Consider the following 280,757-nt stretch of genomic DNA (forward strand, 5'->3'; position numbering starts at 1 on the left):
TTCAACGAACTCTAAAACGCAACAAAACAACAAAACCTAATCAATGGTCCACGTCTAGGTCAGGAAAAAATATTTCAGAACTCTCGAGAATGTCGTTCGCGTCAGGGACAGTGACTTAAACACTCAGCGTTGCCATGGGGTATCCTTCCTTTTGAAACGTATGTCAAACGTATACTGTTTCAAAACGAGGCTTCAACGCAGCAGGCGGACATTCTTAGAGAACAAAGGCAGTAGCTCCGAGAGAGGACAATGCTCCACCTCGATAAAACTCAACTGGTAATCTAGTAAGCTAGTTTTCCGAGCTGCCTTCACTAGGCTTTTCCACCACCTAAACAAGACACTTTCAAACAACGAAGAGCTTAAAACAAAGAATTGTGGCATGAGTTCCTTTACGCACAAAGAAAAACTTAAGTCTTCGCGCGAGCTCTCTGCGGACGCTATAACCCAAGCTCAAACATTACCGTTTCTTCACGTCTCTAGTAGGACACACCTTGACAGACTCAAATCTTTCACACTAGATTCGGCTGCATCTTACAATTGTCCAAAATCTTGCTCTAACCTCGATTGTCAGTAACGCATAATGCTCCGCTTAAGCTATCGCACGATACCTAAGCATTCTATCAAAATAAAAGGGACGGAACTAAACCTTGCGTAATAGTCTTGTTTGGTTATTGTTACCTTATCATGCCAGCCTCTTCGATAAAGAACGCGCTGGGTTCCTTCAGGTGCGTTAGCTCTATTCGCAGTTATAGAGCGCTGTAACATTTCAGGACCAAACGTACGCTTCCGTACCACCTAAAAAATCTAAACGGGCGTTTGATTGCAAATGTAACACAATCCGCGTTTAGCATTAACCCCTTGAAACCAATCTTTGTTTTCTTGTCAAACCTTACATACAAAAGAAAAAATTACTTAAAAGGTTCAAAACTGGAAAAATATTGAGAAAAAACTCTTTTCCAGAAAATATGGGTTGCATTTTGTGAAAAGTTTGCAGCCGACCTTCATGCTTTTAGCCTTGCACATGGCGGTCGTGTTCTCTGCCGCTTTCACCATCGCCAGGGGCCACAATGAGCGCGAGCTCCTAGCCCAACTTTGCTATCTCGCCTCATTCCTGATTCCGGCTGCCTTTCTTCGTGACACCGAAGATTCCTGAAGTGCGGGGGAAAGAATCGCCATTGTCCTTTGGTGTTTGGTTCCACCCTTATTTTAGGACTATGAGTCTTTCTTTTGGGAACTTGTCGACAACGGTGTCGACGCAAACCTGTTCCTTTCAACCGTACCTTCCTTCTTGTGGGCGCGTGTCCCCTTCCGCTACTCCTCTCTCGCCAATTTTGCCTGACCCTACCCGTCAAAGGACCTTTTATTGAATTGCCCGATGGCCAATCTTTCGGTTTTCGCTGCGGCGTGCTTTCTGCCTCCACTTTTGGGGTGCCGCACGTCCCCGCTTCCTTCTTTTGCGGTGACGCTTACGTACAACCTTTCTTTGGTTGTTACAAACTTCCCTGGTTGCGTTATCGGCAATCTTACAGTTTGGATATGCCTGTGCACCACCCTTTCTGCAACCTTTGCCCTTCGATGTCTCTACTACATTGCTCTGTCGGGCTAATTTATCTGTGCTAGCCCTAGCAAAACCAGACGCTGGGCCCTCCACAAATCTAAACTCTTGGAAATTCGCTTTTTTCTAAATTTCCGGGTAGTTTCTATCGTCCGGCCGATCATTTGCGTGCCGCTGCACGAGGCATGTCTCTAACACCTCACAAGCTGTCCATGCTGCTGGGATTAGACGTTTCCTCGAAACGATCCTCCACCGAACTTGTGCCTGTTTTTACACCTATAAAAGCCTCGCAATATACCTTCTTACCCTCTGACACATTTCCCACTCTATCTGTAGAAAATACTTTCAACAGTAGTTCGCCCTCGCTGGCAGTACTGTCAGGTTTCAGTAGCGTTACGTCTCCGCTACATTTAGGACTACCTTCGTCGCCCTCTCTTTCAACCCGAAAGGTCATTCCCTTGCTGAGGCTCGAGTGTGGTCTTCAGCTCATCCTTCTAATCAATGACCCCACCAGGGCGACTGGACTCAGCCTCGGTCTCACATGGAACACCTTTTGGACTTGCTACAGTTTGCATACCATCCCCTGTCCCGCTCTCTACATGCACTACCTTCGCACCATCGGAGAGTCGCGTACTTTCACTGGGCGCAATTTCACTAACAATGACCTGTTGCTCTTTTCTCTCCGCCAAAGAATCACTTTGCATGTCGCACTGATAGAGACGCGTACCTTTCTCGGGTGGTACCTCGCAAACAGCGGCTTTCTCGGTGAATTCACACTGCACCGTACTCGCCACTTCACCACACCGTTCGGGCTCTACACACACTTCACATATACACTACCAAAGACGCTTCCGATGTTGTGCCCTAGTTATACGATTCATCCGTGCAATGTCTTCGTCTAATGCTCGCATTTTAGCCTCGTGTATACGTATCCTTTCGGCTTCTTCTGCCTCTTCTCTCTGGGCCTCTGCCTCTTTTCTCTGGGCATCTGCCTCTTTCCTCTGTTGAATGCTCTCGACATACTCTGAGAGGCCCTCATCGCTTGTACCTGTCCCGACGATCCGCTCGATCAGTTCTGTTCTGTTTAAGGAGTCCGACACATCCAGTTTCTACTCCTCTGCGATCGCTAGCAATACGGGTTTTCGCAGGGCTTTCAGATTCATGACTGCTTCCGTTACCGTTCTCTGTTCCACAAATGATTCCTGTCTTGCAGCTAATTAACCCTGACAACAACGACCGCCCTAGTTTTCTGCCTTGCCTCAAGTTACCTGTTAACTTAGTCTGCAAAAGCTTCCTTAAGCTCTTACACGGAATCCTGTTCTGTCACTGTTAACCTTGCCGTCACCCACAGACTATAGCTTAAACAAGCTATCTCACAATTACCTACGCGACGCAAGTTATGTGTTAACCATATGACTAAAAAAGCCCTGTCACCGTTAACCTTGCCGTCACCCACAGACTATAGCTTAAAAAGCTATCTCACAATTATCTGCCTGACGCAGGTTATCTGTTAACCTGATGACTAAAATAGCTCTGTCATTGTTAACCTTGCCGTCAACAACAGACTATAGCTTAATCGAGCTATCTCACAATCTGCTCGACGCTAGTTACACAATGACCAAAAAAGCTATGCTCCCTACCAGCTTTTACTCGCACATTAGTAAATGCCTGGTAAAGTTTAACAGAGAAAGTCGGCACTCACTCGGCTCGCAGTCATGCCTCCAGCGCCGTGCATCTCAGCAGTGCCTTCCGGTTGCCTCTCGCAGTCGATGACTTCGTGTAATCCCAAAAGTGCCGTTCGGCTGCCTCTCAAGTCGATGAGCTCGGAGCAACCGACCGTTGTCGTCGTATCGCCTCTCGAAGTCGATGGCGTCGTAGCATCTGACTGCTGTCGTCGAGTCGTTGCTACCTGGGTTGACACCATCTCTCCGCTGAATCCAGTGGTTGCAACCTGAGTTTACGCTATCCCACCACTGCCACCAGTTGTTGCGACAACGGGTCCCGCGGGTCTCAGTTTGGTAGCGGGCCCCGTCCTAGGACCTATCGTCGAACAAGTCAGATTAGGCACTCGTAAAAACGACAACAATTTATTTACATGGTTAGTAACTGAGAATTAGAAAAGAGGTGATCAAGTGATCAAGTAGAAGTCAAGAACTGTACATGAGAACTGTTGAACTGTAGAACTTTTAAATACACGAAAGCCTTCGGCTTATATAGCGCCTCTTTGCCAAACCTCGGCATATTGTCCGCGGCTTCCGCCAATAGGGCGCTCCATGGTCTAGGTGCTCCACCCACGAAGGAGGGAAAAGACACCACACAATGCATAGGGAGAGGGTATAGTCTACACCATGCCCAAATATGGTCACAAACACACTGCACCGACGTTTTCGCACACCTCACCAAGTTTCGCGCACGTCCGATGATCTTGGTTTCTAAGATTCTTCTGGCAGCTGGGTGAGGTTCGAAAAACCAGCTGCCAGTACACGTGGCAAACTTGCCTGATTGTTTGGGTAGGACAATGTAGCGGTGGGTCAGCATATCGTCAAAATATGCCACCCCAATCAGCCGCTCGCATGAAGAAAGGGGGGAGGGGAGGAGGAGTAGTCAACTAATCCCTCGTCGCCGAGGTGGGCTCCAGCAAAGGCTGCAGCAGATAATGCATTATCCTTTTCTTCACCCCCACATTTCATTCCTGGTTGTTTGCTAGACGCTGTGGCTTAGCTGCACATATCCCGGTGCTCCGCTTGTCCTCGCAAGATGCAGCTACAACCAGTTTGGCTTTAGCTTTTGTCCTGAACTACAAATACCATGCTGCTTCCGAGATTTCCAAATCCTGGGTGACCTCGAAAATATCCCAGCTGCCTCCTTGTCTGCCTCGAAAGCCTTGCTCGCCGCAAACAGAATGGCCTTTTTTGAGTCGAGCTCACAATGGCCTCGCTTGGCTCGTGCGTTTTTTTTTGCGCGAACCAGTCCCGAACCCATCGTTCAGGTTTTGCCGAGAGGAAATCAACCCGTCTTTACGGCACACCCTTGCTTGGAATGCGTCGAATTATTTTCGTCCCTTTTACAAAAGGCTGAAAAACTTCAATAATGATGACGGTCGTAACACCATGCAATCATGTCATACCCTATCAGTTTCAACATATCATGTCAACGAAACCACCGCAAGAGAAGCAAGACCATGAAATGTAAATCATAAGATTTATGACATACATATCATGGTTTATATGTTAACACTAGTCAAGTATGCTCCTCATATAGTCATGTTTTGCCATATCAATTTTGATATCGATACCATTATGTAAACAGCCAGGAGAGTTAAAAGTCGTAGGTGGCTAGATTGATAGATAGATTTATAGATAGATAGATACATAGATAGATAGATAGATAAATAGATAGATAGATAGATAGATAGATAGATATGCTCAAAGTCACCAAGTTCGCTAAAAAATGCTCATTTAATATGTCTGGGAATGATTCGGTCGGCGGGATGGAAACGTTGACGCGCTGTGAAACTAAAACAGAAAAAAAATCACGGCATATCCGCGAAGGGAATGATGACGTTTTGGCGAAGCTTGGGGATCATTAGCTCTCGTATATTGCCCATCGGTCATGCAAAAACGTTACAACACACATGTACAGTATATAAAAGTTGTTTATCATTCAAAATGCACATATTATGTTGAGATGTCCAAATGGATATTCATATAAACATCAATGTAGATGTCGACATGGATGTATATATATATATATATATATATATATATATATATATATATATATATATATATATATATATATATATATATATATATATATATATTGAAAAAGGGTTTATTGGCGACTGTTGCGACGGTGGTCCTACGATGAAACACGATCGGACAACAGCAACGGTCGAGCAGATGCCGGCGATGATCAGCACGAGCCGAGCGAGCGAAGCCAAGCACCCAGTACCCAAGCGGTGGCGATGTTGTTTGCCAACGATGCGTTTTCTTCTTCACAATTTGCCCCCGCCGAAAAAGAGCCATCCTGGCGACCTAAGAGTCTGGAGGCAGAGGGCTATGATATGGCTTAAGGCGGGCGATGTGGACGATGTCACGTCCACGCCGGCGCATGTCGTCAGATGGGGAAAGTGGCTCGATGAGAAAATTCACCGGCGAGGTTTGCTCCAAAACGCGGTATGGGCCCTCGTACTTTGGAACGAGTTTTGAGGATATGCCGGGGCTTTGGTAAGGAACAGCCAGCCATACAAGTGATCCCGAGGAATAGCTGGGGCTTTGTGAAGAGTCGGCGTTGTTTTCTTTCTGGCGCTGTTGTTCTTGCGACGTAAAGGTGCGTGCGAGTTCACGGCACTCTTCCGCATTACGGGCAGCTTCGGACACAGATGGGCATTCGGATGCGTCAGGATGGTATGGAAGGAGAGTGTCGATGGTGTGGGATGGTTCGCGTCCATAAAGAAGAAAGAAAGGTGAAAATCCAGTGGTAGACTGTGCCGCGGTGTTATATGGGAACGTGATGAATGGAAGAATGCGATCCCAGTTAGTATGATCGGATGTCACATACATGGCGAGCATATCGCCAAGGGTGCGGTTAAATCTTTCCGTGAGCCCGTTAGTTTGCGGGTGGTATGCAGTGGTCTTGCGATGAACAACATGGCATTGAGAAAGCAGAGACGTGACGACTTCTGATAGGAAGGCTCGACCTCGGTCGCTTAGTAGCTCTCGAGGTGCACCATGTCTTAGTATGAAGCGATGAAGGATGAAGGATGCTACGTCCCGCGCAGTGGCACTTGGAAGGGCGGCGGTCTCAGCGTAGCGTGTTAAATGGTCCGCAGCGACTATGATCCACCGATTTTCATCTGATGTTGTCGGTAGAGGGCCATAGAGATCAATTCCGATCCGATCGAAAGGTTTGGCAGGGCACGGGAGTGGTTGAAGCGCACCGGACGAGTGGAAAGGCGGTGATTTGCGGCGTTGACAGTCAGGGCAGCCCATAACGAATTTTCGAACGAAATTATACATTCCGCGCCAGTAGAAGCGATGGCGAATGCGTTCGTAAGTTTTGAAAACTCCGGCATGACCACATTGGGGATCGTCGTGAAAGGAGGCGCAGATTTGTGATCGCAAGCTGCGCGGGACAACCAAGAGCCACTTACGACCTTCGGGGGCGTAGTTGCGTCGGTGTAGCAGCCGATCACGAATCGCGAAATGAGCAGCTTGACGTCGGAGAGATCGTGGTACCGCAGTGGTTGACGATCCAGAGAGACAGTTAAAAAGGGAAGCGATCCACGGGTCCTTGTGTTGTTCACCGGTAAAAGAGTCGAGGTCGAGAGATGCGACGGAGTTGGTACCAGTGGTTTCGCAGGCCGAGTCGGGAGGTAAAGGCGAACGCGACAGGGCGTCGGCGTCAGAATGCTTGCGTCCGCTGCGATAGATGACACGAATGTCGTACTCCTGGATTTGCAGTGCCCACCGAGCTAGGCGGCCAGAAGGATCTTTCAATGTGGCGAGCCAACAAAGTGCATGGTGGTCCGTTACCAGGTCGAATGGGCGACCGTACAAATAAGGGCGGAACTTGCGAAGCGCCCACACTAGCGCCAAGCACTCTTTTTCAGTGACGCTGTAATTGGCCTCAGCTTTAGTAAGTGTACGACTCGCATAAGCGACGACGTATTCGGAGTAGCCCGGCTTGCGTTGGGCGAGGACGGCGCCTAGACCAACCCCACTAGCGTCTGTGTGAACTTCCGTTGCAGCTGTTGGGTCGAAATGCCGAAGAATTGGAGGAGATGTTAGCAGACTACGGAGCGTGGCAAACGCGACGTCGCAGTCAGAAGACCAGGATGAAAGGTCTGCATCACCGCGTAGGAGGTTGGTCAGTGGTGACATGATCGACGCAAAATTTCGCACGAAGCGCCGGAAGTACGAGCATAGTCCGACAAAACTGCGTAATTCTTTCAGTGTAGTAGGTTTCGGGAACTCAGCGACTGCTCGCAGTTTTGCAGGGTCGGGTCGAACACCATCCTTGGACACGATGTGCCCTAAGATGGACAGCTCTCGCGCGGCGAAGCGGCACTTTTTAAGGTTCAGTTGGAGCCCAGCGTTGGTTAAACACGTCAGCACCAGTTGGAGCCGACGCAGATGTGTAGGAAAATCGGGAGAGAAAACGACAATGTCGTCGAGGTAGCATAGACACACAGACCACTTCAGTCCACGCAGTGTGTTGTCCATGAGTCGTTCAAACGTGGCAGGAGCATTACAAAGCCCAAATGGCATTACGTTAAATTCGTACAGGCCATCTGGTGTAATGAACGCAGTTTTCTGGCGATCAGCTTCTGCCATAGGAACCTGCCAGTATCCAGATCGTAAGTCTAAGGAGGAGAAGAATTCGGCTCCTTGGAGGCTGTCAAGGGCGTCGTCGATGCGCGGTAATGGATAGACGTCTTTCCGCGTCACCTTGTTTAATCGCCGGTAGTCGACGCAAAATCGAATCGATCCATCCTTCTTTCGAACTAGAACGACAGGAGATGCCCAAGGACTGTGCGATGGTTGAATAACGCGACGGCGTAGCATCTCTTCGACCTGGTCGTTGATGACGTGACGTTCTGCTGCAGAGACACGGTACGGTCTTTGACGCAATGGCTGGTGCGAACCAGTGTCAATGTAGTGGTGCACTGCGGAAGTCCGACCCAATTGCGGCTGAGAAACGTCGAATGAATTCGCGAAGTGCTGGAGAAGATTAAGAAGCTCGGCGCGTTCATGGGCACTTAAGGTGTCGGCGATGGAACTCGAGAAGGTGTCACTCGATGAGCATTCCAGTGGGGAAAGGGCATGAAGTTCGGTCGAGGCGCTACTGCACGATTCGTCTGGCATGTTAAGGAATAAAGAGGAATCGAGGTACTCCACTCGACCGAGACATTCGCCGGCATGTAGCGTAAGTGGTGCAGAAAGGGGGTTGTGGACGAAAATATTGCTTCGGCCCGCAGTGACGTCGAGTGTAGCGAAAGGCAAGGAAACGGCTCTGCGGCTCATGAAAATGTCGGAAGGTGTAAACATTACTGTAGCGTCGTTATGGTCATCGCAGCAAACAGGGACAACGGCAAGAGAGGCTGGCGGAATTTCAGTGTCTTCACGTACGACGAGTTTTGGAGACCGCTCAAGAGTTTCGTGCAAAGGTTCGTCATACAGGTGCGAAAATTGAACTTCAGCGTGTGCGCAGTCGATGACGGCATGATGTTGTGACAGGAAGTCCCACCCGAGGATAACGTCATGCGAGCACACCGAAAGGACGATGAACTCGACAACGTACATAGAGCCTTGGATGAAAATGCGGGCTGTACAGGTGCCGAGAGGTCTGACTGGCTGTGCGCTAGCCGTACGAAGCGATAGTCCAGAGAGCGGCGTGGTCACTTTGCGTAGGGAGCGGCAGAGCTGGGCGGCTATAACAGAAACGGCAGCACCTGTGTCGATGAGGGCAAATGTAGAAACACCATCGACAGATATGGCGACGACGTTAGCAGGTGAAGTGCGAGGACTTGGGCATTTCGATGACGGCGCAGTTCTTGCCTCTGGAACTGCGGCGTTCAGTTTTCCCGGTTGGAAGAAGCGGGTCGGGGACGCATTGGGGACAGAGATCGCCTGCGAGGAGACGGCGAGCGGGAAGAGTGAGTCGGAGCTGGGCGCTGGGGTGACTGAGACCCGGGAAGATTAGTGTAGCCATACTGCGGTGAAGGATAGGGAGCAGGTAGGTGCGTGGGCGGCGGGTCATACGGTAACGGCCAAGTAGCGTTGTGTTGCGATTGGAAACGACGACGACAATATCGTGCCACGTGTCCTGGAGTACCGCAGGCGTAGCAGATTGGTCGATTGTCAGCAGTGCGCCAGGAATTGCTGACTCGCGGTGCAGCCCAAGGTGTCGAAAGAGGGGTAGAGTGGGGAGCAACTGCAGGCATGGGTGGCAAAAGCTGCTGGCGGGGTCTGCTGCGTACCACCTGGGCATAAGTAAGAGGCGCGGCCACGGGCTGCATAGCCGGCGCATGGGGAACAGTCACGGCCACAGGCTGCTGGTGGGCAGCGACGGGAACAGCCTGAGCTACCTCTTCGGCAATAACGTCGCGGAGTGGTGAGAGCAGACGAGGGGACGGCGGCTGCTGCGTGAAGGGAATCAACGACAGTTGCCGAGCTACTTCTTCACGCACGAAGTCTTTAATCTCTTGCAGGGTTGGTGCGTGGTCGGGAACGGAAGTGAGACTGGAGAGCGAGTCGGCGTGTGAGGAAAATGGCCGAGTCAGGGCGCGCTGCTTGCTCAACTCGTCGAAACTTTGACACAAAGTAACAAGTTCCGCAACGGTGGCAGGATTACGGGCGAGGAGCAGCTGATATGCACCGTCATTTATCCCTTTGAGGATGTGTTGAATCTTCTCCGACTCGGGCATGGTGGTTTTCAGTCGGTTGCAAAGTCCAATGATGTCTTCAATGTAGCTTGTGAAAGATTCCGTTGGTTTTTGTGCGCGAGTCCGCAAGCGTTGTTCGGCTCTGGACTTGCGGACAGCGGGTCGGCCAAAAACGTCAGCGAACAACGTTTTGAAGATGGACCACGTCGTAATATCGTTTTTGTGGTTGTTATACCACATTTCGGCTACGTCAGTGAGGTAAAAGATGACGTAAGTCAATTTGTCCGCGTCATCCCACTTGTTGTTTGCGCTTACCAGTTCGTAGTTAGCGAACCAGTCTTCCACGTCAGTCTCATCAGCTCCGCTAAAGACTTTGGGCTCTCGCAAACGAAGAACGCCGGGGTTGCTGGGAGATGGAGTGGAAGAGCCAGGTTGCGCGTTGTTGGTAGCCATGATGGTAGGTAGCGTTCGGTTGCGCAGCTCCAGGTTGAGGCGACGGCGAATGGCAGCACCCAGGTTCAGGCGACGGGGAATGTCAGCACCCTCCACCAATTGAAAAAGGGTTTATTGGCGACTGTTGCGACGGTGGTCCTACGATGAAACACGATCGGACAACAGATGCCGGCGACACGATCGGTCGAGCAGATGCCGGCGATGATCAGCACGAGCCGAGCGAGCGAAGCCAAGCACCCAGTACCCAAGCGGTGGCGATGTTGTTTGCCAACGATGCGTTTTCTTCTTCACAATATATATATATATATATATATATATATATATATATATATATATATATATATATATATATATATATATATATATATATATATGGGAGGAGGATTGAAAGAGGAAGGACAGGGAGGTTAGAATATTAGAGATGTCTATGTGAATATACACATGGTCATCTATACTGAGATGCGTTTATCCATAGCGTGTCACGCCGATGGACAGTGGACATGGCTATACCATAAGGAGCTCCAACCCTAAATGCGGCGTCTTGCGAGTGGTGAGTGGGGTGCGGGAAAAGGCCACATTACGAGTGGGCTCGCACCAGTGGCCCAGCTAGGAATTTTGTTCTGGAGGGGAGTGGTGCTCACGTTGCAGCGCTACCTCGTCATTGAAATTTCCGAAACAGCATGTACATATATAACAGCAACATTATTTATTATTAAATCACCTTTTCAGTGCTGCACACGATCAACAACGAGAAAACTTTTGTTTCCTCATAAAAAGCTTCATGTTGGTATGCCCGCAGTATCTTTTCCGGGATAAATGTCATCAGTATTTTTCAACTCCAGTGGTTTTCGTGTGTGAAAGAAACAGGAAATATTACGATTATCACGTAATCTTTGAAACTGAACCAGATTTAAACTCAACAAAAGCCCGCTAACAAAAAATGAAGCCCACAAATTAACCAAGACAAGGACAACTACTTTATTTCACATTCTTTATACATATATGCCAATCTCTTTGCACCGTTAGTGTGGGCAGGAAAAAAATAAGAGTGGGTAAGTACATTTCAGATACGTCCAAAACATAGTCCACTAAAAACAGTGTACAGTATGCTTACAGAAAAGCTCGAAAGCGGGCATTTAATTATGCAATCATTGCCGATAACTAAAGAATTACAACATGGTCGCCTTCCTGCCGCATGTTTCGCGTAACATCAATTTCCAAGCTACGTCAGATCTACTGAATTTTCTGAGAAAAGGTGCGCATTTGGAGTATCGGTTTTTTAATGGGGGCAATAGAACGTCTTCATTGTACATACCCGGCGATATGGTAGCCGATGTATTCTTAAAGCACACTGGGGTGGTTGGTTCATAGCATTACGGCTTTGAAAAGAAGGTCGGGAAAGACTAAGCACTTTAAGTTGGCCAACAGAAAATGGTACTTTACACGTTTGACAGCTATTCACTGCAAATATTTTGTGCCGAGTTCTTACCGTTGTACTCTATCACAACTCGACATTCCGCTGTCATGGATGATGTTATACGAAATGCCACCTTAATTCTGATTCGTCGACCTATTTGGGAATCTTAGAGGGCTCATTGCAAGTCAGTTCATGATAATACGGTTGAAACATGAGGAGTATAATGCGCAAAGTATACATGAGGTCGACAGCAGCTACAAGACAAGGTCAAGTTTAACCCAGAGAATGCCGATAAGGACAAACGTATGGATAATGCGATTTGAATCCTGCTGACTATAGTGACTATTCTGCACACATGGAATTCTCGGCGAGCCTTCAATATCTTCGCAGTACTTTAGTAGAAACGGAAACACACACCATAGCCACATGAAAGGAAAAATGCCGAGCGATATAGTGGTTTCATGTACGTACATCTCGTCCCTGCAATACTACCTTTAAAAACTGTTTCATGCTCAGAATAACCATACGAAGTTTATTCCGCATACCTTTCTGCAAGCAATACTTTTAAATGAACCATGACCAGAGTTAACGACATACGTAACCTTGTCATACATGCTTGAGTCTCGATGAAGTGACATTTAAGGCAGCGCTGTTCGTGACTGTGTGCTTTTACTTTGTTTGCAAAAACTACAAGCGTTTCAAAACGCATACATATTTACTGCATTGGTGAAAAAAAGCAAGTTACGTGGAGCAGGGTTGCTGAAACAAAACCATTTTGATATTTGCTCCAGTTCAAAAACTAACCCTGGTCTTGAATGGCCTAGTTCGTCGGTGGGCCTTTTCCACATGGTACTATGTGAGCCTTCAGTATATTTTATTTCTTTTGTTTACTTTGAAAGCGTGACAAAGGCATTTCGTAATGGGTGGATAATACCTGTTCACTATATGTTAGAAATGACAGGGATATGGGATTTTGTGCTAAGCAAACATGAGAGGTTTAAAGACACTGAATTTTCGTTGTCTCAGTGAAAAAAAGAGAAACCATCTTGTGAGTATTAATATTTTTTCATTTTCGACATTGTATAGAAGATGTATTTAAAATGACTGCAGAAACCATGTAAAAATTTCACTCTAAAGTAACTGGATATTTTTGTTATGGACTTGATATAGATAAATCGTGCGCTTGGCTTGATCGCAGCATGTAAGTCGATGACCGTCTTTATTATTATTTTGCTCAAAAGGGAATTGGGGTGTATTACACTCCAGTAACTGGCAGTCGCAGTTCACTTTTCACAACCGGAAGATTTTCTTTAATAAATCAATTTGTTGAGCCTCATACATACATACACATACTGACACACACACACATACATACATACGTGCATGGATACATGCATACCTACAATCATGGCAACCGTCAGAGGAATCTTTGCAGAAACCACGAAATGCAGCAATACGTTATTAAAATATTCTTAAGGCGAAGTGTACACAGTAGCAATAAGAAATCCGCCTAGAAAGAAGTATTATAACTCGAATTTTTCATGCTACCAACTAGTGTATTCTGCTGTGGCAAGGTTTCTTCGTTTGAAGGATTATCAAGCCAGCCGTTTCACTGCACAAAGTTTCATATACAAACATTGCAGCGTAGTCATCCTGGCATGCGTTCAGTGATTCTCGACCAGACACGCGGAAGTGGTCGCGTAAGCTCAGATCCTGCCCTGGCAGGAAAGTGAGGGTCGTGTGATGCTCTAGGTGACATGGGTTCTGTAACTGCTAAGGCCCATGGGTAACAGCGTCAATGTGAAGTTTATTAGGTTTTCTTTTCTGATTTGGCTAAGAAATAACCGAGAGAATTGAACGAATAAAAAAGAACGTTAGTTACGCCACAGTGGCCTAATGCTCACTCAGCGAGGACGGCAGTAGCTGGCTGGCATCACATATAGACAGAACAGCGCACCAGCAGCACAAAACCAGAATTTTCACAGCACCTAACCAGCACAGAGAATCATAATAGAAAGGTTGCACGAAATGAGATATGCTCATCACCATATATATGTATAAAACGCATGCATATTAAAGAGAAGTCAGAGAAGTGAAGCTTACCCATGAATCAGTGAATAGAACAAATAAATGTTGGAAGAGGTAGCCCCGACAGATTATGATACAGACATTGATGAATTACATCGAGCTGTTTTTTTAGTCCGACGTGGTCACGCGTATCTATCGTGCGAAAAAAAGTAGACAGACTCAACCATCTGTGTGGTAACATATGTGTCGGTAGCTTAAGAGATGCGACCTTCCTTTATTGAATCATGTGTTTTATTGTCACAGCTGACAAACTGCGTGTTTTTCATTTATTATGATTCAGCCAGTGCTTCTGGTCCAGGTAGATGAGACATCTGTGTATGCTTAACTTCCAAGGTTTGGTATAAAAGTCATAGTTTATATATTTGAGCAAGCACAATATTACTCGTGTATGTGTACTTCTATCGCCTAAGCTCGGTAATGTAACGCACTTTCGCCCGTACACTGGATCATTTCAAAAAGCACCTGTGTCTAATTGAGTATGTGTGTACGCTTGAACTTGCACACGAAATATACTTGTGCTTGCTCGTGTATGCATGTTTAACTTTTCCATGTTTGTGGTTTTATGCGCTGGGTTGTTTCCATGTAGGCTTACTATTTTTGCTTCATCTTTTACACACGTCCTGAGAAACTTTAAGAAATTTTTTTTTGCTGCCAAGTGGTGTGGCATCTAAAGCGGCCAGCTTGCGCGGCCTTACATGTCATTAGAAGTAACCCGATGCCGCTTTGTGGAAATATTGCTTATACTTATAAGCATAAACTGCAAAGACACTGTCGAGCCATACTTCAAGGCTGTTTCAATATTAACTAAAGATTCGATGTGTTGTCTTCAGCCAGCAGCTCTTTCATGGGTTTAGAGCTCCAGCTCTATTTTTACGGGTGAAGCTCCTTAGGGTCAAGCTATGTGCCTTGTCTGTCGGCGTGACACGCAAGTACTGGAAGCGCCCGGTAAAGGGTGGGGTGGTGCCAGTGCTCGCTCTTGGCGCGTGCTGCTGTTTGAAAGGAGACTGCTAGTGGGTCGGCTTTCTCTCTCTCTCTCTCTGTTTCGACAGTGGCGGTCTTGGAGTGCGTAGCGCAGTTGCGCGGCAACGCAGTCCACAGAGTTTTGGGCTCGCAGAGCGGCAGCGCAAACAAGAGGATCGAGACTTGCGGGCTCGCGAAGCTGCAGCGGCACGAAAACGTCTGCAAGCTGATCTAGAGGCGGCGAGTGCTCGCGCAGCTGCAGTGAAACGGCAGCGCCGGCAATGTACGGGGGAATTCACGGTTCATGATCCCCCAGAGCTTCGCCCACTCGTCATCATTCACTTCGTGAATAGGCTGTGATTTTTCGTATCACCAATAGTTCTCGGTTTGTTTTACCTGGAAAAACATTATTTTTGGTGTAGCCACTGACGGTATTTTGTTAAATTCTGACGGGATGCGTTGCTAAGTAATAATTGCAAAAAAAAGACATGTCTTCGGCAATCGATAAGCGTCAAGTTAATTGCCAGAAACTAAAGAATAAATTCACATTCCGGCTGGGACGTATTCGATTGTGACACCTTCTAAAGTCACTGCCATCCCCAGCCAGTGTAGATTTTACGTCAACTGAGACAGAATGCCGAACACAAAGAGGTGTAAAGTTTGTGCTCTTTTTTACTGCTATTGTTACTAATTCCCACCCTTACACACTTAAGCGATCTCCCCCAAAAGACCCTTTTGAAAAATCAACTGAAACGACGAGGGCGCAACACTAATAAAGTCATCGGCAACAATTGACAATTGCCCCCGAAACGACAGAGATAACGTTGGCCACGAAGGTCCAACAGGGGCTTGATAATTGCGTTATTCTGCATCATGGCTCTGGCGTAAGAGGCTAACTGGCAGTATTAATTATTTCCCCGAATAAGCACAGCAGGCGTTTGCCTGCACTCAAGCCAACTATTACCATTGCCGTAAAAGGAATGACGATTGGGGGCGATGGCATTCTATGTCGACATATGCACCCTCTGTTTGACGCTTGCATTGACAATGTTGTTAACCGCCATGTCATCCCGAAATAATTCAGGAAGCAACATGGTGTGATGTGAGAAATTTGTGTAGCAGTGTAAATAGGGAAGAGGTGAGGGAAGCTTTTCATGTGTTACTGTTATTTCCCACACAATATTTAGCGTACGTCACACCATAAGAACATTCGTTCGCGTGAATCCGTTTGTGCTAGAAGTGGCCTCAAAAAAATAGTTCGTGCTTCCATTTACCGTGTAAATTTTATACACCTGTACACCAAAGTTTCATCAATATGTTGTATGTGGCTTCTTTTTGCAAAGCTCCAAACGAGCCTATAGTATAAACGGAGAATTCGTAAATTCTTGCATTGGCGTTGCAACTTTCGAAGCTTCCCATGTGCTCGAAACTGATTATGTTTTCCTGGAGAAATGTTGAATACAAAAACGAATGTAGTCCACAAATATCTCACTCATACGAGCCACTGGTTAGCTTTTTCATTTTTTTTTCACGCAAGCTGATCAGTGCATTAGCTTTGAATAGAAAGGAACGCAGTAGTTCACCGTTCATTCAATGGTAGCTAAATCACGTCTTTTGCACAATTCATTAAATGTCGCTAGATCACGTCTTCTGCACGTTCAGCCTTCGCCCACCCTGAACACATCACTCCGCGCACGTTCATCAGGTAAGAGTTACCATCTGGCTCTCCCTTGCGGATTGCCTCTCTTGCCTTCCTCTATGCTATTTACAACGACCCTTCAAAACCGCCACTTGCAGCTGCACTTTTGTGCTTGTTTTTTCCCTTTCTTCCAGGTAAGTGTCTTACACTACACAGCTTGTTTAGGAATCCACTTCTTCTTCTTTGAGCGTCGGCATCGCCTCCGGTACGAAGACGAAGGCCTCCGTTGCAGAGGCGGTCGCCTTTTTCTTCCTGAGTTTCGAGCGTCCGGTGACCCATAAGCCAGCCGTGAACAGAAAAGAGAGCGTAAGCATGCCGCCAAGTAGCCGAAACAGACCATCGTAGCTGCCGTAGTTGTCCCTGAAGAAACCTGCGGTAGGCACAGAGTCATCAGTACAAAGCTGAGAGCATTTAACAGGCTGCTGTCACACAGTGTGCCACTGCGCCAAGTGCATCTACCCACACGTTGCACGACCTTGCAAGTGTTATAGCAAAACTGCGGTGCTTGTACTTTAGAGCTATCATTCAGCCCAAATTATTCAAACGAAACTTTTCAAACGAAGCTTGATACGAATTACAGATCTCGCTGGTGGCGTGGCCGTACGCGAGAAAGCCTGTGGCGACCAGCTACCGAGATGCAGCCCTAGATCTGGGTCATTTTCGAACACCCTACTATGCCTTGACAGTGGGCTTTTCGGTGATAAGCCGTTTCTGGTGCACCAATCTGATCTTTTATTGAAGTTATTGGCCAGTTCACGTTGCTACATATCATTGTTGCCAGGGTACCAACGCATGACTTGAGGTTTCGGCGCTGGAGAATATGTCAACAGGCACCATGCCAAAGGCGCAGAGTACCTTCACGCCCCGTTCACAACAAATAAGAGCCGTTTCGCTTACGGTGGGCATCGAAAGATCTAAAACATAACAATCAATGAGAGTAACAAAGAAAGGTAGACGGTAAGGCAAACCAGTTTCCTTGCCCCCATTTAGCCGATTGAGGAAGACCGCACTTACTAGCGCGCTTTCGCAGGCAAAACAGTACAAGCTGCGTGGCATGGTGACATTACAATGGTTTTGCCTGAGGTAAGGTGTTGTCAAGAAACAGTCAGTCAGATTTTGATGCGGGAATCCTAACACGAAACACAAGTCTGCTTTGCTGTGGATTTTTTAGGTAGCTTTTATGTTACCAGTATTGAGAGCTTATAAAAGTACATGCGTTGCTGCTAGTGTCTTTGAATTACTTGATTACAGCACACAAGTATGCTTATTGTTTAAATATATTGCTCATAAATTCAGTATACGAATGTAGTGTCGAAAATGCGTCTTTGGAAATGCTATAGGAGGCGTTGCTATATATGAATATGAAAATGCTTTTTTCTTCAAAACACTTCAAAACAATATAGCCTCAATATTTAGTGAGGTTTATTTTTTACTAGGTAAACCGAATTCAGTTTCCACAAAGTTCAGTTATTCAATTTTCGAGACAATATAATAAGTTCTGCAGCACGAGGTTCCCCAAAAAAAGCTCAATGAAAGATTAGGAAGCTTTCGCTGACACACTAAATTCAGCGACTGGCAATCGGCAGCTCTCACGCAACGTTCTTTTCTGCATTCGAAAGACTCGCTACAAGAAGGGCACTTCTCACTTTTAGGCCCACTTTAATGGCGGGCTCAGTCATGCAGCTTTTGATAGAGTGAACAATGGTGAAATTGATCGTGATACAGGCGCGGAAGGGTGAAGGGCGACGTAAGCTTAAAGGAAAGTGTTGGTGCCGAAGAGTTATGAGTAAGTTGTATGGGGCAGCGTTAGGGCGAATACACGAACGAGAAAAGACATATGTGCTGCACTGTTGTGAGTGCAGCATTTGTGTCTTTTCTTATTCGTGTAGTCGCCCTAACGCTGCCCCATACAACTCACTATGAGCCCTAAACAACCAGCCCACCTGCTCGTTATTCTTCAAGCCCAAAGTATGGTCATCATATGCCAGTGTCAGTCTCATTAAAGGTGGGCTTATATGATGTTGGAAACAAAATGCAAAAGATATTGAGGAATGAAATAATAAAAATGATGAAGGCTGCACTTAAGCGTGCGAGGCTTCACATGTTTCTGCTAGCCTCAAGTTGTTTAGGTCGAGCACCTCTGAAGACACCGAGCGGTCCTTACGTTGATGAAAAAGACCATCAACATAAACATTCCTGTATATCTTAAAGGAAGTAGAAGTGCAATAGAATTCGGCATTAGTATCAGCAGGGTTATTTTTATTTGAGGAATACAGCACTGTTCGCAAAAACGGCTGGGAACCGAAAGTAACTTAAGCGTAAGGGTTGCCTGTTCGAGAACCAGTGCATTTAGCTTGGTACGGCCATTGGCTGAGGCCTGCCTGTTCGGTATTAAATATCTCTGCATAGACAACATGGGCTTAGCCAAGGGGTGAGGGGCTTCCAATTCCCCCACACCGAAAACTTTCAACTTTGTTTGCGTGGATAGTATATACACGCACAAATACAAACGCATGCGTGGACATACGTAAGTTGTAGTTAGCCCCCTTCCCCTCCACGAAAAATAAATTGTGGGAACGCTTCTGGTAGATACCGTTACAAAGCAGGCATAGCAGCTCAGAAACAGGAATAAGAAAGTTGGACATCCTCACGTAACACCGTGTTTGTATGCATTTTTCTCTGTAGTCGTTTTGCAGCAGATTAGCACCACGCTCAAGCTTGAGACTAAATAAAAACTTTCTCATGCTTACCGATAACAGGTGGTCTAGCAAAGCCTGCAATAGCCGTGAGTGTCGTCATAAATCCGTAAGCAATCGGCAGGTTTTTTGTGCCAATCTCGGTAGACAGAATTTCCGGGGCTCCTACCATGATGTAACCGGTCGGGAGGCCCATGACTACTGACATCCCCCAGAACGCTGCTTTTCCCTGTATGTGAGGCGTGAGTTGCTGCAGTAGTCCCAGAGAGAAATATGCGATGGTGAGCAGACCGCAGTTGGAGATGAGGCCGTAGTCGCTTATAAAAGGGACGAACAATCGTCCCACTGTATCCGTGGCTGAGAACATCGTGAGTGCGTGCACAGAGTCAGAAGGGGGCACCCCGATGTCTTCGGCGAAGTCGAACATCACAGTCAGGTATGAATCGAGGAAAAAGGGCAACGCAGCGTAACTAAATGCGTGAAAATAGAAGCGTGGGTACTTTAGTACCTCTAGAATGTTTTTGAGCACTGATGAGGAACTGGATTGCTCTTTTGGAACTGCGGAAAGCTCGATTCTGAGCGCGTCGTCTCGCAGGGACGAGCAATCTAGGTGACATGAATTGTTCAGGCTCACCAAGGTGCCTCTGCGTGCTGACATCATATCGACCGAAGCGGAGCCTCGCGCGACTTTATTGCTCGCGAACATCGATCCCGCTATGCTCATCATGGTACCTCTGCGGGCACGGATTTCATTCAAATCCGGAGCCATGGAGACCGATTCTCCGCCGTATCCCACGCTGCTTGTGATTGTTCCCCGCCGGGACGATGACAGGGCACAAGGATGATCGGATATGAGGGTGCCGCGCCGGGACGTCTTCACGTTGTCGACGAGGCTTATAATGGTTCCCCTGCGATGCCCGACGACGCTCGTTTTGTCGCCGACACTGATGATGGTTCCCCGCCTACAAGTGCTGGCTGCACCATTCGAGACGCTGACCAGAGTGGCTTTCCTGGCTTGCGGTGATGACAGACGCGGCGGTTCAATTTCGAGATAGAGTTTGTCCTTGTCTTCATCTGCATGACCGCACAAGACTGACGCTCGCCCGGTTGTGGGAGTGTAGTACGGAACACTAGAAGTTCCGCTCGTTTTCAGATTGGTGGCGCCACTGTTCCGCACCTCCTTCTCCCATGAAGGTGGATTCACAAGCATGGAAAGGGCCAAGACGTTGCCCAACGAGCCGCCCATTATTAGGAGCGCGCCGCGAAGGCCGTACTCGGCGATCAGAAACTCGTACAAGTTGGGAAACACAAGCGAAGCTACGGTTGCTCCAGCCATGTTTAGGCCCAGCGCTGTGCCTCGCCGTTTCTCGAAATACTGGCTCACACAGACCACGATGCTGTTGAGAATAAGGCCTTGGCCAGTACCTGAAACGGAAAAGATCACGACATGATTTTACGTCTGAAGAATTGTGACAGCGCAACCGAAATTAAAGAAAGATGAGATAACCTATCGCTATACAGCATTTAAAGTAAACACTAGTTTAGGCCGAAACGTATTGCCCAAGTTACGGTATGCCAGCTGGAGTCATGAGAGGTGAATTTCAATTTCGAAATGCCAGCATTTTAATTCAGGTGCGATGGAGATAAGAGGTATGTAATAAAACTACACGTGTGATGCTTAACAAACAAGTCCCATTGATCGAGCTGGCTCGCCTGGTACTTTATTTTTAGTGATGGACACTGCCTTCTTTTTCTTAAAACATACCCAAAACACCACGTTGATAGCACCATAGTGCTAATTTTATTGTAGACTGTTAACACAAAAAGTAAGCTTTAGCAAATACCGTTTTCGAAAATATTCCGTGTGCAATGACAAGTGAGACTACAGTGCACGTAAAGTGTTAACACAAATATCATCACTTCAGTTTTAATAATTACAGCGAAATCTGGCAATTTTTATACAAGCTCTGACGAACGTTTTATTTCTAACTGCGCTTAGATATAACTTTAGAAGTCTAATTTTTTCTTCAACACACAAGCCTACACAAACGTTTGCAGGCACTCCACAGTGACACCACCGGCTAGACGGCCGGTGTGGAGCCATTTGATGAAGAGGGCTGTTTTTTTAGTAGCAGAGGCAATCCACTGCCGCACTTCGGTCTTGTGGGGAAGGGGGGAGGGGGCAAGGCATATGGGGCCTATACAGGATTATTGAGTTGTGCCCGATGATAGGTGCAAGAAAGCGTTTATGTGTCTTTCATCGCCTGACCACTCTATATTGTTTTTATATTCTACTATAAGTTTCTCCTGTGTTTTGTACATCCAGCCTGAAGATGTTTTTACCCAGTATTAGTGCTCGACTGCTGTTCTCACCAACTTCAGTAAGACGCAAAGCTTCTATACGCGAGATGGTTCCTTTTTCATTTTGTTTTACAAAGTCCGCAACTAAATGCGCAATATCTAGTCGGTGCATACCTTGCAGTTTTCTGCAGTGGATGTAAACAAGCACTAGGAGTATCCTCCAATGGAGAAAAAACACATCACAATTAATAAATAAAAGGACAGAAATTGCGACGATAATAGCGGTAGCTGCGTTGTAACTTTCTAGTGAGGTTATTGCGAAACATTTGGGTAAGTGAAAGGGTTACTACGCGTCGGCCTTCTAATCAGTATGAAAATGTTATTGAAGCAGGCACTATTTATAAACATTGTATTTATTATTAAAATAATTGACATTGACACTTACAGATGACAATTTGTGCGGTAATGCATTTTTAATACTAATGTTTGTTTGGCACATGCAACGTCTTTTCTTCATTTTTGATCTATCTCGACATTTATTCGTTCTTTTATGAAGCTTACTAAGATTAATAAGCTGTTATGGTTAGTGTGAGTATCTGAAGAATTATATTGCCACGTAGTGCCTTGCTATGTAATCAATTGTGCGCGCTATTAGGTGGGCCATTGTTGCTTATAGAAACACTAATCAATCAACGAAGAAAGGAAGGATAATAAGGAGGAAGGGCGAGCAGGAAGGTAGCAGAGAACCTAGTCAATGAAGGCCATCTGAAGACAACTTGCTGTGGTAGATCTCACTCAACTCCGAATTATGACCAAAAATTGTATGCCTGCTAAATGGCCTATCGGACGCTGCTTATCAAGGTGGCTGCAGCTTGATGTGTGTTTCAGTTTCTTCCATGCAAGCGAGATCACTAACCGAACAGGAAGCCCGCCGAAAAAGCAAGGAAGATTGGTCCGGTGGCAAAGACCGATATGGAGAGTCCGAGTATGGTAAGAGTGCTTCCAATGACCGATGTCTTGCAAGTTCCGAAGGCCTGTATCAGGGCTCCAGATATGAGACCTACGGAAAGAAATGAGAAGAGAGTTAAACAAGTAAAGAACTGTAAAGCGTGAAATAGACATGTTGTACGCGTCATCAAGTTCATTTTGATTGTTTTCCACACGCTTTGCGGCAAACGTGACGCTCGCAAGGCCCATTATTAATCACTGCTTTAGTGCGTATTCGGCATTAACCCTTCTATTAGTGAAGCGTCTCATTGCCTGTTTTTATCCGTATCGCCTTCCTGTCGTTTGTTTTCTCTAGAAAGTTGCCCCACTGGGGCCAATGCACATATTAAACTTTGTTGCTCATTGCGTTTACACGTCATCATTTACCGGCTCCGCCTACAGCGGGAACAGGTGGGCAGTGTTCTTGCGCCGCCCAGAACTAAACTATCATACCCTGGCAGTCCAGAGTGCCTGTGAACGGACCGCCAAGCTCGGCTTGGTGGTCTCTACGTGGAATTAGCCTGATGGCGCGGTGCCTCCCCAGCGTCTTCTCTGAACCTAAAGTTTTAATCATCATCATCACCATCTAGGTTTCGTCAAGCACAATAAGCAGACGCTAGTGAGTGCTGTTGATGGGTGTGATCTTGAGTTTATATGTGTGTGAATGTGTGCGAATAAGGGAATGCCAAGAAGGCCAGGTTCCTTCAATATTTATTCGGAAGTCACTGTTGTGCTTTCTGAGGACGAAGGGCCAGTGGAGACATATTCTACTTTTGGGGTAGGCATCCCGCACAGGTTAGTAAACTCGTTGCTTTCTTCCCCCTTTTTGCTTCTATTCTCTCTCTCGCTCTCTTTCTCTTTCTCATCTTTATATTCCTCTTTACGGATCCTGCAGCGTGAAGTAACGGAGAAGATGCTTTAATTGTTGACCTCCATGCCCTACACCTTAATTCCAGATGCCATCCTGTCTTCCTTATGGTACTTCTTTGATCCAAACATGTGACCAAACCAGGCTGCTAAAATATGACCAGTTGTGTATTCATTGTGCGGCATCTTCAAACTTCTATCAAGCGTGCGCACAGTCGTTTTAAACTGCCAATTCCTAAAGTGCCGCAAGAAAGACCTTGTCAAAGCGGAGAACGTAGCGCTGTAATAACGAAAGCTGAAGAAGGAGCCTTTTTAGAGTCTGTAAACTCTGTTGTGCAGGACACAGCACGTGCAGTTACAAGGCGTCCACTACGGCAGAAAGTGTCACAATTTTGCGAAGTAGAGAGCATAGGTCAGAAAAACTTGTGGAGCTCACACTCACTCATGAAATATATTTTACCTTTTGGACTGCTTTGAACTCAAGCTCACGAACATTTTCTCCGAAGGAACTTACTGACACTCAAACTCACCAAAACATTGCTCATACGCACTCACTCAGACAGACGGCTCGATCTGAGTCTTAGAAAATCTGAGATAGTCGACTCGTCAGTGAGTACGCCGACCTATGGTAGAGAGGAACACACTACGCCATAGTTCACCTTTCTGTGAAGAAGTGAAGTAGCCACTACAAGCGCACATCAGCAAGCACTGTGTGTACTTTATAGCTACTGCGGCTGATGATGATGAAGAATTTTGTCTGAGCCCTTTGTAATGGTAGGAAGCTTTAACCCGCCTGGTCGTTACGTAATTCGATTGGTTATTGTTTCACTCTTGTACCTCTTTATATATGAATCTGCTGACAGAATTCCTTGCCGGAATGAAGCTTTTATAGGCTCTTTCTGCAAAGGGCTTGAAGCACTGGTGTGACTAGGAGGTAGGATAGTCAAGTGCCAGGTTCGCATCCTGCTTGGCACCGGCGTTGGTAGCTAGCGGCTGACAACGCTGCCAAAATGAAGATGGTGACTTCATAACTGTATTCGCTTCAAAAAGGGCTGATGCTGAGTAGCAGAATAGTCAAGAATTGCGTCATTTTTTTACCCGGATGAAGTGTCGATGCTCCGTCCGGCATCGGACGTTTTAAAATCGGATTACGTACATTTGGCTACCGACGGGTATAATTCTGGAACGAAATCAACCTATAATGCTATGAATTTGTGCATCGATATCTTAAGTACGTTTTAAGCATTGGAATGAGTCAATAATATTCTGCCTAACTTTAACCGTCTGAAATTCTTGTGCCCCTAGAATTCACACGTGGTAGTGTACGGGTGTTTCTTGCCCTAAGGTGAACAGAATCTTCATGTAACTTACAGTGAAGACTAAAGAATTCGAAACTCTGCGAAATTAATGAAAGAAAAAGCATCGTTTCTTGCGCCCAAAACTTGACGAGCCCAGGATTTGGGGACATTAGGAGGAGGAGGAATAAATGAGGAAGGACAGGGAGGTTATGGGGACATTAGAGTTACTGTATATGCTACTATTAGGTAGCAGAGTTGCGCCAAAGTACGCCATCTTGGGTTCAAATGTCTTGCGGGAAAGCCACTCACCACCCTCGTAGGAGCAGCGCTCGCGCTCATAGCGTTGTCTTAATTTTTCTTAATGAAGGTACAAGACAAACTCAGTTGCTATGGTCACGCCTGGAAGTCTTGATTTTATGCTTACGTTTTTGGTAAGTAATAATGAAAAAACGTGCGTCAGCTCATTGAACCAGATGTACATAAGTACAATAATAGTAGGCCACACATTAGCTTCAGCTTATTTTGGACCGTTTTTTCCATTTACATGAAATTATTTTTCACTCTTGATCGTTATCGATCCAGGGATGGAATATTTTCATCGCGATGAGCTCATTCGTTAACTGTGTGAGTTAACCAGCTAAAGCTTTGTAGTATTCAACTAAATCGAGCTGGATAGCGATCGAGAGTGGCCGTGCGACGCCAGCGTTAAGCGTGCATCTCGTATGACGATCGTGTTAAAGTCGCTGCTCACGACAATTGGTGTGAATCATCGTTCAACAACCCTGTCGTGTCCAACATTCTTTTCGCTTAGGGTTTCAAAGCAGCATTCAATTCACGCACTTGAAGCAACACCTTGCCGATTCAAATAGCTGTATTTTAAGTTATCTCTTTATATTTAGCCTTTTTACTGCCAGACTAATGTGGACGTATGCAGCTGACACGCACTGCTTAACTCTGCATGTATTACATATTCACTACTGCATCTGTGTTTAATACAAATGGAGGAAGTTTTGCAGTGCCGTGGACAGATTAAAAAAAAAGCCAAGCGCATGGGCATCAGCAAAGAAGTGGAAAAAAGGCCCTTGCCCCCCTCAAGCCACAACAGCACTTGCCCTCACCAAGGCTAAACCAGTGCTCTCGCTCTCCCTAAGCCGCAATGTAACAATGGTTTTCACGCCCAAGAGGAAATCCTGCCGACGACAAAGGCCAAGTGTTTATTCCTTCCGACGGAACACTAATCTTTCTATAGCAACACCCGCTGCACCCGCGTCTAATCACATGGGCTCTACGTAGTACAATTCAACACAGAATGCATTTGATGCCGCATTTCTCGTGAACAACAAGCAGCATGGCTACATTACCGAAGAAGCGCGGCGAGAATGACGGCAGCCGTTTTCAGCCCCGCTTGATCTGCCCGGAATCTGTGCAGCGTTGGCTTCTCCGCAGTGCAAATAAACCATTTACCACCACGTGATGGCGCTCGGCGAATAGGGGCGCTGAACTCCTGCAGGCGGAGTGAGCGGTGCCCGGAAAACAGTAGCGAAACTCTGCTACCTAAAGGTAGCATATACAGTAACTCTAAGGGACATCTTCTCTTAGCGCCATCTGTTGTCGGTGACAGCAGTGCAAGGCCATGAGTAGAAAATAGACAAAAAAAAATAATGTGTGACAGAAAAAGCTAGTTACAAAAACGAATCCCGAATCCTGGTTGTAGGCAGCTGAGTCCCATTGAAACAATCTGGCGAAGTCACAGCGTCTCACTGCGAACCACGTGGCTTCCTAGAGCGTTTATTGTCTTACGATGAGACTTGAGATGCTTTCGTTCGGCGGTGTTAAATTGTTATGGAATACCACCATGCTCTCACTCCAATACTGCAATTTCACCAGAATGCTCCTGAGGCTCTGTGCTTCAAATAACCGAGAGTCGTTCACAATAATAAGATTTTTTATCTCCCTAGATATGACTTTTCTCCACCTACTTACCCTTCAGGTATGACCATGCAGCATTGTTGCCGCCGAGAGAAGGCGCCTTGTACAGACGTCCCCGAATACTGGGAAAGTTGCTTATGAGACACGCCGTAATGGCAGACTCATGAATATTTATGGCAAACTACAGTTCTTTTGCGTGAAGGGTGTTTTTTTTTTTCATTTCACCCCCCCCCAAATCCTTGATAGAAAATCAGTGAGAAGAAAACACTTCTAGAAAACGCATATTGTTGCTATTCATAACAATTTTGGAGTTCTATGAATGCACCGGAACAAGGCAACACAGCACTGCCAAGAATAAGGCATTGCTATTAATGTACCCTTTGATAGTGGGGAATAAGACGTCGGCAAAAAAGCTCATACGTGAATAAAAAAAAGAGAGTGTGAAGAAAGACAAACAGCTTGATGTGAATAATTGTACGACATAGGTGATAAAAGCACATACATGCATGAAGTGCACGAGTGGAGATGATTTTTAAGATTTACTCTGTTTTTTTTTTAAATGAGAAATCACCACAAGGCATTAAGGAACAATGCTTGCTAAAGCGAACTAAGGTGTGCGCTTGATACACTTTTTAGCAAAAAACGTGCCGTGCAACAAAAGCATATACAGATAAGCACGAGAAAAAATAAAAAGCTGCAATTTTCTATTAGTACGATAAAATGTGCATGCGGATAACCCACCTCAACTTAATACCCCGATGAAATAACTATGTTGTAAAATTAGCCATCGAAGCATTGAGTGATGCCGAAAACTGAATTTGATAGCGAAGTGACTGCGTTTTTATTAGAGTTACATACGCAGAGCAAGAAAATATGCTAATATGTGTGTGAGCACAACATCACAACCATACAACAAAATCGCTTAAGTTACAACGGCAGTATATTAGGTGTAAGCAAAGAAATTTGAAACGTTTCAACTGTTGGGGTGTATGTTCTGAAGTTTTTCAAGTAGTACGCATTTAGCAGCAGCCATTAGAAATTAATTTAAGTGCGCTTAACTTTCAAGTCACCTACTATTCTCTATTGCCCCAGAGACAGATATCAGTCATTTTAGGGCTACTGTTGAATGGAATGTATACCTGTAGCCAGCCCTATTCAATTGCGATAGCAATTATTTGGACACTCTTGTCTAGATTTCACCATTGGTGTCAGCGTGGGCGTAAATTTTATGCACCGTGGATGTATACGTATCTATTTATGTGAAAACGCCACAAAGGAAAAAAATCCAGAAGAAGGACTCCGGCGTGCGCAATCGAACGAGGGACCTCCACGTCGTAAATGCGCCGCGTCAACCACTGAGCCACCGAATGTACTTCGTTCACTGTTCAAACGGCAAGCTATTTATATCAACCACTTACCATTGTTCGCGGGCATCTCAGCTGGGGGTGGGGACCTTTCGTGTTTTCATCATTATCAGGAAGATGGCGCCGTGAGCGCGCGGCGGCTCTCATTTCTCTTGCGTACATTGGCCCGCGTACAAAGTAAGGGGGTGTACGCTCGATCGCGCGCCCTTATCGTGCAGTGGGGAAAATCGTAAATCTTGTCTAGCCTTTGAGTTTCGTCGGAACGTTTCTGTTGTAGTTACCAGGCCCACAAAGGTAACTGCAGTCGTTGCACAGTCTCCGTTTGCGAAAAAGGCGCACTTTTCAGACACAGCGAAGTAACACTGAGACGCTTATTCGCGTTAATCTGTACCTGTGAGTGCGTTTCGTGCGTCCTTTGTGCATGAGAAACGCAGGACACGTTTAGATCTGCTTGCTAATCTGCGCATGACCTTCCAATGTGTTGCTATCGCGTTCATTGCTTCGCCTTTGCGGAAAAGCTGTTACTTTTTTTTCACTCACTCTTGTTTTATTGCTGTGTATACTCTTGCCCACTTCCTGTGTAATGCGTTTGTGCTCTGAATATATATATATATATATATATATATATATATATATATATATATATATATATATATATCGCACTCGTCAATTTGCAGCCGCACAGTAAAGTAAACGTGGGATCATAAAAGAAATAGTTTGATCGTCTTGAGCCAGGTGTTGCGGCAACGAAAACGGCTATGCGTTTTCTCACAGAGGTGCAAACCCGACACCGTGGTGTAGTGGCTAAGGCACTTGGCCACTCACCCAAAGGACGCATGATCGCATCTCGGCCGTGGCTGCTCCAATTCTGATGGAGGCGAAAAGGCGTGAGGCCCGTGTGCTGAGATTTAATTGCACGTTAATGAACCCCAGGCAGTCAAAACTTCCGGAGCCCCCTCCACTTCGGCGTCCCTCTTATTCATATGGAGCTTTGGGACGATAAAACCCAACAATTGTAATATCATTATAAATAATATATATAAAGAGGCGCGAGCAGGAAATTCTTCGCGTGCACCGACACAAATCCGTAAACTCCCTCACTGTAGCAGGAGCTGGAATCACCACGAATCTCCACTGTGTACTATTACATTGAAAAGAAAAGTGAAGCCTTGCTTACCGCTCAGATTGAAGAAACCCCCATAGACAGACAGGGGAAGCGACGCCTCTCCTCGGGGTACTGCGAACGTGGACATGATGGCGTTGAAAAAGAGGCCCAAACAGCGGCCAAATCCCGAGGAGAGCATATTGATGAGGAAGCAGACCACGGCCATAGCCCAACTGAGACGACCGTCGGGTTGGGGCATCCTTCTCTTGCCAATGCCTGCTGCATACTTGGCAAGCGTCTCATCGTTCTGTTTATTGGTGCCGTCGCCACCAAGAACACTGCAACCACCAACGTTTGTGGCTGCTGTAGAGCCATTGCCTGTGGTGAACCTGGGTGCATGGTCAACTTCCGTGCTGTCCTAGAAAAATAAACAAAGGATTCATCACTGGAATTGGGCCTGCGTTTGCTATTAGCTCAATAATTAGGAACACTGCAAAGAAAACTTAAATTTGGAGTCAGTGGCATTTTCCATGCGAGAAGTTGACATGGAGGTCACGATCAACGTGCCATCTAGCTCATACTCTAGAACCTCAGTGCGTACGACAGCAAGGCTCATTGTTACAACAAAGTGCGTCTACACGAAGAACACCATGTCTGTCTTTTAGATAACGACTGTGCAATCAATTCCGATATATGTTTCGTTAGCACGGGTCTCATGAGCATAGGTGCATTTTAGCGTACACCGCTCCCTCCCTTTACCTGTGCGTGGCGTGAGAAAAAGAGAAAAAAAGTGAGAAAAAAAAATTACAGCTTTGCCGCAAAGCCGAAGCAATCAACGCGATGGCAACAAATTGGAAAGTCACGCGCAGATTGGCAAGCAGATGGAAACGTGCTACACGTGTCTCACGCACAAAGGACGCACGAAACGTACTCACAAGTACAGATTATGCGCCATAATGAGATGATAAATTGGTACTCTGCATGTAAAACTTAGATGTAACGAGAAAGTGGTCTTTTTCGGGCAAGTGACTCTCTTCAGCAACTGCCAGTTCTTTTCAAAGTTTACAAAAAGAAAGAAAAAAAACGCCAGACCTGTGCGGTAGGCGCCACACAATAACAGCGAAATCTAGAAGAGTGGCCTTTCAGAGCTTTTTCAAAGCACTCATTGGGTAATTACTGCCAGCATACTTGCTCAGCAACCACTAGGGCATTCTAATAAGCTTTTGGGTAGTAGGCTGGTATTTGCTATGCGATGTTTCGTCATTCTTTTGAGAAGCGTGGTATCCGCTAAACACTAGCAAGAAATTTTGTGCCAATTATTCAGGCAGTGGTTGACGACGATACGGAATTGAGGCTGAAGTGGGTGTGCGCCACACTTAATAGGGAAACAAGAACAAGATTTTGAGTGAGTTGGAGCATTAGAAGGCCCACTCGTTACGCTATTCACATTGTGTGACGACTGGTTGTTCTTTCGCTGTTGTAAAACGCTTTATCAGTCGTATTAGCGCGATTGCTTTCCCAACACCAAGCCTGCCTAATTAAAGTTTGAGAACAACTCACTAGCACCGGTGTAGCTCAGTGGTAGAATACTGGGCTGGCACCCAGTGGACCCGGGTTCGCGCCCCACTGTGTCATTGGTGCTAGGTCATGCCTGCCTAATGCAAGTTTGATATGTTACAAGCACCGGCGTTACTATTGGGCTGGTACTAAGCGGACGCGGGTTCAAGCCCCACTGTGTAATTGTTTCTTTTAATTTCGCGTGACACCGGCGGCGGCGGACAGCATGCAGCAGCGCGTGACCCGAAAAGTGACCTCATAACAGCTTTCGCTGTAAAATGAATCGCTAGCACGCATGCATGCAGCCGCAACCAGTCGGCGAAAGAAAGCATGTAGCTGAGATAAAAATATCATTGCTTCTTTACTCACGGCTGTTGTGTCATGTTACGTCCCCGTCCCATTTTTAAACAAATGCCGGAAATAAAGTGCGTGGAAATAAAGTGCGGAAATAATATGCTTATGCTTGGAAAGGAGCACTTGAGAACCAATAATAATGCATGAAAGCGAATACTGTTTCCTGTGAGTGAGCAACTAATACCTTGTGACATGATTTGAACGCACAAGCGCACATAGTTTATTTTGCCAACCAGAAGGGTTTCAGGATATCAGCGAAGTGTGAATGTGTTCCAGGAGCTGGTGCGGGAAATAATTTTACGCATGAATATATAGCAGCTGCTAATGTACCTTATTGCTGCCGAGTCAAATGATCATTTTTTTTTATCACAAAGCTTGGTATGTGCATCAGACTGATACCTGAATTTTAAGCCGAAAGTCTGATATCCGTGTTTCAAGGCTGTGACAATGAAAGCTTGAAACATTAGAAAAACAACTTGCTAGTTACACCTGCTCTCCATCCTCTTCGCCTTTGTGGCATTTGCGTCAGGAAAAAATAAAGAAGAAGAATTCATTAGAATTTTAGGCTCTACTGAGAATCCGAAGGCGTAACATTTCCTCGACCTTTTTCTCGATCTGCTGAAGAACTTTCTGCTCATTGCCTGAAGTTCGTTATCAACGGAAACTACCAAGAAAGTGAAGTGTTTCGAGCTTGGAATTTCACAGCAGGTAATGTGTAAAGGCGGTGCAGTACGCTTTGTGCCGCTGTAGAGATCATAAGGTAACCTTTGTCAGTACGGACAGCAACTGCTAGAGAAGAGTTGCTGAAGATGATGTGTGCACATATGCTGCTAATCAAGTGCACTGAGCCGTTAGAAGTGGATACGCCCTGTGGTGGGCTAATTGTGGCTTGGGAGAGTTGGATCTCACAGAGTGCAAATAAAATATGCAGAAAATCACAACATATCTACGGAGTGAATGTTGATGACTGGGCGAAACTTCCATCCATCCATCCATCCATCCATCCATCCATCCATCCATCCATCCATCCATCCATCCATCCATCCATCCATCCATCCATCCATCCATCCATTCATCCATTCATCCATCCATCCATCCATCCATCCATCCATCCATCCATCCATCCATCCATGCATCCATCCATCCATCCATGCGTCCCTGTCTGTCTGTCTGTCTGTCTGTCTGTCTGTCTGTCTGTCTGTCTGTCTGTCTGTCTGTCTGTCTGTCTGTCTGTTCGTCCGTCCATGCGTGCGTTCGTTCATCCATCCGCCTGTCTGCTTGTCTGCCCGTCCGTGCGTCCATCCGTCCGTCGATCTAGTGAACACTGCCATCTCGCATCTTTTTATCATATATTGTTCATATGAAAGTACCCCCATCAAGCGAAAATTCTAACTAAATGAGAGGTGGCTACCTACTACTACCACTACTACATGCATCGGGGACGCACGACCCACTGTTTAAGAAGCTTCAACCATATTATCGATTTCGCAGACAGTGCTAAATATTCACTTGTATGTAACAAAGAAAAAGAATCACCGCCCGGAAATTCTTACAGATGTTGACAAGCGAAGCTGAAATGTGCGGCCACAGGTGCTTGCAGACGTCGCAGCCGTAGCCGAAATGCCGCTCGAGAAACTATCCCGGAAAGCGGAAGTACGCCCCGGCGAATGCGTTTGCGTCATTCCTTCGTTTAGCTACTCTGCCCGCCGCGCCACTTCCTCGATTGGCTGTTGTCCCTTGCATTCGTCTCTGAAGGCTGCCGGATCCTTGGCGCCCAGTAACTGCTTACTGTTCGCCACCCCAGCCCGTTATTTTGGCCAGGCTGCTGCATCGGCTCCGCGGACATTAATTCTTTCACGGATCAGGTGTCGGCGCTGTTCTTGGAATGTTGCTTGCTGTTCGGAAAAGTCAAAAGTTCAGCCTGCTGCGCGCGGACTCAGCGGCACGTCTTCGAAGGGTTGAATGACGGCACTGCCAGTGGCGCGCGCTCCTGGGTGTGACGTAGAAAATGAGGTACCTGACGGCGCAGCCAATGGGGACCGTAACAGGACCTCTTGGAAACATTTCAAGTAAGCCTTCGTGAAGTACTTATACTGAAAAGACCTATTCAAACAATTGAAGTAGAATTTGACAATATATTTTTCAAGAGTCGTAAAAATATTCCCAGTAGGTACCTAAATGCCATTTTAAAAGACCACCGGGCTAGATTAAAATTAGAGACTGTAATAGCAACTGAACCCTCCGTTTGTGAATGAAATGTAGGAGTAGGAATAGCATCTTCATTGTTAAATTGCTCTTTTTCAAATAGTTGACCTGATTTTACATTTATTTATCAAGCGGAATGAATGAGATTATCATAGCATTACGGAAATTGCCTCTATCAATAACAGACGCTATCACTCTTGAAGACTGCCTGTCTTTGTGTGCTTCATTAACAGCACCTAATATGTATAATGCTTTAGAAGTGTTCTATGCTCTTGCGCAAAGACATTTACGACTCATTTGCTTGTTATGGATACCAGGGCATAAAAGTATAGGCCTCATTGAATATGCAGATGCATTTGCAGTGGCCTCACACAATTGTCTAATAATTTCTATATTGCCAACGCTAGCAGTTATCGCCATGGTCCGATTGGAAAGAATTGTCCCATCATATGACTTTGAAAAGTCTTGCTTCGCAACATTTGAGTTTTCTCATCTTAAGTGTCTTTGCAAAAACTGATGGTGCTCCTCTCGATAGGCGGATATATGAATTACGAGACTACAATGCCAAGTCCCCCTCCCCTGAGTTTTTATCTACACAGGTCTGGTCTGGCACAGCCCCCCTTATGCCTCCACTGCATCAGTTACTCTTAATATGCAGGTTATTTACAAATCAAAGAAAGAGACTATACTAGAAGAACCTCTCCGGAGGTTGGCTTTAAGTTTATCCCGTCTGGCGGTCTTTTCCTTTCGAGCAACTGAAAAAGAATTTAGCTACACGAACGTTTCCGAGGACGTGTGCAATTTTCCGAAGGAAACAAAACAAATAGAATGTTAAGCTTACGCATAAACTTACTTTATTTCCAATCATAATAGCTGTTGGCATTTTATTAATTTAATTTATAATCAATTTTTTACCAATCTGGTTTTGGTAAAACACCCCTACCTAAACATCCCATCTGGTAAAACAATTTCATCTCCAAGATGAGGTATCGTCCAGTTTATGGCCGATTCCCCGTGGTGGGTTGCGCCAGGACTCTAAGGAAAAACCAAACGACCGTTATTGAAACTCGTTGCCAATGGCTCTTCGTTTCGTCTAGCCATAAAGAGCTCTCAATTTGAAATTGATGACTGCCACTTTGTAAAGAGCAAGTGGAAGGCACCTGTGTTTTGTGCATCATTGTTTGTTGAGGTTGGCGCTTCTGCTATGGCGAACATGTACAAGCAACTAGCTTGCCGCTACCAACGTAATCAAGTTTATTTCTGGGTACTAGAGCACCGCTCATCTAACCACATTACCTACTCGAGACTTGACGCTATTGACTGAGGCCACATGCAGGACTTCTCGCCTTTCCTTAAAAAGAACCAATTGCTATCACCCGAGGTCGCCATTCTCTTTAGTGAATTTACGGCGTTAAGTAGCCCTGGAAACGGATTAGGTCCAGGGCCTGTACGTTGTGTATCATTGTTAGTCCATGGTTTGTTGAGGAAAAATAGGCAGAGAAGGGCCGTCCCAACAAGACCTTGGTACCCAACAAGTAAACCAAGCAATCCGCTCGAGCCAGTGCGGCCATGCAATAACCCTTTTCAACCTCACTTCACTGTTTGAGCAAAACGTTTCTTATTTCTCTATGACCGTAATGAATCTGTACCAGCCGGTACGGATTCATTACGGTTGGTCCTTCGTTATTGTCTGTCTTACATCATGGTCATTCCGAGAAATTCTGAGGGCAACCTAAGTGATAAGGACAACCACAACACCAGTGGCGACTACTAAAAGCTTCAAGCGTACTCAGAGAAGAAGTATAAAGACAGAATTGCATGTGTAACACAGTTCAACCAATAACAATGTTAACAAATACGGCAGTTTACCAGTAATCAGGATGGCTAAGGCTTTTTTGGCGCGAACGTTTGATACTATGCCACTGACCATCTTGATGCCACAGCAGTAACTCAATACAACGCAAAGCACGTGGCTCACTTATTAGCCACCCAAAACAATACAAAATTACCGGAAAATTGAGCACATGAAGTTTCAAACACCATCATTACTCAATGCTCACAAACAAAGCAACCCATATGTTCTAAGACTGCCTGAAAAATCAACACTACACGTCAAAGACAATTGACGGCATGATTCCGAGGTCCTATGCAACTTGACAACGTAGCCACCGTGACAAAGTTCGCAGTGAGCTGTGCTTGAGACAAATGGAGAACTCTACGCAGTTTATACTTAGGTAGTTGTTTAGATGCTGGGGGAGCGTAATTTTTACTGTAGGAAGCTTCATAACTGTGGTCAGCCGGCATCAGCATGAACGTTTTTCAATTTTCTAGCTTTTCTCCAGAAAAGAGGCTTGTAAAAAGTCACTCAAAAGTGCGGGGAAATAGATTTGTTCACCAAGACGCAAACGCAAAATATATCGTGTGCCGCTAACACATGCGTGGCAAAGAACTGCTAATGTTGAATATGTATAGTCTCGCTAAGTGCGCGCAACACAACTCGAAGTATGGCAGCGTTAGGACTCATCAGGTAACAGAAGGCATACTGCTGCAGCTTCCCATAACTTGCAAAACTAAATGATATTAAAGACGATAGTCTTTCTTGAGGACCTTCGACGCCAAAATTTTTGTCTGTCTGTCTGTCTGTCTGTCTGTCTGTCTGTACATTTGTCTGCTTGTCCGTGGTAACGATCCTTCTAACGGCACCAAACGATACCTCAAACGGCCAGCCCGATCCGTAGCGCCCACAAATATTGTTCAAGATTCAGCGTCCATACTCGTGTGGTTGTCAATCAAAAAATAATTATTGCGCATATACGAGGCACCCTAATAACATGTCGATGTTTGTATGTGTGCCTTTATACTAGAGAAGGCACACAAGTAATTCTAAGGACTGTAGCGTTTATCACGCTGCACTGACAGTGCAACGCCATGCTCAAAAAGGCAAGTGTTTCCAACGCTTTCCTAAGATGACACGGTGGCACTTGCCCGTCACTTTGCGTTCTGCACCTTGTCGTCTCCGAGACAGGCGGGCATCTTTCTCAGCGGGCGCGCACGCCATCCTGCGTTTTCGAAGATAACTGCCACATGGCGCTCGCGTGTAACATGCCTCGATACACTAGTTTGCTTTTGCTAAGCACGCTTTCAGAATGCAATTCACCAATTTTCTCGCACAGAACATGAAATAAACGTTTTGTTCACTCTCTCCACACGCAAGGCTATTGTCCTTCGACGACATTTACAGTGACACGGGCAGATACGGGACCAATTTTTCCTTATTTGGGATGATATCCAAATTACATTACCTTGGTTTAGTTGCGGAAAAAGGAATGATGGAAGGCATGCTAGATTTTAAAGCTTGTTTGGGCACGTGTTTTGCAAGCCGTATTGAGGGCGAATGTGCAGCTGTCTTTGCACGTTCGACAGGAACAGTACAGCGAACGTTTCTCGCACAGCTGACTGATCAACCGCCATAGCCATCTATATCACTTCCTAATCAAATATATGGTATTTTAATAGTTTCAATGAATATTTCAAACTATGGGTACTTATTATGCATGTAATTAGAAGCCGTAAGTTGTGAGGTGCCTCAGACGATTGGGAGCAACTGGAATTGCATCAACATTTCCGGCTAGTAACGGAGGCCTTTGCGCTTGAAGATTTTGTTTTGCTTGTATTCGAGCCTATCCATCATATTGCTGAACGTGTTGATTCCCGCACATCGCTTTCTGATAAAGCAAAAAACATTTGGAACCCTAGAGACGTGGCTCATCCACTTAGTCGCTTTTATAATAAGAAACAAAGAAAAACAATAAGATGAGTGCTAACGCTTCGCAAGCACCTTCGCTACCGGTGCCATTGTCGATCGTGCGCTTAGGATTCGACAAACACGTATAAATCAGCATGACGTGCTTGTTTCTTACCACACGTCATTTGATTCAAGGGGCCGAGATGAAGCAGCAGCAATGTATTTCTGGTTCACTTTTTGTTTGGTTCAAAGCATTCCGTGACGACATAAAAAAAAAAAGGATGTTTTTCTTAGTTATTTCCACTCTCGTGCAGCCTCGACTTAACATGAGCGTATGCGGAGTAGCACTTCTGCATGTTATTTCATTTTATTGGTTATGCGTCATGCCGTACCTTCGGACACTCCCTTCACCAACGTGACGGCTTGACTGATTTGTGGGGTTTAACGTCCCAAAACCGTCATTTGATTATGAGAGACGCCGTAGTGGAGGGCTCCGGAAATTTTGACCACCTGGGGTTCTTTAACGTGCACCCAAATCTGAGCACACGGGCTTACAGCATTTCCGCCTCCATCGGAAATGCAGCCGCCACAGCCGGGATTTGATCCCGCGACCTGCGGGTCCAACGTGACGGCCTAAATGCCACGTTTTAAATGCAAATCACTTCTTAGAAAACTTCGGCGACTTTGAGCGTATCTATCTATCTATCTATCTATCTATCTATCTATCTATCTATCTATCTATCTATCTATCTATCTATCTATCTATCTATCTATCTATCTATCTATCTATCTATCTATCTATCTATCTATCAAACCGCTTAGGTTTGGGTGCTCTCGTGGTCAGCCCTTTAACACGGCGTGAACCCAAATTAGCATGGGATGGTAAGGTAGTTTGACAAATATGACGTGCTGGTCGACACATAAATAATGTCACAATCCCATCGCGTACGTCGTCAAACACTTCCTGCCAAACAGTGACACATACTCACGAGCGGGTATGTATCGCTGGTATGCGGGTATGTGCCACAGGTGATAGACACTTAGTAGCTACCCAGGAACGACGAGAACATAAATGGGCAGTTTTAACGCGTGAGCGTTAAGAAATACCCGGCATCGGTAGCGTCCCCTCAGCGAGGGCAAAGAATAAATGTCAGGGTTCGAGCTCGAATCGAACCCACGCATTCTGCGTGGGAATGACGCATTCTACCACAGAGCTACCCCAGGTCTCAGAACTACTTTTCAAACGGACGTTAATCTTCGTGAAACATCTATAGTGGTTGCAGTGCTGCCTACCCAATTTTATAAACATCACATAAGTACTCCTTTGATATAGCCGTCACGTCGGGTTAACATCAATTGAAGCTAGGTGCCATGCGCTGAAGTTGATTTATATAACAGTGTCCAGGGCCAGCATCCTTGCGAGCATCAGCGCTTCATATCAGCTTCTGGTGTTGCTGATACGCATGTTCCAGTTTGCATCGTTGCCAAGTGTGCAAACAACTGGTTATATGAGTATCTGCAACTCTTCAACATAAGTCGGTGCGTGCAACATTTGTACATATATTTGGCGTCATTTCATGGCGTGTCGCTCAATAAAAATTTGCAACACGGTCACCTTCTCTCCGCATGCTTCGCATAACATCGATTCTCAGGTACGTGGGATCTGCCAAATGTTTTTAGGCATTTAAAGTGTGCCCGAGTTTCTGCTGGTTAGATAACGGTGCCGGTGAGTCGCCCGATACAGCTGAGTAGCTGCAGGCCTGCCTTGGTATGTGAATACTTTGCATTTTGGACAGTTAGGGGCCTTCGATTAATTATTCTCTTCTGGTTTGGATAGCCAAACGCTACTGTTTTTAGGTCTTTGAGTACCCTGGAAGTCCCACAGCCATCCTACATGCTCGTCGTGTCTGAGAGTTTAGTTTCTCCATATATCTCTTTCTTAATAGTAGGGGAACGAGTTGGTGACCTGACTGATTACAAAGGCATGGAATAATTTGCGCAGGTCTGGTTCCTTCATTTCTTGATTTTTTGTTGCTAATATCCTTAGAAGCCTTGTTAATTATTGTGCCGCGGCTTGCAGCTTTTTTAGAGCTTCTGCGATATGAGTGTTATGCTGGATGAGCATTCCTGACACTCTGGAAACAGTAGGAACAATGTTTCCATCTACTATGATATCGATCGCAGAGTGCACTTCATTGTGGGGGTCGTCCTTCTTGCTGCTGTTTTTTATTACTAAGAGCTCGGGTTTTTAAGCGAACTACTAAGTTGAATTTTCTGTACGTATTCCTGTGCAGTGTCGGGTGCTGTTTGTAATGCTTCACAAGTTCTCTCATTTGTGCCTGTGCAGGTAAATATGGTAGTATCATTAGCATAAAGTCAGTGCCTACTTTGTGGGATCTCATCCAAGAGTGTGGACAGACCACGCATAGTAATTTTAAAGAGGAATGTGGATAACACAACTTCTTGGTGGGGCCGTGTGTTCCCAGGATGCTTTTGTAGCTTCCAACGTCGCCTAGGCTTAGCTCCACCATGCGTTCACGCAGGAAAATTCTGATGCAATCCTAAATGCAGCTGCCGACGTTCGTTTGGGGCAGGTTGAAAAGCCCAGCAGCGTAAGAAACATTTTCAAATATATTACATATATACGAGCTTTAGATGGTCCTAGTAGCCGCCATGTGTTTCAGATGTAACATGTCATTTTCAAGTCCCACCATTATATCCTGTGTCGATAACTGTTTTCGGAATTTCACCATGGGGGGGGTGGGGGGTAGCAGGTCATTTGGTTTTACATAAGCTGTTAGTCGTCTAAGAATAACACGCCCCATCATCTACCCCAGATAGGAGGTAAGGAAAATAGGTGGAAGATTTTCCAGATATAGTGTCTTGCGCGGCTTAGGAATAAAGATTATTCGCGCATGTTTCGAATTGAGAGGTAGTGTCCCAGACGCCCAGAGTTTATTAAACAAGTCAGTGATTTCTGTAACAAACTTATCGTTGTTGCGTTTGTGCACCACTCACCGCTTATCAGCCGGCGCCCAAGTCTGCCTCATTTGCTCCCGACTATTATCTGTTGTCGCGCATGTGCCTTGATACATTTTGCCACCCCTTGATTCACGGCCTTCCTTTATAATCCACTGTGGAGGTCTAGTAGCTAAGGTACTCGGCTGCTGACCCGCAGGTCGCGGGATCGAGTCCCGGCTGCGGCGGCTGCATTTCCTATAGAGGCGGAATTGTTGTAGGCCCGTGTGCTCAGATTTGGGTGCACTTTAAAGAACCCCAGGAGGTCGAAATTTCCGGAGCCCTCCACTACGGCGTCTCTCATAATCATATGGTGGTTTTGGGACGTTAAACCCCACAAATTAATCAATAAATCCACTCTAGAGCAAGCTGTGGGAGCCAATTTTTTGTACACCTTCTTTCCGCAAGCATGCCGCATTAAAGCCTTCATTTCTGCTTCTCACGGCGGCTTCCTTCACCGGCTTGAAGCCCGACTAGGGCAAACGTAACAGCCGGTGGCAGCGGCGTGATGGCAGACCCCCGGGAGCTCTGCAGCAAGAGTCGGTGAGGCTGTGGCTTCGTATTGTGGTACGCAGAGTGGTATAATTTCCAGTCAGCGAAATAGAAAACGTCGCTAAAGAATACTTTTGCCACAGTTACGGTAGCAAAAACGGATTTGAATAGCTTGCTAAAGATAGCTTTGTTAGTCTTAGCAGATAAGCTCAGTTTAAAGGTTAGCAGAGCTATTCGGAAACCCGGAAGTGTTGGCGACATTGCAGCCTATGGGGAGAGTTTAGACGACATTGCTGGAGTAGCTAATTAAGTGCAAATGAAGTGCAAATGAATTCACGGAAATAGATGAGGAACTAAGACAATGTCAATTGGAGCAGCTAAAGCAGACTCTGACCACTGAGGGAGAGCCGAGACCTGTCAGTTATGACATGAGAGGTTTCTTTCAGCCATTTGTTATTGGTTGTAAATTGGGCATTTTTTGACAAACTTTGAGCACACTTGCACAAGAGTGGGCTTTGAGCTAACGTCCTGGCCTGAGAGACCACTCAGTTAGTTGTCAGCGGAAGCAGCACCAATTTTAGTTTTTTGTTATGAAATTTGGCCTTCTTCTGCAGTGGCCGTCATATGAGTTCTATTCAAATTGGGTCCTATTTCAGCCTTGGCGATGTCTTGATCTAGCTCCTGGTTAGCATTTGCAAAGCATTCTGGCATTTTCGATGAGTTTACAAGGGGGTTAAGATACCTAGTTTATATTTTTTGCACTAATGCGTGGTTGGTGCCTGATTATTTGTAAATGAGCTGGCACATTTTATTGCCCGACGTGTTTTTAGTCTGCCCAAGATCCAATAGGAGCCTGAGGAGCTGCCTGACTGTTTTTGTTTCCTAACTGGCCGCTCAGCCTGTCACAGAGCTGATGCCATTGTGTTTCATAAGTTTTCTTGGAATACTCCTCAATATCTCTGTCGATTCGCACTGGTCGGCGATCAAGTTTCTATTGTGCTCCTGGCAAAGCCATTGGTAGTGTAGACTGGCTTGTGCTTCCCAGAGATGCACAAGCTTCGAGTCCGGAATGGGGCCGTCCCACTCAATTTTGGTTTAACAAGTAGCCCGTTCAGCATCACTACAAAGATGTGCAGTCTACCATTCGAGATCCTCGGTAGTGGTGGTTGAGCGCTTGTCCCTTAGGAATGCAAAGACGTCCCATTTTTAGTGATATGGTGATTTTTTTTTCTTGTACAACCTTTAGTGAGTAGTTGGATGGAGATTCCATAATTATAACCTTCTAAGGGTCATTCAGTAATCGTTCACGTAACTGAATAAGCGTTTTTACTAAGTGTCAACTCGGGAGATATGTTCCGGCTTACGCTGTTGCCAATCCTGGTCGGTCCGTCGAGAAGCGTGAGTAGGGTCAATCCCAAATCTCTATTCGCTTCCAAATAATATTTATTTTCTTTGCGGCCACATTTGCTGTAGCCCCATTCGGTATGTTCATCATTAAAGTCACCCATTATTAGTAGTTTTGAATGACTAGCTATAGTGAGCTTACTTTGCTTAGATGTGTGGCAGCGTGGGTATTTCTGTCATTTGCCGGACTATACAAGTTTAAAATGTAAGCCCTGCTATCTGAGCGTTTGTGAGGAAGCAGTTTAACAAAAGTGTGAGCTATCTCTAGATAGTGCAGGTCACGTTGGGTCCGGGATGTTCCGTTGAACCAGCATGGCACTGGCTGGTCGCTTATCGGAAGTAGTAAGTTCGTTGAAAGCGGCATATTCAGCATGACATTGACTTGAAATTTATCCTGAAATATACATATTGATAACGTTACGTTTGTTCATTTGCTTTACGTAAACTTCAACATAAAATCCTTCAACATAGACCTAAAACTGCTCCCACAACTGTTAAAGTGCTATGCTGCACTGCCCTTGTGCTACAAAAACTAGAGTACGCGTGCATGATGTGGGACCCTTACATTGAAAGTAATATTCATACTCTTGAACGCATTGAAAGAAGAGGTATGCGATTTATATTTAAAAGGTTTTCCCTTTTAGACTACCCTTCAGATTCTTGCATAATTAATTTATCCTATTTGGAAGAAAAACCTAGCTCTATATTCCCCCCCCCCCCCCCCCCCGCAGAGTGAAAAGCACTCCTCGCGCGCTCTACACAGATGTTGCCGTGACGGTACGTATATCTCAATTACGAATAAGGATCACTGTCTACTAGCATATGTATTTACCAGAATTTTTTTTAATGAGAGGCCTTTTCCCTGCAGTGGGCGTAGTCAAGCTGGTGATGATGATGGTGATGATGATGAATATTCTCAGTTTCAGCGCATCCGATTTGTTACATTGCCACAGAAACGTATTTCATGCAGTATGTATTTTATTCAAGATACTATGCGCATGACATTTATAACGTCTGCTTTAATACATACTTGACGAATACAAGTTATATATAATTGGCAACGTGAATAAATGCATGGCGTACTTTCAAATTTCATTGGGTGAGGTTTAACTCAACTGTCCGGTCAGCTCAAAATTTCAGTCTCTCGTTATGGTATTAGCTCTCATTTTGCTTTACTGATTCATTTTTGATTAAGTTGTTTATTCTTAATAGATGATTTGCAATTTTTTTTTATTTGTACGTTTTTAATGGGACAACCATTGCATAATGTTCACACATGAGGTGCTTCAAGTTTTCCTGGCCAATCACCCAGAGTGGTTTTGTGCCAGTGCTCACAGGCAGCAAACGAACAAATCCCATCAGTGTCTGTCTTTGAAATTTGGTGCCATGAAACCCGGGACTACGTCACCGGCTTGAAACAGCTGACCGCATGAAAACAGCGTAGTCATGCCAGAGGAGCTGCTGTAATTGAGAGCTCCTTCTGGTAGTTGCGACATAGATGGAAAAGAAAAATTTCCTCGCTAACATCTAGATTGCTTCCACTTGATCGCGCATCGTTGGACTGATTTGGGACTATTGCGAAGTGGGTTTGATCAACTAAACTGAACTAAAGTATCGTCGACGTTTGTGAGTGACTAATCTGAGAACGCTAAGTAGTGGTTCGTGTAGAGATTAAGTGCATCACGACTACTGTAGCTAGTGGTCAATAAGATCAAAACGTATTACTGCGGTTGCTTCGCAGTGTTTAGTTGTATGTACCTCGCCATCTTTCAATTTCGGTTTGTCACAGGCATAAACATGTTGAAAATGGAAGATGGTGCCGCACCACGTGCCAATCAGCATTGGGACTAAGCCTGTTGAAATAAAGGCGGAAGAAAGCAGGAATGTCGTCGGTCTCTTTATTTCTTGAAGGGGCTTCGCCCGTAATATAAAAAGCAGGCGTCACATCATGCGAATAGTGTACATGGCGTCACACAATACCAATTTCGTACGAGTAGTTCACTGAATGCCATCACCCATTGCAAAGGGTTCCCTCTTAATTCTTCATTGTCGTTAGCTATCGATCAGCTACCGCATCAATTTATGGCGTATCTTGCAAGCCTACTTTAAAAGCGTGCCTTTATTCGTTGGCCCAAAATAGTCTTATACGGGCTCTAGAAATTCCGCTCTTCCAGCTTTCGCTGTGACTGGGCAGCGCTTTACGTGAAGGCCTGGCAGTTTAGGGGTGGATCTCCTCTTGCTCGGGGCAAGTTCCTCGCCACGCCGTGCCTTTTTTATCGCCGTGAGCTCAGTGAGTGCACATCTCCACGCAGCTACTCATCACGAACAGTTTTGATGCGAAGGTAGCTTTGCGGAGAGCTCGCAACGTGGCTGCAATGCATCGGTACAGAACCTAATTAGAACGAGATTCATTCGTGCTCCTCGGAAGCTTCAACATAGACATCACGGCGGTTTACCACTGCTAGGTAGTCTCCCACTTGATGTCCCGTTATGGTCCGTATCGTGCAGCTTCTAGGTCTACAAGTGACCCACCACTAGCAGAGGGACCTGTATTGACATTGACTTCGCCTCCGAAGACACGACGACGACCAAAGAAGAAGGCGAGGAGCAGCTGCTCGATTACGGCGACATCCTCGCGTGGTACAGGGAGCAACGGCGTGGCTTCCCGCCTCCGCACAGGGATCTTACCCGGTGGGAGGCGGTGAGGTTGCGCCAGCTCCAAACCGAGACTGTGCTGACCCCATCGCTAGCGCGACACGTGTGCCCCGAACTCTACGTGAGTGAAATGTGCAGTGTGTGCGCGAGCGCGAGAGCCACCCTGGCTCACATACTCTGGGGATGTGACGCAGACAGCGCGGACGGTCCGGTGTTACCGCCGCAAGTAGAACAGCGTGTGGGGTCTACGGACCCAGAAGACCAGCGAAGGGCCGTCCGGCAGCTCGAGGTCGCACTGGCGCTGCAAAGGCGAAAGGGGGACACCCTCAGTAACCCGAGCGGCGACGGGGCACGAAGGCCTTGAGGTCTAGGCCCGCGTGACATTAGGACTTCTAGTGTAACGTGAGATAGGGTGAACCCCACGCCCTGCGCGGCCGGAGGGAATCCCGCATGCTGGAACCCAATAAAGTTTATTCTCTCTCTCTCTCTCCAACTTTCAACTACAAACTCTCATTCGTGATGCTGTCGTCACGTTAATCACCGACGACAAGGTAGTAATCATCAAAGAAAAACGCGTCCACAACTTTGTAATCAGTAATGTAATTCTTGTAGGTAGTTCATCTATATGTAAATGATTACACACAGTGTGTATACCAGCGCGCACAGTTCCATAAATATGTAAATAATAAACATCGTGTATGTAAGTCTATATACGATTTTTATGTGATGCGCGGGCGAATGCTCCACTGTTTTATCGATAGCATTGCAGCTTCGTCCCATTAACCATCATTCATTTCGTCGATATGTCGGTATTTGTTTATGCTTACTACCTCAGAGAGTGCCTCATTAAACTGGCTGTTTCCTGTTGCGCGCTTCACAGTTTTCGCTTTTCATTTTTCAGATTTGTGAGGTATTTACTTACGAACCAGAAAAATTAGCACAAAATTTGTATGCTGTTGAAAACACCGCATTTAAATGTGATTTGAACGGAGCTGCAGCTGCCTCATTGATATTTCGACTAATATGTGAGCAGCTGTCGAGTTGGAATACAAGTACGAGTAGTTACCTAAACTTCATTAGCGAAAAACTAGTAGCGGTTGTATACTGCAGTGTACTGGGAACAGTATGCGCTAAGGGCAATTCGAGTAGTGCCATGATGTGCCTTTTAGTGCCATGATGCGCATATACAAAAACTTGCATGGACATACATAAATAACAAATGGACCACTCCCCCCAACTCGTTCGCAAAAAAAGAAAATTGTGGCTAGGCATGTAACTTAGCAGTGTGGCAGTTCGGGCTAGTTGGTATGGCATGACGATAGTTATAACGCGAGAATATAACGCCGACAAAGAAACAGGAAGGACACGAGTTGGAAGTTAGCACTCCTGTCCTTCTTGTCTCTTTGTCATCGTTCTGTTCTCGCGCTATAACTATCGTCATATCGTTGTGGCTAGGCGCCTGGTACGCGGGCGTAGTTAATAGCGGATGGCACATTTGCACAGATGAGTGCTGAAGAAGTAAACTTTACTACAATTCAAGCGTTGTTTGTTCATAAACCTCTGTTTTTTTTTTTCATGCTAAATTTCAGACAGCTTGAGTTCACGGCTATGTGCAAGCCGCTCGCACGAGACGCCAGTTGTAGATTCTTGTAAATCTACTTCGCATCGTACGTGACATTTTGCCGAGAGAACACTTTTGACACTGCCTTATGACAGTAGCCACATTGTAAGATAACTCGTTTTAATTTGATAGTGTTTAGCTTTGCCCTAGGCTTTTGTATGTTAAATAAATAATAAACAAATGCACGTATATATGGGTCGGTGCGTGTCACCAGCCATAACGTTTGTTGATTAATGACGGCTGAAAGCAAGCAGGAGTGCTTGTCATCAAATCAGGTTCCTACTCTCCCCTAACTTGTTGCTTATATATATATATATATATATATATATATATATATATATATATATATATATATATATAACATGAAGTCATCCTGGTGATAATGTTGTAATAAGATTGTTTCACGACCACAAACTAACGCCATAAGAGCCTAGTGGTCGTTCAAAGTCATCGCATGAATCAAACATAATGCTAGCGAACGTCGAACGTCTGCAAATTAGTGCATATTAGCGCGACGCTCCAAACAACAAAACTGCCTACGGATGCTAAAGAGCGTATCCAAAACCAATCAACCGATGGTGACAAGTGGGACCTCCAAAGTGATTTAGAACGTGCACGTTTCATGGCAATGTACTCAACTGAATCAACTTCTTTGTTACAGTGGGGCAGTTGTTCGTTTTATTGCGCGTTCACTGCAACATACCAGGTGCGTAAGCCGCGCCCATTCGTAAATAGTTGTAAAGATCACTGAAGAGGCTATTTGTGTTTACGTTTATCCAATATTGTCGCGTTACACTCTCGCAACACACCTATTACTGATTACGTCTGCTTCACTTTAACAGCTCAAGTAGCAGGTGACCAGAACTAAGAATGTTTTACGAAGAGAGAAAAGAGTCCTGCTGAATTAGACCACGGAGACATATATGAATTACGAACGAGGAAATATTTAGCCTAGTGTGGAGATGTTGCTATTGACATTATCAATTGGTCATGTCACGTTGAAACTTTGGTATTTAAAATGCACATGCAAGAGCACAGGTATTTTATTATCTATTCTAATGGCGATGAAACGTTTCCCTCCAAATTTCGTTTTATACGTGCGTACATGATTTACGATGGTTCTTGTTAACACTCCATTTGAACACAGTTTTTTTCTGCTAGTAGCTCTAATTAAAACTGACGAAACTTCCGGGTCCTTACTGCCGATGCATGAGGAAGCTCACTGTACCGCCAACGTAAGTAAACAATTGCAACAAATCGTACGACTAGCCAGCTCAAGAGCGCTCACGGGGTGCGCGCACCGCAACGCACGAGAGTTTACCTGCGCTATGACTCAGAGATAACAGAAGAGAGAGATTAATTGGGTCACGCACTCCGGCGACCTTTACCTACAGGCTTCCACCTGGAGCTTCGCCCCATGCTGCGCACGATGTGCGGCCGTCGAGCGCCTTATCCCACGGAGACGACGGCGATGGCACGCTGGCGTGCAACAAGCCGCAGCCGCGCTTGTCTTGATTCCCCGCCGCTGCTTCCCCAAGAGCTACTGTGTTCGAAACAAGGCCGCGTCGCTCTACTCCCGTATCAACACCTGCTGCTTCGTGAGATGCCGCGAGCGGCCACCTGTTGCTCATTGGATCGCGAGTGCCGACAGTGAGCTCTTCATTGGCGCGTCACTGCCGCCAGACCCGACGTCTTGTTTGTGCTCGAACCCTTGCGGGATTGTGAAGAATCCGGATGGTACCGGCGATGAACCTGAAGGATGTAAATGCCCTCGTAAAGGGTATGATGTTGACACACCGGTTTAGGTATGCGTTAAAAGGTGTTTTTCAAGCAACACGTGGCAGTGATAGACAATGCACGCGTTAGTACGCGCGGAATGCTTCAATAGTGCACGCGCGAAAATACTGGCGTAAGGGAAGGATTTCAACTAGTTGAGGTTGCAGAAGCCTGTCGTTCTTTTCTGTGTAGTGTGCCGCGCTGCTTTGTGGTAGTTTTCAGGCATAACGTGGCAGCGGAAAGCATAGGACTGGGTTGATGGCGGATGCATTTGTGGGTGGTGTTCGCACGTGAACTTTTGCAGCCGCTGTATTCGTTGACGCAAAATTTAGCCGGTTACTATATGAAAAGTGACGAATACGCTTTGTGGGCTCTTCACCCGTACAGCTCACGCTCAAGTGATTGTTCCGACAGCATAATGCGCAACCCCGCGTCATTATTTAGGAAGATCAAATTCATCATAATTTCTACATGCTCTCACGACGTCATTCTTCGATGGAATTTTTTTTTGTCGCCACGGCACCCTGTTTAACAACGTACGAGCCGAAATGGAACTCTCAACGTTCGCAGGTGTGGCACCCGTAGAAAGCCTATCGGTTTTGAGCAAGATCCACGTCAAAGACGATACCATAGCGACTCCAAACTCCTCTATACTGTTTTGTCAATCTATTGTGCTGGTCTCTCCGACATCGTTGCACTCCTTTTGCTAGTGACTCGTTTGCACGTCAAAGATTTGCTGACGCCATTTGTGACCGTGCAAGTCAAAGAAGCATCACTATATATATATATATTTTTGACCAATCCATCCCCGTTAATTTTTCGCTGGTGCCAGGGAAATGTCAAAGCATAGTTGAACCATTCGAAGACGCACACAAGTAATGGATGCTCGCGATGACGCACACTATCCCAGTTCCTGCGCCCTCAGTGTTGTTTTCACTACTGACTCGTCTCCCGCTGACATATTTGGTTCCTTGATTGTTGAAAAACACGCACAGGTCAAGCGTTCCAGGTTCTGATTTTGCTGGATAAATTCCCTTCTTGTTTCAAGATCAGGCGCATATATACTCTTTTCCGCTGCTGGTCCACTGTTGATACAAACGCTGTTGTCCCATCTATACAAAACCAACACCGCAACAACGATAATATTGTGTCTCCCGCCGAACGTCAGGTAATTCATGACGAAGACAATGAAACGCTCCGATGCGAAGTTATACAACCCCCAGACAGCCAACAGGTGTCTCTCGTTGCTTTAATTGCGAAGAAGCATGGTTCGGTTCTGTTCTGTCTATAATACCGAAACCTCAAGAAGACCACTTGCGACGATGTTTATTCACTGCCATGAATCGACGACGTAATTGACAGCCTGCCAGGAGAGGACTTATTTCCATCTTTGTGTTCACCATAGGGCTCATGCCAAACTTTTATTATTTTTATTCCTTGAAAGTAGCGAATATTGGTCTCTTGCTGATTAGAGTAGGATGTGTGGTAGAAAACAATTTGGCTTCACACTGTGTTTGAGGACTCACTAGGCAGTAATCATGCCCCTTACATCCCCCTCCCCGCCGTAAAAAAAAGAAACAACATAATCAGGACGTTGAATATAACGCTTGCATTTAAAGCCACGCTTCGAATCTACTTGCCGTTTTACTCGTAAGAACCTTTTATGATTTGTCGCAATTTCTTTACTCTTATTTGGTTTTTGCTCTTACAGACTTTATGAACCCAAAATGTTTTGTGCATTTGTGCCAAGATTTGCGACGTACGCTTAATGCTCTTAGGCCATAATTTCACTTCGCCCGGCCAGTGAAAAAATTCTTGGTGCATTGCACTATATATATATATATATATATATATATATATATATATATATATATATATATATATATATATATATATATATATATATATATATATATATATATATATATATATATATATAATGTCTATTGGTGTAGCTAGACACATACTGATAATCAAGTCTTCGTATTTTTTTGTATTTTACTTATTAGTGTGTGCCAGAGTGCAGTGTTATTGATGAAGTCATCAGTATCGTCTTTCGCAGCGGGAACGAAGCATGCGATGAGTCAGTTTGCTATTGCGAGAGAGACAGAGAGAATGGACTTTATTTCTTACCAGGCGCGCGTTCTCTTCACCCAAAGGCGGGTGACTAATTCAACTCAGGTAGCCCGGGGACCAGCTCTGGCTGGTGGAAATGGCGTGGGCGTCAGCAGCTAGCCATGGCTACAGCGAGAAAAACAAAAAGGCACACGATTGCCGCACTCTGCCGCAGTGGTGACATGTGCTACAAACTTGTGCATGGAATTCTTGGGTCATATATTGCCGTGTTGTTTACAATACCTTCGCTTTCTCTAAATTCTGGACAGTACTACCGCGAAGGTGTGTTAAATGCAAGAGGTATTTTAGATGCAGACGTGTTGAGCGCCTGATTTGAATGCTGCTTACTGATATCTGTGTACACGTGTTCGCGCCACAGGTGCTAATGAACGCACTGCGTCTAAGTGGGGAAAGATGAGAATACATACAAAAGAGAACGTGCCTGAATACTCATAGTTTAATATTATATTTAGGTTCCCCATCCTTTCTTTTTTTCTGTGCGGTGTGATAAAAATGACATCTTTATTTTAACGTGATAGCGTTACAGAGCTCGTGTCGCAGAAAACCCGCCGCCAGTGTTGGCCTCGTTGATTGTGAGCAAAAAATCATCTGTGCGTCTGTGACTGAAAAATCAAGTTACTGAGATAGCCGCGGAAGGCTGCTACGTGTTCACGCGTGCTCGCGTTCACACTGAAAAAGTCGCGCGTTCGAAGAAAAAAAAAGGTGCTCAAGGCCACGAGGCGTGCTAGTTTCTTTTCCCTGTCACCTCTACCTGCTTAGCCTTCAGCTCTTTCGTCAGAACAAGAGAAGATATAATGCAATTGCAGCATGTGGCAAACCTTTGTAACTCCCCTCGCACTCGACGAATTCTTAAAATTTTTGCGGCATTGGATTCGTGAGGCAATAAGATCTTCCAGAGAATTCATTATATGGTTACTTGAAAAAGTCTTTGAGGGTCCCTTTAACGCATTTTGTTCGACAGGTGTCACGACGAAAACGAGCTCATTCGGCGATAATAGTGTGCGCTGGTCCAACCTATTGTGTGCGTGTTTGTGTGCGTGCGTGTGTATGTAACAAAACATATTAATAAGTATGCACTTAGCGGTTGAAGGGTGCACTAGGAGCCAGATTTCGCTATCGCGTTCAATTCTTAAAAGTGAAGTTGAATGGTTCATCAATTTTTAAATACTGATATGTAGAACGTCTGCATAAATCAATCTCAGCCCTACTGCCATGGCGCGCCCCATTCAGCACAGTGGACATCGTAGGCAGCAGAACAATGTTGTACAGGCTAAGCTTCTGAACAAAAAAGCTAGGGAATGAACAATAGGTACCAGTGGTACGTTCGCTTTCAATGTGCGCATTCGGAAGCATTCACTCTTATCAAATCTCTCACATAGGCAATGGTCAAAATCGAGAAAGCCTTTATTTAGGTCGAGCACTGCTACGTGGACGCCTTCGAATACAATTTTGCTTCATGTGGTGGCATTAGGCAGTGATCGAACCTTACGTAGCCATTAAATGTCGTCCGGATCATCGTATGTGCGATTGTTGTATCAATGCATCTATTATATTGTATTTTGATCAAAAAATATGGCCCTAGCCGGCTCTAAATGAAGCGCCCGTATTAGACGGTCACTTTCATAGGCGATCAAGACTGGATCTAATAAGTATGTTTTTGAAAGGCGCAATCATGAACTGTCATTGCAACAGTAACATCGCGGCTTACTAGGTCCGATATGAGAATTAGAAATCAAAATCGGAAAGGTTTTTATTTTCCAACAACATTGTTGGTAGTCTGTTAGGCAAAAACCTGCATCATACAACTTGAATGTGCCTAAATGCCCTCAAATGGCAGCAGTAACGTAAAAATTAGAATTCATTTATGTTTTAAGTATATATCTAGAAAAAATCATTATTTACTGGAATTGAAAAAAAGGAAGATATTGAATAACACAAACATGATATTTATAAAAATGCAAATCATATGCTATTAGAAAGAAGAAATGGCTTAAAGCATTGGTATACACAAAAACAGTAGAAGTTACAACATAAAGACACAATATATTGAGCCAAACTACAATGAACGCTGTCTGTGTAACGGCTTGCGTTCTGCGCATTACATATAGAGATTCGAAGTGAGTGTCGTGGATGCAAGACAGCACAGTGAGATAGCTGATCACGGCTTCTGTAAACGCGTGATCACCAACTAACTACACGCTGCTGTGTACCACATAAGTAGCCCACAGCCTTGCCTCAGTTGTTCTTTTCGCGAAGGCAACTCGTGGTGGCGGCGAGGGCCGCCTTCGCTGCGGAAACACAGAAGAAACCACGTCGTTGTCCAGTTGGACACACTTGATCGTATCCCGGTGACTGCTTGAGAGCCGGGATTCGTTCGTAGTCACTGTCACCGAGTCGCTGGGAGCACAGCACTCTTTATCTCGTAGGTTTGAAATATTTTCTTTTAAGTGCAGCGACCCATCTTGGAGCCATCTTCTGATCCCGAAAAAACTTGTGAAGAGTGATCTCATCACGACCGAAAGTGCTGCTGTAGCCATGCATATGCCGCGCAGTAATTCGGCATAGCAAGTCTATTTGAACTCCGCGAAAACACAACCAGTGAATGTCGGATGGCAAAAATCTCTAATCACAAAACGAAAATGGTACAATGGCAAAAATCCCTTCGCTGGCAGAACTGATGGTTCGTTAGGTAGCAAATCACAGCAGAAACGACGCACAATCCCCAAGCTAACAGGCTGAACGGCCCCGACGGTCCGGCTCAATCCCGCACCTGACGTCACCGCTTTACTTGTGTCTCTCTCCCGCGCTCCTCCCCTATGGTCCACACGCACCACGGGGCATTTTATTGGTCAAAGTTTGCTTGTTTATAGCGCTATTTTTATTAAACAATCGCAAAAAATACTGCCGCAGGAATGTCGTAAGAGGTGGCAGATAACGCATTGGCAATAAATTCGCCAATGCGAAACCACTTCAGTGTCCCTTTAAATTAAGATGTGTCAGTTTCAATAGCCCTCAGGCAGGGGCGGCTGCTTTGTGCGTCTGGTTGCTTTCATCGCGCTTTTTTATTGAGAAAGAACAATAATGAGGCACGTGTACGGAGAATATGCGTTTAGACCAGATAGATAGCCATGCGATATAAACGTGATGATGGGAGTTATCTCTGTGCTTGCTTAAATCATACAAGTAAGCCGAGTACTGTGCATGTGTTCTTTCATGCTACGTTTTCCCCGTGTCAACATGGCTGAGAACTTTAAGACAAGAAACTCCTAGCGAATCCTGAACAGCTTTATGGTACACAATAACCCGCTTTACTGAAGTTTTTTTGGCGTGAAATTAAACATGTTACCGCCGTCATCAATTACCGCCGTCATCATCTTCAGGCTGACTACGCCGACTGCAGAAAAAAAAGGTCAAAGCCATGTTTCACCAACTAAGCCGGTCCAGTGGTTGCTGATTTTATGTTGTTCCCGCCAACTTATTAATCTAGCCTACCCATCTAACTTTCTTCCACTCCCTCGGGCTTGCTTTGTCTGACTAGTCGCTTACTCTGAAAGGGACCGACTACCACCCGGAAGATGAAATGATGTGATTCCACCAATTGAAAGATTGTCCGTCACACCGACTCAAACCAACCTGGTTGTTTTCATGAGCGAAGGAATTATATTATTTAGTTCTTAATTGAAACGCGCAAAAAAAAAAACTAAATTTGGCGCCTATGGCGGCCACAGAACGAATGGTCTTATGCACTCGGTCGTGTGAAAGCTGATCGCTATACGCGGTTGGTGAATTTTTTTTTTAGTAATGAAACTTCATCCATACTTTTATATTGCACAATATTACTCAACAAATTATTCATATATATATATGGGTTAGTAGTACGTTTTAAAGTAACGCTGTCTTCACGTGACGTAATGATCCCATCCTCATGCGCTTGTCTTGAGCTACTTCATCGTGCTCATATAACTGTGCATGCTATTTCCCGTTCACTAAGGTTTTGGAGCGACATAGTTTTGTTACCTACACTTCGTCTCATAAATGACGCATGCTTCTACACCGCCCGGCTGTGCATATGCGCAGTGACATTTTCGAAACCTTAGCTTGGCTCGTTTATCGAGTGAGCAATGACGCTGGCACAAGCCACCCATGACACAGACGCAAGCAACCTTGGGCATATAGGCGCACACACCACCGTACAAATACAGATGTGTATAAAGGCACACTTCATCTCATTGTAACAGCTCGTTATTGTCAAAAACAGTTTTTTTAATTCAACAACAGTTGAAAAGCTGAAATTATTGGGGGTTACCATACCTTCAGGAACTCCTGCGAAAGCAGAATCACGACAGCTCTAACGAACTACGAGAAGGGAAAGCGGCGTCGTTATCAATTATCAGCGTTACGATAGGAAATTATGTCGGTGTTTGCAGCCTGCAGATACAAACACTGCGAAGGGTGACCTTTCTATTGCGCCGTAAAAAACAGCGTCAAGAACCATCGCTTGCCAGCGCCTTTATTGAGAGGCGCTTTTTTTATAAGTGCATATATATATATATATATATATATATATATATATATATATATATATATATATATATATATATATATATATATATATATATATATATATATAAAGACAGATTGGTACCAAACAAAATGCTATACATAGGTATAGCGCAACACTAACGTAGTGACCACGTTTTTCAATACAGAAATCTGTCCACACGATCCATATTCAGGAAAAACACAAGTAACCACACAATTAGGTGTGCACACAAAACGTGAAAGTTCAATAAAATGTGAGACGTGATTATGTCTCCCGGGAGCAGTATCCTAAATACTGAACGATTTCACAAAGGGTTTTACAAAAATATTGAAGTGAAATACAAAACAAAACAATATTGTAGTGAATCACACCAGTTAACAATACCGCGAATACAATATTTTTTTTGTCTAGTACTTCTGAGATACTTCTGACTCCTCCGGAAAGTAAACAACTGCACGCGCAGCAGTGGCGTGTAGGTTTCCTTTCGGCCGTGGGCCCAAGATTTTTTATAATGACGGAGGTCACTCATCCAAAGAATTTAAATTTGGTAAAGGTTTCTTTCAAGGTCCGCCATAGTTTTTACAATGTAGAAAAATGCGCTCTGCGTCTTTTTCAGCTTCTCCACAAGAACTGATAGGACTGCCAGCTTTTTATATTGCCCGCGAGCTACATGCCCTGCACATGCCCATCGCTTTTTCATTTCGGGTTAGATATATTTAGCACCTGTTTGTTCCCACACCCACTGTGCTGTCTTCTTATCCCTTACGCTTACACCCGCCATTTTTTTTCGATGGCTCGTTGAATCTTCCTCTCTGTGAACTAAATCGATTTCGAAACATATGATTGCACGCGGTGGAGGAGGGCGGCCACCCACTCTAGTCACGTAAGAAGGAAAGGCACAAAATCAGCCACATACTTTGACTTAGCGAGGAGGGAAGTGCGCCGCGATTAACTTTTGCCCCCTCCCCCTCCCCCCCCCCCCCCCCGATGGGGAACCACATGCTCACTAAAACACCCACGCTTCCGTTAGGCACTAAGTACACAGAATAAAGAGCAGAAATCTGGAGTTCTACTTCAAATGAAGACGACACAGTCAGAAGTTGATACGTGCAAACTTACAGGACAGGATGAGAGCAAAGTAGGTCAGACAACAAAGAATACAAAGGGGTGTTATACACACCATAGTTGAGATCAAGAAGAAATGTACATAGACAAGGCACGTAGCGCGTAGGCTGAATAACCTCCAGTAATTAAGGGTAACAGACTGGATCGCAGAGGAAGGCAAACGCGCGAGAGGGGTTCAGAAAGTTAGGTGGTCATGTGAAATCCAGACGTTTACGGGTATGATGTGGCACCATGCAGCAAGCTCAGGGCCAAGTTTGTTGGCGGATCATGGGAGCTCTTACCCTTCACTGAGTGTAGTCAGGCTGATGATGATGATGATGAAGAAATAGTTGTGGTGCAGCGATTATAATCTTTTCTCGATGATACTGGGAAAATGACTTTCATGATATGAATGTCAAATGTGCTCCACTCCATTCTTATTCTTCTAGTTACCTCAGCCTCACATTGGGTATTGGAGGTTATAAGCCTGTCCCGAGTAGATGTATCTTTATACACGTTCCGGTGTCTCGCTGCCTATCGCAGACCATTGTTTCTCCCAATGTGAAATATATAAATTATTATTCATAGATTTTGTGCATGAACTGCAGCACGTCTTCTGTTGTGTACCTGTACTTGTCAATGCAGACAAGCCGCACAAAGCGTGCATCTTGAATTTCTTTATCAGCGATCCTTTACCTCGTGAAGGTCATGGCTCGAACTTAAGTCTTTTGTTTCTGCTGTTACTCATACAATTTTTCTTTTCAATTTAGAGCATTGTGACACTGATACGCCTGTCTGAGTGTAGAATTCCAGAAGCTCAAAAGCCCCCAAAAGCAGCGATCTCCGTGAACAACTAAGGGTTGTCTAATGACCCCGCCAACGGGACATGGTCTTCTGGCCCAAACGTGGGCGAGGCCTGATACTCAAACTCTGTAGTTTCTTTAAGAACCGAAGAAAGTTTGACTGACTTATTGAAATAACTTCGGCCATAGCTTTTGAAATTAACTTGACATAGGTTTTAGGCTGCGGTACAGTTTGAAGAAATCGCCCTGATGTCGTCTTAGTTCTCGTACTGGTAGCACGCAACCTCCACCCTGGTGTCACGTATGTCTCAACGTCGATACACATCCAGCCTAGCATGGTTCATAATTAAAACACCAGTGCTTATTCACCCGTGAGCACCAGTGTCGCCGAAGATATTTGTAGCTAGAGCCTTAAACACGTGGAGGCGTTCCGCTGGCGTGAGTCTTGCTCCCCCAAAGTGCGTGGCGTTCAAATGTGGATGTCATTGGCTTTCTGCGGCACTTATTGTAGCAGTTTTGATAGCCGATGCTATATTTCTCGAAGCCGTAGGTGGGGGAGGAACTTTGTTAGCGCTTGTAAAAGCTGCTTTACCCTGACGAGCAGCTGCCACCCTATAACAAGACGTAAGACGAAGCACAGAAGTTAAAGTCTATGATGCACCTTCGACACTGGCGCAGCCAGCGCCCTTTCATTGGCATTAAGCTGGACGAACTGCGTTATCGCCGAATTTCTCTCGGGTGTCGGCACTCACTGGTGTCACGACCAAATATTTCACTTCAGCACTCACAACCGGTGACACCGCATCGCGAATCCAGAGCACTATGCGAGAGGGAATGTGCTAGATATGTGAAGTTCATTTTTTAGGGCCGAAGCTCGTTAAATTGTGGGTATGTTCATCTTTCATCGTTGTCGTACGTAGCCACCGGGATGCGAGATGGAAAATGGCGCTACTAGAAGTGTTCACTAGATGAACGCATGGACGGATGCGTGGACGGGCGGACGGATGGACAGAATAGCACACGGACGGACGTATCAATGGACGCGCGGAGCGGGTATGTGCCACAGGGGATGCGAGATGTGAGATGGCGGTACATGGAGCGTTCACTAGATGGACACACGGACGGACAGATGGGCGGACGCGTGGACATACGGACGAATGAACGCACGGACAGACGGATGAACGCATGGATGGACGTACGGATGGTCGCGTGGACGGACCGAAGCAGGGACGGGCTGATGGACACTCATAACTCATTATCATTCACTCTGTGGATATGCTGCGATTTTTGAACTTCATCTCACGGCCGCTCGATGAAAAGAGGGTGTGGTCTCTTGTGTCACGCTGAAACACAAGGGCACAAGTGGAAATGCAGTATTGACTGTGAGCCATGTGAGTGCAAGCAGACGTACCGTCGAGCGCCTTCGGAACAAAAAGAGTGAAAAACGAGAATTGCAATGTGCGAAATACGCTGTCCCACCAAATATGAGCAAGCCGAGGAGAGTCGCTATCTTTCGTAGTTTATTGAGTGACAAGAAATGGTGTCAGCGTTTTCTCCCTCAAACTTTCAGAAGACATTGAAGGATTTTAAATGTGAAATAAGATAGCTTTCTTATCTTTGTCTGTCCTCAATCGTTCCTTCAAAGCACAGAAGCTAATTAACCCCAAGAAACGTGGCTACCTGATTTATGATAGCACCTGTCTAGATGAATTGGGGCTGGCACAATTTCTGAACCTTATTTCCATTCATGATTATGGCAGTTTCGGGTCACGACAGGCATTTAACGTAACGTCGAGCTAGACTTGCTTCGTTCTATAAAAAGGAAAAAAAAAGCATGGCGGCCGCACTACAGTGAAGCCTGTGGATCTGCGTTGAATATGCATCTAGCGATAACCGTTTGCATAGATCCCACTGCACTGTTAGGCGAAGCATTAAAGACACCAATGCTAGAAGTAAACATGAAGGCGTTCCCCGGCATGAGTTGAGTCTTGTTAAGCGCATACTTCCTGCTGCACTTTTCCGATTTCCCTCGTATGATTTCCCTCGTACCAACGCAGGGGGAACGCAGCGGGTGGGGCATTCACTCAAACGGCGAGGTGGTGATGCCCTCTCTTGCTCTCCGCCGAAAGCAGGCCCATGTTATCGAAACGTCATAATAGCTCATTTACTTTATAACTATTTTTGAAATTCATATTATTTTAGAGCTCGTTCATTTTGACCGGCGTTTTAGCACTGCTACCTTTGTAATAGCCTGTAGTGAGCACACTTCTGTTAGCGTGATCATGCCGCCACGAAGGCATGACAAGCCCATGTACCCATAGAGTGCTTTGTACCTAAAAATGAAAGCGAAAGTCAGATAATATATTGCCACGAACCATGCATTGTGTTTGTTTTATTTGTGTTTTGCTTTTTAGTCCTGGCTGCGCCGGCCTGTGCTATCACTGTTGGCTGTGTGTCAAGCACGTATTCTGTTCTTTGTGCGCGGCATGTATTATCTCTTGTGATAGGGACAGCGTTTCGAACAAACGTGAACCGTCTAGCATAATCTCAGTTCTTCTAAAGTGTTCTCGATACAATTCGATTATTCGAAATACCCTCGCGCCGAGGGATAAATTCCCGCACAGCCGATGCCGCGACATTCGATCGCCGACGCTCACTAGCGTGCACGTCGTTTTGCCGACCGCTGCCTCGCGGCCTGTGTATTCTTTCAGTTGTTAGGGGAGCACAAGTTCGCTCCAATAAACTTGTTTTCCTTATAGACAACTGCGTCGTCCTTTGCTGCGTGACAATGTACCTACATTAAGGAACTGTTTAAAAGATCACGCGGAAATGTCAGTAGCGTTTTAGAAAGTACTCTCTCTATAAAAGGGTTTGTTAATCGTACTTTGCTTTGAAGGTTGCTTAGAAATGAACCGATGACGGTAATATGAAACCAGAGAGTTCCAATCAGGAACACAATTTTAGCCGCTTTACACGTCAAAGCCACGATATACTTACGAGAAACACCGCACTGTATAGAGTTTCGAAACCTACGATCCTCTGAGGTTCTTTAACGTGAACTTGAATTTATTCACACGGGCCTCCAGCGATTCCCCTTTATTGAAACGTCACCGCAGCCACCGGGATAAAAGGTCGAGGTTGCTTGCATGCTAATTGCTAGTTTAACTTTTAATGACAAACGCAGAACCCGTGCTGGTGAACCCTGCTTGCCTATCTCGAGATCTGGTTTGAAGCACGCATCTGTTCGTGCATGAGCTCCCTATTGGCTTGGCTTGTTAGAAATATGTATTCTTCTCAGCAAGCTTGTTCGCTCAATGTATATAGAGTCAGATAATGTGCCGTAGCAAGTTTAGTTGCCTCAGAGTGATCGCGTCATCACGTTCGCTTGCAAAAAATACCCTGGTAGTCTATTGCGAAGTAGTGTTTGAGTCATTTTCTCACTTGACGCTTCAAAAATGATGAATCAATACGGAAGTGCGTTTTGCATTTGCCATCTTAAATTGTCACTGACTCCTCAAGCAAACTGGTGAGCTATATTTTAGGTTTCAGTGCGAAAATTTTTGCGAATACGGGCATTTGTGCAAGCATTATTCAAGATTGCTGCCATTTACCGTTCAGTTTAAAATATTGCTGAAGTGGGCTAGTTGATATGAATGCATAATAGAAGTTAACATTGGGAAATAAATGAGGCAAAAAGAGAACAGCAACACAAGGCAAGCGCTGAACTGAGAAGGAAAGCATTTATTGCGCAGGGCGCATGCATAAATAAGAAACCTGCATGCAACGTGTACATGATGGGCTGCCCTTGCTCTTGCTGTTTTTGTATCCTCTTTTCTTGTATTTTTTTTCAATCTGGAGCCCCGTGTACGCCTGGTATGTGCATTTCTTATTAGATCACGAGTTTCACGTCACAAGTGTTGCAGCTAGCAGTTCAGCGCTCCTATTTTGGTCACTCGTTCTTTTCGTGCTGTTAATTATTATTATTATGCATCTGTCGTAGGTTAGAAGCAGCTACCATTTTGGCACTATGTGGAGCCCTCTACAATTTACTGACATTTTACACTTGTTACGTTTACGATAACTACGTAGGAATGTCGCGTAAATAACAAGAGGGTATTCGTTTGTCTCCGAGCTTACACGTAAGCCTGTCATCGTTGAGGTTGAAGCTAAGCAATAGGACATTAATTTAGTTCGTTTTCCGCGTAGCGAAGATAGAGTTATCAGCTACCTGAATATCATACGTGTAGTGCGCGATGGTTGAAAGGAGGATTTAGCGTGCAAGACGGCTAGGTACAGCGATCACAGTAAGTGCTGTTGACCGATTTGAAAGCCCGTTTAACAAGAGACTGCCTGCGTTGGCCTGATGTATTGTGCCTCTCATTTTAGATAAAACGTTGTCCTCTTTTTTTTTTGTCGTTTACACAAACATTTCACTGTAGCCACCGACGTATGTTACGCGAAAAGTTAACCGTCAGCATTATCAGTCTGACTACGCCCAGTGCAGTGCAAATGCCTCTTCCGTGTTCCGCCAGTCAGCCCGGTTCTCTTTGTCCCGGCAATCGTCAAACATTTTGACCTCGCCATCAGGGGGAAGTGTCCTCACTGCGAGAAATATTCCTGCGAGAATTTCAACGAAACTTGGTCATGCCAAAAAAAAAAAAAACTACAAACCTGACCCCTTTAGCCAACCTTTCCTGAGAGGGCTGGAAGGCAGCTCTGCTCGGCTGCTCTGATCTGATGGTCCAAAGGGTCTTAAGGAGCGTGCCTGGGCTGCGGCCGACAACAACGGGCTCCCTTAAGAAGAAACCAACGTTGTATATTCAAGGGGCGACCCCTTAAGAACCGATCCCAACCCTCCCTGTCTAGCTATTATGCATCTTTTCCCACGCATCCTGTGCTTCGTGCTGCATCGATTTACCGCATGATTAAACAGTTTGGCTTTTCACGCGCCCGAAAAGTGAACATGAAAAGCGTTAGTTGCTCCAAGAAGTTTAGGTACATATTGGATGGTATTTTCATTATTATCTTTCATACATCTACTCGTAAATAACCCGATACGCCAACAATAATTTCGCATTCATATAGTTTGTTTTGGTTCCTACAGGGGCCTTACTATTTCAACCCGTTTGCAGCAAGGTCGTTTTGCTTTGACGACTGAACGCTTTTTAAATCCACCTCAGCGCGCAAATAACGGCACCATACCGAAAGCAACACACTTGCCTGAGTAGAATTTTTTAAAGCTTCATACGAGAAGCGTCAGACACAACTTGAGCATCTATTAACATTTCGTAGTGCACAGGGGTGCATAAAGGATGTTTGCTAAGGTGATGAGCCACGGGGAGAACTCGATGTGTTTTTGCATTAGAACTAAACAATAGAAACAAGCGCGGACGAGGAGGTCGTGCGATCCAGGTCGCCTCTCTGAATTTAGCAGTGATAGCATTTACAGTGCTTGACAAATACACATAGTGAAGCAATACGCACTCAAAGCATCCCACCAAACGCTACCTTGTTAAACTGTATAATCGAAGGCAAAATACAAACAACACACTCCAGGAAAATCAGTTCCTTCACTGAGAACAATGATGCACACGAGCTACCTGTGTAACATGTAATTGTTAACATGTAACAAAGTAACGGCGTCAATAGCAGCTCATGCACATGTGCGAGCAGCTCTGATGTAGGTACACGAAGCTGATTTGTTCTTGAGTGCCAGCGCGTGACACAAAAACAGTCTCCTTCCCGCGTGACGCGAGCATTGTCTGATCATTGCAGATGCTACCACATACCGCACCTGCCAATAGCGGCAAAAGTAAACATGATGTTTGTCGTAAGCAGTATCTTGAGCAACTGAACGACCGTCCGCTTCTCGTCGGCGGTTAGTGAATATAATAACACAATGGTAAGTTTTCTGGTAAGCTTTCTTTTCCTATTTGCTCAAATTAGGTAACATTACACATGAAAATAGGTCGGTATTGCCATTTATACAAGCCGCCGCATGTCTATACTTACGCTTCGTGCGTACATATGCGCAACACGCTTAACCTCCAATATGGCAGAAATGCACACAATGAGCGCTAGATGGCAGCACATACACTGCAGGGCTTCATGCAGATTCCATAAAATATCACAGCATATCCACGGAGTGAATGATGATGAGTGGCCTGAGGTGTCCGTTAGCCCGTCCGTGCTTCCATCCGTTCGTTCTTGCTTCCGTCTGTCCGCGCAACCAATCGTGCGTCCATCCATGCGTTCATGCGTCCGTACGTCCACGCGTCCGTCCATCTGTTCAACTGTCTTCTGGTCTGTCTGCCTACCCGTCCGTCCATGCATCCATTTAGTGAACACTCCAAGTACCGCCATCTCGCATCTCGCATTCCCTGTGGCACATACCCGCACCGCGCGTCCATACATCCGTCCGTCCGTCTGCTAGCCTGTCTGTCCACCCGTCTATGTGTCCGTCCGTGCGTCCATCTAGTGGACACTCCAAGTACCGCCATCTCCCATCTTGCATCCCGGTGTCTACGTACGACAATGACGGACGATGGACAGACCCACGTCTTAAGGAGCTTCGTCCCTAAAGCAAAACACCAAGCCTGCGCGAGAGTACGTAAAACAGTCATGACGTAAACAGAAGCAGGCCGTTGAGCCCATGGTAAACTTTTATCAGGCATGTAAAAACAGCTGTGAACTACCGACAGAGCCATTATTTGTGATCGCTTTGTCATGAAGCATTGTACCCACTAAGTGGCTTTAAGGCTATGGGCGAACCAGCATAATTGTATACAATGTTGATACTGTGTCTGATGATGGTGATAATGAATCATGCACTGTCAAACAAATTTCTCAAAACGGCGAGAAAGAACCCAGCAGCTCTATTTTCACGTATATGACCGTAAGAATGAAGGTTGGCCGCCATTTTCAAATGATCGCCAATTTTTTTAATTTTGATATTTTTATGTGTCAATTCAAAACACAAGTGAACCGTCAAATCGATATTATTTAACCATCAAAATAACTAAAGGTCTTTATTTGCAATGACAGAGTTTTATCATTCCGACGTTTTTTTTTTCGTGAGCTCTAGACACAGCTTAACTGTCAGATTGATAGCATTTCACCATCAAAATGATGGCAACCTGTCAAGTGTATATAATATTGACTCGTGCCATTTAACGTGCTTTTGTCAATTAAAGTTACTATATGACCATCAATGTCGCATTTTCTTTGCAAGGTGACAGCAGGCTCTCAGAATGAATTGCAATGAAATATTGGTATGATGGCGCAAGACAACATGTGTATTATGTAACTATGAGCTGTAGTGTGGCCACCATGCGGTGGTCAATTGACATGGGAAGCACCTCATCAAATATACAACGTAAGTTAAAATCACCACTTATAATTATAGAATCATGATCAGATCTACACACTGCAGCCAACTCTGCGTATGAAAAGTTTGCTTGAGGGTGCACGTAAACACTAACTACAGTTACAGTAACGTTACCAAACTTCACCTTGCAGCTAACAAATTCCGGCACATCTGTTTTTGAAGTAGCCACAAGTGTCGATGGAATATCGCGTCTCACACACAACATCACTCTGCGTTTTGCAGCAGGACGTTCTGCTTGGTACATCACATAATTGGACAAGCGAAAGTTAGTAGATACTCTTGTTTCGGAAATACACAAAATCGGAAATTGGCGCTGATTGACGAATTTCCGAAAATCTCCACTCTTATTCTGCAAACCGTTGCAGTTCCACTGGAATATTGCACTTCTTTTGTAACAGTTAGATAGTCTGGTAGCCTTGATTACGACAAGATAAGATAGATCTGATCATGATCCCATAATTATATATGGTGATTTAAACGCGCACCATGAATTGTGGGTTAGTGAGCGTTGTAATGTAAGGGGATCTGCTATAGTAAAAATATGCGAAGACTATGGTTACACTATACTAAATGATGGTTCCCCGACGTTTCTACGGGGGCATAACTACTGCAGCATACTAGACATCACTGTGTGCTCCTCTGAATTAGCGGCTGGAGCAGACTGGACTGCAGACGCTGATACAAGAGGAAGTGACCACTTGCCAGTATTTATATATCACCCAAAGCGGTAGAAAACAAGAAATAACCGCACCAGAAGAATTACAAATTCGGCAATCTTTCGAGAACTACAGAGACAAAATCTTGAACCTTGTTCTGACGCAGAAACGTATGCATCGAAGATAAAAAATTTTCTCACAAAAGCAACTCGTGCAGTACCCATTCCAGATGGGTATTCGGGTGTTGACTTTATGAAGTTGATCCACACAGAAAATTTTCCATAGCTACAGACCTCCCACGACACCTAGAGACAATAATCCACCGACTTCTATTGGAAGTAGCATACACAAATAGCTTCCTGCACAAGATACATCGATTCAACTCACCGAAATGCCATTGTGGTCATGCAGAAAAAAATGTTTGCCATATTCTTTTGGAATGCGTAAATACGCGAATGAAAGAGAAAAATTAAAGAACAAATTTGCGCAAGTTTGGACAGATGGCCCCTCACAATAAAGAAGCTACTTGGACCATGGCCTGAGATGTAGCTCCAGAAGAAGACAATAATCTTCCAGACAGACTTTTTAGTGGAGACCGGACTGGACAAGTGCCTATGACAGACAGCCAGACATGGGTATATATAAAATGTGGTTATGTATATACTGGCAGTAGAATAGTAAGGTGTGCGTGTAAATAGTTTAAGATTGTGTGAACTGCGCTAAGAAAACTGTGTATTGGCATGATATTTGAACTGGTTTCAGTGTGCTATTATGTTTTTTTTCTTTTCCGTATTGTTAATTTTTGGGTACCGTTCTGTATTATTATTTTATTTTTCGCTGTAGAACTTTGTGATATGGAGTAGCCGAGGCGATAGGCACCTCAACCTCTCCACAGCAAAACATTTAAAACAGAACAAAACAGAACAACGTAAGATTTTTGTCAATGCTTGTACATTTCTTCTTCAAAATGCTTTAAAAAAGCTAAGCACTCTTGGTACTATTTCGCTACCTCTGCCATTACGACGACCTTTGGCTGGTTGATTAGCCTAATGTGCCTGAAAAATAAACAGAATCAAAGAATAAATGCAGGCTCAATAAGCCTTGCCAATCACATATTCGGGAATCAGAGGTAGAATGCCCGAAATGTGTCAACTGCACGGCCTTGTGCGAGACAGGCACAGTATGATGAAATGAAAGGAGATCATTTGGCAATTCTGAGCAGCATATGTAACCGTATTTGTCACATGCTGAAGCCGCTACATGTATATGCTCTCATGCATAATGTCCAAACGTAAGCATGGAGTGTAGCCACAAATATTATTATAACTTGTAAATGGAGCCCGCAGTGGCATCAACACCTCATGTCGAATTTCCAGTAACAGAAAATGCTGCGAATCATGTGGAGCAATAAACCCCTACATCATTCCAGGAGCTCTGCCATCAGTCGCATCTACACCACGATGTTTCAGTATAGGCTACAAACGTACTGTGGCAGCTGTTCGCTTTCACATACCTTATTGCCATGCTCTGATATTTCACCGTTTGTAACAGTCATTCTTCAGTGCCTGGCACATGGGTACACAGGGACAGAATTTCCTTACAACACATCTTTTGGGCAATCAAGTGACCTTTTACTATCATGAATGTCATGAGAGAAGTTCATCCCCTTACTGGTGATTTGCCATAGAGGGTGGACCGTTGTGGTGCCAACATTGTCACTTTTACCCTCCCGCTTTTTCATCTTTCTTTGTTATGTGTGGCGCCATTCTGTATAAATATGAGATCACAGCCATATATTTATTGCTGGAGAGGCCAGTCCCCCAATCAGAACCCGAAGAATCTCCTGTTGTAAGGTGATAAGTGATAACGAACCATTACATCAGCACCACGGCAATTTTCGAGCCTAGGTACCAAATATGGCTGCAGTGCAAATGAAAGACAAATTGTAGTGATTACTTTAAGAAGGTTGTGGTCTGCTCAGAGTGTGGGATGTATTTCATTCCACTTTCATGTCGCCAACCAAAGACTAGATGAATATTTTGTCTATGATAACATGATCGAAGTTTAGCTTTGTGCAAGTGAATTTTGGAGATTGCCTAACCTTTCGTTTTTGAAACCTGGTTTCGGTATGCCATAATAGCCCAGTCGAATGCAGACTCAATCGCTCAAGATGTCAACAAATCCCCACCAGCAATACATCTTTTGTGACCGCCTAGCATATTCGGCAACCTGAGAGCACCAGGAGCTTGTATACGCTCACAGCAGTAAAACACCTAGCTGGCTGCTTTTGCTTCGGATGTAAAAGCCCAGGTATTGGCAAAGAGTCTAAGTGGTGGGTCTCAGTGCCTACTCAAGCCACCTGGCAGGGCCATCAAAATCGTTACTCTTTTTGCCATAATATTTTTTTGGGACCGGCAAGCAGTAAAAGTAGACAGCTGTCTGACAGATTACTGCAAAATTAGCAGACACATTGCATTTGCACCTATTGCTCGCTTTCTTTTCGCTAAAAGTCGGTATCCGTAAAAACAGCGCACGCATTGTATTAATAGAAGTGCTTGTCCCATGTGGTTCTTTGTCCTTTGCTTTTCCTTGCAAAAAACTACTAAACAAAAAACTTTGTATAACCACCAGGAGCTCTATCTAGCTGGGCTGAAATGGTACCTAGCCAAATATGGACATTTTAAACTAATGCTGGCCGTGTTTACCACCTGACGACCATCATGCTAAAAGAGCCTTACAAGTCCGAGATTTAGAAGCGGGTATCTGTTCAAATAAATCTTTAAACCTTCTGGTTCTCTCGTTGCTTAAATTCCTCTTCGTCAGTGGTTGCCATAACGCAGGAACACAGAATGAGACAGGGCCATATAAGCACATTCACTTACAAAAAATTTGGCAGATTTCACGTACAGTGGGAATCGGTGATATGCGAAGAACGAATGCGAAATGTTGATATGTCACTTTGAAATTAGCACAACGTTACGAGGTGGAGGTAAATGATGCCGTACATGTCTTACCTGTTATGATTATCATGTTTGGATGTGTCGTTTACCTTCGTAATCTATTCACGTCACATGATACCAAATTTAGTATATGTGAAGCTAGTGAAATGGCCGCGAGCACGCTATGAGATGGTATGTTGCAATGTTCTTACATGACGCGCGTGTCAGGATTATCATCCTTGCACCAGTCATATATTTCGTCATCAATTGACGTCCAATAACACCAAATTTGGTATATGTGGATCTAGCAAAAAGTCCACGACCGCATCATGAAGGGCCCAATATGCTCCAATGTAGCGTTGACGCGCGCGCACGCTGGGTACTGCGACACCACGTTAGCAAAACGCGAGCACTCTAAGTCTGACGCAAAGCGTGACCAGCGTCCGTAGGCGCGGCGCGACGGAAACCGGCGCGATAAGATGCATTTGGCGCCAGTGCGTTACCCAGACAACACTGCGTCTCCCTCTTTTTGAGATGGAGGGACACCAGACGCGCTGATCGCGCATGCGTCGAAGCAACGCAGCGTGGCGCACGCCTGCGTGTATATGGCAGGACTGGCGCCTGGCGTGGCAACACCGGCGTGTCGCGACGAAATGAACGCCGGCGAGAACGCGCACCGCGTCACGTTGAAATGTATTGGCGCCTTGACTTTGGCATATAGTCATGTTCTCACATGAAACTCATCTCATAATTATCATGTTTGCACCAGTCACATACCTTCATCATCTATTGGCGTCATGTAGTACCAAATTCAGCACATGTGAAGCTAGCGAAACTGCCGTGAGAGGATCATCAGTGTGGCATCTAGTCATGCTCTTACAGGACACGCATGTCGTGATTATCATGTTTGGATGTGTCATTTACCTATGTGGTCCATTCGCGTAGCGCGATACCGCAAGCCTATTTACGAACCTTTGGCTTGGCTGGCTTTAATCGTCATCTTATGCTCAAGCGCAACCAGCTTATACTCTATAGCTCCTACTTTACTCTCAAGTGCTCCCATGCGTAGCGCTAGCTGATAAATGCTTGACTGATTGTCTTTGGAATTTATAAGTAACTCTTCTAGAATTTTGTTCTGCAAGCTTTCCACTTCGAACATATTCGAGTCACTGTCGCCCTCCATTGGAGGCTGGGAGGCTATGTTTCGGCTTGCCAACCTCGAGTTTGGTTTCCTGCGTGCTGTTATGCACGGCGTTACCGCGACAGTGGCGCCCTCGACCCTGGTGGAAATCGCTTGTGCAACCTTCTGCTTGCGTAGCTCATCTGTGAGACTAGCATTCTCCTGAGGTATAGCTGTTGAATTTCACTCTTTTCATCACGCTCTAGCAATGCCGACCTTTTTGTTTGGACGCCTTCTTGACCCGATCAACCCATGTAAGCGTCCTCTGGAATCTTGCACGAGACGCCAAACGCCCCCTGTAACGCGAGCGGCTCCCCATGGCGTTACGCCGCTGTCCAGCTAGTGTGACAGAGCGTCGAGATGCTAGCAGAGACACTGTAGTCTCGGGACTGCATTCTTCGGGTCACCCGTGTCTTCTGGGAGCGCCGCTGGCGTTGGTGTCGTCTTCTTCTGACGATGTAAAAGATTTGAAGTCTATCTGTACATGCTCTGTCTGCAGTGGGATGTGAACCTCCACATAGCAGACACTTTGGACTGCACTGATATTCCTACGTTGGTGATTTCTGCCCACACGTACAGCACCACTTGCTATTTCGATTAGGGCAAGTGTCATCACGATGTCCTAAACCGTGTGTCCGTGGGTTCGTGAAGTCCGTGCATGCGTCGATGCGCCCATCCTTGCGTAGAGCCGTCTGTTTGTCTGTGTGTCGGCCTGGCGACTAGCACAAGCAGCCGAGGCCCTTCACTCCACTTCATCCATGCACACTAAAGAGGCAACGAGCCCGAGCCACCGCGGCGCTCCGCACCCGCCACTCTGCTTCGTCCATGCCCCACAAAGGATGCGCTATGTACGGCGATAATCCAGGAAACAAAGAGGAACTCCTTCCTCGTGCACTCAGCCACAATCCGTGCAGTGCCAATTGGAGAGTAGTGGTACAACGCCATTTAAAGTGTCCTCACTCAACTGCAGTTTTTATGTACTTATGCGAGACAGCATCGTCTATATGCGGTTCAGGAGCTATTGCCTTCCTATTTTCTCGTCTGGTGTTCTCTCGGTTACGCCTGACGCAGTACAAGGTTAGGCTAAGAGAAGCATTGCCCCTAAAAGCACTCCTCGCACTCAATTGCCTCGGCAAAACCTCTAAAAAGTGGGAGCCATGAGGGGATGAAAACAAACTTTGCTTAAATGCAAATGTTTCTCATTAAAGGAGTCCCTAAACAGCATAGAGTAAGGAGGAGGAGGAATAAATGAGGAAGGACAGGGAGGTTAGCCAGTTCTCAAGTTACATTAGGCACTTCGATGTGCACGCTGATGAAATCAAAGCATAATTCTACTCGTAAAGCTTCACTGAACAGTGTCACTGGGTCTCGGTGCACCTTTTCAGAAAATAGGCACAACACACTACGCGCCCGGTTCTTATCGTTCATTTGTGCGCACCTTAAATATTGAGTCATTCGAAGGTGAGTCATTTCAAGCCAGACGTCTCAGCCCTTTCCGTGAATTTCTCTGACGTTGTCGAAAAAAGGATTGTGCTCATTCACAGTTCTAAAAATAGTCATTAGGTGACATAGTTAAGGGAGAAAACATTTTTTCGTCAAGTAGATGCCTTTGGAGTTTCACAGAATATCGTTGGATAGTGGTTTGTCGGAAAAATCATTCCGAGAGTGTAGTTTGTTGTTTCAGTATCAAAGTTGGTTCACATATTAAGGAAAGATGTTTGGGTATGGTGTTCAAAACTGTAATTTTTTTGCAATATACAGCAAAACATTTGCCAAAATGATCCATATTTGTGTATTTTTTATACAATAGCTGGCTGTCCGTGAATATTTGAGTAACGAATACTTACTTACTCTGCATAAAGTACATTTTCGCAACAAATATCTTAAGACCATTGACGTTTTCGCCGTTTACGAAAAACCTCAAATTTGAGCAAATCATTATTTGGTCTACAATGAGATGCAATTCACAGATTGTGGTGCTGCAAGTGAAAAACAGCTTGACACCACAATCGAATGCACATTAGTAGTTATATGGTAAGTCTCATCATCCAATTTTTGTTTCGAGAAGGGAAATTTATAAAGTGACACAACTCTTTTTGCTTAATATCAGACCAAATATTGTACTTAAACGAAAGAGCGACACTCTGGAAATAAATTTTCTAACAAAGTATAGTCGAATGTTATTTATTGAAATTCAGAGGGCTCCAACGTCACCGAAAAATGCTTTCTTTCTGAAATATTCTAGCAACTCACCCTTCTCAGTGCACTATTTGAGCAAACAAAAGTTAGACGAGAAAATCACTGTGGAAGTGTAGGTGAAAGGAAAAAGCGTCAACTTGCAACTAAATTTATTGTTGCAAACCACTGCAACGTATACAGTATAACGTGCACCAACTAGTTCAACAAACATTTTTACCAAACTACTTGAGCACACTATCGTTTTCAAATACATTCAATGTGGTCACCGAAATGGCTAGAATGTTTTGCATAGGATGACGCATGCGTTAGGTTTAGGCAAACTCCAACCATACTGCGTAACACGTGTCAGTGGAAAATGCTAATTACGCACAGGTGATGCACACGAAATAAAAAGAAAATATTGTTCAGCACCAACAAACTAGTTCATGTTCCTTCAAAGAAACTTCTTTTTAAGTAAACAAAAACATATTATTTTAAGCTTGTTGCCATAGGCACAATGTCAACAGAGAAACGCATTAAATGGTGCAGCACCGAATCTTCTCAGTTTGCGTATCATCATAATTAAGTTTTCAGTGCGTCATACATATGTATTACACACTGCACAAAATCAGTCAAATCACATAAGAACGAAATTGTCGATGAAATATTTGTGATCATATTGTGTCGCTCAATCTGACATTTTGACAAGGAGACTTGTATTTTTCAAGGCTGCAACCTTCAAGAAGACAAGTACGCCTCTCGAAACACCTGCTCGTCTCTGCGATTCAATCGTCCCATGGTCTTTTTTTCCTATTTGGTATAACAAGATAAACTACAGAAGTAAAGTTGTGAGAGAAATATTTTTATAGGATATACACACATATGACACCACTGTGAAGTGGTCCTGGCGTCCCCGCCGTGGTGGTCTCGTGGCGAAGGTACTCGGCTGCTGACCAGCAGATCGTGTGACCGAGTCCCGGCTGCGACGGCTGCATTTTTCAAGGAAGCGAAAATGCTGCAGGCTCGTGTCCTCAGATTTGGGTGCACGTTAAAGAACCCATTGTGGTAGAAATTTCCGGAGCCCTCTACTATGACGTCTATCATAATCATGTGGGGGTCTTGGGCCGTTAAACCCCACATATCGATAAATCAGGTGGCCTCGGCAATCCTTACAGGCTCTCTTAAGCTGCAAGCTGGGAACTTATAACGAACAAATCAAGTTAGAATCAGAATAACTATCATAAGTACCAAACTTAGGTATCTAAATCATGCATTATGAGCAAACTTCTAAGGACCCAGATGTTGTCAAGGTACATTCATAACTTCCACATTTCATCATTTGGCGCAAGCAGCTGAGAACGCAGGTAACATTACAAGCATTCTTTAAAGATAGCAAATACATTTACTAAGTTAAAAATAAAGAATGACATTTTCACGCGCAGTAGCCTTCTTCACAATGAGTCCAAATTACTGTGGCTTGGAAGCCTGCACATTAAATTTGAGATAATGGTTCAGAAAACGAAGTTAAGAGTTTAGGATATTTTCTCTCACTACAATTGACACACAGATGTCCTCAGATTTATTAAAACATGTCAACAAAAAAAGCGAGATATGGAGTACCTGTTTCGATTGTTTAACAGAGTTTCAAAGTTACGGCGATATGCACGACCTAATATGCTTGAGGTTTGCGTTGACCCTTGAGACCTGGTCTGTGAACCAAATACGATTGCAGATATTAGCAGTCAATCATATCTATTTGAAAGTTGCATGTAGTGACTTGCATAGTAACTTGCAAGCTTTTGACGCATGCCTCAGTCTCTTCCTCACCAAGCGGACTTCTGCTTCCTTGCACATGCCGCTCACGCTACAGTTTGCTCCCGTTCTTTTCTTTTCCAGCAATGCTTCTGCGCTCCCGTTAGCATGTTACCAAGTGACTTTTGACTGTGAATCACAAATCAGGACAGAGCTGCCGCGTCGCTCTTATATACCATCGTCTGCATCCTTTGATGAAAAGCGACCGAAAAGCAGACAGTGTAAGCAATTGCGCCAAAGTTCCAGTTTTAAGCCACAGCACAGACCAAAAAGAAAGACAGTTAATTGATATTTGATGGATAATTTTTCTAATTTGCCACTGAAGCGTGCACATTAGGTGAGTCCTTGGAGTTGGACATCATGATCATCGGCATAGAGCGCGTTTACTGCAACCAACCGATGAAGAAGCAAAAAAACAAAGTGTTATACTAATTGACGTTCACAATGAAAATTTCAATGAGGCGCTGTGAACGTACTCAGCAGTATATACATGTCACGCTGGAGCCTGACCACTGAATCTCGGTTTTTCGATCGTAAACCACTTCGAATACCGAACAAAAGTGCGTGGAAAGTGCACTCGCGCTAAACCCACTCTAATGTTCCTCGTACGCTTGCGTGTTCCCCCGCCCCATCCCCCGTAAAACAGGATGCAAGCCTATGGCTTGAAATCACCGCACGTTGTTCAGCCTTGGCCCCAAAGCATCTCTCAAAACGGCGGTAGTTGCCCTACGCCAACGGTGCATGTAGACCTTATGAATGCTCACTGCAAAAAGCAGAGCTTGCACAGACACGCGACAGGAGCCTCCACAACGCGTAAAAGCTGTTCGCAATGCCTATAGACTGTCGCGCCGCCAAGCGGAATTCGTGGACGTCCTCTCGAGGATGGTCAGTAAGCAGACGCTCCCTTCTTGGATTGAGCTAGCCTCAGTGTTAACACATTAGAAAAAAAAACACGAACACTAATGCATAATTCGTGCATCAATGAATAAACCGGCCCGTCCATGAGACGATCCATCAGATTCGTTCTTGCGAGACGAAGTTTTGGAGGAGTGAACAATGTGGCAACTCACGCTTTCGAATAACGCTCGCAGATTTTGTGTAGCCACTTAATTGACTGTTATCGTCTGACCTTTGCTGTTGAAACACATTGATTTACGTGCCTATAGCATGCGTCAGTGCTCTTGTAGAGCGTGAATGTCATAAGCTGATAACGTTCATTGTACGCCGAAAAACGCTCGGGCTCGCGATTCGCTCTCGAAAGCGTGGCTGACGCGGCACCGTTTGGTACTGCGCGATTGTTGATAGATGGCAGCACACTGCAAGCAATTCAATTGTGAATGGGTTTGAGAGCGAAATGCTCTCTGCTCCCCGATAAACGTGGTGAGTGACGCGGTGTTGGTGTTGTCGAAGTTCTTCGGTGGAGGGAATTTCCCAGATTGCTTTCAGCAGTGATGTTGCAAGAAATCTTCGTGACGACGAGGATTTCGCGACTGGACGTAGAAGGTAGTCAACGCACCGAGAGGGACGGCGGCGACGAACTCAGGAGAAGGGAGTTTCACTTCACGTTTAGTGCGTTGTTGCTTTCACGCTCGTAAGTCCCTTTATTGTGTTTAGTATACATTATCCTTAAGCGAAGTCAAATTAGACGCATATTTTTGTGCATTGTATGTAGTCCAGGTAAACTGAATTTTATGGACTACCGCATGCCGTCAACACGCTCGAGCTTGACTAGCGAAGCGAGAAGGTTTTAGCGACGAAACGTGCAGTCGCGACTACAATCCACGCCTGTCGGATAACTTCTCCTGCACTTCCTCGGTACCTTCCGAACTACGTTGTTGTTCGAGCAAACTTTCGCAACTTTGACGTTGCGAAAAGCATGCGCATGTATTTTTTTTAAATCCTTGTTTTGATTGCGCTGATGAAAGGTGCAACGTACGAGTGCAGTGAATTGCGGGCGGTTACAGTATGAGCATGGCGGTGACACAAGTGCTACTTAAGAGGTAGTTATTTGGTTGCCTTTCGTTGAAGAAGCAACAACGTGTTAGTGAAAGCGCAAGTAATGACGACGGCCTAATATATTTGCAAACCTTCCACACGTCAAACTTTCGGTCCCGTACCACCAGGTTAGCGCATTACTCGCTAGCGGCCCACTACTGCGGCAAATCCGTGAAGTGGGCTCGGTATCAATCGCCCCAGAGTGCGGCTCAGTTCATACGTTCATTCTAGTTCGCGCAGTTTTCTGTGGCACGCACAGGGCTACGCAAGGTATCGTTGACGCACGGTCGATCAGCCGACACCACCGCCCTTCGCACGGCGGTAAAAAAATGAGACAGCGGAAATTTAGCAGTTGCCATCATTTTGATTGATATGTGGGGTTTAACGTCCCAAAACCACCATATGATTATGAGAGACGCCGTAGTGGAGGGCTCCGGAAATTTTGACCACCTGGGGTTCTTTAACGTGCAACCAAATCTGAGCACACAGGCCTACAGCATTTCCGGCTCCATCGGAAATGCAGCCGCTGCTGCCGGGATATGAACCCGCGACCTGCGGGTCAGCAGCCCAGTACCTTAGCCACTAGACCACCGCGGCGGGGCAGTTGCCATCATTTTCCTAAATACTTTGGTTCAAAGTACATTAATTTGATGATCAAGAGCTAATTCGGCGAAATTGGCACGGGGCGAACGTCCGTGCGTCTCGTGTTTTCCTGTGCGAGTTCACGGGTTCCCTCTCCTCCCGTAGCCATCTTTGATTGCACGGTGCGTCAACTATTGCACGTAGGTATTGCGAATACTCTGTTTGAGATGTTTCCTTCAGCACTGCTGAAAGTTGTTGGGCCCCTCAGCCAATAGAAAGGGCGATTAGCTCCTCCACATCCATTTATCCGTGCCATGTCATCTGCTCACTGTCTTCACGAACTTAACGGCACCTGCTTGTCGAATTGTCTATAGACGCTCATTAAAGATAATGTGTCTAGATTATTCTCACAAAAATACAGTAAAACTGTGAACCAAGTAAACACACCAGGCACTTGAGGAAGCGCGGATTCGTTGCTCTGCTGAAGATTTGTAGACGCCGGGGGAGACCTTCACTTCATGGCTGTTTAGCTCCAACACTGTTCATGCCTCTCGTATGGGTGCTTCTCCGTTCACGCGTTCCTTCACGTCTACCACTAAAATGCTTGTTCTCTCTCTTTTTTGTTTTTAAATGCGAAGCATTTCTTGGTGAACTTCGGCGACTTTGAGCGTATCTATCTATCTAGCCGCTTACGTTTGGGTGCTCTCGTGGTCCCCCCCCCCTTCACTTGGCTTGAACCAAAATTAGCATGGGAGAGTAATATAGTTTCACGAATATGACGCTATGGTCGACACATAAATAATGTCACAATCCCGTCACGTATGTTGTCAAACACTTCCCGCCAGCAGTGCAACACGCCCATAGGCGGGTATGTGCCGCTGGTATGCAGGTATGTGCCACAGGTGATTGACACTTAGTATCCACCCAGGAACGACGAGAACACATATGGGCAATTTTGACGCGTGAGCGTCCAATAATACCCGACATTGGTAGCGTCGACTCAACTAATTCACAGAATAAACGTCGTTGTCCTAGCTGGAATCGAACCCAAGCATTCTGCGTGGCAATGAAGTATTTTACCCGATAGCTAGGCCAGGTCTCAGATTTACTTTTCGAATAGACGCTAATCTTCGTGAAACGTCAACAGTGGTTCTAGTGCTGCCTACCATTTTTTTAAATATTGCATATGTACTCCTTTGATACAGCTGTCACGTCGGGTGAACGTCAATTGTGGTTAGTTGCCTGCATCTTCGCGAACATCAGCGCTTCATATCAGCTTCTGGTGTTGCTAATACGCACTTGCCGGTTGGCAGCGTTGCGCAAATGCAAACAACTGGTTATATAAACATCTCCAACTCTTAAACGTTTGTCTCTGCGTGCAGTATTTGTACATATATTTAGCGTAATTTCATGACGTGTTACTCAATGAAAAAATTGCAACACGGTCACCTTCCCTCCGCATGCTTCGCATACCGTCGATTTTCGAGTACGTGGGATCTGCCAATTGTTTATTCCGAAGAAGGATTCTACGCGCACGGAACGCTGAGCCAGGTTGAATGTTCATCGAGAGATGCAGCGTTCTTGGTCTCGTGACGCAGCCCTGCTTTGCCGCACCTGCTAACACTTAGCAGGTGCGCCTCAGCAGGCAACACATCTCGCAAATATTCTCGCGTACAACAATAAAACGCAACTGATTCTTTATCCACAGAGTATTGGCGTCTCTCATAATCATGAAGTGGTTTTGGGACGTTAAACCCCACATATTAATCTATCCTCAGAGTAAGGCGAAACAAATCGATGGTTTATTTTACTATTTATTTTAGGGGCGAAGCTTCTTACGCCATGGATTGTATGCCCCGTGTCGTCGTAGTTGTCGTAGTAGCCAGTTGCATTGCAATGCATGTCAATGAGAATGGTGTCACAACATATTAAAGGAGTGAATCATGACGAGTGGGGCGAAACGTCCGTCTATTCGTTCGTGCATGTGTCCGTCCGCAAATTAGTTCGTGTGTATATCCGTGCGTCCTTCCGTGCGGCCATCCATCCTTCCGTCTGCTTCGCGCCACTCGTCATCATTCACCTCGTGAATATGCTGTGATGTTTTGTGCTGCCAGCACAGTGGGCGTGTAGCAGGAGCAAGTTCGTATCAAATTGGGTGACCAATTTTGCATGTGTTCTGCCATGTTGATTTTAAACACAGTTACCGGTGGTAATTGAAATGAACATTTACTGCGAGCAAAATAAATGCGAAGGATAAACATATTACGTATGAATGTGGCGTGAAACTCGCACCAAACAAACGCCAATTTTAGTCAGCCCTGTCAATTTTAAGGCACTTATATTTTAGACTATGTTTCTCTGCGCAAACGTGTGATTTAGTTATACCTTCGGTAGGGCCAAAACACAGCGGTGAAACAATGTAAAGTTCTTGCTTCTAAGCTACTCGCAAGCTATGTGCATTGCTAAACCATGCAGAGCTGAAGCAGTTGAGCAGGCGAAAGAAGCTTATAAGCAGAACAGCACACTCACCTTTACCAGTGTACTTAGGCTGCAGCTCCAAGCACCCACGCGCGTTACTTAGTTCCTCGTGTGTGTTTGCCAGTACGCCACGCAAGAATAACAGAAAACGGCGCGCCGAAACGAAGGCTTGCCAAACCGACGCGAAAGAGGCACGAACGAAAATCAAAACGTTGTAATGTATGGCGCAAGCTCCAAAAACTCTCAAGTTCCATCGATAGCCGCTGCGGGCAAAAAAAAAAGGACCATGGCGAGTTCTATTAAAACGCACGGGTAGTGGAGCTACTCAATTGTTTTTTAGCGGTCGGATAAGTTAGTTTGAAATTTCTCTCTGAGGAACGCTCAACGCGGCAAAAAGTTTTGTTTCCCAATGTATCAAAAGATCGGTAGAAGCATATTTACCACGTTCTTTTCCATAAACTAGCGAGCATTGGTTTTGTGTAACTGCTAATATTAATACAAAAGCTTCATTGCGTTATTTCGAATATTTTGACGATCTAAAAACGGTAGCTAAATGGCATCAATTGCATTTTAGTCGGTTGATTCGATGAAAATGTGCCACGGCAGTTTTCTTCGGTTGGCGTTAGGCAGCTTTGTTTTAAATCGGCTTCGATATTTCAATGGGAGTTTGTGTGCCACACTTCACAAGCCGCTACCACAAAACAAACGTGTTTGCAGCCATGTCAGCTGTGGTGCTTCACCGACCTAATAAACGAGGCTGGGCTACGCAACATCAAGCGTGCATTTTCAACGCCCGAAAATTGCCCGGGGACTACGCACGAAAATTGAATAATCACGCACAATGTGGGCGTGCGCAAACGTGAGTGAAAATGCACGGCTTTCCATTTAAACATAGCTCTTTTTCGTATGAGCTACAGTTCCGGTGATTTAATAAGGTTTCTAGACCCGCCCAGCTAAAAAAACGCAGAGCTTGCGAATTTTATTGGCTTTTTCTTAGATTGTTTATTTCATTCTCAAATTTGAGGTTAATAACTTTGCTGTTAAACTATGTAACACAAATTACAACATGACAGCATCAGTATTACCTGTGGCAGCACAAAGCGAGTCTGCTGCAATATATGCTCATAAACTCAATGCATGGTGGAGCCAAGCGAACTAGCAGTTTGTGCGGTATGTAAAAGCCTTTGTGCATTTTTTGCAAACTTGTAATCAAGCGTGTGACTTTGCAATTGTCACAGGTCCCGTTTATTAGGAATGTGATCGCCGGACTAATTCCAAGGGCCGAAGTATTGGCCCCCCGAACTGCACCACAAAAGCATGGACAATTTAGAAGTGGTCCTATTTGGCGCGCCAGCGGACACCGGCTGTGGCCCAAAGAACAAGTCAGAGCCGACAGTTGAGAAACAAAACAAAATTATATTCTCAATTACGGCAGATCAAAATGATACACATATATGCGCACTCGACAATAGTTGAATACGATATGTCACCAATCAAACAACGTACTACACAGTACAACCAGCCACACTCGAAACAACGGACACAAACAACAATACGCACTACAATGAAATCGCATGCATCGAACAGCCAAGACACTTAAAGACTAAAAAATTTGAAAACTTATTCAGTCGAAGTCCTTGGAACAAAGTCTGAATGATACTCTTCCAAGAATCACTCGCTCGAAGTCGAGCGCTGTTGTTCCGCTGCACCCGAAGTTTCCCTTCCAGGAAACCTCGCGTCTTCACTTGGCCGCTGTCCAAGCACCAAACTTCGCCGGTAACGCGTCGGCTTCCCACGCGTTGCGACAGCAGGACGCGTCTTCGCTCTCTGGCGGTAGTCTCACATTCTTCTGCTTGTAGCACGAGTCTTCACCCCTCAGGTGGAAATCCTCTTCATTTCCTCTTTTGTCACTGAGGACAAAAGGCTTCGCCCACACCGCGAAAAGACCCTATGCACACTAGCGTAACATTCCTTCTTCTCCTGCTTTGTCACTAAGGACAAAACCTTCGCCGACAGACACGGCGGAACACCCTACGCACTCTGGCGCTAACTTCCTTCTTCTCCTGATCTCCCATCTCTGCTGCTCGGTTAAATACCCTTCGCGCTAGATTCCAGAAAATTCCCATCGTTTCCGTCGGCGCGATGCGCAGCGAAGGCTGGGTGGGGAAAGCGCGAGACGTTTCAAGGGCCGTCCGCGACACATGACGCAACTCGGCATCACTCCGCCCCTTTCCCTCGAGAACCTTCCAGGGCTTGCTCGGCCGCCGATGTGAGGAGATTAGTCGGTGAACTACGCTTCCGAGGGGAGAAGAAACGGCGCGCCCAGGGAGTCTTTCGATGTTTTTTTTTCTATATCGTTGACTTGAGCCGCCTTCCTGCGCTTGGTGTCGTTACTCTCGCTATAATTCGGCGCGCGCGCTTTTTCGGAGCGCTCGTTTGTGACACTGCCCCCACTTTAGAATATTATTACACAATATTCAAAACCACAAAAACGAGTGCGAACAGTCACCACAACTTTAAATACTGTAACATAGTCCATCGCTCACGTCGCGTCACAATCACAGTAGAACACTCAATACAATTGCATGTCACAGTTCAATCTCACAATACATGAAGTATAACTGCAGCTACACGAATACAACACTCCATCGCATAATCCCAACAAATACAAATGTACAAAGTTCAGTCTTTACAACATTTGTACAATTCTATACATCGCATCACCGCAAGAAACACTTTGACTCGCTTGACATGCACTTGTGACACAGGATAACAACACAACACATTGAGGTTCATCATTACCAAACACATTCCGATTCGATCTCAGCACCTATCCTGTGTACTTGGAGCAGTGCTTGCGCCCTCTCTTGCGGTGCTCGCTCGATCTCTTCTTATTTTTCCTTGTTCTGTTACCGCGAGCCCTTTTAAATGACGGTATCTGAGGCGGCGTCTCAGCCATCGTTGTCACTTCCGACACCGCTAACGGGTCATAACGTCCAACCGATCTTGTCTGGTTGTTCACCAGCTTCTTCATGTCACGACATTGGGCCTAGCTGGCCGACTCCGTCACCTTTACACTGTCGGTCGGTTGAGGTCATGATGACGTAAGTCCAGCTGCCCAGCACGTTAACACATTCAACACGATCATCTCTATTCACTGTCTCTTGCACACGGGCTTCACCTTGTGCTCGAGTGAAATCCTTCACGGGATGCTCCTCCACTGTATCTCGCGGTCCCTGGGTTAGAGAGGGCTCTATCTTCGGGTCTTCCCCCAAACGTTCTGGATCATTCGGCCCTCGCGCCCCGTCGATGATTCCGATGATGAGGTCGTACAGGGGGGTCGTCATACATAGGGCAATAACCTTCCCAATGATGTAAGGGGTTTCAACCTCAATCTCTGCTTCGGGAAGCATCCGAACCGTGCTGTCAATTAGGCAAACCGGTTTCGTTTTTTCTGTTAACTCACTCTCCCGTACAAATTTCTCTGCACGATAGCCGTGGAGCTACCAGTATCCCTTAAGACCGTAATCTTCTTGCCCGCAACTTTTCCAGGCAGCGTTGGCATTCCCTTCGTAACACCGGTTGGCTGTTTTGTCATTGCAGCAACAAAAATAGGAAGTTTCTTCCCATTTTTGAGCTCTACAAACCCGTTGGTGACGACATCATCATCGGCTTTTGGTGCCACTTGCACACAGGATACCTGGTGAGTTCGACTTGCTCCATTACGACATGCGTCTGCCTTGTGCCCAGTCTGACCAGATTTGAAAAATTTTAACCCCGTAGGGCTGGTAAATTTAATTCGACAGCCTTTAGCGCGATGACCTACTCTGTTACACAGAAAACATCGCGGAACACTCTTCGGTGCATGTTTCTTTTGTTCGGGTGCCGATTTCTTCAAATCTTTGGGACACTCCTTCGTGCCTCTGGCCAAATTTGTGCCACCTTGCGCTTCCAAGAATTGATCAGCCAATTCAAGCATGTCTTCAAGTGACTCAGCTTTCATCTGTTTCAAGTACAGCGACAGGCTTGGGTGGCAACTGGTGAGAAATTGCTCTCTATTAAGAAGTTCTCTAAGCTCATCGTACTCCTGTGCTCTCCCTGAAAAGTCGATGCGTCTGTCAATATAATGGCTAAGTCGGGCAGCGTACTGCGTAGCCGTCTCACCATCAGCTGGCTTTCCTGTCCGAAGTCTGTCCCAGAAACTTTCCACAGTAAATTTAAATCGCTTCAGCAAAGCAACTTTCACCTTTGCATAGTTGGCTGCATCGGTCGGCGTTAGCCTACCGTTCACACTGAGCGCTTCACCACTCAAACAGGTACTCAGAGCAGTTGCCCATTGATGCTCCGGCCGATTCTGGCACCTTGCTATCGTCTCAAATTTGTGAAGGTATGCGTCAAGGTCGTCCTTCATTTCATCGAACGCTACGAGCAGCTTGCTTGGGTTCAAGCGGAAGCCATTATCTTCCCTTTCGCTGCTTTCAACCCTAGCTTGGACGGGAGTTTCGCTCCGCTGTTGCAAAGGGAGCCGCTCAAGTTCCATCTCGTGCTGCCCCTGCCGTTCCCTTTCAGCCATCTTCTTCTCTCTTTCTTTTTCAGTGGTCGCTCCTTTGCCCCTCTTTTTTTCTTTCAGCTGGTGCTCCTTTGCCTCTCTTTCTTCTCTAGCCTTTTCTGCTGCCAAGTTTTCTCTCTCCAGCTCCAACTTCAATTGCTGTTCTCTTTCTTCTTTCAGCTGTCGCTCCTTTGCCTCTGTTTCTTCTTTCAGCCGTCGCTCCTTTGCCTGTCTTTCTTCTTTCGCCCTTCCAGCGGCCAGCCTTTCTCTCTGCACCGGCTCTTTCTCCTTCTGGCTTACCCACTCCCGTAGTTCGGCGACAGAAAGGCCCATATTCTCACCAAGAGTTACTAACTTCTCCAGATCCATGGTGCCTCTCAAATAAAACTCTAGCCACGTGCACAAGATATCTGCCAATTCATTGATTGATATGTGGGGTTTAACGTCCCAAAATCACCATATGATTATGAGAGACGCCGTAATGGAGGGCTCCGGTAATTTCGACCACCTGGGGTTCTTTAACCTGCACCCAAATCTGAGCACATGGGCCTACAACATTTCCGCCTCCATCGGAAATGCAGCCGCCGCAGCCGGGATTCGAACCCGCGACCTGCGGGTCAGTAGCCGAGTACCTTAGCCACTAGACCACCGTTGCGGGGCTCAAGATATCTGCCAACTCAGTCTATCGAAACACTCTCCGCCCACTCGTTAACGAGAACACTGAGCAACACACAAAATTGTTCCGATAGCACTATCAACGACTCAAGGCTCTTTCTCACTACTTTTGACACACTTTGCATCAAAAAGGTCTTGTCGCATACGCCGGATTAATTGTGACAGGTCCCGTTAATTAGGGAGGTGATCGCTGGGCTAATTTCAAGGGCCGAAGTATCGGCCCTCCAAACTGCACCACCAAAGCGTGGACAATTCAGAAGTGGTCCTATTTGGTGCGCCAGCAGACGCCGGCTGTGGCCCAAAGAACAAGTCAGAGCGGAGAGTTGATAAACAAAACAAAATTATATTCTCAATTATGGCAGATCAAAACGATACACAAATATTCCCACTCGACAATAGTTGAATACAATATGTCACCAATCAAGTAACGTACTGCACAGTACAATCAGCCACACTCGAAACAACGGACAGAAACAACAATATGCAATACAATGCAATCGCATGCATCGAAGAACCAAGACACTTCAAGACTAAAGCGTTCGAAAACTTATTGTCCAAAGTCCTTGGAACAAAGTGAATGATACTCTTCCAAGAATCACTCACTCAAAGTCCAGCGCGGTTGTTGTTCCGCTGCCCCCGAAGTTTAATTTCCAGGAAACCTTACGTCTTCACTTGGCCGCTCTCCAAGCACCAAACTTCGCCGTTAACACGTCGGCTTCCCACGCGTTGCGACTGCAGCACGTATCTGCGCTCTCTGACGGTAGTCTCACACTTTTCTGCTTCTAGCACGAGTCTTCACCCCTCAGGTGAAAATCCTCTTCATTTCCTCTTTTGTGACTGAGGACAAAGGGTTTCGCCCACACAGCGAAAAGACCCTACGCACACTAGCGCAACATTCCTTCTTTTCCTGCTTTGTCACTAAGGACAAAACCTTCGCCGAGAGACACGGCAGAACACCCTACGCACTCTGGCGCTAACTTCCTTCTTCTCCTGATCTCCCATCTCTGCTGCTCGGTTAAATACCCTTCGCGCTAGATTCCAGAAAATTCCCATCGTTCCCGTCGGCGCGATGCGCAGCGAAGGCTGGTTGGGGAAAGCGCGAGACGTTTCGAGGGCCGTTCGCGACACATGACGCAACTGGCATCACTCCGGCCCTTTCCCTCGAGAACCTTCCAAGGCTTGCTCGGCCGCCGATGTGAGGAGGTTAGTCGGCGAACTACGCTTCCGAGGGGAGAAGAAACGGCGCGACCAGGGAGTCTTTGAGTGTTTGTTTTCTCCTTTATCGTCGACCTTGAAGCGCCTCTCTGCGCTTGGTATTGTTACTGTCGCTATAATTCGGCGGCGCGCGCTTTTTCGGAGTGCTCGTTTGTAATATCAATAACAGTATAGTGTATCCAGATGAGTGATTAACCAGGTTTGTTCTCTGGAGCACGTCACTTAAGCAAATTCTCAAAAAAGTGGGGTAATTTCCGTGCTACCTTTTTTATGCGGTGTTTCCGTACAAATTCCTTTCATACATGCTTCATAAATCCAATAACACTTCTCTCAAAGTAGCCACGACTGTTTCCCCTCTTCCAACCCAGCCGCAGCCTTCAAAAAACTGCTCATATCAGTGACGCTTGGAGGTTTTTTATCTTTGAACCTACTTCAAGTCAGCGGAAATTGTGTCATCACAGAAAGTAAACTCATGGGCCAAATTCCTCGCAAGGTATGACTCAAGACACTTTATTTATTGAACCAATTTTCGTTCATTATTTCTTTCTTGCCCTCTTCATTAGTCTGGTTTATTTTTTCTCTTCTAAAAAACTGGACAAAAGAGAGACCATTCGTTTCCAAGCTACCCAAATCAAGTCGAAAGAAGCTCAACAGTTTGCCTTAGTGATAGCCCCATGTGCCATCAATAATTACTAGGCGGACAAATGGGATCCTTAAACTGAAAACAGAGATTGTTTACGGTGTGTTCAAGATGTAAGTTTTGGTGCCCTAACTATTGTTTATGCGTTTATGAATTACTCAGTTTAAAGGAAGTGCGCAGATTTCAAATGTCTTGGATGGTCCATGTGATGAGGTGCACATACAATACTTCAGTTTACGTGTCACACTTTGCATACGGTATCACATATAAATGGGTAGTGAATGAGGTTGTAGTATTGCCTATTTAGCAGCTCTTCTTTCTCTCACTGAGTATAGATTGTTGTGAATGCGAAGACTGTTGCAATACAATTGGAGAGACAGCTACGGTAGTGCTAAAGCTACATATATATATATATATATATATATATATATATATATATATATATATATATATATATATATATATATATATATATATATATATATATATATATATATATATATATATATATATATATATATATATATATATATATATATATATATATATATATATATATATATATATATATATATATATATATATAGGTACAGATGCTTCACCATCAGAAGGGAAATCTCGCATTATTAGCACTTTATCTAAGGCTTTTCACTGGTCCACCTCCCTAAGACTTCCAGATTTCTCGTCAGTATTTTCGGCAGAATTTTCGGCAGAATTTTCGCCAGCCTCAAGTGTGGCAGTAGTTACCAATTCGTTATCACTGTGTTCGGCGCTCGCCTCCAATAGTTATTCGTATTTATCACGGAAGTTTCATTTTCTGGTCCCAACTCGTATAACTATATTTAGATTGATCTGGGTTCTAGGACACAATGGTGTAAAAATGAATGAAATGGCAGACACTAGCCGTGATCAGTGGTCCGGTACTTTCTCTTATTCCCGCTACAGCACTGTGACAGATTTGGAAGGCGTGCCATGATTGAAGACTCTGGTAAAATATTATTCACTCACCTAAACGAATATATTCACTTCTTGTTTACTTGGCGTAGCACGTTCTGGGCAACACGCAAAGAAGAAGTTATGTTTAAGAAATTACGCTTTAGGCTTACAAAACTAAATAACTATATGCTTAGAGCTGGTCTGGCGCCTTTTCCTGTTTGCTCATTCTGTAACAAGGATAAAACAATCAAGATTTTTTTTATTATCGTGTAGTAAACTCACTGGCTATGAATAAAACATTTATAAAGCGGCTGTTTCTCGAATTGGATTGAATTTTAATATTTCTAGTATTCTCTCCTTGGGAGCCTCCTTATGAAGTCATTGTCACTGGGATATCTGTTCTGCTGTAGCAAGTTTTTTTAATCGAATCAAGGCGGTTTTGATTGAAAATCTCTCAATTAGTAAAGTTTGTTTTTCTAACCATTCCTAATTCATTAGATTTAAGTATTTGTGTGATGTCATCTGTCTAATTGCTCGTTTCTTTACCAATCCTTCATATATAGAAGGGTGTAAGACATGCTTTTAGGGCATCATCATCATCAACCTTCATTAAGAGAGACATGTCTTGCAGAGGTCACTTGCACGTCATCCTCCGGGTTTTCCGGGTCAATACTTTGGAATACAAAACACTCCATGATGGGAGTAGGAGATTGAAAGCGTTCCTATAAGGACGTTTGGGGCAGTGTTCTAACAGGCTGAGGAAATTGTAAAGCACATGATTTATTGATTGATTAAAAACTTTATTTTGGTTCTGAGAAGACGCATGGGGACCCCGCCGCACAAGGCTAATCCCACGCAGTGGCTGTCAAGCCGAGCATGGCGGCCCGTTCGCGGGCACTCGGACGGCCAGGATTTGATCGTTAAGTTTGGGGCTGTGAAAGAGCACTGCCCAGCTGTCTTAGCTGAAGGCCGAGCCAATGGCTTCACATTCCCACAACACATTTCTGAATGTTGCTAATCGTCCACAGACAGAGCAATCCGGAAACCGTTCAGGGTACATGGCATGAAGAACGGCAATGTTAGGGTACACACTGGCTTGCAATAGTCTAAGGGTAACTGCCTGTGCCAAGCACAAGGCAGGGTGTGGGATGAGGAATACCCGTATTTACAGATAGAAGTGTTTTGTTATTTTATTGAACGTAAGTAAGGGTTCTCCGCAAGGCAGAGTGACTGCGGAAACGGCGTGGTCAGTGAGCCCTTGCACGGCCTCGTGTGCGCCCTCGTTAGGGTTAGAGTTCTCAATCGACCACAGGTGAGCGGGAAACCAAGTGAAAGAATGGGTCGTGATACTATTGACGCTTTGGAGAACGCAAAGTGCCTGAGGGGCAACCATCTCGGTTTCGTAGGCTTTGATAGCCGCCTTTGAGTCACTGTATATTGACTCTGCTACTATCTATCATAGCAAGCGAGATTGAGACCTGTTCGGCAATCGCGGGCTTCGACGTGCGTACCGTGGTGGAGCAAGTAAACCTGGAATTGAGGTTGATGATGGAAACAGCGAATGCCTCTTGTAGGACATATGGTGAAGCACCCACAAAGCTTGCATCAGTGGGATTGCTACTGACGTGGTCCAGCAGAGCTCTACTCCTGGCCCTACGTTGACCGAATTTTTGCGCAGGGTGGATATTGCGGGGAATGGGTGCGATGTTCAGTTGATGTCTTTGGGAATCCGCACGGAACATGGGCACTGGTCAGTGCAACTGAGACCCAAATTGTCAGGTATTTTGCGGCCCGATTTGCTTCCGAAAAACCTCTGCAAGTGTGAGGGCTGTTGCGCCTTGATTATCTCTTCGAGTGTATTGTGAACACCAAGCTTGCGCAGGTTGTCAGTGCGAGTGAATACAGGCAAGCAGAGCGCGAGCTTAAAGACCTTTCTTATGAGGTAATTGAGCTTATTCTTCTCTGCAACATGCCAGTTATGAATGGCCGCCCAGTACGAAAAGTGGCAGAGCGCAAACGCATATAAGATGTGGATGAGATTGTCTATGATGTATACCGCTCTGTTCTCAGCTCTGTTCAGTGAACTTTCGCAATATATATACATATGTTAACGCACACTGTCCAGAAAAAAAGGTCATCAACTGTTGAATTAGTGTAAGCAATTTGTTTTGTAAATGAATTTGACCAACATACAAACAACACACAAAGTAAAAGCTCGTTAATTCGTACTCGAAGGGTACTGTGAAATTGTTCAAATTGATGGGTAGGCACTAGGATGAGCGTACATTGTACCAAAATGCGTGGGCAGAATACAAAAAAGCCACATCTGGACTCATTATTGTGAACTAAGAGCTACTACGAATTTGTAGCAGATGAATTCGCGAATTCAGTTCATGGAGCTCTAACAGTGAACATAATTGGCCATTCACTATTACGCCAAAAACAGCATCGACATGTGTGCGAGCAGTAAGCCTTAATGTTGAAATATATGTGAATATTTATGCTTCAAAACATGCCTATTTACATGGCAGAGTTACCATAAACAAAATGACAAGTAATGAGTAATTTGCATTCACTTGCGTTTCTTCCATTGCGACTTCTTGATTATCGTTTGTAGCATGCCGAAGGGTTTCAGTTGAGCTTAGAAAATCTTATCTGCTGAGAAAGGATGTTGTTCCGTTGTTTTGCACCTCTAGTGAATTTAGTTTGGTTTCATTTTTCAAAATATTGTGATCACTCTAGACAGACTTCTGCAAGCAGGGACAAAAACAAGGGGCTCCCAGCTCAATTTATTTTTGTTGTAGATATCAATACGTTCAAATCATGGAGAGGTTTTCTCCATAGAAATACACAAGGATGTGCTGAGACCAGTACAATACTTCAAATTAACTTTAGCTTTCACTTAGGTCAGTTTGAATAAAGATTTGTACTGTAATAATATTTGTTCTTTATAACAGATATTAAACATAACATGGAGGTTTTAAAGGTACCTTGATTTTGAACACAACAAAAATTCAGTGCACTCGATAAGTATAATTAGGGTTGGGCAATGTTTTTACAGCCACCCACTTTTTTATCATGAGCGAGTGAGCCTCAACCACCCAAATGTAAGTGGCCTATAATGAAGCGCGGTGACAAAAAAAAAGAGAGGATATGTGCGTATGTGGGATGGACACTTTCATACAGCCGCCTTCTGCCACGATGTTCCGAAAACTAGACACTACGACGCCATCAACCGGCGCTTATTAGATCGGTGATCTCTGCTCTGGCATTCAGGTAAAGAAAAGGCGGCTGTACATGTTTATGATAATATTGTGTAGTAACAGCTATTATCTAAATATTGTTGTGAGCTATGTATTCAGAACGAGGTAGTTTTGTATGACACCAATGAGAGGAGTGAGGCAGACAGTTAGTAGGTAGTGAAAAATGAAAATGTGAATCCAGCTTCTGGCTTCGTCCATCGTCTCATCAGTACCTTTGATGACTATGCACCGTTGGCCTAAAAATAATATCTTTACATAATCATAATATCTTTACGAGGGTTATTTAAAAAGTAAGGGCCGTTTGGTTCCAAACAAGTGAAGATTCGTCAGCAAAGGCCTTTTTTATTCGCTGGATTATGTTAGCGAAAACATACTTTACCTTTCAGCAGAATCACTGTTAAATTCTGAGCACTTTTCGTACCACCGCAGTAGTTTGTTTGGTCCCTTCGCACAGAAGATCGCCACCTTGGAATGAAACCTGTTGTCGATGGTGATCTGCTCGGCACCCAACAAGCTGTCGAAGGTCTGTGCCCGCATTTGTTCACAGAAAGCTAACCTTTCATGTGAAAAGAAGCACGCCCGGCCAGTTCTGCGTTGCATAGTCGACGTTATTAATTTAATTACGTTGAGCTGTGGCGAGGTGTATATAGGCCAAACAGAACGCTGTGTTAATGATGGCCTTAGGGAGCATATCGTATCAATAAAAAATGGCGTGGGTTCACACCTGTCGTTACATTGTGCTTCTTGCGGCTGCACACCACTATTCCGAGAGATGCATGTGTTAGGACGAGCAGGGAAACGTTTGTACCTGAAGTACTGGAGGCATACCACATACAAAAGAAAGAGAACGAATGCGTCAGTGTCCCATCGATCATTTCGCACAAGAACGAGTACCTGTTACTGAACTTTCATAAATACATCTTTTAATTTTTTACTTATTTAAAGCATTCATTTAGGTGACTATTATGCATATTTATTTATTCTTTGTGATGGTTCATTGCAATGCTATTATTGTCAATATGTCTGTGAGTCTGTTTTCCTAATAATTCTATGTTATTTATGTATATGATGTATCTCGTACTAAGTTACAGCCACATTTCTTCTTTTTTATTTAATTTCACCACTATCCTAATGAAATGTATACTGTTTATTTAGGCGTGCTAGTACGTTTGTCAATTATTCACCACACGCAAGTGATTATTATGTGTAGTGAGTGCGTGTATGGTGCTGGAGACCTAGTCAGTTGACGTTTATGCTAACGTGACATTTTGCCATCAGCACCATGAGAATCTTGTATTGTTGCACAAATGAAGAAATAAAAAATATTCAGATAGCGCTGTGCTATAGCTTTCTTCTGTTTAGGCTTTTGTGTGTGCAAAGTGATAATCGCTTGTGTTGTGCTCCCTTCTTGTGCGCATACTGGAAGCATATATAATTGGGTGATGCGAGTAAAATAAACGAGTTGAAGGTCCTGCGTTCTATCCTGCCTCCTTTTTTTCCTTGCTAGTGTTTGTTACGCTGGCATTATTTTACTAAGCTATGCACCGATTCGCCCAACGTCACACTTTGCTAAAGCTTTAGGTTATGTACAACTTGTCGATCATATAGATCATCTTGATATTCCCGATGAAACCCCATGTAGTCACATTGCTACATTCACTCATGCGTCTAAGCCATCAAGTTCGCCAGCCTTCGACAACACCATAGACATAGACCGCCCCCCCTCTTGTCGCCGCCAACTTGTTGCTCTCCTTAATTGGTTTCTCTCTTTCAGCTTTCAACAACCTTTATTAGGCCACACCAGGACTATCAGTTGTACTATTGACACCACCTCACACTTGGCCCTGCGATAGCATCCTTACCCCGCTTCCACCGAAGAGAGCCGCGTCATTACGGTGCAAGTAGATGACAGGCTTCAACGTGGAAGTACACAACCTTCTCAACGCCCTTGGTCATCTCCTGAGGTACTGGTTAAAAAAATATGGCACCATTTGATTTCGCCCTGACTATCGCCGCCTAAACAAGATTACGAAAAGAGACATCTACCCGTTACTACGAGAAGACAATGCTCCTGACTGTTTACAAGGTGCCAAGTACTTTACATCCTTGGATCTGCGCTCAAATTATTGGCTAGTGCCAATGGCTGAACGTGATCGCCCTAAAACAGCCTCTGTCACGCCCGATGGTTTATATGAGTTCAATGTCATGCCATTTGGGCTCTACCAGGCACCTAGGGCATATGAGCGCATGATTGATACCATCCTGCGAGGCCACAAGTGGAAGACTTGCTTTTGTTACCTGGACGACATCGCAGCCTTTTCATCTGATTTCTGGACACACCTTGCTCCTCTCCACAAAATTCGCACGTGTCTAACGGAAAGACATTCAAGCTGAATACGTAGTTGCCTATGCAAGTCGGGCTCTCAAAAAAGCTGAATTAAATTACTCCGTGACAGAGAAGGAGGGTTTGGCGATAATGTGGGCGTTGACGAAGTTTCGCCCATACCTTTACGGCCATCCTTTCGACGTGTTCACAGACCACCACGCTTTATGTTGGATTTCTACCTTGAAAGATGCGTCGGGACGCCTGGGCCGTTGGGCACTTCGATCGCAAGAATACGATATTCGTGTCGTATGTTGTTCCGGTCGCAAGCATGCGAATGCCGATGCACTGTTTCGCTCACCAATAACACCGAATGTGGCTTCTATGTCCCCCGTTTTTACCACGTTCTCACCCCTCGACACCACTGACATGCTTTCGGAGCGGTGTAAAGATGCATACCTTGCCTTGTTACTCGACTACCTCACCGATCTATCTGCTGTCTCTTCCACATGTATGCTGTCAAGCAGCCCACTTTTCTATGCGAGACAACATTCTGTACCACCGAAACTACATACCAGGTGGTCGGAAGGGGCTCTTTTGGTGTCAATAGTCATATGCACTCGGACATCTGTATGAATTTTCATGTAGAAGCCCGAGCGAGATGACTTCGTTGCGGCTTATTTGATTCACTAAACGTCATCGCACCTAGAACAATGTGCAAAAACAAATCATATATCTGTCTTATCGGTAGCAGTACGAAAACGCTCGTCTCCTGGACGTCCTTAGGGGTTTGAGTTTGTCGGTATGTATTCTTAGAAAGCAGCTAGAACAAAAATGACGTATTTATAGCTGGTAATATCAGCTACTTTCTGTAAGTTGTAGTAAGGCCAAGACGGGGTACTTTGATGACTAACGAGCGGTTAGTCATCAATCTAACTGCAATGTACACTCCGCTTGAACAGTTTCATCAGTGTGGATTCCGGGCGTGTCGCTCCGCTTTTTTTACACGTTTGTGCAGCCGTTTTGGAACTTTCAACACCGTGTTCTGATGATAGCTTCACTCCTCAAAGTTGCTACGTAAGCTACGCACCACTTCCCTTAAATGGAAAAAGCCGGCGATTCTTCCGTACGCAAATATGTAATCACAGCACGGACCTCACAACAGGCCGGGGCAACAATATTCGCAAATGGTGTCGGCGTTCCCCGACAAGCAGATCACTACAGAGCCAAAACAATCACTTCAGTCCTTTCGCGCACAATCAACAGATTGTACTGCGCATATAACTCTTCACTCTGACGTGAAAATCTTGAAAGATATCAAAATAGCCCGTACAAAATGAAGAACCATCGCAGAAAAACTAGTTATACAGCTGGAGTTGACCGATGTGATTACTCCACAGTCTATTTTTCTATCATTGCTACCATGTCGTGCTAAATAAGGGTGCGCAATAGAGCGTACAGCCCCTCTCCACACGGGGAAAAGTACGCGTGGGAGATGAGCGCGTGCCGCCGCGTCGTGAATATGTGACGACGCTAAGGTCCCTAGATAAAAGAAACTTGTTTCATCTAGAGACCTTAGAAGGTGCGGGCTCATTCATCTTTCTGGTAATGCTGACCACACGGTAGTTGCCCCCTTACCCCGCTAAGATGCTCAGCACCAGCGGTAAGTGGTAGATATAAATAGCTTGCTGTTTGAATCTTCAAGCACGTGCTCCTCCATAGCTCGTGAATAACGCCTCGCGCTCACGACACAGAGGTGCAACGTTCGACATCGCACGCCGGAGTCTTGTGCTGGATTTTTTCTTGCATTCACACACACACACACACACACACACACACACACATATATATATATATATATATATATAAGAAAAAGAAGTGTATACCTAAGGGCTCGTTTTTCCGTGTTTTGACACAATATTAATGAGATCTAACAGACAGTAGTGCCAAGGAATGTACAGGGGAAGTTATTAGAACCAATGGAATGTAAATAACAAAGAAAAGTGGGTGAAAAAATAACCAGCCGTGAGAAGGATTCGAACCTATGACCTTCGAATAACGCATTCGATGCTATATATATATATATATATATATATATATATATATATATATATATATATATATATATATATATGTGTGTGTGTGTATATATATAAATATATATATATATATATATATATACAGTATAAAAAGAGGTCGACAAACGTGCGAAAAAACACTAGTTTTACTAACGTTTCGGCAGGTGGGCCTGCCTTCGTCGGAGTGAAACTCCGACCGATCATTCACTCCGACCGTCCGATCATTCACTCCGACCAAGGCAGGCCCACCTGCCGAAACGTTAGTAAAACTAGTGTTTTTTCGCACGTTTGTCGACCTCTTTTTATACTGCATTTTCCACCGGATCCATTGAATATCACCCCACCATATATATATATATATATATATATATATATATATATATATATATATATATATATATATATATATATATATATATATATATATATATATATATATATATATACATATATATATATATATATATATATATATATATATATATATATATATATATATATATATATATATATATATATATGTATATATATGTATATATAGTGACGGGGATTACAAGCGCACGGAAGAAAGACATGAGTGTATTACCAATATTTAAAAGTAGGTGAGAACTACCACCAGGGCTACCAGGCTTTCGCGCACTCAGTCCGCTTCTTCCGCTTCGACTAGTCTACGACGGTGGGGCCATGCCCACTGCCTCGTAACATCAGCCCCGGCGGACGAAGCGCCATGACGGCGCCACTAAGTCAATCAGGACTGGCAGTATAGTACCGTTTTTCAGTCGTGACACATAAACAACATCAGTAAGTGGTGAGGCAGAAGACGAGTGTGGTTGAATGGGACTGATGAGGTTGTCGACGTCGGTGACCTTGCGGAGAACTTTGTAGGGCCCTGTGTATCGTGGGAGGAGCTTCTCGCACAAGCCTTCACGCCGATGCGGCGTCCAAAGTAGGACGAGAGAGTCAGCAGGATAGTCAACGTCACGGTGCCAGTCATCGTAGCGGACTGTTTGTGAGGCCTGCGAAGCAGTGAGCCTAGTGTGCGCGATTTTGCGAGTGACGCCGGCTCGAGAAGCAACGTCCTGAGCATACGCCATTGGTTCGGTGGTATCAGAAAGAAGGAGTGTGTCGAATGGTAACGCAGGGTTGCAACCGTGCAGAAGAAAGAACGGAGAATAGCCAGTGGTGTCATGCCTTGACGAATTGTATGCAAACGTAACGGACGGAAGCGTTGCGTCCCAGTCACGGTGGTCAGAAGAGACGTACATGGACAACATGTCTGTAAGAGTTTAGTTGAGGTGCTCTGTGAGACTGTTGGTCTGCGGATGGTAGGCAGTACTAAGATGATGTTCGGTAGAGCAGCTACGGAGGATTTCGCCGATAACTTTTGCGAGGAAGCGACGGCTACGATCCGTCAAAAGCTGGCGCGGAGCCCTATGCCGCTGAATGACGTCATTCAGTAGAAAGCCTGTGACGTCTGTAGCGCAGCTACTTGGCAAGGCACGAGTTATAGCTTATCTGGTCGCATTGTCAGTTGCAACAGCGATCCATTTGTTGCCTGACACGGACGTCGGAAAAGGACCATGCAAGTCGAGACCGACACGGAAGAATGGTTCTGGGGTAAAGTCGATAGGTTGGAGCAGAGCAGCCGTACGGAGAGCAGGACGTTTGCGACGCTGGCAGCGCTCGCAAGCAGTGACATAGCGGAGCACAAATTTATACAGGCAAGGCCAAAAGAACCGTTGCCGCACGCGGTGATAGGTGCGGGAAAACCCCAGGTGTCCTGCCGTCGGAGCATCATGCAGATGTTGAAGAATGGTCGCACGTAGGTGTCGAGGAATAACTAGTGAAAATTCCGGGCCATCAGGCATCATGTTGCGGCGATACAGAATTTCGTCGCGGAGGACATATTGATGGAGCGAAGGGTTGGAATGTCCTGAAGATATTCGCTCAATGGCCGTCTTGAGGGTTGCGTCTCGGCGCTGCTCTGTACCAATGTCGCACAAATCGGATATGGCAAGCACACAAGAATCGCTCTCATGAACAGCGAGGCTAGCAGGGTCCACTGGATAGCGCGAAAGACAATCAGCGTCTTGATGCAACCTGCCAGAGTTATAAATTACGTCGAAGTTATACTCCTGAAGACGTAGAGCCCAGTGGCCTAGGCGATCAGTTGGGTCCTTGAGCGACGACAACCAACACAGAGCGTGGTGGCCCGTAATAACTGAAAACTCCCGGCCATAGAAGTAGGGGTGAAATTTCGCTACAGCCTAGACCAACGCAAGACACTCGCGCTCCGTTATCGAATAGTTTTGCTCAGATGTGGAGAGAAGGCGGCTGGCATACGCAATAACACGCGTTTGGCCACCTTGGTGTTGAGCGAGGACGGCGCCGATGCCATGGGCACTGGCGTCTGTGCGAACTTTAGTCGTCGCGGACGGGTCGAAGTGAGCCAGTATTGGTAGTGAAGTGAGCAGGTTGATCAGCATGGCAAACGCAGCTGTTTGGTCTTGGCCCCACGAGAACGGCGCGTTCTTTTCGAGAAGATCAGTTAGTGGTCGTGCAATTGTAGCGGAATTACGTATAAAACGTCAGAAGTACGAGCATAAGCCCACAAAACAACGAACATCTTTGGTCGAAGAAGGCAGAGGAAAGTTCTTCACAGCGCTGATCTTGTCAAGGTCCGGTTGGACTCCAGCAGCACTAACGCGATGACCAAGGACCGTGATTTCTTGTCGGCTGAAATTGCACTTTTTTGAGTTCAGCTGGAGCCCCGCTCGACGGAAAACGGCTAGAACGGTCAACAAACGAGTTAGGGGGCTTTCAAATGTTTGGGAAAAACTATCACATCATAGAGGTAGCAAAGGCAGAGGGACCATTTAAAATCACAGAGGAGAGAGTCCATCATGCATTCGAACGTTGCCGGGGCGTTGCACAGCCCAAAAGGCATAACCTTGAGCTGATAAAGGCCAGCTGGTGTGACGAAGGCAGTTTTTTCTCGGTCTAAGTTGTCGACAAAAATTTGCCAATTGCCTGAACGCAACATCTATAGATGAAAAGTATCATGCGCCATGAAGGCAGTTAAGGGCACCGTCGATTCGTGGCAGCGGATATACGTCTTCGTGGGTTATCTTGTTCAAGGCATGGTAGTCAACGCAAAATCTCCAACTGCCATCCTTCTTTTTGACTAAAACAACAGGTGACGCCCATGGACTTGAAGAGGCCTCTATGACTCCTTTGGAGAGCGTCTTCTCGCCTTTTCGTTGTATCATCTGGCGTTCGGACTGGGAAACACGACATGGTCACCGTCTAACAGGACTAGCATTGTCGGTATGTATTTGATGACGCACGACGGACGTTTGACCTAAAGGGCGGTCATTGATGTCGAAAATATCTCGGTAGATGGTCAGAACGTAGTAGAGTTGCGCAGCCTGACAGGGCAGAAGATCAGGGGCAATCATCATCGTTATTTGGTCGGTAGGTGCATTTGCTTGGCTGGCTGCAATAGGGGACGAGGAGTGTTCAGGGTCGAATGCCACGATGCGACATGCATCAAGCGGGGAAACTTGGGCTCGAACTACTAAAGGTGAGGAGCGGTGAGAGGAACGTAGTTGTCCAAGATAGTCACAATGGTATGCGGCACAGCGACACTTTGGGCCAAGAGTACATCCACTATTGGAGACACTATGTAGTCACCGTCAGGAAGAGCTGGGGATATCGTTAAGGCCACAAACGTGGTGGCTTGCGGTGAAAGCCGAACATAATCAACAGCACTGAAGCGGTGTGACGGTGAGAATGGTACAGCCCCAAGTCGAGGCAGTTCAAGTTGGAGAACGCCGGTTGCACAGTCGATGAGAGCGGCATGAGTGGACAAGAAATCCAATCAAAGAATCAGGTCATTGGGGCATTGCTCAATAACTTCAAAGAGAACAGATGTGGGGTGATTGGCGATTGTGACGCGTGCGGTGCACATTCCTGTGATGACATCCTTCTTCCGTCGGTGACATGTATGATGCCAGGAGCAGCCGGTGTAAGCACTTTCTTAAGGCGGTGACGAAGTCAGGCACTCATCACAGAAATATGCGCCCCAGTGTCAATAAGTGCAGAAACAGTCAGGCCGTCAACGTCGACGTCGATCAAATTTCGTTGTGTCGGCAGTACAAGGAGAGAATTTGGGCTCGGTATCGAGGATGCAGCTTCACCTCTAAGAGCTGCACCGCTTAGTTTACCTAGTGGGAATTGAGCGGGGAGGTAGGTCGTCGTCGTAGAGTAGAAGGAGACGACAGGCGACGTCCAGGCGGTGAACGAGACTGATGATGTCGAGGCGACGGTTAGCGGCTGTGCTGCGTATCATGGGCATCGAAGGCATAGGGTGAAAGGCGGTGGTAGTTGTCGGTGATCGGCGCCGGGGGCTGGAAAAGGCGGTAGCTGTTGGCGCGGCGAGCAGTGTTATACTGGGTTCCGGACGAAGACCAGTGGTTGTGGCAATACCGTGCGACATGACCTATGCGGCGGCAGTTAAAGCAGATCGGACGATCATCCGCAGTTCTCTATTTTGCCAGATTTGGAGAGCGTGGATAAGACCGTTCCTGGGGCGGTGACCTGGGACGAGGCGGCGAGCTTGAACGGAAGCTATTTGGTCGAGACTGAGCAACCGCGCACACATCGAAGCCCAAATTGCTGAGTCCTTCCCGCACAATCGACTGTACCAAGCGAACCTGAGGTACTTGCAAATCGATGTGGCCGTTGGCGGGAAGAGCAGGTGTAATTGCTTCGATTTCCCGCCGGACGATTCGCGTAATTTCAGACGCCGGTGAAGGCTGCCGACGAGAGGTGAATCCATCTTCGCAGGAGGACGTTTCAGCGGTGTTCCGCAGTCGAGTGAGTGATCTTGAAATGCGCCTGCTTTTAGCCAGCTCAAAACGCCGGCATTCCTGAATAATTTCCTCGATGGTCACACAGTTCCGTCTCATTAGCAGGTTCAACGCATCGTCCGCTATCCCCTTGAGGGCGTGGCTAAACTTATCAGACTGCGACATATCGTTGTAGACTTTACGACATAGAGCCAGCACGTACTGTATATACGAGGCATACGGCTCTGTGGACGTCTGAGCACGTATAGACAACTCCTCCTTCGCAGCCGCCTTTCGACCGATGGGCTTCCCAAATAAGTCGCGAAGCTTCTCCTTGAAGGTGTCCCAACTGCCGATCTCCTCCTCATGGTTCTCGTACCAGACTTTGGTCGTGCCTTTCAGGTAAAACAGCACGTTGGCCAGCATGAGAGTCGGGTAATACCGGTTGAGCGCACTGGTACGTTCATAGTCGGCTATCGAGTCGTCGACATCGACTTCGTCCACACCACAGAACGTTCCAGGATGTTTGGGATGCGTCAGCGCGTACGTGGTTGGGGGTGGGGCCGGTGGAGGCGTTGGCGTGGATGGTGGAGGCACTGCCGAGGCCTATGGAGAGGTGGCCGTGGGATCATTCCCGTGTTTCATCATGGAAACTCCAATTTGACGACCATTGCGGAGCTCCGTTGGATGGCGCTTTGTAACCCAGCACGTCCACCAATTTGTTACGGTGGATTACAAGCACACCGAAAAAAGAAATGAGTGTATTACCAATATTTACAAGTAGGTGAGAATCACCAGGGCTGCCAGCCCTTCGCGTGCTCAGTCCGCTTTTTCCGCTTCAGTTAGTCTACGATGATGGGGCCATGCCCCTGCCTCGTTACAATTTATATATATATATATATATATATATATATATATATATATATATATATGGTGGGTGATGGCGATGCCAGAGGCAAAATGCAGTCCAGCTGAGTGTGTCCATATAATTGCTATCAATATAAAAAGTTGTAGATCCATAGAAAGAAGAAGGGCTACAAAATTCCTGGATGTATGGATAAATCTCTAGAGGGTGCATCACTATCGCCGTACGGTGCAACTTCGCGTCGCTCGCGCAGCAGCCAATCGAAAGGCAGCTGCACCGCTAATGCCATCTAGTGTACTTTCACCCAGCCGCCACATTGTAGGTAACATGGCTGGTCTGGAGGCATGTGCTGGCTTCCTTTACGGCCTGCGCATGGAGGGCTGTTTCTACCTATCACCGCAATCTGGTGGGGGCGCTCCGAGCCAACTCACTGCTGGCCATTGCGGAGGCTAGCGCGCGCAATGGCGGCCATAGCTCAAAAAAGAGAATGTCATAAACCACATCTGCTACACTTTCTAAGAGCCTGTTTCTTTGCCGAGTGGAGCATTGGGGTGACGCGTGCTGACAGGTAGATTGTCACTATTCCTCAAGAGGAAGGTATATAACAGCTGTATCTTGCCGGTACTTAGCCACAGAGCAGAAACCTGGAGACTTACAAGGAGGGTTCAGTTTGAATTGAGGACGACGCAGCGAGCAATGGAAAGAAAAATGGCAGGTGTAATCTTAAGAGACAAGAAGAGAGCAGAGTGGATTAGGGAACAAACGGGGGTTAAGGATATCATAGCTGAAATCAAGAAGAAGAAATGGACATGGGCCGGGCATGTAGCGCGTAGACAGGATAACCGCTGGTCGTTAAGGGTAACTGACTGGATTCCCAGAGTAGGCAAGCGGGTTAGGGGGAGACAGGAGGTTAGGTGGGCAGATGAGATTAAGAAGTTTGCGGGTATAAATTGGCAGCAGCAAGCACAGGACCGGGTTAACTGGCGGAACATGGGAGAGGCCTTTGTCCTGCACTGGACGTTGTCAGGCTGATGATGATGGTAATGATGATGTGCTGATTAGTCATGGTGCACAATTTCGAAAGGCGAGATTTTGCATAGGGCAAACGGGTGGATGTTTTTGATGAATGCGCAAAGAAGGACTACCTGAATGTACTGGACAACGCTGGTGGCTTCCTAGCCGAACACTGCAAGTGCTGCGGCTGCACATCGAATTTCGATGCAACCAAAGTTCGGAAAAGAACCAAAAATAGGACTGAACGCGAGTTTGTTGAAGAGCTTTCATTGGAAAAAGTGCCGATCAATGTGTAAGCGCGCCCTCAGCTACACTAAGGGTTGCTGAAATCGACTTTTTAGGTGATTTTGTCTCACGTGTCGTTTCGCTTTCTGCTGCTTTTTCGTTTGTTCTTGATCTTCTATTCTTCTTGACACTTGTTTTTTTACATAAATCAGACAAATTAAATGTTTCTTTTTTTACTGAGCGTCATTTGTCACCCAGGCGCCGGATCGTTCTGATCTATTTTGGTTCGTTCTTAGTTACACTTTATTGCTTGTGTATGGTTTTGGTTTTCTACAGCTCGGATTTCGCCGAAAGTGCAAGTGGGGTGTTGGTTTCAGGAACTGACACCAATATATGTTCTATAGGCTGTTAAGTATTGTTGTTTCATCTTCACGTGCTTTCCGTGTTTATTGTTCACTTCTTTTTCAGATACACATCTTTACTTATCGTAATGAACATGCCCGATTCATTCACGGTATTTATAATCTGATATTTCATACTAATTGAGCAAAGGAGAACAATAATTACTTCAGAATATTTATATATTTAACTAAAACTTGATTATGCACTTTGAACCTTAGCATCAACGTATCATTTCAAAAGATCTGCGAATTTAGGAATTATTTATGCTGCGATGAAATGCTGAGCACTTTGTTATGAAATCGTATGAATTTAGGGTATTTACACATCGCTCTCAGAGGTGGTGTCTCAAAGTGTTATGGTGATTTTAGTACGAACAGCGTTTTCTGAAACCTCTTCAAACCTGTTCCTGAGGCTCTGTATATAATGGTTCTCAAACATTTGGAATAGGCGCGTAAGGATCAGAAAGATGCACGTAGAACATTGACATGTATTATGAAGCATTGCCTGTAGCATCGTGCATTACGCGAAATAACTATTGTCGACAATCACCGGAGCAGAGGTTTTCTGGTATAGTGAGCTGTCAGTATACACTTGAACACAGCAAGCTAAGTGCGTGCTGCCATATCAAAAAGATTGTCGCGCCATCTGTTGCAAGTGCAGCGAAGCAACACTATGCATTGTCACGTGAGCAGACGCTCCGCACATCAAACGCGAAACTTACAACACGCTTACTGGCTGAGACGCAGGGTGTCAGGGCACCTCACGAGCCCCCATGAGGAACACAACATAACAAGTAGGCAGATTTTGGAAAACCAACGCCTTAAAGGACGGAAGTACGCGCCTGCGCACCCCATCTTGAGCAGCCAACAAGCCAGGGTCTGGCGCTTCCTTCAAAGGAACACATACCTACACATATCAAGACTACGCGTGATTTTTCCTGAGCTACACACAACATGAATATGAATGACCCTGGTGTAACATCCACACAGTCACACTTCAACACATCACTTACCAATGTGCAAAGCGACCAGCCCACGCAGTACTACAATGGTGCACTCACGCGAAACACTCACAACGTGGTCTTGGGAGGCACGACGTTCCGAGCGGGCACTGGGAAGCCAACTGGGGACCATAGACCAGGCCCGGCAAGCCGCCGTGGCCAGTGGTGCTTTACAAGAGGTCACCACCCAAAATAAAACCATGTACTGTCCTATAAAGTTCTTTCGCTCTCTGTACAACCCGAGTACAGTTGTAAGCACGTTTCGCACTATTCCTCTTTCTTGTGCAAGTTTGTGCTGATTTCAAGCACAATGATGAGGAGACCTTTCTCGACAATCCGAAATGTCCACAGCACGTGCATTCAAGACTGCGAAGCAACCTCGTCTGGTACGTACAGTCACAATTGAAAGCAACGCGAAAAGCGGAAGGCGTTGCTTTCGATACAATCGAACTACGGTGTGCCTTGACTGAGGCAAGGCGGAATTTTTACTGTAAGCTGGGTCAACGTAGCGCTCGAATCTCACTACAACTTCAGTTCATGCATCGAATGTGTTTTATCAATTAACATTCCTGCCGGGTATCGGAAAACACACGTGGTGCGAAAGTGCCAGCCAGAACAAGATTTCAGAATGCTACGGTGACGCCAGCCGAAATCACAGATTAGCATAGTGAGAGTCCAGGCATGTAATTCTTCGACAGAGTCGAAAGCCATGTTTTCCGCGCCGTTCGCGTCTCTTTGAATTGTGATGATACACTGTTACAATTGTACTAAACGTGCACGGCGCGTCCATCCAATCGTGAGTCGTAATATCTCCTATGATTGGCATGCGGCCTGCGAAAGAGTACGGCAATGATCTGGTGCCGCCTACTGAAGCCATGCTGTATGCAAATCGCTGCTGTAAGGTGAAACAGCATGCGTGACACTTGAATATACACAATAAATATACTTACTCGTACACATGTACCGAGATCGTAGTGTTTCGTGCCGATCGCGATTATATAGACTGGTGGCAGAGCTGGGCGCTTTTTGTTGCGGAAGGAAATCTCTGCAATCACAAAACCCCGCACCGGCATGAATGCCGCTTCGTGTTCTCATTTTCACAGAGAGTGCTGAGCAACCTTATTCCTGCGCTGGCTGTTTTCGTATGCGAGAACGGCACAGTCGCGCCAAGATGACTTCTTGTAAGCGCGGTAGTTGGCGCTGTGCTTGAATACCCGCAGTAAGTGTACGTATTCGTGCATATGTACCTACTGTTCATGTCACGGGATCGTGTCCCGGCTACGGCGGTTGCAATTTACATGGAGGCGAAACTGCTGTAGGCCCGTGTGCTCTAATTTGGGTGCACGTGAAAGAACCCCCGGTAATCGAAATTTCCGGGGCCCTCTACTACGTCATCTCTCATAATCATATGATTTAGGAAAGCAAAACCCCACATATCAATCACGCCTGTCCTGTTGACGACATTTATCCATTGGCAAAAAAGTTCAGAGCTTTTTGTAGAGAATGAGAATCGGTGAAAGGTGAAAACACCGCACCGGCACAATTTAGGCAATGCGCTGTGAACTTCACAGGCAGTGCTCAACAATCTCTTTCTTTTGCGCTGGTTGTTTTCGCATCCGAAAATGACGGAGTGGTACCCAGATGAGTTCTGATCAGCGGACGCAGCTCGCACGGCCACTTTTTTCAATTTTAAAGTTCAAGAGCCACTGTTTGTTATGCTAGTGAGGCATGCCTCGGCAGTTCGAAAGAAATTTTGGTGTCTGGGAGTGAGAGTATATGACCGAAGGCGCCTGGGTGCGAGATATGCGTGTTTCGTCTATCAATCGGTAGGCACATCACTTGAAAATTTTATTGAATAATTGTCTGTGACATATCTTGATGACTCACAAAGTTAATTTTTCAGTTTGCTATAGAAAACATAAAAAATTAAATTTCCCGGGTGGTATTAACTAAACGGCTGGGGTTAGCCTCGTCTGACGTCAGAACTTTGGCTAGTGCCATGATGGTATATAGATGCAACTGGCACGAGGAGCCTGTATTCGGTTGTGGCACAACGTTTCTAGAGAATATTGCGAGAGCCTCGGAAAGTAGAACATTATTAGTGTAGGCTTTGTAAAAATAGTTCTTCAACATTGTAAATGCCTTCCTTGCTTCGTATACCCAAGTTGCAGCACAATTTTTACGTAAAGAGAAACCTTTGATGGAAATTGTTGTGCGATCAATACTACTAACGCGATTTTGAAATACAAAATTACGGCAGGTTTCATGCAACTTGGGAGTCGATTTCATGCATAGAAGCGAGTAGGCAGCAGCGAACATACCTTACTCGTTTCGAACTTGAGCTGATTTTTAATATTACATAAGTATTTGTGAATCATCCATTCATCACTTACACCAGCCAACGCATTTCGTAGGCGGAGATGGACATCCGGTACAACATAATACAATTAGAAAAGGATACAAAAATACGATATAACGCTCGAATTTTATTGAACATGAAACGATCTTTAATGGCAACAAGTGGCACTTGAGAAGAAAGTTTATGGACGATGGAGGTGGGAAGCGAAAACCGAAATAAAAGTATCAGTCCTATCCTGTTTTTCACGAGTTCTGTGCAACGCTTTAGAAGTTGTAGTCCATCTAGACCAATCAAGAGGGTCAGAACATGTAATTGTATTGTTCCGCGCCCTGTCGTCTGCTAATCGTCTGGAAGCAGCGAGCACTGCTAGCGACGCGCTTGAGCACCGTCTGAATTTATTTTTTTCTCGTTTGGCAGAAACTGGGCTTGTTTTAGGCAAGAGTATACAAATTGCTTGTACTTTAGAGATGAAACTTAATGTATACGATACACAGCTGCGTAATTTCTTCCGCCATTTGCAAGACTTTCGGTGAACTTCTTTGCCATGTCCACTATAAATGCAACACCTTTCATGCTGCAATCTGTTAGCCTCCTGGTAAGCTCTGTGGTCATAGATCAACCATCTAGAGTGAAGTTCATCCTACGCCCAAGTACTGAAACAAGGTTATCACAATAACAAGAATTTACTACCAATAAAGCCATTGCGGGTGCCTTCGCGATTTGTCGCAGTAAAGCTGGCGCCTGATTACCTTTCGTAAACTCCACTCAGCGGACATTGCCCGGAACTGGCGTTTCACAGTTCCTCAGTAGAATCTGCATCATCTACTGCGTAGAATGGTCACTTTCTGGTTTGTTATTCACTTGTACAGTACACCATTCTTAAATATATATTGGCAGTGGATGCTGGATCACGCACTGTGTTGCCGCGCACGGTAACATAATATTGTGCGGCTACGAACAGCCACACAATTATATTGTATTGCGTCACTTGCATTTTGCTGTTCCTCGTGACAATAGGAGAATTAATTTCTCTGCACATTACTTTTCATATGTACGTGTGCTCCTCCTTGACCACTTTCGTCGGCTGGGGAGTAGATACGAAAGGGCCCTGGATGGCGTTGGCAGCTCTTCGCTCCTTGGGGCGGTTGGTGATCCAAAGGCCCAGAGAGAACAAGAAAGACATGATAAGCATGCCACCGTAGAAGCGAAACACGCCATTGTAGCTGCCGTAATTGTCCCGAAAAAACCCTGCGATTAGAAATGTCAATAATATAAGGAAAAAGTATTTGAGGCGTAAAACAAACTAAAATACCTGCTTTCATAGGCTACCGTCCTACAAGGCCAGATGTACAGTTCGCACACATATTAGCACCGTGGAGAAGCAGATTATAGCGGAAAATCTCTGCATCGCCGTCAGTAAGTGCGAAATATTGAAAAGGGTTACACCTGTGTCTTAGCTTTGCGATAACTTAAGTGAAGCAAGATATGTTATTACGAGGTTACCATTCTGCAGCAAGCAACATGGCAACTTGAGTTTTGTCGTATAATACACTGTTTTTCGGGGCTATAACAGCTGCACCTTCATGATAAAGACTTCTTAATACGTTCGCGCAGCCCCAGAGCTTTAATGATTCCGGAGTGCATGCGAGACCAGCACGTGAAAGCGCTTAGTTGTTCAACATTTGTACGTGGCAAGTTTGGCGTAACAATGACAAATCAAAGTATTGCAAACCTACACCCTTGCTTCAATCAGTTGTGAGATGGCGTCCTAATGTCATCGTCCTATTTATGGCTTCTGGCACGAGCGTTCTGCTTACAAGCATTACACTTACTATTGTTTGAATATGTGCGTAACTCAACCAGGTAATTGACCAGTTTGAAAATCGGGTGTAGTTGAACCTTCAAACGCTGACTGATATACCGGTGTCTCATACGGTATGTGAGTGACATGTGACACCGGCCACTAGCTAGCGTCAGGTTACTAGACGCATAATATCTGTCTGCCTGATCATAACGGTGGGGTATTTATGGCTTGCTACTTTATTCCCTGCATCACTTAAAATGCACAGGAAACGCTGAGAACAAATCTAGGTTCCATCAAGCGTGTGAAGATGTTTGTACATTAAAGCTCTCTACGCGTGATACATTGTGCATTTGGTAGGCAACTGTGCTTTCTTTGCTGACAGCCTGGCATAACTTAGCTGCCCTATGCAACACGAAGGGCTGGCTGCTGCGTCACCTGTTCTTTGGTGCCTACATGATATGGCCCATACTCCCTTTCATACATGAGTAGCAGCGCAGTGGAGGCTATAGTCCAATGCTCTTAGCAGCCGTAGTGTAATTCTGTTTTCGTCCAGGATGAATAATAAGCGAAGATGCTTCGTATCAATGTCAGACGTTCAAAATGACCCCACTCTAGCGTGATACGAGCACACGCGCACATCTTGCTGGCCGAACATCACAGCCTCCGCAGCGTTGCGCCTGATATATGAAACGGAGCATAGCGAGGTGCTGTCGAATAAACGTGCCGCTCCTGCTTATTTTGAGAGCTCTTACTGGCAAGCCCCACGCTATCACTTCGAATGAGTCATTATTTGAATCCAACATTCAAGTTATATCCGTCTCATAACACCGTTTATTCCGTCTGCCGCGAACACAACAGCAATACGAAGGTGAGAGCAGTGGTGTGAACTTAGCGAGAAAGTTGCTAAACTTACAGTTTTTTCAGTCGTGCTAGCAACATTTAGATCTCTTTGGAGACTTAGCGACTTTTTGGGGGGGGAATAGGGGCTGAGGGGGGACTTTAAAATATGCGGTACTGTTTCAAAACAGACATGGAAAATTAAGCAACTGTGAAAATAGTGGTAGGCTCGGAACAAGTTTCAGAAATTGAAGCCACTGCGTACAGTATCAAGCTGCTTGTGGTGCTCCGGTTTTTGGCTTGCAATGTGACGTTTCCGAGCACTCGTTTTGTTACAGTTAGAGATAGAATAAGTGGCTTTGAACGGCTCAGATCACCTAAAGTAACTGAACCGGCTCAGTTGAGTGGCTCATGGTTGGACTGCAGTTGCTTACCGGCTCACAGTGGCGTTGCCAGTGGGTAGCAGCGCAGTACAACTGCATTCCCACAGCAGAAATTGATTTAAAATATTGTTTCATTAAGGAACAACCTCTTCACGTGCTGTAATAAAGCAAAAACTAAATACCCGGAAAAACATATAATTATCATCATCATCTAGCGACTTCTAGCTGAAATTGATGACATTTTGGAATCCTGTTGGCTTTGGCAAAAAAAAAAAAAACGTTTAACACCACTGGGTGAGAGTGGAGCGTATTTGGAAGGGTTGTGTTCAATGAGAGAGTACTTCTAGTGTTACCAAATTGCAGCATGGGTATAAGTTAGGTGCTGACACTCGTCGCTCTGCGTAAGGAGAAGACGTGGACAGATTGTGTTCATCGATGACCTTGAGCTACGAGTAGTTTCCGTCGCGTGAGAGAGATATTGTGGATATAAGAGGGAAAAGAAGAAAAAAGTGAGCCTCGTAACTGTCTGCATCAGCGTGCGACACCTCGACAGTAGCTCACATTAAAAAGATAGGATTAAAGGTGTATATATATATATATATATATATATATATATATATATATATATATATATATATATATATATATATATATATATATATATATATATATATATATATATATATATATATATATATATATATATATATATAGAGAGAGAGAGAGAGAGAGAGAGAGAGAGAAAGAAAGATGCGCAAAAAAAGCGAATGACGACGTAAGAGAGATAGGAAAGACAAAACACGGTAACTGGAGCCCGAGGATGGGGCACCACTTGCGAGAGCTCTTGTCCGTGACAGGAGATGGCGTAAAGCTAATCCAGTCGGCCAGAGCTGCGCTATCGTCGTCGTAGGGGACCGGCGGCAGGAGGTGGCGTAGGACCAACCCAGTCGGCCAGAGCTGCGCTGTCGTCGGAGATCGCGAGGGCACAACGGGACGGCACGGAATCCAGCGAGTGAGTCCGTCGCGTGAGTTGAAATGGTGCTTCTGCGTGAAGCTTCAAGTACTTGCGCGGTGCTCATTCTGAAATGCACGTGCGTAAGAACAATGCCCTGAAACTGTCGTGTGCATGGCATTTTGTGATTTAGAAAGATGTGGCTCTGTGCCAGTAAGCCCGGCTAGTGGATTTCTTTAGCTGATTCGTGCTTTGTGATTTCGTGCGCGTATACCTCGACGCTGCAAATAACTCCGAGGACACGTCAGTGGCCTTGTCGCTAGCTGCGCCTCTAAATGGGCAAGTGGTACTTGTACCGAATCACAAGTCGGGGTATCGAACTTATACTGAGCTTGTGTCGCTTCTGAACCTCCGCCTTAACTAGGGCGCTTGGATAAGTGGCGATGGGCATTTGCTAGAGCTGACGGAGCTTTGCAGTCTTTTTGAAAGAAATATACATCCTTAGTGCGCACGAAACGTTTTCCGGAAGAAAGATAAAGGTGAGAGATAGGACAGCTCTCTTGGCTTTATCTTCCTTCAGAAAAACGTTTCCTGGGCGTTAAAGAAGTACATTTCTTTCAAAAATGCAACACCAACCAGCCCAAGTAGTCGCTATTTTGCAGAATACTGAGCTCTGACCATGCGTGCGCGAAGCATTTCATGGAAGAAGCGATCTCTGCCACATATCATGCAGAAAAACGTCCTTCTGCATGCACCAAAGCAACCTACGCTCAGTTAGGATGCTGTGCCTGCCATTTTACCGGGGCTTCATAAAATACCCGACCATGCAGAAAAAAACAGCGAAGCTCAACAAAGACAGCTGGCTCTACTGCCGACTTCTCCAGAGCGACGGGAGCCAGAAGGTTCGAATGCATCTGCAGTACCTTACACGACCGCTGAAAGTACGTGAAATTTATTGCGCGTCGAGACCTTAACTCCACAACATGGTGATGATGAATCAGCAGGCACGCATGCAAAAGGCAGTGCCTCGACTTCAGCAGCAAGGGGCCTCCTCACAGTCAAGGGAACAATGCTTCTCAACACGACCCAGATAGTGTGGGCCTATGCGCTACCGACTTAGTTTTTCGCGACCCTGGAAAAGCAATATGTTGTTTTAAGTTCAGATGCCACTTTTTTGAGCTGCCTCATCTATACTTATTTGGACAAAGAAAAAGTAAGTGTTGTAGAATAACGAGTAAATAGAAATCATTGTATACTTGCTATTTGTGCGATGCAGCCATGTTTTTTACGTTCACTTTATTCAAGTGATTATAATTAGTTTGCCATGCTTGATGTCGTAAAACCAGGTGTTCTCGTCTTTGAAGGTCTCTGGCACTTCATCAAGATTGTCTTGGAACATTGCAGGCGCACTTCTGGCCAAGGGGCTTATACAACACAACAGAATTTATTAGGGGCGAAGGCCTTGAACAGCCTCAGTTGCCTCATGAAACGTGAAATATGATTCTCGGCATACCGCATCGAAGGTGTAAGGGACGAGTTGCACACAGTATACTGCTTTATCTAGAGTGCGTTCGCTTTTCCGGTCTGATAAGCACTTCATAAAGTTGAAGTCCACGCGGCCTTAAAAAATGCACAAAGTATGACTAATGGCACTGGCCTGACAGTCCGGCACATGTGATACGGGTTAACCCAGGGTCGATCTTCGCCACCCAGTGAAGTTCTTCCCACCATGGCATGCTGTTTACACAAACGTTGCCTTACCCTGCCAAAGGCAAAAGTGGAATAGTCTGGGTGACGCTCACAGGAAGATTGCCAAGGGTAGCGCTTCAATTTAGGTTCTTGATAGAACGCGTGTAAGTTTCGTGATTCATTAGACCAAAGTTTTCTGACGAAGCTTTTCGTTCATTTCGATAACGAACCAGAACGCGAAAACACGCACTCACACACGTAGTCACGTACACTCACAAACACACGCATGCAGACTATCTCCTTCCTAATAGCTAGCGAGCCCTTGCCCTCGGTCTGCTACGCCTACTGTAAACACCTCAAATTTTCTTTCTCGGACAACGGTTCCTACTTGCTCTGAACCAAAGATGCTGACGCCAACACTGCCTACGTCAATCCCAGAGTTTCAGCAAAACAAGCTCTTTAGTGTTGTCACGTTGAAAGGTGACCGCTCTCGTGGCGAACGTATGTTTCTGTCGGAACATTTATATGACAACACTGTTAGGAAGCAAGCTACATATAAAATTAGGACATGAATTTCGTTAGATCAGCGTCACAGTGCACGTAATAATTGACATTACGCGTACATGTCTATATCGAGAGTAATAAACAAGCGTGAATCCGCAGCAATAACCATTTACACGCGGATCGGAGCCACTCCCCAGCGAGCATCTCACCTACTCTCCGCGAGCGCCATCTGTCACGTCAAATGAAGACGGCCCAGGCGGCGAGCACAATCTGCACGTGGCGTAGGGCGCAGTGTCATCAGCTAACGTATTCTTACACGTTGTACAAACTGTTTGAACTTATGCCCCTTGCCGCGAATACAGCAGCGACACGAAGGTGAGAGTGGAGCGCTTGATAAAAAGTTGTGTTTAATGAGGGAGTACTGAAAGTGTTAAACTAATGAATTACATAGCTTGATGGAAATATTTGTGAACTTACTATACAATAATTTCAATAATTATTGTACTTAGTAGTTGACAATTGAAATTGTCTGCTCACTCGTTGTCATTAGACGATACCAAACAGCATTCTTGGTGAGCACATACTCTGCCTAATGGCCAGTAAAAAAAACGCACATTCGTTTACACAAGACATGGGTGCAGCAAAAAAGAATACTCAGTATTGCGAAATTGACAAGATTATAAGGATAAGACGAGCGCTTCGATAGACCCAAGGAAGTCCTTCGCACTAAAACGCTGATTTTCTCAATGAATTGCCGGCCCCCTGGCGAAGCCAAGTAGCTTTTTACTGGTCACGCTACATAACACCGGTTTCGCTTTGTTTACTATGTTTCTGCGAGCATCATTTTCTTTCACTTACCTATGAGAAGTGGCCTCACGAAGCATCCCATTGCTGTTGCAGTGTTCATCAAACCATAAGCGATTGGGAGGCTTTTCGAGTCTATTTCGGTCGAGAGGATCTGAGAGGTTCCAACGATTATGTAACCAGCTGGCAAGCCGAAGGCTGCTGTGAGGGCCCAGACACATTCCTTTCCCCGTACGTGTGGTGCCATGTACTGTAGGAGACCTAGTACTAGGTAAGCGATGGTGAGCAAACCACAGTTCGATATCAGGTTGTAGTCACTCAAGTAGGGGATGAACAGCCGGCCCACGGTGTCTGTGGCCGAGAAGAAAGTGAGCGCATGCACAGCGTCGGCACGTGATACGCCGGCGTCGTGTGCGAAGTCGAATATCACAGACAAGAAACAGTCAATGAAAAAACCCCACGACTGGTAGCTGAACGCGTGGAAGTAGAATCGCGGATTTTTGAGAACTTCCAGTATATTCTGCTGCGTAGACGTAGAGCAAGGTGCATCTTTCTGATCCCAGGGAAGTCCATAGTTAAATGAGTTCCTGCATAGTGGTGAGGCGTCAAGTTCCAGCGATTTGCTGATGCTGGCGACCGTGGCTCGGCGAGACAGCCCTGCGTTTGACGCAAAGGAATGCCTTGAAACTTTGTTGCTCGTGTACATCGATCCAGCGACGCTCAGCATAGTTCCTCGCCTAGCACGTAACTCGTTCAAATCTGGTGTGTCGGCCCGGAAGGCTGAACTTTTTCTGCCACCGCTGGCGAAAGTCCCTCGCCTGAATATTGCGGAGAGATGAGCAGGAAGTACCGTATTGCCCTGGGGCATTGTATCTGCGTTACGTGTAACATTTACCATTCTTTCTTTTTGGAATTCAGTGAGGCTTGATGGCTTTTCAGCTTGTGACGGTGAGTTCTTGTAAGTGCAACTGTTGAAAGTCGCTCGCCTAAATTTGGTCGGGAAGCGTCCAGACAGGAGTGTACTAAAGCTGAAGGGCATCGTCGCATTCCCTGTATTGTTCACGATGCTTCGTCTTTGGCTTTCGGTGGTACTTGACTTTTCATTCAGGCTGATGACGGTCCACTCACTGCAGATGCCTTCAACACGATGTACTTGACTTGTTGGAGCCGGTTTTATGCTCTGTGATGACACTAACGTTGGCCGTTCAATCTCTAGGTACAGCTTGTCATCGCCCTCGTACACGGCTGCTCTCACTGGAGCACTGTATGGCTTCTGACAACTGACCTTGGTGTCTGGGCTACTGGTATTTCCTTCAGGTTCCTCTACCTTCCATGGAGGAGCCTTCATAAGCATTGCTAACGGTACCACGTTCCCCATAGATGCTCCAACAATGAGAAAGGTGCCGTGAAGACCGTACTCGGCGAGCAAGTACTCGTACAACTTTGGGAACACTAGAGACGCAATGGTTGCTCCGGCCAGGTTCAGTCCCAACGCAGCTCCTCGTCGCTTGTCGAAGTATTGAGTCACGCAGACCACGCTGCTGCTCAAGATTATTCCATGACCAGAACCTGAAAAACGCCGAGGAAGTTGATATAACAATTACTATTACTCCAAGCAGGTGTGAGCTACGGTGAAGTATGCTAATTAGACGACTATAAGTTCCCAATGAAAAGAAAAAAAGCTCGCTACAAGTTTTTTTTTGTGGCGCTCACCATGATAACTTGTGCTTCTGGCACAAAAATACGCTAGTTGCCCGCAACCTCATGCCAGAGTTTTACGGTAAAATGAAAGTTCTCTTTAAGGGCTTATGAATATTACATCGGTTTGCGGCCATTTCAAGTTTTATGCTTTTAAAAGCAGAAACTTAATTGAAGTGAGAAATTTATTAGTGAGGAAAGGGTGAACTAGGTGGGGAATCTGTAAGTTCATAATAAAAAAACCTATTGAACTGGTAGGTGTATTTATATGGCCTGGAGTGAGTATGGTGACAGTTCCAACATGGATTTGTTGGAAGCAGGGTACCTTTTGACGAAGCCCCTGGTTAACACAACTTTTCCCGTTAACCCAAGTAGTAAAGACGCAGCTAAATTGCAAGATCGTGCGGCATTCACAGCGACTGAAAGTGATCGAGAGGGCAAACGATTTCTAAACAACTCCACTTGGACGGTTAGTTAAAAACCAGCTTGTGGCAGATAGAAACAGAGAGATAAATGGTAAGGTAAAGGAAGCGACGTTAACGAGAAGAAAATTTTGGCTGCTATTCAGTACAGGGGAAGCGGCAAGAAAAATGAATAGGAAGAAAAAGAGCGAACAGCTAAATAAACTATGGTGAAAAAACTCGCAGGTGCAATTAAGCCTAAAAGTGCCACAGCGCTCTAGCGAGGCCAGTTAACAGCAGAAACTTAAGCAGCCGCTTCACCGCTTGCTGGGTGGCAGGTCGAGCGTTTAACGCAGCTGCCACCGACATTAACTGTTTGGAGTGGCAGTATGCCCTTGACAATGATGTGCGGTGCCCTCAACATGACCTGAGTACCCAATTCACCTGCCGGCACACGGCTCTGTCAACGAATACTCGTCATTGCCGTGACTATAGTTTATGAGATCAAATGTCTACGAAACATCGCTTGGGATTAAGCACAGTTACTAGGCAGTGCACGTTTCTCGGCTTGTGTTTTCTTATTGCCAATGAGACGACCACTACATAGAACAAAGTGGCATATTTTATGGTTACATTGTCACCAACAATCCATCTAAAGCACCTGAACTATTTGTTTGTGCAAAGTAAGGTGGATGGTACATTGGACTTCAAGAAATTATTGCTGTGGAGTTCTATGGGCAATATTTTGTAACATTTTATGGGAGCACGAGTTTACTTGGTTGGTAGTGCACTTAAGGTCATGCATCGCAAAAACTGTGATTGTTCGATGTCTCGTTAACAGGCTTAACCACTTAAACGTTCATAGATTGTAGTCTCAATTACAAATATGTCCCATAATTTGAAATATTAAAATGTCCTGTGAGTATTTCAAGTCATATATTTGTATGATTTCTAATATTCTTGCCGAAGTCAGGTAGCGTACCGTTAGTAACGGCTGAAGCTTATGTGGCCCCTCAATAGCTAGAAAATACAAAAGAAACTACAGCATCTCAACGAAGTGAATGACGGTGAGTGGGCGAAGCACTGTGATCGCTCGGTGTTACCGTAAATCACCGGTGACATTGGCTACATAGAGCAGTAAATGAGTCACAAATCATTGAGCAGCTATATACTGTGTTTATTAGCCCTAAATAGTATGTCGCGTTGAGCGCTTGGCTCCATTACTCCTTCACTACTACTGCGTTGTGATCCGTGAAACGTATAGCCAATGTTTTTTTTTTCACATAAGTTTTCCGGTTTCAATTGTACAAGGTGCTACCGCTTTGGGCTTGTGTGAAGTTCTTCGCCCCTAAAATAAGCGCTTTATTATGCCTTGGTGTTTCTCGCCCTTGTGGCACCATTCGTGACGCAAGGATAGCCAGTCACATGACGCCCTTATGGTACGTCAACGACTCCTCTACTTTATCTATGGCAGCCCGATCCAGCTGCTTTATCCATCGCAGCTCGATCCAGCTGTTCACTACTCTCTCCTCTAACCCTTTTCTGCTCTCGTCCATCTGCTAGCCTTCGCGTGTGCTTTGCAATAATGAAGGAGATGATCCCTCATGCAGTGCCTCACGACGCAAATTATATAAAGAAATTTTTTTTGTTCAGTTGTGTGCAGATCCATAGGCGGTGTCTTCCATTCCTCGCGTTCACAATATTAGTAATCACGTTGGCTTTGTAAAAGATACGGTGTTTTCAGATAGCATGTCGCTGTTCGTGGTGCTATGGGAGCAACCAATCGCGAAGCATCCCTGCAATGCGTCTGCATGCGCTGCTCTGTTATGCGGCGACGGCATTGCTTCGAGCCACAAAGAAGGAGCGCGATGGAACAGATGTGACAGACATATCCGATTGGAGTGGAAAGCAACTCTTTCGCATCCACGGGGGAAAGCACTCGGAAGCACATGTGATGAAGGCAGCGCCACCCATCATGTCACAACAGGGCCACTTCCTGAAATAAGGAGGGCTCAGGGCTCCCGTTCAGAAGCACGCGTTTGTACTGGCGTTGACAGAAATGAAGGAGGCGTTGGACACTTGCTCTCGATTCGGCGCACATAGGTGAGGCATCCGTTGTGAATGAATTGTCACCTACAGTGCTTTGTCATGCAGTCACCCATCTGTCCTCTTTGTTATTTTGGAAGAGGGGCACCTTTTCCCGGTACAAGTGACTCACTAGAGAGGGCGCTGCGACAATGCTTCGTACCCAAGAAAGGGAACCGTGCGCCTGTTTATAAAATAAAAAGGTACGGTTCAAAGAAAACAACTTGGGCTATTTGGTAAGACATTCTAAAGTGTAGTTTTACGTTTGCAATTCAGGAAAGAATAACGGCAAAGAGAACAGGCCAAGTAATGCGTACAAGTACGCCATGTTTGTCCTGTTCTCTTGTCATTAGTCCTTCCCAGCGATGGTTTTTGTGCATTTTGATGAGTGCTGTTTCATTGAAATTCGCAAGACAGCGGCTTAATTAAACGTTTATAAAAAACAGCTTTTGTCACATGGGAGTAGGCGGGATAAGCCTCAACTGCAGCACCCAAAAACGCACGTAACATGCGCATTTCGCAGTGACAACAGTAAAACATCACCAACAACACTAATTCAGTACAATAGAGAAAGATGAAAAAAACGCAAACGCCTTTAAGAGGTGTTTTGCGAATTAATGAGGAACGGGTGACTTTTTTGCCTCATGGCCATGTTCTGTGAAGTTGATGATTGTATACAGTGCTTATTGTTGGGAATAAGCCACTGACGTATCGAATTTAGGGGAGGGGGGAAATTGTGCCTTTAATACATTACTCCTGATTTTTCGTCCAACTTCGAATGCGTCCAGATACATGCATACGCACACAACCAAAGACTTATGAATATGTTGCGTACGTACGTTCATGTGCTAACACACAAATCGCCCTGAAAATAGCGTTCGACCAGTGCCCTTAGAATATTCCGATGCTTCACTTGCAGCCGTGCACTCTATAAGTGCCTTTAGGGTAAGACTAAACTATGTGGCCGTAATTGAGATATGCGGCTGTAGTTAAAAAATCTATAGTGAAATTGCGATGACTCGACCTTGTTTTTACAACAGTAAACTATATTTAGAGGCTGAATCTGCATAAACACTGGTTTACGTTTTAATACTGCTGGACCGATGAAGGGCCAATGGTCGTCCACGCATACATGCTGATTACAAAAGTTTCGCAACCAGATATACACTTGCTTTCGTTTGTTAATTTAGGTTGGTGTGCGTTTCGCATCACGAGTTGCCCATAAAGTCTAAATTTCACCGTGCGTGGACCGTCATAGATATAGCCATAAACTAAAATTTTAGCACTCTCTAACGTGATGACTACTTCGAAAAGGCATACTCACCAGACAGAAATCCAGCTGTGAAGATGAGGACCGTAACTCCATTGGCAAAAAAAGACGCAGAGAGACCAAGGGTAAGGCAAGTGCCTCCTATAATAGCAGACATCCGCGTTCCGTAGGCCGGTATGAGGATGGCGGCAAACAAGCCTGGCAGAGAGAGGGGAGAAGTTACTGAACGAAATGCAGGTAAATAAGTCGTGCGACAATTCATACGTCGTCCTAAACTGCCGGTGACTAAATCCTAGAAAATATCAAATGCAAATAAACTCTGAGAAGACAACACTGACTGCTTGAACTTATCAGCCTTACTCAGCTATTGAAAAGAGGGCCAATGTGAAATAGGGCACAAACCAAACTAGATGTGGTGTGTCCGGAACGACCTTATGTAATTAACTGATGTGGGAAGAATCGATATCAAATGGGTGACCAATGAGCGTTACCGTTACAGCATCGTACTGTTTGGTGGATAGAGGCTTATCCACCAAATATATATACAGGCGAGTATTCACGAAACATTCCCCTACCATAAGAAACTGAGTGAGAATATATTAGAAGGCAGAGAGGTAGGTGGGAGCTATAGTTTGTTTTAGGCTGCTCCTCTGGACGGGGGATAAAGGAAGGGGGAAACAAAGAGAGATGGAAGATGACGAGGGGGACAAGAAGAGGTGGTGCGTGTTTACAGTAGCCAGTTACCATCGCAACCTAGAGCTTAGTATATAGTCAAGTGCATTTGATAAAGTCTAAAACAGCAAGAATAATTAGGAGAATATTTAATGAATAGCTATGTGCTGTGAACGTCAAGAATTAACGCGTAGAGCACCGGCGTTATGGCAGCGTCGTCACTTTTATGCTTCGCATCGTTTCATGATTAAAATACTACATGTATGATAACTAGTTGATAAACAAAAAGGTGAACCCCTTGTCGTTCATAAGCTACATTCACTTCTCTCCCTAAACGAGTGATGGTATTTTCAGCCATCCCAAAAATTGATAAAAGTTGACACTATTGAACAAAACTAATAATGAATGCGAAGCATTTCGTCGCATACTGCAAGAACTTTCTCTTTTTATCTACGTATCTATCTGCCTAGACGCCCCCGTCTGGGTACTCTCGTAATCGCCTGCCTAACTTAGGGTCAACCAAAATTATTATGGGAGGATGAAAAGATTTTACAATCACGACTGTTTTGTTATAACATGAGTAACTTGAATATCCCGTCGCGTATGCCTTCGAACTCATTTCGTACGCCAGACACGCGTAGCTCATCGGCGCGTGTATACCCGTATATCAGGGACCAAAGTATGCTGTAATGCGCCACAGGTGTTTGACAGTTTATGTCTGCCCAGGAGGAGCTACGACAAACGTTTATAATTTGAATGCTGGAGTGTTAAGAAAAACTGACAACCGAAGTATTGAACCGAAGATTGCAATAGGAGTGAGAGTTCGAGCAGAAATTCAAGCCAAGCAATCAGCGTGGCAATCAAATATTCTGTCACACAGACACTTCATGTCTCGACACTGCCCTGTAAGAAGGCCTTAAGCAGGCATAATGTTCACGAAGCGTATTCGCAGTGCTGGGCTATCAGACCTTCGGCGATCGTTAATCTCATTCGCGGCAAGGCAGGTCGGCATTTATACACGTGGCCGCGAACATTTGAGCATTAGCGCGGGTGGTCACGTTTGTTTGAGAATAAACGCAGATCTGCGTGTTGGCATGCTCAAGCCTCACAGATGGTTTTAAGATGGCCTTGAATAATATCAGACATTCTGGCACGATTTGCGTAACGTATTACCTAAAAGTGAAGTAGGCTGGCAACTTCAACCAATACACACAAAGAAAGGGGCATTTGTGGCAATATGCACAACTGTTATGAACAAACGAGTCCTGTCGAAGCATCTCGAGGTTTATTTGGTGCATCTAGAGGTTTATTATCGTAAAATTTATTTCTACTGAATTCGAAGTATGACTCTGCATTATTCTCAACCAATCAATATTTTATAATAATATAGACCACGAAAACTGAGAACACAGGAAGTGTATTCCACATTTCTGGAAGGAACGCGCTAACGCATGGAGACACACGCACATATATTTAAACACATTGATTGATTTGTTGGGTTCAACATTCCAAAACCACCATTTGCTTATGAGAGACGCCGTAGTTTTAACACAAAATACCTTTGGTTCTTCATACTTCAACCTTCATGCTGATTCTACGAGACTTAAGCATACTTTAGAGGTCATCTAGCATTTCCCAGTGCCACCAGAAAACCATATATCGAGATATCTTCTCGCACTGTTGATGGCCCTGCAAGCCTAAAGACTTCTCACTCCGTACGCGAGAAGGCCACTGTTGAATGTCAGATGGGTGTATTCTACGAGATACGGCTAATAACAGGATAAATTTTCATTATCCGAACGGGCCAATCTAGGACCTCTTAGTTATACGGAAAAATTCGAATGTTCGAAAACATTATCAGTGAATGTTTTTCGAGCTTATCCCAACACATGAAGCGCTAGTCATAGGTTTATTTATTTATTTATTTGAATACTTTCCATGCCCGAAGGCTTTACAGAAAGGAGTGGGGGTTATACAACAAAAAGTAAGCGAAATGTTACAATTGCTGCAAAATGGAGAGTTTGAAGTTTGCAGGGTCGATGAGGGATGCGGTGGCAGCGGAAAGGCAGTTCCAGTCTTTGCTTGTTCTGGGAATGAAGTAATCACTGTAGTGGTTTGTTCGGCAAAATGGCACACCTACTTTAAAGCAATGATCGAAACAGGGTGAAATGTAAGAGGGGGAAGAGAGAAGGCTCTCTTTTAAACATGGATTGTATTGATAAATTTTATGAAAAAGAGAAAGGCGAGAGCATTTTCGACGGAACCATAAGTCGGTTAGGTTCAGAGTTTTTTTCATGGCTGTGACGCTGGCATGACGGGAATGATTGCACAAAATGAAACGGGCTGCGCGGTTTTGAACGGCTTCTAGAGTGAGAGTTAGGGTTAGTTGACCGGGATCCCAGATGGCGCATGCGTATGCCAGTTTAGAGCGTACTGATGTTTTGTAAAGGTTTAGTTTCACTGACATGGGTACGGAAGAAAAGTTTCGTCGCAAATATCCGAGCATGCGGTTAGCACTATTAGTGACGTATTCGACGTGTTTCTGCCAGGATAGATTGTTAGTAATGTTAAGCCCAAGCTATTTATACGAGTGCATTCAGGATAATGGAGCATCATTAAGAAGATACATGCAAGTGTTAGAAGCTGAAGTTTTTCGAGATACACGCATGCTTTTACATTTGGTTGAATTCAGCTTCATCCGCCAGTCACGACACCAAAGAGACACGTTATCTAGGTCATTCTGAAGTCTGATAGAATCAGTTGGGTTAGTGATTTTGGAATACAGCACACAATCATCAGCAAATAATTCAATGGTTGAAAACTTAACACAGTTAGGAAAGTCGTTTATATAAATAAAAAATAACAATGGACCTAACACAGAGCCCTGCGGCACCCCTGATGTTACGGCAGAGGTATCGGAAGAATAGTTGTTAGCAGTGACATATTGCGATCTGTTAGAGAGAAAGGACTTAATCGCGCCAAGCACATTAGGGTCAAGGTTCAATTCATTTATTTTAACAAGGAGAAGTTCATGAGAAGCGGTATCGAACGTCTTATGAAAATTAAGAAAAATGCAATGAGTGTCGTAACCTTCGTCAGAATTGGCAAAGAGATCGTTAGTGAAAGATGCTAGTTGGATTTCGCATGAAAATCGTCTCCTGAAGCCGTGTTGGGAAGGATGAAAAAAGGAATTTGTTTCAAGGAAGTCCATTAAATGAGAGAAAATAATATGTTCGAGTAGCTTACAGGAAATGCTTGTGAGAGATATTGGTCGATAGTTTTCTGGAAGATGCGGGTTACCTGACTTATAGACGGGAACTACCTTTCCGGAATTCCAATCAGCGGGTAGTGATGAACACTGTAATGACTGATGAAAAAGCTTTGCAAGGACAATGGATGAACACACTTGTGTTAATTTCAACATTTTAGAGCAAATTTCCTCGGGGCCTGCAGAAGAAGACATTTTCCAACCCTGAATTAGCCTAGTTAAGCCCATCCAGCCATCAAAAATAGGTTACATGGGTGGAAAATCGGCAGGGGGTACATGGGGATATAATGAAGGGGCTGTTGTTTGAAACACTGAAGAAAAAGCATTATTTAGAACCGTGCAGCTTTGGTCAGGTGGTACAACGAGGTCAGAAGATGTTAATTGAATATTAGATCGAGATTCACCTCTCATTATGCTCCAAAATTTGCGGCGATTAGTCTGAAGAAGAGCAGGCAGTGTGGAATTAAAAAATGTTGTTTTTGCGTTGCTAACAGCATCGTTATATTTCTTGTTTATGCTATAGTACTCAGACCAATGGCTGGGGAGGTTAGAACGTTTAGCGCTTCGGAACAGACGCTTCTTTTTGTTGCGGAGTCGGCGTAAAGTGGAACTAAACCAAGGAGAGCGAGGTTTAGTGCAAATACTTATGGTGGGTACATGTTCGTTGAGCAAAGATAATAATTTGTTTTTGAAAAGCAACCAGTTATCATTGACAGATCGTTCTTCATAGTTAGTTATGAATTCCTCGGTAAAACGTTCCATTTCTGCTGTTATTAGTGCTGTGTTGGCACGCGAATAATCCCTAATAATTTTGAAAACCTTAGATCTCGAGGGGCGGTGAGATTGCGTGGTGAAATGTAGTAACATGTGATCGCTTAGTCCATCGAGATAAGTTATCGAAGAAATGAGATCAGGTGAAGTTGTAAGTACGAGGTCTAGAAAGTTAAAACAGGTTGATGTTGACCGCGTGGGCTCAAGAACAAGCTGAGTGAGGTTGAAGTCCTTACACAAACTCAGAAATTCTATATTTTCTGGTAAGTTTTGTTTTACGCTAACGGAGTTTGCACGCCATACAATACCGGGAAAATTGAAATCACCCGTGAGGATCAAGGGGGAATTGGAATAGCGTACAATCAACAGATTCAGAACATCATGAAGTTCAGAACAAAAGGAACGGAAGGAGCTTGGGATCGATAACATGCACACAAAATATAGTCACGACAGGAAAAAATGATTCGCACAGATACTATTTCTAAGGATGACCTGATCGGAACCACAGAAGAACTAAACGCTTCATTGACAGCAAAGAGCACGCCCCCACCGATACGGACGTCACGGTCATAACGATACGTTCTGTACGCCTTATCGCAGTCAAATATTTCACTACTTTTTACTTTTGCTGAGAGCAACGTTTCTGTTAATACGATAATATCGGCTGAGCAAGAATCAATGGCTGAAGAGAGAGTGGCACGCTTATTCATGAAGCTTTGAATGTTGCTGAAAAGAAACGATACATTGCTTAGACTGGATTTGGGAAGAGATTGCTAGGATGATTCCGGAGAGAGACTGCTCGCGGAAGCGCCGCCACTATCAGGAGGCTGTGTACCACGAGGAACGCCTGTCTGACGGGAGCTATCAAGCGCGTGAACGCTGTTGGTTATTGCGCAGTATCCATATTGCTTCTTATTCATCACAAGTTTGTTGTATCGCAGCGAAAAAGATTGCCCGTTTGCTTTTCCGAATTCGATAAGCTTTTTCCTCCAATGCCAAGTAGCTTGGCAGAAGTCCTCACTCATAGAAAAATCTGTATTTTTAAGCTTGCTTTTTAGTGACAGAATGTGGTCTTTTGTTTTAAAAGACCAGAATTTGGTTATTATTGGGCGAGTCTTACTCGCCGCAAAAGAGCCTAACCTATGCGCCCTGGAAATCGCTCCTTCGGGTAGTTCAAATTGAAGAAAACGCGAGCAAATATCCCGGATGTGACCCTCAGATTCCGCCCAGGTCTCAGATGAATTGTCAGGGATTCTATAAAAAATGAGGTTATCTCTCCGCGATTTGTCCTCTAGTTCATTCAGGCGAGAGGTAAATTCAGCGCTCTGCGCATCAACTGCCTCCGAGACAGTCCGTTTGATTTCTGTTGCAACTGGCACTACATCTAGGTTTTCAACGATAGATTCAACGGTTTCTAGTCTGGCCGCAAGGTCTGATACCTTTGCCGCGAGTGCTGCTTTAGTTTTCTTCAGATTGGCAAATGCCTCCATTACCTCCTCACGATGGTGGTCGTGTTTGGAAGAGAGGGCAGCAATTGCGGCAAGCAATTCATTGTGCTGTGAGGTAGAATCAACACGATTGGGCCCGGGGTTTAGCTCGACGTCTCCACAGAGAAAGAGCAACTTACAAACAAAAATACAGCCCCACAAAATTTCATGAAGTACACTTGGGCACGGGAGCAGCAGCAAAAATGCGTTATAAGAGCGCTTACAGTGTATAGATGGGGCGGTACCAATCTGCACAGAGAAGGGCGGTGCGTTGAAAGGCGAACGCATCGTAGCTGCTCTCCCGTGCCCACTGAAGGACGACAGGCGATGCCAATTGTTTAAGTCAGCCTGATTGGGTGATGTCCACGACGATGGTGCTGCTGGGCTGGTTACTGGGGTAGTCACCATCTCCAGCCAAGGTTGAAAGTAAAGCCGAACCTGTGCGGTACTTGTTTCTACGACGAACGGAGTAGCAGACACTGGAAGCACAGCTGCGTCACCCAAGATAGGATTCCATGCGCCGAACAGGAAAAACTGCACAAAGAAGGGCGGTGCGTTGAAAGGCGAACACATCGTAGCTGCTCTCCCGTGCTCACTCTAGTCAGGTAGCGATAAGTTCTCATAAACTATCGGGTTGTGTTGATTATTTTTCTTGTATATTGTGTTAAAATCACACTTTTTCACAACATCAGAAAAATAATTCAGGAAGGTACTTGCGAACGAACACATACAAGGTCTTTTTGCCACCTTCGCTAGCATTTAGTGAATAATTGCCTCAGGTTGGCTTGGTAACAATCCCATTTGCCGGAACTTAGGTGTTTCCTGTTCCTGCGATTGAAGTCAAATGCTCCAAAATAAAACAAAACAAAGTCTTTTTTTATTTACTGGTACATTCATACGAAGCCTTCTTCCACAAGTATTCTGACAATATACGTGGTTGATCGGGATAGACCAACTATAAAAAGCGATAGCCTTTGAAAACCCCTGTCACTAAAATGCCGGTGTAGGCGTGTTGGTATATTGGCAATATCGCAGAATGAAAACTTCTGTTGCATGAGAAGAAATAAAGAACTTTCATGTGGAAACCCGGTCATTTGCATGCCGATCGTTTGTGTTACCAAGCAGCGCTAGCTTTCTTGTTCTTTTAATGTAGTGGTTTTTATTACAATGCATATTTAAACGTAAGATACATGTTATAAGGTAGTGTTTCAATGACTATACTAGAATGTTCCAACAAAAACTTTCACTCAAGCACGCAAAAGTACGCGCTGTACGTTTGCGCGCGCGCGCGCACACACACACACACACACACTCACACACACACACTCACACACACACACACACACACACACACACACACACACACACACACACACACACACACACACACACACACATCTTAGAGTTTGGCCACAAGGGCAAGGTAATGAATGCGATAGCAAAAAATAGTAATGTTATGCGAAGTAGGGCTTGAAGCTACTTGCTTACGATCTCGTTTGTGTGATTCTGCAAAACGCAAGTGTAAGATTGTACAGCCGCTCTAGCGAGAGGAAAGGTTTTCGCTTTCGCACATTCTCTTCGCGTTTAGAACACATCCCGTAGGAATGTGTTGAAGCAGTTTCCTGATGCCTGTCGAGATACACATGGCTCGCTCGCCACTTTTCGCTGCACCACGCCCCACACCTCGCCCCACACCTCGCCCAGTTCACTCTTGCTACTATACTCCTTCCGCTCGCCTATTAATGCTTTTTGAAGGCACGCTATGTGTTTCCTCTGCTTGTGAAGCAATTGACGCAAGCCCCGCCCGCAGCGTGAAAAAAAACATGAAAAACACTCAAACTCTGGCATTTACAATAAAAAAGAAAAATATTAAAAAACACAATATTTAGGGTGTTGTGTTCTAGTATTATGCGTCGAAGATCATCTGTTTTATTTTGTTTAGTACATTATGTGAGCGAAAAATCCATAGTTTCTACGCAGTCTCTGAGTGTTCCAAAGAAGACGGTCACGTTAAGGACATAGATTGTAAATCATATTAAGAGTCAATTTCCTTATATGCGTATGTGGCGGCTGTTATGGATTAATGATGGTGGAAACATTCTTAGAACAGCAATATTTTAACTATTGCAATACTTTAACTTTTGCATGTAACTATTTAGGACGTTTGTGCAATCTATGGTATACCTGAAATGGAATGCATTGCACGTGTGGCGCTGTAAATTACTAATGTGATGATTTTTTAACAGCGGTAACTCAAAATAATTGACAGTTGTAAGTAAATAGATCATTACAAGTTGCAGTTTTTTGTTGTTCTTTAAAATATTTTGAGATTTTTTCAAGATTTCCATTGTATTACTAGGTTTGTTTTTATATAACTGATACGGTGCTCTCAAGACATGTTTATTTATTTATTTATTTATGGTACCCTCAGGGCCCGAAGGCATTACAGAGGGGAGTGGCAATAAAAAATAATACAGCAAACGGCAAAACGTAAAGGAAAGGAAGGGAAAATACAAAGCGATTGGCAAAAACACACAGTAACAAAGAATTAAATGTAGTAGCGGTAATACATTACAACGATTTTGTTAAAAAAAACGGCAAAACGGCAAAACGTAAAGGAAAAGAAGGGAAAATACAAAGCGGTTGGCAAAAACACACAGTAACAAAGAATTAAATGTAGCAGCGGGAATACATGATAACGATTTTGAAAAAAAAAAGCACGACATATATAACACGAAGCAAAATCAAACATCGCAAAACATGTTTTGCAAAAAGGCCCTAAAACGTGATGTATCGGTAATAGCCGTAGCTGATTGTGGTAGTAGATTCCATTCGGATGTGGTTCTTGGAATGAAGGCATGCGAATACGTTACGGTTCTACAGCGGGGAACATGAACTTTTTGCAGATGGTCCAGTCTGGGTGATATGAATGAGGGGGGTTTAATAAACTGTTCACGAAGATTTTTGCTATGATAAAGTTTATGAAGGAGACTGAGTCGGGCTATTTTACGCCGAATGGCGAGTTCAGGAAGGTTGAGCTGGGACTTCATTAAGGTAACACTGGCCGTGCGGTTATAATTGGCTAAAATAAGCGAACTGAACGATTCTGGACTGCTTCTAATTCATGTGTAAGTGTAGTGCCACCAGGATCCCAGACGGATGATGCGTATTCAAGTGATGGACGAATATAAGTAGTGTAAAGAAGTTTCTTAAGGGATGAGGGCGCCATGTAGAAGTTCCTGCGAAAATACCCGAGAGAACGGTTAGCCTTGGCGATGATGTGCTCCACATGGTGGTTCCATGACAGGTTACTGGAAATATGAACACCTAGGTATTTGTAAAATGAAACAGACTCGAGGTGGGTATCATTGAGATGATAATCTGGATACGCAAGTGAGGTGCGGCACACACGCATTGCTTTGCATTTTGAAATGTTTAGTTCCATGTTACATAATTGACACCAGGTAAATATGTTATTTAAATCCGTCTGGAGCGAGGTAACATTATTTTGGTTAGTTATTTTCCGATAAATTACACAGTCATCTGCGAATAGGCATACCTTTGATGAGACATTAGTTGGCAGGTCGTTCATGAAAATTAAGAACAGTAAGGGTCCCAACACAGAGCCTTGGGGAACACCCGAGAGCACCGGCTGGACGGGGGAATCAATATTGTTAGCAGAAACAAACTGTGTTCGGTTGGAAAGAAAGGCTCGAATCCAGTTAAACACGTTAGGGTCTAGGTTTAAGTGTTTCATCTTAAGAAGTAGTAACTGATGACTGACCTTATCGAATGCCTTAGAATAATCTAAAAAAATACAGTCAATGGTGAATCCAGAATCGAGTAGGACATGCAGGTCGTTTGTAAAGACTAAGAGCTGCGTTTCGCAAGAAAAATTCTTGCGGAAACCGTGTTGCGAGGGTGTGAAAAACTGGTTAGACTCGAGAAAGTTAACAAGGTGGGTGAAAATGATATGCTCAAGTATTTTGCACGGGACAGATGTCAGTGAAATTGGACGGAAGTTTGATGGATTGTGTGTTAGCCCTGATTTGTGAACTGGCACTATCTTACCGACCAGCCAGTCTTCCGGAAGGCTAGAATGCTGCAGGGACTGTGAAAAAATGCATGACAGGATAATAGAGGAGTATTCAACAGTGTTCTTCAGGAATTTAGCATTGATACCATCAACTCCACATGATGATGAGTTGTTAAGTTTCTTAATGACCGCACGAATACCTTCCGAGGTAACGAAGATAGCGTCCATAGAAGGTAATGGGGTGACGGCAAGGAGATTTGGTTGTTGATGGTCGCCTGGTGAGAGAAAGCTTTTATGAATGTGTCATTTAGTACAGATGCGCATTCTACGTCGGGCACGGGATGCCCTTCAGCTGTCAGCAAGGCTATAGCGCGGCGCTCGCTGCCACGCATGAAATTCCAAAACTGTCTAGGGTTATTTTTCAGCATAACCGGTAGAGTGTGACTAAAAAAGGAAGACTTAGCTCGTTTCACTTCAGATAAATAGGTTGTGGCAGCAGATTTGTAAGTAGACCAACGTTTATCAGACGGGGATTTGACAGCAGCACGATAAAACCTTTTCTTACGGTTTGAAAGGCGGTTTATGTATCTGTTGTACCATGGAGCACGTGTATTGGAAAGAACTTGTTTTATAGGGATATGTTTAACGGTTAGCTCTGAAACTTTAGCTTTAAATAAGTCCCAGTTGCTCTGCACCGATCTTTCAGGGTAGTTGGGTAAGAACTCATCTAGGAATGTGCCCAATGTAAACGCAACACGGGACGTTTCCACAACAGGCGTGAATTGTACTTTAAAAGATACAAGTATAAAGCAGCGCCTCGGTAGAACAGTGATTACGGAGCCCGGCTCCTGAGACAAAGGTTACTGGTTTGATCCCGGTCGCAATGGTTTCAAGTATAATCAGGCAAAATGCTGGAGCACCACATACAGCATGATGTGCACCAGTTACTCGAAATGTTTGAAGCTTTCTACTTCGAGGTCTCTCATACTTATATTGTGGTTTTGGGATGCAAACATCAGTTATATACGTTGGGAATCGGGCATAGCACATGGCGTACATTCGGCTCAGAGAATAACAGGCTTAGTTTTAAAACGACTGATTCCGAACTGATCAAAACATTTACATGGTATGATTTATCTGCTGATCAGCAACCTAGGCAAATTTCGCGTGTTGATTTATCGTTCTTCAGTATAGGAAATTCGTTGTTTTTACTCACGTCGATTGTGAATAACAAAAACGTCTAAGGTATCCATATGTCATGATAGCACATCAATCAGGCCTGCGAGCTAGTTTGCAGTGTTCAACACACTTGGCCACATTGTGCGCACGGCACTGATCTGTAACCAAGAGGGTGTGTTTCGTCGGTCAGTTATGTGGAAACGCACGTGTCACGTACATTGCTCGGATGATAGAAAACCTGAAGGACTAAGGTGCATAGCCAGCATCAATAACTGATCGTCCACCATGATGCACCTGAGAGTGAAAAAAAATCGGCCAATCCCAAGTATCATGAGAAACGATGTAATGCGAAGCATGCGGAGGTGTAGTACCTGGGTTGCAACTTTCCTTTTAAGCCCCGCCGCGGTGGTCTAGTGGCTAAGGTACTCGGCTGCTGACCCGCAGGTCGCGGGTTCGATTCCCGGCTGCGGCGGCTGCATTTCCAATGGAGGCAGAAATGTTGTAGGCCCGTGTACTCAGATTTGGGTGCACGTTAAAGAACCCCAGGTGGTCAAAATTTCCGGAGCCCTCCAATACGGCGTCCCTTATAATCAAATGGTGGTTTTGGGACGTTAAACCCCACAAATCAATCAACTTTCCTTTTATTCAAAGCTTTATTAGTTCATTACAGCCTTGTAATGACGCCAACAGGGACATGAGCATTACCGGCGCCAGACGTGGTTGGCTGATATGTAGAGATTGTGCTTACGAGAATGGTAACCACGTGAAGTGCAACTTGAACTGACTACACTATATACTAGATGGTGCTTAACCAAACAATTGACGTTAATTTGTTATAGAGCCATCCTCAGGCAAATAATAAATAATTTCTAGTGAAGGTGGCAAAAAATTCTCGTATGCGTTTGTCCACGAGTAGCTTCTTGAAAATTTTTGTTATGTGGTGAAAAACTGTGATTTTATTAAAACATACAAGAAAAAATATTCAAGACAACCCGGTAGGCTCTAAAAACTTATCACTAGCGCTTCGTGTGTTGAGATAACCACGAAAAACACTCGCTGATTATGTTTCCGAATATGCGAATTTGTACGTTCAACTAAGATGTCGTAGATCGGCCTGTTCAGATAAAAACAATTTTGCCTGATCTTAGCAGTATCTCGTGGACTATACGCATCTGGCATTTAACAGTGGCCTTCTCGCGTACGGAGTGAAAAGTTTCTAAGCTTGCAGGGCCACCACCAGTGCGAGAAGATATCTCGCTGTTTGGTTCTCTGGTGGCACTTGGGTATGATGGATGACCTCTAAAGTATGCTTCCGTCTGTTAAAATCAGCATGAAAGTGGAAGTATGAAGAGTCGGAGGTGCTATGGGTTCAAATATTTGTGTTAGCGCGTTTCTTCTAGAAATGTGGGATACAGTTCCTGTGTTCAGAATATTTCGTGATCAATAATATTCTCAAATATTGATGGGTTGAGAACAATGCAGAATCATACTTCAAATTTAGGAGAAAATGAACTTATCGATAAATAAACCCTGGATGCACCGAATTTTTACCAGAAACAAACTTTGAAGAACACGTTGCCAAATTCAATAATAACAAAAAAATATGGGTTAAGAGTAATGCAGAAACATACTTCGAATAAAAGAGAAGATGATCTTTATGATAAATAAACCTCTAGATCCACCAAATTTCTGCCAGAAACAAACTTTGAAGAACACCTTGCCAAACTCAGTATTAACAACAACAAAAAAACTGAAAACAAGCACTCCTAGTTGTGACAAGAGAACGCGAAAACCTACTAAAGGCACATAAGACTGGGCTAGTTTGTTAAGTTTACAGGAAGTGTATATCTTTCAAGTGTTTGGAAACATAGAATAGCAGACATTTAAAATTAGCAGTCTTTTTTTGAGTGCACAAACAGTTGATAACTTAATCTTAGAGAAGGATATATATTTGGTTATGAATTCACACGTAGTGCCGTTGGTGAATCAGTATATTACACCCGAAAAACTGAAAATTTAAAACCACCGAATACCAAATAAGTCACATATTTTGAAAGAAAACATGAACAACGTATGAAAGGAATGAAATTGTCACGTCTATTTTTTCTCTCTACTTATATTCTTCTAAGGCAACAGCTGCTGCAGCGGGTCACTGATTATGGCATTTGGCTTCCGACCAGAAAGACGTGGGTTCTATTCTGGCCACGATGGTTCCGTTTCTATGAAGACGAAATGCTACATGTCACTATACTGTGTTATGTCAGTGCATGTTAAAGAACATATTTTTTTTTTCTAAATAAAATGGAGTCCTGCACTACGGCCCTTCAGGGACCCCGAACTCCATGCACAGTTCACTTGCAGCAACCATGATCACACTTCTTTAAAACCATTTCAAGGAGCTGCGCTTGATGTTCTCAAATACGGAAATAAAAGCAGGTATGATACCCATCTAGATCACGCCAATTACGCTTAAAGAGCGCCAAAGGTTGTCTTTCTTAAGCGGAGAAAGGGTAACATTCTGAGCGTTCGCATAAATAGCAGACCGATGACGATGAAAACAACTTTTCAGTGTCATCCCCAAAGATTGTTACGGATAAAGGCTAAAAAGGTGGTGTTTAACGTTATGAAATCATCAGACTCGCAGTGGCGATTATAGACTGACAGCGTTTTAATCACTGAGAGGCATGTGAGTTTCTGAGCGCGCGTTCTTTTCTCCCTCTTTCTTCAATTTTCAAACTCTATCATCCCTGCCCTTGGCTAAGGTTGCATAGCAATCTTTCTAGACTGGTTCACATTCCAGTCTTTCCTTTTCCTGCTGTTCGTTCTTTCGTTCGTTCATTTGTGTAACTTATTGGCTATGCTGTGTTAACGGTGGCCCTAAAACACTTTGATAAAAAAGGGTCGTAGCTAGTGATGAAGCACGATGATTCACGAAGAAACGTGGAAGACAGTCTCACCGGACAAGAACATGAAGCCTATGTACGCAGACGATGGCAGAGAAGCTTCAGCTCGAGACACGTCAAAAGTGGTCATGAAGGCACTGAAGAAGAACCCCAGGCAGCGGCCGTAGCTTGCCGAGATCATAGAGACCACGAAGGAGACCACAGCCACCATCCAACTGAGTCTACTATCAGGCCCGGATGTCTTAGTATCGTGCTTTCTTGCGAAGTCACAGCAAACACACTTGTCCGGAAAGGTTACTACCACAGGGCCATTGCAATCGCCCGAGACGTTCTTGTGACCATTCTTTGCAGTGTGCTTGTCCAGGCAGTTGACTTGAGTTTGTTCCTGAAAGCCAGTGAAGAAATCATTAGATAAAAGGACCAAGCAGCGTACGAAAATATCACGAGAATCACTCTAATATTCAGTTTACGGTTGTTCCGAAGACTCAGCACATCTACGGGTAATTCACTAAATTTCTGGACTGACAGCTAATACTTGCAGGGATTCCGGAGCGGCATCTTAGGCATGAAGCTGTGGCTATGAAAAACGCCACGTACAAGTTTCAACTCGGTGCTTCGGCTGATATGAGGAGTATAATGCAATAAATAGAAAAAAGTGAGCACTTTTTGTTATGGTGCCATACGCTTAATGACAAAGCTCGACTTCACACGGGCGTCGCGAAAGCTACAGAGAAACGTTTTAGCTTCTTCGAAGCTGATGAGTGATCACCAACCCTGTAACTGAGACCTGGCTCCAGTGAATACTTTTTCTGGGTGCTTAACAAAAGTTTGATGTATGTGCCGTGTGTACAATCACCGTTGGATGTCGGCGAATTATTACACTAAAAGAAGCACGAACGAGTCAACAAGTATATCTCAGGCCTTAGAATCACTTCTGGCCAGCGGTCTACGCAAGAGTCGCGCTCGTGCCACAGTGCTTCTTTGGCCAGTGCCTTCGTGCGCCGTTGTTTGTCGTCACTTTCTAGTAAGACATGTCAATTCGAATATATTGCTGTTTATGAAGTAATTAGTAGTATCCCTGTACCCTGTTGCCTTAGAATACCCTGTAACTTGTCTTCATCATGCTAATCTTTTCTAGGCTGTAAATTTGTGTTCCTGACTTCCGAATACCAGATTTTCTGTCACTTTTACACTTTTTTATATGTTTCACGCTGTACTTTGCAATTGTGTACTTTTGCTGACTTTATGATATTGTAATGTCACTTTTGTTGTGTTGATTCTTTCTTTTTACAATATTGTACGTTGTGTCGGCTTTCAACCCATTCCCCCCCTATGTAATGCCCATTTGGGCCCTTAGGGTACCTAAATAAATAAATAAATAAATCTGTGGGCATACTGAAGGACGAAGTTCAGGAAATTTCTAGAAATGCTTAATACGCTAGTTTATAGGGACTCTAAACTGACAAATTGCTTTAATTTTTATTACTGTTAGAAGTTGGTCAGGCCGGAATGAACAGTACTTAACATGACATTAAATTAGCATAAAGCAGCAACAATAAGACTTCACTGTACAAAAAAATCAGTGAATATATTCAGCGGGCACGTCGGCTGGCCACCTGTAACAGCCTCGACCAACCCTTTGGTTTTCTTTATGCAGTTGCTTCTAGCACGGGTCACATTCAGGGCCGATGCATCAAACAAGATAGTGGATTCCGTCGGTGCTGCGCCGATCTATCTCGGCGACAGCGCAGAAGAGGCATCGCTTGTTCTCAACTCTTGGACGCCACCACCGTCATCGACTGACGCCTATATAAGCAGCCTAACATCACGGCTTTCCTTCAGTGGGCACGTCGGCTGACCGCCTGTAACAGCCATGACCAACCCTTTGGTTTTCTTTATGCAGGTTAGTAGCAAGTGTTCCTGTGTCAAAACTAGTGTTCCTTGCTTTATCCAGCTGACGTGTCCCACCAGCTTATGCATGTGTTACCAGTACGTGCGGAACATAGTACTGGGTCTATTGAAACTTTGGGGCGATATCGAATCAAACCCATGTCCGACTGCCAAACAAATGTTGAAAGAACTTCTTGAAGGCCAAAAAACTATGCATAAACGACTTGATACTATAGAGTCGAAACTTAGAAAGGTAGAAACGTTAGTGTGAACCCTCACGGAACTGACTAATAAAGTCGCCAATCTCGAAAAAACAGTGCACGGACTAGAAAAAAAAGGCTGAGGAATTTAGAAGACAGAAGCAGAAGAAACAATCTTCTGATTTTTGGCATTCCTGAAAAACCGGGAGAAACACCAGACTTGCTGGAATCGGCAATAGTTGAAGACGTTCAAAACTAACCTTGGTGTAGAGGTGAAATCTGTTGAAAGACTACACAGAATTGGGCATAAGCAACCTGAAAAACCTAGACTTGTGATCTTAAAGTTCATAGATGACAGGGAAAAAAGACACGTGCTGAAGAACTGTTCTACATTGAAAGGATTGGGCATTTCTGTGTCCGAGGACTTCTCGGCAGCCACGAGGCAAATCCGAAAAAATCTATGGGATAGTGCCTCTGATAGCAGGAAAACGGGAGTAAAGGTGAAACTGTCATATGATAAAATTTGATTTGATAACGAAACGTATGAATGGGACAGTATTCACATGAAGAGGGTTCCTATTAGTCGACGCAGTAGCAGGCTGCGAGATAAGTAGTGAGATAAAAGCAATGAAACTAAGCAGTTTCGTTGTCTTAACATAAATGCCCGTAGTTTGATTAACAAGGTCGTTGAATTAGAAAGTGTAATATTAGCCCACAAACCGCATATGTTAATAATTACAGAATCGTGGCTACACCGAGACATAGGTGATGATGAAATAACGCCACCAGGCTACGAAAGGTACCGTAATGACAGAGATTCCCGTGGTGGCGGTGGTGTCATGTTTCGAGAATCGCTATATGTGACACGATTACCCAATATTAAGGGAGTTGAATGTGTTGTCGTTAAAGTGTTATTTGATGAGCTACATATTGTCGTTGGGGGATTTCATCGCCCGCCTAATTGTGGTGATGAGTTTGTGGAACAATTAAATGAGTTTTTGTGTCAGTATAAAACGAGTAGTTGCAACGTCTTAATCGGTGGCGTCTTTAATTTTCCATGATAAATTGGTTGGATGAATTTCCACATGCCATCTCTGCTGCATCTGTATCTTGATGTTTTGCTGTTCCATGACTTGACGCAGCTTGTGAAACGCTCACTCGCATTCAAAAGGAATCTAGCATAACTTTAGACCTGTTTCTTGTTAGTAGAGGTATATATAACCACAGTCCGGTAATAGAAATTTACGACGGCATTTCGGACCATAAAATTGTGTCATTAGGCTTTCAACTGTACTATGATAAAATGCCTGATAAAAAGACCGTTTTTGTACTCGTATTCTCGCATGCTAGTGATGTGGACACAATAGACGCTCTTGATCATTCTTATTCCGATTTCCTAACGCTTTCTAAAGAAATTAAATGTTCTGTTAAGCGATTGTGGTGCTTTTTCAAAGACCTAGTAATTAAATGTATTCAAAACTTTGTTCCTCACAAACGCAAGGTATTAAACCGGCCTAGCCCCTGGATTACGAAAGAAACCGTACGCTTAGGGCGCAAGCTAAAGAAGGCAAGAAAACGACAAATAGAACGACCATCATTGTCTGGACTAGATAATATATCAGAGATTCGTCACACACAGAAAGCCAAATTGAAAAGTGCAAAGAAAAAATATCAAAGCGAGGCTTTGACAAACTTTCTCTTGACGTCACCAAATAAGTTTTGGCAGTATCTTTCACCCAAAAAAGTCCAGTATCAAGCTTATCGGTGATGTTATAACCAGCAAGAGGGAGATAGCAGGGGCGATGAATGATTACTTCTGTTCGGTGTACACGCGTGATAATGGCGTTACCCCTCATTTCATCACCTATGACACCATACCACCTATCGATGACGTCTGTAACACTGAAGGGGGTGTCTCATCGCTTCTGCTTAATCTCGATCCGCAAAAGTCCCCGGGCATTGACTCTGTACCTAACGCTTTTCTGATAAGGTAGGTTGAATGGAATGCCAAATACCTATGCTTGATCTTTAAATCATCTCTCCTGCGTGCTGAACTTCCGAGTGATTGCAAGCACGCTAAGATCGCTCCAGTACCAAAAACTGATGACCATTTGCTTGTATCCTCGTTTAGGCCTATCTCCTTGCTATGCACCATTGTCAAAATTCTAGGGCATATAATATTCTAACATTTGTCTGTGTTCGTCGAAAAAAATAACCTGATCACGCATCTTCAGCACGGCTTTCGCAAAAGGTATTTTACGGTAACCCAGCTTATTGAGACGTTTAATGACCTAGCAGCAGCGATCGATAAGAATGGTCAAGTAGATGTTATATTACTGGATCTTGAGAAAGCTTTTGATCGTGTGAGTCACCAGAAATTACTAATTAAGATCAAACCAATACTGAAAAATGAGGAATTACTTGCATGGATAACTGCTTATTGTTCAATGAGGAGCCAATGTGTTGCCATTGAGGGTGTCACCTCGAGTTCCGCCCCCGTGAAATCGGGTGTGCCTCAAGGGTCAATTTTGGGGCCATTGTTTTTTCTGTTGTTTATAATGATATTGTGCGAAACTTGCCCGTAAAAATAAAGCTTTTGGTGGACGATTGTATACTTTATCAGGAAATTTATATTTACAGTGATCAAGAATCTTTGAATACTGCACTAGCGACGCTACAAATGTCGTGTGAAAATTGGCAGATGAAAAATAATTATAAAAAACGGGAGAAATTCGAATTACGCGTAAGAAACAGCCGCTTCTGTTTACCTACCACGTCAATAGCCATGCGTTATCCGAAGTCACTAAACACAAATATTTAGGACTCATACTCACATCAGACTTAAAATGGAATGAACACGTAGAATATATTGAAAGAAAGGCAATGAAAGAGCTTGGCAATTTGCGAAGGAGGCTTGTGAGTGCCACACCACACATCAAGCTTCTCGCGTACAAAACTTTCATTAGACCAGTATTAGAATATGGAGCTGCAGTGTGGGATCCCTCTACTGAGTCCAATATTTAAAGATTAGATATGGTCCATAGAAAATATGTACGATTTCTTTTTAATTGTTATAGTTGGCATACTTCCCCATCACTTCCACTAATTAAAGCGGATCTCGAAAAACTACAGGAGAGAAGAAGAATGAAGAGGCTGAAGCTTTTTTACCTCATTTTCCACAACAAAATTGGTATCAACAAAACAGCGCACATTAGACAAATAAGTGAATATGCTGTGCGCTCGCATCATTCAAAGAAAGTTTTAAATTACGTAAGCCGCACAGACACATTCAGGTATTCATTTTTCCCAAGAACTACTCGTGAGTGGAATTGCCTATCACCCGATGCTGTACAGTGTCCAACAGTTCATTTATTTCTACATGCTCTCGATAACCACTAACAGTTTTTTTGTACAGTCATGCAGCCCAGAGTTACGTAATGCTTCCATTTTTTAGTACGTTTCAGTCAGCAAAGCTATGCCATTGTTGTAATGTTTTTAGTTTTTTGTAAGTTAATACAAAAGTGTTGAATTGTAACCACTGTCAGTATGCTGTGTGATGTCAATTATGTTTTTTTGTAGTAAACATTTTTGTATTCCCATTCCTGCTTAAGACCTGGTAAACAGGTCAGCAGTATGTAATAAATAAATAAATAAATAAATAAATAAATAAATAAATAAATAAATAAATATCAGTATGAGAGATATGGTATACCTATATGATAGAAGTTACCGTATTAAAAGGTTATGCGTAACCTATAAGTGAGACAGATACGAATATTAAAAAAACATTGGCAGCATATCCACGGAGTGAATGATGAAGAGCGGGGTGAAGCTTTCGTCCGTCCATTCGTTCTTGCTTCCTTCCGTACATGCGTCCATCTGTGTGACCGTCCATGCGTCCATCCCCCCGTCCGTGCATGCGTCTGTTTCTGCGTCCGTCCCAGCGTTTGTCCATGCATCCGCCCCTGCATCTGTTCATGCGTCCATCCATGCATCTGTCTGTGTGTCCATTCGTCCATCTATTCGACACTCCAAGCACAACCACGTCGCATCTTTTTATCATATAATCCCCATATAGAAGCACCGCCATTCAGCGGACATTCCAAGGACTAAACTAGAGGTGGCACACGCACACTTTCTTACGGCTTGCGCTTAGGGTCTACTTCCCACCTTTAACCACCTCGAGTTCATGGTATATACTAGTTCACAGTATTCTTGGCACTGCGGCCCAACGCTCGCTAAACCTTTCTAAAACCTACACAGTAAATTTTTTTACACCCTTAAGGGTGTAAACTGGCTTGTCGCCAGAGGAACACCCTATGGGTGTTTTCAGATACACCCTACTTAGAAGGGTGTTGAACACCCTAACATTTTGCTGAACACCCTTCGTGTAGGGTGTTCAGCTAACACCCTTTAAGAGGGTGTTGAAAGGGTGTGCGACCTTCGAGTAACGCGTTATTCAAAGGTCGCAGGTTCGGTTCCTGTCCATGGCAAGTTATCTTTTCACCCACATTTCTTCACATTTACATTACAATTCGGTCTAATAACTTCCCCTATACTTTCCTTGGCAATATTGTCTGTTTGATCTCATTATATATATATATATATATATATATATATATATATATATTAATGAGATCTAACAGACAGTAATGCCAAGGAATGTACAGGGGAAGTTATTAGAACCTATAGAATGTAAATAAGAAGAAAGAATAAAGAAAAGTGGATGAAAAAATGTGTGTGTGTGTGTGTATAAGCAAGCTTACTGAAATGCAATGATATTTCTCAAAGCCTTCTTTGTAAAGCCGACTATAGAAATTTAGACTGCCTTCTATAGTTATACAATTAAACACAAATATTTAGTGTTAAATAGCATAAACATCTTGGGTATATCAATTGGTGGCTCAGTGAGTCGATACAGCAAAGGTGCTTGGTATGCATACGTTTGTGTAGACACACGAACACATTATATTCAAAAAACATTATTACCCGTAACAGTGCACACTTCCCATGCAGGATGAGACATATACATATTTCAGCAACTTAATTTGCAGTTACACTTGGTATCGCAAAACCATGCGAGTTCAGCCTCACCTAGTTCATTTCAAACTATGATTATACAAAAATAACAGAGCTGCTCTGGCAGACATCGTTTCCACTTATTGATAAATATCTTTTCCCACTTCCTAAAAGCAGACATATATTGGCGTAAGATAAATGTCAAGTACATGTACCACAACACAGGTTTTCTCTCAACTGAAAGCAAACACAGTTATTATGATATTTCATACATACTACAGTTAGAGCATTTTACCGCCAATATTCGAACAGGTAAGGTCAGTGGCCGAAGAAAAATGATTAACAGATCAGCCCGCACCCCATGAAGCTTCACCACATATTAAAATAGCAAGTTTTATTTTTCAGCATCTTTCTAGGTAATAGAGACAGCATCCATTTCTCAAAAACACACTCTTCACAACAAAACCAAAACGAGGGCCGACAGGTGAAAATGCCTCCGATAGGCTGACCAAAGTTTCGATAGGAGAAACTATCTTCGTCAAAGGTGCCTAGCCTTCTCATCATTGGCATAATAGTTGCAAGGGGGTTAGTAAAGACGTCATCTCCTGGTGGTGGCATGTGTCCCTGTTGGCAATCGTAGCCTGAAAAACAAAACTATAAAGCAGAGGAGTGCAGTCCTTGCTTCATTTCAAGTTGGGTGGTAGTGATTCAGAATGTTCTCAGAGGGAGGAGAAAAAAAGAAAAAAAAGGAAACACCCAAAGTAGGAGCGGTGTGCTGCTAATGGGTGGCCGCTACAGACAAGAAAAAAGCAAAGAGGTTAAAAGTTGGAAGCCAGCAGACTCTCCCCGCGTTTGGCCATCACGAAGGGTTGCTGATTGGCCTATGCCGTTCTCGAACATCTATGAATGGGACTTATAAGAAAGAGGTTACAAAAAGGCGCAAGAGAGAAGCAGGCGGCTACTTTTAAATGCCAAGATTTCAAAGGTAAGCGACACCATATGTGTTTGTAAGACCACGTGTTTATTGGGGAAGGTCATTGGTTAAAATATGCTTTCACTATCCCCATAAGTGTCCCGCTCAACGAAATTGCCTCAAGAATTTGGCGGCATGTTGGCAGAGAAATAGGCAAGTTCGGAATGCAAAAGGAATAAGCAACTACGAGAGAAACACAAAAGAAAAGAAAAAATGAAAAAAAAAGGCGGATTGGTGATAGGCGACACGCTAGCGTTAACAAACGAGGAAAGGAAAAAGAGACGCAGAGAAATTTGTGGCTTGGCAATGACTTAATGGTGCACGGTAGGAGTGTTTTTTGAAGCGACAAAAGAGGAAAGGAAGCTGTGGTTGAAAGGTTCATGAAAATAAAAACTTCATAGTTGTGTGTATATAGACACATGTATATCTATAATTGAAGTTTGAAAATTTAGAGTGAATATTATTATTACAATATGTAGGTTAGGAGTGATTCCATGTAATACCAGTTATGTCTATTTGAAGGTTGAACGTTTCTAGTCCCTAAATATGGCCGCAATTATGCAATGGCTTTCAGCGATTCCAAATTACCACGTGCAACATTGATTCCTGATGGGTGTAGGGACATAAATTTGTGTATAAATTATGATTTTATGTATTTATTCTCTCGTGGTGACCGGAAATTATTTTGTAGAACATAAAGCTTTGCTTTTTAGAAAGTGTGGTCCTGTTGGTAGAAGTGACCGGCTACTACTTTCGGTAAATTGTGCTTTGTGTCTGCACGGTGGCCGTTCAGTCTTACGTGAATTGGCGGCCCACTTTCGCCTATATATTGTTTTCTACAGCTGGCACACTCAGAAAAGTATATTAGGTTGTTTATAAATGCAGGTGAAGCTCTATGTGACCTTGTGAATGTAGTCAGATGCTGTGCTTTTTATGTTGGTAGCCGGCTGTATATATTTGCAGGGTGAGCACCTGGGCCGGCCACAGGGATCAGACGTCCTAGTCTAAGTTTGCGTGAACAAGCATGTCTTTAAGTTAGCGTTGCAAATGCCACGTGCCACGCATTTCTAATTCCCGCAAAACTTAAAGCAAACACTAGGACGTCTGGTCCCTGTGGCCGGCCCAGATGCTCCACCTGTAAAAATATATAGCTGGCTAACAACTTAAAAAGCACAAAATTTGACTACATTCACAAGGTCCCATCGATCTTCATCTGCACTTCGAACAACCTAGTATACTGTCTTAAGTGCACCATCTGCAGACAATATATAGGCAAAACTGGGCAGCCAATTCACGTAAGACTGAACGACCACTGTGCAGACACAAAACACAATTTACCAAAAGCAGTAGCCAGTCACTTCAACCAATAGGGCCACAATTTCGACCAAGCATAGCTTTATGTTCTACGAATTTCTGCTCACCATGAGAGAGGAAATACATGGAATAACATTTGATACAGAAATGTAAGCACCTAACATCGATCCCGAATCAATGTAGCACGTCGCAATTTGGAATTGCTGAAAGCCATAGCATAATTACGACAGCATTTAGAAATGAGAGAGGTTCAACCTTCAAATAGACATAACCGGTATTACATGGAATCGCTCCTAGACTACAAGTGTACTATTGATGTTCTTTCGAAATTTTTTAAATTATAAATATAGATATACATGTGTCTATACACACACAACTACAAAGTTTTTATTTGCCAGAACCTTTCAACCACAGCTTTCTTTCTTCTTTTGTCCCTTCAAAAAACACTACTACCGTGCACCCTTAAGTCATTGCCAAGCCACAAATTTCTCTGCGTCTCTTTTTTCCTTTCCTCGTCTGTTAACACTAGCGTGTCATCTACCCCCAACCCGCCTTTTTTAATTTTTTCCTTTCTTTCTGCCTTTCTCTCGTTGATGCTTATTTGCTTTGCATTCTGAATTTCTCTATTTCTCTGCCAACATGCCGCCAAATTCTTGGGGCAATTCTGTTGAGCGGGCCACCAACGGGGATAGTGAAAGCATATTTTAACCAATGACTTTCCCAATTAAACACATTCTCTTCCGAACACATCTGTTGTCGCTTACCTTTGAAATCTTAGCATTTAAAGGTAGCTGCCTGCTTCTCTCTCGCGCCTTTTCGTAACCGCTTTCTTACGAGTCCCATTCATAGATGTTCGAGAACAGCATAGGCCTTTATCGTCGGCAACCCTTTGTGATGGCCAAACGCGGGGACTGTCTGCTGGCTTCAAACTTTAAAGCTCTTCGCTTTTTTTGCCTCTGTAGCGGCAGCACACCGCTCCTACTTTGCGTGTTTCCTCTTTTTTGCTTCCATTTTTTTCTCTACCCTCCGAGAACATTGTGAATTGCTACCAGTCAACTTGAAATGAAGTGAGGACTGCACTTGTTTGCTTTCTAGTTTTTTTTTTCCGGCGGCAATTGCCAACAAATACACGCACCACCACCAGGAGATGACATCTCTACTAACCCCCTTAAAGCTAACATGCCAAGGATGAGAATAAACGGCACTTTTGACGAACATAAGTCCTCCTATCGAAACATCAGCCAGCCTATCTGAGGAACTTCCACTGTTCACACAGACTATCCCACTCTTCACAAGTTTTTTCTGATCCTAAGGCAGTTTTCAAGGCATTCGAAACACTATGGGCTGTTTATATAAGCTCTGTACACACAATTTAGCCATCTGATGTACAATATGCAAAGTATAACAGAGTGACTTGTTGGGCTTTACACTCTTACAGAGTATAAAAGAAGGAAAATACGTAACTTCATATCTAACTCAGAATACATGCAACAATCATTACCTCTTACAAAAAATTAGGAATGTAATAAGCACCGGCACATACTTCGCAGAGCTGCTCAGAAATGCATCTTGATAAAATAGTTAAATATTGCAGTAAATTACGAATGCGAAAACACAACACCAGTGCACTAGTAGAGATGCCTGGTTGGCACCAAACTGCTGTACTTAAGATGCATCATGGAAGCAAGACCACAGCCCACAACTAATATACGCTTCAAGTAACCCTTGACTGCTAAACTGAAGGCCACAAAATCAAACCATGGCTGTGGTGGCTGCAATTTCGATTAAGGAGGAAATGCATGACACGTGTCTGCTTAGACGTGGATGGATTTAAAGAACCCCAGGTGGTCAAAATATCTGAAACCCTCTACTCCAGTGTCCCTGATAATTATATCATGGTTTTAACACGTTAACCTCGGTAAATATTATTCTCATTGCACTTGACATGAAATAAAGCAAGCAGATATTACTATGTAGTTGAAAAAATTCACCATTCAACCCTCCGATCCAAGGACTCACGTTACAATATTCTAGTATGCCTTCTATCAGTTATCATTAACAATGTTAAACATGAGTATGTATCACTGTAAAATATCCGACATGGTTTGGTATTGGCAAAGTTAGGTACGATGAAGTATGACAGTGGGAAAACACTTGATTGTACTTATGAATTGAACTTCCCAAAGGCAATGAAATAACTACAGTGACAAAAATATATTAAAATAGAATATTCAGTGAAGGTTACACTGAAGATAAAATCATTAATGTGCTACTTTTTATCACAACACAAAAAGTGTTTCTAAATGGCCAATTGCACATAAGGCATCAATTAACATGACATGCAAGTCTGGCGAGCAACACACTCAGTAGATCTTGGAAAAAACAAAATATCCAATAAAGAGCTCAGTAAGCAGCACTGACACATTCTTAAGTGCACTGCCTAGTTATTGAATTTTAGCCTTAGGAACAGAAAAACACCTTGGCAGATTGTGTCCAGGGGGACACAAAGTAATAAAATAATGCTGTCACCTGGCCTATCAACCAAAAATATTGAAATTTTAGTAACGCAAATAAGCAGGTATGTTTGCATTAAAAAGTTGGAGGCAGTCGTGTTTCTACACAGTCCCACTTGGAAAACTTTTTTGATTATGTTTATGCTCCTAGATATCCCGTTTGAAAGTTTAATTTTGCTTTTCATGATTACGCATGCAAGGCAGTGAGGTTTAGCAAAATATCACTCCATAGCGGTACGAGCAGTCGGTTCTTGCTATCGCCAGCGAATAGCAAGAGTAACCATTTTAATGTTTGCCATTGCCTTCCACCAACGGTCAGATTAAATGCATGAAATCAGAGTCTGTGCTAGTGCTCACTGTCCTGCACACATAATAATGCAAGCCGCAACTAAATTTCCAGCAGGATATCTGAGCACAGGCATGCTAGAATTCTTACAAGTGACAATATGTAGAAATGTGACTGGCTCAAATATTTAACACATACATGATCTCCTGCTGTGGTCACTATTAAGTTGACTAATAAAACTTAATGGCACCGCTGACAGTGATAATTATTGTCTCACATTGCATCCTCCTCGATACATAGCTATCAGCAGAGGTGGCTTTACATAGATAACTTACAGCGCTGACTTCTCTTTTAAGGAAAAACAAAAGGGTTAACTTTGAACACCCTGAACCTTTGTGCTCCTTGAATACAGCTACCAGGTGGCTCTCTGCAGCTCGCTTTTCAGAAGAAACAGAAGCCATGCGCCACTAATGTGCACCAGCAGTCAAATTTTCCACGAGCCAGCCTTGGATGATGGGCTAGTCCAGACGTCTCCCACACTCTCTTCCTACGACGAGCATGTATAGACTGAGAGAGAAACAAAAAAACAATTTACTGATGTGTCTGTTAGCGAAGCAGAATTTGGAACTCAATTTAGAATGATCTGGAAAGTTTTGTTTTAAAAGAGTAGGATGTACGAAAACCAGACATGCTACAACAAAAACATCCTCAATGTTTTTGGCGAACATAGCTGCAACCTTACGAAAGAATATGCATTTTTCACATAACAGATCTGTCACAAAATATACTTGAATAGCGCTCTGGCATAGTGCGTATACATGCCAATTCAATAATAGGGCAGTGCGTACATGACGGTATGCACTTTGATCAAGTATCCATTGGAGGTAACACATAAAGTTATATTACGAATTTTAGTTTGAACACAACTAATGCAACTCTCTTTCGGCTGCCTACATTAGAACGATTATGCCGATAACGAAGAAAATTGGTTTAACTAAATTACTATTGTCAACTGCTAAATTATGGCTGTTAATTTAATGATTCCAGGTGGCTAAAAAGGCAGTGCCCCTCACTCATCCCTAACATACCCCTCATTACAGGCTGTCTAATAAATAATGGGAAAAAATGTGGAAGTGCTAATACAACGCACCCATCTTGAGCTAAATACCATCCCAATAAAGCATGCAAGCTTCTGCAACGATCTCTAGTAACAAGAATACTGGAAGGCATTGGTCACGATTTAGCAATACACAATAAACGTTTGACGAGATTGATTTCTGAAGTTGTGTAATTGCGTCAATGCCAACAGTTTGGAAACATGCAGTCTATATTCATGATTGTCAGATGAACATACTGTCCAATTTTCCATTTTCACAGCAACACGTGCATGCCTTATGTATGCATACTAAGATGTATAACATTATTGCAAGTTTTGAGCGTTAAATGATATATTTGTTTCTCCAAACACCACAGATCCCTTCTATAACTGTAGCGCATGCCTATAGAATTTACTGAAGCTTGTCATCTGATTTGAAGACAAAACAACATGCTGACCCTAATTGAAATCATGACGTTTTGGCCCCCACACAAAAGCCCTATTCACAAGTGATAAAGACTGTGCTTTTATTCGAGGCCAATGTGTGGTTTTTCAATGTTTTCATGTGTGTTTCTGACCAGATCGGCATAAGCTTGTCATCTGTTATTAAATGCCATTGGAGGTGATGGTCTAAACTGTTCTTACTGTTCGTACAAGTAAAATTGCTTAGCGAAGTTTAAACACAAAGTTTTGGCGAGGCACATACAATATTTAATAAACCACCACAAAATAATGAAATCTAAGCATAGCGAAAACAAGCTGAATAAAATAAAATGTGCTCTACCGCATGAACTACTGATCGAATTAGGGCTCGCACAGTTAAGCTACAGTTATTCGGCCCCAATAAGCCATGAAAATTTTGTTCGGAAATACAGTTCAAGTTTAACGAACGGCTCAAAATTCATGGGTTCCGAACGCATCAGACAACCTATGTTGCGAGTGTATAACGTAAGCTCAGATTTGACTAAACGGACTGCATAAACACGTAAGCGTACATACGTGCAAGCCTTGCGAGCCGTATCTAAGACGAGGCAGCATGCTGCACGCGAACTCGAATAACACGGTAGTTCAAAGATGCGTGCCGGCGTGGATGCATACACCGGCATACGTTCGGCTGCCCTCAGCAATTTCTGATAGCAGTTTAAAAAAAGGGCGTACAACATACGAAACTTTTCAAACTGCTTTGGACGTACAACGTATGAAACGTACAACAAATGAACCCGTTGACTCCTGTAGCACACAATATGAACAGGCACGCAAAAAAAAAAATCCTCAAGTTAAGAGATCCAAACATACGCGCCCTAGGCGTAATCAACGCTTACAGCTAACAAACGCCGTCTTCGCCCAACAATTATTTAACCAAAATATTGGTCCATCGCGAGCAGGGCTCCCTGCCAACACCACTGCCGACAGAGGCGAGCGCCGTCACAACTCGCACAAATCCGCCGCCGAATTCCCACTGCGCAGGCACGCGCCATGTGCTTCACACACCGAAGCATGCTTGAATCGAAAGAAAAAGCTCGCCCACGCTTGACTTCCTACAAAAACGCCTTCATCCTGATGAAATGACACACACAAACAGGTTCGCTACGTTAAAAAACTTCACTTATCGCCCACATGTAACGAAAAACGTAGCATGGCGTCGTTATCACGCTCTCGGTGTTGACAAAGCGCCGACAGCAGGAATGTGGTACGTACCTGGCGAGTGTTCCAAAATGCGACGCCACACGTCCTCGCTTGAGTAGAGTTCATCTTCGTAATAGGCAGCACCGGCAGAACACAAAACACGAACGCAGCGCGCAAGCACACCTCAAAAAACGAGAAAAAACGATGCAGAACCGACAAGCTGCAGCACCCGACCAGCGAGCACGCCAAAACAAGTTCGGGGTTACAGCTCCGCAGACGTACAAAGGCGCAATAAAATGCTTAAGTAATGCGGTTAAGTACAAAGAGTAAACGGAAATATATATAAAATAAAAACAAAGCAGGAAAAATAGTTTTATTTTTATGAAAAAACGAAATAAGAACTTAACACGTGACTTTAGCGCGCGAAGTTTGAAATGCTTGCAGGTACAATGCATTTTTAACAAATGAAGAACAGCGGTAATAATCACCTAAAACACTCATGTTCTTGACTTCGAAATGTACTATGGTTGACGCACACATTTACACACAAAATTCTATTGCAATGATTGATGGTGCCTATGCATAGGCGTGCCCACCACGGGGGAAGGGGGGCGGGGGCAACCCTTGGTCACTTAGGGGGCAATGTAAATCCCTATAGGTACATAGAGAAATATAGAGGGGGCACTGTAACTCGACGTAAGTTTTTTAACTCGACGGGGGTTGCAGCGCCCCCTGCTGATCACCTCATACCCCCCCCCCCCCCCCGAGGGGATGTCAAAGAGAATAGATAGCAAATACAAATTTTACGGCGTGGGTCGCAGGTCCCACAATATATATATATATATATATATATATATATATATATATATATATATATATATATATATATATATATATATATATGTGTGTGTGTGTGTGTGTGTAGGGGGGGGGGCGAGAGGCGTGTCTCTTCCTCCTCTCGTACCCTTCTCGCCTTCGCTTCGCAAAGGCGCTGCGTGCAGCCATTCTCTGACCTTTATTTCTTCACCTAAAAAACCACTTCCCGTGCTCCCGCATGGTTGCAGAAGGTAGTGCATTGTTTTCTTTTTGGACCAAACACGTCTCGTCTTCGATAATCTTGTGAAAACAACTTGCACTCAAACGGCTTTTGACCGAGCAAGGGTTTTTTGTAATAAATTCAAGCTTTTTTTTTCTCCATTGCTTCTACACATGAATATGTGCTGTTCGTAGATCGTGACAGTAGCCCATTCATTTATTTACATATAATGTGGACGATATAAAGCGGCAAAGCATGTCGAATCATACAGTGCGAGAAGAAGTTAGTCTCTTTTACATTTTCTCAATTATTCTTAGTGTTCTGTAAAATTTGTCAATGCCTCAATCATTTCCTTGATTTTTTTCATCCCTGCGACATTGTTATCTTAGGAAAGGCATGCATTCCTTGCGCTATGCGTGGTATTTGATTTGCAAGCATGGATGCAGCTCGATTCTTGCACGTGCACCCCCGCGCCGGTGGTCTGGTGCTTATGGTGCTGAACTGTTGACCCGCAAGTCGCAGGATTGAATCCCGGCAGTTCACGGCGGCCACATTTTTAATGGACGAGAAAGAGTGCGAGACCTGTGTATAGTTAGACTTAGGTGCACCTTAAGTAACCCCAGGTGGTTTAAATTTTCGGAGCCCTTCGGTACAGCGTCTCTAATGATTATATGACAACTTTGGCACGTTAAACGGAACAATTTTTATTCCAACAATTATAGGTGTACACCCTTGTGTTCTTCAACACCCTCACGAACGGCATAATAACACCCTTTTTCCCGTTACACCCTTCTCTGAGGGTGTACCAGCAAAGAAAAAGGGTGTTAAATTCATTCAAAGAGGGTGTAAATCTTGAAAACACCCTTTTTACACCCATAAGGGTGTAAAAAAATTTACTGTGTAGGAGGTTACGCCCAGTGAGTATAACGTAGCAACCTTTTCCTGTCAGATAGTGCTCAATGTACATGCCAATGGTTGCTAATGGAAAATGAGAGACCGAAGAATTCGGCTTTTGCTTTCTTACGGCTTGCGCTTCGTATCTACTTCCCACCGTTAACCACCTTGAGTTCATGGTATACACTAGTTCATTGAATTCATGGCACTGCGGCTGAACGCTTGCTAAATCTTTCTAAAACAAAGGAGGTTACACCCAGCGAGTATAACGTAGCAACCCTTTCTTGTCAGATAGCGCTCAATGTACATGCCAATGGCTGCTAATGGGGATCGCAGCGTGCGCGTAAACCAAAAGCCGAATGCTCTTGTCTCTCATTCCCCATTAGCAGCAATTAGCATGTACATTGAGCACTATTTTTATTGTTCAACAATGCACAGAAGAAATCTCCTACCGACACCCTCTTGGAAGTGAAAATGTAACAATTGTTACACACTACGACTCTACGAGGGACGAACGAGTGCCGCTATAAGAAGATTTTCCCCTAAAATGTATGTCTCTACTGGACGTTACGCGGTTAAGAGTGTATAAACAATGCGAAAATATCGCACTACAGGGGGATTGCACAGTGCTGCCAAATCAATTGTGCGTCCCTCTCAGGAGTGAGCACTAGTATTATAGTAATTTCATCCTTCTTATGGTTACGAAGTGGTGGCTCCCGTTTCATGTGAAGCCAGCGGTCACCACCAGAGGTGCAGCTGTGCTTAAGATGGTATGCGAATGCAGCTATAGCTGTGTTGGTGTGTGGGACAACCTTCGTATGTTAACTTTGTGAACTTCTGGGAAGGTTGAATCACTTTTCAGGTAGCCACTTTCAACACACAACATGTGTTAATGGGTGCCTGAGGGCGTCATAAGCCTTAAAATAGCACTTAGGCGAAAAAGTAGCCTCAGAGACAGAGCAGAGCAGCTCCTGGTGGTTCAAGCTAAACAGACACACATATTGTGAATATGAAGCGCCATAATCATTATATAATTAGGAGGCATGGCAGACTGTAGACTCGTGATTTAATTTCGATCATCAAAGATGTTGATTTAAATAAAAGACGGGGCATTTTATTCCATCCCGTCTAAAATGTGACCGCCGGGGTTTGGAGAGAGCCGTTGCTGTACACGTGAAAAATTCTATACTGATGTTTATTAGATCTCCTTTTATAAGTTTTGCCTCAAAGCAGTTCGGCAGGGGTCCCAATTGTAAGAAGAGGCAAACTTCTTGACTTTCGAACCTCCACTCAACCGTAATAAATCGCGAATAATTGATTGTAATTGTGTTGAAAATAGACTAGAGGGGAGTAGTCATGGCGATAGGTACTGGGAGGAGAGGAAGACAGCAACTAAGTGGGCTTTTAGGCCAACCCTTTGATCAGTAAAGACGTGTCCAGCAGCACGATCATGGGTCCTTACTTTTAACGTCTGGTGCTGAGAAATCGGGGAACTGCTCAGTGCTGGACAACAATGTCTTCGGTCAAGCGGCTTCGAAATGTGCGTGGAGTGAGTGCTAGTGTCTCCTGCACCTTTTGTTTGGGTCCTACAGCCTTGCTGCAGGACCCCAACACCAAAGCGCGCGAGGTCAATAGGCAAGGCGCCGTTTTAAAGACGAAAGAAGTTGAGCTCCGCCACCTAGATAAGAACATTCTCGATCTCACTGAAGGAGACGTCGAAGGCGCAACCAAATACCACGAGAAGATTCTGTATGCGATTGCTTATGCGCAGTTCTTCTTGCCATAGCGCCACCAGGAGACAGGTGTCAGCGAGCCATGGGTGAGTGAACGTAATAGCGACCGAATGCCAGCAATGCAAAGCAATATTGAACTACTCAGTACGCCCTGCTACCGATCGGTCGCGCATCCCACGCTTCAACGTGCGTCAGTGTCTAGAATTCTCGAACCACTAGATCACCACAATTCACGAAAACAGCGAGTCGGCGCCCATTGAGAAGTCCAAGAATTTGCACACGTACCTGATGGGAGTGGCCAAGCGAGCTATCTAAGGCATCAGGCTGGCTGACAACAACTAATAAATTGCCGTAAGCACACTGCAAGAGCTCTCCGGTTGAAAATAATTACTAGTCAACGAGGACATCGACCAGCTTCTTGCATTGTCACTCGTAAGAAGTTCCGAGGAAGTGAAGAAGCTTCGGGTGGTGCATGACACCGTGCCTTTCCGCGTAAGTGTGATCGAAGGTCTTGGTGTACCACCTGAGCAGTACACTGTGGTGCTGCATCGGGTGCTAATGAGGTTTTTGCCAGTAGACGTGGCGATAACGTACGGAGAGAAAACAAAGCAGGAGAGCACCCGCGGTACTAATACATCAGGAGAGTCCACATCCCCTGAAGCGAGAACGCAGAAGGCGACCGACATTTTAGCGTTCCTAAAAATTCAGGTTGACATGCGTGAAGAAGAGAAGCAAGAAGTGGTGCCATCGTATACGCTCGACTCGACTACGGTACCTAACGACATGAGGTCGCCGACAAGATGTTCACAGGGCATTCCATCGGTATCCGCGCTAGCGGCGACGGGATCCCTCCAGCAGCGCACACTTTGTGCACTGTGTGGCAGCTGAGGTCTCAGCCTGGCAGAGTGCATGGTTGACATTTCCGCCGACGAGAAACGGGCCAGGTTACTTAATGCTCAGTACTCTTACGAGTGCTGAATGCGTAATCATGTCGCACGGTTTTGCAGCGTCTCCCTGAACCTTACGTGCAGCAAGTGCCAACGCCGACACCTAAGGGTCCTTTGTGAGCTCTCACGAGCCGTCACCATGGTGCATGACCACTGCTCCTACACCGGCATCACCGATCGCCTCGTCTGGCTCTACATCACCTATGCTAACTACGGCGTCAACCGACGCTACAGAAGCTTGACAGCGGCAGCCAGTGTTCATTCATCCGCACCGACGCTGCCGAGAGGTTGCAGTGTGAAGTAATTGGCACGGAAGAGCAAGCCACGGAATCCTTTACGTTGTTGACGCGTCTCTGTCCCGCTGCGTGGATAATTTATTGGCAGCACCGTCACATTAGCAGCACTTGAAGTCCCCGAAGCGTGCACCATGACAAGTCCACCACTGAACCAAGAAGTGCTCGAAATGTTCAGTGCCCAGGGGTATGATGCTGCTGACATGTTTTACCCAGAAACTTGGCAGCCAGAGGACGTCAGCATATTAATTGCGTCGCACGCTTATTGGAAGGTAGCCACTGTAAAAATTCATCACCTCAACTAGCAACTCACTGCCTTGGAAACGTCGTTTGAATAAACTGTGCGGGGCATTAGCTCTTGCTACAAAGCTGCAGCAACTAGTGTCTTTTTCTTTATCGGTTGATGGTTCTCCTCAAAAGTGCGATGAATTGGCTATGTGGCGCTTCGACACTATTAGCACTGAACACCTGTGGTCCAGTACTGCAAATTACTACCCAGACATCCACACATTTGAGCACTGTCTGAGCAAGCAAGCTGGTCTTTACCAAGTGCCTCTGATGATGCAAGAGCCTGGCATGCCTGACAGTAGTGACAACAAACAGCTTGCATCACGTCGTATAAATCTGCGACGAACCAGTTCAGGGAACAACCCGACCTGCTGAAACAGTTCTACGAAGCCATTACTGCTTATTTCAAGGACGGTCATGCAGAAAGAGTTGATGAAGAGCAGATTACAGCCCCTAATATTCATTAAATGCCGCATCATGCTGTGATCCACCGAGATGCAGTGACCGCCTAGCTCCGGGCTGTCTTTAACGAGTTGTCTCATGTTGTCAAAAACCAATGGAGCTTTGTCGAAAAGGGAGACTTGGTTTGACATCGTGCAACTATTGCTGTCCTTTCGTTGCTACCAAGTGATTCTTGTGGCAGATGCCAAGAAAGCATATTTGCAAATGCTCATTCGGTAAGAAAACCGCAATTTACTGCGTTTACTATTGGTTCAGCAACTGCCAACCAAGAAAGATCCCAGACCACCCATTGTCGCATGGCGGATGACTATGGTTACTTTCGAAGCAGCATCAAGTTCATTTCTGCTTGCCGCCACGCTACGCCATCATTTTGTGTCGTGTCGGAAAAATTTCCCGGGACGGTGGCCTTCCTGGAGAAGACATTTTACATGGATGACCTCGTCTTTGTGTGTCTACAGCAGAACAAGCCATAAATGTGTTCAAAGAAACACGGACCATTTTCGCTGAACCATGCCTGGAGTTACAGAAATGAGCATCAAACTCCGACCTGCTAAAGAAGCAGTTTCTCCAAAATAACGTGGCTATTGAGATTGAAGCAGGAGATGACCAACTCATGAAGGTTTTGGGCGTGCCGTGGGAGCGTAAAGGCAATACCATCGTGTTTACAGTGCGTAACGCAATCTTCTTTGCCACAAACAGACCAGCCACCAAGTGCACAATCCTTAAAACAGTCGCCAAAGTTTATGATCCGCTTAGTTATTTTTTCCCATTCAACGTGACAGGGAAGCGTATTTTCAAAGATTTGTGGATGCAGAAGCACTCCTGGGATGACACGCTGCCAGATGAAGTACAAGTTTCATGGAACGCGTGGTGCACCGAGTTGCCAGATGTCCAGGCACAGACGCCTCACTACGTGTTCCTGCATGACAGCAGCGTAGAGCTGGCATTTGAGCTGCACACATTTGAAGAGGCCAGTTCTAAGGCTTATGGTGCGTGCATCTACGTTCGGGCGCTTTGTACCGACGAGGCATGCGTCGTACGATTGCTCATAAGCTGAAGTCACGTCCCTTCACTCGAGACAATGTCCCTGCCTTGATTGGAGCTGATGGCCTGCGTTAGTGTAGCACTGCTAGCTGATTACGTACGGTTCGTGCCACCTCATTAGCAGGCACCCGCTCATTTTTGGGCCGACTCTCTCGTCGCCTTTCACTGGATCCGAACCAAACCAAGGAATCGAGATCTTTTCATCAGCAATCGTGGGGCGGAGATAGGCAAACTCACCAAGCCCGACACCTGGGTGCATTGTAGCAGCTGCGAAAATGCTGTTGGTCTACTCACCAGCGGCGTCTCCGCAAAGGTGTTTTTGGAGTTGGATAAATGGTGGCATGGTCCCCATTGGCTCTCGACTGATCCTAGTTTCAAGCTGGATGACGTTCCGAGCGACAGAGACATTGAACCTCTTTTTGAGGCAACCACGACGATCTTTCCATCGATTGTTTTGTCGAGGACTTCAGTTGTGCATGTGGAATATTTCAGATCGCTGAATAGGTTTTGCGCGTTACCGCTTTCATGCAGCGATTCGTTCACAACGCTTCGAGAAAGAGCCCTCCCCATAGTGGAACACTCACGATTTTGGAACTTTAAAAGGCCGAGTGTTGCTGGCTTCAACTCATGCAAGACTAGTGTTTCAGAGCCTAAATACAATTTATTGAGAAAGGAAAAGGGCTGCCATCAACGTCACCAATCCTACGCCCTGCACCATTCCTGGATACGAATGGACTCCGTGTCGGTGGCAGGCTCGACCTGCTTAAGACCAGTCCTGACATCCAGCATCACGTTCTGTTGCCAACAGAACTCAAGTTTACCACACTGATTGTGCAAGCTTCTCATGTCCGCACTCTTCATGGTGGCATTGAGCTCACCCTGACCGAACTCCGAGCAAGATCCTGGGTGTTGAAGGGAAGGAAGACCGTAAAAAATGTGCTCCCTCAATGTTTATTGTGCCGGAAACGACTACTGAAGGCAGCGTCTGCTCGATTAGCAACATTGCCACCAGAGAAAATAACTGAGGCTCAGGCGTTTTCAGTTGTTGGCATCGACTATTGTGGGCCACTTTATGTTCACACGACCAAGAACTCGCAGAAGTCAGAGATACTGATATTTTGATGTGCCATGACACAATATATTCACCTCGAATTTACCTCCGACATAACAACAGCGACCACAATGATCGCTTTTCGTCGGTTTGTTGCGCGGCGAGGTTTTTCAGCCATGGTGTACTCGGAGAACGCCCTAACCTTTCGTTCTTGTGCACGGAGCTTCAAAGCGGTCATCCCTGCGTTGCAAGAGTATGCCACCACTGCGCACATAGAGTGGAACGTTATTGTGGAACGAGCTCTTTGGTGGTGTAGATGGTGGCAGTGCCTCACCCAAACTACGAAACACCCTTTGAAGCTTACCTTAGGGCATAGCAGCCTTGATGTAGAAGGCCTCTGGTCAACAATATGTGAAGTTGAAGCCGTCAATCATAACGGACCCGTGACCTACTTGAAGGATGACCCCAATGAATGGCAGCCTTGAACTCCGGCGCACTTTCTGCTGGGAAAACGAGCAATCACCACGACGGAGCCGGGTGTCACAGCAGAAAAACTGCAGCTACAACGACGATTGCATCACCGAAAGCGGATCAGCATAGAGCTTCAGCGAAGATGGAAAAGTTCCTACTTACTGCTGCTGCGATCAGCGCACTGCCGCCCAACACAAGGTTCCTCACCAATTCACATAGGCGACGGTGTGATAGTCAACGAAGAAAACACTTCTTCGACGTTCTGGAAACTCGGGCGAGTAATGTCACTGCATCCCGGACGAGATGGGGTAGCTAGAGCATGCACCGTACGTTTGGCTATAGGCCACGTGGTGAGCCGGCCAGTGCAAAAACTGTGTGTTATGAGCCACAAAGTGACTGACGGAAGTTTCATTTTCTACCACTCCGAGAATGCTGAAAATAGGCAAGTGGGGAGTAGTCTTGTTGGTAGGTACTGGGAGAAAAGGAAGAGAGCAATGAAGTGGGATTTTGGGTTAACCCTTTGTTCAGTAAAGACGTGTCCAGCTCTACGAATACGGGTCCTTGTTTCTACCACAATGAGTACCAGTTTTTGTCCAGCAGGGTTGTTTAATATAATACGTTAAGTGGTAACAAGTGTTTTAACTAGACACCATTACATCAACAATACTGTATTGGCTGCTTCTGTAGAATGATTGTTTAACAACGAAGAAAATAAAAAACAGATGTCTTCAACTAGCCCCAAGCTCTCTCTCCAACGTGATGTCACTTCTTAACAAGATTTAAATAATTGAAAATACCATCTCAGGCAGCAAAGATGGTCACGACATCAATGTCTTTTGGGCACTTAAACATGCTCATCAGTTCAAAATTGGAATAACCGTTGTCCACCAGTTATAGGGCAGGCATTCAGATCTCGCTATGCGACTTCTTATTTAGTAAAGCAAACCCGCATTTTGTTTGCTTGTAAACAAATTCACGTGCTGGCACTCTAAACTTGTTAGGAACGGTCGTCCCACAGGCAATCTTCAGCTGTCTCAAGAATAAGGCAGCAGCTACACCGAAACCACCCTAACGTAATCATCAGCACTCATCCAACAGCGCAAACGCTTTGGCACGAGAACCGTGCTTTTTCGACACAGTTTCGTCTCGCTGGTGGAGCCTTGGCCACTGTAAGAGGTTGCCCCATTGAGTAACAGTGAAGTTTTGTGACCATTAGGCTGTACCTACTCGACAGACCAAATAGCGATTGGAGTTCACGGATTGTGTAATACGTCTGCACACATCAGTAATTCCAGCTTCCGTTCGCATGGAGTGATTCGTGCAACAATGGAAGCTCAAAGTACAGTTAGGATCCTCGAGGAGCATTATAGGAATTGTTGCTTCAAGAGGAGATGCCACTCGAAGACAATTTTTTTAATATTCACCCTAGAGCAATGAAACTTGAGCTGTTTATAAAACTTTTTCTGCTGATTTGAAATATATAATTAGTTTTCTTGCAAGTTACACACTTTTAGCTCTGCAACATGACAAAGTGAAACCCTAACCTATTTGCCCTCCCCCTCTTTTCTTCCCTTCACTACTGTAATTTTTTACAATTCATAGTTCATAAGGCTTCAAATAAAGTGTAGACTGCAAATAACTAGTTGGAAAGCACATACAAAATATGTAATATGCGTGAAAAATAATAGACGTAAAAAGTTCATATTTCACCTACCCTAGTAAAAGTATAAATACAATATTTTTATTTTACAATAAAATATTTAAATTTAAACTACGTGATTGCATTTGTCACACTTCGGAAAAATTTGGGCAACATTTCATGCAGATTCGAGCACTAGAACTGCCCGAAGAAGGCGGGGCACATTGGAAAAAATAGCAAAAATTGTGTTTTGAGAAAAGCAAGCTTTATGTTGAAATTGAGGTTTTATTTATGAAAGATATCATTACATCAGATGAAATTTGCACACCAAAGAGTACAATCCTTCTTGTAGTGGTCACTGCAACTAAAGTACGCCAGGACCATGAGTTTGTCCCTCTCTGCTTTTTCAAGCCGACTTCTCACAGACATTTCGCTCACAGACAGGGCCATGAAACGATCATTCAATGGATGGATAGATGGATGGATGGATGGATGGATATAGCTGTACTTTTTAGATCGGGTGGTGGCTAGTGCCACCAAGCCGTAATACTTAATGAACCAAAAACTAGAATTTTTTTCCTTAAATAGTGAGGTTGAGCATTCGTACTTTGCAGTGAAGGGTTTAATTTTCACTCGTGCTTTAACTTTAGCCACCAATCAGATAACCTCCTTCTAGTTAATTCTACCCGCTTAAAGTCTATTTTGCCCTCCCTGTCCCTAAACCACAATGCTTTGAAAAACTCTGCGCAATCATCCTTAACTATAGTGCCAAGCCCCTTACAGAACAATATGAAGTGTTCGGCAGTTTCTTGTTCCTCTCCACACGCACTGGATACCATGTCTACCCCTTCGTAATTCGCCCGATATGTCTTTGTTCGCAATACTCCCGTCCTGGCCTCAAATAGCAGAGAACTACCCCGAGTATTATCATAGACCCTTTCCTTGGCAATTTCCTGCTTAAAAGTTCAATAGATCACTAGTGCTGACTTAATAATCATGCCAATTCTCCACATATTGGTCTCAGCTTCCTTCACCTTCTTCTTAACCGATAATGTTTTTTTTTGGCTTTGCCCCCTGCTGTTTTTCAAGTATTTACCAGTCAATTTTATGGTTCGCTTCCTTTATTTTGTATCGACATTCTTCATATACAAGTAGCTGAATACCCTCCTAGCGTAACGCTCCTCCCCCATTTCTCTCGATCGCTTTTCAAATCTTATCTTGCTGCTAGCTTCCCTGCCCTCAAATGATGTCCATCCCATATCACCTTGCACTCCCTGATTTTGGTGTATTCCCGTGAGCTCCTAAGGCACGCCTACCTATTCCACGTTCCTTAATTTCTAATCTTGCTCGAACTTCTGATCCCATACACAAGACCGCATTGCTGAACGTCAGACCAGAAACCATGACCCCTTTCCATATTCCTCCCACAACATCTTACCTATCGTAATTCCACAGTGCCCTGTTTTTCATTACTGCTGCATATTCCTGTTACCTTTAGTCGTGGTCTCTTATGTACTATTTCGTGGTCTCTTATGTACTAGGCCCCATTGCTTATCCATACGCCCAGATATTTGTATTTATCTGTTATCTCTAGCGTGACCTCCTGTATTCTAAGTTCACTACCTTCATTGTCAATAAAAATAATGACTACTGATTTTTCCTTACTAAATCTGAAATCTAACCTATCTCCCTCATTACCGCAGATGTCCAACAATCTCTGCAAATCTTCCTTGTTGTGGGCCATTAGCACTACATCATCTGCGTACATTAATGTTGGTAGTGCCTGTTCAATGAGGTTTCCTTGTTTGACGGAAGAGAGGTTGAAGCCCTCTAATTTTTCCCTCTAATTTAGCCTCTAAGCCTTGTAGGTACATCATGAATAATAAGGGTGACAGGGGACACCCCTGTCTAAGCCCCCGTTTTACCTCTGCAGGCTTGGATACTTGTTTTCGCCAATTTATAGTTCAGTTCAGTTCAGTTTATTCATTCATTCAAAATACAAAATTCGTAGAATGTAGTATCCAGACGAGGGTCCCAAAGTCAAGCGACTGCAGTGAGACCCTCGGTTAACAATAACAATAAAATTATTAATTATAAGAGCACGTAAAATATGCAACACATGTGAAAAGTAAACAGTGAACTTACATAAAATAACATCAAGTAAACAAAAAGGCAGTCAGAATGCGACACAAGAACATTAGTAGTAAGTTTTACAAGTAAAACATAATCACGCCATAAAGCAATAACCTAAATTTGCAAAGTCTTTCCAATTTCATGCCCGGATACATAAGAATCGTAAAATAATCATTGTTGTCAACCTAGTTATGCAAGATGAAGTTTTTAAGATCACGTTTGAATGCATGAAAAGATGACGATGAGTTTAGTGTATTGGGCAGATTATTCCACAATTTAATGACCGCGAAGGTGGACGTCATTTTGTTATAATTGGTGTTACGTTTAGGTAAAAGGAAGTTGTGACTGTGGGTGAATCAGTGCTATTGGTGTTAGTGAGTAAACTAGCATCGAATAAAGCGAACACAAGCTGTTTGTTAAGCTGTTTATATAACAATATGATTAAGTGAAAATTAAATAAGCCAGACACAGTAACAATACAGTTAGCCTGAAGGAGTGGGGTAGCATTAGAATAAGATGAACTGTTGGTAATAATGGCCTGATTATGAACGTGCTGTACAGACGAAATATGAATGTTATATGTATTTCCCCATGATGTAATGCCATAGATGATGTGACTATGTATGAAGGCAAAGTATGAAGACAATAAGGCTTCAAGTGAAAAAAAGACGAGATTTGATGAGTGATCCTATACCAAATGCTGTTTTTTGTTTGACGTAAAGAATATGATTGGTGAACTTTAAGTTTTGTCTAATTTTACGCCCAGAAAACACACACAGTTACACGCAGGAATGAAATGATTGTCAATGAACACTTGTGAAATGAAAGGTAGCATTTTTGTGATGTTTTACAAACCATGAACTGAGTTTTGAGCGCGTTTAAAATAAGTTGTTTAAGCGACACCATTCAACGACATTAGTCAGTTCTTTGTTCAACATATAGATCAGAGTTGGTAATGATTTATGCGAGAATAAAATGGTCGTATCATCAGCGTAAAGAATAACTTTAGAATCTCCAAGGCAGTCAGGCAAATCTATAATATAGATACAAAACAGTAAGGGTCCAAGAATAGAACCCTGTGGGACCCCTTGATTAATTATTTTAACACTAGAATTAACGCCCCAATGCAGACGGATGTTCACGATCAAGAAGGTAGTTTTTTATGAAGGTCAAGGAAGGGCCAGTGATTCCCAAGGACTCTATTTTGCTAAATAAAGTATTATGACTAATGGTATCAAAGGCTTTCGTGAAATCAAGAAATACAGACCCTGTGAAATTACCGTTGTCGATGGACGTTTTCAAGAAATCGGTTAATGATAGCAATGCTAAATTCGTAGAACTACCAGCCCGGAAACCGAATTTTCAAGGCTTGAGCAGCTTAAATTTATTGAGATACTTGTTAATACGTTTCACAAATAATTTTTCAATAAGTTTGCTGATGGAAGACAAAATAGAAATAGGGCGGTAGTTACGGACATCTGTCGTATCACCTTTTTTTTGTGTACTGGGATTAACTCGGCTTTTTTCAGTGAGCTCGGAAATATACCATGTTTCAAAATGACAATAATTATATTGCTTAAGACTTCTGAGACGTCTGGAGCAGCAAGTTTTAAATGAAACGCCGATACATTGTCTAGTCTAGCACTACTGTTTTTTATACTCAGGATTGTAGAATAGACTTCGTCAATGGTAACAGGAAATAGAAAGAATAAATGGATACAGCGGGTAAGGGTGTACGAGGATACTTTGGGCCTATCATTGTATACTTCATAAAAGTAATCACTAAAAGACTCGGCTATGTCAGAGGACTCAGTACAGATTTGCTGTTCATACCTAATTTTATCAATGAAATTACTAACCTAAGGTCTGTTTATAAAGTCATTGAAAAGTTTCCATTTTTTCTTTGGGTCATTTCTTGCTTTACAGAATTCTTTTTCATAATAAAGTCGTTTTGATTTTTTCAGCAGTTTTTTCAACATCTTCCTATATGTTTTATATAAGTCTCAAATTCACATTAAATGGCTGTTTTTTTGTTTTCCTGTAGAGATTATCTTTTTTCCGCATACTAGTTAACAAGCCTTGAGTTAACCAGGGATTACGTTGAAACCTATATGTTTTCTTGCATTTAACGGTTGTAGTGTTTGCATGCACAGCTTTAAGGAATAGGGAGCAGAAGTTGCGTAGTGCTTCTTCAGGATTTTCTAAGGTGGTAATGTTAGACCACTCAGAGCCTTGAATTGCCATGATAAAGTTTTCTTGATCGAAGGTTGACGTGAAATGGCACGTGCTAAGGCGACGTAGATTTACGGTGAAAGTTACAAAGACAGGATGATGATCAGTGATGCGCACATCAATGACTACTGCGCTAGGGGTTGGCGAAAAATTGCTTAATACGTGGTCAATGAGCGTGCTTGTTCCAGTGGGTGAAAATCGAGTAGGAGATGAAATTAAGCTTTCAAGTCCGAAGCCAAGAAAACAATCACTATATGCTAAGGTGCTGTTGTTATCTGTATCCATTAGGTTAATGTTGATATCACCAACCAAAACAACTGACTTATTTTCTGTGGTGATAATGTCGAGTACAGCAGCTAAAGTATGTAGAAAATGTGGAATAGGCGAAGATGGAGAACGGTAAATGCATGCAATAATCATTTTATTTAGATTAACAGAGGAGGGGAAGGCAGCCTCGATCCATACAGATTCACAGTTCGGAATATTCAACGATAGGTCAGTCCTGCGATTGTACTTTATCCCGGGCGATATAAATATGGCCGAACCGCCACAGCGACCCGAATCGCGGTGACAATATTCAGAGTTAAACGAGCGAAATCCGTACAGATTGCCATCGCAAGATCCTAGCCATGTTTCAGTACTACATAAAAATGAAAAGGAATGACAGAGTAAGTCAGTGAATCCAATGATGTTATCGTAGTTTTTTGGCAAACTACGCGCATTGATGTGCAGCAATGAACAAGTAGAATTAGCAAGGAGGGATTTAGTTTCCTCGAAAGGAAGCAACGACATGATGATACACGACGAAAGCTAATGAGTTGGGAAAAGCGAACTGAATTTGTCAACGTCACGTGAATAAGTTGAGATCAGATTCCGTATTAATCTAAAATACCCCGCTGTCCTCTGTCTTGCGGGCCTTGATATGACAATTCTCTGTCCAGAGGAACCGCCATTTCTTTTCCTTTTTTTAGAACAAGCGCTTTACTAAACAGCTTTTTATTGGCAATGGTAAGATGTTCATTGACAAAGCCTGGATTGTCATTACTTCCGGATAGTCCTAACTGGGAAGCACGCAGTCGCGCCTTACGCGCTTTGCGAAGGAACTCATTTTTCTTCTCGCGTGAACAAAAGCGCGCGACCTTGTTACCTTTGTAGATATCCTTCAAAAGATTAGTGACTACATCTTCCACGCCTAGTGCGTCCAGTATTCCCCCCGATTCCTCTTGAACCACGCTATCGTACGCTCCCTTGATATCCAAAAATGCTAGCCACAGGGGCCTGTGTTCCTTTTCTGCTATTTCGATGCACTGCGGCAGTGCGAACAGATTGTATTCCAACCTCTTGTGTTTCCGAAACCCATTCTGCAGTTCCCCCAGCACACCCTCATCCTCTATCCATGCCTGCAGTCTTTCCTTTATAATCTGCATCGCCAGCCTGTAGACCACTGATGCCACTGTTATAAGACGGCAGTTGTTCATGTCAGCTTTGTCCCCCTTTTCTTTATAGATCATGCTCATCCTGCTAAGTTTCCATTCATCGGGAACTTCTCCATCGATTATTGTTCTGTTGACTGCCTCTCTTAAGGTCTGTTTAGACTTCGGACCCGATGTCTTTATCAGCATAATTGGAATGCCATCTGGGCCTGTTGTTGTTCTACTTGGAACCCTCTTCTCAGCCCTTTCCCACTCTCGTTGTGAAAATGAAGCCATAACACCACTTGATCCATCTTTGTCTATTGTGTTACGTAAGGCACTTCTTTGTTGAAAATTTTCTGTCAGTCTTCTTATATATTCAATAGCTTCGTCCCCTTCTAGTCTTTCACCTTGAGCTATAGTTATAAACCTCTGCTCTTGGCTTGTTTCATTTGTTAGGGAGTTTAGATGGTTCCAAAATTTTGCAGCTGCCTTTCTGTCCTTTTTATGTACTTCTGCCAGCCACTGAGAACCCTTTCTTTTAGTCTTTTCATTGATCAGGAGGGGTGCTTTCCTTCTAGAGCTTAGAAAGATGTCCCATTTTCTTTCAACCTCATCAGTCAGTTCACCCCGCTGCTTGCATGTCTGTGTTCTTTAGAGGCTTCCTGACGTTTTGCTATGACTCTCTTAACTTTCTCATCCCACAAACTCTTGGGCTTGTGCCTTCTTTACCGGGGTGACTTGTCACGTGCCTTAGCAAGCTCTAGCCCAAACAGTCTAATTAGATGTGTGTATGTCCACACTGTTTTATTATTCTCAGTGATTACTTTCTCAATTTGTTTAGTGGCCATTTCAATTTGCTTTTCTGAATAAAAATTTTCCTGTAGTTGCTCATCTTCTATCGTTCCCCCTTTCACTGCTCTTCCTAAACTTAGCTTGATACGTTTGTGATCACTACCCAGACTTCTGAAGCCACCTTCATCTATGTGCATTCCCATGAGCTTATCGTACACCCCTTGTGACATCAGTGCGTAATCTGTCGTCTACTGCAGCCTTCCTACCTCCCATGTTACTCACACTTCTCGGTACTGTTGCAGACGATCAAATCAAGCCTTTCACACATATGTATGATCATTTTGCCTGTCGGGTCGGTATACTCATCTATATCTTCTATGTTCTCATTCATATCTTTTAGTATAATTCGCTTGCCAAACGCTTGCCAAACTAACACTTGCCAAACTTCCGCTCCATCTGGCAGTGCCTTGTGCCAACTGCAAGCTAGGAAGTTTGACAGGACTGTGAAATATAAGCTAAGTCCAGTGTCATGCCATTTTGCAGTCATGTTTGTGCCACATACCGTCGTACATAATGGCAATGTCATCCCTGCTAATTTCTCTCACTGCGAGCCCTTTCCACCTCCCAAGATTGGCGCTGACGTCATCCATTGCTGCATCATGAGCTTTCCGGCTGACAGGTGTGAATGACTTTTGATGCATTGGCATTTGCAAGCCAACAACTGCCGCAAATCGGACCAGCTTCTCGTACCATATTCCTACAGAGCGCGCCGCACAACGGCTTTCACTTGCGAGCAATGCCTTTTTTTTCATTCATAATGGAGATAATTACACGAGAAAAGCATTGTTCAGCTGCGCTGCTCGACAAGACATGGACCCCGTAAATAGGTTTTACAATACATACAGGCGCGCAGCGGCCAATGGCGGTCCCCGATTCGTACCATGTGATAGGCCAGTCGCGACGCTCGAAAAACGCGCAGAAGAGTGCTTATTTTTTATTATTTCTTGCGCTGTATCAGCGAAAAAAATGTTGTTATTTGAAAAGTGAGGCTTGACTCTTTGACTCATGCGATCAACAAAGGCGAGCGGCGGCGCATTATCGGCGGCAAGGTGCTCATAGACTGCACACTTTCGACGTTTTAGCAGGCACCTTGCGCTCTTAATATGCAATTTTAAAGCATTTCAAGTTAGGTCTCGACCTGTATTATTTTTTTTTCATATAAGTAGAGGTATTATTCTTACCAAAACAGGCGAAAATAAAAATCAGTAGTTTGAAAAAAAACTCACGTTTTTCGACCTGCATCTCCCCTTAAGCGCGAATCATGCTCTTTCGTGTGAATGCTAGTTGCAGAGATTCGAATCACGTCATGTATCACATGGCTTATTTGTCCGCAATTATATCCGCTACATGGACACAGCTTGGAGCTGTAATCACACGAAGGACGTGATTAGAGACTTATCAGTCACGTTACATAAGCGTATGAGTGTTCTGTGAGTGTTTTGACGCGATGAATGACGTTGTTGCTTCGGTTGAAAAGTGGTGCTAGTGTGTTTCGCTCTGGTGAAGTTCGTTTACATTGGCATTTCCCCTGCCTTTATTTTCTTGAACTTGGGAGCTGGCAGCTTTCTTCCGATACCGGTTGGCTTGCGCTTATTTTTCTCGAAGCATGGGTTCCCTTAATAGAACTCGGCGCTGGAGGTCTCGCACTAGCTTCCGTCGCTGCCGCTCGAGTCACGTGACGTCCCACAGAGCAATGCCCCACCACAGTGCAATGAACACACGACTTGGATCTGCTCGTGCCTGATGCCATCTTCTCCTGATCACGTAACTTGGTCTTGCACCTCCGTTGTACTGTCCCCTCTTCTGATGGTCACGTTACCTGACTCTACACTTGCGAGATATTGGACTACAAAGTTCCGACCTAATAGTTCTACTGTGAAAAAACACCCAAACAATCGTTATTTGATTATAGCTTCAAAGCGTGTTGTACAGCTGTACCAGCATGATTCCAGACGGCAAAGAATGAAGGTAACAGTGGCGCTATTATTCGACACAAAAATTGTCGTTATCCGATTACCGCTTCATGGGGTGTTATACAGCGGCATCTGCATGATTCCGGGCGCAATGAGTGGGCGTAACAGTTCCGCTGTTATTCAATATACAGATGTCGTTATACAGTTATAGCTTCAGAGGGGACTGAACAGCTGCGCGTGCATGATGCCTGACAGCAAAGGCTTGACCTAGAACCACTGTTCTGCTAAAAAAAACCTAAAGCGCTTTCAAGGATGGCCGTCGCTTGCTTGAAAGGGAGCCGAACTGGAGCAGAAGGTTGTTACTAAAGTCGTGGCACATACAGAGGACAGCCCGTAATATCAACCGCTCCCTCGGAACTCTTCCCCCAGTTTATACACACGAACTGCGCTCCACGGCAAAACGAGAGAGAGAGAGAGAGGTCATGAGCCAACCCGCGAGTGCTTTGAAGATGACGCTGCTACGTAGCCTCCGCAGTCACCCCTGAGGAAGGAACCAAGTCGGTTCCGAAACGTCGGTTTTCTTCAAAACTTTTGGTTGGAGTCTAAATCATTTTCCAAGAATTACTTTGGACGCGCACAAGGAAGCCATGAAAAAAATAAAGTGAGGCCATTGCAGCCGTCTAACAGAAAAACGCCTTTTACAAAAAAAATCATAGCCTGTGCTTAGCATGCGTAAGAATTTCCGCATCTGCGATCTCAGGAAACATGTCACCGTCCAGAATATCTTTTGAGCCCACCGTGGTGGTGTAGTTGTTAACGTGCTCAGCTGCTCACCCGAAGGTCATGGGTTCGATCACGGCCGCGTTCATCGCATTTCAGTGCAGGCGGAAATATAAAGTAATGTGTACTGTACGTTTTCAGTGCACGTTAAAAAACACCGGATGGTCGAATTCCCGGAGCCCTCCCCTGCGGACTCCCTCGTAATCATATAGTCGTTCCGGTAGGTCAAGGTTTAGATATTATCAAGGGAGTTTTTGGATGTCCCTAAATGTTTTCAAGTGTTCTTGTTTTTTATTTTCAATCACAGTAATGCGAAAAAAAGTTCCGTTAGTTTTCTTTGCTGATGAATACTACGCGTAGCGTTAAGATCGGCCATTACATACCACGGAATATGGAATACAGTTGGAAATCGTTTTACTGGCAATTTCAGAATACGTCAAGGTCCCCAAGTACATTTGGGTGTGTCTTGACAATACGGAGCAGATGCACTAGTGTTTCGTGTTGCAAGTTCTGTGGTACGAAATATTTCTGTAATGCAGAGCGAAGATAGACATGACGTTGACAGCTAGTTATCTGAAGCGAGTTATCCTTATCCTGAAATGTTGAAAATTTGGCAGTTTGAGAATACGTCCCACACCTGCGGTGTGAGGCTTGACGACATGAATATAGTGCACTGGTATGCCGTATTCCACAGTACGCAATACTCTTCGAGTACTGAGCGAAGATATATGCAACAATCACGGGTTCTAATCTGACGCGAGCTATCAAGAATTGTTGAAAATTGCTCTCTTGGCCGTAGGAGAGACTAAGTGGCACGAAGAACAAGAATTCAGGCTCCTGTTCCGTGATTACGACCTGTTTGAATACACACGTGTTTCAACCAATGATTAAGGCCATTCTTGCATGCTTTAAAATGAAGCCATTGCACCCCGAAAATGCAAATGACCCGCACCTACCGGCTTCCAGCTGACGGTTCGCCTCATGATGCCTCCCAAGTTGCGCTGAAAGCCAAGCTCTAAAACACGAAGTTGGCGACAGACACCGCGGCATCCGGGCAGCGACTGCGCACTTTGCGTGCTTTAAATCTAATCTATGTGCGATGCGCATCATTCTACAAAAGTCATTGGCATTTGCACGGTGTCGTGGCAGTCACCTTCGCTCAATGCCATCTGTGTAGCGCTCCTTTTGAAGTTTTCGCTTACTTTATGACAAAGCGTGCTTGTTTGTTTATGGGAGGAACTGCGTCAGGTTTTTAGCGCCTACGCGGGGTGGAATGTACCAGTTTAAACCGAACGTAACGAATGTTAATGAGCACATGTGGAGACCACTGAAGTAAGCAGTGCATGGCTGCCGACTACTGAAGTGCATACTAAAACAGGCATTAAAAATTGCCCTGCATTAATGAAGGTGATGGCCCTTGTTAGCGCGGCATTCCGACATCTCACTCCGTATGCACGATTTGGTGCAAAATTATTTGTTTTAAAGCTCGGCGTCTTAGCGATGCGATCAGAATATTTATAAAGTTACACAAGTACTGACACAATGTCATGAAGATCAACCAATAAAGTTAGGAACTCAATAAAGCCAAGACAGCTGGAAATATGCGTGCCTATAACAATACCCAGACAAAACTACCTGGTGGTATTGTAGGCGAAGAAGGGGCAGAGCTTGAAAAATGAGTGGAATATAATCATCCCAGAAATCCACTTTTAGCGCGCGCAACATACTCTAATAAAGTTTCAGCCGTCAGGATACTCAACAAGGCTGAAAACAGGGGTCGCAAGAAAAATCCTTAAACAGAAACTGCAATGCATCAGATTACAATGGAGCAATGCACTAGTTTACAATAAGCACACACAGCAACAATTCTCAGCACTGCCTCGTCAGTCTAAGCAGGCGTTTGGGGTTTAGCAACAACACGGATCCGAGCTAACGGGGGGATTTCGACCTCCTCCCACACTTAGCCGTGTACGGGAAAAAGGGGATCCTGAAAGTTGAGCAGATGTCAGGTGATTGAACCTTTAAGGCCTCCCAGCGGAAGAAACACACCCCTTTGGCCTCGGCTTCTCGTAGATAGCATCCATGGGCTGACCCACCCAGGGGAAATCGGCAGTCGCTTTTTTCTATCACTCTCAGCCTACATTTTAGTCTTTCTATTACTTTTTATGTATCCTGTAGTTCTCTATCTTCTGCTTCAATTTTTTCCTGTTGGCGAGGGTTAAGTTTGTATAGTTTCCCAACCTTGGGTAGTTACATTTGTCGGTTATAGCAGCGATACGTTGCTGGCGACTTCAAATGTTCCACCTGGCAGCGTCCACATCTAGGGCTCGGTGGTGGGTAGACACCATCGCTGCCAAGTAATATCTTTTCTGTATGGTACACGTTTTCTCTGAACTACCTGATCGCCACCCGAAAAGATGGCGCACCGAAGGGACCTTCACACTGCAGAAACCAAAACAGCCCTTCCCGAAGTACCAAGTCATGCACAGAAAAAAAAACAAAAACAAAGTAGTTCAACAAATCTCGCATTATCTTGTCTCCGAAACATATATACAACCCATTGGCCCAGACTACAAGAGAACCAAGTTGGGAAGTGGTGACCTCCTCCTGTAGGTGCGCGATAAGCTCTAGTATAATAACCTAATTAAACGAATAGCATTTGTCGACGTCCCAGTTTCAGTAGGTCCGCACAAGTCGATCAATATTGATCAATGCCATGCGATGATTTCCTCCTTGAACTACTCGAAGGTAAAAGATTAGAAAGCTGGCAAGACGAGAACGTAGTCCAGGTCTAGAGAATAATTATACAACGAGACTACAAAAATACCAAGTATATAATTATCACCTTTTGTGCCAGCGAATTAGCCGATTCAATTGAGATCGGCTACTGTAAGCTCCATGTCAGGACCTATCTACCATATCTCCATCAGTGTGCTGCTTGCGCAAAATGTAGCTGGAATAAATACTCATCGGACGATTGTAGTTCTGCAGCCCGCTGTGCGAATTGAAAAGGTGATCATCCTGCCTATTCACAATCGTGCCCATCAAGGAAAGAGGAAAAACACTTTCTTGGCCTTAAAATAAATTTCAATCTGTCTATTCAAAAGGCGCGCCAGCGCTTCTCCCTTCATAACCAGCACTCTCCTTCCTGTGCAGATGTGACGCGCCACGCCACTTACTTCCGCGCCCGCGAGTGTCACACGAGGTGTGACTGCGATTACGCCATCTGCACGTAAGGCTGGAGTAGCCTGTGCTGCTACGCTTCTTGCCAAACAGTTTAAGCAGACTTCGGAGTGTACTGGACCCCGGACCACTGCACTCGCAAGTAAGTTCAAAACTTATGTCAATGTCAATCAGGCACCATCTGCCACCTCGCAAGAGGTTATGGATACCATTCCCATGTCTTCGGTGCCTCAGACGCCGAAGAATTAGCGCAACACTTTGGAGTGCGCCCAAAAAGAAAACGTCGAATTACTGAGCCACCCAAAACCCTGTAACCTAAAGTAACACTTCTTGTACACAGACACCACACAACTTAAAAATGACCAATAGAATACACTGGAAAGTCAGAGCACTGCTATGACACCTCGACCATATCCAAGACCTTTTACACAAACATACACCCAAGGGTCCCAGTGTGGAAGAAACACATTTAAAATTGAAGCACATGAACTTCTTTCGCAATTACGTTATTTTTCAAAAGAACGAAGGCGGTGCGGTGGCGTCATCTGGTGGTGTTGCCATAATAGTTAATCGAGGGACAGCTTGCACACATTTACCGCTTCAGACATCCATTGGAGGCAGTAGCTGTCCAAGCTTTCATCTTCAACAAACTGTAAAAAATTTGCTGTATTTACATACCTCCCCAGCATCAACGGAACAAATACGAATTTCAGTCCCTAATCGGTGAACTTCCCTAACCGTATCTCGTCTTAGGGGACTTTAATACGAATAACAGCCTATGAGGTGAGTCTCGCTGAGATGCACGAGGCGGCCTTATTGAACAGTTCCTTTTCTGTTCGAGCGCGTGTATCTTTAATCGAAAAGAGCCAACATACTATAGCCTGGCTAATAATACCTGCTCATCGATACACCTTAGCATTGTCTCTTCATCGCTCCTACCAATACTCACATGGATAGTCATAAAGAATCCTTAAGCAAGTGACCCTTTTCCTTTAATATTCACTTCACTAACATCATCTGAATGTCCTGCACACGTTTCCAAATGGCTTGTAGCAAAAATCGATTGGGACCAGCCTTATAAGATTGCTAGCTTACGTTGGACTGACATATGCTGTTTTAACCTAGATGCATGTGTACAGTACTTTACTGCCTTTATAATTGAAGCTGCAGTTAAATGTACTCCGCTAACTTCCGGACTCCCCAGAAAGCGACGCGCTTCCTGGTGGAACGGTGAGTGTGTCAGTGCGCGAAAACAACAAAGCAAAGCTTACAGGCTTCTCCAATACTCACTGACAACCGAAAACCTTGTCTTTAAGAAGATCAAGTCTCAAGGCTGGAGAACGCGTCGACAGCCCAAAAGGTAGAGCTGGCAGAAGTTTGTATCTCGCACTAACTGAAATACACATGAGGCAAGAGTCTGGAACATGGTCAGTAAGGTAGTAGGACGAGAAGCCCATCCACTTCCAGTAAACACACAAGGCAACGGTTTGAAGTCCAAGCAAACTCCCTCGGCGCACACTTTGAACAGCTCTCCAGCTCATTCCGTTACAGTCCAGCGTTCCATTGTTACAAAGCAACTGTGGCATGCCAAACTGTGGCATAACGCTCACCTAACATGCTTGCGTGATATGCCTTCTGCAAAGCTCATGTTTTGTGATAATTCAAGCACTTTTGTAGAATCTGCTGTTGTGCATAACTCTGCGAGACAAGAGATATGCATAACTCATTGCAGAATTATGCATATATAAACCCAATAAAAGCAGCCGTGGGACCATTCGACATTGCTAATTTTAGCCAGCATCTCTTGAGGGTGTGCAAGTTCGTGTCAGGTACAGAAAAAAAAATTCCTGCGTATAAAACTCAGACACATGCCCCGCCACGGTGGTCTAGTGGATAAGGTACTCGGATGCTGACCCACAGGTCGCGGAATCGAATCCCGGCTGCGGCGGCTGCAATTCCAATGGAGGCGTAAATATTGTAGGCCCGTGTGCTCAGATTTGGGTGCACGTTAATGAACCCCAGGTGGTCGAAATTTCCGTAGCCCTCCACTACGGTGGCTCTCATAATGACGTGGTGGTTTTGGGACGTTAAAGGGCTAGTAAACAACCCTGAGGTTCAAAAATTTTTTAAAATTAGATATATGTGCAGTTTTTTCTTGCAAACTGGCTGCCGCAAGAATTTTGCGAATACGTGCTAAATTAAGGAATTTACAGGGGTTAGAACTTTGGTCTAAGTTGGTTTCAAATTTTCGCGCGACCTCGCCCCCTTCTTCCTTTTAATTATGGGAAAGGCGTAGCCTGTCATCGTGACTCCGCCCACTTCGTAACGTGACACCACGGCAGCGATTGACGTCAACGGTGAACTCGATCAGTAGCAACGCACTTCCACTTGCTGCAAAGCGTGCTTGTTTGTTTACTGTTTGTCGCACCAGCCGCGGGTCAACCGTGTCAGCATCAGGTCCGAAAACAAAAATAAAACACAAACACATGAACAATAAGGCATACAATAAACCTTTCATCCCAGCAGAGCTGCCAGCATCGCTAAACTGCTGTAACACTACAACCCCAGGCTCCAATCACATAGTATACGAAATGCTGAAACGTCTTCCCCCTTAACCCCCCCCCCCCCCAAAAAAAACCTCCTTTCCTTGTACAATGCCGTTTGGTTTTCCCGTGATATCCCTTCCAGCTGGAATGAAGCCATCATTATTCTGAACCTTAAACAAGGTAAGGACCCAATTTCAGCATCAAACTACATGCCCAAAGCATTGACGAGTTGCCTGTGCAAGGTCTTTGAGAAAATAATAAACAGGCGACTGATGCACTTCCTTGAAACAAATAGCCTACTTGACCCATACCGGTGCGAATTTCTGGAGCCTAAATACACTACAGACAACCTTGTTCGTATCGAGACACAAATTCGTGACGCTTTCATTAATAAACAATTTTTTCTTTCTGTGTTCCTCGATATGGTGAAGGCCTATGACAGAACCTGGCGCTTTGGAATACCCCGACACTCGTCATAGTTAGGTGTGCGGGGCAGAATGCTCGCAACAGGCAGATATAGTTTAAAGTATGTAGGAACTTCACATACGCAAGCGTGCAAAGTCTACGTACGTTACGTACATGCCATCAGAAACGCTTCTAGCTACACGTACGCGACGCGCGGTGAGTTCTACCACGTAGCCCCATCTGCTGGGAATGACGAACACTGCGGTAGCCAATTCTCGACACGCTATCTTGTGTTCGTGCTCGTCACGCTATCTTGCTTGAGCGTCCGCACGATGCTGTCTACGTGCGCAAGAAACGCACACAAAGAATCGAATCTCACATACGTCCGTGAAACCAGCGCGCAGCCGCTACGTTCTGCGTATGCGCACTGCTTACCCGTAGAAACTTGACGTACAGTCGGGTGCGATATGAAGGTAATCGTGCGAGCGTCGACCAAGAGCCAGAACAGCGCCACGGCCCAGAATTCTTTTTTCGGGAGAGGGAAGCAGTAGGCAAGCTTCTCTCACTCTTTTTGCTGTTCCTGAAGCTGCGGTCACTCCCGTCCGAGGAAGGTGTTTTTTATTTCTTTTTTTTCTTTACTGGCTTCCGATAATAGAAGGGGATGGTATTTCATGCAACGCATTCTTCGCTATTATCAGTAATCGGATGGCATGAAGGATGCATCTAGCGTGTGCATTACGTCACTGCTGCCGTGGCCAACACTGCCCGTGATGACTACATAAGGTGCGGGCTCTCTTCAGTTTTATTTTGTTTTTTTGTTTCGCAGAGTCGCGTATTTGACCAAAAAAATAGAAAGAAGGATTGTTTGAAACATGATTATTTTTGGTTCATGCTCGTCAAGAAGTTTGAGGGACTTAGAGCATCGCGATTTTCGGACGAGAGAGCATGACTTATCTTATATCATCATAACAAAGGAACATCTGAAAATTAGATGTTTTTTGCAGACACTACCGAAATTAATATCCAATAATCTTTATTGGAGACGAAAAAACTCAGAGGTCTCTCTAAACTCACTGTTACAGTACATTTAGTGCTGTACTAAATCAATACTTCAATACGCCACCTGAGCTCTCCTTCACGTCATTTAGTCTTTTCGGGATAGAAGCAAATGGAGATTTCACCAAATCAGGGTCTTGCCTGAGAGCATTCCACTCCATCTCAACATGTTTCCACAAAGTGTCTGCGTCATTGTTTGTGAAATTGGTGCGAGCCAATCGTGCCTTCATTAGTCCCTAAACATTCTCGATGATATTGAGGTCGGGGCTTTTAGGAGGCCAGCAGAGCTGTGCAATGCCACAAAAGCATTTAAATTTTTTTGCACTGTGGATGCATTGTGAACAGGGCAGCCATCGTGTTGGAATTAAAAGCATCCGTCAGGAAATGGTCCATTGATGGCGAAAGGTAGGAGCACATCGTCGATGATCTCATTGTAGACTTCGGCCGTAAGTCTTCCGGGGATGCGGAAGAGCGGACCCAGACCGGCATATGTTATTGTGCCACAGACATTGACCGATACACGCCCGCTTGCACCGACAGTGCGAATGTTTTCATGCTCGTACCTGCAATAAAAGCGATGAATCCGTTTTCTACGCACAACATTCACAACGTGGTAACTATGTAAAAACCCGTTGCCACAAAAATGGCATAAGGGGTCAGAGAAAAATGTGAGTTACTGACTAGTCGAAATGGGGATGTGGGCCGAACATGAAATGAAAGAGAAAGATAATCAATTGTAATTAATGGTAGCAGAGTGGATTGCAAGAAAAGGCGAGCACAGCTCGGCACGGCAGAAAATCAGTTCGACGGATGAGATTAAGAAGCTCGAGTGAATTACGGGACCATGGCCGGCAACAGGACCGGGTTATCAGAGTAGTATGGGAGAGACTTTTGCTGCAGTTAGGTTAGTCAGGGTGATGCTGCTGTGGATTATGATGATTATGAGTACGCTCCTAAACCTAAGAGTGGTGCCGAACCGCTGTCTGTGTGAAATGGTACACAAGCAATATAAACCTCACCGGCTGCCACGGACTCTCCAAACACGAAGTCGCTGATTCCAGCAAGAGATGAAAGTCGATTCGTCACTGAAGATGACCTGCTGCCAGTCTTCAGCCCTCCAATGTTCGTGCTGACGCACGAAGTCCAAACGTTTCCTTCGATGTTCACTGGTCAAAAGCGGCTTTCTAGCCACCACGTGGCTTTTCAGACCGGCAGCACGAAATCTTCTTCGGATAGCCGAAAGACTGAGGGAGAGGCCAAGCTCTTCTTCAATTTTCTTTGTTGTCAAGAAAGGGTCTTTGACTATGGCAGCTATTATCAAGACGTCTTCCTCCTCAGTTGTTTTTCTAGGCCTCCTTTGGTGTTTTGCATCGTCCAAGCGGTTTTCCTGATAAAATGCTCGAAGAATGCGGTTGATTGTCTTCTATGGCCGGTTCAGCTTACGGGAAATCTCTCGTTGGGACATAAACCTTCCCAATGAAATAATTTCACGGCGTTCCTCTAATGTAAGCCGTCGAGGCATTTTCTTGCGACATGTGGTCTGGGGTCACAATCAGCATTGCAGCACTGACACCCCTGTGCGAAAACGTTTGGCACAATTCTATTGGCTGGTGAAGTCAGTAATACGATGCGATGCTTATAGTTTGCGCGGCATAGCACGTCACTCAAATGAAGGTTGACAAGAGCTTTCCCACCAACGTTGTTGTCGTGCGGAAAGATTACAGCCTACCAAGTTACGCTTGATCGCAGCGAATGGAACATTTAGAATAGAGAGAAGGGGGGGGGGGGCGAGTTCGTCAACGGGATGATTGTCGTACGATAGAACAGCCAACTAGGGATAGAAGAAAGCGAAATCTTGATTTTTATTCTTCCTAAACGCTCCGCTAGGGCCTCTGGATTCTTAGCCGGTCGACGCTCACGTGACAACCTTGAAATCGCCCCCGACTGCACTCAAAGCCTCTACGTACGTATAACACAAACCATCTAGTAATCGAAAGCTGCCTGTCCAATCGAGAATTTGGTCTTCGAATAGGCACTGTGTTGTCCCGTACTTTTGTCCAAGTAGAAATGCCGCAAGGACCTTTTTTATAGTCAAAATGAACTCTTTGCACCGCGCTATTACACGAAATATGTTTTACTGCACATATGTTGACAATATACAGGTGGGTTTAAGTCATGTATCCTCTCTATGTGTGAACGTCAGGTTCAATTAGGTTTCAACAAGGTCTCTCAGTGTGCAGATCAAAATACTTTTAAACTGAACGCGCGAAAGAGTACCTGCGTCTTGTTCTGCCTGAATAGGGGCGTTTATCGTAATGCCTAGATAGACCTGCATCGTCGACGCTTGTCTGTAAAATCTGATCATATGTTTCTAGTCGTAATATTAGACGCGAAACTAACCTTCATACCATATATCAAGTATTTGAGGAGCATGCGCTTAAAGGCACTGAATATTCTGAAAGTGTTGTCATACACTACGTAGGCTAGTGACATGAAATGTCTAATGAAATTGTATAGAAGCCTCGTACGCACCTGCCTAGATTGCTGTGTTATAACCTATCAGCCTGCGACACCATCAGCCTTAAAGATGCTCGACTCTGTCCACCATATAAGCGTTCGATTTTCTACGAGTGCCCTTTGAACCAGACCCGTAGGAAGCCTGTACGTAGAACCAAATGAATGATCGCTCCGTCTGCAGAAATGTTAAACGTCATTTACATACTTTCACAAAATTAACGAAGACGAGGAACATCCCACTTACTCCACAATTATTTATGGGTGTAATACTGGCGTGTTCAACAACCGTCCTTCGTTGAGATCGCCGTACTCACTCCGTGCGAGAAGCCTTGCTCAGGAAACAGGCGTGCCACTTCTAGAACACAGTTTGATGGCTCCCGCAACATATCCGTCGCTGTAGCAGTGGAAGGTTATTCACTGATACTTCGTGGAAGCTACTAAACATGCACGTACTGCACACATCCACACATACTTTGTCGAACAGCAACATAAATACACTGGCCCGTACTTCTTCACAGATGCGTCAAAGTCTCATACTGGTGTGTCCTATGCAGCTGCTGGCCCATCATTTTCGCAATCTGGTATTCTGCACCCGCAAACAAGAATCTTCACCGCAGAAGCCCATGCGATATCTGTTGCCGCCAAGCATATCAAGGAATCGCAACTGCAATGCCCCGTTGTATACACAGATTCGCTGAGCGTCGTAACAGCTTTGAAAAATCTGAAAAAAAAAACATAGAAATCTTTTTCTTGCATTGCTTTACTCTATGCATGATCTACGCCACAAAACGACATGCGGTTGTGTGCTGGGTGTCAGGGCGCCGTGAGATTGCTGGAAATGTAATGCTGGGTCAGCGCGTAACCACGCACCCACCAATACATCAACGGCCGTCCCTGCACTTGACATGAACCTTTTCCTACGATGGGAGCTCAAGGAGGGCGGGCTGCGCCTACGGAACAGGCAAACAGATAACAATTTGCAAGTTATCCAACCGAGACTTCAAAATTGGCCAACACTATCCGGATAACGCTATACAAAAGTGAAACTTACCATGCTACAAATGGGACACACTCAGTCAACACATTTATACATTTTGCCTGGTGGCAATCCACCATTGGGTGAGAGATATGGAGAACCACTTAGGTTTCTCCACATCCTCGTCTAGTTTAGTTACTTAGGTGCTTTCAAAAAAAAAACACTTTTGATTGCCCTGACGGCAACAGATACCCTTTCACCCAACAATGTGTGTCGGTAGGGAACCATCTTCACACATATATCATTGCTCGCATTTTTTACAGACGTGCTTATTCTAATGTCATACACCCAGGCAGAAACTTTTATTGTCATATACTGTACCACGACCTCCGAAGAGAGGTCGCAGCTACGGTGGCGACATCCTCAACATGGTTTTATTGTTACAACCTTTCGTCATTCACTCTCACTGCACATAGTTATCGTCACTGTCATGATTTTATTATTTTTATCTTTTACCTGCGTTGCCGCGAAGAGTTGTAAGGCCACAGCCACGTATTCTATCATTGTTAACATTTCTTGTCTATCGAATTAACACTCTTTGGCCTTCAACTGGCACTTGCGCCATAAAGCACCACATATCATCATCATTCTCAGAACTGGTCTCGCAAAATGTAGGCGTTTCATTTGTGGCGATACGACTGCTTCAGTATCATGCTCCTATTCTTCGCTCCTCCCAAGCGTTGCTGCCACAAAACTAAATGGGAGAACAATCCAAATTTCGGTGACACAGACCCAAATGAAAACAATGATGACGTTCACAGATAATATTTTCCCAAAACAGATTAATTTTTTGACCATGGCGTTAAAAGCCATTTCCGCCATTTATATTGCCCCACCGGGGTGGTCTAGTGGCTAAGGTACTCGGCTGCTGACCCACAGGTCACTGGATCGAGTCCCGGCTCTGGCGGCTGCAATTCCAATGGAGGCGGAAATCTTGTAGGCCCGTGTGCTCAGATTTAGGTGCACCTTAAAGGACCTCAGGTGGTCGAAATTTCCGGAGCCCTCCCCTACGGCGTCCCTCATAATCATATGGTGGTTTTGGGACGTTAAAGGGCTAGTAAACAACCCTGAGGTCTAAAGAAGTTTTAAAAAGAGATATATGTGCAGTTTTTTTTTGAAAACTTGCTGCCACAAAAATTTTGCGAATACATGCTATATTAAGGAATTTACAGGGGTTAGAACATTGGTCTAAGTTGGTTTCAAATTTTCGCGCGACCTCGCCCCCTTCTTCTTTTTAATGTTGGGGAAGGCGTAGCCTATCATTGTGACTCCGCCCACTTCGTAACGGGACATCACGTCAGCGATTGACGTCATCGGTGAACTCGATGAGTAGCACCGCACTTCCGCTTGCTGCTAAGCGTGCTTGTTTGTTTACCGTTTGCCGCACCAGCCGCGGGTCAACCGTGTCAGCGTCAGGTGCAAAATGTCGACCATAAACGATCAGGTCTCCGACCTATGTCAGTGGATGGCCGATTCGCTTCAGCCATGCAGCGCGCCGGGCTCCATCGTGAGGCACCCAGTGCTGAGGCTTCTCCACTGCCCAGTCGCTCGATGTGCAGCCGACGACAGAGCAACGCTTTTTACCCGTCTTGCTCAGGTCAAGGCCGAAGTACGTTCATATGTACGCACAGACGCTATAGTTGAGCGAGGAGTGTACACGTGCACGCGACAGCTGCAAGGCTGGTTCTTTCACCGCAGGGCTATGGTGGCTAGAATGGGGCAGTGTGATGGTCGCCATATGCACGCCGTGGGAAAGAGGCGCAGAAAACGCGTGACATTTTTTATGCCGCTAGGGGTGCGGTGGTCGTCGCGAGCACGCGAGATCTTCGCCGCTACAGCCATTCCTACAGCTGCTACAGCCACGTGTGTTTGGCACGGTGAGCAAACTTCCGAACGTGCAACTGTTTTTGTGTGACTCCTGGACGTGCACTTTGTGAATGATTGCGGTTAGCGACACACTATTACCATGCCAGCGAAAGCAGGCACGTGTTTTGTACCAGGTGGTAAAAGTGGGTACAACTCATGTCCGGCAAGGGTGTCGTCGTTTTGAGCTCCCAAGGATGCATTGAAACGGGAACAGTGGGCCCGTAATATAAAACGGGGCGATAAGGAACTACCCAACGACTGCGTCGTTTGTGAACGTGACTTCGAGGCAACGTTTATACAGAGGACTTATCGTCATGTTATCAATGGTGAGATAGTTGATATTCCACGCGATCGGCCGCTGCTAACAGAGGACGCCGTTCCTACAATCTTCCCGGATGCGCCAAAATACCTCACAAAGAAAACGCCGACTAGAAGGTAGGGGAGAAACCTGTGTGAACAAGGTGAGCCCCCCGACTAAAAAAAGAAAGACTACTGTGAAGCAGCAGGCGCCAGAAGAAAGTAAACAAGTAATAGAAGCACAAAATGCTGCAAAATCGGAGTTTACTGAAGCTGTACATCACGCCAACACGCCAACACTCGCCGCCGTCTGGTAGCTGCTCAACGAAAGCTGCTGAACGGGCAGAGGGAACTCGACATGATGAAGTCTGCCAATAAGCTGATTGGAGATGAAGCACTGAATGAACGCATTAAAAAGTTGCCTCAGAAACCACAGATGGAAATTATGGCATGCTTCAGTGCAGTTCAAAGAAAATGGACATGTGGCATGCTGTATGAGAAGAATTGGATCCTGGAGTGTGTGCTGCTTCGCATGAGGAGTCCGAAGCTCTATCAACACCTTCGGAAGCAGAAAATTCTTGTCCTGCCAAGCCGAACTTGTTTACAGCGTTTTGTGCGATGTGAGACGCCTCAGTCGGCTAATATCGATCTTGACGTCAAGGTGTCGAAAGCGAAGACTTAGACCGTGATCACAACATGTTGCTGAGCTTGAGGCTTTTCTAGTCTTAGACGCATGGGAAGTAGCTTCCAAAAATGTGGAGGTGGCTTCATGAGCAAAGGTACTGCTGAGGGTATGAGAGTCACAATACGCAGAGCACTCTCACTTCTGGATTATATAACGTCGTCAGTGGCGTTTATAACTTGCTGACATCAAGATTAAGTCAAGACAAGTTGAAAAACCTTTTCGGTATAATAATACAGTATTCAGGTACAAATGACCACCCAAGCCCGGGACAGTTTCTTATAACCGTAAATTGTCTCCGTTTCTACAATCTTGTGTGACCACCAAAGTCTGAAAACTCCCCGGCACAGGTTATGAACGCTCTACTGGGAACGATGTCTTCAGCAGGTGCAAGTAACAGTGCCGTTTTCGGACTAAGAGAGATTATTGAGGACATGCTCGAGGCTGGAGATATAGATGGTGCTAGCGATGCCATTCAGTTTGCTTTTAAAAGCGACCACAGCAGCTATGTGGTAGAGAAAAGTGACAGCCGTTTGGTTTACTACCTGTATGGTTATGTAGCTAGAAAGTTCAGGACCCCAAATTCTTGTGGCACATGTGCATCAAAGCTAGCTATGAAAAAACAGGATGTATCAGAAAGTGCAGACAATGAATTCACCAAACATTTTGATCGAGGGGGTTTATTATACGCTGGGGATGACTTGGCCATCTTTGTGGCAACATTAGAAGAAGCATTTACTTTTTTATCTCTACCGAAATGCTTTCATGTCATTTCTGAGTACCATTAGGCTTCATCAAGTTTGCTGTGCAAATCATGGCAAAGAACTAACTGCAAAAATTGTGCAGTTTTCTGTGCTCACGCGCCTGCACTTTTATACTAAGTCGCTGAATAAAGACCGATTTGTCGAGCGGCAAAAACAGAAACACCTCAAATTGCGAAGGTGCCAATAAATATAATGGGTACTTTCACTTAGAATTCTTGCTGTGCTGATTGATTTGTTTTAGTGCATTTTTTTGCACTGTGTTGGCACTGATGCATGAGCATGTCAAAAATAAAATGTTTCTGAAGAACGAGCTGGATGCACTGTACAAACTTTTTACATTTCCAGAAACACTTGCTCAATATACTTAGTGGTAGTAGACTGACCAGAGTGTTGTAGCCTTGTGGCACGCACAAGTTGTAAATGTTGAGGGAATGTAACGCCCCTCTTAAAAACATTCAAGTTGCAGCTGCGCAGTTAGTATAGTTTCCGCGTGAACCAGAGCTCGTTTTTTTTTGAGTGCCGGGCGTAACTAGGGAGCAACAAGAATAAAATAATTTGAGGAGCACGTTGTATCCGGGACGAACGTCTAACACAAAATTTACATAACACGGGTGACTGCCAACTACCCAATCGCCGTATATATCGCATATCACGCGCAGACTGGCAACTCAATAAAATTCCTCATTTGCAGCATACATGGGAAGTTTAGTGTGCAACAAATGCATGCCGCATAACGAACAAATATGAAAAGAAATATATATATATATACATACTTGACCCTCAGCCACGCTCTACCAAAACCGCTGCACACACTCCCGACGCGCGCAGCGCCACCTAGACGTGCCGCCATGTTTCATTGAACGTATGTGCACCATCTGGCCCCTGACTATCACACTGCCCCTTCTAGCCACCATAGCAGTGCCAAGAAACAAGGGGCAGTTTCGTAGCTGTGGGTGGGAACAGGAACTGACGGTGACTTCACTACTGTTTTTACACACCTGATTAGGCCAATCGGCGTGCTGCTTCGGCGAGATGCATGGTACGTCAAGTTACAGTGTCTACAAATATACTGCCTAGTGTGCTGAGCGCGGGCTAGGAGATGGCCCCGCAGCTGATGATTGGCGGCGGCGCCCGCATAGTGCGCTGCAGTGCGAGTGGGTGCATTTGCGTTCAATCCTTGCGCTGCGCAAGCGCTGCGAAGCTTCCAGGAAGCCGAGCCGCGCGAGGCCAACTATTATTTTTCGGCATTTTCGAAGTGTTCTTTTTTACATAATGCTTTATTGTATAAGAACTGCTCGACTGCTTTTACAGTATTGGCGATTTTCAATACCAAATGAAGATAATTTTGTGGCATTCATTTCGACATCCGCTGCTGCCCGCAAAAAAAAGGCGCAGATAACACGTAAATTAGAAAACAATGGTATGCAAGGTGACTCTGTTGTAATTTTTTATTAAGTGAAACATTATGAAGTGACACTAAATATATGCGAGAATTTTGATAAACAACACTGGAACCAGCATTGGCGCCTCAGGAATATTTGGCTCTTCTTGCAAAGTATTTCGAAGACCCTAAGTTAAGGGGGTGATCATGAGGACACCCAGACGTAGGCGATTGGATAGATAGATAGATAGATAGATAGATAGATAGATAGATAGATAGATAGATAGATAGATAGATAGATAGATAGATAGATAGATAGATAGATAGACGGACGGATGGACAGACAGACAGACAGACAGACAGACAGACAGACAGACAGACAGACAGACGGACGGATGGACAGATGTGCAGACAGACAGACAGATAGATAGATAGATAGATAGATACTTGATAGATAGATAGGTAGATAGATAGATAGATAGATAGATAGATAGATAGATAGATAGATGCTCAAAGTGGTTGCAGTACGCAAAGAAATTAATTTTAAAAACCATTGACAGTATAACCGCCGGAGTTATTTTTTAAAATGTGTTTTGTTCTTGAGAGCAAGAATTATCACAGACGACCCAAAAACCTTTACCTCTTAGCCTGCATTTCAATACGATTCGAGTGAAAACAAAGAATGATAGCATGCCAATGAACAATATGACACTCGCAGATATGATACTCCAAACGTTGTTGGAAAGAGAGTCCGACGTTGAAATGGGAGAAAAACTTTGTGAATGAAATTCGAAAGGGTATTTTCAATTTATTAGGTATTTATTGATATTTGAAATTATGCCTAAACGGCGATTTTGTTCCCGACACCGTTCACCCTAATCCGAAAAGATTGTTCGATGGAGTCATTCTCAGAATGCTTTTTTTACACGACAGCCTTCGAATTCAGCCTTCTGTGTGCCCTCTTGATCATACTTTTTCATTCAGGAAACCGTGCTGGATCCGTTAGAGCAGGGAACAAGACACCTTTTCCTTGTTCGACCGATTACTTCTTCGACACAGCGGCACAATACACGTCCTTTATTTGCGTAGTCGCTTAGCTTTTAACATCTCAGGGTGTTGCAGTGTACATATGGTGCCGTTGAACTTTACAGTAAATCAGATGGCAGCTGTCACACACTGATTTTAAACGTGGTGTGGCTCCGGCAGCAACAAGGCGGGAGGAATTTGGCGCGTTCGTGCACCCTCTCGACACGCAGCGCTTCTTGAAGCATCTGAGTGCAGTCATCAAATGCGGGGCCAACCTCTCTCGTACAAAATGCACGCGCTCAGCACACTAGCCAGTATATTTCTAGAGACCGTAGTCCCGTCGCCAATCGCCAGTTTACGTCACTGCGCCTGCAAGGGAGTCGGTCAGGCGTAGGAAAGACGCGCGGGAATTGTTTTTTTTAAAGAGGGGCTCTGCACAGCGCGCAGCGCTGTAATATTCAGAAAACGTGATCGCTGCTGTCTAATCTACGAATTGCTGAGCTTATATAAGGGGGTGTAAAAAAAAGTCGGAGCCTGTTTACTGGCCCTTTACAACCCACATATCAATCAAAACTCAGACACAGTGAAACATCTTATGGCAATATGTTCCGACAGAAACGAGCACTATAGGACAAACCTTGCTGTGTAACGAATTTAAGGTTTAGCCAGGCTAAATGATAAGCTCTCTCAGGCATCAGGACTTGTATTACGATGCATTTTGATTAAGTTCAGAGATAGAATGGACTTCAAGAAAACATTCAATGTCTTTGATGAAGTAGTCAATCGTATATGCCATCTTTATGACGCCACTGTCCATGCCGTTCTCATGGCGTAGTGCTGTCTGCCTAATTTTGTTTTAGATCAACTGTTAGAAAACATGTATACTTGTTGTGTTTACAGCTCAACGTTGTACTGTTGGCAAGGCTGTTACCCACGTTGTACTGCGGGAAATGTATTGGGCACAGTAGACCCTGCAATGCCATGACGCAAAGCGTGAAACTGTTTTTCGTACTGTAGGGTTTGCTGGGACTTGCTGCATGTTTACCAACGATACGTCAAGTTTGCCACAAGGCACACTAAGCGAACAATGCATATTAGCCTTTAATTTGGTCTAGTCTTCAAATCAACTAGCGTCATCGCCCGACGACGTGGGACGTATAGCGACACCTATCGACCAACGAGGCGTGACGTAATTAACAGCCGAGGCTATAAAACAGATGGCTCAAGAATACAACGTCATTGGGCATGGCGAACCTAAAAATGCCATGATGATAAGTAGTAAACTTTTTTGTACTGCCGGTTAGTTCTCATTACCGAACATTTCGAAGTGGCTGTCCTGGCCTAGTGGTCGTGTCGTGCCCCAAACGGTGCTTTATCATTACCATGGTTGTGTGTTTATGCTCAACTTGCTGTTGTGTGTCGATTCAGAAGTGAACCTTGGACTTTGCAAACCGAAATTTTTGAAGAGCTGTCTCAGGACCATAATGTCTTGCAATTTGGCCTAAACGAATTAAAAGCAGGAGATACAGAGACTTGAAGTAAAGAGCATGAGAATGTCCTCGAACCCTCCCTTTTTTCAGAACCAGATGATTAAGTTGAGACAGTCCATAGAGCATATTATAAACTTTCAAGCCGAAAACCTCATAGATCTGGAGGAGCGAAGTAGACAATCTCATTTGATAGTTCATGGAATAACCAAATCATCAATTGAAACAGAAACGTCACTTACAGGTGAGGTAGTGAAACACGTGCTCGAAGGTAAATGTGGCATGAAATGTAGATCTATTGGTCGTATTCATCGACTTGGACATCACAAAGGGAAGCGCCCAGTGATTATACACCTATAAGATCTCAAATAAAAAAAATTCACTAGTGTAAAAAAAAAGTTGACATGCTGCACAATATTCGTACAGAAATACTTTTCGCATCAACAATAGAAGTAAAACTACTCTGGGAAAGTGCTAAGAGTGAAAAACAACTCGGGAAGACGGTCTTGCTTAGTCACGACAGAATAAGAATCGATAAAGGATAATTCTATTGGGTTGAAACACTGAAAAAACGTGTTAAAGCGATAAAATTTATACAGACCACGCACGTTGAAGGTCAGCGTGGTAATACATCACCATTATCTTGCAACTGACACGATGTGTGTAATAGGCGTAAATGAGTCCGATTATTGAATGTAAACACCCGTAGTGTCAAAAACTAAATTGAATTCTCAGAAATTTTTCTGCCCCACACACCAAATTACTTTAGCTCTCTTGACTACCTCCGATTGTCCTGTTTCGTAGCGCGAATGTTCCTTCGCTGACCCGCTTTTGTATTGTCAGAGCGTGCAGCACGAAAAATATTAGGTACAAATTTAAGAAGGGCAACCAGTTCTTATCTGTCACTTGGACCCTGAAAACAGAAGAACAACAAATCCCCAATTGAAAGAACTGCCTGTATGTTCACTCCACTTCACTTACGACATTACTTTAGGGCAGGTGAATTGGATAAGCAAGCATGCTTACTAAGCTTCCGAATAAGAATTTCCGAGAAGAACGGTCTGAAGTAGTGACTATGCAGAGACAAAAAGAATGTAGCCCAGTAAAAGGCTATAAAAAATTCCTGCACACGTACCAGTGCTCGCTCGAGCTTCGGTAGTGCATAGTGCATTGGCCTCGTGTTAGCTCGAAAAGTTTATCGTCGTTCTCCCAGCTGGATCTGGTCGGCTAGCGTCAACTCGGTGTTCGAGCTCGGTGGGCGGTACAGGCTGTATGGTTCTTGAAATAAGCAACAGTTGCACCTCCACTAACAAGCTTTAGAGAATAATATTTTTCGTTCGGTCTACCCGCTGTGCAGTTTCAAGAACGGTTGCTCAAAAACCGATGATTTACTTCATCTTAAACAAGATATACATCAAATGTTTCAGCGAGAAGATAGTGATTGGGTGGTTGTTTCTTTACTCTGAAAAGGCGTACGACACCACATAGAAGTTTACCATTTGAGATCTTTAAAAGTTATTTATTTTTTTGATATTCAAGGGTCCTCAGTAGAGCAATTAGTAACCAGAACAATAACGAGGCACTTGTTCGGCGAGTGTTGAAATGACACGAATTGTGACGTCAGTGGCTTAGAGCGGAGCAGCGCACGTGCGCTCAAGTGACATAGAGGCACGGCCACGATGTCTGCGAGCTACAACGCACGTGAAGCGCACGTGGTGCCTAGAGTTAATGGAATATGACGAAGAGTAGTTCTCACGCCGTTGCAGTTTCATGCTTGGCTATAGGACGCACCTATAGAATCATCACTCCAGATTGGGCTAGTAAGTAATATATCCGCAACAAATAATGCAGTAGTGAACAAAGTAGAAATAATGGAACAAAATAAAACACCTGTCGTTGTTTCCTTCTTTCGTTCGTTGTCCGCTATAGGGCTGTTCTATGAAGGACGCTTACTGAGCCTCATGCAACTTCAGTATATTGTAGGTCGAGACATATGCTATCATTGCCATTTTAAACGATTGTGCCGTTTCTGCAATCTTTATGTCATATTGTCCTACTGTCACATAAAATTGAGTTGTTGGCTCATGACAACAAAAGACACTGACGACGAGGCGCAAGCAAGCCGGCGGAATCGGCCACACGGCCCTGCTCTTAAATGTTAATACGGTGCAACAATGTTGGCACTATCTAGTAAACAAACATGCAAATGCTGTTTTTCTCGCGCAGCAAATCACATCAATAGCCGGTAAATCTTTCATAAAAGTAGTCGGTATAACCAGCCAATATTTTTCGTTTGTTTGTAATATGTCAACAAACTTGTTAATGATTTGCACTGTGAGAAATGGAGTGTTTTGAATTTATATATATAGCACTTCTTTCAAGTATAGTAATGGTCACAATGACAGCGTTTCAAGATGTCAGCGCTTTGGTGGTTATAAGATTTTCGTATAGAGTCTGTATACTAACTCTATGTCTATGGATCCCCCAACCTATGGATCCCCCATATATCCCCCATAACTCTATGGATCCCCCAACCTGCGGATCAGCAGCAGAGGCCTTTAGCCCCTACACCACCGTGGCGTGTATCTATCTATCTATCTATCTATCTATCTATCTATCTATCTATCTATCTATCTATCTATCTATCTATCTATCTATCTATCTATCTATCTATCTATCTATCTATCTATCTATCTATCTATCTATCTATCTATCTATCTATCTATCTATCTATCTATCTATCTATCTATCTATCTATCTATCTCAATGTTGACCACACAAGCATCGATTACAAAAAAAAACACGAACCTATCACTCATAAAAACTATTTAAAGAGGTAATTTGTAAGGTTAGCATATACGGTTTGTGGGGTCTAACGTTTAAGGTGATTCAGGCACAGAGAAACTCCGCAGTGTGTGATAACATTTCCCCAGCTGGTTTTTTTGTCACAATGTTAAATAGTACAGTTCACGGGTCCTCAGAATTCAGCCTACATTCAAGCAACACCATTGGGTCAGATATCTAATCCACGTTTCACAGCGAAAGAGGGATAGAGAGAGAGAAAGATGAGTTATTACAAAACAAAGAGGTCGGCCTGATCCAGTTCACTCTAGCCTGCTACTCCGCTCGGGATTAGAGTGACAGGGTTGAAAAAGAAGTGAAGGGTGGCAATAGGGACAGAACTAAGTCATGCGTAAATATATTAATGACGCAGCAATGTTGCTTCGTAGGCGGTTAGTGTCCAGTCCTGTTTACAGTGAAAGCTGTTATAAATTACAAGGGCAGTGGCAGTGATGTAGCTGTCCGCCACCGCTGATGTTCGTAACAGCTGTCATGAGAATTGGGAAACAATAAAACGAGAAAGAAGGTTCGAAAAAGATCGGCCACTTTTACTTTCTATTATTATTCACCAAGCATTAGCAACTCTTAGAGCAAGCAAGGTTGCGTGGGTGGTAGCTCTTATTGTCTTATGACACCCACCACCTACGCTTGGCAAGCAATTGATAAGCAGCCACTCTGTGCTCATGGCCATGACTAGGGTGACAGTAATGGTGTTTGAGGCAGTTTTATATTACAGGGAAAGCTGTTTTAAGATCACGACAATGGTCGATTTTGGCGGCGTGTTTATGAGCCACCGCCAACGCTGATGACCGTAACCGCTATTGTGAGAAATAAATTAACCGTAATCATAAAAAATACTGATAAGGTAAGAGATTGGAGCCGATGCCATGTGAATGACAGTCGAGCATTTCGCCACAAAGCATCACCGGTAGTTCAAACTCCTTCGCAAAAGCATCCCTTAAAGGTGTCACGCCGGGCAATGAACTGCGTTAACAGACGTTCTATAGCGTCGAAGAAGAGTGAATAACAACTAGGCGTCGCAGCACGCGAATCGTGCAACGAGTGGCCCGCTGAATGTCCCCAACTCAATAAAGAAGACTCAGTCTTTACCGTAATTAGCCACATACAACGCCAACAAGGGGAACATAATGCCTTACATATGTGCATCGGGTGCCTCTATTATTCGCAGAATGAAGAATAATGGAATAGTGGACGATTTATTACTTCATAAAAGTTACGGTGGTTCATAGAGTAGCGGGTACCATGCATGTGTACTTAATGACTCGCTTGGGCCCGAAATAACACAAACAGAAATAAAGAAACACTTGTGTTTGTGTTATTAGCGGTCAAATCATGTCTTAATCGAGTACCAACTAGGCCAACAATCAGTATTTTTACATGTGTATTTGTATTAGTTCCCTCAAGAGAGCCTACAGCGGGCTCTGGAAAGACCGCTCTTCCAGCGTTCCTTGTGACTGTGCTGTGTGTTCTGCGCAGGCCTGGCGATATTTTGGTTCAGCAGCTGGTCGCCATAACCACTGTGTCACCATTAAAGGGGTCGTGTATGCTTAGCCTGAAAAGAATTTCCGTCAGAGTAATCAAACAAATAAAAATTCCAAAGCTTCCCACTTGAGTACCTGGCGATGACAGTTATGTATCTATTTCTGAAACGGCGAACATCCGCGTTTCAACAGAACTGCTTTTTGATTCTGCTTCAGCACTACTGGTAAAGGCTGTTTAGAAAAGCATTTCGAAGAATAACATTTATTTGCCATACAGGGTTGTAGACCTCGAAGTGTCATGGCTTGAGTTTATGCGTTGTTTACTCTGAGTTTCATATCAACACAAAGCTCGAAGATTATGATAACAGCTTTGCTGCTTCTATACAAGCTGGCCTTAATTACGTCTGGCTGACTTTTATTCATTTGCTTAACAAGGGGGGAGGGGTTCTTCACATATACACGCATTTTACAAGATCTGTGCCCTTAAAAGCCTGGCTGACTATACAGATTTCGATGAGTACATAAGAACAAGACAGAGAAAGAAGAGCAAAATGAATAATACGATTTTGTTGGTGTTTTCATACAAACGTTTCTTCATACCTCATACCATTACGTTACGACGCGAAAAGAACGAGAAAACTTACTAAGTCACACATAAGACGGATACTGTAACACTGTAAATAAGGCAGACAAAAGACATTCGCTGTAAAATAATGAATGAATATCACCTTGCCCAGTTTAATGTACTTCTAATTATTTCATATATCGAAGCAATCTTACACCAAAAACGTGCAAGCATGCCATAAGAACGAAGAAGCTTTTAGTACTTCATCCTCAATTAGGCTTACATCATTTTAACGCGAGAATTTCGCCGGTGAAAGCATACACGATTTCTGTCTGTTACAGTAACTGGTAGTGTAAATTTCTGACCGTATAAGGTGTCCCTAGTTGGGACGGCGAAAGGCACAAAAATAAAGCCGCCATGAGTGACAATTTCTTTATTGGGTGAATTCATGCCCAGAAAAAGTAGGTCGCAATGTATAACCAAGACTCGCAGTAATTAATTAGTGTGAGGATAAGAATAAAGCATCAGCCCACACAATAAGCGTATAGTAGGGAATGCTTATTAAAAAATGGACATGGCAGAACCAACTGAACTTGTGTGTAAGGGGGGGAGGGGGGAGGATGTCAAGGAGAATGGGCTCGGCTCCATGGCACCCCAAGTCGCAACGCAATAAAGAAGAAGACCCTCCGTCAGGTGTCAAGTGCGTTTCGATGTTAGTTACGTTAGTTTTTACTGGTAGCACATATGCGGAGTAGGCAAATGGAGTTGGAATTATTCTTGCAATTTTGTGTTAAGTTTTTTGATAAATAATGCTAAATATTGGTTTTGGAGTGCAACAGAATGTCGAGGTGCTTACAATACTAGCGGTTGCCCTGTATGTGTTCATTTAATTTTTAGATGCGAATCAGCTTATGGCCGAACTAAGTCCGGTGTGCGTGGCCACCCTTATTGCGCGTGCGCAAAAGCTGCTCCTCGCACTGCCAGAACGCGTTGATGCGCTAGCCCATTTGGGCCAGTGTGAGGGGCGGCGTAAGACGCTGTGTCCTCTCCCTCTTGCGCTCTCTCATCAATAAGCCCAAAATAAGCCGTAGAAGTCTTCGGCTGGAAACGCCTCCCGACACCAGCGACCGCCATTATGTCCTTGTGTGCGTGACGTCACAAGCCGAAGGAGCAGTGTCGTCGTCTGGTACCAAGCAGCACCTTCGGCACGCGGTCAGCGTAGCGTGTGTTGCTTGCCGCGTGGTCCGCACCTTTCAGTGGGCTGCAAGTGTTGCGGTGTGTTACTGGTACCATCACCACATGCGGCTATGACGTCGTGTACGTTGTGCATTTTGTCTTCGACTCCATCGCCACCAGCTCAAGCGACGAATAAAGCGTCGAAGACGGTGTGAAAAAAGAAGCCAACAACCTCGCCGTTGGCGCAGACGTTTCAGACGTCTCTCCGCAATGATAAGTCGCTTTATTTCAAGCTTGTCAGGTTGAAAAACGAGCTTGGAATACAGCGGGTTACGAGCTTGGAATACGAGCGATTGGAATACGAGCTTGAAATACAGCTTGGAATACGAGCGATTTTTGTTAAGCGCCGTGGAATTGACAATGCGTGCATACTTTTCTGGGAAGGGATACGTGCATGCACGATTTCCGGTGCTGAACATAATAAATAGGAGGTAGTAGCAACGCTGCACGTTGGGGCCGTTGTTTTTTCATCGGTTGTTTCGTGCGGCCCATGTAAACATTATCCCAGGGGATACCTGGCCGTTCCGACATTTCTGGAAACACAGCTCCCGATGAAGCGACACGACAAGCACTTCATAAAAAGGTTACTGTTTCTTCACCAATTTCGAAAAAAAAATGAATGGAGCAGTATTACAGAGGCTACAACTTACAGAATGAGCAAAACTGCCTAGTATGACGAAAGCACAAAGAGCTGTGACTTATATGACATCGATACATTCATTGAATTTGAAATTACGCTAGCATTAGATAGATGTATGGAAACTCTTATTCACCGGTTGAGGCTAGGCACCGCATGCACAAAATATTTTTGCACAGAATTGGCAGAGCTAAAACTCCCGAGTGCGAATGTAGATTTATAGATGAAGGCGTATGCCACCTTCTCAAATATTTTACACATCACCACACGCTGAGACGCCGTCTTAAATCGGAACTGTTGGCTATAGACCGCAGACCGTTTAGCATCAAGAAACTTCTGGGCCCGTGGCCAACTCAAGTTCTAAAGACACACGCTTTAAAAGCGTTATAACGTTTTTTTTACAAGACAGCAGAATTGCTGACAAATACTAAGAAACTACGAACTATCATTTGTGTAACAAATGTCGTACTTAATATGTGCAGTATCATATGGCACCCATCACATGTGTGCGCTGAAGTGAAAGACGTGTCGACTGTTATGTACACATAAGCGAATACCTCTCCATAAGTACCAGACGTGTGCTCTGCTGTGTTGTGCTGGTTGGATTGAAAATTAACTAGGGACATTATCAGAGACCTGATTCATTGACTTGCGAACATTTTCTAATCATTGTGTTGTGATATGTGCATATAACTGTGTTTTTGCATATGCTTGCTCGAGTGTTCTGTTTTACATGCACTGCTTTGAATGTTTTCCTTTAAGATATGTGTTCAACTTTCACTCAAGGGCTGAAAAGTAGCCGGCGCCATACTTGAGCGCCAACATCACCTTATATATCAGACCAACAAAAAAGCCGAAGTGAGCGGCATGTCAGTGCGGCGCTAAAGTTACTCATAATATACATTTTGGCAAAATTTTTGCTTGAACTCTGTCAATTGCATTCGGTTCCGGTAAAAAAAAAAACTAGCAAGTGTGGCGTTCAACCATAGCACTGCTGCGAAGAGTGTCAATAAATATTTATCTGTAGTTGTAACCGGCATATGAATTGCCCCTTCACAGGACACTTTTTAAGCTCCGAAATTGCTTGCCGCAAGTACCATCACTACACGAGTGACGCGGTGGCATTGTTTCAACCTCTGGAAGGCATTTATTTCCAGTGGCAAGTTGAACAACGCAGAAAACGTTCGATCGAACTAACCGCGAAACACGATAGCCCTCCAGAATGCTGACCCAAACCAGCTCGCCCAGCAAGCGGTTCTTGACATCACGACTAGCCATCGCGCCAGTGTTGCCCCACTCTAAGGCCGCTCGCTTGTTTGTGAAAATATTCAATTATAATTAAATGGCTCGACAAAATTCACTTCAACTTCACCAGCTTGTCTGTGAACGTACAAGAATCAACCCGCACAACACAGATTACGGTTGTAAATTGGGTGTCATGACCCTCTTGAGTTTAGTTACACTTATCATTTTCCTTTCCATCGCTCGGTGCGTCGTCCTCAATTTGAGCTGAACTCTTTTTGAAAGCACCCAGGTTTTAGCTCCGTTGGTAAGTACCAACAAGATACAGCTGTTATATACCGTCCTCTTGAGAGATAGTGGCAATATACCAGTCATGTTTGAGAGTGCTTGCCGAAATGCGCCTTATTTTTATTCTTCTAGCTACTCTAATCTCGTGGTTCGGCTCCATGGTTATTACCTGTCCTAAGTAGACCTAGCATCTAACAACTTCAAGCGCACTATTACCTGTCTCGAAGCGCTCATCTCTTTCGAGGTAGTTGTACATTACTTTCTTTTCCTGCAGATTATTTTAAGACCTACCTTTCCGCTCTCCTTATCTAATTCCTTGACTAAGTATTCAGCGATGACGTAGCGGTTAGGGAATCAGTCTCACGTGCAAAAGGTCCATGGTTTGAATCCCAGTTCCACGTAGTTTCCAACTGGATTAATAAAACTATCCACGTGTAGATGGAATTGCATAAAGAGGCCCGGGGTGCGGCCTCACCAGTGACAACCGCTGGTAATGCACTCCCTCAGTGAAGAAGAATTGACCACCCTGGTGCATTGTTTGGTCACTACCTCCCACATGCATACATCAATTAACACGCGGCTCTCAGTACCTAGCGGCTGCGAAACAGCTGACTATGGTGGCAGTCAGATGTGCAACGCAAGGAGGCTGCTAAAAATCTCTGCGTCCGGACAGTCCACTATTGTAACCTGAACTTGGCAGCGTTAAACGCTAGAGCCTTATATAGTGAGGCAATTCTCGCTGTACTATTCGAAGAGCTAGAAGGTGTTAAATGGGATGTAATAGTGGTCAGTGAAGTTAGGAGGACAGGTGAGGCCTATACAGTACTACAGAATCGGCACGTCCTTCGCTGTTGTGGCGTGGCTGATATAGGAGAAATGAGTGTTGGGGTCTTTATCTACATATATACAGCTAGTAACAGAGAGGAACACTCTAAAATTACTGAAAGGGTGGTAGGTGTTGTAATTAAACTAAATAGCAGATACCAGATGAAGGTGGTAGATGCCTACGGGTCTATACTCAGCCATGATGACACGCTAGTTTAAAGCTTGTATCAGGACGTGGAATCGGCAATGAGTAACGTAAAAACACAGTATAATATAGTGATGGGCGACTTCAATGTTAAGGTAAAGAAAAATCAGACTGGAGACCACGCAGTAGGAAATAATAATAATAATAATAATAATAATAATAATAATAATAATCTTAATATTAATAATAATAATAATAATATGTTAAGTGTGTGGTATATTCTTTTGCGGACTAATTGGGCTGCCCAACCATATTTTTCTTTAAAGACTAACGGCATAAGGGCCAACAGTCCCCACAGATTCTTTCAACGGAGTAATATTTTGTCCCCACATTTACACTTTAGCGGGAAACCGTTAGTCCTCGGAGTTCACCTCAATGGACTGACATTTATTCCTCACATTGACAACTTAGCGGGCAGTCTTTAGTCCCCGCAGTTGCACCTCAGCGTACGAACGGTTGGTACACTCAAATACTCCTTTCTGATTAACGTTCTAAGCTCAGTTATAATATTGCGTTCCTCCACATCGATAGTTTTCGGCAGTTATTCTCTGTAAGGCTTAAGATTTTTCGCCTGTTTTTCTCCACAGTGACACAGAAAAACACATGGTGCGGAAAAGAGCACGCAAACAATATTTATTCATGCATGTCTCTATGTTCTTACAGTCAATGCAAAAATCAAATATAGCAATGAAGCGAAATATAGGAAAGAAGGAAATAAAACATTTTATGTTTTTCGTATGGAGCGTATGAAAAATTGCTGCCATCTGTCGGCCGTCGTGCGCATAGCCGCCATGTTAGAGGCTCCGCGAGGCGCAGTTGGCACATTCAGCGCCGGTCTATGTGTGTGTTGACGAATACGTAAAGCGAGGCGTGTACTCGCCGGTAATCACCATGCCGACGTACTGCTGCGTCCCTTGCGGCTCGCAAAGAGCAACACGGAATGCTGAATGAAAAAAGGTAAGCCGTAAACAGTGCCACTTGGTGTTTCTTCAAGCTGTTGACGTTTCCAGCATGTGCTCCGGCTACTGCTCCCGAAACACGTGTTTGCGCTCGCCTTCGTGAGCAAATAAGACGTGCAATAGCATTTGTACTCTTGTTCCCACAAATAGCTTCACGCCGAAGCGAGGCAGCTTTTCCAGTGTTTCGGCAAGCAGCTGTTTACCAAGGGAAGGCGACTCGTACATGTCACGCAGTATAGCCACTTTCACACAATGAGCTTTATCGCGGCTCACCACGCGTGCCTGAAACTGTGCTTCAGACGAAAAATTTTCATTCGCTAAACTTCGCCGCGTAATTTAAGGCGCAAAGTACAAGCAATCGAAGCTGTGCACTGATAGCGGCGAGAACAGCGTCGAATGAACTACTCGGCAATATATAGGAGCCTAATCGCTGGTGCTCCCTTGAGATCTTGAATATACTTGGCTATAACCCCGCCGTACCTGCGATTTCAATAGATTGATCTCGAACGAGCGCGATGCTCCTCAAGAATCGCGGGTTGATTCCTTTCACGCTGCACACACCACTGTCGTTGGCATCTATCATAGCTGCCAATGAAGGCGCTATTTTGGATTCTACTGGTATGCTTCGAAAATATTTGACTCTACTGTCACGTGTTCTACAGCTACTCCGTAAAAATGTGTAAAGTGGCTCTTACGTTTCTGATATCAATCAATCAATCAATCAATCAATGTTTCTTTATTAGCGTCAGAATTGTACAATGTGAGTAAGCATGCAGGAGGAGGTCCCAAGGTAGTAAACCGCAGGCGGGACCTTCTAGAATAATACAATGAAAAAGCTAAAATATGAATAACGAAAGGGCAAGTTACAGACCATTTCGAACTTTTCTTACAAACAAAGCAAGATATCGAATATTGACAAATTCTAGCAGTTATACGTTTAATAGAGACTTTTTTCAATTTTTCTCTTAAAACATGAATGTGCATTAAGTCTTTGACATAATGCGATAAAGGATTCCATAAAGAAATTGATGAAAAAACAATGCTAATTTTTCCATAATTAGTGTGAACTTTAGGCAATAACAGGTTATGGGTGACCGCGAATCTAGTATTATTGGAATGATCCAACAAGGTAATAAGAAATATGTCGATTGTGAGGGTGCGGTGGACAATTTCGAAAAACAAAACACACACATTATAAACGTACATTTGGGAGATGTGTAATACGTCAAGCTGGCGAAAAATTCCACGTGATGGCACTTGATGTGAAGCGAAAGTTGTGAGTCGAATTGCTTGTTTTTGCAATACCTTTAACGGCCAAATGTGCACCGAATATGAATTACCCTACAGGACCTCAAATGAGAAAAAAGTAAAGTTTAAGAAAAAGTACCTTGCCGACAGCAAGATTTCTTGCCCATCTCACTTTCTTTCAAAAACCATACCCCCTACATACCTTGACACTATTTGCAAGTTCTCATTATTATCGTTTCTAATAAAAAAAACGAGCCCTTAAGATTCAGTTTTCTTCCGTAATTTAAAGCGAGCGTCTTTTTCTGGAAGACCAGATGGATTCAGGTGGTATGCGAAGGATAATCGGTCAGCTGCTCGTGATAAGATCACCTGATACGTGATTCTAGCAGACAGACAAAACAGTGTTGAACACTCGCCGCAACGACGGTGGTTGCCGCTTAAGGAAGCTATCGTGTTTAAATGCAGACAGACCCACAAACGAGCGTACGAGGGGGGGGGGGGGGGGGGCAAAGGCTTTTTCGTACGCGGCCGCTCGCTGGCGAAGCGCAGCGGTGGGTAAATAAATACAGGCAAGGTCTGCGCATGCGCGGTCTGCCTCGCGAGCCACGTTATATCCCTAGTGCGTCTAGATTAGCGTTATCTTGCTCCGAAAGGAAGCGCTAGGTGATTTTCAGCGATACGACACAGATGATTGCAACAGCATTCAACTACAGTTATACGACAAAGCTGGCTGAACGGATAGAGGTCTTTAGCATGCTACGCTTCGTAATTCATAGATATGAAAGCTAGTCAATACCTCGCGGTGTACATTCGCTGATGATGGTGATACGTGGGATTCACCGTCCCAATACCACCATATGGTTACGAGAGACGCCGTAGTGGAGAGCTTCGGAAATTTCGACCACCTGGGGTTTTTTAACGTGCACCCAAATCTGATCACATGGGCCTCATCGATTTCACCTCCATCGAAAATGCAGCCGCCTCAGCCGGGATTCGATCCTGCGACCTGCGGATCAGCAGCTGAGTACCTTAGCCTGTAGACCACCACGGTGGGGCGCGGTGTATACTCGCGATTATTCTTATCCTTTTCTGCGAGACTACATTCGTGTGTGGCGGCATGGATATAATGGCATAGCCTACTTTTTTAAACCACTTAGGTCTGTTTTTCGAAGCCATATTTCTTTCTTCAATTAGCTCGCGATCCGTCTTTCTACTAGCTTGGTCATACGAGCAAAATTTGAACTATCACAGAAACCCTCCACAAGTGTGCGTTTACGATATCGCCATTAAAACATTATAGAACATGAAGTAAGATGGCATGTTTGTGAAACCAAATTTCAGGCAAAATACTGCTTCCGTGCGCACTTTAATATGCTTCGCACTACTAATCTAGAGCTATTATTTCGCATGCCACATACCGCAGTTCACATATTTTCGTGCACCAATCAATTGCAGCATTTGCGTGATTGGTGACAAGTATTTTTGCATTTTGAATGCGTGTCATCATTTCTTGCCACACACATTCATTTTGTTTTCCTCAGAGACTATGCTATTCAGCGATAGTCTGTCTCCCTCGCGAACATGGCATGCACGCACGAAGGCTTATTTTCCAACTTACTTCATGCGCACACAGCTTGTCGGAGACACCGACAACCCAGCCACCTTATAAAAGCGCTAAGAGCACCTAGGGCTACCGTTTTCGAGCATCGCAACGCAATGCAAATCTACGTGCACTAGGGCGGCGACGCTTGCTTTCTAGGCAGACCGCGCACGCGCACACTATCGTACTACTTTTATGCAGGCACGCTCCGGCGGGCGAGCGATTTCGTATTCGGTGTTCTGAATCATTCAGAGAGCGTCTGTAGTAGATTGCCTCAAAAGGGACGGCATGCTGCGATAAGACTTTGCTCCAACCCCTCCTCCCGAAAACCAAAAGGCCCTCCGTGTGTTTTCCGCCGACGAGATCGGCGATAGAGGGGTTTTAGGCCAACCTTGCGCGCTTATGAATATATCCAGTGAACTAGACGCGAGAACAAAAACCGATGTAGCTCTGTTGGCACGGTAATAGATGAGTCGTTCGATGGCTTCAGGTGTGGTTTATACCGGCTTACTTTCTTCTTACTTGTATTATTGTTATCACAAATATTCCCCATACTTTCCTTAGTACCATTTGTTACGTCTCATTAATATTGCCTCGTGACTCGTTTTCGTTTGACGCGACGGGAGGGTGCTCGTATCACGTGTGCCTTCCGTATCTGCATGCGTAAAAGGAGGTGCCCAATAGGATTATTCCTGAATGTTAGTATCTCAATTCGTCCTGCTCCTTCGACTTGACGCGTTTATAAAGGCTGTCAGTCAGAACACTACTGAGTATCAAACAGCGTTTGGCGCCGAGCCACGTGTGTTTTTTGTGGCCCCCCGAAGCTGCATTAGTACTTGTCCATGTTACCGTCACCAATTGAGGTCGTGCCGAAACAAAGTCGTTGCCCCAATACATGCCTTCATGTTCCTGTTCATGCGCAACAACATTACGTGACAATATTGCGTCAAAAAATACTCAATGCTTAAAATCCACACCGTTTTCTTATGCCATAATCTCTTATACATATAAACGTGCTCAGAATGATTTGAGCTTGAAATAACACTGCTGAGCATGTTTCAGCCTGAAAGCATGTTCGGCTGTCTAGTGAACTGAGTAGGTTCACCACCCAACAAACAGTCGCCCCACCGACGCTCCTTGCTGCTCCGTTAGACAATCTCGCAATCAGCACTTCTCCGTTCCTCGCCATTCACTTATGATTGGACCCGTGATTTGATCCCACGACCTTCAAATCTTGGCTGCGACGGCTGCGTTTTCGATGGAGGCGAAAATTCTGTAGGCCCATGTGTTGAGATTAGGGTGCACGTTGAAAAACCCCAGGTGGTTGAAATTTCCGGAGCCCTCAAGTACGGAGTCTCTCGAAATGATATGATGCTTTTGGGACGTTAAACCCTACATATATATCAACTATTCACATATGGGTGTTCTTCTTATCAGTAGCTGTTTCTGGCTCGGCGCTTATTACGGGTGAATCTGCGTCGACATCCGCGGCTTCTCGCAGCTTGGAGCGACCGGTGATCCAAAGGCCTAGAGTGAACAGGAAGGACACGACCAGCATGCCACCGATGAGGCGGAACAGACCATTGTAGCTGCCATAGTTGTCCCGGAAGAACCCTGCGTGTGTAAATGGGGTGAGTGTTTGAGCACGAATGCTGCGAAAAATGAAAACATTGAGACTGATCGAAGAGTTGTGGCTTGAAGATGCTCGAAGCATAAACTGCAGGGACTGATATTGGAAGAATGTGCCATGTCCTTGCAGTGGGGAACTCCCACAGCAACTGTATAACAGCGGGCTTTTCACAATAGAACGGCCATGCTTCCCCTCCTTGCATATATCATCTGCACGTGGGTTGCCGCCCGGAGCTTCTGACATTGTAGAAGCGCTTAGAAATTGCCTAGCATAAGAAACACTGGGCAGAGTCTTGCGTGTCTGCTTCACACTAAACAGCGACCAATCGTGGTTTTCACGGCGCACAAAGCACCCAGCAGCTATGATTTTCTGTCTCACTTTGAACACTGTCACTCGGATAAAGAACAATTTTTTCTAATGTGCAGAAAAGCACGCTTCTAGAAGCAGGTGATGAAACATAATTAAGCAGGTGTTTTAGTCTAACAAAAACACAAACCCCGCTTTTAAGGCAGTTGATTTGAAAAATAACTTGAGTTCTTTTCAACAGAAAAGAGCGCTGAAACGGCTGAACAAAAAGAGGACCCAAATCGTGGCACTGACTAACAACTGAGTGTGTTATATTCTTCCAGTCCGCACATATACACTCCACCATCATCGCAATGAAACAGGAGAAAAATGGAGACTCAGCCTGTGCAGAGCGGCAGAGCCAATAAAGTGCCTAACGGGACAGAACTGAAGACTCTTTCGAAAGAAGAAAACTTGAGGGGAGGCTTACACGCGCCTTGCCTCCGTTGTAGATATGACAAGCTTCAGAAATGAAACGCACGTGTTCGTTTTAGTATTTTGACAGGAGAGTGAAGTGGTAGCTTTAAAAGATGAGTGGCAACCCTAGTGGTTACGATGAAAAGAGAATTGGCTAGATCTATAGCTTCCTCATAGATCATGTTTGCATGCTTGAACATAAGAGTTAGCACAGCACTCCGTTTGTTCAATATAGTAACGCCCACACAAAAAAAGAGGAATGTAGTACCCAACAGCATCGCAACATTTTACAAACTTCTATCGATGCTTTTTGCTACATCTTTTTCTATTGATCCATCGATCTACTTGCTGGCACTCGCTATCAAGGTTATCGCTGGTATTGAAAACAACTACCTAACGCCTGCCCTGCCAGCTACTTTCTCAGAACTATGCGATTATGCGCCACATGGTAAACATAAAGGATGACAGCTTAGAATAACAGCTTAGGTTTTTTGTTGGTGTCTCCCTGATTGACCAGCTGCTAAGCATTGTTTTTAGTTGATTCCTTTGCACGCCTTTAGGCATGATCCCAATTATGCAAGAAATTTTAAGAACCACTCCTTTCACATCGTTGATGTTTTCGTTAATGGCCGCGTCTGCTTCCCTTTGTGCACAGCAGTGGGCACTGGGACGCATCCTTCATGTTTATCAGTCAGGAGCAGCTGCAGGCCGGTTTCTCAAAGGACAGCAACCGACCCACTGACCGACCAACCGACCGACCGACCAACCGACCGACCGACCGACCGACCGACCGACCGACCGACCGACCGACCGACCGACCGACCGACCGACCGACCGTCCGACCGACCGACCGACCGACCGACCGACCGACCGACCGACCGACCGACCGACCGACGGACCGACGGACTGACCGACCGACCGACCGACCGACTGACCGACCGACTGACCGACCGACGGACGGACGGACGGCTACGCGGACGGACGAACGGACAGACAGAAAGATACATGGGTAGACGGATGGACAGACAGATCCACGTACGGATGCATGGATGAACGGACAAAGAGACAGACAGCCGAACGTACGGATGGATGGACGGACACACCGACGAAAGCACGGATGAACAGATGAACGGACAGGAAGACAGAAAGACGAACGGACGCACGGACGACAAGTGGACTTACAGACGCACGAACGTACGGACGAATGAACGGACAGACTGACTGACTGATGCACGGATAGACGCACTGATGGACGGAAGCAAGAACGAATGGGCGTGCGCATAGACGCACTGGCGGCCGCTTTGCTCCACTCATCATAATTCACTCCGTGGATATATTGGGAATTTTTCACATGTTCTTCCCTCAATAGGCATAAGAACAGCAAGTCAGTATACGCTTACCTATTAGTAGTGGCCGCAGAAAGCTCCCCGTGGCCGTTGCTGTGGTCATGAAACCATAAGCGATTGGTAGATTCTTGGGTCCTATTTCTGTAGAGAGTATCTGAGGGGCTCCAACCATGATGTAACCACATGGCAGGCCAAATGCCCAGGAGAGCGCCCAGATGCCAAATTTCCCCACAACAAAAGGTGCTGCTTGTTGGAGGATGCATAGTGCCAAGTAGCTGATGGTGAGCAGGCCGCAGTTTGATATCAGGCCATAGTCGCTCAGATAAGGAACAAACAACCGACCTATGGCGTCAGCGACCGCATAGAATGTCAGCGCGTACACACAGTCGGAACGTGCTACGCCTGCGTCTTGCGCAAAGTCTAACGCCACCGTCATGAAGCACTCAACAAAGAATCCTCTTGATATGTAACTCAACGCGTGGAAGTAAAATCGTGGATTCTTGAGCACTTGCAGGACATTCTGAAGAAGTGAGGTCGTCGTGATAGGTGCCTCATCTTTATTCATTGAAGGCGCGTGGCTTTGTAAATTGCTACACACAGTTGAAGCACTGGGTGGGCACGAGTGGCTGGCGCTCGCGACCGTGGTTGACTGTGCCTGCTTCGAATCAGTCCTTATGGATTGCTTTGGAACTTGGTTGGGCGTGTATAGCGATCCAGCGACACTTTCCATGGTTCCTCTTCTTGCGCACAGTTCGTCCAAGTCCGGCGCGACATACGGAGGCAGCGGACACATTTCTTTACAGTTGGCGTACGTCCTTCGCCTGGACAACATGAACGGTTGGCTGCATGGGAAAGTGCTACGCCGGGGCATCTCTGCGCCATTTCTTCTACTTATGACAGTTTCTCTGCTGCTTCTAATGACGCTCGGGGTTGCGTTGATGCTAAATACAGTGACCCTCCTACAATTGTCCTCGCAGGTGACTTGACTGCAGGAAGTGGGCTTTCCCGTTTGTAATGGCACAGGTGGCATCTGTTCTATTCCCAGTTCTGCTTTGTGACCGCCATCGTCAGTTGTATTTGTCGGTGCAGCACAACACGAACTTTGTTCAGTGCCAGTGGTATCTTTAGCAACGATTTTTCTCCCACTGCGTATGGCCTCCCACGGTGGTGGGTGCATTAAAAATGTAAGGGGCACAACGTTTCCCACTGACGCACCAATAATGAGGAAAGCACCTCGAACGCCATACTCCGCGAGCAAGTACTCGTACACTTTGGCGAACACCAGAGCTGCAACGGTTCCTCCAGTTGCGATTAGGCCTAACGCAGCTCCTCGTCGCCTGTCGAAGTATCGGCATACGCATGCTACGCTGCTGTTGATGATTATTCCATGACCGGTGCCTGAAATAGCCAGGGGGAAAAGCACGTGTTACACTTTGTATGTTTATATCAAGAAGAAAACAATATTAACGATTGATTTCATGATAAAGTAGCTGAAAAGTTCAAAGTGATAAGCGAAACAAGCGGTCTGCTAGATTGAAGCTTTTGTCCTGACAGACAGCCGTAACACTTTTCTTGTGTTTGGTCTGTGCGGTAAGCAGTAGGACTGAAATTAAAAAAAACAGGTCATGACCCAGGTACATCGTCCTAATAGTTTTTGAAATACGTGTTTCTTCTGCACCCACGCAGTGCTTCCGGCAACTCTTCTAACACTGTAGGCGTGTGAAGGGTTCCTTTAAAGGAAGGGGGGAAGGGGTGCAAGGGTTCATGCACTGCGATGCAACTACTTTCCTACCCCTAGGAAGCCAACCTATGTTGCAGATACAGCGCCTTCTTCTAATAGATAACTACTGGGGATGCCCCCTTGCCCCGTCTTCCTTGCACGTGCTTGCGGTACTCTTTGTCAGCTCCTATAATTCGCATGTCATATTGTGTATATTTCTGATTATGCTCAATCACATAATTTTTTCATAAAATAGCAAAGTTAACTACAACAGCTAATTAAATACTAAATCAGTACATACCCTTGCCATCTTCACACGTGCGGCAAATAAGCTTTACGGCTGCGCTGTATCAAACGCGTTGTGGATATAAGTCTGCTTTAAAAACTCTGTTCTGAACCATTGAAATAGACAGCACAGTGATATTTACTGTGTCACACTCTATCACCTCCAGGACCGGCAAAATGCTCATAACCCGAAATTGCTTCGAAGAAAATACCAACGCTTTCAGAATGTAGTTATTAACAAAGGCGTTATGGAACAACAAGAAACAAGTATAAAAGACTAAGTGATGCAGTTGACCGCTGATTCATCTACAAGTCACCATAGTATATGATTTATTTACCACGATCGTTACGAAGCCTTCTAATGTATAAGAAATACTGTTTAAGGAACTAACATCACCTTCAAGCACTCGTGAGGAGCGTGACGAAAAAGGAAAACAGGATGACGCTGACGAGCAGGGGCGCAAACTATCACCTAGCTTTATCAAAGGTAAATAAATCTACAGGCTTGAGTATACACAAACTTCTTCGAGCGCGAATCGCTGGCACCCTGCGAGCACGCCACTCAGGAGCCTTGTCCATGCACCCACGCAAAAAAAGGCGCTTTGATTGTACCATAGAGCCAACACCGACTAAATTCCAAGGCCGAAAGGCTGTCGCAGTGACGTCAGAGGCTGGAGGCCCAGTTACCCAACTGAGCATGCTCAGTAAGACTTTTTTTTCCACATCTTTTATTCGGCCCAATCAAGCCGCAGCAGCTGCGAGAGCGGGAGCGTTTGTTCTCCTAAAACGCGAACGAAACACCGGCTTTCCGCAGCGTTCGTGGCGTAACTGGGCCTCCACCCTCTGACGTCACTGCGGCAGCCTTTCGGCCTTGGAATTTAGTCGGTGTTGATAGAGCACCCCCATGCGTACGGCGCCACCAAAAAACACGTGACTATAGTCGCGTGATCGTCTCTTTCTCCTTCCGTACGTGTGACGTCAATCTTTATTTTGCACAAGTAATGCCCTCTAGTCTCGTACCATTTGCACTTTTCAGCGTGCAGTAAAGTACCGCGTTCCATGACTGTTTGAACAATTAACGAGGGGCGGTTCCCCACAATGGGGACGCTCAAGTCACACCATAAGGACCTTCCCCCTAAAATAATTCCTAGTAATCAAGGAGGAGTGGAGCGTCTTGAGACAAATGAAGAAGAATGGGCCCTCAAGAAAAGATGTCATAACACCTCTTCAAAGACAGCGTTCACGTCCACGGTGATACTCCGGCAAAAGAAACAGCAGTCTTCAGCACAATGTGCATAAGTATACTCCGCCGCCACCAGGATAACTAAGGCCACCTCCGCCACTACGACCAGGCGTCGTACGGTGAGAAGTGCAGATAATTTTTGAAACGCAAAGACGGCTATCTCACAATGTTCGGCCTCTGACACTGCTGGCACACCTCTTTATGGACTCACAGCATCAACACTCGACGAAAGCCTTCAGATTGAGGTCAAGCTATATGGCAATATTATTACAGAGAAGGCAACCGTTCGAATCCTAGGAATGCGCTACAGTCAAATCAGCGATCCCTTCACACAGTGGACATGGATAAAGGAACAGCTCCACAAATTGTCCGTATGATAATTAGAATAACGAATCATCGAGCTGGACTGAAACAGCAAGACGCGCCTTGTTTGGTGGAGAGTCTAGTCAGCAGCAGGCCAACCCTACCACAACATGAAAGGAGAGGAGAAAGGAAAAGCGGATAAAATAATAAAAATGACACATAAAGTAGCTATGCGACTATTACAAAGTACTTCTTCTGAGAGGCGGTTAGCGTTTGGGCTCTCCAACACATTTCATGAGTTGGCTGAAGCGCAAGTGACTGCTCAAATTAACTGCCTGCTACAGACGCCACCCGCCAGAGAAATTCTCCACAGTATCGGCATTAGTGAAGAAGTGCAGGTACATGAAAGAGCTAAGGAATTGTCCTGCTTATTCGGAGGATCCTACAAGTTATCCCCTCTACAAAATAATATGTGTCCCGTCTACACGCTGGGAAGACATAAAGCAAGAACAGCTTACATAGATAAAAAGACGAAATATTTAATATGGCGAGATTTACAGACGCTTGACCATATCAGTCAGACGCAGAGAACAGGGTGGTCGTGGTGGCAGACAGAAAAGCAAACATTGCAGTGGTGTCCGTAGCCCAAGCCTATATTACAGAATCAGAGGAGATAGCGCTTGCATTGACAATCAAGAAGTACAGAAAACGAAACGCCCCACTGGCGATATTCGTGGATTCGAAGGCTTCATACAGGAACTACGAAAAAGCTCAAATAAGCGTAAAGACATTCCAAAATCTTACTAATGCTCATCAGGACGGACGGATGAACTAACGGATGGATGGATGGATGGATGGATGGATGGATGGATGGATGGATGGATGGATGGATGGATGGATGGATGGATGGATGGATGGGTGGATGGATGGATGGATGGATGGATGGATGGATGGATGGATGGATGGATGGATGGAAGGACGGACGTACGGATGGATGCACAGATGGGCGGACGGGCGGACGGGCAAACGGACGGACGGACACGCGGATGGATCCTTCGGTTTCCTCCCAAATGTTTCGAATTTACTACAATGAAGCTCTGGGGAGGTGTAAGAAAACACTTCCCACGTGTTAGAGAGGGGAGGCAGATGGGCTCCAAAACTTTAGTGTGCGTGCACCGGTGTGTAGTAGTCATGTTCAGAGAGTGAAATGTGAAAGATTTGAAGCTCAGCTCTCTTCAGCGTATTAATGTATATAGTGCAGCAATGTACAAAACACTTAATTGCACCGAGTTGCACTACCATTAGGTCTTTCACTGTTTTTTTTTTGTAATCATTCAGATGACTGACGTCAGATAAAACGCACCAAGTTCACACCTGTAGATGAACTCGGTTCTTTCAAAATTGTCTTTTTTAATAAACATATTTCACTACAGCCCTCTTTATGAGTAGAACGAGGTGGACCCTATGTAAGGATGCAGTATGAATGCACACGAATAACAGGTAATGACAGTGGGCACGACGTCACGGTGCAGGCCAGAAATCGAGATACTAAACTTTACTTGGAGGGGATCAAGTTGTGTATTATTGCGTGAGTCTTAGCATGCCGTATGTTGTGATAAAATATGAACAACTTAAGCTGTCACGAAGCTTTACTTATAAATTATCGGAAAGGATGAACGGTGTGCGCTTACTATCTTTTTCAACTCTTACACTGCAAACGTTTCGGGTCCACGAGCTTCCATCAATAGCTTGCTTCTTTGTCAAATTTCGCCATCATGAATTTTGATGCTTTATGAATGCAGCATGAAGTTTAGTCATATTATAATAATACTATATGGGTTTTAACATCCCGAAAATACCGTATAAATATGAGAGACGCCGTAGTGAATGGCTCCAGAAGTTTTGACCATCTGTTGTCCTTTATTAGGCCTCAAGCACTTTCGATGTCATTGCCCCGCCACTGTGGTCTAGTGGCTAAGGTACTCAGCTGCTGACCCGCAGGTCGCGGGATCAAATCCTGGCTGTGGCGGCTGCATTTCCGATGAAGGCGGAAATGTTGTAGGCCCGTGTACTCAGATTGTGGTGCACGTTAAAGAACCCCAGGTGGTCGAAATTTCCGGAGCCCTCCACTACGGCGTCTCTCATAATCATATAGTGGTTTTGGGACGTTAAACACCACAAATCAATCAATCAATCAATCAATCAATCACTTTTGATTTCATTGTATATGTGACTGCCGTGGTCGGGATTTAATCCCGTGACCTGTGGGTTTACAGTCGAACACCATATAGCCCCAGAACCCCTTGGTTAGCAAAGGCTGTAGTTGCTATAGTATGAAGAATAATGAACTTAGTTTAGTCATCATAAAAAGCGACCTATTCGAGGCATACTCACCAGCTAAGAACCCAGCAGAGAAGACAAGGAAGGACACTCCTTTGGTAAAGAAGGACACCGACAAACCCGTGGTGAGCAGACTGGCCCCAATGATGGCAGCCCTTCGTGCTCCACAATACTGAATCAGGACACCAGAGAACAGGCCTTTGAGTAAAAAGAAAGTTATATTGACTGATGATGGGTAGTTAATCCAAGCGTATACGCATACATTTTGTCTGCAGAGCATCACAGAGGAAAAATGGGTCAAGGGACAAGGAGGTAAAAACGAGAAGAAAAGGCGGAAGAAATTTGCTTATTTCTGTATTTGTTTTAACAAGGCTACCATTACCTGATATATTGGTGAAATTGTTATTTTTTCATCATATTTATTAGAATGTACCACACCACCTCAATACCAAATATCTTGACTAACCACTACGAAGCTACCTTGTGTATATGTTGCTTCTTATTTATAGTCTTGTTCTAATGGCATTAAACCAGTCCGAACATTCAAACTAAACAACCTCCACCTCATTGCGAACCCTTCGTACTATCACAGTTGAAGGAACTGCCAAGGCATCAGAACTTAAATGAACAGACGTAAGTGGGCACACAGTAACAATAAATGTTCATAAACGGAGGTTTTTCCCGCATAACCCCTAAGCCACTAGGCTAATTACTCCGCCAGTCACAATGCACCATAGTGTGTCAGGGACACTCGTACGTCCCAGGAAATGAATGGCCGCACGCACTAGTTCGTGAGCTAGCAAAGCAACCAGACGATGACCCGACAAAATTACTAACAGACAATAATAACCTGAACAACTTCCTGCAGCACAAGCATCGCGAAACACATTTTGGCTTCTTTGTATCCAGAGCTCAAAGTATGAAATGGCCGGAAATACAGATAGATCCAGACAAGCATCCGCACTTGTGACCATGGCACGCGATGTGGCCGATGGTGTACGCCGCTCAATGTTCATGAAGGGGGGGGGGGGGTACAGGCAGCAGTCGTTTCCACACATTATGTGAGAATGCATGTCTATGCCAAAATTATCAACTCTCCTGCAGTATACACCTCGCCAAGTGCAGTACCGAGAACGGCCTTGGCAGGCCATTCTCGCTTGTGCCGACTTGAAGACCCAGTATCAGGCTCAGCGTACAGCAGCGGCCACCTGGTTTTCTAAACTAGGGACCAGCGGTGATCTTGTTTTTTAAAAGTGATATCTATATAGCGAGCCAATTAGCGCCACCTCCAAAATTTTTTGATGCACCGTTGATGATGAACGTTTTTTTTACGTTCAGCACTGTGCGTGCCTCCTTTTATTACATTTCCGTACGCTGGCGCTGAGCAACATCGACTATCATATTCTTACTACCTGTGTGAGATGAAGGGGCGGCAATGTCTCCCACATTTCTTGAATAAAGCTTTTAAAATAATTGTAGTGAAGAGGAATGCCCACTACTGCAGCCACATCGACACGTTGGCCCGAGGCACGAGCTAAAACTGCCTGGTTGCTGCTGCGACGCTGCCCGTACACCCGGCCAGCTCTTGCTGCTTTTCTAGAGACGCTGATACCGCTCTTGACCTTGCATTTACATTAAATTTTGGTGGAGAGTGCTGCCGTCCTCCCCAGTCCTGGAACTGCGTAGCCGAAAGCTGCCGTCCGTCATGTCTGACGACGCTGTTTTCACACCCCCAGCGGCTTCGCCACGCTGGAGCTCTCCCGGTGCCCAGCTCTTGCGAGAACCCGACATCTTCAGCGGAACTGACGAGAAAGACGCTGAGGATTGGCTGGAATCTTATGAACGAACCAGCGCTACTAACTAATGGGACGATCCTACAAAGCTTGGTACCGTGATGTTTTATTTAACGGATGTGGCCAAGCTGCGGTACAGAAACCATGAGGCGGATATCGCCACCTGGACAACCTTCAAAGCCTGCATCGCAAATGTTTTTGGACGCCCTGATGTGCGCAAACTTCGCGCAGAACAACGTTTACGAAGCCGGTCCCAAACATTGGCGAAACATTCACTAGCTACATCGAGGACATCCTCGACCTCTGCCAGCGTGTCGACTCGACGATGGCGGAAACTGACAAGGTACGACACATCATGAAAGGCATTTCCGACGACGCCCCCTTCGAATGCTGCTCGCGAAGAACCCTGTCACCGTCTCTGAGCTTATCGAGTTGTGTCAGAGTTTCGACGAGCTCCTACGACAGCGTCTTCTCACGCGACGCCGTAACGTCGCGGATGACACACTCTCAAGCTTAACCGCCACCCCTGACCTTGAGTCCCTGCTATCGCAGATCAAGGAGTTTGTTCGTGCTGAAGACGCTCGTCAGCTATTACAGCTATCGACAGTCAGCCAACCACAGTCACCTCTTCCAGCAAACCTTCGCCAGGCCATCCAGGAGCAAGTTTGCGTGGCTCTGCCATCTGCCCATGATGCTTCATCGTTGCCGACCCCCGTTGCCTGTGCCGGGTTAAATGCACCTCTAAGCTATGCTGAAGTGGCCGCTCGACCACCTCTTCAGATTTTTACGTCACTGCCATAAGCCGTGCCACAGCGACCTACTACTCCTCGGTTCGCTCAGCCAAGGTCTCCCAGAGTTGTGGACAATGGCATACAGTCGACAATCGGCCCATATGCTTTGCCTGTGGCCTACCTGGCCACACAGCACGATACTGCTGTCGACGCGTCCCTGTCTATCACCAGAGCTACCACCAGAGCTTCGAACCTGCCCCTTATGTGCCATTGCGCCCTTCGTTCACAGGTTCTCAGCCTCCTGACCAGATGTCATCGTACGCCGACCACCGCCCTCTTGTTAACCGTCGCTCGCCATCACCTCGACGCCGCTCACCATCCCCCATGCGTCGTCGTCCTTCATTGCCGGAGCGGGAAAACTGATTGCCACAGTTCCAGCGGCAGGAACTGCGTCGCCCGCGAAAAGACCAAGGCCTCTCTCTTCCCCAACGAATGTTCTCGACGTATATGTGAATGGCGCCGCTGCACTCACTCTTGTCGACACTGGTGCCGCAGTTTCAGTGATCAGGGCCAGACTCTGCCACTTGCTCAAAAAAGTTATGACGCCAATAGCAAGTATATCACTTCATACAGCGCAGCGCAGAGCACGTCACGCCAGCCACTGCCTGTACTGTTCGCATCACGATTGATGGCCTCATCTATGTCGTCGAATTACTAGTTTTAGATTGCTGCTCCCATGACCTCATTTTGGGTTGGGACTTTATCTCCGCTAATAAGGCCGTCATCGACTGCTCTCGCGCTGAGGTAGAATTTGAAGTGTTTGGCGACGCTCCGTTAAATTATGCTCTTGAAACCGGGGACAAACTATTTGTTGCTGAAGACGTCATCATACCACCGCACTCTTTCACCCTTACCATGGTATCTTGCAACTCGCTCACCGAATCGAGTGCCCTTTTCACGCCATCTGCCCTTTTCGTTCGCCGCAAGTGTTCACCGCTACCTTATGCCCTTCTAGAACTTCATGACGGCGTCAGCAGACTGCTCATCTCGAACCTCTTGTCATGTCCTTTAACACTACTTCAGGGTGAGTGCGTCGGGTGGGTTTACAGTCTCGACCCTTTGCAATTTTTGACATGTCGACAGTCCTTCCACCAAACACGAAACCCCCGGAATGACTTGTGCCTCTTCGCCGCAGACTACTAGGCCTGACGTACTCAGCAGCTCCATCGCCGACACGTGAATCATTTCACAACGTGCTCAGCTTCTACGACTGCTGGAGAAGTTCCGTTCTTCCTTTGACTGCCAGCATACTCCCTTCGGTCACACGTGCACTGTTTGTCACCGCATCAATACGGGTACCAATGCGCGCTTGCATCAAAGACCCTATCGCGTGTCCGCAGCCGAGCGCCAGATTATCAATGACCAAGTAGCTGACATGCTCAAGCGTGGCGTCATCCAGCCTTCGAATAGCCCTTGGGCATCTCCAGTCGTTCTCTTTAAGAAGGACGGGTCAATTCGCTTCTGTGTTGACTACAGCTGTCTTAACAAAATAACTTGAAAAGACGTTTATCCCTTACCGCGAATCGACGATGCCCTTGACTGCCTCCAAGGTGCAGAGTACTTCTCTTCTATTGACCTACGGAGTGGCTACTGGCAAGTACCTCTGGCACCTGAAGATCAGCCTAAGACGGCCTTTGTCACACCTGATGGCCTTTACGAATTCTGTGTCATGGCTTTTGGTCTTTGCAACGCGCCCGCAACAATTGAGCGGGTGATGGATAATCTTTTGCGTGGCCTGAAGTGGAAAACGTGCTTGTGCTACTTGAATGACGCAGTTACATTTTCACCAGGTTTTCCAATACATCTCTGCAGGCTAGAGGAAATACTGGAGTGCCTAACTGACGTCGGCCTTCAGCTCAACCTGAAGAAATGCCGCTTCGGCGCAAATCAGCTCACCATCCTCGCCTATGTTGTCTCTAAAGACGGTATTCCTCCTGACACCACCAAGCTTCGGGCAGTTGCAGAGTTTCCTAAACCTGCGTCTCTGAAGGATCTGCGCAGCTTTCTTGGCCTCTGCTCCTATATCCGCCACTTTATCCGGAATTTGCGATAATTACCACCCCCTTGACTGAACTTCTGCGCAGTGACTCAAAAGTTACGCTTGGTCACCCGCCTGGGACGATGCTTTAGAAAAGTTGTGCCGCCTGTTAACCTCACCGCCAATCTTGCGTCACTTTGACCTGACTGCTCCGACTGAGGTACACACCGATGCCAGCGGTGTAGGACTCGGCGCAGTGCTCGCGCAGCGCAAATCGGGATTCGAGGAGTACGTGGTCGCACACGCAAGTCGTACCTTTATCAAAGCAGGGAAGGACTATTCTGTGAGAAAGAAGGAGTTTCTGGCAATTATATGGGCTCTAGGTAAATTAAAAAAACACATATATGGTCACCCCTTCGACGTAGTCACCGATCACCATGCGCTTTGCTGGTTATCCACATTGCTATGCCCCTCCGGCCATTTAGCTCGCTGGGCTTTGTGGTTCCAAGGGTTCGACATGCATGTTGTCTACATGTCTGGTCGACGTCACACTGATGCCGACGCCCTATCACGTTCACCTGTGTCCTCCAAAAGCTCTGCATGTCTATCTGCCATAGACGAAATGGTTGCGCTCCCAGAAAACTGCGACATGGCATCTGAGCAACGTAAGGATGACTAGATCAGCACTCTTCTGCGATTCCTTTCGGACCCGTCAACTTCTTCATCTTCTCGAACGTTGCGCCGTCAAGCGGCTCACTTTGAGGTCCACGATGGCCTCCTTTATCGCAGGAACTACAAGTCCGATGGCCGAAAGTGGTTACTGGTCATACCTCGCCATCTTCGTGCTGCAATATGTTCAGCTTTCCACGCTGACCCTCAATGCGCACATACGGGCATCTTCAAAACATATGCTCGGCTTTCCTCCCGGTTTTATTGACGAGGCATGTACACCTTTTTGCGCAAGTACATTCAGTCATGCCCACAGTGCCAATGACGGAAAGCTCTGCCTCATCATACCTCTGGTAAAATCCAGCCAATTCTTTGCCCAACCAGGCCTTTTGACCGCATTGGGGTCGATCTGTACGGGCCTCTTCTATTTACGGCTTCCGGAAACTGTTGGATTGTTGTCGCTGTCGACCATTTGACGCGATACGCAGAAACAGCCGCTTCGCCTGCTGCCACAGCACGCGACGTATCTTTTTTTCTCCTGCGGAACTTCATTCTCCGTCACGGTGCACAGCGTGAACTTCTCAGCGACAGAGGACGTGTATTCCTCTCTAAAGTCGTCAACGCACTTATTGCCGAATGCCGTATCATTCACCGGACTACCACCGCCTACCATCCGCAGACGAATGGATTGACGGAAAGATTCAACCGTACCCTAGGGGACATGATATCAAGTATGTTGCCTCAGACCACTCCGATCGGGACCTCTTTTCACCTTTTGTGACGTACGCATATAACACTGCTCCACAAAAAACTACGGGCTTTTCGCCATTTTTCTTGTTATATGTCCGAGACCCTTCCACCACACTAGATACCATTATACCCTTACCACCCAGATTCCTCCGAGTCTACGCCTATCTCTGAAGCTGCCCGCCGTGCCGAGGAATGCCGTAAGCTCGTCCAGTCATTTACAAATCTCGACGTGACGATAACCAGCCGTACCCTAACTTTGTTCCGGACACTCTTGTGTGGCTTTGGGTTCCCGCTGTGCCTACAGGCCTTTCCTCGAAGCTTGTTTTGAAATACAAGAGACCTTACCGCATTGTCTCGCAGGCTTCACCTGTTAACTACATCGTAGAACCTGTTACGCCATCCACCGACCAGCACTTTCGGGGTTGCGGAACCGTTCACGTACAGCGGTTGAAACCTCATTACGATCCACTCGTACTCTGTTCACCGTGAGTCGCCAGGATGGCTCCTTTTCCGACGGAGGACGAAGTGTAGTGAAGAGGAATGCCCACTACTGCAGCCACATCGACACGTTGGCGCGAGGCACGAGCTAAGACTGCCTGGTTGCTGCTGCGACGCTGCCTGTACACCCGGCCAGCTCTTGCTGCTTCTGTACAGACGCTGATACCGCTTTTGACCTTGCATTTACATTATATAATAATTAAACAATATAGTTGCAACAATTTCATCAATGCATTCTTACAACTCAACTTCAAAGATCAATTCAGTTCAGTTGAACAAGTTTAGGCATGATCACCCAGTGATTGACACGTTGTTTAGTAAAACACCGAGCACGCTGCAATTTCAGGCGGTGTCAAGCGTGCTGAGGGTGCAGCATCTATTGCTAGTTTTGATCTTTACTTGTAGGAACTGTGATGGAATAGTGAGGCTTGTTGTACTGGAGGGTGATAGGTTTTTTCAACCACCTGAAGTTCAATAATGGGACATTACATCAGAAAATCCACGGGCAGCTTGCTCTTCGGCACCACGAAATATATGACCACCGTGGCCTGTGTCAAACAAGCGTCTTAAAGCTCCACAGCTGACCACCCTGAACGCTGATTTGCCTCAGCGCACAGCGTAGCGTCTTTCCCGAAGCGATATAATAAATTAACTTCAGCGGCAATATGTCACGTCTAGCAGGGCATGTGTAAAAGTTGCATAAGTACAATTTCAATCAATTACTTAGGACTGCGTCTAGAGGCATGTACATTGTCAAATACCAGAATTTTAAAAATTTAGGGCTGTCTTGTAGTGATGAGAATGGTGACATGGAGCTTCCATCTCCTCTATATGTCTATTTGTTTGATTACTGAGCATTAAGATAGTAAGAATACGACAGTCGATGTTGCTCAGCGCCAGTGTACGGAAATGTAATAAAAAGAGGCACGCACAGTGCTGAGCTCAGAAGGAACGTTTGTTATCATCAGTGCATCGAAAAATTCTGGAGGCGGCGCTCATTGCCGACCAATATAGCTATCAGGTGTAAAAAAGGAGATCAGCACAGCGCGATCGAGGTCAGCGCGAGGCCTAGGAGACCGAAGTGAAATAATGAACAGCTGGTCCAGTGAACGCGTGCTGTGTCTGAGCCTCGTTCTTTACAGGACTCATGTGCCTTTTTAGATGGAAGAGTCTATAAGGGTGCTACTTATATGAGAAGCAATGCTACTTATTAACCAGCCTATCACATAGCCTAAACCAACACACCAATCAATGGACAGTTCCACGACCAAATACAAGCCATGGTCTTGAACCACTTGGCTACTGTCATCCCTCACCACAAAAAATATAAACTATGCCATAAAAACGTACTTTAAATTCATAAAAGGCATTGTTACAAACGATATTAGGAATGTGAATCTTAAGTTTGTCTTTCCTAAAAATGCATGCTAGTTGATTTTCATCAGTTGTCTCTGTTTAGTTCTATTATTGCAACAAGTCTACTTCTAGGAATTTCGTCATGTTGCTTTTACTGTGAGGAGGGGATGGCATTCACACCGCTCCCACGCAGGCATTTGTGTGCTCGGGTGTTTTAGGGGCGAAGCTCTTTAAGCCGTGGGTAGTGCGTCCGCGACGTATGTAGTAGTAGTCGTTGTCGTAGTAGTAGTAGCAGTAGTGCATTGTAGTAGTACGTAGCCACCTCCATGGTCGGACTACTAGTGCGGCACCCGCGTACTCATTTGAATCAATGAGGAAACCCTCGCACGTTAATCATCACCTTCCGTGAAATCTCGCTGCTTTGCCTACTGGGCTGTCATCGACCATCGAGAGACAGTCTTGCGAGGTGTAATGAATCCGCCTGCTCAGGACGTGGTGCACGTACGCCCTACGGTCAACATTAATGACGATGAACATTCTTACAAAAGAAATTACCGCAACATGAAAACACTTGAATCCAGGTATGACGCTTTGCCAGAAAAGTTAGTCGTGGCCGAGTACAAACGCTTACAGAAACCTATTAGGATGTCTTCAGAAGCAGAAGGATGAATATGCGTAGTGGGGCTCCCTCACGGCACTCAAACACATAAACTACCAAGGCACAAACGTGCGGCTGACAAACCCTTGACCGCTAACTAATGGTGAAATCGGGACGTGGTCGCAGGAGAGGCAACTCACCAGCCTAGACTTAGCAAGCCGACCTTTGAACAGACCATAGAGTTTCCCACAATAGTTACTAGAGGGAACTCTGGCGCTAGTGTCTATGGAAGCTGCAACACAGGGCGCTTCAGTGAGCATGGGAATAATGGGTAGTACACACATTTGTCTAATTTTCGTACTTCTGGCCTGCTTCTGGCTCCGTGTGTGTTCGTGTGGCTTGAAGGTGTTTTTTCATGAAAACATAAATTAGCAAATGTTCACCGTTTGCGCTTCACAACGTTATTCTTTTTGACTTGCCACTTCGAATCAAGTCACTAAGTTGAAAAGAGTTTTTTTTTTCTTTCAAACCAAACCATAACCGCCAATAAACGAAGCCGCGAGTACGATTCGCCGCCCGCAAGTACGAAGACTAGGCAAATGTGTGTACTACCCATCATTACCATGGTCGCTGAACGATCGCAGCGTCAAAGTGCCCTCTAGTTAATTTTGGGAAACTCTGTGGACCAGACCACGTGAGCCTCAATAGACAGCAGAGCCAAGCTAACACAAAGAAACCATGAGGTAAGCTTTGCACAGGAGACGTTTGTCACTGTCACCAAGGCCTGATGAAATTTCAGCCAAAAGGACCTCTTAAAGTCAATGAAGCAAAATGTCTCCCTGACGAAGTATAAAAGACGTTCTTACCAGACAAGAGCTTGAAGCCTGTGTAGGCAGACGAAGGCAGGGATGCTTCAGCTCGAGACACCCCTAAGGTGGACATTAAGGCACTGTAGAAGAGCCCTACGCAGCGGAAGTAGCTGGCCGCCATCATATTGACCAGGAAGCAGAATACAGCAATCAACCAACTGAGCCTGCCATCAGGCTCGGGAGCCTTAGTGACATGTTTTCTGATCTCCGTGGTGCCGCCGCCATGAATTGAGATGCTCGCAGTTCTTAAACCACCAGTGCTGTTCAATACGCTTGAGTTGCCGTTAGTTATAGCATGCTTCGCTGCATACTCCTCTACAATGTGCGTCTGAAAGAGAGAGATTTTAACAAAACTTTTATCAATAGCAGGAGCAATATATATATATATATATATATATATATATATATATATATATATATATATATATATATATATATATATATATATATATATATATATATATATATATATATATATATATATATATATATTAGGAAAATGAGTGTACACTTAAGGGCTCGTTTTTCCGTGTTTTGACACATTAAATAATGAGATCTAACAGACTTGGTGCCGTTAGGTTGTATACGAGGGGACTATTGGTCCGCTGCCCGCTCGTAATAAGTTTACGGGCTACGTGACACCACACAGGCTCATAAAAGGGTGTTTCACAATCGCCGCTATGGCTAAACATGGCGCTGACTGACACTCCCACGTTTAAATTCACATAAAACTCAATGAAGTGGCTAGGGGAATGGCCGCCGTGATAGCTCAGGGTTGAGAGCATCGAACGCGTAATTCGAAGGTCATAGGTTCGATTCCTGCTCACGGCAAGGTATTTTTTCACCCACTTTTTTCTTCCTATTTACATTACACCGGTTCTATTAACTTCTCTTACACATTCCTTGGCATTATTGTCTTTTAGATGTCACATATATGTATATATATATTTTTCATGTATTACGTGCGAAAAACAGGAATATCATCATGAGTGCCACCGTAGTGAAAGGCTACAGAAGTTTCGATCACGTCGGGTTCACTTACGTTAGCCTATATACAAGCACACGGGCGTTGTTTCGCATTTTGCGTCGGCTGAAATTTGTTCGCCGTGACGGGGCAGTGGTTATGGTGCTCAGCTGCCGACCCAATACTCGCTGCTTCGATAGCGACCGTGGTGATAAAAGTTTAACGCAGGTGAAATCCCAGATGCCCGTGGCCTGAGCGATGTCGGTGCAAAGAACACCAAATGATCGACATTACCAGAGCATTCCAGCATGGCAGCTCTCGTAATTATATCGTAATTTTGGGACGTAAAAGCACCCACATATTTTTTACACCTGTTAAGTTGGAAGCCAGTGAAGCTGTGACTATATGCCCCGCCGCGGTGGTCTAGTGGCTAAGGTACTCGGCTGCTGACCCGCAGGTCGCGGGTTCAAATCCCGGCTGCGGCGGCTGCATTTTCGATGGAGACGGAAATGTTGTAGGCCCGTGTGCTCAGATTTGGGTGCACGTTAAAGAACCTCAGGTGATCGAAATTTCCGGAGCCCTCCACTACGGCGTCTCTCGTAATCATATGGTGGTTTTGGGACGTTAAACCCCACATATCAATCAATCAGCTGTGACTATATAGGTTTATTAAAATCAATATTTCATAGTTAATTTATAAGTGATCACCGTTGAGTATACTGGGTGAATGAAGACACATATATTGAAATGTCGAGATATTTCTGTTGCATGTATCACCAATGTTGCGCTTTGGTGGTCTCAAAATCAATGCTTTAATACACAAGAAACACCCATTGTTTGACATGACGCGCACCTCTTATGCTTATCTTGTCACTGAGGCATGTTATTGACGTCATTTTGCTATAGTAGCGAAACCATACGCCTTTATAGTTTCTCATTGCATCGCTGTGCAGTAGCCTGGCAACCACCGTCAAAGGTGACGTCTGGGTTCGCTGAAAATCAATTGACTGAAAAAAAGTGACGTGGGGTGCTTAGAGCTTTTTGTGAATGGGAATTGAAGGCTTAGTCGGACCTGCCGTTTATTCTGTGGTGCGATTTTGTCTGCAACTTTTCACTGAGTGACTTAACCTATGCGGCCACAATTATCACCAAGTTGTTTGCGAGACTTAGGGTTATTTTACTCTGCAGTTTCAGCTTTGCCCCATGGTTCTTGAATGGTCTACTGTGTCATTGGTCTGTCGGCATCGCCAGTTTAACTAAACGGTCCCTGTGTGGAGAAAAAAACGGAGCCCCCACCCCCCACCCCTTTTTTTTTGACTGCACGTTCCATCCTACAATTAACACATCACATTCGATCGTGCATCGGAAGTAGGAAATTTACGCTTTCGAACTCGATTGTGTCAGAAAAATGGTAAACGCGTGCGTAACGACCGGTTTACCAGGGCAATTGAACGGCGTCGCAGAAGTCCGGACAACACGTGGACAGCCGTGCGATGCATCGGACTCGTTGTCTCCCAAATATACTATGCGCAATGCCCATAGACTGTCGTGCTGCCAAGCGGAATTCGGGAGCGTCCTCTCAAAGGTGGTCAATATGCAGACACTTCCTTGTTCGGCTGTGCGAAACGAACACTACTACTTTGCATGGTTCTTGCATCAATGCACAAACCGGCCCCTCCATGATACAATAAATGTAATTCTTTCTCGTTGTATGCGAAGCTTTCGTGAACATACCAGGGAAATTAAAGGGAAAGAAGGCAACCACCCTTCCACCACCTGGCGGGTTTCCGCAGAACATTCTCGCAAATACCAAGGAACTCGTACTTTCGATGATAGCCCACCGAATACGCTTATAGGCTTCGTGAGGATTACTGTAGCCACCTAGGTTATAGTTAAATGTTGACGTCAGACCATTCCAGTTGAGAATCACCTTGAGTTATTGCATAAAACATTCGTCAGTGCCTTAGCTGGAATCTCATAACATTGTATGGTGAAATTCATACAAGCTCACGATTGTTTTTCGCACAAAGGCTAGCTCTTCGCCGCTTGTTCTTGTACGTTTGTTAATGAATAGCAACACACTGCAACTGATTTGCTTGTTGACGGGTTTCAAAGCGAAATTGGCAAAATGTTCTCCGGCGCCCAGCTAAAAACGGTGACACGATGTTGGTGTGGTCGAAGTCGTTCGGCGGAAGAAATTTTTAAGATTGCTTTCAGCAATGATTTTGAAAGAGAATATTACGACAACGAGGGTTTTGTCGCTGGGCGTAGGCGGCTGTGAACGCACCGAGAGTGACAGCGACGACGAACGATCACCTGCAACACTCACGAGGAAAAATCTGCACTCCACGCCTTGTCGGTCGTTAATCTTTTTTTTTCCAGTTCGTAAGGCACTTTGATAGTAAATTATGTATTATATTTATAATTAAGGTCAAAATAATAGCCCGATTTTACCGCCACTACTGCGATTTTACGCTATTGATTTTACCGCTAGCGCATTTGCTGTGAATATTATGAAGCAATGCATGCCGGCAACATGCTCGAGGTCAATCAGAGAAGCGAAATGCAGCAATGAAACGTGCAGCTATAGGACTACAATCCGCTTCTTTCTTCTAATCTCTCCTATGATTCATCGGTACCTTCCAAACGGCGTTGTTGTGCGACAAATCTTCGCAGTATCGACGTTGCGAAAAGGATACGTGTGTATCTTTTTCTTTATTCTTGTTTCGATCACGCTGATCGAACCTGAAATATTCGAGGGCATACAGATGTGAACGTCTATAGAGTGTGAGCATAACTGCGATACAAGCGCTACGTAATGGGATGTTATTCGCTTGTCATCAGTTGTAGGAACAACTCCACGTTCCTCGCTGTGCGTGTATGACGATGGTGTATTATTTTGGAAACCATCACCACGTTAAACTTTTGATCCCGTATAGCAACGATGACGCAACTTGCTAGTGGCCTACTATGGCAGCGAAATTCATCAGGCAGACTTAGTACATCCCGCAGTGCCGTTCAGTTCATACGTCTATTCTAATTCGCACGGTTTTCTGTAACCCACGCAGGATATCGAAGAGCGTCGTTCACGCACGGTAACGGGGATGAAATATAAACAAAAAAATCTCGGCTGCGGCATATGCATTTGCGATGGAGGCGAAAATGTCGTAGGCCCGTGTGCTTAGATTTGGGTGCACGACCCCAGGTAGTCAAAATTTCCGGAGCCCTACACTACGGGGCGTTTCATAATCACATGCTGCCTTTGGGACGTTAAACCCCACATATCAATCATCAATCATAATATAAACCAAACGTGGTCGCTCCAACTTCCCGGTGACTCGACTTCATCCCTTGGGCTTGCAAAACACTGCAAAACACTTGCAAAATACGCAGCACGTGAGTTGCTGGCGCCCCAGTGACCCCGAAACACTAAGCTAGCCAAATCCCTGCATTGTTGTTTGCTCGCCTACTAATCTAACTCGAACGGCATGCAGAGAGCAATCCTTTGCTGTTAGCATATGTTGACAATATAACTAAATACATTGCAGACTTTCTGTGTCGAATTCTGCGGCGGTGGAACCCCCTTTCGACTTGCCATTGGAGTAGAAAGAACGGCCCCGGCCTTGCACACATTGACCGATGCGCTCACGTTTACTCACGAGCGAAGGTACCCGATGCATGCGCTCATTACGCGCTACCTTATCGGAAAACCCCATGTTGCTGTCTCACAGGCATATATAATGCTTTGGCCAGCGTGACGCAGGCTACTGGGTGGTATGGCACACCACACGACGCACGCTTGACGCTCTGGCGACAAAGCCGTCTTGGACCGAAATTGGGCTTTTGAATTGCTTTTGAAAATCTTTTTCCAGACAATATTATGATTCTTTGTAAAACACAAGCTCTGCGACTAAGGAAAAACCGCAATAAACTGAAAGGAACTTAGAGTTAGTGCGGTTCGAATCCAGCCCGTCGACGCACACGTAAGGCCCCCTACCGCTACATACTAAGCTTAAAACACGAAGTGTGGTGTTTTTATTTATACAACATTTTGTTGGCCCATCTTGTCACCAGCTTGTTTAAAATATCAGAATTTAGTCTATCACTGCTCGCGACAACTTGATACAATGCAGTTTGTTCGTCAGTTACGTTTTGTCCAGTATCAGAACGTCCATCTGGCACGTTTTGTGTAAAAACATGTTAACGCAATCACAGATTTCAGCTACATTGAATTTCAAAGGAAACTTTCATGAGCGCTCGCTTGAACGTACGCGGGCGCGCTGAGTTCAACAGGCCACAGTTGGCTTATACCAAAAGTGCATGAGTCATCTTTTTGAAAACCCACAAGAAATTTTTCCATATTTCTGCCTGTTCATTAACCAGGAACACACACAGTGCCAACAGAAACGAGCACATCTGATCCAAACAGCCGTCTCTACGTGTATCAGCTATTGACAAATAATCTCTCACGACGTCGGATCACAGAAACAGGACGTCAGATGTGAGACGCCCGGCCACTGACGAGAGTGAAAAGTGGCCTCTGTTTGAAACGAAGGCCCTTCAAACAACAGCAACTTCGCGCTCGGACTGCAGTCTTTACGGGGCGCGCAAGGCTGCAATCTTAGACTGAGCATTTCATAGCCCTATCTGCTTTACGCAGGATGTGTTTTTTCAACAAGCCCGAGGGCAACGTGCAATTAAAAATTAAGTACATGAACAACTGTCGAATATGCTGCCTCCGGGGCCGGAATTCAATTCTGCGACCTTCAGAAGTGTGATCGCTGTTAATATAGTGCCCGCAAATTGCACTGTCAACGTACTAAAAGCCTAATATGTAATGTTAACCGTAATTGCGACGTTGACATGGCCTCGTATATACACGCTGGCTGATAGTGATCACAACGTTTGACTGCTCTACCGAAGGTCACACGATAGAGTCCTGGCAGGGATGTGGCCGCGTTTTGATGAGGTCAAACTCTTCAGAAGTGTGTGCTTATAGAATGAGCCAAAAGTTAAAACAGAACTGAGAATATTTAAGGACTTCGCAAAAAAAGTATCTTTTTTTCTTAGTATACACTCTCAACGCTTCCACACACCGGAGTCGGGCGGCATGAAAAGAACAGTTTTTTTTAATACTTAATGTTTTCGTCACTTAAAGTCTGCGCACCAGCTTTATTGTCATAAACATTTCCCGACGAGTCAAGATTCTTCCTGAGTTTGTAAGCTCCGTGGCCTGCACGCATCCTAAATCGCATAAACCAGTCAGGTTCATTAACCTACGGTTCGTTTATTGCTGTTTACGTGTACCACGCGCAGGTGACAGATTCGTGGTAAGTACGTCACCGTTTCCTGTCTTTCTGTGTCGTCGCACTACTATCGCACGTCATTGAGAAGCCGCCCATCATATAGAAACCGAAAGTGTGAGCGTGTGTGTGTCTTAAAGACGGCGGTAACGGAAACAATCGGTTCATTCACAGGCTCCACAGTACTCATTTTAGGTTTCTCTACATCAGTTCTTTTATTTAAAGCAACAGTCTAAAAACATTTTGTAAACTCCTGTCGTTACTCCTTTAACAAAACCCAGCTTGTCCACAATCCCTGAGCCATCGTCTATGGCGTGTGTTGAAGTCTTATTGGAGTTTTCGGATGTAAAATCCCAAAAGCTATTATTGTTGCACATCCTGTATTTAGGACAAGTATTGAGATGTTGCAACCTTTTATAAATATAAATATTGTAATAAGACTCAAACTAGGTCTACTTGCTTGTACTTCCTAACAAATATCTAATACTTTAGCATACGTCATTCATTAGTCACCACCATCGGAATGAGGGTGGATATAATAGAGTCGCTCTAACCAGAAACACGCACCAGTGTGTTTTCTTGAGATGATACTATAAGAATTTGATATATGATTTGATGATATTGTAACAATTTGTATACAACAACCCTAATGGGTTCTTCTTGAATTTGTTTATTCAAAGATGTCCACGTGTGCGTCGTAATATCTATTCACATGTAGTGCTCGAACGTATGACTGTCTTCATGACACTTATTTCAGCTCTTGCTTGTCGAGGAAGTTGAGCAGGTGACTTCTAACACAACACCAGGTCTTCTCGTGCGTTCTAAACGCCTCGTACTTTTAAACATGGCCCACGTAGCAGGCTCTATGACCTCAGAAAAAGAGAATGTTTCTAAAGGCGTAGCCAACGTAACAATTATAGTAGAATTCTTAGGAGTACCCCCCCCCCCCTCCCTTTGGTTCGTCTCTCTAAAAATGATGGGTAACATTTGTGTTACTCCTCACTTTTGTATATTGTATAGCCACGTCAACGCCTTATGGAAGGTGAAATAAGGTATTGAGGTAAAACAGCAGGTGAAATGATGCAAAAGGCGTGGGCTATAATACAGCAAACGCCAGCGCCACTACTAGAGACCAGATTGATAGGCACAAAAATGTATTTTATGCTAAAAATTAGGCTGGAAAAACACTGTTTGAGGCCACTAAAATTATAAACATAATTTTATGTTTATAATTTTATAAACAAAAAACTTCTTTTTTACTTCTTCCCCGGGAAGAAGTAAAACGTTAGACTGAACGCCACTTGACCTTCATTTCATGGGCTCGTGCCCTAACATGGTGGAGGTGACGTATAAAACGAGGAATGGTCCTGTGTACGTAAAAGCAGTACGTGACACTGCAAGACTTATTCAAGGCGACGTGTCAAGTTTGTGCAATCTGTTGGCTAAAGAGAAGTGTACAGGCTCACAGATATAATAGAACATCCAAAAGAAATCTTTGTGCTTTATATTTTTTAACTACGTATCGAGGAAGATACGAGACTAAGCTGCCTTCATTTGGTTTGCGTTGGTGCACTTGCCGTTATCACATCGTGTCGATGTGAGCATTCGCCACGCTTGGCATGTTTTTATTGAATCATCCCTCAGAGCAGTTCGAGTGGTGCGGTGCTGTTTATCGTAGTAAGAATACGTTATTGATGCCAGCCTCTCCAAGCGTGCCCGCATATCCTTAGAAACAGGTAGCACAACACAGAGAATGGTGAAACGATACAACACCGCTCGCGTGCACGGCCTGCCATGGGCATATCATGCGAATGTAACCTTGCGTGCTCATGAGGTGTAGATGCGTCAGCGTCATGTGATCTTCAGGCTGCGTGTTGTTCCGTTATCAAAGAGAGCAGGTAAGACATTGGACATGCGAAGTCTATATCGGGCGAGTGGCAAAGGTTTCAAGTTCACGTCCTCCATCATGCTATTGCGACGTGTTATGAACCAATTCAAAAGATTTTGTGGTACAATTTTTTTCCTTTGGGCACGCAAGAACTTCCAGTAATTAGATAAATTTTTCATAATCTGGTGAGGCGCCATTAAAGAAGGAAATGGCCAATGAAACAAAAACCACGTGGATACTTTTTTTTATTTGCGCTCTACTCTCCCCTGATGACATTCCACGGCTCCAAATTTGTTCTTCATCGTCCTGTACCTGCACAGAAGCACCTCCTGTTCCCTGCGCATGCGAGCAGACGCCGGGGAGATGCCGAGCGGATGACATGACGCCCGTGAATACACGTGTAGAGGCTACTCGACCTTCCTATTACAGAGCTGAAAGTGACCTATGAGATGGTATATAGCTATAATTTAAAGCGCACGAAAAAAACAGACATAAAGAGAGGACAAGCGCTTGTCCTCTCTTTATGTCTGTTTTTTTCGTGCGCTTTAAATGATAGTTATACCATGCATATCCAACTAGCCCAATTTTCGATTCTGATGGTATATAGGTTACTCCTCACCCATAGTGGTCCGAAAGCTAACTTTTGTCCCGGCAACATGACCACCAGTCACCAAGTGTGCTCGAAATCAATATTTTAGTTTAACTGGCGTTCGCTCAGGCCCCGAGTTTTAAAATTGGTATTTATAGCAGCTTATGAGAATGTAGGCACTAAAATAAAAAATGGGCGTTTATAGGCTCTATAAAACCACTATAAAAGCTCTTCGTGCTGAATATGTTCAAAGCTGTAGACGAACGTCAAATAAGATTTTAATTGCGTTTTGTATGTGAGGCAACGCTCTCTTAAAAAAGGGGGTGGGGGGGATCACCATAATTGAAGACTGTATGTACGTAGCAATTTGACTATCTATCACCTTCTGTGAATGGGGTGGGAATCGTCAGAAGCAAGTTGCCATTGAAATCGTCCATAAGAAGAAAAGTGCAGTGTTTTCGTGCACAGTTTTCGGTAAAGTACCGCAATATGCACCATTTCTCTAAGGAAGCCGGAAGTGGCTATGTGAGGACAACACTTAACAAGAACACATAACAAGTAAGAGTACAATGTTCAGCCTTCTTGGTGTGACGTTGTGACAGCAAAGCGCTGGAAAGACAGGACGCATGAAGCGCTCGCCTTATGTTCGTCCTGTATCCCCGTTGTTCAAATGTGTCATGACGTCTACGTATATGCTTTCCAAAGAGAGTTACGAAGAAGTGAAAAAGATCCTCGAAGGACCAGAGACAAATACGTCTAAGGAAGGGATAGAAAAGAACGGAGAGGCAGAAATGTTAACCATTCTAAAAGGGCTGGTATAATATAGCGTACGCTGAGGAAAAGAATAACGTGAATATGAGCACTTCCCGTGCTGAAAAGACTTAAGAATGAAGGAAATAGTACGCGCGCAGGAAGTCCCGTACCTCATAGTGATGATAGCAATATTGATCTATAACCACCGCTACAAGTCTGATGTCGTCAAGAAATTGAGCACTGAATTTGTGTCCTCCACCTTCGATGACATCAATGGATGATATTCCGAAATGGCTTATACCATCATCTTCTGTGATCTGTGTGGCCTATAGTGTGATCGCGCGTAATTGTAACGAGGACAATCGCAAAATATATGCTGTAATGTACTATTCTGTGCAGTCACAGAACCCGTCGCTTGGCGCACTTTTTCTCTCTGAGAATACCAAAAGGCTTCGCCCGTTTTCCGCTGGTTTTCCCGGACAATTTTCGATGACTCGATGAGCCTGCGATAAAGTGTGCAAATGAATCTTGGTGCCAAAAAGTTCCTGAATGATTTTTTTAGGCTATAAAAATTAGCCCCCCCCCCCCCATGTGCTTAACTCTGGTAGCCGGGAAACACTGTTGAACCGAGCGAGTTGGATCATTTCTGAGGCGAAGCCCATCGACTCCCCGCGGCGGTGAAGAGAACAGGATGGCGGTGCTTTCCTAGTTCCGATGACTTTGACGCTCTGGATGGCGGCGCACGATCTGTTGAGCATTGTTGGAATCACCACCTTGAGCGGCGACCAGAGGATTTTATACCGGCAACGCTAGCGTAGACGCCTGCTGCTGGAATACACCGCCCAACAGAGCACCGGCACTTGAAGCTTGAAGCTTCTAATGAATACAAGTATCGACGCGGGTTCGATACCCAACTTAACTATACTCAGTGACAACTTTTCTTGTCACCGAAGGGTAACTTACGGAGGCGGAGCTTCTGCACATGTAGCATTAGAATATCGATTGCAAGCGCTGCGGGCGTTGCGGGCGTAGCGGGCGTCATATAAGTTTTAGAATAGCGTTTGCCCTGCTGCTAACCGCAACGCACGATCGAAGTGACACCGTAGTCTCGAAACCAGCGCTTGCGTGCCACATGCGGGCCGCCATCACCACTCGTAGCCTAGAAACCAGCCCTTGCGGGCACATGCGGGCCGCCATTACCGCACGCAATTTCGGATTTTTTGCGTGCGGTCCGCGAACGCGAACGCCGACTCGCGTTACGACGCACGCGCAGTGGCAGCGACCGCACCGCAAGGACTCGCGGTGCGCTATTCTAAAACTCCATACAATGCGAAGTAGTTCGTTTTGTCGCGCATCTCGTAACGCTGTGTAAAGTGATGGGGGCGCACCATTAGTGTTTCATAGCGCACACGCCGCTTAGCGTTTGTGGTTCAAGTAAAAAGGCGGGACTTTTTCACTCGTTCAAAAACGCGAAATCAAAACAAATTAAAAGAATTGAGGTTATCTTACAGGTGTGAACTGCGTCTTGTTTCAAATAGCTCAACGTAAAATATAAAGGAGGAACGTCTATATATCACGTTGAAAATACGGGTGCTAATGTGGAACTACCTTCACTGGTGGTTGGATGCACATGATTTCTCCAAAGCTTTCCGTTCAGTGCCAAGCAAAGTTGTCGCCGAGTATATGCTGAATGCTAGTTCTCTGCACTATAACTCTAGAATCAGCCGAAGCTTGTAACTAACGTGACGTAGCAGTTGCGTACAAAAACAGTGTCCGCAGGCACGTGCTCAACTACTCCAAAAAAGTGTGATTTTGTCTGCACGTGCTTCGCAAGTCGTGCACTGTCTACAAAATGTTCGAAAAAGGTTCCCCCAGTAAAGCATCCACAAGAGACGAATACAGTTGACTTTTACGTACAGGCTTCCAACTGACGGTTTTTCCCATGGTGCGTTGTGGGATGCGCTGAATGCTAGCTGGTGTCGCTAGGACATGGTGGCAGAAGACTGAACCGCAGCAACCCTTTCATCTGCACCAGCAGCATTGTATGCGAAATGGTTCTTATTTTTTGAAGAAGTCATTGTCTTCAGAGTGGCGTCACTCACATGATTCAAATGCCGTCCTGCGTCATGCACGTGCGTCTAACAAAACTGTTTTGAATAGAATTAAGTGTTGCAGCACCGTCATAGGCCTTCCATGTGCGCACTTGTTGAGGTAGTATCACCGCTATTCAAGCTGATCGAGTAGTTAATTTGTCGGCGAGTTTTATTTTTACAGATTAAGCTGGTGTGAGCTCACAGCAGCTGATTGTGGTTAGATTTACTTAAGGTATTAAGAGATTGGCATCAGTGATAATATATTCTGGTCTACGCGGCCTAGAGAATATACCATGGGCTCTACCAACACCGACTAAATTTCAAGGTCGAAGGGCTGCCTCAGTGACGTCAGAGGATGGGGGCCCAGTTACACCGCGAATGCGGCGGAAAACCAGTGTTTCGTTCATGTTTTAGAAGAACCAATGCTCTCGCTGTCGCAGCTGCTGTGGCTAGATTGGGCTGAATAAAAAATGTGGGAAAAAAATCTTACTGAGCATGCTGAGTAAGATAATTGGGCCCCCACCCTCTTCAGTCACTACGGCAGGCCTTCTGCCTTGAAATTCAGTCGGTGTTGCCTCTACAATGTCACTCTTCCCGACTACGCTGTGACCATTTGGCGCTTCCCATGCACCTCTGGCCCTTTTGTTTCTCTTTTTTCGTACAGATTTTTTCTTTGATACTGTGAGCCACATCAGTGAGCTGGCAAGAGTGGGGGTTGCAAAGATTGGAAGCAGTGTGAACGAAGTCTGCGGGAACTAGTGCAAGACGCTAGCAAACATCATTTGAATCATGAAGTAGGAGCAACCATGTAGTATGCAGCACTGTAAAGAAAAGTGTGTTGCTGAAACCAACGTCAGTTGAAACATAGGCAAGCGCAGGCGGACAAAGAGTGGCTACGACTGACGTGAGCAGAGCGAAGTCGGCCTTATACATTGACTTAATAGGAAGTGGGGGTCGCTGCACTCATCCTTCTGGCCCCCGTGAATGGGGTGAGGAAAAACCCTGCTGAGCGCTTATGGACAAATGCCATTTCACGTGCGTGTGTCAAACAGAAGCCTTTATCCAATGCGTGCTTTCATGCACACGTAATTTTGTTTCCTAGTACAAGCACTTCCAGAGAATCGTGTTGATTGACGTTGCATGAAGAGCATTCATTGTCAACGCGATGCCGTTACCTCATTCCGCAGAAATTCTAGCGTCGGCGTCGGAATGGACGTCACTAGAGAGAGAGAGAGAGAGATAATGATGCAAGTAAAAGCAGAGAGGTTAGCCAGCTGTGTGCGAAAAGTCATCATATTGTCCGTGACCAAAACAATTCATAACGTGGAAATAAAATAAAATAAAATAAACATTTGTCTGAGTGAGGATCGTCCTACTCCGTTTGCTCGAAAATACAGTTATGATTTCCTCTGCTTGTAAATGCAGCTCTTTCTGAAATAAAGGGCGAGTCACGGTGAGACATGAACGTTTTTTCTCTTTGCACCAAACCATCTAAGCAGCGTTTTTTCATGTACTTGTCACGTGAGTAAATAAACTGAAGCTCAAACTTCCCACGGCGTTGTTTCTTCCTCAAAAACACACGTTTTTTTAATATAGGTGATTCAAGTTACGACATAAAGTATTGCACTCATATTTCACAGTAATAGTTCCCGGTAAGCAGATTTGAAAGTAGGATTAGAAATACAGTTAAAATGACTTCCTCTGTTTGCAAATGCATTAAAAATAGTGTTCACGATCTACAAAGACCCACTTCGTATTCAAGCTTCACTATAAAACGTGTAATATCACATTCACTTTAATAAATTCGCATACTAACGCAGGAGCACAAAAGGCCAAATAACTCTTCGGAGTGTTCTACTCTCGCAAAACATCGAATAGGGTGAAATGCATTTTCACTCTGTATGAATAGGGCGAGTAGAAATACTTTACGTCCGGCCTAAGAGAGGGGGGGATGCCCACATACTATTCACGCATGACCGAGTAAAACGCGTTTATACTGCTGCTCATAATGTTAACCAGTGAATGCCACAACTAAGTTATTAAGTAGTGATTACCACTACTTATTAACCACAATATATCTAGTAAAATTCACTACATTTGTTTTGCTGTGCGCTGGAAACGACAAAAGCGTTTCCAATGCCTACCAACGAAACTCATCGCACAGGAAGGCATGTTCCTAGCACAGTTGGCACGTTTTCACAGCCGCTCGTGCCAAGACCTGCATGTTTAGGGACGTCCTGTACATGGCACTTATCGTAGATACCACAAATCTGTTATGGTGGTTTATTTCTCGAAAAGCTGCTGCTTTTTTGATAAAACCAAAAGCTTCATTCGGATGGGTAAAAATAAGACGGGCCGCTTGCTTTTAGTTTTCGGTGAACTGACCAACCTACTGAGATCTCTCATTCACCACGATGAGACTTTCAGGTGAGTAGCCTTTGTCAGTAAACTAGCCCCTACTCTGAGTCAGTGGACTGGTTTAACGCGTTTGAGAAGCAAACTCAAACAATAGCCCTTTTGTCAAGTTTACGGTGCGCAGACGTGGGCGGTATTTTCGCACGTGGGTCACAGATTCAGCCAACATATTGATGAGAGCAAGCTTTCCTGTCTTTTGACCAGATGGATAGACGTTCTACAAATATGCGGAGCACTTCTGACAACAGAATTCAAACTACAGACACACTCTGGCTCCACAAATGTGCAATGCACGAATCAATACACGTGCCCATGTTCTAAATGTAAACTTCATGAATCTACGTGAATTTTAAATAAAATTGCCCCAATTTGAAGAAATTTCACATGATTACCAGTGCTCGGTTTTGAAAATCACTTCGCCCATTTTCTGAGTTCTTTAAACAATCTTCATAACTCGCTACCACGTAACAGATCGTTGATTGTTTAAAGAAAGCAATGAGAACCAAGGTTATTCGATCGTATTTTTTTGTTGGTGCTGCAAGAGGAAGTGAAAGAAACGGGAAGGGATGTGTGCCTGTACGGCAAAAAATTAGCGAACACGTTATTGTCGGTCGTTGTGTGTGAACAATATTGCTTATTCATTCCTCGAAATGGTTGCAGTAACTCTCGATCCCAAACTTGTGAAACACGCGCCCTACCTTACAAAGGCGGAATTTGCCAAAGGGAGGCTGAAGCAAGCTTTCAGAATATGCTGGTCCCTGCGAGGAGCTCCTGAAGATAAGGAGGCTTACAGGGCTCCTCAGGTAATGTAAAGAGATGATACGAGGTAAGGAGCCTTTCAGAATACGGGTCTTACTATTAGATGTTACAAGCGTACATTGCCATTTGGCCGAACATCTGAATATTATAGCGAATCCGTGGTTTACAGCCGGTTCCCCATTTCACCCACGTTACTGCGCGTATTGTCTCAGGATTACGTAGTGGGTTCATAGCAAGTTGCAAAACATTTTACGTGCATGAGTTCTCGAGATGTAAAGCATGCTACTCATTACACAGAATGCACCCATAAGCGAAAGCTTCACTGACATAAGCCACTTTCAACTTTATCGATTACAATGTAGTAATCCACAACGTAAAATTCTCGAGAAATATCATATATATAAATGTATGAGTTAGAAGGTGGAATTGCGCACTATAGAGAACATATTGTTATCGCGTTCAGCTCTTAACGAGGAAGCCTAAGGGTTTCCAAACATTTTACATGATTGATGAAGCCTCGTCTGACGCACTAGGAATACAGAGCCATCAGAATTTTAGTAAGTAGCTGACAGACAAACCGAACATGGTTGTATTGTTTGTGAATATGAATTGGTGGCGATGCAACTGTAAATTGTCAAACTATAAATTTTTGATCGGAATTGAAAATTTGTCACCTTGATGTCTCGTTCTCGTGGCCATTTTTACACCCCAAGCCGTTTCGTTTTTCGTCCTGGGGTGCTCCGAAGGATAGCATGAGATTCTCCAGTGCCCGATGTTTCTCCAAGATCGCTCTAAGTGGTACTTACGAAATAACAACATAGAGCAAACAATCAGCGTAGCTGAAAGAGACTGGAAAAAACGCGTGTCACGTCACAAGCACATGCGTGGTGTTTCAGGTGGTTCCCAATTGGCGAACTCCACTAGTAGATCGGGAGCGGCCACCGAAATCTCGGAGCGAGCACTCGGAATGTGCCAAACGAGATCTGCGAGTGGAACACGTGAACACGTCAGCATCGCCCCTCGGCAAGCACAAGAACAGGGCCGCGACGCCAGTGTGGGCATCACATTATCTTTTAAATGCGAAGCATTTCTAAGCAAACTTCGTTGACTTTGACTGTATCTATCTATCTATCTATCTATCTATCTATCTATCTATCTATCTATCTATCTATCTATCTATCTATCTATCTATCTATCTATCTATCTATCTATCTATCTATCTATCTATCTATCTATCTATCTATCTGCGTACGACTTTTAGCTCTCCTGGTTGTTTCTGAAGTGTCTCTCTAGAAGAACGCTTGTTTCTGCGCTCTGTATTTTTTTTAGTGAAATCATCGGTCTTTTGAGGTGCCTCGCCTCCCCGTCTTGCGATGATGGCCGTGGAGCACGCCAGAGACCCGCCTGGTCACAGGTCCTCACACCCGTCAACCACAAGGAAGCGAGCTGGCTCTCCCAGTGACACTGAGGACACCGATCTCTATTCTATGTCGGAAAACAACACATTTGATGTCAGCTTTATACCTGTACGGGGTAAGAGGGCGAAGAGAAGGACGGCGAATACAGCAGCATCAGCTCCTGCAAGCACAGCGATTGTGCAGTCAAGGCCTGCGCGCTGGCCACACGTCATCATCTTCATGCCCGAAGATCCATCAAGCAACCTACGGCTTCTGAACAGGCAAGCCCTTTCCGTTGCTCTCGAATGTGCGGTGCCACATCAAATTATGGACGTACGAGTAAACCCAAGGAAGAACATTCTCGCTATAGATGTGCACGATGTGAGTGCGCTAGAACAGCTGCAGCAAAGGACTAAGCTAGGCGGCATTAAAATGCACCCCTTCATTCCGATGGATGATAAATCAATTGCCGGTGTAATTTATGACATCGACATTGCCATTCCTAATCCGTACTTGTCTACCCTCATCAAGCCTGCAAACGAGGGAACTGTCATTACGCAAGTGCGGCGCCTTGGAAATACGCGCTGCGTAAAAGTGTTTTTCAAGGGAGATTGCATACCGTCCCACGTTAAAGTTGGACATTTCCGAAATCCGGTTCGACCATTCATACAAAAGCCACTTCAATGTCATCAGCGCTTCAGGCTAGGACACGTCAAGGGCGTATGCCCCAACTGACGACTGTGTCCCCGCTGCGCTGAACCTCATGCTGAAGGCGCCTGTCGGGCGACTACTCTGAAGTGCGCCAACTGCAGCGGTCATCATGCTGCCTCGTCGAAAGACTATCCTCGAATCCAAAAGGAGCGCGCGGTTCTCAGACGAATGGCCCGAGACAACTCGACTCACAGGGAGGCAGCTGAAGTAGTCCGGCGTCGGCGTCCACGTCGGCATCATCGAAAGTCTTCAAAGAAGGCACATTCCCGAGATGCTACTTCCCACTCTTTAGTGGTTCCATCCGGTAGCGCCGCGAAAGTGCCCACCACTTGTACGAAAGAAACAGAGAAGCCTCTTTCTCTGGAGGAATGACCCACGCTCCCGCCGCGCTCTTCTGCCAAGGAACCTCTGCAGGTTGTGGCCACACCAGAGCCGTCTCCAGTCATGGAAGATTTGCCTAAAACTGATCGTCAAACTATCTCGGTACTGCGTTCCCTCATAGAAGCCATCCGAGCAATATTAGTCAACATGAAGACACCATCTGCTTGAAGCGCACTTGGACTATTGGACGCCCTAAGCCCAGTGCTTGAATCTCTCAACTAGGAAGATGGCTACTCACACCTCATCTTTTCGTAAAGAAGTCAAGGCTGCATTCGGCATCCAATGGAACGCCAGAGAACTAAAATCACGCCTTTCAGATTTTCGTCAGTTTGTGTTTACCAACGTGTTTCCAATCATCGTAATTTGTGAACCCAATTTGTCGAAACCAATAAGACTGTTGGGGTACGAAGCTGTCATGTCTTCAACGAACGGTTCGTGCAGCAAAATCATCGTCTTTGTTCGTCGTGAACTGACGTATGTTGTGCAACCAATTGCACGTCACGGTGACAACCAGTATGTCTGCATCACTGTGAAAAAAAACAAACTCATGTTTACTCTTATAAGCGTTTATATATCGCCGTCGAATAATCTCGATTCCAGGATATTAGCGGATATTTTGAGAGTGTGTCCTGTACCATGGGTCATGATAGGTGATTTCAATGCGCACAATCACGCTTGGGGAAGTACGCGGACAAATGCAAGAGGACGCAGGTTAGCAAACATCGCCTACAACTATGGTCTTACTCTCCTGAACGACGGCAGCCCTACTTTTTTTCGAGGGGTGACATACGGCAGCTGCCTCGACCTTGCCTTTGTCTCCAACTCCCTCGCGAGATACGTCAAGTGGTTTCCAGATGTTGAGACACGAGGAAGTGATCACATTCCAATCTACCTTAACATCAAAGGCTTGTCTAGGTATGGTCCATGGACGACCATTCGAGCAGTCCAATGGACCAACTTCAAATCTGACATGGAAGATGCTTGCAGCGATGACCTACGATCTGGGTTAGAGCGAACAATTAAGAGTACAATGCAAAACGCCACTCGCACGATCACGATATCTTCCACACGAAACGACTTTGATATAGAGTTGGAGCGACTCCGAGCACTGCGACGCCGGGCGGAGCGTCGGTATCGGCGTACAAAATGAATTCACGATCTTAGGGCAGCCAGGAGGATGCAAATAAAGATTCGGTGTCGCATGGATAGATTAGCGTCGGAACGATGGACAACGTTTTGCCAGTCACTAGACCCTCGCAAGCCACTCTCACACATTCGGAAAACGGTGCATGGTCTGCGTCACCCTACGGAACAGCGCTTTCCATTCAAATCACTCGCGCTATTTCAAAGGAGGCAAGACATCGATGCCGCAGAAAATTTCTGTGCGCAGATCGCCAACCAAGCCACTCGTCCAGGTTCTCCAGTGAGAGGTGACGTCCCCTGTTCCCGTGACTACCACATGGACCTCCCTTCTACAATGGAGGAGCTCGAGGCGGCACTAGCTCTCTGTAGGCGTTCAATTTCCCCGGGCCCAGATGGTATTCCGTACCGAGCCTTGTGCAACCTTGGGGAAGGTGCAACGAGAGAACTGTTTAGCCTCTACAACATCACGGGCAGGATGGCAATTTTCCTGATGACTGGAAAGTAAGCCGCTTGTTACCCATCTTGAAGCAGGGCAAATCCCCACTCGAACTCACCTCATACCACCTACTAGCGCTGGCCAGCTGCGTAGGGAAGATAATGGAACGGATGATACTAGGCCGCCTGGAGTGGTATCTTGAGTACTACAAGATTTATCTGAATTCAATGGCTGGTTTCCGACACGACCACTATTCCATTGACAATGTCGTTGATCTAGTTTCGTACGTTCAGCACAAAAGATCCCGTAAGCGACTATCTGCAGCTTTGTTTCTAGATATGAAAGGCGCTTATGATAATGTACTACATGAAGCCATTTTGGGTGCTCTTGCGGTGGTTGGCCTTGGTGGTGGAGTCTTTCGGTGGATTTCAAGTTACCTGGCTGCAAGATCATTCTTTGTGTTAACAGAAGATGGCCCAACTACGAGACGCTATACTTCAAGGGGTGTTCCTCAAGGTGGAGTTCTTAGCCCGACGCTATTAAATCTTGCACTAATTGGCCTTGCTGAATACTTGCCAAGCACCATTAAAATCTCAATATACGCAGACGACATCTGTGTCTGGACTTGGGCAGTAACACGTCCTCAGATACGTTCCCGGCTTCAAAAAGCAGCAAATATGATTGCCAACTACTTGTTAAAACAAAGTCTCAGGACATCACCAGAAAAATGCGCGCTGGTGGCCTTCACTCGCAAAGCAATGACCCCTTATGTCATCTCAATCTGCGGGCGACCGATTTCTTACGCCAAAATCTACCGGTTTCAGGGCGTCATTATCAATAGGGACCTCTGTTGGAGTCCGCATGTGACCTATATGAAGAAGCGCCTGACCGCTATCTCCCAACCGTTCAAGTTCCTGGCAGGAAAGACGTGGGGAATGTCAGTACACGCAATAATTGAGCTCTACAGAGCCTTGTTTCTCGGTTTCCTCAGATATAGCTTGCCCGTGCTTAGCAAAACCTGCAAGACCAATGTTCGTGTTCTACAGGCAGCACAAGCCCAAGCGCTGCGAGTGTGCCTCGGTCTGCCCAGATGTACGTCAACGGAAGCCACAATTGCAATCGCTGGTGACTATCCGATACAAACTCACATTGTTGTAGAAGTCCTGAGAACGCACATCAGACACTTCGCACGTGCTCCTTGTCATCATCTTGCACTGTTGCCTTCAGAGAGGCGCCAAGCATCGTTCGCCATAATGATTGTGAAATACAACTATAAACTTCCCTCGGGCTTCACTCCTGCATCTAAACCATCCATACCACTTTGGTGTCTTATTCGACCCACAGTGCATCTTAGTGTACCAGGGATCCGGAGGAAATCTGAGCTTTCGTAGCGCGTGCTGAAACAACTGTCTCTTCTTCTTTTACACGAGAAATATTCAGACAGCATACATGTATACACCGATGGTTCCACGAACCGCCAGTGTTCGTCAGGGGTAGTAGTTGTCCCAGCAAGAGGTGTTACCATCAGCTTTAAGAATGACCACTGCACGACATCTACAGCAGTGGAACTAGCTGCTTTGCGCGCTGCACTCTGTGTGGTCAATCGGGAACCACCGAAACAATGGTCGATTTTCAGCGACTCAAGGGCTGCCCTACAATCTGTGCTCTCAGCACTGCATCGCGGGCCATACGAACAGCTTCTTTTCGAAATTCGATGCCTTCTCCACACTTCACACGAGAAAGGGCATCATGTGACGCTTCAATGGCTGCCAAGTCACTGCGGCATCATAGGGAACGAACATGCCGATACTGCCACGCGGGCAGCACTTGAAGGAACACGAGAAGAAGCCATACCACTTTTGTGGACCGATGCTGCCAGTAATCTTCGACGACTTGCGCGTGAAATCGCGTTTTCACTATGGTGCCCAACAAGCATCGATGCGAATCGTCAACACCACCTGTCCTCTTTGATGGCTCTCCACATGCCCACTAGACTCGACCGAAGAGAAGCCACCCTATGGCTAGGAGTGGCATTCACAAAATCTTATTCCTTTGTCATAGGAATGGCCGACAACGCTCTCTGCGATGCCTGTCATTGCGAAGAGACACTACACCACATCTTGTGTGACTGTCCGTTGTATGAAATCCAGAGACAGTCACTGGCCTCCGCTTTTGCAAGGATCGACAACAGCCAAATGTCTGTGGACCCTAGTCTGTCAAGTGCCCGAGAAAAGACGATGCAACAGAAGGCGACGAAAGCTCTGTTGAAATTCCTACGCGACACGGACTTGAAGAAGCGACTGTAATAGCAATGTCACACACCACGAAAGACAAGACTGGACTGTGGCTGAGTGTGCGCGCATGTGCTGCCGAATGCGCTGTGTTTCTCTCTTCCCTCTCTGCTCACTATCTTTGATCTCCCCCAACCCTCTCCCATGCGCAGGGTAGCAAACCGGCTGCCTATAGGCTGGTTAACCTCCCTGCCGTTCTTTTCCCCCTATTTTCCTTCCTTCCTGGTCGTTTCTATAAGGGTATCATTACCAAACTCAGTTTGGCATAACATGACTGTATGAAGAACATACTTGACTATTCATAACAATACTTATTTTTTTTATTCACGCACTGCAGCCCATTAAGGACTATAGCAGGAGTGGGTGAAAAAAACAGAGCAGTTAATTACAAAAGTACCACTTCCGGGAACACATTAAAATATAACACACGAACAAAATACAATATACATGGCAATTCCATTCAGTACAAAAATAAACATCCAATGAATGGACACTGCGGGGCGTACATATTAACAGAACAAAGCAAGGAACTATTGGTTAGATACGACTTCCAAGAGAAGGCAAGAATTGATTTATCGATGCACTCCAAATCTCACCCGGCAGTAAATTTCATTGTTCTATCGTTCAAGGAAAAAAGCTAAATTTGAATAGATTGGTGTGTGCGTGAAAAGGGGCGAGGTTTAGGGCATGATTATTTCGAGTAACGGTTGGCATAGCATACGTAAGATAGCTGCTATCGGAGAGACGGTTAACTGAGTGAACGATGGCATGCAAAAATTTGAGCGACTCGATATCGCGTCGAGTAGAGAGTGAGGTTAGATTTAAAGTAGTAATGGCGGATGTAGGCGAAAAATTGTGGTCATAGCGTCGACAAATGAAACGAATTGCTTTTTTTCGCACAGATTCAAATTGTTTTATTTCTCCTTTTATGTACGGACACCAAACGATACAGGCATAATCAAGAACTGGACGAATTATTGTTTTGTACATTAGTAATTTAGTTTCATGTGGGGAAGTTCTGAGGGTACGTCTTAGGTAGCCTAGTTTTTTAAGAGATTTGGTGCAGACTGAATTGATATGTTTAGACCAGGAGAGGTTAGTAGTGAAAATAACGCCAAGGTATTTATAATCTGAAACCCTTTGGAGCATTAGGTCAATGAAAGAGTATTTGAAAACGGAAGTCTGCGTTTTGGTAGTGAACGACACCGAGACAGTTTTACGGAAATTGATATTCATTTGCCATGTGTCACACCAAGAGCAAAAGGCACTAAACGAATCATTGAGAAGATAGTGATCTTGAACGGAGTTATTGGTGTTATATAGAACGCAGTCATCGGCGTAGAGACGTAATTTACAGGTAATAGATTGTGGTAAGTCATTAATAAAAATCAAAAATAACAAATGACCAAGAACGGACGCTTGTGGTACCCCTGATGTGACTTTGATTTGAGATGAATTGCCAGAGTTAAAGCTAACGTATTGGGAGCGATTAAACAGAAAATTGGCAATTAGGTCTACTAGACTAGAATTTTTTAGGATAGCACCGAGTTCTTTGAGCTACTTAGAATGCGAAACAGTGTCGAAAGCTTTTGCGAAATCAATGAATATTACGTCGACCTGGTGACCGCAGTCAAGACTTGCAGAAATGTCATGTGTAAATTCTGTCAATTGGGTTAAAGTGCTGAATTCCCTACAAAAGCCATGCTGCACATTAGATATGACGTTGTTAGTCTCAAGAAAGTCGATTATATGTTTATAAATGATGTGCTCCAACAGCTTGCCGGAATGTGGTGTCAGCGACATGGGACGATAGTTTGGCAAAAGCTGCTTATCAGCAGACTTATGAATCGGGCGAACCTTGGCCAGTTTCCAAGCACTAGGAAAAACACCCCTTATGACATATATGCCACAAATGTCATGATTTACCTTTCATGGTCCGGCAGCTCTTGCGGTGATTTTGTTCACATGGCATGTTGCAGAATGGGTATGGCATGGCATGATTGCATGGCGAACACAAGTGACAGATCCTAACATCAAAATCATGACATGCGTGTCATGTAACAACATCACTTCATGCCACGCTCATGATACGCTCGCGGCCGTTTCCCTAGCGTCACATATACTAAATTTGGTGTTGGAGTACGTGAATGGATGACGAAGATATGTAACTGGTGCAAACATGATAATCATGTGACGCGTATCATGGGACAACATGACTACATGCCCCGCTGATGACACGCTCACGGCCGTTTCCCTAGCGTCACATATACTAAATTTGGTATTACAGTACGTGAATTGATGAAGAAGATATGTGACTGGTGTAAACATGATAATCATGAGACGCGTGTCATGTAACAACATGACTACATGCCCCGCTCATGATGTGCTGGCGGTCGTTTTGCTAGCTTCACTTATACCAAATTTGGTATTACGGGACGTGAATAGATGACGAAGATATGCGACTGGTGCAGACATGATAATCATGAGACGCGTGTCATGTAACAACATGAATACATGCCACGTTCATGATGCACTGGTGGCCGTTTTGCTAGCTTCACTTATACCAAATCTGTTTTACGGGACGTGAATGAATGATGACGGTATGATACTGGTGCAAACATCATAAACATGAGATGCGTGTCATGTAACAACATAACTACATGATACTCTCATGATTCGCTCGCGCCAGTTTCGCTAGCTTCACATGTACCAAACTTAGCATTACATGACGCGAACGGACGACATAGGTAAATGATACATCCAAGCATGATAATCATGACATGCGTGTCGTGCAACAACGTGACTACGTGCCACATAGGTGATGAGCTCGCGGCTGTTTCGCTAGCTTCGCATATGCAAAATTTGGTATTACGTGATGCCAATGGATGACGAAAGTATTTGACTGGTGCAAACATGATAATCATGAGATGCGTGTCGTGTGAGAACATAACTACATGCCACAGTCAAGGCGCCAATACACTTTTACGTGACGTGGTGTGCGTGCTCGCCAGCGTTCATTTCGTCGCGTCACGTCGGCGTTTCCACGCCAGGCGCTGGTCCTGCCATGTACTCTCAGGCGCGCACCGCGCTGCGTTACTTTGACGCATGCGCGTTTCAGCGCATCCAGCGTCCCTCCTTCACAAAAAGAGAGAGACGTTGTGCTGTCTGGGTAACGCTTCGGCCCGAAACACTGCATGTCGCATTTCGCGCCGGTTGCCATCGGGCCGCTCCAGTGGACGCTCGTCGCACCTGGCGTCAGACTAGAGCACTCGCGTTTTGCTAACGTAGAGTCGCTGTGCGCCGCGTACTCGCGCGACAACGCTACATTGGAGTGTATTCGGCCCTTCATGATGCGCTCGCAGCCGTTTTGCTAGCTCTGCATATGTAAAATTTTGTGTTATGTGACGTCAATGGATAACGAAATGTATGACTAGTGTGAACATGATAATCCTGGCACGCGTGTCGTGTAAGAACATGACAATATACCGTGCTCATAGCGTGCTTGCGGCCGTTTCGCTAGCTCCAAATACGCTACATTTGGTATCACATGACGTGAATAGAGGACGAAGCTAAACGACACATCTAAACATGATAACCATGACACAGAAGTCATGTACCACACCATTTATCTCCAGCTCGTAGCGTTGTTCTGATTTTAAAGTGACATATCAACCTTTCTCGTTCGTGCATCCCATGTCATCGATTCCCACTGTACGTGGGATGTGCTAGTTTTTAAATGCAAAGCATATATTAGCGAGCTTCGGCTACTTTGAGCGTATCTATCTATCTATCTATCTATCTATCTATCTATCTATCTATCTATCTATCTATCTATCTATCTATCTATCTATCCAGCCGCCTACGACATTTAGCTCTCTTCGCCATGTCGATAATGGTATCGATACCAAAATTGGTATGGCATAACATGACTGCACACGAGCATAATTGACTAGTTCTAACATGAAAACCATGACATGTATGTTGTGAATGTCATAATTTACCTTTTTTGATCCTGCTGCTCTTGCCATGGTTTCGTTCACGTGACACTTTACAAAACTGGTATGGAATGACATGTTGTATCGAACATAAGTGACAGACTCCAACGTGTACATAAGACATGCGTGTCATCATTTTGATGTTATGACTAGTCAAGACTACACGCTACGCTCATGGTGCGCTCGCGGTCATTTCGCTAGCTTCACAAATACCGAATCTGGTATTGGCAGACGTGAATGGATGTCGAAGGTACATGACTGCTGCAAACATAATAATCATAAGGTGCGTGTCTTGTAAAAGGATGAGTACATGCCACGCTCAAGATACGCTCGAGGCCGTTTCGCTAGCTCCAGATGTACTAAATTTGTTAGTACGTGACGTGAATCGACGACGAAGGTAAATGACACGTCCGAACATGATAATCTTGATATCTGTGGCATGTGAAACATGATTACATGCTATTTTCATAGCATGCTCACAGCCATTTCGCTAGCTCTACTAATGCCGAGTTCATTATCAAGTGAAGTGAATACATGACGAAGATAAATGGCACGTCCAAACAAAATATTCTTTATATGCATGTTATGTGAAACGTGATTACATGCTACGCTTATAGCATGGTCATGGCCGTTTCGCTAGCTCTATATATACCAAATATGGTATCAGGTGACGTGAATGAACGACGAAGGTAAGTGACACTTCTAAACATTACAATCATGGCATAGAATTCATGTATGACATAGTTCACGTCTACCTCGTACATTTGTGCTGATATTAAAGTGACATATCAACCTTTCTCATTCGTGCTTCGCATGTCATCGATTCCCACGGTACGTGCGATCTGCCAATTTTTCGCAACTGAATGTCGCTTCTCTCATAGGCCTGCTCGCGACCGTTGCTCCTGTTACGGGTAAGCTCTTTCGTTTCACCTGTAGTTTCAAAACTTCCACTCTTGAAGACAACAAACGCGCACACGCAGCACTCCAGTACAGCTCATTTAGTTTGTATTGAGTATCACATAAAATAAATGAACGGGTTACTGCTGTTTGCATTACATGTCTGAAGGGTTTTCTGTGAAAACGAATCTTATAGGCACAATGTCTCCATGAACAAGTAAACAATAACAATTATCACCCCAAAAGCCACTAGGGGCACTTGCTTTATTCCTCTGAGTAGTATGTCGTGAGTGTGGAGGCACTGAATGCCAGAAGCCATAGTTACGTAGTGATAATCACCTAATAAAATGATGGCAGCGCAACAGACTCTAGCAAGGAAAAAAGAAGGAGACAGGATAGAGCGCCAGACATTTAACTCGTTTAGTTTTCTCGCATCACCCAAATATATTCTAGTATGTGCATCAGAAGGGGTTGCAGCACGAATGACTATCACTTTGCACGCACGAAAACCCAATAAGAAGAAAGCTATCGCACAGCGCTATCTAGAAACAGGTATTCCTTCTTGCGCAAGTGATCGACGAAACACTGACTCATTCGTTCCCCTTCCTTTGTATGTGGTATGCCTCCAGTACTTCACGTGCTAGCGTATCCCTGCTTCGGCCTAACACACGTGCCTCTCGGAATAGTGGTGTGCAGCCGCACGAAGCACAATGTGACGGAAGGTGTGAATCCACGCCATTACTAATTGATACGATATGCTCCCGAAGGCGATCATTAACACAGCGTCCTGTTTGGCCTATACACGCCTTGCCACAGCTCAACGGAAATAAATAAATAAAGCCCACTAAGCAACGCTAGTGGGCGTTATTGTGTTCAGGCACTTGCTTGAAACCTCGGCTCGCTGCTTTGTTCCAGAGATTTTCGATACGTTGACGATTTTCTTGTATTTTTAAACAGCCCTATCTCTTTGACCGCCTTTGACGATGTGAAGAATATTTTATCAGTTTTTATTCAGCAGGGAAAGGGCTTGAAAATTACGCATGAGCCACTTCAAAACAATCTTTTGCAGTTTTAGACATAAAACACTACAGATTCGTGCTGGATGCACAGCCCCCGTGCACGCAAAGACCTCCTACCTAACGAATCAGCGCACTCTAAAACCATGAAGAGAGCCATTGCGGCAATGTGTCTCTGGTCCGTATTGTTGAAGTCGTGCAAGCACATCATGGACGATAGATTTCAGAAACAGATTTCGAGGCTGGTTGCAGCTGGTTTTCCTTCAGCGGTCTTTACCAGTGTGTCTGAATCTTGCTCCGTATGCTTAAGGGATGCAGCTGGCAGCCCGAGGCGGCACAAAAAAAAAAGAGCAACCACTGGTTCAGTCCTACATTCACGAAATTGCCCCCAATTTGAAGAAAGTTGCAAACGGGCATGACATTATAGTGGTCTCGGCACCCCACAAGCTGCCGAAGCTCTGTGCCCGCATTTGTTCGCAGAAAGCTAACCTTTCATGCAAGAAGGAGCATGCCCAGCCAGTTCTGCGTTGCATAGTGGGCGTCATATACTTATTTCCGTTGAGCTGTGGCAAGATTTGTGTAGGCCAAACAGGACGCTGTTTAAATTATCACTTTAGAGAGCATTACGTATCAATTAATGGCGTTGTTTCACACCCCCAGTTACATTGTGCTTCGTGCAGCTGCACATCACTATTCTCACAGACACGTGTGTTATGACGAAGCAGGGAAACGTTAGCACATCCAGTACTGGAGGCATACCACATACAAAGGAAATGGAACGAATGCGTCAGTGTCCCGTCAATCACTTCGTACAAGAAGGAATACCTGTTTCTAGATAGCGCTGTGCGATATCTTTCTTCTGTTTAGGTTTTCGTGTGTGCAAAGTGATAGTCACTTATGATGCAGTTATACCTTGTGCGCGTACTGGAAGCATATATATTTGGGTGGTGCGAGGAAAATAAACGAGTTGAAAGTCTGGCGCTCTATCCTGTCTCCTTTTTTTCTCGCTATTGTCTGTTGCGCTGCCATTATTAAGTTATGCACCAACTCGCCCAACGTCATACTCTGCTAAAGTGATAATCACATTTAGTTCTTCGTGCGTATGCGCATAGTCTGCGTGATTAAGTTAACAGATCGATCTCGCCGCTCGCTAGCCTTATGGCGGGAGCACTGCTCTTCGGCAAGAGCAAATGTGGTGGGTGCACTAGATATTCGGGGATGACGTATGTCAATGAAACTGATTGACGCGTGAACTCTGGTTCAAGCTCGTTGATTCAGAGCAGGCCTGAGTTCAACTCGTGACTGTCAAATTCCTGGTCTTACTGTGAAGTGTTTCATGAGGCGCATGCTAAGCAGCAGCTTCTTCAATTATAAAATATTTAGACAACTCTGCAAGGGGCCGAATCTCAGTCTATTCGGTCTTCAGAGTAGTAATGACTGCGTCAGTTCGGCATGAATAAAGATGGCATTGACATGACAGCTAAGTCGGAATTGTCATGATTTAGAATAGCTCTATCTTAACTGCAAGTGTTTAATTAAGACTGCTATATTTCACACAGGATTAATAGGCAGTTCATTATTTCTTCATCATCAGCATGACTACGCCCACTGCCGGGCAGGGACCTCTCCTCTGCTCCGCTATTCAACCAGGTTTCGTGTTTTCTCCTTCCACGTTATACCTGCACACAATTTATTCTTATCGGCCCACCTAACGTTTTGTTTCCCACTCACGTGTTTGCTTTCTCTGTGAATCCAGTCAGTTATCCTACCTACCTACCTAGGTTATCCTACCTAGGTTCTACGTGCCTGGTCCATGTTCATTTCTTCTTGATTACAACTATGATATTCTTTACACCAGGTGTATTCTCTGGCCCACTCAGCTCTCTCCTTGTCTCATTCGCTAATCATTTTCTTTTCCATCAGTGGCTGCGCCGTCTTGAATTTCAGCTTAACTCTCTTCGTAAGCCTCTACGTTTTTGCTTCGTTGGTAAGTACCAGCAAGATGCAGCTAATATGTACGTTCCTCTTGAGGATTAGTGGTACAATACCATTCATGATTTGAGAATGCTTGATGAGTGTGATCCACCTCATTCTTATCCTTCTAGTTACTTCTATCGCATGGTTTGGCACCGCGGTTACTACCTGTTCTATAGAAGGCATATTTGTTTACAACTTCCAGCGTATCTCCCCTTACCACAAAGCGCTGTTTTCTGTCGAGAACACTGCACATTTCTTTCGTTTTATGCATACTAGTTTACAGACATACTCTTCTGCTTTCCATGTCCAGTTCAGTAAGCATGAGCTGTAGTTCGTTCCCTGAGCGCAACGTTTCATGAAAAAACGTCATAACGTCATCAGGTAATCCCAAGTTACTAAGATACTCTTCATTTACTTTTATCTCTAACTCTTCCCAATCTACGGTCCTAAAAATCTCCTGTAAACATGCGGTAAAATAGCATTGGAGACATCGTGTCTCCCTGCTTTACACCCTTCATTATTGAGATTGTGTCGCTTGCTCTGTGGAGAACACTGGTGACTGTGGATGCACTGTAGATTTATTTCAGTATGTTTATGTAGGATTACTCGATGCTCTTACCACCACCTGCCGAGCCTCACTGTTGAAAGGCCCCGCACGACATATGGTGCCACTGTCTGCAAGCATCGCTGTTCGTTTACTGAGGCGTACGCATCTGCATAAAAGCCACTGCTTCCTCCTTGGAGATTGAGCCGGCCGCGAGTTTTACCTAAAAATCCCAGGAATGCGGATAAAATTGGGCTGAATGACACATGGCTTAAAACAACAGAGCATATATACAGGAACAAAACTACAGTAACCACGTGCACATTTACATGAATGGCTCAACTACGCCGTCCAGTTCAGGTACAGCAGTGGTTATACCATCACAAACGGTAACTCGGCGTTTTAAGACTTCACATGCGACGACATTTACGATGGCAGAGCTCGAGGTTCTACGCAATTCGCTGGGACTCACCAATCCTTAAGAAAGACCAAGTAAATGGGCCGTGTTTTCTGGCTCAAAACCAGCGTTGCAGTGCCTGTGGTCAGTTCTCTGACGCGGATGACACGAACAGTTGACCTACCAAACTGTGAAACTTCACCACCTCTTAATACAAAAAGGCCACGACATCGTCTTTCAATAGTTACCTGGAAGTTGTGGTATAAGCGGAAATGATTCTGCAGATCATGCGCCTCGTACTTCACATGAAGAAGCAAACAGCGTTCCAATTCCGCTTTCAAGAGCGGACGCGGCGAGGCAGATTAGTCAACTAACCCGCAATCTCACACTGCCTGAGTGGAAAGCACCAAGCATACGGCGTACAAGATTATACGAGCTTGATCCTTCACTAAAACTCCGGCCTCCAACCGGTCTACATCGACGTGAAGCATCGCTTCTTTATCGCCTTTGGCTGGGAGTTGCTTTCACAAATGCTTATAACACATTAATTGGCATGACTGGCAATGCGGCATGCGATGTTTGTGGCACCATCGAAAATTAGAATACATACTGTGTCACTGTCCTTGATTCCCCTCAGACAGACAAGTACTTGCCAACGCAATGCGGCGACTGGATAATCAGCCTGTTTCTAAGTGCAGGTGCTATTACAACAGCATCCACATCTCTCGACAGCCCACAAGGCAGTGAAAGCTCTGTTGTGTTTCTTGAGAAACACGGGTTTGTGTGAACGCTTCTGACATGCTGACATACCGTGCATTTCTCTATCCCCCAATACGTAATGTGTATATGGTATATTGTGGAGTAGACTATATTAAATCCTGCTCTGTCCTTTGGTTGACTGAACTCCGATAATGGCATAATTTTAATAGGTTATATTTTTGTAAACAGCTTGTACAGAATGTACAGTAAGCTGATCGGCTTGTAATATTTTCAAGTACTTCACGTCTCATTTCTTTTGCTTTAAAGTGATGTTGGCATTTCTCCAAGATTCCGGTACTCTGCCGTCAAAAGACAATTTTTAATGAGGTGGCCAGTTTTTCTAACACAATATAACCACCATCTGTGAGCAGGTTTGTTAATACCTTATCTTGACCAGCGGCTTTGTCTCTTTGCATTTCTTTTAGGCTTTCACTACTTCCCCTGTCGCTGCTGGTAAATTGTCAAATCCCTCTGGGCTTTTATCACTTCTTACGTATATCATCCTGGTTGTTACGGTTTTTGCACAGTTCTCTGCAGAAGCCCTCTACCACGTCAATTATCTCATTCACATAAGTTGTGAGCTTTCTTTTCTTGTCTCCTAATGCACACATCCGACTTTTGCTTTTTCACAAGTTGCCTTCAGTGTTTAGGCTTCTTCGGCTTTTTACAGCATGCTCAATTCCCTGCCTATTATACCTCCTCATGTCGGCTAATACATTCATTTTCACAATACATTGTGGTGCATGGTGGCCACAGGAAGACTTAGTGTAAAGAAAATAGTGAAAAATTAGGAGGAAAGTAAATAACTGTCTGCAGATGTTAGCCTTTGTGGTCTCTACTAGCCTCCACAAGAACGTCTAAGTATACCGTACTATTCCGAGAAAGCTATCGCGTATTATTTTGTTTACTTGTATGTAATGCTGTGACCATCGAATATAAAACGAGCAACACGTGATTGACGTGAAAACAGGGCAAGATTCATCTAACCTTAAGCGAAAGAGAGAACACGATAAACTAAAAGAAGACCCAACAAATGGACGTTCGAAACACAAAAAGAAATGACTAAAACCTACGAAGGGAAAGAAGACGCCTTTTGATTAACTTCAGAAGCGCCTGTGACGTATGAAGCGATGATTGGTAGAGACCGAGAAGGAAGAAGACAGAACGGAATAAACATGGGGTATGAGCCAGGCCACGTCTCCCAGTCATCATAGCGTCACACGCCAGTAGGTCTGTTTTGCCTTGCATTTGAGGCTTTCATTGTTTGTCGTCTTTTAATGAAAGCGGAAATGTTGTAGGCCCGTGTGCTCAGATTTGGGTGCACGTTAAAGAACCCCAGGTGGTCGAAATTTCCAGAGCCCTCCGCTTCGGCGTCTCTCCTAATCATATGGTGGTTTCGGGAAGTTAAACCCCACATATCGAATCGTCTTTTAATGAAATTAGTCACCTGGAATAGTTTGCCAGTGCCCTGTCTAGTGACTGCACCCCTCATTTCTGTCGGAAACTCTTTGAGAATAGTAGTGAGATTATCATTCATTGAGTCAACGCTATTTTCAGTCAACTCGTTTACAGCCGCGAATCTATTCTGAAGCTAAACTCAGAAGACCTGTATTTTCCTTCTCAACTCTAGCTCATTATTTCGCTTCCCGTGTATCAGTTTATGTCTTTGATTTTCTAGGTCTAGGTATATTAGTGGCCTTTCCTTTCTATGGTCACTGTATTGGACCTTGCAAACTACTTCTATATGCTATAGAATGTCCGGTTCTGCGCGCATAATAAAGACAAATTCATTTTACAGCGAAAGTTGTTATGAGATCAAAACTCGGGTCATGCGCCACCGTACTTGTCCACCACCGCCACCGCTGCCAGTGTCCGTAACCACATCGCACAAAATTAGAAAAAAAAACTGCGTCAATGAAACAGTAGTGCTCAAACCCGGGTCCATTGGGTGCCAGCTCAGTATTCTACCACTGAGCTACGCCGCTTTTATTTTCTTTCATACATGACAATAATGCAATCAAAGGTTGTCAGATATATATATACAATTAAGCGCTTCAAAATCATGCTCGCAGGCACACATTTGGAAGACGAAATTTCACACAGTTTAACCAACCTTCAAAAGTTCGGTAAACAAACACACATGTCTAGAAGTCCAAGCCACTCTGGAACAGGGTGAAAAGTCTCTGCCACACTACGCACATTGGCTGCTGCTTCTCGGATAACACTCTTTGTCGAACGAGGTGGCACAGCATGGCTGTCAATGATGCGGCTCCTCCAGAATAAATAAACGTCAAATAACAAAATTGAATCGTATGGTGCAATATTGTTAATGGTCTTTTTGAACGGCAAGAACCTAACACCATGAGCTCTATTAGGAATTTTATTTTTGAAGGTCCTGTTAGGATTGTCCCAGAAATGACACGCATCATGGCAATGAAGAAAACAGTGCTCGATTGTTTAAGGCTTGTTGCACAGCCTGCAATTTAGAGACCAGGGCACGTATATACCTTTTTCATGAAGCCACGTCTCTGCAGGTAATATGAAAGCGTGTAGCTTAAAGAAAAACGTTTTCGCCGCAGTCGGTACACACCTTTTATGCACACCGTATAACACATCATGACCAGGTTGAGATACACATTGCTGTCGGTAAACAGGTTCAGGGAAAAGGGTGCTGAGGAGTGAAGCGTTGAGTGCCATTCTGTCTACACTGTAGAGATATTCTAAAAGGAATCTGGCCTTTAAAACTGCATAGCCTTAACCATTTCTTTCAAGAAACCCCACAACTGCAAGTTTTCCGCAACTCTTGTCCTGAGAAAAAGAAAAGGGGGGTTGGTAAGTAGGACGGTTTTGAATAACAGCCAAAAGAAACGAGTGACACACATCCTTAAGGTACAAAAATCACATCAGCAGCTGTCGTACAAACAAATGCACAAGACCAAGCCTCCTTTCTCAAGCCGGAAAAAAAAAGGTTGTCTCTTCGCATGGCTTCCCATGAAGAGTTCCTAGTGAAGCAGGCAAGTATCCCGTGAAATGCGTGGACATGTACGCGAGAGCTATGTTGGACTCTTACAAACATGTCTCTCCCTTCCGAAGTTCGTGACCTAAACTGGCTTAGGTTATGGGAGGCTTTACCAACGGCCGACCGCCTTGCCAAGTGGGGCGTGGCGCACTCCGCCACATACCCGTAGTGCGGTCGCGTCAACACACTGAACCATGTCTTCCATGAATGTATAGTAGCCTGCACCTTTTGGCGCATGGTTACCAGAATGTTGCAAATAAGGATGCAGTGGAAGTCTACCCACAGCGAGAACTTCGTCGTACTCTTAATGGCTATTGGAGCCTTCGTCTTATGGAAACGAAAAGGACTGGCCTGCCTGAGGGGACGCCCCCAGAGAGCCATGTTTCCCTACTACATCGGCTAAGAAACATAATGCTTATTCATCTTAATGCCGAACTAGTCATGCTGGGAGAGGAGGCTTTCCTCCGACGCTGGTCTACGCGCTTTATTATCGTTAAAAACAATGCCTTTTCTCCCCTATTGTGGAGGTGGGATAGTGCTTGTACCACTGTGACATTACAGTGTGTATTTTCCTTTTCTTCCTTAGAAACATGTCCTTTTTTGTGAAATATTGTTCTTGAGCGTGAGAGCAAACTGTCCCCACAGGTGAATGCTAAGCATCACCCTACACTGTGAATGATTCGTCCTTGTTTGTTCACATAGCATTACTATTTATTTGGGTTTAATCATCTCGATGTCATGAATGTCCTGTCTCTGTTGTATGATTTTGCATTGTACGTCACTGCATATGCACTAAGTTCTTTTCGCTGTGTCGAACAGCTTGTATTGTACATACACATTGTTCACCATTGCCTATTTTTATGTGTACACATAAGCTGTGTATGATATATCCGGAAATAAAATTCTCCTAAACGAGAGCAATGTAATAATTGCAGAATGTACACAATCTTTGATGCATGAAAGATGCTGCATGCTTTAGCTACCGAAAAAACGGAAAGATCCCGTCCTTGTCAAGTTACTACCTTTCGACAGAAAGTGGCTATGGCGGACGTCTAATGAGGGCCACTATTACGGTGGTTATCAAAAGGTACACCAAGATAATGTACTAGAGCTGTGTTCCAATGCATATTTTTGAAAACGGAGGAAGTTAGTGCCCATGCGCCCAGACCGAATCACCTGTTTTTATTAAAATTTGTATTAGCTCCGGAAATTTCACATAAATGCCTAGTGTTGCTTGGGACTTGTTGGGAAACTTGCCTTAGGTAGGCTTGATGTCGTGAAAGAAATCGCGTTAGTGCGACTTATAAAGTATTTTAAAACAGCGAACGAATAACGTGTCGTCGCACAATGCGAATAGCGTAACGAGTGAGTCGTCCAATGAACCAACTCATTACAAAAGCTTGTTCTTGTTCACCTATTAACTGTGGCGCATCGCCACTTCAGGCATAATCTCATTGTCGTCAGCCACGGCATGAACAATTGGCACAATATTCATTGCAAGTGTTGAGCGCATGCCATACTTCTGAGAAGAACGACGGAAAATAGCACAGCGAATGCTGGCCTTCTAGCGAAAATTTTTAATAATTATGACGTAGTGGTTATCAAGTAAGTGTGCTTGCAGTAGCTGCCCAATGAGTGTTTAAAAAAGGCTCTGAAAGGTCGCTTTTCCAGCTTTCGCTGTGACTGTGCTGCGGCTTACACGCATGCCAGGCGTTTTTTTTTTATTCTGGTATCCCGATTGGGACTCCGCCACGTACACGTATATTTAGCCTGTTTTCTGTAGAAGGTACTCGTGATTCGCATATTATTACGTTTGGCTGACTCTCCTAATAACTCCCTTCTGACATTTCTAGAATAGATCCCATATCCCCCCCTTTTTGGTCTCCGGCCAGTTACTTGCCTACTTCGGCAATAAAGTCGCGCATCAATATAGTACACTGAGGCTTCACTTTATTATTTGCCGACTCTATATCTTCATATAGGCGTTCAACCAAATGATCATTTCTTTATGTGTTAAATGATCAGTTCTTTATGTGTTCATCAATTCAGTAATTTCGCGCATGAGCAGGAATTAAGTTTCCCCAACACCTGCACACTCATGAAAATAGGCACGCAACCGGAATCCTATACATTGGGGGAAAAAGGAGTATGTGCACTCTTATCGCAGAGTTAGACTTGCCACTTATACGACTGTCTTAGAAGAGTCGCAATGCCTCTTTTTGGTCGGTGAGTTTCGGTGAAAGCTTTTGCCTTCACCACTTCTGCGTGAGTCAAAGGGTACACACCAGAGCAGGAAGTCACTCTTCAAATACTTTAAATCACCCAACTCATATATACTGTACTTTTCTGCAGCCACTTTGGAAAATAGTGTGGTATTCATTTTAAACAACTTGAGTAATACTTGGTGTGTGGACAATGATTGAAAACAGAGAAAAAGTACTAGGTGAATTTCAGTATTGTTTTGGTAAAACTCATCTGAGCAACGGACTTTATTCCCTTTAAAAATTGTTTTAGTCTTTTTTTTTGCGGAGGTCATACTCACATTTCTTTATGTTATAAGGTCTAACTAATGAAAATATTAATTAAAATAGCAATGATAACAACTGGTTATTAACTATTAAACACAATTATGAATTAATATGCCACGTTGCACCTCAGCAACGTCGTGATCATTAGCGTACGCTTGCACGCAACATATCTCGTGTTTTGAGCTACTGTGTCGCTTATGAGTGCGAGAAGTTGTTCCCGTACTTTCAAGTGAGAGCAATGCTACTACGCCCAGTCCGAAATTGAAGAACTTTGCATTGTTCACGAAGATGATTATTCATTTTATTCAATGATTTCGGCATTTGCCTTTCTTTTTCTCGTTTATCTTCTCAAGAATGGGAAGTGTGGTATGTTTCTCTGTTTATTACTCAATACCGCTTATGACTTCTTTCTGAAGCCAGCAGAAACCCTATCGATAAACAAATAAATAAGAAAAATAATAAATAAATATATAGGTATTAAAAATGCATTCATGAAGCAAATGATGATGAGTAGTGTGAAGCGTGCTTCCATCCATGAGTCCATCCGTTCATCTGTCCATCTGTCTGGCTGTCTGCCTGTCTGTCTGTCTGTCTGTCTGTCTGTCTGTCTGTATGTAGGTAGATATGTCTGTCTGTCTGTTTAACCTGCTAGCTAGCAAGCCAGCCATCCACCTACGTTCGGGGGCTCTCGTCATCACCTCTTAGAACGTGCAGTAGACCGAGTCAAGAAGTAAGAGTGCTTCACGAATATGTCTGCTTAGCGATATATATATATATATATATATATATATATATATATATATGTATATATATATATATATATATATATATATACCTGCGATGACTAAATGACCTGCTCTCGGCTGGTCATTTAGTCGCCCACCTTTCTTTCTTCTTATTTACATTCCATTTGTTTTAATAACTTCCCCTATACATTCCTTGGCATTATTGTCTGTGTAGCGAAGCCTCCGAACTCGGAAATGGGTCGAGCTCTTGAGTACCTTCTATTGGGGCTACCCAACAAGGACGCCGCTCGCACTGAGAGCCCGTGCTTGGCTGTGACTGTCGCCATTGTATATTCTCGCTCGTTGCCGGCTAATAAACGCCTTAACAATTTGGTGGAGAGTGCTGCGATCCCTGTCTATGCCTTCGGAGCTACGATCACGTACCCTGCCATCTACTATGTACCACGACGCTTCTCAGCAAACGCCTCCTCCAATGCCACCCCCTTGTCCAGGTGTCCCCAGAATCCGGGATCCACCCATCTTCACTGGCGCTGATGGCACTGTTAGAGAACTGGCTCGCCATTTACGAGCGCGTGAGCGTCCCCAACAAATAGGACGAGGACTGCAAGCTGACCAACTTGGTATTATACCTTACGGGTGTTGCCAGTTTGTGGTACAACAACCACGCGTCCGATTTTGCCACCTGGTCCGATTTTAAGACCGCAATCATCAACGTCTTCGGCCGCCCTGCTGTTCGCAAGCTGCAAGCCGAGCAGCGCTTACGTGAACGTGCTTAGGAGGCTGCTGAGTAATTCACCAGCTATATTGAAGACGTCCTGGACCTATGCAACAAATCTAATCCCACCATGTCCGAGTCTGACAAGATCCGAAACATCATGAAAAGCATTGACGATGATGCCTTCACGATGCTGCTCGCCAAAAACCCTGGCACAGTGGCTGAGGTCATCACAGTCTGCCAGAGCTACGAGGAGCTCCGCCGGCAGCGTTCGATGACCCGACGCTCCCCACCACGAGCTGCAACGCTTGCTGGCTTGGAGGCCAGTTGTGACCAAGTGGCGTTGATGGCAGACCTAAAGTCCTTCATCCGTGAGAAAATCGCGCGTCAGTTCTCGCTCCTGCCTTTTGCCCACCAGCCGACTGTTCAACAATCGCCTAGTACCCTTCTTCCTGCCATCCGTCGAGCGATTGAACAGGAAATAACGGAGGTAATGCCTGCGTACCACCCTCCACAGCCTCCGGCTCCTGCGCCCCTAAGTTACGCGCAAGTGGTCGCCAGGCTGCCCCAAGTCGTTCCAGCAACCGCCCCTCTGACTTACGCCGAAGCTGCCGCTCGACCTCCGTCTTTTGCAGCGGGTGTGCCGCTACGTATGTTGACGTAACCCCTCAGCCTCAGCTTCAGTCCACCATGCAGCCACCGTTCCGTTCATCAGCCCTTACGACATGGGTGAGACCTACCCCGGTGAACAGATGGCGCACACCCGACAACCGGCCCATCTGCTTTGCCTGTGGTTACGCCGGTCACGTGGCCCGTTATTGCCATCGCGTACAGTCGGCTCCAATTTCTTCACCTGTTGCTGGCCATCTCAGCCGTCCTTATTGCGAAGAACCGCCGTCTATGCCACTTCGATCTCGCCCAGGTCCATCTCGAAGATCGCCGTCTCCACGACGCCATTCCCTGTCTCCCATGCGGCAAAGTGCGGCAGCTCATGAGCGGGAAAACTAGTCGTCGCAGTCCCCGAGGCAAGGACTGCGACGCTATCGCAATGTGAAAGCCCTCAGATCAGCCCCTCGAATGTCATTGACGTGCTTGTGGATGGTGTTTGTGCATCGGCTCTTATTGACACTGGAGCTGCCGTATCAGTTATAGACGAAAAACTCTGCCGCTTACTTCGAAAAGTGACGACGCCACTTTCTGGGTTATCCCTCCGTACTGCAAGTTTGCACCGCATTCATCCTACAGCAGGGTGCACAGCTCGCGTTGTCAACCAGGACGTTCTGTATGTCGCCCAGTTCATTATCATTGAGGCATGCTCTCATGACGTCATCCTAGGATGGGACTTTCTCTCCCGCCATGACGCTGTCATCCATTGTGCCGCCGCCGAAATTGAGCTCTCACCCTTCTCGCATTTGACGCCAGAAGACAGTCCCCCGACACTGAGCAAGATTCTAACGAAAGACGATACAACAGTGCCTCCAAACTCGACGACGGCTGTGTCTGTCTACTGCGCTGGTCTCTCCGACACCATTGGACTTGTTTTGCCATCTGACCGCGCTTGCAGCAGGAAAGGGTTGCTAGTACCTTTCGCGACCATGCAGGTCAACCAGGGCAACACAGCTATTTTTGTAACCAACCCGTCCCCGTACGCTGTTATCTTGCTTCGAGGGAAATGTCTCGGCAGAGTGGAACCAGTCGACGACGCACAAGTCCAGGACGTACCCGATGACACGCGCGGTCCCAGGTTGAGTACCATCAATGCTGTTTCCACTTCTGATTCGTCATCTGCTGATGTATTTGGCCCTCCTATCGCTGACAAACTTACGGCCGTACAGCGTTCCCAACTTCTGGACCTGTTGCAAGAATATCGTTCTTCTTTTGATGTCGGGCGAAGTTCTCTCGGTCGCACGTCCGTTGTTACGCATCGCACCGACACTGGTGCCCATCCACCTTTACGGCAACGTCCATATCGCGTGTCGCCTGCTGAACGTCGAGTAATTAATGATCAGGTTGACGATATGCTCCGACGTGACGTTATTCGGCCCTCGGACAGTCCATGGGCGTCTCCTGTTGTTCCTGTTGCTAAGAAAGACGGTTCTGTGCCGTTCTGCGTGGACTACAGACGGCTTAATAAGATCACTCGCAAGGATGTTTATCCACTGCCACGCATCGATGACGCAATTGACAGCCTTCATGGAGCCGATTTTTTTTCTTCTCTCGATCTGCGCTCGGGGTACTGGCAAGTACCCATGGCTGACGACGCTCCACCAAAGACCGCCTTCGTCACGCCAGACGGCTTGTACGAGTTCAACGTAATGCCGTTTGGTCTATGTAATGCACCTGCGTCCTTTGAGCGCATTATGGATACCGTTCTGCGCAACTTTAAATGGTACACGTGCTTGTGTTACCTCGACGATGTCATTGTCTTTGCTCCGCATTTCTCCATGCATCTCAAACGTCTGAAAGAAGTTTTCGCACGTGTGAGCAATGCCGGCTTGCAACTAAATCTGAAAAAGTGCTGCTTTGCAGCACGGCAACTCACCAAACTGGGGTGCGTCGTGTCCAAAGATGGCATTCTTCCTGATCCTGCCAAGCTTCAGGCCGTGGCCGAATTCCCCAAACCTGCATCTGGCAAAGAACTGCGTAGTTTCATGGGCCTGTGCTCATACTTCCGACGCTTCATACGAAATTTTGCCACGATCATATCACCGCTGACGAAGCTCCTTCGAAGTAACGGGCCCTTCAATTCGTGGTCATCCGAGTGCGACGAAGCGTTCGCGAAGCTCCGCCATTTGTTGATGTCGCCTCCCATTCTACGCCACTACGACCCCACAGCCCCAACGGAGGTGCACACGGACGCGAGCGGTGTAGGCCTCGGCGCTGTCCTGGCGCAGCGAAAACCCGGATTCCGTGAATATGTCGTAGCATATGCAAGCCGTACGCTCACCAAAGCCGAGAACAACTACACCGTCACGGAGAAAGAGTGCCTGGCGATCGTCTGGGCTCTTACAAAGTTTCGACCTTATTTGTATGGTCGCCCATTCGATGTCGTCACCGACCATCATGCACTATGATGGCTTTCATCATTGAAGGATCCCTCAGGCCGTCTCGCCCGTTGGGCTCTTCGCTTACAAGACTACGACATCCGCGTGCTGTACCGCAAAGGACGTCAGCAAGCTGACGCCGACGCCCTCTCGCGCTCCCCTCTGCCTGAAGGTGATGTGCTCTGCTCAGTATTCTCGGCTGCTGTTTCTGCCATCATCGCTACCGAACAGCGAAAAGATAATTGGATCAGCCCGCTCATCGACATGCTCTCTGATCCATCCGCAACGCCATCCATGCGTACCTTGCGTCGTCAAGCTCGCCATTTCGCCATCCGTGACGGCCTTCTACACCGACCCAATTACGACGCCGACGGCCGGCAGTGGTTACTCGTGATACCCCGCAGTCTGCGTTCAGAGATATGTGAATCCTTCCATTCTGATCCGCAGTGCGCGCACTCTGGGGTATTCAAAACCTACCATCGCATTCGACAACGCTACTTCTGGCGCGGGATGTACCGCTATGTGCAGCAGTTCGTTCGCTCTTGCCTCACTTGCCAACGCCGTAAACCGTCAGCCCACATGTCGCACGCCGGTCTGCAACCGTTACCTTGCCCTGACAGTCCCTGTGGGCGCGTAGGTATCGATTTGTATGGACCACTTCCTCTGACGTCGGCTGGTAACCGCTGGGCCATCGTTGCTGTTGACCAATTAACGCGATACGCCGAAACCGCCGCTCTCTCTGCGGCTACTGCGCGCGATGTTGCGTCCATCCTGCTGCATTTTTTATACTGCGCCACGGACCACCCCAAGAGCTTCTCAGCGATCGAGGCCGTGTCTTCTTGTCGCAAGTCGTCGAAGCCATTCTGACGGAGCGCCATTCTGTCCAACGCAAAACTACTGCTTACCACCCGCAGACGAATGGCCTCGCCGAGCGCTTTAACCGCATCCTCGGCGACATGCTTTCTATGTACGTCGCTGCCAACCACACTAATTGGGATAATATACTGCCCTTCGTCACCTACGCCTACAACACCGCCCCTCAGAGCACGACTGGTTTTGCACCTTTCTACTTGCTGTACGGAAGGCACCCCTCGCACACCAGGGACACGATACTCCCGTACACGCCGGATCCATATGAGTGTACACCTATTTCTGAGACAGCAAGGCTTGCTGAAGAGTGTCGCGAGCTTGCCAAGACTTTTACGACGCAAGAGCAAGAGCGGCAGAAGAGTATTCGTGATGGCTCCACCACTTCTGTGCCCACGTTCCTTCCTGGTGCGCTTGAATGGCTCTCGATCCCGACCTTTGCAGCTGGCCTCTCTTCCAAACTACGTCCCAAATACGAAGGCCCCTACCGTGTCATCGAGCGCACCTCACCCGTCAACAATCTGATCGAACCCGTTCAACAATCTTCGGACATGCGCCGCCGTGGGCGCGACATCGTCAACGTGGAGCGCCTGAAGGCTTAATATGACCCAGTCATAGTAACAAGCTGTTAGGTCGCCAGGCGGCTCCCTCTTCGACCCCGGGGTAATTGTAGCGAAGCCTCTGAACTCGGAAATGGGTCGAGCTCTTGAGTACCTTCTAGTGGGGCTACCCAACAAGGACTCCGCTTGCGCTGAGAGCCCGTGCTAGACTGTGACTGTCGCCATTGTATATTCTCCCTCGGTGCCGGCTAATAAACGCCTTAACATCTGTTAGATCTCATTATTATTGTGTCAAAACACAGAAAAACGAGCCCTTAGGTATACACTTCTTTTCCATATATATATATATATATATATATATATATATATATATATATATATATATACTATAAAAACCCGCGTATAGCCCGGGGTTTTTTTCTAAAATTTAGGGTGCGAAATTTCAGCCCCGTACTATATGCGGATCCCAAAAACGTTTCGGCCCGAATTCAGTTTTGGTTTCGGCATTGGTTGGTGCTATCATCATTATCAGGTATCTGCGCACTTCCACGTTAGGTGGCGTGGTAGCGTGAGCGGCGTTAGTCCTAGAGACCTGCAGGTACAGGCATGCATCAGGCGAGCAACAGTGGCCATTGCAATCAGTTGGCGCACATCACGATGGCCACGATTTTACTTCCGTGATTTTAGGCCATGTCGGGACCACACAGGCAGTACTCGGCTGCCTTTAAGAGGAAAGTTATTTCTGCTGCCGAAACCATCGGCAGCTGTGCCGCGGAGCGGCAGTTCGGCATGAATGAGTGGAGCATTCGCGGTTGGCGGAAGCAGAAGGAAGCCCTTTTTGCATGCTGCGGCAAGAGAAAAAGTTTCCGGGGACCGAAAAATGGAGCATTTCCAGACGTGGAACGAGAACTGACGGACTTTGTTCGGGAGCAACGAGCTGCACAACTCGCTGTGCACATCGAGCTGCTGCAGGCAAAGGCAAGGGAGATCACTCGAGACAAAGGCATTCCGCCTGCGCACTTCCGCCTGCAGACGAAGACGACGACTAATCGTGCGCGCGCGTGCGTGCGCATGCAAGTGTGTAAATAAATGCATTTTTTGTGTTTTACTCGAACAATATTCACGTGAAAATGCTTTTTCTCGCGTTTGCTATCCCCGAGTTACACCTCGAACTATACGCGGGTTTTTACGATATATATATATATATATATATATATATATATACATTGTAGCGAAGCCTCCGAACTATGAAATGGGTCGAACTCTTGAGTACCTTCTAGTGGGGCTACCCAACAAGGCTGCCGCTCGCACTGAGAGCCCGTGCTTGGCCGTTACTGTCGCCATTGTGCTTGCTCGCTGTGGACCGGCTATTAAACGCCTTAACATTTTGGTGGAGAGTGCTGTGCCCTTCAAACATCTTCGGTTCACATTCGATGCCCTTGGAGCTTAGATCCCGTACCGTGCCTTCAACCATGCAACAAGACGCCGCCCAGCAAACGCTTCCTCCTGCGCCGACGCCATGTTCCGGTGTCCTCTGCATCCGCGACCCACCTGTCTTCACCGGCGCGGATGGCACCGACGTCGAGGACTGGCTCGTCATGTACGAACGCGTCAGCGTCCCCAATCATTGGGACGAGGCAGGTAAACTCGGCAACCTGGTTTTCTACCTCGCGGGTGTGGCCGCCATGTGGTATAACAACCACGCGTCTGATTTCGCAACCTGGCCCGATTTTAAGACCGCTATCACCAACGTTTTTGGCCGCCCTGCCGTTCGTAAGCTGCAAGCCGAGCAGCGCTTACGCGAACGCGCTCAGCAGGCCGGTGAATCATTCACCAGCTACATTGAAGACGTCTTGGACCTATGCAAGAAATGCAACGACAGCATGTCCGAATCAGACAAGATCCGTAACGTCATGAAGGGCATTGCCGATGATGCCTTCACGATGCTGCTGGCCAAAAACCCAGGCACAGTAGCTGAGGTCATCACGCTGTGCCAGAGCTACGAGGAGCTCCGCCGGCAGCGTTCGATGACCCGTCGCTCCACACCACGAGATGCAGGGCTTGGAGGCGAGCTGTGACCAGGTGGCACTGCTGGCAGACCTCAAGTCCTTCATACGTGAGGAAATCGCACGGCAGTTCTCTCTCCTGCCCTTCGCCCACCCACCGGCTGCTCAACAATCGGCCACTACCATTTCCCCCCCCCCATCCGCCGAGCGATTGAGCAGGAAATAGCGGAGGTTATGCCTACGTACCACCCACAACAGCTTCCGGCTCCTGTACCCCCAAGTTACGCCCAAGTTGTCGCCAGGCCGCCTCCAGTCGTTCAAGCGCCCGCCCCACTGACTTACGCCGAAGCTGCCGCACGACCTCCATCCTTTGCAGCGGGTATGCCGGCTACGTATGTTGACGTGACCTCTCAGACTCAGCTCCAGCACCCCCTGCAGCCTTTCCAGCCACCGTTCCGTCCATCGGCTCTTGCGTCATGGACAAGACCTACCCCGGCGAACCGATGGCGCACATCCGACAACCGGCCCATTTGCTTTGCCTGCGGTTACGCCGGCCACGTAGCACGTTACTGCACTCGCGTACAGACGCCCCATATCTCGTCGCCTGTTGCTGGCCAGATTAGGCGTACCTATCACGAGGAAACGCCGTCTATGCCACCGCCAACTCGCCTAGCTTCATCTTCTCGTAGGTCACCGTCTCCACGACGTCGTTCCCCGTCCCCCATGCGGCCAAGTTCAGCTGCGCACGAGCGGGAAAACTAGTCGTCGCAGTCCCCGAGGCAAGGACTGCGATGCTATCGCATTGTGAAAGCCCTCAGAGCCGCCCATCTAATGTAATTGACGTGCTTGTGGACGGTGTTCACGCATCTGCTCTTATTGACACAGGAGCTGCAGTATCTGTTATGGACGAAAAATTTTGCCGCTTGCTTCGTAAAGTGACGACGCCAATTTCTGGATTGTCCCTTCGTACCGCCGGTTTGCATCGTATCCATCCTACAGCAGGGTGCACAGCTCGCGTTGTCGTTCAGGACGTTCTGTATGTCGCCCAATTCATCATGATTCCCGCATGCTCTCATGACGTCATCCTAGGGTGGGATTTTCTCTCCCGCAACGACGCCGTCATCCATTGTGCCGCCGCCGAAGTTGAACTCTCCCCCTTCTCGCATTTGACGCCGGAAGACAGTTCTTCGAAAGTGAGCAAGATTCTCGTGAAAGACGATACCATAGTGCCTCCAAGCTCCAGGATGGGTGTATCTGTCTACTGCGCTGGACTCTCAGACACAATTGCACTCGTTTTGCCATCCGACCGTGCTTGCCGAAGGAAAGGGTTGCTAGTACCTTTCGCGACCGTGCAAATCACCCAGGGCAACGCCTCTATTTTCGTGACCAACCCATCCCCGTACACTGTTACCTTGGTTCGAGGGGAATGTCTCGGCAGAGTGGAACCAGTGGATAACGCACAAGTCCTGGACGTACCTGATGACTCGCGTTGTCCCAATATGCGTACCATCAGTGCTGTTTCCACTTCTGATTCGTCATCTCCTGATGTATTTGCCCTTGCATTGATGACAACCTCACGTCGGTACAGCGTTCCCAGCTTCTGAACCTGTTGCGAGAATATCGTTCTTCTTTCGATGTCGGGCGAAGTTCTCTCGGTCGTGCGTCCGCTGTTACGCATCGTATCGACACTGGTGCCCATCCACCATTACGGCAACGTCCCTACCGCGTGTCGCCTGCTGAACGTCGGGAAATTAACGAGCAGGTTGATGATATGCTCAGACGCGACGTTATTCGGCCCTCGGACAGTCCATGGGCGTCTCCTGTTGTTCTTGTTGCGAAGAAAGATGGTTCTGCGCGGTTCTGTGTAGACTACAGACGGCTCAATAAGATCACTCGCAAGGATGTTTACCCACTGCCGCGCATCGATGACGCAATTGACAGCCTTCACGGAGCCGAATTTTTTTCTTCTCTCGATATGCGCTCGGGGTACTGGCAAGTACCCATGGCTGATGACGCTCGACCGAAGACTGCGTTCATCACACCCGACGGCTTGTACGAATTCAACGTCATGCCGTTTGGTCTATGTAATGCACCTGCGACCTTTGAGCGCATGATGGACACCGTTCTGCGCAACTTGAAATGGCACACGTGCCTGTGTTACCTCGATGACGTTGTGGTGTTCGCTCCAGATTTCTCTACGCACCTCCAACGTCTGAAAGAAGTTTTTGCACGTGTCACCAATGCCGGCTTGCAACTAAATCTGAAGAAGTGCCGCTTTGCAGCACGGCAACTCACCACCCTAGGGTACGTCGTGTCTAAGGATGGTAATCTTCCTGACCCAGCCAAACTTCGGGCCGTGGCTGAGTTCCCCAAGCCTGTGTCCGTCAAAAAACTGCGTAGTTTTGTGGGCCTGTGCTCATACGTCCGACGCTTCATACGAAACTTTGCCACGATCATATCACCGCTGACGAAGCTCCTTGGAAGTAACGGGTCCCTCAATTCGTGGTCGTCTGAGTGCGACGACGCGTTCACGAAGCTCCGCCATGTGTTGACATCTCCTCCCATTCTACGCCACCACGACCCTACGGCCCCGACGGAGGTGCACACAGACGCCAGCGGTGTAGGCCTCGGCGCTGTCCTGGCGCAGCGCAAACCCGGATTCCCTGAATATGTCGTAGCATATGCAAGCCGTACGCTCACGAGAGCTGAGACAAACTACACCGTCACGGAGAAAGAGTGCCTGGCGATCGTCTGGGCTCTTACAAAGTTTCGACCGTATCTGTATGGTCGCCCATTCGATGTCGTCACCGACCATCATGCACTATGCTGGCTTTCATCATTGAAGGATCCCTCAGGCCGTCTCGCCCGTTGGGCTCTTCGTTTACAAGACTACGACATCCGCGTGCTGTACCGCAACGGACGCCAGCATGCTGATGCCGACGCCCTCTCGCGCTCCCCTCTGCCTGAAGGTGATGTGCTCTGCTCAGTATCCTCGGCTGCTGTTTCTGCCATTGACGTTGACATAATCGCTACCGAACAGCGAAAGGATAATTGGATCGGCCCGCTGATCGACTTGCTCTCTGATCCATCCACAACGCCATCCACGCGTGCATTGCGTCGTCAAGCTCGCCATTTCGCCATTCGTGACGGCCTTCTACACCGACGCAATTACGACGCCGACGGCCGGCAGTGGTTACTCGTGATACCCCGCAGTCTGCGGTCAGAGATATGTAAATCCTTCCATTCTGATCCGCAATGCGCGCACTCTGGGGTATTCAAAACCTACCATCGCATTCGACAACGCTACTTCTGGCGCGGGATGTACCGCTATGTGCAGCAGTTCGTTCGCTCTTGCCTCACTTGCCAACGCCGTAAACCGTCAGCCCACATGTCGCACGCCGGTCTGCAACCGTTACCTTGCCCTGACAGTCCCTGTGGGCGCGTAGGTATCGATTTGTATGGACCACTTCCTCTGACGTCGGCTGGTAACCGCTGGGCCATCGTTGCTGTTGACCAATTAACGCGATACGCCGAAACCGCCGCTCTCCCTGCGGCTACTGCGCGCGATGTTGCGTCCTTCCTGCTGCATTAATTTATACTGCGCCACGGACCACCCCAATAGCTTCTCAGCGATCGAGGCCGTGTCTTTTTGTCAGAAGTCGTCGAAGCCATTCTGACGGAGCGCCATTCTGTCCAACGCAAAACTACTGCTTACCACCCGCAGACGAATGGCCTCGCCGAGCGCTTTAACCGCATCCTCGGCGACATGCTTTCTATGTACGTCGCTGCCAACCACACTAATTGGGATAATATACTGCCCTTCGTCACCTACGCCTACAACACCGCCCCTCAGAGCACGACTGCTTTTGCACCTTTCTACTTGCTGTACGGAAGGCACCCCTCGCACACCAGGGACACGATACTCCCGTACACGCCGGATCCATATGAGTGTACACCTATTTCTGAGACAGCAAGGCTTGCTGAAGAGTGTCGCGAGCTTGCCAAGACTTTTACGACGCAAGAGCAAGAGCGGCAGAAGAGTATTCGTGATGGCTCCACCACTTCTGTGCCCACGTTCCTTCCTGGTGCGCTTGAATGGCTCTCGATCCCGACCTTTGCAGCTGGCCTCTCTTCCAAACTACGTCCCAAATACGAAGGCCCCTACCGTGTCATCGAGCGCACCTCACCCGTCAACAATCTGATCGAACCCGTTCAACAATCTTCGGACATGCGCCGCCGTGGGCGCGACATCGTCAACGTGGAGCGCCTGAAGGCTTAATATGACCCAGTCATAGTAACAAGCTGTTAGGTCACCAGGCGGCTCCCTCTTCAACCCCGGGGTAATTGTAGCGAAGCCTCCGAACTCGGAAATGGGTCGAGCTCTTGAGTACCTTCTAGTGGGGCTACCCAACAAGGACGCCGCTTGCGCTGAGAGCCCGTGCAAGGCTGTGAATGTCGCCTTTGTGCTTGCTCGCTGTGGACCGGCTGTTAAACGCCTTAACAACATATATACATATATATATATTTATATATATATATATATAGATATAGATATATACATATATCGTGCGGCAGACGTCCTGGGTGGACTGGAGTGACAAGCTCATAGCTGCTTTTGGACGGAGTCACCATCACCTCTCCACGACCACCCAGTCTTACGCGACCGCTACCGAGAATAGATCCCAGAAGGAGACCACCCTCGCGGCTTCAGCTGTATTTTGCAGCTTCCCGACAGCCAATTTAACCACCTACCCTGGGACGAACAACCCTACAGTGTTGACCCTCACTTCGAAGCGACATCTCCTGATATCACGTCAGTCTGTGGCCGAGTGTGCGGACGTCTGCCACACGCTAAGCGCCGCCTCCTTCAAAGTCACTGTCAGCAAAGACCTACCAGAGAAGGTAATACTTCCGGTTAGTGACAGGTCATCTGACAATGAAGGCTCTACTGCACGTGAAACTATAGGAATAAGCAGCTTGAGCATGAGTCCGACAAAGGCAGTGCTGCAAGAGCACGCGTTGCCTCTCAAGCTGCAACCTGAACTCGGCTCTCAGATGACTACAAAGACACCCCGACGCCCCTTGCCACACCGCAAGCAACGCAGGCGTCGACGCTCAGTGCAGCAGGTGACGGTGCAGCGTGGACTATTTCCAGCATTTGTAACACGACTGCGACAGGATGCTAAAACCGACGAGATTAAACCAACGCGGCCACTTTGCAGGAGTCTGTATCTCCTGGTAGCGGCATCTTGTCCAAGTCAACAGCGTTGGCCCCATCGTGGACGACGCCTGCACCGACCATCACGTCACAGCCAGTGTCGTCCTCCGGAATCTCCTTCAACAAACTTCCATGTGAAATATCAGCTTGGCCGAGTCCGGCCACCCCGGAATAGTCAATGCCGCCCACCGGAGACATTGTCGGTAGCCCACGAGGCTCGCAGTCGGGGCCGAGTGTAATGATAATAAATAGTGGGGCTCAGGCAAGGGTGCAGGCGAGGTTACAGAAGCAGAGGAAGAGGAAGCGAGGAAAAAGAACAGCCGGCCTGCAGCAAAGGCGTTGTCTCTTTGTCTTATTTCTCCCCGTTACAATATATATATATATATATATATATATATATATATATATATATATATATATATATATATATATATATATAGTGCCACGGGCACGGAACGAGATTGAACTATGCGAATGTGCGGGTATGTGCCATTTCGTGCAAAAGAAGAAAACTGGTTGTTGTGCTCGTGGTCTAACGTTCGGTTCGGCTCGATGTCCAGTGCTGCTGCTCCTGTGAACAGACGTTGTGGTCTTTCCGTAATCACGTGACATTTTCTGGTGGAGGTGCTGGGTAGTATTGTATGCACTGCAATCAGCAACAAGATCCCAACACTAGTCGCTACTTGGAAGAATCAGCTAACCTACGGCGTAGCAGGTGACAACTAGGCCTACCACCCGAATTTGAACCACTTTCACAACTCGACAGAACTATGGCTAGTGCGGGAATGCAAACCCAAGAGACATCGGTGCTGTCTCCTCCATGGTTCTTCAACGCCCCGTGAACCCCGAAGCCGTTCCACGGTGACCCTTACGAGGACGTCGATGACTGGCTTGACGACTAGAATCGTTGCGCCAGCGTCAAAGAGTGGAACGAGCACCGAAAGCTTCGGTATGTCTACTTTTACCTCGAGGACTCTGCGCGCTTTTGGTTCGAAAACCATGAAGCTGCTATGACAACCTGGTCAGAGTTTTGCAACCAGTTGCGGAATACCTTCCGAAGCTCTGACCGAGTGGAGCAAGCGGAACGGCTCCTGAATTCCTGAAATCAGCGCCCGAATTAGAGTGTTGCTATATTCGTTGAGAGCATGTCGTGGCTGTTCAGGTGAGCTGACTCCTCAATGACAGAAGAGAAGAAGGCGCGCCTTCTGATGCGGGGAGTGAAAGAGCAGATGTTCGCTGGATTAGTGCGCATCCCTCCCTGCACTATAGCGGATTTCCTCCGCAAAGCCACGACGATGTAGAGAATGCTAAGGCACCGTTCGTATCAGTATGAGCGTCCTGGAAGTGTTTCGTCAGTGTCATCGGCCCTGCGAACTCCTGACGTCCTGACTGAAAGAGACCTGATGGAGCTCGTGCGCAGTATTGTGCGCGAGGAGCTTCAAAAGCTGCACGGGGTATATTCTCAGCCCCATGTTGCTGCTGTAACGGATGTCGTCCGCGAAGAGGTCCGGCAGATGGTGCAACCCATGATGGCTCTGCGTCCAGCAGAGGTACAACCGATGATGGCCTCACGCCCAGTGGAAGATCCGCTATTAACCTATGCGGAAGCATTACGTACTCCTACATCGGCTGTTGGCTATCCGTCCCGTCCGTCCACCCTGAAGAGGGCACCGTCACTCCACTGAGGACCACCGCAGTACAGCAACCAATCACAGGTACGAAAGGTAACGACACCTAGGGGTTGGGACCAACCTCCGGACCGCGGGAGGTCACCTATTGACACCGCTGGGAATATGCACTGCCCGGATCCGAATTCGTGAGTCGACATACATTGCTTCCTTTGTCGTATTGCGCGAATGCTCCCAAAACCTAATTCTCGGAATGAATTTCGTCCGCGAGCATGGAGCCGTTAATAACCTTCGCGACCTTCTCATAACGTTCTCTGACGACCATACAGCCCGACAAAAGGATGCAGCTTCGCAGACCATAACACTTCGAATTGCTGACGACACCATCGCACTTCCGCCGCGAACCACTATGTTGGTAACTGTGGAGAGCGACTGTGACAACAAGAATAGTGGCATCGCCGAAATTAACTTCTTGGTGTTTTTGGCTCAACAGATTTGTGTCACGCACGCTATCGCCCAACTGAAACAACAGAGGACTCAGCTTCTGATCACAAATTTCAGCGGCCAGTACCAACACTTGGCAAAGCGAATAGCGATCGCGAACTTTGAAGTCATTGATGACGAAGAATGTTCCACTATCGCTCCGATTGCCACTGCCACCGATTGTGACACTTCACTAGCAAGTACAGTTGGCGTGAATTGCCAGCTATTCTCTGCGCAGCAGCAGCAGATACGCATGATTTTACGTACGTATTGTGACTGCTTTGCGTCCACCTCCAAAATCAAGCAGACCCCAACCGTGAAGCACCACATTATAACGCAGCCTACCGAACGGCCTGTGCGACAGCACGCCTGCCGCGTGTCGCAAAAAGAAGAAGAGGCAATACGTTTTCAGATGAAACAGATGCTCGACGACGACGTCATCCAACCCTCGAACAGTCCATGGGTGTCACCCGACGTACTTGCTAAAAACAAAGACGGCACTTTTCGATTTTGTGTCGAATACTGAAAGCTCAACAAAGTGACGAAGAAAGACGTCTACTCTCTTCTACGCATAGATGACTCACTGGATCGACTTCGACATGTCCGATATTTTTCTTCAATGTATTAACGCAGCGGCTACTGGCAGATCGAGGTCGCTGCACGCGACAGGGAAAAACAGCGTTCATAACTCCCGATGACCTATACGAATTCAAAGTGCTACCGTTTAGATCATGCTCTGCACCAGCAGCGTTCCAAAAGATGATGGACACCGTCCTGTCCAGTCTGAAGTGGGAATTCTGCCTCGTTTATTTAGAAAACGTCGTTGTTTTTTCCACAACATTTGAGCAACATTTACAATGAATTCAGTCCGTCTTCGTCGCTATTCTATCTGCAGGCCTATCGCTAAAACCAGAGAAGTGTCATTTCGGCTACGAGGAACTAAAGTTCCTCTGCCACCTTGTCCCTCACTATCGCATTAGTCCAGACTCAGAAAAAACCATGGCCGTTGCTGCACTTTCTCCACCTTCAAACAAACGGGATTTGCACCCATTTTTGGGTCTCTGCGCCTACTACAGGCGCTTTGTGCAGAGATTTGCTAACGTTGCTGAACCCCTTACCCGCTTAACGTAGGAGGATACACTTTTTATATGGGGTACAGAGCAGAGAGCCACTTTTTAAAAGCTTCAACAGCGCCTTCAGAGTGAACCCCTACTAGGGCATTTGATGAGGATCCCACCACCGAACTTCACACTGGCGCAAGCAATATCGGTCTTAGTGCAGTGCTCGTTCAGTGGCAAGACAGCGCCGAGCGTCCCATCGCTTATGCCAGTCGCATTCTGTCATCTGCGGAAACTTATTACTCGACCACGGAGAAGGAAGGCCTTGCTGTTATTTGGGCGATATCAAAGTTTTGACCGTATCTGTATGGCCGTCCATTCAGAGTCATTATGAACCAGCATGCCCTCTGTAGGCTGGCCAATCTCAAGAACCCTTCAGGGTGCCTCGCAAGTTGGTGCTTGCGCCTTCAAGAATTTGAGGTTACAATCGTCTACAAGTCGGGCCGCAGGCACACTGATGCTGATTGCCTTTCGTGCGCTCCCCTCGCGACGACATCGAGCGATGATGGTACCGATGGCTATTTTGCAATTTTCTTTGTGCAGTCAGTAAATCTGACTTGGCCCAACAACAGTGGAATGATTCAGAGCTCCGAAGACTTATCAAATATTTTTAAGGTCACAGCTCGAGTCCACCATCGGCATGCGCATTTTCTGGGTCATTATGTCTCCACAACGTCATCCTCTACAAAAACAACTTCGAAACTTATGCGACTCAATACCTCCTCGTCGTTCCCCCAGGGCTACCTGCTGACATTTTATTTGCCTGCCATGACGAGCCTTCCTCCGGCCACCTAGGATTAGCACGTACCCTTGTTGGATTCGGACTGACTACTATTGGCCAAAGCTCACCCAGGATGTCAAGCTTAACGTTAAAACGTGTAATCAATGCCAGCACCGTAAAGCCCCACCTGTGCGCCCTGCTAGTTTATTGTAGCCTGTTGAACCACCGTCACAATCGTTTGAACGAATTGGCATGGACTTGCTTGGGCCCTTATCGAACTCACATGATGGCAATTGCTGGATCGTAGTCGCTACTGACTATTTACCAAGGCCCTGCGAAACGAAAGCGCTACAATAAGGCACCGTCAATGAGATTGCGTATTTTTTATGGACAGCATCGTTATCCGCCATGGAGCGCCAACAGTTCTTATCACTGACCGTGGCCTTTACAGCCCAATTGAGGCGAGACGTCATGAGACTTAGTGGAACAGCTCATCGCAAAACGACCACATACCATCCACAAACCAATGGCCTGACAGAGAAATTAAACAAGACGCTCGCTGACATCCTGTCCATGTACGTCGATGACGATCGCAAAAACGCTTACAACGCTGCGGTTCATGAAACTACAGGTTTCACTCCTTTCTGGTTGCTTCATGGCCGAGGAGCAGTTACGATGCTGAGTGTCATGCTCTTGCCTGGTATGACCGATTTCACGATTGATGCGAACAATTTTATCCGGCTCGTCGACGCGGCCCGCCCGCTTGCACTCGAGCGTATCCCAAAACAACAACGCATCGACTCGCAGAGGTACAACTCTCGTCATCGCCATGTTATTTACCAAGCCGGTGATCTGGTGTGGCTGTGGATCCCCGTTCGCCAAAGGGGCCGCTGGGAAAAGTTACTTCACCGCTACTTCGATCCGTATAGAGTACTACGGCGCCTCACAGATGCCAACTACGAAGTCCTGCTTGAAGAGACAGATCGGCGTTCTTGATGTTCCCAGCAGGCGGACATTGTTCTTGTGTCACGGATGAAGCCACACTACCCCTGAGCCACCCGACACTGCTTCATCATGCGTGCTTGAGCGTGTACGCGAGTACTTTAACTTTTAATCGGCATTGAGCATCTAGGCGGTACTTTTTTTAAAAGGGGGTATTCCCACGGGCTTGGAACGAGATTTAGCCATACCAATGCGAGTATGTGCCATTTTGTGAAAAAGAAAAAGACTGGTTGTTGGTTGTTGTGCTCGTGGTCTGACGTTCGGTTCGGCTCGACGTCCACTGGTGCTGCTCCTGTGAACAGACGTTGTGGTCTTTCCATAGCAATCACATAGCAATATATATATATAAATATATATATATTTATATATATATATATATATATATATATATATATATATATATAAAACTCTGAGCAGATGTCCGTTTATATATATATATTGCCACTGGCCCAGGTGCGTTTTTTCTTTATTTCACTTTTTTCTCTTTTTCTCTTGTTTCTTTTTTTAATGCACGTGCTATGCGTAGTAAGCACACCTGACCGTTCGGCTGCTTATGAGCGCGTGATTGGTAGTGGGCCAATGGTATATGTAGATTTGTCTTTTTCTCTCGCTTTCTTTTTTCTTTTCTTCTTTTTTTTCCTTTTATTTTTCTCTCGCTCTCTCTCGGCTGGAAGTTGGCATAAAAACACGTCGGAGCCTACTAAATTTCGTCTGATGAAGATTGGTCTCCGATGGAAACAGCACCAATAAACAGTTTTTTAGAGGCGTATACTTATTTTTCCTTAATTCTACGGCAACCGAAGCCAGGCTCTTTATATTCAATATATATATGTATATATATATATATATATATATATATATATATATATATATATATATATATATATATATATATATATATATATATATATATATATATAATAAACTTAGGCTAGGTCTCGCACGCACTTTTTACGGACACCTCCTCAGAGTTTGCTTTTTACTCAGTCCACAAATTTGTGCAGAGCTTTCAAAATTAGTGTCACTCTGTTCCTTTAACCTGCTTTGTATTGAGGTCATGCAATAACCCATGTAGTAGGTACCGGATGGCAGCGATTTCACCACGTTTTACGCTGATTCCTTTGTCCTGAGTTTAGTGCTTTGTTACAGATTCTCGAAATCATTTTCTGGCAGATCGAGGTGGTTACAGGTTTAGGATATGCACATTTCAGAACTTAGGTGACCTGCACGGCAAATGTGTAATCGTTCAGGTGCTCACAAGAGTTTTTCATCACATTCTCAACATACAAAGTTACTCTCGCTCCCTTGATCTACTTTGGATCGTTCTCATTTGTCAGGCGAAAGTCCCTTCTTTCACATGCTTTCGCATTCCAAGAACGTGCGGTACCGAGAATGTTAGGTATAAACTTGAGTATAGTCTATCCTTATCCGTCAGTTTTATCGTGGAAGCGGAAAATCCGTAATACCCTAGTCGAAAGAACCTTACTTATATAAGCGACACTTGCGCTATGTGTAAGGCAGACAGAAAGGCAAAGCAAGCAAGAAAAGTAAAGGCCACGCAGACACCAGAACAATGTATCTCTGCAAAAGCCCACAGAATACACTTACGCGTCAGGCAGCGCTCGTTAGAGCTTCACCAGTGCACAGTGCAATGACCTCCCGTTAGCTCGAAAAGGTCGTCTTTATTATTTCAAAGTATGACGCACACTTAAAGGTCTTTCACACCTCCACGTAGGAAATTTCTAAAATTCTTTACTATGGCGTCTCTCCTAATCATATGGTGGTTTTGGGGCGTCGAATCACACTTATAAATGAATATGAGCTGTCACGTACGTACTGCAGTGACACATACCTCGGAAGCTTACAATGAACGCTAGCATATAGAACCTCGGTCGCCGGTGCTGTTACTAAATGATGTTTGTTTTACAAGATCCTCGAGTGATTTGCCTGCTGATCACCCCTCAAAAAAAGAGCCGTGAGGATGTCTAATTTGAACTCTTTCCGAAAATCAACGACTTAAACTCTCGATCTTTACGTCAATCATTGTGAGAACGCCGGCATGCAAGCGAGAAGTATTTCAGGTTTAAATGTGAAGCATTTCTTAGCGAACTTTGGTGACTTCGAGCGTATCTATCTATCTATCTATCTATCTATCTATCTATCTATCTATCTATCTATCTATCTATCTATCTATCTATCTATCTATCTATCTATCTATCTATCTATCTATCTATATATCTATCCATCTATCTATATATCTATCTATCTATCTATATATCTATCTGTCTATCTATCTGTCTATCTATCTATCTATCTATCTATCTTTCTATCTATCTACCTATCTATCTATCTATCTATCTATCTGTCTGTCTGTCTGTCTGTCTGTCTGTCTGTCTATCTATCTATCTATCTATCTATCTATCTATCTATCTATCTATCTATCTATCTATCTATCTATCTATCTATCTGTCTATCTGTCTGTCTGTCTGTCTGTCTGTCTGTCTGTCTGTCTGTCTGTCTATCTATCTATCTATCTATCTATCTATCTATCTATCTATCTATCTATCTATCTGTCTATCTATCTATCTATCTATCTATCTATCTATCTATCTATCTATCTATCTATCTATCTATCTATCTATCTATCTATCTATCTATCTATCTATCTATCTATCTATCTATCTATCTATCTATCTATCTATCTATCTATCTATCTGTCTGTCTGTCTGTCTGTCTGTCTGTCTGTCTGTCTGTCTGTCTGTCTGTCTGTCTGTCTGTCTGTCTGTCTGTCTGTCTGTCTGTCTGTCTATCTATCTATCTATCTATCTATCTATCTATCTATCTGTCTATCTAGCCACCAACGACTTTTAGCTCTCCAGGTCGTTTCGATAATGGTATCGATACCCACCTTGGTATGGCTCAATATGACTGTATAAAAAACATATCTGACTTGTCATAACACGAAAATCAAGACACGTATATTATGAATGGCATGATATACATTTCCTGGTCCTGCAGCTCTTGCAGTGGTTTCGTTCACATGGCATGTTACAAAACTGGTATGGTATGACATGATTGCATTGCGAACACAAGTGACAGACCCAAACGTGAAAATCATGACATGCATTCATGTAACAACATGACTACATGCCACGCTCATGATGCGCTCGTGGTGGTTTCGCTAGCGTCACAAATACCCAATTTAGTATTACAGTACTTGAATGAATGACGAAGGTATGTGATTGGTGCAAACATGATAATCATGAGATGTGCGTCATGTAACAACATGACTACAAGCCACGCTCATGATGCGCTGGTGGCCGTTTCACTAGCTTCACATGTACCAAACTCGGTATCACACGACTTGAACAAACTACATAGGTAAATGACACATCCAAACATAATACTCACAACATGCGTGAGATGTAACAACATGACTATTTGCCACACGATGATGCGCTCGCGGCTGTTTCGCTAGCTTCACATATGCCAAATTGGGTATTACGTGACGCCAATGAATGACGAAGGTATGTGACTAGTGCGAACAGGATAATTATGAGATGGGTGTCATGTAAGAAATTGACTACATGCCACAGTCAAGGCGCCAATACATTTCGACGTGACGCAGTGCGCGTGCTCGCCGGCGTTCATTTTGTCGCGTCACGCCGGCGTTGCCACGCCAGGCGTCGGTCCTGCCATATTACTTGCAAGCGCGCACCGCGCTGCGTTTCTTTGACGCATGCGCGTTTCAGCACATCGGGGGTCCCTCCGTCACGAAAAGAGAGAGACACAGCGTTGTCTGGGTAACGAATCGGCACGAAATGCAGCATGTTGCATTTAGCGCCGGTTGCTATTGGGCCATGCCGACGGACGCTGGTCGCACCTGGCGTCAGGCTATAGCACGCTCGCGTTTCGCTAACGTTGCGTCGCTGTGCCCAGCGTGCGCACGCGTCAACTCTACATTGAAGTATATTGGGTCCTTCATGATGCGCTTACGGCCATTTTGCTAGCTCCAAATTTACCAAGTTGGGTGTTACAAGACGTCAATAGATGACGAAATATGTGACTGGTAAAAACATGATAATCCTGACATGCGTGTCATGTAAGAACATGACAACATACCAGGCTCATAGCGTGCTCGCGGATGTTTCGCTAGCTCCACATATACTAAACTTGGTATCACGTGACGTGAATAGACGACGAAGGTAAACGACACATCCAAACATTGTAATCATGACACGGAAGTCATGCAAGGCATCATTTGCCTCCCCATTATAATGTTGTACTGATTTTATACTGACATATCAACAATTCACAGTCGTGCTTGGCATATCATCTGTACGTGGGATCTGCAAATTTTTTCTATGTTTTACATTCCTAAAAAAGGCATTAGGAATTCGTTAGTATAGCTATGCTACCAAAATGGCCAAGTATGGTTTTCGCATCGAAGTAAAGTCAAGTCTGAGTAGATGAAACCAAGAAGTTCAGAAGCTTTCTGGGCTAAAACCCATTATTGCTCAGTATGAACTCTGCAATGAACACCGTCGAAGGTGTGATGCAGCAACGTAGTCCACCCCTCCCCCTCTCCATACGATAAAAATTTCTGCCTACGCCCCTGGTGTGGTGTGTGATGTCTACCGTCTGTATTCATCTGAAAAAGAACTCCTGTGTGTATAGAAAGAATAAAACAAGAAATCTATACAACGTATTACACTCAGCTTGGTGACATGTACAGGATATTAGAGCAGACTTGCACTAATACTGAGTTGATTTCCTCCCCCGCGACTAGCTTCAACACTCGCTGAGGAGGAAAGGTGTTCGAGGCTCGAGACGGTTGGCCTTCGATGACTCGAGCCTCAGTGACCGCGCCAAACACGAGCCGGCAGTGCAGTGAAGAGACGCTTTATCGCAGTGCTCAGGCGCCTGGTCGGGTGAAAGCCCGAACCTCCACTCTCCTATCACATGCAAACACCATCTTTTGAACCCTCGGTCAAACTGAGGGTGTACAAACAAGTCATTCCCATATGGGGGCTCACATAACTGTCACCAATCGCATGAACACTTTCATGATGGACACGGCATTGGAAAATAGGGAAGACAGGCTCAAGTTTGCGCAGCGCCGTGCGCCAACCTAGTGGAAGGAGGACGAAGCTGCAATCGCTCGGACGGGCCACGCTTGCTTGTTTTTCCTATTGCACGCCCGGAAAACGTGTTCCTTGGGGCTTTTATCTCGCATTCTGAATGCCGTGCGCACGAATAACTCCATCATCGTAGAAAACAGGCACACACTCCTGCTGCGTTCTGAGCTGCTATAATAGTGCCACGCTGCTTTTCTCGAATTTTGTTATCGCCCAGTTACACTACATAATTCTAAGCGCAAACCGCGCCTGCAGTGTTCCAGAAGCTTCAGGACAGTAGTTGATCATTTCGTTAAGATCACGCCTACTCCGCAAACATTACAGATTATAGTGGAACCTACGTCACCGATAGTGATAACGCTACAACATTCAATGGCAAGTGTAGAAACGCCAACGTGCTCCGCCGTTTGTCAGTTGATCGACGACCGACGCTCTTTTAGCCGCTATCAGTGTCATTGTCCTGCTGTAATCTTATTTTCATTTTCGTGGCCACAAATAAACAGTTTCGTTTCGAAAATGAAGTCTGCTCCTTTCGTCAACGTCACCACGCCGTGACAGTAGTATACAAATGTCTCAGAGATCAAAAAAATTGCCCACAGCTTCTCTCGGGGGAACACTGAGGAGGATGCGGAGCGTAACTCACGCTAGCCGAGGGAACTCGACCGGCAATCAACGACTGCTTGCACGTAGCACACACGACGTACGTAGTCGGCATAGTCGGTGCCCTTTCCAAACGTATCGCAAAGAACCGACAACGCTTTGGAGTTGTTCTGAATGTTGCCGATCCGAGTTAAGTTGTTATCGAACCAAAGACGATCACACACCTTGCAGGTGTGGCCGAAGCTTCGGTCGAGGAAGTCGCGCTTGAAGCGAGCGTTGGGCGTGGCATACTGCTTGGCGCGCCACGCCGCTACCTCGGCGCGCTTGCGCTCGCGGGCAGCATCGGGATCGGCCTCTCGTCGCCGACGCTTGCACTCGGCTTCCCGTTTTCGAAAGTCCGGGTCCTCTTGTCGACGCTTACGTTTCAAAGCGGCTGAATCCGGTGCTGCTGCTCGACGTTGACGTCTCTCAGCGGCTTCACGTTCTCTAAGTTGAGCATCTTCCGCTCGACGCCGACGTTTAAGTTCGGCGTCGCGAGCTCTTCTCCGCGCTGCCTTGTCTTCGGACGACGACTTGGTTGCGGTTCCGCCAATACTTTCGCCGGCGCTGGTCGAAAGGACGTCGATCATTGCGACCTCGGACGTCGACGCGCCGTACAAACCAACCGACGAGCGGCAACTGAGCGAGCGAGCACCGACCTTGAGTATATATACAGCGCGACGGCGCATGCACTGTCAGCTGTCGAATGTTCGAGAAGGGGGAGAAGCGCAACGGCGCATGCGCGCGCGTCAGCTGCCGATGTTCTCGAAGCGCGACGGCGCATGCGCGCGCGTCAGCTGCCGGCACGCAGTGTGTAGAGGAGGAAGGGTGCACAGATGGTGGAGGAGTGAAGCGCGCGCGGTGTGTAGAGGAGGAAGGGATGCACAGATGGTGGAAGAAGGAGGAGGAAGCTTGCGGACGGCGCCGCACTACAAGCCTCGAGTATTAGATGCTCCGCATCTAAAACTACCCGTGGAGTTCTGCTGTTTCCAATGGAAGCAGTGCGACGAGAAAAAGCATCAAGAGTGTGTTATGGCACTTTGTCGATAGTTCCTCGGCCTCGTCACTTTTGTAATCTTTTGTCGTACACAGTATTACCAACTATTAACGGCGGAAAACGAGATGACCGGGCTCATTAGAAAAGGAAGTGTGCTTGTAAACTGAAGCTACAGCAAATATATAGACAACTTTACATTTTGAGATCGGGCACCGGCTTTCTGAGAGAAGCATTTGTAATGCGAAAAATACTGAATTTGCTAGCTTAACACCACTGTTAAAATGCCGTACCGTGAGTCCTGCAAGGTTTTTATTCAGCTGATGGCTGTAGACTCCTCGACCGATAAGTCAGCAGGCTGAGGTGTTGCAATGCTAGGATCAAAGTTGTGAGTTCAACTCCCGCATACGCCAGCCAGCTGCATTTTCATTGAAACACGACGCAGTAACATTGGCTTTAGTTTTAGGTGCAAGCGCCCCGCCGCGGTGGTCTAGTTAGTGGCTAAGGAACTCGGCTGCTGACCCACAGGTTGCGGAATCAAATCCCGGCTGCGGCGGCTGCATTTTCGATGGAGGCAGAAATGTTGTAGGCCCGTGTGCTCAAATTTGGGTGCAGGTTAAAGAACCACAGGTAGTAGAAATTTCCGGAGCCCTCCCCTACGGTATCTCTCATATTCATACTGTAGCTTTCGGAAGTTAAACCTCACATATCAATCAGATGTAGGTAAAGAATGGCAGACAAAACCTCTTGGTATCGTATATTTGTAGCGTATGGTGGAATGACGCTGAATGCAAACAAAAGTGGTGCTCGGCGTGTGTGCACGCTCTCTCAGATAAATGTCGTAGTCACGCCTCTCAGTTCAAATAGATTTAGTTGCCCGTTAAAAAAACCTAAGGTGGCTGGAGTTTAATTAATCTAGAGTCTCACATCTCGGCGTGTCTCTTCATTATATAACGGGTTTTGCATAAAAACTGTTAAATCTTCGCACGCGCACGAGCAGCGGATGATATACAGCTGCCTCTACGAAAACGAGTTGAAAAAAGAACCAAGGCAACATTGAAATTTTTGATGGTTTCGCAAAATCAGACGCTGTTGTCAGGGGGAAAACTCAGCGCAACTGAAAAGATGCTGGATCCTAGTGCGTATTGTAATTTAAAAGAAAGATCAAGTGAGCTGCAAAACAACCAAATTGACATTAGAATCAGCAACACGCTGCGTGATCAGACGTGAACATTAATCTTAAATGAAACATGCACAACAGAAAATATGCGTTGTCGAGGTGGACATAATATACTTTTTAGGCGCATCTTTATGCTTTCAAAGCAGCCCCGCCGCGGTGGTCTAGTGGCTAAGGTACTCGGCTGCTGACTCGCAGGACGCGGGTTCAAATCCCGGCTGCGGCGGCTGCATTTCTGATGGAGGCGGAAATGTTGTAGGCCCGTGTGCTCAGATTTCGGCGCACGTTAAAGAACCCCAGGTGGTCTGAATTTCCGGAGCTCTCCACTACGGCGTCTCTCATAATCATATTGTGGTTTTGGGACGTTAAACCTCATATATCAATCAATCAAAACACGGCCTCTTCATGCATCGGAATTTGAAGCCACACGACAAACTTGACATCGAAGCAGTCGAAATCCGAAGAATATACAAAAACACGCGTGAACTTGTGGTAGTGGTTTGCCGACAGTTCCGAGAAGACACGACTGCAACAGCAAATGCGCGTTTTACAGGTAACATACATATTTAAGTAATTCGTGTTAAATATAACTGGCATTGTTATGAAGAGTTACGGCAAAAATGTAAGTCAGAAACGATGAAAAGCAAAGACAGATCCGCAAGGCACTCGAAAGCATTGATTTGGGCTACTTCGTCAGCTTTTGTAACATGACCACAGCTAGCGTGTGAAAGCAAACTGTCAGCAAAGTTTTGTGCAAATTACTTGGCCAATGGTCGTTTTGCGAGAGTATTATTTTACTTTTATCTTACATTTACATGACTTTCGATTATACAGTAAACATTTGTTGAGCATTGACGCATTTCTACTCGACATGACTATCAATACGCCATTTGTGTGGTTAGAAAACATTAAGGACCACACAAGATAGCTCCTTCTAGGGGTGCTTGCTCACAATACGGCCTGCCATTTTTGAAATTTTGTCTTGGCGCATTATTTACAAGCGCAAGAAATGAAGGCTACCTGATGTTGTCAGTCATTATTTCGGTGTTCTCAGGCATATGCAATACAGCACTGCACTAAAGCACAAAGTTGAAAAGTGCGGAATGAACTTGAAACAACTAATAGGCGATCGAAAGAGGAAATTCAACTTTGATGAAGCCTCTGTACCTAGATGGCGGATGCACAAGAGAGCTCCACTGATACACAAGAAAACTCCTCATGAAAGGCACACTCCAGAGCACATGAACACACAGGAAACAACACCTGTGCGTGGAGCACTGCTGCAGGATATCGCAGGTTGTTATTTTAACTTGTATTTTGTGGACAAACTGGGGACACGTTCAAGCACTTTGGCTGTGATGCCGTCACCACAGCGCACTGAAAGCACCAAAAGAGCACACACAGAGCGGATAATTTATAACTACTGCAATAAAGAGACGACAAAGTTATCGCTACTGACAATCGTCACCTCACACCGGACCTCGCCGTTCACTCTAAGCTCCAGCATACACGTACGCATTTCGCTGAAATGAACCTCGAACTCGGACCACGTACACACAGTATACGCCGTTTGCAGAGATCTAACATGATTGACGTTTGCGCACGGTGAGCACGTGTGACACGCAGATATCTGGTGATATACTAGCACGAGTTTCAAAGCAAAGCGAACGGCGGCGCCTAACACACGAAATCGGTGGCCTCCGATCCTCGCGTAGCACGTTTCGTCGGCCATCGCGGGCTCCCAGGAAGGCAGAACTTCGGCTTGCTCCTTTTTGACTAATATATCCGCCAGTGTTCATTAACTCTTTTACTCATCACAATAACACTATTATAGGCTCTTTTTTAAATGAGAATGCATTTCTTAAGGCTATTTCACTTGCCGTGATTGCAGCTGAACAAATTGTTTCATTTGCTCCATTCGCTGTGTTCGCGACCATTGCTAATGGCGGTTTCGTTTCACATGAACTTAAAATGCTCTGCGATGGTCGCTCTGCGACTGGAGGGGCGAGCTTTTTTGACCGTTCTTTGTGGCAGACACTGCAGAATTTTTCGAATTTATTGTAATGATCTGCGCAGTGTGATATAATTTGGTTCCATGAACGGTAACGAATGACCCGCCTGTTTCATCATTTCAAACACTTTCCAATCTAAAGTAGTTTTAAAATGCATAGCATCGGCCATCACTAAAACAAACACGCCGACGGTTTGGTCGGCCCGGCCCTATTTTGACTGGTCCCGACCAAAAATCACTCCCGATTCTGCGATCATAGCGAAAATTCCCAACGTGTTTGCGGCTCACCGCAGACCGCTGCGGTGGGAGCAAAGTGTATTTTTTTTCGCAGGGATTGAATTCACAGTCTCAATATCTGTAGTTTTTCTGTGATGTGAAATTTTCTTCACAGTAACAAAAATATCCGTGTTTCGACATAGGAACTAGCCGTGAAAATCACAGACTGATTTGTTTCTTGAAAAATTGTGGAAGTGGACGTACAACAACAGTTTCATGTGCTGCGTTTTTTATAAAACGGCGAGGTAGACAATAAATGAGCATTGCAAGTATTCGTTCCTGTGCTCATTGCGTAAAAGAGAGGAAAAGAAAGTCAAGCTGATGTGTTTTGTCACGTGGTGCTCTAGCAATCTGGAAGCCGGAAGCAACGCCATTCAGACTTTTTTACTCGTTGCCTGTGGTGATGGGGCGTCATGTGATATTTTGTGGTTCTTGTTCGCGCGTGGCGATTCGTTAACTTATATATGTTATTGCTTTTGGGTGCGATGTGATCAAAGATGCCGTACGGACGTTTTGTGTTAGGCCCTGGAACGTGGCTCCCTTTTCAATTGAGAGCTTGCAGCCAGCACAAAATCTTGAAGTCCATGCCTCCTACCACGTGGTGCGACCGTCCGCCGCGTGGGACCGCTCGCCTCCATACTGCTCTGTCAAGTGACATTACCGTACCGCTCTGTCAAGTGACATCACAGCTGCTCGAAGGCAATGGTGAGAGCATTGCTGTGTTCTCAGGGGGCGACCGCCAAGACGTTCGCCTCCGTACCGAAGGGGGAGTGTCAAATCCGAGGGTTGGGCGGCGTGTCGGCGGCTCACGTTCCAGGCATGGCACATCTACACGGAGAAAGCAGCTGTATGCTCCCGACAATGGAGAC

General features: G+C 45.3%; 3 protein-coding genes and 1 long non-coding RNA gene across 15 annotated transcripts; 1 reads left to right on the forward strand and 3 right to left on the reverse strand.

The window, feature by feature from the left end:
- Positions 1 to 11,351: 11,351 nt before the first annotated feature.
- LOC119170346 (uncharacterized) lies at positions 11,352 to 56,171 on the reverse strand. Of its 3 annotated transcripts, none has more exons than XM_075883806.1 (5): positions 56,021 to 56,171; positions 29,181 to 29,526; positions 22,475 to 22,618; positions 19,312 to 20,682; positions 11,352 to 16,931 (listed from the first exon to the last, which is right to left on the reverse strand). In XM_075883806.1, the coding sequence occupies exons 2-5, from the start codon at positions 29,365 to 29,367 to the stop codon at positions 16,723 to 16,725; spliced, it is 1,911 nt and encodes a 636-aa protein (XP_075739921.1). In that variant the 5' UTR covers positions 29,368 to 29,526; positions 56,021 to 56,171; the 3' UTR covers positions 11,352 to 16,722. The 3 variants fall into 3 exon arrangements, with proteins under 3 accessions (XP_075739921.1, XP_037277384.2, XP_075739920.1); XM_037421487.2 differs by lacking the exon at positions 56,021 to 56,171 and adding an exon at positions 47,552 to 47,806; XM_075883805.1 differs by lacking the exon at positions 56,021 to 56,171 and adding an exon at positions 47,548 to 47,805.
- LOC119179505 (uncharacterized) lies at positions 34,180 to 184,509 on the reverse strand. Of its 7 annotated transcripts, none has more exons than XM_075883801.1 (5): positions 184,347 to 184,509; positions 130,920 to 131,250; positions 116,604 to 116,747; positions 111,150 to 112,664; positions 34,180 to 34,259 (listed from the first exon to the last, which is right to left on the reverse strand). In XM_075883801.1, the coding sequence occupies exons 1-5, from the start codon at positions 184,380 to 184,382 to the stop codon at positions 34,195 to 34,197; spliced, it is 2,091 nt and encodes a 696-aa protein (XP_075739916.1). In that variant the 5' UTR covers positions 184,383 to 184,509; the 3' UTR covers positions 34,180 to 34,194. The 7 variants fall into 7 exon arrangements, with proteins under 7 accessions (XP_075739916.1, XP_075739913.1, XP_075739914.1 ...); XM_075883798.1 differs by lacking the exon at positions 34,180 to 34,259 and adding an exon at positions 104,230 to 105,370 and having other exon boundaries at positions 184,347 to 184,504; XM_075883799.1 differs by lacking the exons at positions 34,180 to 34,259; positions 184,347 to 184,509 and adding exons at positions 104,230 to 105,370; positions 165,922 to 166,078.
- Positions 74,085 to 133,006, forward strand: LOC142785333 (uncharacterized). 2 transcript variants are annotated; one of them, XR_012888920.1, is made up of 3 exons: positions 74,085 to 74,264; positions 84,536 to 84,660; positions 132,523 to 133,006. It is a non-coding gene; the product is annotated as an uncharacterized LOC142785333 (long non-coding RNA). The 2 variants fall into 2 exon arrangements; XR_012888921.1 differs by lacking the exon at positions 74,085 to 74,264 and adding an exon at positions 81,333 to 81,431.
- A 9,719-nt stretch (positions 184,510 to 194,228) lies between the features above and the next one.
- Positions 194,229 to 226,838, reverse strand: LOC142785334 (uncharacterized). 3 transcript variants are annotated; one of them, XM_075883810.1, is made up of 5 exons: positions 226,705 to 226,838; positions 215,288 to 215,618; positions 206,043 to 206,186; positions 200,152 to 201,495; positions 194,229 to 194,325 (listed from the first exon to the last, which is right to left on the reverse strand). In XM_075883810.1, the coding sequence occupies exons 1-5, from the start codon at positions 226,729 to 226,731 to the stop codon at positions 194,237 to 194,239; spliced, it is 1,935 nt and encodes a 644-aa protein (XP_075739925.1). In that variant the 5' UTR covers positions 226,732 to 226,838; the 3' UTR covers positions 194,229 to 194,236. The 3 variants fall into 3 exon arrangements, with proteins under 3 accessions (XP_075739925.1, XP_075739924.1, XP_075739926.1); XM_075883809.1 differs by having other exon boundaries at positions 194,229 to 197,973; XM_075883811.1 differs by lacking the exon at positions 206,043 to 206,186 and having other exon boundaries at positions 194,229 to 197,973.
- Between the last annotated feature and the right edge of the window lie 53,919 nt (positions 226,839 to 280,757).

This window comes from Rhipicephalus microplus, unplaced genomic scaffold, assembly GCF_043290135.1.
Source record: "Rhipicephalus microplus isolate Deutch F79 unplaced genomic scaffold, USDA_Rmic scaffold_21, whole genome shotgun sequence".
Classification (NCBI taxonomy): Eukaryota; Metazoa; Arthropoda; class Arachnida; order Ixodida; family Ixodidae; genus Rhipicephalus; species Rhipicephalus microplus.

What these genes read in the sequence shown, in the direction of transcription:
- LOC119179505 (XM_075883798.1), bottom strand. Translation starts at nt 184,382, where the DNA reads ATGCACTATGCACTACCGAAGCTCGAGCGAGCACTG. An exon ending in CACAGCTGGATTTCTGTCTG is followed by an intron (nt 112,665 to 116,603) that starts GTGAGTATGCCT and finishes GGCGTTTTTCAG; the next exon opens with GTTCTGGTCATGGAATAATC. An exon ending in CGTGAGGCCACTTCTCATAG is followed by an intron (nt 105,371 to 111,149) that starts GTAAGTGAAAGA and finishes TTCTAATCGCAG; the next exon opens with GGTTTTTTCGGGACAATTAC.
- LOC119170346 (XM_037421487.2), bottom strand. Translation starts at nt 47,578, where the DNA reads ATGGGGCGAAGCTCCAGGTGGAAGCCT. An exon ending in GAAGCTCCAGGTGGAAGCCT is followed by an intron (nt 29,527 to 47,551) that starts GTAGGTAAAGGT and finishes TTATTTTTCTAG; the next exon opens with GACAGCACGGAAGTTGACCA. An exon ending in TGCTAGACCACCTGTTATCG is followed by an intron (nt 16,932 to 19,311) that starts GTAAGCATGAGA and finishes TGCCTACCGCAG; the next exon opens with GTTTCTTCAGGGACAACTAC.
- LOC142785334 (XM_075883809.1), bottom strand. Translation starts at nt 226,731, where the DNA reads ATGGGAAAAACCGTCAGTTGGAAGCCT. An exon ending in AAACCGTCAGTTGGAAGCCT is followed by an intron (nt 215,619 to 226,704) that starts GTACGTAAAAGT and finishes TCTCTCTTTCAG; the next exon opens with ACGCACATTGTAGAGGAGTA. An exon ending in TCTGCGGCCACTACTAATAG is followed by an intron (nt 197,974 to 200,151) that starts GTAAGCGTATAC and finishes TTACACACGCAG; the next exon opens with GGTTCTTCCGGGACAACTAT.